Below are 288,358 nucleotides of genomic sequence, written 5' to 3'. Positions count from 1 at the left end.
TAGTCTATTCCAGAAACTGTTCATCTACATGGATTTTCTTGCACAACTAAACTCTGTAAACTAAGATAATGGTATGAAAAAGAGCAAATATCCACCGACTGGCAGTTCTGTGGGTTTTGATGTCAGAATGTCCAGACTTCTTCAACATGATAGGCAGGGAACAGCAACTCAAATAATCAGTCTTTACATTCAAGGTATGCAGAAGAGCATCTCTGAATGCATGACATATTGAACTTTGAGGCAGATGGGGTACAGAAGAAGGGCACACCAGTGCCACTGCCGTAAGCGAAGATCAGGAAATTAAGGCTGCCTTTTGCAGAGGCTCACCAAAAAGCAGACAGAAGATGCATACTGTGTCCATCCCTTTATGACCACAGTGTACCCATCTTCCAGGACATTAACAACAGTTCTCTGCTGCTAACATGACATCAAGTCTTTCCATGTAAGTAAAGAGAATATGCTAACACAAAGGTAGCAAAGAACCCAGCCAAAAGACCTACTCCTGAGAATCACTGTTGCACTAACATTTTTCTGTGAAGTGCTCTTAGGGACTGATTTTTGTCAACTTTGCTGAAAGCTTTGTGTTTGATACTTAAACACCAACACAAAGTTTTTCTTTGTGCCTTCAAATTGCGATAGGTGGTTGTGTGGATATAGGCTCACATCTATATAGCTAAGTGCTAATTGTCTGACAGTGCATCTCAGGCCATCTTGTGGATTAAAGGGAAAGTAATGTAATGGAGTAAATATGTAACTTGTACTGTATTGTTTTGTATTACAACAACAAATATTGTATGTAATACACCTCTTTTTGGAGCATCAAACTCAGTACTGGTGGTATAGAGCAGCAGTCCCCAAACTTTTTTGCACTTTATGTCCGACAGTATTTTCATGGACCGGCCTTTAAGGTGTCACGGGTAAATACAACAAAATAAAACCAGTACCGGTACCAAAAAGAAGAAGATTTAGTCATAACACACGGGGAAAGGCCCAGTTAACAATAAAAATGATAAAAAAAAATAATGATAAAAACCCCGAAAACCATACATTTCACACCCGAGCCTCAACCCTCATGGCCTGGTACCAAACGACTCACAGAACAGTAACGGTCCGTCACCCAGGGGTTGGGGACTGCTGGTATAGAAGGAACTGACCATTGCTCACAATGGGCTGATATTAGTGATTATATTTGATTGATGACCAGATCCACATGTGGTCAACTACACCCCACATGTGCAAACCAGATCACTGTTACTGTGCATCTGTTGCAGTCAACCCCCCATAAACTTCCAAATGACACTGACCCAAGCAATGGCAGAGATGATTTAAATTTCATTCTAGCAAACAGTTCTGGTTGGTGCTGCACTTTTGAAAATGTGAAGTTAAATATTATGTTCTTACTTGGAATTATCCTTAAGGGTACTTAACATGAATACAGAATGTATCCTCTGCCCTTTCTCTGTTTTTTAACGCCTGCATAACCATCTACTCCTCTGCCTTTCTGTGTTTAAAGGTCATATTTGTTTTGTTTATTGTGTGAAATTGTTTGGAGTCCACTTGCTCAATTTGACAGAAGGCTGAGGCAGAAATACACAAAACACAATTTCAAGCAAATGGTCTAAAGGGTGCAGGCTGGTCAGAGGAGAGAAGTGGACCAATGTGAGTCCTCACGTATGAATATGATAAACATAAATAACATACACAAATGTTAACATATTAAAAAAATAAAGCTTGAAGGTCAGATTTTTTCTTTTTTGGAATTTAGCTGCATTTTGGCAGCTGCCTCAAGTGAAACAGCAACATAAGAAACTGTGGTCTTACAATGTCTGAATCATGTTTGATATGAATAGATATATCGCTTGCATTCTTGTACAAAATCATTCAAATGGCTCTACCTTTCTAAGACCATGCTGACAGGGTGCTAGTGTTTCTAGAGTCTTTTTTATATTCACATAGTAAGCTATTACAGTGTTGCTCAAAAGCTGTTGCTGTTGATTTATGATGATGATGATTTATTGAAACATCTGCAAATACTCCAAAACTGTCATTTAGCTTTCTTTTTTCTTTTCTTTTTTTCTTCTTCATTTCTTCTACATTACATGTTTTGTATCATTATTCTCCTCATTAACCCATCTGTACTTGAGCTTCAGGCCACAAACTGATGACATTCTCCTTCAGGACTTAATGGTATGGAGCAGAATTCACCGATTTCTGAAATAGCAGAGCAGAACGCAGACCATCACACTACCCTCACCATGTTTGACTGCTGACTTGGTGCTCTTTTTGTCAAATGGTGAATTAATTTGATGCCAGATGTAATGGGAGACAAAACTTCCAAAAAGTTTAACTTTTGCCTTGTCAGTCCACAGGCTGTTTTCTCAAAAGTCTCAGGGAGTCTTCAGAGGTTTTTTTTTGGCAAATGTGAGACAAGCCTTTGTGTTCTTTTTGGGCAGTATAGCTGGATTGAAAATGACTGAAAAGGCAGCCAAAGAAAAACTTTGAATAAGAAAAACTTAGAAGAACTAATATTCAAAACCACTTTTAAAAATTACAAGAAAGTCTGGCCCCCTGGAAGGAACTTATTAAAAAAATATAAAGAAACGAGGAGCAACTCAAGAGTTTTCTACAGTACTTACAGTGGGGCAAAAAAGTATTTAGTCAGCCACTGATTGTGCAAGTTCCCCCACTTAAAATGATGACAGAGGTCAGTAATTTGCACCAGAGGTACACTTCAACTGTGAGAGACAGAATGTGAAAAAAAAATCCATGAATTCACATGGTAGGATTTGTAAAGAATTTATTCATAAATTAGGGTGGAAAATAAGTATTTGGTCACCTCAAACAAGGAAAATCTCTGGCTCTCACAGACCTGTAATGTCTTCTGTAAGAAGCTTTTCTGTCCCCCACTCGTTACCTGTATGAATGGCACCTGTTTGAACTCATCATCTGTATAAAAGACACCTGTCCACAGCCTCAGTCATCATTTTAAGTGGGGGAACTTGCACAATCGGTGGCTGACTAAATACTTTTTTGCCCCACTGTATATATATTACCGATTAAAGGAACCTTGACTAGCCTGCAGCTTGCTCAGCTGTGGTACATGTATCTGGCTACCAGAACTGTTAGACTGCATATAGTAACTCTTAATCTTGCAATAGGTACCCAATTGGTCCCAGCTAAAGCTACTGGTGTGCATAGTGTAAACTATTATTTTTGTTGCAATAATTTTTCTTGAAATATATTATACAGTTAGTGACATTTGACACCGACTGTGAGGCACCTACGATGCAGTCTTGAGATCCCTTCCTAAGACCCTCAACCGCCACTTACATCTTGTGTCAGGTGACCTCAATAGGTCGCATGATATGGTGAGGCAAGATCAGAGAAACCTCTGATGGTACAGACCCACGCCTTTTTTCGTACCTTGGCACATGTGATGAGGTACATGATTAATAGTGGGTCAATGACCCTCTTAAGGGACAACCCTCATTAGGGTTTAAATACCTGGAATTCTTCACCATTTAGTTTTCAAATTGAAGAAGCCTTTTAGATCAGAGGTAAAACAGTCGCTTTATTTCCAAACTCCTCAGCCTACCATGATCTGGATGACTGAGAACCTACACAGACATATGATAATACAATATAAAAGTCTATAGTCTCCTGCTATATACTGCATAAACATAACACATTGACACTACAAGTGTGTCATCCTGCTTAATGAATGGCAAAGCTGCTTCTTTGATTCTAAGTCCTCCACATCAAAACTGTATGAAAACAAAGAGAGATAAGAGACAACATTAAATGAGCATTTCTCTAATTGAATCTTTTGCAATTTCAACCAAACTTTAAGTCTAAAAGTGTCATGGTCTCCGTGCCTGCCCGGTCGGCCCCACAAGGCTACAATTGCTGTTGCTGTTTTCTCCCTCTCTGCCTGGGCGGAGCTCACTGTGGGCTCCCGCCCTTGGCCCACACACACACCTGACAACACTCACCCATCATCACCGGGAGCACTATTTGAGGCTGGAACACAGATCCTCTCGTCGCTGGATGATTGTACCCCTAACGTTAGTGTTCTCACAGCTCTTGTGCTTCATATCCGTGACTTGTGATTAGTTGGTGACCTGCCTTCTCGTCTGCTTCAGATTCCCCCCCTGGACCTGCGACCTCCCTGCTGCGGGAAAGTGTGTGAGTGTGAGAGAAGAAGACGTGAGCGAGTTACCCTGTGATTTCCCCCCCGGAGTTTTGGATCCCTTCACTGTACATATATTGCACTGCACTGTAAATAAACCACACCTTGGAGATACCTTACCGCTCTGCGCTTGAATCCCTGTACCAGATCATGACAAAAAGAAGGCTAAACATAATTCTGTCATAAATCGGCTCCTTAAAAGTGGAACCTGAGCAAATATAAGAAGATAATACTATAAGGAGGCAGCAGGTAGGACGATTGGGGTAAAAAAACTTATGAGCGACAGGTATTTGGGAATGCAAGTGTTCAAGGGTCTGCACCTTTGTGCAGCTTGGCAGGCTAATCACAAAACAGATGTCAGAGTGCAGCAAATGTCTGTTGTCTTTCACCAGGATAGGACCCAGGGAAAAGGGACATGAACACAGGTAGCTGTGGAGTTGTGTACTAAAACTCACTTTAGCTTCAGTCACACACAGTCAGGACTCAGTGGGGCACATGTCTACCTAGCGACACCAGAAAGAACAAATTTGTTTATTTGTCAGAAACAGTCACTTAAAATAGCATGAGAAGCTTTTGCACCCTGTGGTGGGGAAATCACTGGCATGTGACATATTTTTAGTGGCTTCCCATACCGATTTTTTTGGATGGAAGACATAAAATACACATAGGTTGGTTAGAAGCTAGCAGTGAATGTGGCTGATGTTTTAATCAATTCAGGTGTATGTTTGGCATCAGGAAGCATACAAATCAATGTCACAGGCACTTTGTAAGTAGATGCATACTGTATACTACAAAACCGCGAAGGTTGTGTGTGCCCACATATGAACTTACAATCTAGTCATTTTTACTGCATGTTCAGAGCAACACAGGGATCAGTGTAAAGAGACATTTCATAAATCATACAAGTGTCAACAGATAGAAAGACACAGCTGCACGCTCTGTCGCCAGAGTTGCAATAAATGCCATCCACGTCTGTGGATGTCTGCCACTATAGTACCGGATAATGAGGAGTATTACTGATTGACCTGATTTTCTGCATGCTGAGAGCACTCTGGCTCTCAGGACCACCACACATGAACATGCATAAAAGATATTAAATCTTGTTTGCATTTAGAGAAAGCCCAGTGAAAGCAGCAATGTATGACGGATTCATAATGAAATGGAAGTGCAGGCTGATAGAAGAGTAGAGCAGAGAGGAAAAGAAAGGGGTCAGCCCACATGAAGGAAGGCATTATGCATGTAGTTGTGGAGTACTGCTAAAACTGTCAGTGCATGCCGTGTACTATATATCTGAGGGTGTGTGTGTTTATGTATGGGTCTGTTAACTTTTGCATTCACAACATACAGAAGTGGCACTGTAACGAGATTGCTAAAACCTGCAGTTAAAAAGGCAGCGAGCGAGACAAAAGACTTGATGTGAATATATCCTGTGACAGACACAAACCACATTTGGAGCAGAGTGCACAGCAAACGAAATATAGTCGAAAAAAAATGCTCAACACAGTGAAATATATGCAGAGTTTGAAATGACAAAACAGACCTACTTATCGGGTGTTTATTTGGAGTGCTCCAGCACAAACGCCAGAGTTGTTTTCTGCAGCGCTGTGCACATTTAAGGAGGACTTCTCACCCTGCTTTCTTCTTAGACACATTTCACAGCTACCAACTGCCTCCATCAGCACACACGTCACTGTACGGACACACAACGCATACATCTCCAAGGGACAGTCACACATGAATGCAAAGACACATACACACTCATGTCATCTACATGCACATACACACACCACTTGCACACACATACACACACAAATACCCTATGGTAGCTGAATTCAGGTTGCCGTAACTGTATGGGCCATTTTTAGCTCTTTAATAATACTAGAATAGTTGTTACCTGAGACAACCCCACTGAGAGGAAAAACAATTCCAGTCTCCCACAAGCCCTCTAGTTTAATCCTTTCTAGTATCCTAGGGAGGGAAATTACACTTCCTGTAACAATTCTTTTGGTCTTGCAGTTCAACATTGATGTCCTTTTGTGTTGGCCAAGGCCATTAGTTTTGACACATGTAGAATTGATTATCATATTAACAGCTGAAATCGTTCAGCACACTTTTGCTGAGCCTGTGGGGATAGACAAGGTTCATAATGACTTTGAGCAGATAGATCCATATTTTGTCTGGTTTACTTTACATGTAGTCATGTGACTTCAAGACTTTCAATCCATTTTTTTTCATAATTTCTTCCATGTTACCTTTCTTAATTAAACTGTATATCTGTTGATTAAAAACAAATCTATGTAAGATTGCAGAAATGAAAAGTTTTTTATGTGGGAATTTTTTTTAAAACAAAATGCCAATTCTTTGTAAACTAATAATAATGGATTGGATTTGTATAGCGCTTTTCAAGGCACCCAAAGCGCTTTGCAATGCCACTATTCATTCACTCTCACATTCACACACTGGTGGAGGCAGCTACAGTTGTAGCCACAGCTGCCCTGGGGCAGACTGACAGAAGCAAGGCTGCCATATCGTGCCATTGGCCCCTCTGGCCAACACCAGTAGGCGGTAGGGTAAAGTGTCTTGCCCAAGGACACAACGACCAGGACAGAGAGCCCGGGGATCGAACCGGCGACCTTCCGGTTACAGATGCGCTTCCCAACCCCCTGAGCCACAGTCTCACAGCTGATTGGTTCTTGCCATAATATGAATTCTATTGTTGTGTTGTGTTGTCAGCTGTGTACCAAGCTGACAACACAACTGATGGTCCCAACCCCAATAAGAAGGCAAGAAATTCCACAAATAAACCCTGACAAGGCAAACCTGTAAAGTGAAAACCATTTCAGGTGACTACATCATGAAGCTCATTGAGAGAAGGCCAAGGGTTTGCAGCGCTGTCCACAAATCAAAGGGTGGCTACTTTGGGAAATCTAAAATATAAAACATATTTAGAGTTATTTGTTAATTTTTTTCTCTGCTAAATAATTCCATATATCTTGCTTGATATATTTGATGTCTTCAGTATGTATCTAAAATGTAGAAAGTAGGAAAAATAAAGGAAAAACAATGAATGAGAAAGTGTGTCCAAACTTTTGACTGGTAGTGTATCATCTTACCATTAATGTACACAGCAAAGGAGTGAAGTGGTGCTCTGTTTAGAGTTATTCTGCCACAAAGAATAACTCAATTTGGAGTTATTCTCTGCGGCACAAATGATTCTGTCAAGAGAAACACCTGTTAGCCTTGAAAAACACATTGTCTTTGTCTGGTTCCCTGCCGTTCTGTGTGGCAGAGCTACCCACAGTGCACAGCTCTTTTAGCTCAACTGGAGAGCTAGTTTGAGTCTTTGGTGGATTATCTTTTGAGTTTTTTGTTCCTTCACACAAGAAGTCATTGGCTTTATTTAGTTTTAATTGTTAAAAGGTTAATATATTAAAAAACTGCTGAACGTAAACTTTGGTTTGCTAAAAGGATATGAAGCAAAGCACGACACTCTGTCTTTGATGCATCATTTTGGAGCTGTTTTTCAACCTGGACGAAATGTCGAGAAAAGGCTGTAATATTTGTAATATTTACTGGGTAAACAAAATTGTATTGCATCTTTATTATGAGTAAAACTGACTTCCAAAGATCATCCCATTATAGTATAAATAACTGATAAGCAGTCTTTATTCTTGGAGTCACTTGAAGCTTTATTATGAGTGAAGTGATAGCAAACCTTCATGTGACTCACACAGCTCATTAAGGGATTATTGTCAAGGGAAATGCAAAGATAGGATTTTGCAATAAACACTAATGCTGCAAGGTGTTCACTTGTTGAAGCCTGGAGTTATCTTCATTTGAATGTAAGAGGTAAATTGATTATCCACATCAGTAACTCTTTAAATAGACATATGGAATGAGAGTCCTGTGCAAATATTGGTTTTAACACACATTTAATTTAGCAGATTTTCTGCTCCATATATTAAGGAAATGTTTATAAAATAACAGAGCATTGTGAGTTCTTTTTTTTCTCCCTTCTTTGAGCTCAAGTCAACTGAGAAAGCCCCTATAAGTTCACATTACTTACAACTTTCCTTAATGGCCTTAATTACGTTTTAAGCATTTAAAAATGCATATGTCTAAGCTTATCGCTACTTTATCTCTTTTGATCAAAAACTACAACAAATGCATTGATCAGTCAGAATAATTGTGCACTGTTTGCATTGATTTTGCAAACTGTGAAGAACTATTCACATGTAAAATATCTAATTAGTGGCACAATTAGTGGGATTATTTCAAACTATCATTCTGTTTCATTGGTTTAATGACATTTTACTCTCTCACTAATAAACATGAATTTACTCTCCAGGGTGATTTTGTGGGAGCCCGTAAGGGAGCAGTGGCTCCAGTGACAGTGGTCAATGAAGAGAAACGGCCTGCAGGACTTTCCTTTAAAACACACACAATGTTGTCAGTCATCCAGGTTTTAATGTCTCACAGATCTCAGTGAGATGCAGAGGAGGAGCCAGACATTTGAAACACCCGGGGCTTAGCCCTAAAGGGTAGTATGCATGTGGGATTTTTTTTTTTTTTTTGAGGGGGGGGGGGGGGGGTGTAGAAATGACTGAAAGATTAATAGGCTCTGTTTTGAGTTTTGTTCAAAAAAGAATGACTTCATATAGGGAAATATATATATCACACATGCAGGACACCTTAAACTAGTTTTTTAATTGAGCAGCAAGACAGAACGAAGTCGGGGCTGTATCAAGACACAGGGACTAAACCCCAATTCAACCAGACCCAGAACTGATCCAGAATTAAAACAGGACTACAACAGTTCAAAAGCAGGATTACTGAGGACTTAACCAAGACATAACCACAATCAGAACTAGATGATAGTAGCACTAAAAATCATCATAGACCTGCACTACACTTATTTATTTAATTCTACCAAAGTACAATATTTAGATTGAGAAAAGTTTATATAATTATTTAGCCTTGTTGTGCAAACAAGCCTGCAGAACTTAATAAATATAGAATTTGAAAAATAGCAAACCTAAAAAGAAACACTAGGTACGAGATACATGAGTACCTATGATACAGTGATACTTTTAGTAAGCAACCATTTGACTAACATGTGTGTCTCACCTGCTCTTGTTCATCTCTGTTCTGTCCTTATTCTCCTCTCTCTCCCTCTCTGTTCCTCTCTCTCCCTCTTTGTGCTGACAATCATCAAATATACAGTTGAAACCAGATATTTACAAACTCTTCAGATCAAAACACAAACACTTTTTTAATTGTAACATCAAATCAGACTAAATGTTTATTTTTTTAGATTGATAAATATAAAAACATATTTGTTAACTTTAAGAGTAAAGAGAGAAACTGTCTGTGTTTTTTAATTGCAAATGGCACCAAATTGTATTCAAACTGAGCCACACTTATGGAGCTCCACGATTCTTTTCCTGGTGTTTTGGTTGACATCTCTTGATTTTCCCATGTCAAAGAAACAGGCTCTGTGTTTTGCCTTATATGCATCCACAGCTGTGCCACCAATTTACTCACATGGTCTCTACTAACCTATCAGAAGCTTCTTCAGCTCAGAATGGAATCCTCTGGAGTTTTCTTATAAATTAACAATAAACTTAGTGTATATGTGCTCCTAAATTTAATGAAAGTGATAAAAAATAGACAGCTCTGTCTCTCTTTATTCTGACATTTAACTAATTCAAAATATATTTCAATATTTATCTAAAACAAAAGTTTACTCTAAATTGATGTTGTACAGTAAAAATGTTTTATGTTTTCTCCCTAAAGTGTATGTAAATATCTGGTTACAAATGTGAATATCCTGCTGTGTACTGAAATCCCTCTTGTTTTGCATAGAAATATACTGAACAACATACAAAGCATAATATATAAAATAACATTTACCTGAGTTTTTTCTTTGAAAGAACCCTCTAATGTCCATTCTTATATTTCAGTACATAACTGAAACCGAATTAGTCGGGGAGGGTAAGAACTGAAAATATGAAATAAACACACGTAAGCTAAGACTCTCTAAAAAATAGCATTTGTTCGGCTTTTCATTTCGCCATTTGTTGATTCACTTGAAGAGCAAGTAAAATAATATTGGTCAAGTGATCAGTTTCATATCAATCTTTCGTGATGCACCGTCATATTTACATTATTTGTACGGTACGAATGATTTGCTTTGGTACCTGCTCAAACTTAAGCTCTCCTTAGTATGGCTGGCTCCGTCTCTCCAACAGCGCACTCACGGGCAGCAGCTCCCCCCGCCCCCTCGCTCAGTCGCTTAGTGCCTGAGCTTGGATCATACCAATATCAGGGGGGGATTCACGCACAGTCGTAAATTCCCACAGTGTGCACTATGTGCTTCGAATATTGTGTGTACTTTTTGTTTTATACAGTTGTCAGCCAGGCATCTAACTATGAAAAAATTACACTCCAAAACAACCCGGGCTTAAGCCCCCCGTAAGCCACCCCCCCGCTCCGCCCCTGGTGAGATGCACAGTTTTTATTCCAGTGCTAAGGAATGGTTCTTTTATTGGCAGTGGCCATAACATTTTTTTTCTGTGTCTAGTGGGGAGAAAACTATAGACAACATGTGCACTGGACATGCATCTGTCTGCTACATGTTACACATCATAAGTGTGTCTATCAGTGTCCAGCATATTAACAAAGGAAGCTGGTTCATAAAATGTCACAAATATTTTTGTGTTATTGTTTACCATGAAAAATTGTCAATTAAACATCCAGAAATACAAGTTTATTATTATTATTATTGTTATTTGAATATTTTTGCTGTTAATGGAAAGATAAATGAATGAACAGGAACACGTACACAATTATGAATGTTTAACATCGACTAAATAAAGTTTTTGTTTTCGTGTGTGTTTTTTAATATCTGTTTGAAGGTTTCATCAAATGAAATGAGAAACAGCAACGAGATTTGAAGCTGGTCCTGCTATTCTGTCATGATAAATCCTAATGGAAGCTTTAAGATAACGCATTCAGTTCAGTTTATTTCACTTCAGTTTTATTAATATAGCAAAACATCACAGCATTCACTTTATATTGTAAAAAGTACAGAGAAAACCCCAAAGCAACTGGTGACAGAGGGAAGGAAAAACTCAATTTTAACAGGAAGAAACCACCAGCAGAACCGGGATCAGAGAGAGACTGCCATATAACGCGAATGGTTAAGGGTTAGACGAGTGAGACAAGAAAAAGGACATGCTATGAAAGTGAGCCAGAGAATAATGATAACTAAACACACAGAGCGAAAAGAGGTGAGTAAAGAAGAAACACTTCATCATGGGACGCCCCCAACAATGTGGGCCTACTGCAGCATGACTAAGGGAGGATTCAGTCACCTGATCCAGCCCTAACTATAAGCTTTATGTAACCCTTAGTGTGTAACAAACGATAGGTTTGATTCAGACCACTGCAGCCCAGTATGCTCTACTCTCTGTTATAAAATATTATGGTAAACAGTATCAACTATTGCACTGAGGTCTAGATTGCAACTAAGTTCATTTATACCCCCTTTAAATCATTCAGTTCATCTTTTACTGGTGCGTTTACTGAATTTAAAAAAGTGCTTATATTGTTTACATGAATACACTAATGTGTTTTACAGTGCAGAACAGAAATCCAACAATTGACAGGAAAAGCAGTTAACTGCTTTGAATTTATGTGAGTTTTCCTCCTTCACCAGAGTCAGCACAGGTCAAGACTGTAGCTTGAGGCATGAGGCTCTCTCCCAGACAATTTCCAGCTGCCCTAGGACCAAAACACCCTGTGATACTCCTCAAAGTCTGAAATCTCACTAAGAATATGTGCCATGCACAAATAGTTATGTTTAAGCAAATAATAGTATTGCATGCATGAAAAGATTAATTCATACATAATTTAACAGGCTGTGTTACACATCAAGTTTAATATGCAACACATTTTTATGCAGTATATGTGTGGGGGTACCCATATCATTTAGCAAAAGTGTCTTTAGCCTGATACACATTTAAGAGTACTGCATTAGATATTATGGCTTCAGAGCCATCAAAAATTGATTGGCATTTTAATAAACTGGAATTGAATTTCCAGTTCCCTTGTGCTGCGAACACCAGGAGATTTAAAAATCAACTTAATAACAAAGTGATTTGTGAGCGGCACTGCTGACATGCAGCAATCAGAAACAAGGTACATCACAGAGAGAGAAATTATCCAGAAATCAATTTTTTGACTTTGCTGCAAAATTTGGTTTGGGCTAGGAATCGTGCTTGCTGCCTTGATATTTCAATCACCAGGAGTCTAATAAGTTGTGAAATGGAATAGAGTTATCGAAGATGTATTGAGATTTTTTGAGGAAAATTATTAATCCATTCATTATTAATTACTTCTAAGTACCAAAGAAAGTAATGTCCCTTAAATATGCAATATTCCTAATGAATTATAAAATATATTTCATAGAATAAAAAGACCTGATTTACTCATTAACTGTGTAGATATTCTTCTATGTACACCCAGCAAAAAATATTTGATACTTGCATTTTGCAGCTGCTCTTGTTTCTTGCATCTTTGATCACACATCTACTGTAGTGAAATTGAAAATATCAGAATTTTAGTAGGAGCAACCTTACATATATCTTTACCTTCTTTTTCCTATTTTACCTTCATGCTAAACTTTTAGTGCCACTCATTGTTCAAGTTATAGGACCACTTCTATAGTTCAGGTCTTTGATCTCTGCTTTAACTCAGCTGCCACATCTATGCTCTCCAGCAGGTGTGTCCACCTTGTCAGTGAACTGCTTTACTGCTTCTAAGATGGCATTGCTTCCTAGTACCTTCCCTTTGTTCTTTCTTTTATTTGTCAGTGGGTTCTTTATTGGGGAGAAAGGGTCTTATCTTCAGAGCTCTTTGCGAAAAATTCCATCTTTGGTAACGTAACAGTCAGTTACCCCTTTGTGGTGCGCAAAGTTCTATTTTCTCCAGTTTAAATACTGCAGGGAATTTCAAAAGGATATAAAATGAGAATTTGTAGTAATATAGTTGTATAAAGCTGGGACAGACAAACAGAACTCCAAACATAAGTTGCATCATTGTGAGAAAAATAGCATTTAGTTAAGAGTATTTGTCTGTGAGTGTATTTTGCCTGTTTGCAAGTAGTTTTAATCAAGTTAACCAATGCTATCTATTGATAAAGCATAATAAGCACAAAGTGGTGTGGAGTAGAAGGGAGGAGAGGAGGTCTGTGACGTAAAAGGGTAGCTGGTAGCATACATAGTTTTATCTGTGGCCTGTATCCCATGGTTACCATATGCCGAACGCCACTGGGAACCTGGGCCGGAGAAAGCAGGGTGACGCACTAGACACACACTCACACTGCGGGACAGCTGGCATCCAGCACAAATGCACGCAAATGAAAACGCATTTGTGTAATTTCACTGCACCTTAATCCAGCACTAATGTTGCTCACTCAGAGGGTGGTGTTTCTAATTCCATCTTGGGTTAGAGAGAACACAGAAGGCTAATATCTGCAGGATCTCCAACTGGGAGAGGTTATGCACCTCTATCCCCATGAGATCATCCTGACAGAGAAAGATAGAACGAGGGAGACCAGCAGATAGAAAGAGATCCATGTAGTGAGAGACACAGACACACTGGGTAGGTGGGGGTTGGGGAACCAAGAGAGACCGAGTCAGAGACACAGGCAGACAGAACTGAGAAAAAGGTGGAAGAGAAAGCAGAGCATTATCTGTGTGCAGAGTCCTAGGAGGAACAGCCTGTTTGTAGAGTGATACCTATCAGCTCCCTGGCTGTCTTGGGAGATGTTACTGCACTGTGGTGTACTTTACCCAGATAAAGCATCCCTGTGTCGCTGATAGAAAGACTCAGACAGATAGTGGCAAGGTGAAAGGGAAAGACACAGAAAGACTGTCAGACAGATTGACAGACTAAAGATTGGTGCAGTAACAGACTGCCTCTTTTAAATTCACGTTTCCGGATAATGGACAAGATTCTGCTGGATATATAATTTGGAAAAATCCTTGCATCAACACTGACACTATATGACAGACAGTGCAGGCACTGCTAGCATCTGGTCCCAGAAGAAATCAAATATTTTTGCTGTGTTGTACAGAACTTTAAAGTGTATTATTTGAAGTCTAAACCGGGTATGTGTATACAAGAAAATCCAAATGCATGGGGTTAAGGATTTAAACACACATGTTCTACATATACTGTGTGTTGCTTATGTTTTTTTTCTGCTTGTGTAGTTGCCCTCACATAGAGTCTTGACCCTGTTTTTCAGCAATGTGCAGCAGGCAAGGAGAATCTCATAATCAAATCAGAAAGTGCACAGTGTTTTTTAAATATGGAAAGTCATTTTTGATGTGAAACCTCTGGGCATAAACCTGGAAGTTGGTTGTCACTTTGAGACTTTGTGATCTCCCAGACTATACTGTTTAATGTCCCCCAGCCTTTTCCCCCCTTCTGATGATTCACCCTGCTTCGTGTCTGCCTTCCTGCCTCTTGCTTGTCTGTCCCTTAGTCTGTCATGCTGCCTCCTGTGGTCCTGGTTGAACAACCCCAGATTAATATCAGCACATCCACTGCCTTAGCAACTGATTTACCATATCCATTGATCCAAACCTTGAGATGTCCTGAAATTGCTGAATTAATGGCATGAAGGGCTTATAAAACTACATTATCTAAGCTTCACAATTTGTGTATGCTGGCAAAAAACAAAACAAAAAAAAAAACACTGCTCAAGGCAAAACTTTTAAAATCTGTTATCTAACAGGGTTGCATTTTTGATTTTTTTGATTTTTTTTTTTGAGAATCAAGTAAACATGTGATGATATGATATAATAAATTTTTTTTAAAAACCACTGAACTGGAACTTCTTATTCATTTAGTTAGGGCCTGGTCTTGTTAGGCCAAAAAGAAAATTCCCTGTGACTTTAACAAAGACGACTGGGAAGTGTCAAGACTTGCTTATTGAGGGACTTATAAAAAAAGAGAGAAAGCAGTTGCTAAGCAAAAATAGAGCCTTTGTCAGATTTCTCAATAAAAAATATGAAAGACAGTATCTGGATATTAGCTAACTTTTCTAAACACTGTTTTGTTGCCACACTGATTTTGCCACTGTACAGTTTTAAAACATTTGTGATCACAATTATTAAAAATATGGATGCTTAACTGGTTCTAAAGGTCCTGGTTATACAGACATTGTTGCTCTGCTTTCATTTCTACAGATATAATTAACACATTATTTAATGGCTCTAATGGCACTACTAATTTTAGTGTAGTGAAACTCTCCAACAACACTGTCACTATCCATCTAGAACAAATCCAATCATTACGCCAATACAATTGGAAAGCTGCACACACAGACAAACACTAAAACAGCAACCAACCCATAAATAAAATGACTTTTTTACACATTCAGCAGCACACAATCGCTGCAGTATTATTCCATGTTCCTTGTAAGTCTATTTTGGTTTCCACAAATTTTTTGGAGGGGTAGCTTCCTATTAGCTGCTAAATGCCTCATTGTTTTCATCGGTTGATGCTAATTTTATCAACTGTGTCAAACTGGAAAGGCGAGGAAGAGTGGAGCTAATTTGTTAAAAAAACAAACTGAACACAGGTGAGAAGTAATCAAAACAAAGATGTAGGTAGGCTGGAAACTGTAACACCAGGGCTACGTCCACACGTACCTGGGTCACTGAAAACGGAGATTTTTAAAAACTCCTCCCAGGGTGGAGATTTTCGAAAACTCAGTTTTACGTGTGGGCGAGGAAAACGGAGAAAACGCAGCGTCAAAGGTGTGCGCCTTTTTTGACGTCACACTGTGCGCCATGTTATTGTTTCGGTGAAATTCTCTGCAGTGCTTAAATGCTTACATATACACACACAGTTTCTGTCCCTCCACACATACGACTCAGTTCTGCTTCAACGCGCCATCCTTGTTTACTCTTTCCCGCCCAGGCTTCTAGACTTCTGATTGGCCAACATTTCTACACGGTTAGGAATATATCGCCACCTGTTGCTTTGGCATGTTCCTAGCAGCGTTTTCCTTCGTTTTTGCATTTACGTGTGGACGGGATTTTTTTTTAAAAATGAAAACGGAAAATCTCTGTTTTCAAAAATACCCCTGGACGTAGCCTAGGAAGAAATGCAGCATCAGGTTAAGGTTCTCTGTTCATTGCCACAAGTCACTCCTCTCATATTACACATAATCATGTTGTTGTTAATAAACAGTGTTGGGCTAGTTACTTTGAAAAAGTAATTAATTATAGTTACTCGTTACTTCTTCAAAAAAGTAACTGAGTTAGTAACTGAGTCACAATATTCAAAAAGTAATTAATTACTTGATAAGTAACTATTGCGTTACTTTAAAAAAAACACTTAACCCTCTGGGGTCCAGGGTATAATTGGCCATTTTTGACTGCTTTTGATTTTACCTCTACATTTCACCTTTAAAAACTATTTACTTTGCCTTGTTTGGTATCATTCTTTTCAGCACAACCTCAAATGTCTGAATTTAAAGTTATGTTTTCATTTTGACATACTGTATTAACATAATTGATCTAAAATCAGACAAAAAAACATAAAATCCAAGTAGAAAAAGTAATATTTTTACTGTAACAACCACAAACATTTTTCTGCTGTCTTTCTCTCTCTCTCGCTCTCTCTCTTTCTGCTCTCTCTCTCTCTCTCACTCGCCGTCTCTCTTTTTTTTTTTTTTTGTTTGCCTGTCCCGTTTGGCTCTTTTGCCATCAGAATTATTGTCTGAAGGCGAAGAAAGATGCCCAACGGATTTACTTTACCAAATGGACCATCCCAGCCTCGCCGTAATGGTCTATTTGATTCACCTTTTATTGTTTATTTTATTTTATTTTCACTTGCTAAATACGGGACAGACTTGACTGGGGAAAAGAAACGGGGAGAAAGAAAGAGGGAAAGAAAAACAGCAGGGAAGAGGAAAGGTGATAAAGGGAAAACAACAAAAACCAACAAATTAAGCAGACAAAAACACATATATCAATCACCTGGATCACCTGTTGAGAAAGAAAAAAGAGAAAACAAGCAGAAGAAAAAAAAGAGCAATATAATAAACAACATCACGATGATCTATGGGAATATAACAGTAAATACTAAATATTGAACATTATTGTGCAGCTCGTAAGATCGACAGCACACAGTGTGCTTTGAGGTAGGAGCCAAAAAGGGTGTAGTTTGTTTGTGTGAGCATCCGTGTGTACACCTGTGAGCATGAGCGCGCTTGTATTTAAAAGGTTCCTTCATGTAATGATCTGCTAGAGGGTGTGGGGGAGCCACAACCCCGTCCTCCAGGGCATGAAGCAGGTATGGAGGAGATCAAAACTCCAGACATCCAGAGGCCCCCAGAACACAAGAGACCAAGGAAGACCAACAGAGGGGCAGCCGCGCCACTGTCCCAGAAAGAGCTGAGGAGATCTCGCCGTCACTCCTAAAACTTCCCCCTCTTCCTAAACAACCAAATGTCATGTTGCCATATCATTTTTTGATTGGTCGACATGGTACATTTATCCACCAACACGAAAGGGCTGTTTTTTGTTTTGTTTTTGTATTTTTTGGTCTTAAGCAGCGAGTGCTTGCTAGCGCTGTCCTTAGACGTTAAACGTGACGAAACTATTGAGGAAAAAACGCTGCGTATATATTGTTTATCATGACTCTGGTTTTATGTGGCCTATCAACACAATTTAAAAACTGGTATATATATCGCATTGTTGCTTTGTCATCCTAAAGTGGTCATGTGATTGGCTTACCACGACTACTTTATTCTTTCTCAGTCAAACAGCAGCACCCATGCGATTGTTTTGCCCCATTAGCTCCAGGTGTTGTGCCAAAAAGTGATCGTGATTGCTGTCCGCGGCAGCTTAAAGCTGTTGCACCCAGATTACTTGTGCAGACAGCTACTTCCGTGCAACTGATATAAGATGCATTAGGCTGAACACAGCTTCAGCCGTCTGTTTGTTGAAAAATAGTAATGCGACCGCGCCGCATTTTCTTGTTAGTAACGGTAACGGCGTTGTAACGATAGGAATAGTAATTAGTGAGATTACTCGTTACTGAAAAAAGTAACACCGTTAGTAACGCCGTTAGTTGTAACACCGTTATTCCCATCACTTTTAATGAAACACTGAATGAAACAAATTAGCATTAAATGTAAAATTAAAAAAGAAAATCCTTCAGCAGATGATTCCAAACATGCTAATCCAGGTCAAAAATGAGCAAAACTATACAAGTGGTAAGTATAACAAGATTGTGTACTTGCTTTAAGAAAGAAAACACTTGACTAAATTGATTGAAAAATAATCTGTGCCTTCTTGTAGTTTGCTTGCTACTACCTCTTCTCGCTCATTTTCAAACATTTCTACAATAAGATGTGAATCAAACAGTTATTCAGTCAGTGTCTAGAAGATCAGAAGCTGAGCTGATGTGGAGAGTTAATTTCATGGGCAATGTGCTCTGCTGTGTTCGCTGATTGCATCCCATGTTTCTTATATTATCTTTTTTTTTTTAATGTGGGACTCATAACAATGAGAATTTTCCAGTTTTAGTAATTAAATAAAAATGAGCTTTATTCAAATTTATTTGACAAAGATTTATTTTACTATTCGCTTTGCTATGTATGGCTGTCCAGTGTGGGTGCATTTGTGTGTTTTTTAACTGAACATACTATGAAAAGTATCAGGTAGAGTTGGTATTGGGATGGAAAGGTGTGTCATTTTACAAGGTGAAATCCTGACAGGAGAAAGATACTTTCAAAAGCTTGGATATGATCAGATTTCCTCTCTACACTCTTGTAAGCCTACACTTGGAAGTAATAATAATCTGACAATCGGAAATGGGCACACACACGCACGCGCGCACAAGCATACTCGAATACACACAGGTATAACAGAGGCCCAAAACCGACGACTCCACAGAGAGAAGTGAAAGTGCCTAAAAAGAGGTTAAATGACATTACAAAGACAACCCAATTAGATTACGAAAGATATTCTTAACTAAATCTGAAACATAATGATCTGTAATGGGAGTCTTGTGGCTTATAAAAGCCTTTCTCTGGAATAATTGGTCTCTCTCTCATTTTCCATCTTTCTCTTCTAGCCACTCCCTCTCTTTCATTTAGTCGCATACGTAAGACACACATACAGAGGGATTGAGAAGCAGATCTCTGCCTGGAGTCGTCAGCCAACTGTGGCAGCATGTGAGACTATCCTGCTACTGTGTTTGAATTTCAATGGCCAGCCAGATAGAGAGAGATAAAAGTGTCTCATTTTACTCCTCAAGTTGTCACATCGCAGCACTGTCGACAACTAATCGTTGTTTGAAAATTGATTATTGCTCTTAATCATTTTCTTTACCCTATGTCTTGTAGACTGTGCTTCCATGCCAGAGCGAACAGCCGTGACACAAACCATGTTCAGTGGATCATTAGCCTCCTGCATGCTGTAGCACAGAGGGGGTGAGCGGGGAGGGGACCGGTGTCCTTGTGTTTATCTGCTCGTTTATATCTACATTTCCATGTCTTTCCGTTCACCCTGCTGACCTGCACATGAAAGCAAACTTCTTACACGTCATATTTCTTTGATGCCTACAGTATGCATTATCACAGATACTGTACTGTCCCAGCCATAAGTACGAGTGTGTGCGCGCGTGTCTGTGTGTGTTGTCTCAGCATCAGCAAGCAGCACACACGTTGCAACGGAAAGTGTCGATCCCAGAGCATTTTCTGCTTGCTCCATAAGTTTCTTAATACAGCATCAATGGATTCAGCGTTTAATCTCCAGCTCGCAGTAGCTGCTCTCTTTCACCTTAATGCGTTCTATTTCTAACACTCGCATTCACACATATACTCTCGTGCCCCCTCATATTTATCTCACACTCCCACTCTATTAAACTCTGAATGTGGTGACACCAAAATTCGGCTATTTTGGTGTAGTGTTTTTATCAGGAACAGCTACATGGCTGGAACCAGTGGTGTGTGTGAGTATATGCCACTTTGTGTGTGCAATTGAAAGTGAATGTGGCTGTATGGATTGTATGTGTCTGTGTGTGTGTGTGTGAGAAAGAGGGAGAAAGAGAGATTAGCAAGATTACAAATTCGTCCTCATAGTCTCTATGCTACCATGGTGCCATCTTCTGGTAGTGAAATACAACAACCAACCTCTGTTCTATTAATTATGCAGCAAACTGACTGCAGTTATGCATGTTTGTACTCAGAATGCAAAGAATGCAACATTTAAAACATGAAATTAAAATTCAATTCACAGATAAGTAGAAAAAGAGTTTAATATAATGACAGGCATCATTTGAAAATAATGCTGAAACTGGGTTTAACATTTCACGCTCATAGTAAATGCACTCAATACAATACACATTTTATATTATAAGGCATTACTGTACAGTCTGTGGAATATAGCAGCTTGCAGAATCTTTTAGTGTGCACACATTCACACACAGACCATTTTTCTCACTCATGCAAAAATAATGTAGCTGTAAAGCCATCTCAGTCACTGACACTGGAAAAAGAAGTGTGTCAAGTTGTTTCAAGGGCTGTTCAGTCATCACAGTGAAACCCATCACAGACAGTAATGTTACAAAGACCACATCCCATCCACAAGAGTTGGAAACAGCAGACTCTGACACGCTAATATCTAGGGTGGAATTAAAATAAGGGTCTGCCAAGGTATGAGAGTGGATTCAGTTCTGGTTTAAACGTGCACAGGCTCACAGGCAAAACTCACTCTCCCTCTGCACATACACAGACATAAAAAACAAACATAAAAAACAGACATACCAATGACTATTCAACTTTTTTTTTTAAACGAAATATTATATTCTGTACAGAAAGAACTTTTGTGCACACATAAAAGGAAAAAAAATACATGTTTTTCAAATCCTGTGAAGACTGGGTAACCATACACTCATTTTTTTTTACACAGAAAGCAAAGAGCATCTTTCAGTCAGGTGTATTGTGTTAGGAGAAGAACACTGAAGATGCAGTTTATTTAGGTATTTCTGTTTATTTGACACCACAATGAAACAGAAATGTGGCTAAAAGCTAAAACACAGAGATAGCACACTTTATATCCACCCCAACATCTGAGTTCCCTTATAATAGATCTATAAGACCTAAATGAATTAAGAGTGTCACAAACACACTCATTAAAATAGTATGTACAGTAAGGACCACTTTATCAAAGCTCGTCATAGTGTCCTTAACGTTGCCCTACCACTGGATAGTTTTCTAAGTGGCCCATTGACGTACTCTACAAAAGCAGCTGCTGAACCACCGAATTTGGTATTTAAAATATTCAAGTAATGCCAGGAATCAAGAGTAATTACATACACACATACACAATTTATGGTGGAACTGCTACCCAAAGGAAAATGTGAATTGGATAAAAAAGATATATACATATATGTGTATGTTTGTCTGTTCTGCTCCCAACTCAGTCAAAGCCATACTTTGTTGTTTCTTGACTTTCTTACCATATGTCTAAGATAAAACATCCACTCTACTGCCATCAGTGCCTTTTGGAATCTGAATATTCTTGTTGATACTTTAAATATTACATCATAGTGTAAGTACATCCTTGGATCAATTTCCTATTGATCTGGACTGTGTAAGTATGCAAAACATATAAACCAGGCATCCTGCGTGCACCACTGGTGGTCTTGGTCAGATTTAGTCCCCCAAACTTTTTTCATTCTCGGTTACGTTTCTAGACGGTGTTGGGGTAATATTTGAAAACCTTGTAGATCCATTGCGTGTAGAAGGGCACGTTAATGAAGATGCTAGGCTGGTTGGCCCGAGCACAGCCTCTGCCATGGACACTTACTCCAACAATAACCCTGATATACCCATCCTGACACACCAGAGGGCCTCCATAGTCCCTCTGCGAAAAAAAAAAGAAAAAAAAAAGAAGAAAGATTAAATTTATAGCACATTTTTCTTTGTCCGTAGTTTTAAACAGCTAACATTAATGTTTTACGTTTCTGACACTCAAATGAAATTGTTCTGTTATAGATATTATATCCAAACACGGGCAGCTCTTTTCTAAAGCCAGAAACCACAAAATCAAGTCTTTGATAGCTGATGAAATTTTGCGCAACAGTCTCCAGCTGCTCTATTTACAACTGACTGAATACTAAGCCCACGGATTCACATAACATTTGTTTGAGATTTAGATCAAACTGGGCTTTGGAAGCACTGTGTTAAACAAAGGCGCTAATGCCCACGTAGATTCACACTGGGAACAATTACTTTATCCATAGGAGTAAAAGCCTGTTCTTGTTTACCAACACGGTTTGAGTGCACTGTATGAATTCTAGTGAGCACTTTTCCTTCTGATCACTAAAACAGTTATTTGCCCTGTGTGTAAATACCAAAACACTTCTTTAGGAAAACAATACAAACTGTTTACAACAGTTTACCTCACACACTCCCTCATTCCTCTTCCCTCCTGCACAGATCTTGTTGGTGGTGATGTGAAGGTTTCCTCTGTGCATTTCTCTACACCGGTTATTCCTGACAATGGGCAGTTCCACTGCCTTTAGCATATCTTCATAGCCAGTGCCTGAAAGAGTTAAAAATTGCACTTCATTGCCTGTGTTTTGTTGTAGTAAATATAATACAGTGCAACACAATGTTAAGAAGAACCCAGGGTTAACATATTGCAAGCATAAGAACCAGAAAATAGGTATGATTACTATAATCCAATATATAATATTAGTACCTTTGGTCTCTCCCCATCCATACATTTTACATATTGTTCCTTCTGGGATGCTGCACCCAGCCACAGGTAGCTGAATCGTATGGACATTGTCTGCAGGAAGGGCAGGCCTGAAAAACATATTTACAAAATATGATTAGCATCACAAGTACAGAAAAATATATCAATATATCACTGAGATTATTTTTCCAGGCACTCACTTAGAGAGCCTTAGGAGGGCTAAGCTGGAGCCCTCAGGGCCACATATTACATGGGCTATACTGACTTCCTGCCTCTTAGACCAGTCAGGAGCGCCCTCTCGAATATCAGAGACCCCCAGCCACACTCGATACTCACTGAGGTTCGGAACACTGAACAGGCACAAGAAAAAGTTAATACAGTTGGAAATACTGCACAGTTATCATTCTTCGGGTTAAAACTGCTCAAATCCTTTAACTTTTTACCGCCCTACTCCAAAAACCAAAAAGGGAGACAACATTACCATGAGGAGAAGCACTCTCTGTCAGTAAGCACCCACTCGTCTCGTATTAGTGAACCGCCACACCAGTGCATTGATCTGAGAACAGCACAAAACACAAATATTATATTGAGGTCAAATCTATGACATCCCACAGCATACATGACCTGAAACTGCGCCACTTTGGGGAGAAAATCTCGGGGAAAAAGCTTGTAATCATACTATGACAACCTGACAATACAATTAATAGAATCACATCACAAGCTCTTCGTCAATACATCTGAAACTTCACCAATATATAAGCACACAACTAATAATTATGTTCTAGACAGTCATTGTATTTAATGAATCTGGCTTAATAGGCTAATCCTTATGTTGTTCAGAGAAATAAGAGTATTATAAGTGAACTTCTTACAGTGGTAATCTGTTTTCTTAACCCTGTTTCTTTTCTATATGTACATGCTGACTGATCATAAATGTCAAGGATCAAAGCAAAAACAAACATATGTTGTACATAAATCCTAAAACCCAGTCGACAAGATAAAAAGAAAAAGAATAAGCAACCCTTCAGATTTTTTTTAATCAATTCAAGAATAGTCTGGGCAGGATCCTCCACTGTTCTTTAGTAGAGGAAAATGTGTCGAACGCTAAATCCCATACCCTTTCTGTATGCTGACCATCCAGCTGCCTTCTGATATGCTCATTGGACTTCCTCCTACGATCCTCGTTGTCTTATGGACAAAACAGCTCACAGAAGCCTCCTCACCTGGAAAGTGAGAGCGCAAATAAAATATACATTAAATTTTAGCCATAAAGACACGGTCACAGACACAATGACACTGTAGTTAACACGGACATATATTGTTTACATAGTCACAATACAAGAGGCACTCGAGCTGCCTAACGACGCAGCTCAATCATCATCATAAGAACATTAACTGATGAGGCCGATAATTAAGGTGATTACTGAAAATGTTAACAGAACCCATTTGTATTCTGAACTCTGTATGTCAAGAGAGCAGAGGATTCATCATTTGTTCTTCAATTACTATGTGAAAAAGAGTACAGAGTAACACAGAAAGACCAACAGAGACACACAGAAAGGGAAACAGATGCCACCACAACCTCATTATCTCATGCATCATTATAGCTGGACATAAAAAGCACCCCATCAAGTTCTGTAGCCAATCAAATACAGTTCAGCAACTGAGCCACTCGCACACACAGGCAGACAGATGAGCACAGAGAGACTCTCACCCAGTTGGATGGTGTTCTGTGAAGCATTACCTGCAGAGAGGCAAGGAGACAAGCAAGTGATCAGGGTGCATTAACTCATACAAGGTAAGAGCCAACCTCACACAGGGGTGTACATTTCACAGTGAGCATAGAGCAACAGCTACCAGAGCCAATGAGTTTGTTTTCCATGTCATGTTTAATTGAATGCAACACGCCTTAAAAGGGTTGCAGTGTGTCTGTAGGTTAAAGCTGCTTCCTAATTTTAGATTTTTAGATGTAACAGACGCCACAAGAGCACAACTGCTTATGTTTTATTTATATACTTTAAAGCACTTTTCTCATAGTTTTAAGGTCAGGAGTCATGAATTCATTTATATTCTGATAATCTGCTCATGTCAAGTAATCAAACATGGATGCATTATTCACACCACTAATGGAGGCTCGGCAAGATAACAGATGGTAAGGATAATATATTAAATAACAAATCAGAATTGTAACACAGTTATTTACAAAACAGTAAATGAGAAGGAATCCTAAAACGTGAAATACAACAAGGGTATGGTCTTGTAGTTAAAAGTGTAAAAAAGTGTAAAAAAGAAGAAAAAGATTCATAAACTTTTATAAGCTAGTTGCAAGCATGATGCCTCTGGCTCCATACAAAAACCCTCAGGCTTCCTGATGACTATGGATCTCCTGTGAGTATAGACAGACTTACCCACTCCAAATTATTCTCCCTCTCTCTCTCTCTCTCTCTGTGTGTGTGTGTGTGTGTGTGTTAGAGTGAGAGAGAAAGAAACAGAAGTGAAAACAAAAAACACTAGCTCAGTCTTTTCTCTAGAACTATGATAAAGCTTCAATTACACATTATCTAAGTGACTTTTATGTTTCTGTGTGTGTGTCAGTGCTCATATTGTATGGATTGACACTCACATGGTTTCACATTGCAGTAGTCCCAGGGTATGGCAGAATTGTTGGTGTAACACCAGGGACCATGTTTGTCTTTATCAGGATTTCGACAGTAGTTTCCTTCCAGGCCAGCCGTCGGCATGCCCCTCTCACCACTGAGCAAACACAGAAACCCGAATGATCCCTTAACAAATCTTTCATCAACATTTATTAAGCCCCAAAGACAATGTGAAAACAAAAGAAACATCTCCCTTGCTTTCGTTCTTTCTTTTAGTTTAAGCAGATAATTTGTCTTGTTTTGACAGTTAAAAAAAGGATCTCTACTGATTTATAACTATGTGTAAAAAGCTGAATGAATTTAGCCAGATAGGATTTGGACCGTTAAATACACAGCTGTGTAGGCTCTCTCCCTCCAGACAAGATAATGAGGTGATTTGCAAAGGAATTACTCACTTAGACAGTATGCTCCCACCTACATTCACATATCTAATACTCGTGCAGACGTATCCCACACATGAAGCATTCTCGCTACAATTTTAAAACCACAAACTAAATCCCTTCTCACACCAAATTCCTTAACTAATAAGGTGGTGAAATCATAGCAATCAAGGGTTTAAAATTCATGTTTATTTATATTATCCTTCTGGTGTAGCCAGCTCTCTCTCTGACTTCCTAACCCCAGCTTTTGACCCATTAGAAGGAGCCATACAGTGGGGTTGAGTGGCTTTGAAGTGTTCCTGTAAAGGAGCGAATTTAGGGTCAAGGGTGAGCTGTAAAGAGTGCATCGCCCAGCCAAGTTATCTCTGGGAGTCTTTCTTGCTCAGCTGGGTCATTTTCAGGAAAACGCTTCTCAAGCCATAAAAAAGCTGTAGGGGAGGCTAGGAGTTGTTTTCTCCTCTGAGAACAAGTGGCTTGCCTTGACTGACTAACAACAGCGAGACTTAAGTAGAGGTCACTTACAAAGTGCCTCCCTAAAACAACACCATGTTTCAGATTTGCACACATGGTTCTAGAAAACTCAGATACACTTGCATAGCAGGACTGTCGTGCACAAGGTCGTCTTCTGTTCAAAATTTGTGTTTTCTTTCTTCTTCTTGTCTCACTGAGTGCCTTAAAATCTCTTACACTTTGTTGGGGTCTGTGGGTTAACATGTTGTGGACCGGTGTGACAATTTAAATGTCTATTTTAGCCAGTAGTGCTTGTCTACAGTTTTATTAATGGTGCAAGTCTGTTTTCTACATCATAGTGAAGTTTGGGAAAGTGATTAGGAAGTAGCAGAGATCCAGTGGGCCGACCTGTTGCTGTGGTCTCTCCAGGGAGCACAGGGCAGGTTTGATCTAGTCCTTGACTGCTGTCCTTGGTAATTTTCTCCAAATCTTTCATAGCAGTCTGGATTTGGACAAAATGAGATAGAAGAATTAGATAGGCTGTCTGTCTGGACACATACTGCGTGTGCAAACAAATAAGGGCTTTAAACAAAAACATGCAAAACAGTCTCTATAAATGTACAATTATGCATGTGGTGCTGTTCAACTGAAAAGCTAGAGTAAAAAAAAAACTGTGAATTGTGTTCAAATATGAGCAAAAGAATACACAACCCTTAGCTGAGCTATCGTAGTTGTTGTAGTGGTCCTACTTTATGCTTGGCTGGAAACACAAAAGTAATCCTTGACAATGATAAATGAGAAAAATACCGCCGTTCATAATTTTTTTTAGCTGTTTGTTACCCTTCATTTAATTTACAGTATTTTGTATATGGGAATGTATTGAACTCTCAAGCGTAAACCACAAGATAGCCTCAGAGTGGTTTTATAATTCCAATTCAAGCCCACTCAGTCTCGAAAGAATATCCGTTAAAATCCCTTAGGGAATCTGAATTTGCCTACTCAGCTATAGATCTGCATGTAGAACTTCTAAATCTACCTCGAAAAGAATCTCAAATGGCACTAATCTTTCGATCTTTTTTTAGTGACCAGTAAGAACTGACCATCCTGAGTTGCTGTCAGATTTTATTTGTGTGATACATGGTGGTCAGTCCTTCCCACACTCTTACAGGGCAACAGCTTTCCGCTGGGATGTGTGTGGTTACAAGATCTCTCTCAGAATATGCGCATTTATCTGCTTCCGATGGAGAGAAAATTGTCTTTTCCCTTGCTCCTGTCAAAGCCAAATAAATCCGTTGAGTCTCTCACCGCTGACAAGCCTGTTTTGGGTGCCACACTGAGGGATATTAATGCAGGACATTGTGCGGACTCTTGGGTCTGTAGTGAAGCACCAGGGGAATTCTTGGCCATCTGGATTTCGACAGAAGTTCTCTCTCAGGTCCCTGGAAAACACAAGAGAAAGTCATGCTGTAATCTGCTAAAATGTAAGTGCAAGGGTGAGTGAGTGGATGGTTGTATCATGTAAGTTTCTGACTCACTTGCAGGGGTATGCTTCAGGCAGGAATGTATGGTTATGGGGATACTGAGAGTCCCAGCGCTGGCAGGTAAGTCCAGTGGGCGTCATATCTACTGCTCCCCTGTAACCCTCTCCTCTGCCCTGGTAACACTCAGTTGTTTCCACCACATTACTTTTAGGAGGGGTTTCTAACAAATATAGACAAAAAATTAATAATAACACATGTTCTTAAACAAACCAAAAGGCAAACCAAAATATAGCAAGGATAGTATAGTATATAGAAAGCTTAGTAATTTAGGCTCAAGATCTTGTGCTCTTGCAACTAAAGATGTTTCAGCATAACCCCCAAAAGTCAATCTTTATTTACATATGTTAGCTAAACAAATCCTCTTCAATATGAGGATTATCTCTGGTATATGAGGAGAATTAAACACTACCAACCACAACTGAGGGCTAACCCAACTCTTAAAATCGTGGTTGTTTCCCTCAACATATGTAATGCTGAAATAAAAAAGGAATTTACGCATAAGGCAATATGAAATGCATATGAAAATTAATTTTAAATGCCTCAACTACAGTGTATAAATGGGGCCAGTGTTGCCAACTTAGCGACTTTGTCGCTATATTTAGCGAGTTTTCAGACCCCTTAGCGACTTTTTCTCTAAAAAAAAGTCGCTAAAAAAGACGTGAAAGCGCATATCACTTTTACTCTCAACAAGCAGCGGGTGCTGTAACGCAGTCAGTTCTTATTTTACTCTTTTACTCTTATGCTGTTTTGTGGATCACAAGGTTTAATATAATTACTTATAAACACACACACACAAAGTAACTCCACCAGAGTGCCTATTTCGGGTCACTTTTGCCGGTCCAAGCCCGGGTAAAGGAGCAGGGTTGGAATTGTGACATTAAAAAAAAACAATAATTGCTAAAAGAAATTTAATTTGTAGTTCTAAATAAACTCTAAATGCATTTAGGACGTTTTTTACTCACTTTATGTCTCTTCCACGATGTTATTTCTCTCTCCAACGACATAGGTTAATATTAGATTAGCATGACCAATTATGCAAATTAGGCGATAACGTCATTTAGCGACTTCTAGCGACTTTTAGGACAACCAATAGCGATTTTCCTTACTGAGGAGTTGGCAACACTGAATGGGGCTAGTTTGAACCTGCTCAAATTTACCATTTATGATTGCACTAACATAGAAAAAAAGACAGTGTGAAAAGTTTGGCCACCTAATTTACACTGTGCACAGAGATGGTGAAGAACTGATAAAAGCTTATTTAGTTTAAATGGTGTATGAAGAAATTTTGAAAACAATTGCTGTGAGTTACAGATCAGTGAAATGAGAGCGGTAAGAGAAAAAAAGTGATGAAAACTGAATAAATTATGGTAACTTTGAACTGTATAGAAAGTTGAAAAACCCCCCAGGAGGTTTTTTATTTGCCTGAAATTTGTATTTCGTTCTCCATGAATGATTTTCCAGGAAGATGTTTCAGGAACTTCCACAGGGTCAAGGTTCTGCCACTGTTGTAATTTACATTTTCACACGAAACATAAACAAATGAGTCTACCAATATATCAAAATATGTTAGTCTGAATGCCATCCTCTGCAAAAAAAAATTGGTAACTGTGAACTGAAGTCAAACAAAAAGTGTGTTTGTGTAACATTGCTGTGGAAAACATTAATATAATAGATACAATTACACTGATTAATGTTGCATGCTCTGCCATAAAAGTGTATGTATGTTCAGAAAAGTACAGCTTGCCAATGGGGCACTTTTTTGGGGGGTTGTGGGGTAAATTGCCTCCTGGTAAATTTAGACCCTCACTGTGCAGAATTCAGTCTCCCAACTGCCAACACCTACAATTCAGACTGCAACAAACAATTTGCTCTGATGGCAGCCAAATTAGTTGGCCTAAAAATGACACTGTCCTCATCCCCAGGTTTTATCATTCCCTGATCTCAAGATACATCCACTTTGTATTAGTGCACAGTGATGTCAATAGTAGCAAACAGCCAGGATTATAGATGTATTCAGTGTGACAGTGTATTTGAAATGGTGCCAAATACTCTTAGTACACTGACTATCTGACATCAACAGAATAGCTGTGGTTTTGAAAGAATGCAGTTTAGCTAGGCTCAAAAAGATAACCAAGGCACGAAATTGAGTCTGCTGTACTTGTCTTCACGGAGATCCTCATTAGATAGTGCTACAAGTTCATTAACCTGAGCATTACACGACTGTACCCGAAAATGTACAAAGCGCCAGATCTTCAAGTCTCTAAAACAGAGATTTGCTGTGCATAGTAGATGCATAAAAATAGATTTGAACTAGTTTGACAGTAAACAAAAGAAGGGGCCTTATCAAATGAACACTTTATCTGTTTGTCTCTGTGTGCCTTGTTTTGATTAAGACTAACTGGGTCGTAAACTTGGTCTGTTCCCAAAAAGCTCCCATAATAGAGAAAGAGTGAGAGAAGGGTTGAATGCCCTGGGTAGAAGACAATTTTTAGAGAGGAGAAAATAAGGGGGAGAGAACAGTGAATCACTGGGTCCACATGGTGGAGTGCCATCTAGTAAACATGGAGCCAGGACTGCTGATGCTTCTAGCAGGAAAGCAGGCCGGTCACAGACTAAAGAGAATAAAGCAGAGTCCAACAACAACACCAGCTCTGTTTCTATTTTATGTTCTTGAAGAATCCAGTGTCTGACTTGTCACTGATTGCAGGGTGAACTCCAAGCACGCAGTGTTTGCTGGTTTACTACAAGTGCAAAGACACACAAAGCCAAAGCCAGATGTGACGCACACACGATCTCTTAAACATCAATCACACCGTTTGCACTAAGTGTATGAGGTGTAAATGATCTGCTTGTAGTGTGTGTGACCCTGGTGTTGTGTCTGCATGTGTAACACGAGGTTAATGTAGAGCAGTAATTCAGACCTGTGCAGTTTGACTACCACACATAAGAGCTGGCATAGAACAATAAACAGAAAGCCAGTGGTGCAGGGAAAAAAATAAACATTCTGGCTATCAGAGAAGACATAACAGAGAGCCAACCCTAAGAGGGAGGGGAGGGGGGCTCTGCATCTGTTTGTGTGGGTGGGTGAGTGTGTGTTTGTATATTCTTTAGCATTAGCCAGGAAGAGGGGAGGAATGGTAAAATGAAAGGTACAGGAAGCAGTAAATTTTGCTGCAGTCAGTCATACTTTGTCGACCCGCACTGAGCAGCAACACTGCCACTAACAGAAGGGCATAGACTGCTCCGTAACATGCATGACAAATGGTAATGGATTCAACCACACACAAACAAACATGAATATATGCTCACCGCAAACTGTGATGTTGCAGTACTCCCAGGGTGTATTTGGGTCTGTGGTAAAGCACCAGGGTCTTTGGCGTCCGTCTGGGTTTCTACAATAGTTATCATCCAGGCCTTTGTCAGGGTACCTAATACAAAACAGGCAGAAAAAATATGTAAGCAGAAACAAGACTCAAAAGCATTGCAAATAAATAAAATATAAAACAACTATCACACACTTGGAGGACTCATGAGGATGTTAACTGCCACTATATTCTGAAAGTCAAGAGATCCATGTTTCTATTTTCCTGCTGATTCACAAGCAGTGTAACTGTAACTGTAATTTCGGTCGTTGCTGTGCTTTTTGGAAGTCGAATTTCCCAGAGGAACCCACCCGAGGGATTAATAAAGTTCTATCTTATCTTATCTTATCTTAAATAGTTGAGAGACAATTCATTGCATGTAACCGACACACTAATAACTCTTCTGAGCTCAGGGGAGTGAGGAAGATAATGAGTTGCACCACTACAGGTGTTCTACAGTAAGTCATCCCAAAGTCCTACATCCCTTCAGGCCTGTAGCCACTAGGCATGAAGTATCAGGCAGTGGGACCCTCTTATTACATTAGTGCTATGAGCAGTCTGGGACCTCGTTTACATAAACAGTGGGATGATTAAGGATGTGTTAACGAGTCCCCACTAATCCAGACCACCTGCCATCCCACTAGCTGTCTTGACACAGATGCACACAGCTGACGTGTACACACCCTTTTTGAAGATCGTGCAACGAATAACAATATAGATTAAAATATATGAAACCTTAAAACAGGTATAAATGAATAACAGCTTAGGCCCAAGTCTGAGAGTTTAAAGCAATTTGGGACAATTAAGTCAAAATGAAGCATTTTCCCAACATATTATTGTTAAATACACACAAAAAAAAAACACATAAACACACACTGGATTCCAATATTATTCCTTCGGGGAAGGTTTTCACTAACTGAATCCAAATCACTTCATCACCAAAGTAAGTGCAGCGAAACTACATTGAATTACTTTATGAACCTTTTAAAACATAATGTATTCTCATGCTATAAGCATGCATGCAAGTAGATGTGATTGAGCTTGCACAAATTTTGTGCGCTGCAGAGGTAAGTGTGTATCTGTGTGTGTGCAATTGTGAGCATCACCTCTTGGGGTGGTACAGGTGTTTGTGTGGGTCATCCAAGTCCCACCGCTGGCATTCTTTTCCACTTTCTGTGTGGTCCATTGGTCCTCTGTAATCCTCGCCAATACAGTTGATACACTCAACTATACAGCAGAAAAACACATGCACATATCTTAGAAAAATGCTAAGTTGATCAATGAAAAATCATATATCCAGAATATAAATGAGAGGTGTGTTTTTTTTAGTAGGATAGCCATGGGCTCACAAAGGAATAGAGCTGAAGATCAAATTGAATACACTTTAGCGTTTAATATTAGATTCCCAAACTGTTAAGCAACATTTTGAACTAAACATTTTGATAACATAATACTTAAAGTGGGATAAGCAACATTTTTTTGTTTGTTACACTAGACAAACAAGTCGTTAACAGCCTTTCACCATACTAGATTTTCAACTGGGCTGTGCAAGAACTGGATTTCTACACCTACTACAGTGGAACCCCGACTTACGAAAATAATTCGTTCCAGAGGGTCTTTCGTAAGTCGAAGCACCTTTTTCCATCGCCTTTTGAGTGAGGCGATGCTGGCTGGAAACGAAGTTCTTGGTGGAGGAAGAGGTGGCGTTTCGTTAAATGGGGACTTTGTAAGCCGGGGTTCCACTGTATATCATAATGATCAGTTTTGGCCAATCAAAGTACTTTATTCTTGCATACTTCAGCTTTAATGAAGACTCGTTATAAACAAAGATATTTAAAATATGGATGCAAACATTAAAAAGTTTCTTGGATAAAGACAAAGCCTCATTTTCTGCCTGGTGAGTAGAATACACTGTCTAGTGTGAACAACAGCAAGGATCCAGATTGGAAACAGATGTTTGTGAGTCCACAGGCTGCACATGTATTTGTGCTTGTACACGCCATGTTTGCGTGTCTGTGTGTATGTTTCCTATTAGGACCACTTAATTTCAGGAGAAACCCTCCCAGTCATTTTTTTACTGGGAGAGCACAGGCTTTTTATCAAAATAAAATGTCATTATCTTTGTTGTACAACTTGTGTCAGTTAAAGAGCAAGAAGGATTCCCATTTTGTCCTACCCAACCACAACCTGGCGCCTCATTAAAGTGATCCAGTGCCATGCATGCTGAGGAAACAACCCCTCTGACAGCATGAATCCCCGAGGATTAGATAACAGAGGTCATTATCATCCCCTCCTTCAGTGCCTGACAGTAACATTGTGCGATATAACATAAAGGCTAAAACATGCTGAGGAGGCCCTCTTCTTTCATCACAACCACATGTATGCCACAGGGATGGATATAATGGCTAACAATTGATGTTGAGTAGACGACAGGGGGATTAATATCCCGTAACATTCCAACACCCGCTTCTTCAGGTTCAAACCCTTTACAAACCCTGAGCCTGATGGAATGAGAGAGGACAGTGTAAACCAAACCACACACCTGGAAACAGCTGCAGCTGGCCTCAGCAAGTAACACACGCACACACATATAGATAGATAGATATCACAAGAGAGCACAGTTTAGGTGAACTTGCTTAGTCCAACTATATGATTGCCTAGTTTGCCGGAGCTCGTTTCAGGCTATCAAGCCTCAATTGATGAGATAATGCAGATTGCAGAATGGGTATTATTTTAACATTAATATGTGCTCATATAAGCACTGATATATTTCTGCAAACGTGTGTGCCTGTGTGTAAAACCCACCTTCTGAACACTGTGGTATGCCACACTCCTCATGTCTGAAATGTGGCCGAGGGTCAGTGGTAAAGCACCATGGGCCAACAGCAGAGTTGTCTGGGTTGCGACAGTAGTTTTCCCGGAGGTCCGTCTTCCTGAACCTCTTAGACATGAATCTGTCAGAAGCAGAGCTGCAGTTACAAAACAAACACATGTACCAAGACCTGCTGCCAAATACAGCGTTTCGGCTCGCATGCAGAGCAAGTTCTTTTTGAAAAACACCAAAAGGTCACAGTTTGTGGTCTCTGGTTTTAATCTCTGACAGAATGACTTCTCCTTGCTCATTTACAAGAGTGCTGCTCTGTAAACACCACCAGTGGAAATTAACAAAAATAAAAGTTACTGACAACTATGCCAAAGGACTGAATCATCAGTGACACAGCAGTCTTTTTTTTAGGGAAAACAGGTTAATACTTAAAAGCAAAGTTAGTTCTCCATGAGGTTGGCGTTGGTGGACGTAACATAAACATACTGACAAATGACTCATATCTTTTACATCAGGGAAGCACATGGCTGTAGTCACCAGCTGTGATGATGGACACAGAAAGCATAGCTTGTTAGACAAGCGGTGTTTTTCCACATGATGGGGAAAAGATAAAGCTATGAAATAGTCCTTCACTAGATTTGGTAATGACAGGTACAAAAATGAGAAGTCTTTGGTGGGCAATCTATGGAGGGGGAAACCTTACACTGATAAAAATGCTATTTGAACTTGTGTCTGTGTGTATGTGCGTGCATTAATCTGTGCTTGCGTGTATGTCAATTTCCCATGTCTGTAAGTGAACTGATAAAACATACAAAGTGCCTGGGTTTAATTACCTGATTTACAGAAAAGTTAATAACGGCCTGATAAAGCAGGTTCACTGGAGGTGCAAACGTACACTGCCGGCTTTGATTCGACACTACAAAGCCTTTCAAAGTCGTTTTAAATCTCTAAGGAGAAAGGGCAGTGGGATTTTTCTTTTTTACTGAAGGTTCAACACTATTCATGTGCTCTTTGTTTTGGAAATCAGGAAATTGGTGGCTATCTTTCAATCTTGGATTACCTTTAAATATGAAAGTGATAAAGAGAATAATGAACAGAATTCCAACAATGTGGAAAAAAGAGGAAAACAGTTTAAAAACAAAAGAGAGAGGAGGTAGCATAGGGTTCAGCGATAAAGTATGGCTAGTGTACAGTACAGTCATCTTTGATTTTCAAGGAAGCACATAGCTCTCTCTGTCGCTATTAAGTCGCCCAATTTGTTACTTTTCAAAAAAATTCAACAAACATCAGATGAACTACAGTACCATTGAAAAGGAAGCCCTTGCCTTGTTGTTAGCCCTACAGCATTTCGAGGTGTATATCGGATCCAGCTCTATCCCTGTTCAAGTGTTCACTGACCATAACCCATTGGTATTTCTCTCCCAGATGCAAAACTCAAATCAGAGACTTATGCGGTGGTCCCTTCTCTTGCAAGACTTCAACCTGCAGATCAGGCATAAGAAAGGGACGGAAAATGTCATCGCGGACGCCCTGTCGAGAGCAATTTTGTAGTCTAGGATTAAACACTAGAAGGATTGTTTAATTCTTATGGAAGGGGGTGTTACGAACTTGTATGTCCGTGTGTTTGTTTGTGCAGGTGCTGTGTTTTTGTCTATGTTAATTTAGCTGTGCCAGGTCCCTGTTCCGATTGGTGCGTGGACTTACTGCCCCGGCGTGATTGGATCCAGCTGGAGGACCCGCCCATTAAAAGGAGGCTGGAGTGCTACAGCGGGAGAGGCCCTCGCGTTTCTCCTCATCACCCAGCAGTAGTCCTGTGGTAGCCGCTGGCTGCAGTATACGTGCGAAAGTTGTGGAAGTGGAGTGGGTAGGGGTGAGCTGCCATTTCTTTTGATCACCCGTTTTCTCCTGTTTTGAGTTAGTTAAGGAGGTCAGACTCTGTCTTTATTTTTGACTTTGTTTTGGTAAGGTCAGGGGTGCGGGATTTGTGTAGGTTTGTTTTGTTTATTGTTTTGGCCTTGGCTCACCCTGAAGTGTTGACACTCCCGTTTTTGTTCTCTTTATTCACCTTGTAAATAAATCACTTCACATCTAACGGATTTGTTGCGTGTGACTGCTTGGGTCTTGGGGAGGGAAGCGAGTGCCTCGCTCATGTTATGGCCTGGCCCTAGACGGGTCGTAACAGTGGATCTTAGTCATATAGGCTTAGATTAATGTAACTATATTGTTGCTTACTGGGTAAAAAATTATGCAACTGCACTGTGCAATGTAACCGAGATCAGTGCAAATTTCACTTTTGTCATCTTTTACTGGCATCTTATTATTTTAACTTTTTTCTTACTTTGAAAAATATCTTATCAGCAAAAATAGATTTAGACATTTAGGGGACATACCTAGAACTTAGATTTAACCAAATGTGGCATATGCCAGTAAAAGTAAAATACACACACTTGAATTCACACTACATACACATCTAGATAAACAGTAGGTCCACAGCAGGAAATGATCTGTGACTGTGTAAGGCGTTACAATGAGGTCAGTTCTGATGAATGACTGCTCCCAGGAGCCTAATCAACCCCTAATATATCATACTCATATATACATATGCACACATACAGACCAGCCTCTAGCTACTAGCTAATTGCATTACTAGCAGGCCAAAACTAACAGTAAGAAAGAGCTTATAACACTATTTTGTTTGACATTGTGGTGTAAAGTACATCAGATTCTTACTTGTGCTCATGAGGAACAGGAGAAGCCCAGGCCTGGCACAGGATCCCACTCACAGTCACTGACCTCCGCCCCCTGTAACTCTGCCCTGTTCCTACAATGCATTCTCTAACATAGTCTGAAATAAGACAGACACAGAGAATGGTCTTGTAAATATGATAAGTGCTTTGCATACAGAGCCAGAACAGATAATAGAGAAAACAGACAGAAGGAGATTTTCATCTGAAACACTGAGCTTAACGGAGATGCGACAATGCCAAAAGTCAAATCTGCTTTCCTAATCATCTTTAAAATCTGGACTCAGTAAAAAATATGTTACACAGCCGGCATGTTCACAGTTCACAGTTGTGGTCAGTGTGATTGAAAACGGGTGGGAATTTCCATTATTTACATAAACACCGCTTAATGACAGAAAATGAACCATGATGTGGCCCAACCCAATAAACATGCCAATAGTCCTTGCCCTTCCTAGTCTTCCCCCCAGAGGGTTCCCATCATCACGGAGCTAAAATCACTCTAGCATAAATTGTTATGAAATGGATATTATTTTTTTCTAAAAAATGTAAATCAACAAAACCTCTACAGAAGCAGTGGTGTCTATTGAAAGAAAGGCTACCTCAAGGATGTGTTTTTTCTGAGAGTCAGAGACACTTGTTGTGTATGTATCAGCTGGGTGAGCAAAAACATGGAAATGTAGAGCACCTTTCTTCTCATACAGTTGGTAGTTCATGTTCTGCTGGCTCTGAACTCCTGGTGAGTTCCTGTCGAAGGACAGCCACTGGCATTTCCTGTTTTTATGATCATACACAAATGCTCTAGAGAATAAAGAGGATTGGAAAGGAGGAAGAGAAAACAGGAGGGAGAGTGAGAATAATAATGGTCAGTTTTATGACATCTTGAAGTAAAAGGAAACCAGTAACATGGGGATTCTGTGAGTACACAAAGGTGAGGCCTGCTAAACTAACCATCAAAATTCATGCATCATGCAAACATTAATTAAGTAAGACGAACTGAAAGCCATTCCCATGTTACCAAAGTAATATCCTGAAACTGAAAGGGTAATGACATTAGCATGGACAAACCTGCAGGTAAAGGGGAGCCTTTTGTTGCGGCTGCAGGCTTTAGCACATTTCGATAAGCTCAGCTTCCTGCTTTTGGTCAGGTGGGAGGAATCAGAATGGACCATCAGTTGAATGCTGTCAGTTTTCTGGTAGTCCTGGAGAGCATTTCTTCTGCCTTCTGATACACAATTACAAAATGTGGTCACAATTACTGAGTAGCATTAATTTGACATTTTACATTATTAATGAGACTCAACTATAGGTAGAGAGAGCATCATTAGGAAGGGCCTGGTGCTGTTGTGGTTGAACACGGACAGATAGCTTTATGACAGTCTACAGACTTGTCTGGCTCTACATCCATGACAAAAGTAGTCTTAGTCTGCCCATTCTAAATTGTATATATTAACACAAGGGATACTAAATACTACTTCTAGTAATAATAATAATAAAATGAATTCACACAAACAAAGTATTCTTTGTTGTCTGCTGATGAGACTGTCTAGAAAACGTCTCAAACACCTCATTTCTTTTTATTTTGCAAAGAGCCAGACTTTCATTTAATTTTAAGTGGTCTCAATTCTTCAGACTTTCTGCATATCTTTCAGTTTTTTTCTTTTTCAGTTATTTTCCCTCCAGTCCTTGTTTGTGATCATTTTCACAGAAATATTTTCTTTTTGTGTGTTTAGTCACTTAACAAACAAAAAAACTATGAATCATTCAACCATTAGAAAAAAAAAGCACTTACACCAAGCAATAAAACAGTATTGTGTCTACATGTAACAGGCAACTTAGCAAAACAATTTAAAAATGCATCTTGTGCACTCTGTAATAGTATTTTTGCACCAACAAGATGATTCCCAAAAAGCTTTTGCATATCTGGCTTGATGTGCACTTTAAAAAAAACTGAGGAAACTGGACAGATGGAAGACAAAAGAAGAAGTCTTTAAAAAAATCCATGGCCTTAGGGAATGAAAAAACAAAAACAACTGTAAAACTGCAAAAAAAAAAAAAAAGACCTGACACAGGACCTGAGAGATGCATTTTGGCCCTTTAGCGGCTCTCTCTACTGCTCACCAAAGCCTCATCTGAAATAGCCTCAGTGGGAGGCTGGCTTTTAAAAGCCATATTTAAGGAAGGGAAACAAGGAGAAAATGCATAGGTAATGTGCAAGAACTGGACTGAATATGAGTGACAAGAGAAATCAGATCCAAATAAATATGGAGGTCAGCAGAGACGTACATTAGTGAGTGTCTACAGCCATCTGTGAAACAGAGTGGATGCTCTGTCAATGTTTGGAGCTGAATGAACGCATAAAAGTACCAACAGATTTTGGTCACCATGGAAAGCATCTGACTAACAGTAGTTTCATTTTTTTGCATGACAATGATCAAAACTACACTCCCAATGCAGTAAAAGTATACCTTGTAGAAAAACACCATGGAACACTATCAGTCATGGATTGGCCTCCCCAGAGACCGGACCTCAACATTTTTGAAGCAGCATCCATAGAAGAGCTTTGAATGACCTACACGAAGCCTGGAGAACTATTCCTGAAGACTACTTGCAGAATTGCAAGACAGCTTGGCTAAAAGAGTTCAGGTTGCGTTGAAGAATAAAGGTGCTCATACCAAATACTGACTTCAAGTTTCTAAGAATCGTGCAAACGCTGTTCTTGCTTTCAAAAACCATATTTCCATTTATGTTTGCAAACGTTTCAATAAATCACTGCACCTATTTCCCCATTTTCCTGCTAAAATATAAAGAAATGAGCAGTGACTCAAGCCTTTTGCACAATACTTTATGTGTGAAGAAGTCTGCTTTAACTGTGCATCCCATTAGGTTTACAGCGTCCAATGGGATGCACAGTCATTTGTCACTGGCCCCAAATGAAATCGAGGCTGACACACACACAAACACATAGAGAACATACAAACAAAAATCGTTGAATCACTTGAAGGGAAGACGTCACACATCAGAGTTGATTTCAGATTCAGTGTCTGGATAGTTTACTATGTGGTAAGCAAGCTGGGGAGCACAGAGTACCAGAGGCCTAGTGTTTGTCCGCTCGTCAGCTTGAGTTGACCGGCTGAGTGCCAAGAAGCAATGAACCGCGAAAGTTGCACTCAGCTAGAGGGTGACTGCACGATTGATTGGATTTTAACAGGTCACTTTAGGTGACAGTGGGTTAGCGTATAAGCAGATGTTTTTTTCTTATCACTTACCCAGTGTTCATTCAGCTAAATTTCAAAGCGATACTGTATAGTCCAATGAGCTCTGGTAGTGAGTTAGAATGAAAAAGCTCTGTAATTGCTCTTAGCAAAAGCATCTCTTTTCACTGAAGTCCAGTCTTAAAAAATACTGCCAGGGATGTGTTTTGACTCTAAGTAACGCTAACCCATAAATCGCGCACCACCAGATTGCATTAATAACACACCTATACAGAGTTAAACACAAGACGAATGTGTTATTATCCGAACATCGCAGCGACAGTAATAAAATCAGATGATTCAAGGCACTCCTAACTCGTGCTTGACAGTTTGTTGTGCAGGGAGCGCAAACCAGTGCGCTCACACGCTGGCTCTGGTGTCACACGTTGGGCAGCAACGGGAGCAGTTGTGAGTAGTTTTCGGCAAACTTACCAGAGCAAGAAACGACGAAAACGAATCCGAAAACGAGCTTGTAAATCCACATGGTCTCGTCACGCAACAACGGTTTCTGGAAACAAGTCGGAAAAGCTGCTCGCGTTGCTGTCGGACTGCAACCAGGAGATGTTGCTCCCACCACTGCACAGATGATGCGTCTTCTCTCTAAGTACTTCCCCGCGTCACCCCTCCCTCCCTCTCCTCCCCTCCTCTGTTCTCTCTCTCTCTCTTTCGATCTGTGAGTCTGCTTATCCCTCCACCCCTCTCTCTCTTTCTTTCTTTTCTCTCATTTCCTTTATTTTAACCACCACCAATTTTCAATTAGTTAAGCACACGCACACACATTGCCATCTCTTCCGTAACAACGTTGAATAACTGATCTTTATATGAGCAACGTGCATCTGCGTCTTCAGACCCGTGGTTTAGGAAATATTACATCCTCTCTTTCTTTTTCTTTCTTTTTCTTCCTTAACACCCTCCACCGAGGGTTACTTTCTTATAATTAAAAAAAAGTTTTAATGTCTAGAAGGAAGGAAAAATGATTCTGCTATTGTGGCAAATTTTGGGAAACATTTTCTGCTGTAATCCATAAATTTCATAGACTACGAAGACCTCAAAATCTAATTGAAAAGCAGTGCTACCACAGTTATACATTTGGACAGACTGCAGTATGCGTTCCTACAAGTCTGCAAAAAACCCCATTATTTTAAATGTTTTGTTCTGCGGATTCTTTACCTATCTCACTCTCGCTCACCTTTTACTACTCAGTCATCTTTTTGGACCCTTTTCACTCTGCTTTTTTACAACCTCACCAGGGAACACTGAGTCCAAAACAAAACAGATATCAGCAGGCACTTGTCAACAAAGATAAACCTAATGGGGATGCAAAGGACAGGGAGGTTGTTTATGCTACTTTACTTCTTTCTCTAAGTAGTGAAATTACCGGTGGGGGTGCATGAAGACATTGCATCCATCTCCTGAGTGACATGTCTATTTCCAGTGACGACAGCACAAGACAGCAGGCATGACACTTAGCTGGCTTTTCTCTAAATACCTTCAATGCAGCAGTCACAGAGCAGTCCTTGGATAGGAGCCTGATGAGAAGTGCAGTAAAGAGACATCATGTAAGTTATCACAAGGCAGGGGCTTGCTGCATTATGGGAATTCCCGGTATTTTCTTTCAAATCATACCATGTGTGCAAAACGAAAACAGACCAATAGACGAATAAATGTCTAAGGGGAGACAGACTACATCGCTATCTTCTCTTTGGTGCAATGAGTAATACTCCTGTGGCTTCCTGAGAGGACTACAGTCATTTGCAATAATAAACAATCAGGCATGAGTCAGATACTTTCACTGGAGTAATGCTCAAGCTCCCTTTCTTTACTCTCTTTCTTTGTGTACCATATCTCATCTACATCCACATAATATAACTAAACCACACACTGTATGCTTGAGGGAGATTGATTCCAACTTTTTTTTCTCTCTCTCTTTTGTCTTTCCAGAACTCACATTCACACAGATTCAAAAACACGCATGTTCACACATAACGAGCAGCAGATGACTGGATAACCTTTACCAGTTTGAGTTTCCAACAGAAAGACTTCTTCACCACAATCTCATTACTGACTTCTCTTAGCAAGAATCCAGTGGGTGTTTTCACTGACTCCAAGAGCAACAGCTTCTGCTAGAAGATGGAAATTAGAGAGACCCAGTAGCCCACCACTTTCCTCATAAGAGTGCTGTCACCATGCAAGACTCCTGACATCTGTGGCAAGTTATTGGCAGAAACCTATCTTCATCCTGCTGGCAATAGAAGGGGGAAGTTCAATAAGAGATGGAGATGATATAGAGAGTAAAGAAGTTGATATGATACGAGTATAAATGAAGAGTTATGCGATAAAAACCAATTTCTTTATGAGGGAGGTACAATGCAGAGCAGGGTACTGACGGCTGGGCTGTCTTTGTGCATATTTGCGGAGTGTGTGGAGTATTAACAGACTTCCTGCAGATTTGTTTGGAAATTTTGTGTGCATTGTGTTGTGTACTATTATTTCCCCGCAAGTCCCATTACGTGGACATTTTCATCTGCAGCAAATTAGCTGACCTCTAATCATTCCAGCCTCTCTTCCAGATTACAGCCAGTCGGAATGAGAAATTAAAGGAGGGAATAGCGTACCAATGGGGTAATAGTTTGAGCAAGACAGAGAGCGACGTAAAGCAGAAAAGGACTCTGTATGAGGAAATGTGGGAGTGCAGAGGGGAGGTGGCTCAGGTATTTCAGTCTAATTAGAAAAGAGTCAAATTTAGGGGTTGTGTTAGCTCTGTTGGAGTTAGTGATGACAGTGCTGGGGCTAGACTCTGTAAACACAGATACTGTGTCAAGACATCCTCCTTTAAACAAACACACATTTCCTGTTGTCAGTGCATGCGATTATAGTCACTGCTCGTAATTGTGATCCACTGACAGTTACAGGCAGCACAAATAAACTGCACACACACTTCTTGTACAAACAAATAAAAACACAGCGTGTGAGATGAAATGTGTGTGATGCCAGCCCCGCTGTCTGCCTTCAAGTTAAATTTTCATTTGATTTTTATTTCTGACTCTCATTTCTAGGGAAATGCTGCAGAGTGGGCAGCTAACAGAAATGCAAACCTAGAGTTTTAACACATCAGTTCATTATCATGCACAATAGCAAACTGAGTCACCAACATATTCCTAAAAATAGCTTTAAAGAGGATCAGAAAACCATTACAGTTCTAAACCACTCAATACGCCATTGATTTTCCTCTCAGATAATTCATCAGTGAACAAGTGCTTTTGTCATTGCCATGGACATACTGAAACTTATTGATCACAGAAAGTAGAGACCAAAATTTTACATATGACTCATCTTAAACTGCTGAGTCATCACTGAGGTTCATATCTGTAGATGCACCATGGAAATTGCACTTTTTACTCTCTTTTATGGGGAAAAAGTGATGTTAAATTGACTCTTCAGTCGGTTTCTTGTTAGAAAGCTATTTTTCAAACTCAAAAATTTCTGCACTATAATTCCTGTACTGAGAAATATTACTTAAACAATTCAAGAGACCACACTCAGTTCAAGAGCAGAATTCTTGTAATGCCTTTTGTCTGTCACTTCTCCTGTGTTTATGGGTGGTGATGTGAACATTTGAGACTGAGCCTTGGAACAATTCATAAGCAAAATGGCCTTGTGAGTTTGTATATCCACAAAACCCCGAACTGTTTAAATGACACATCCTTTAGCATAGTACACAAGGAGCTTGTGACACAAACACATCAACATCCCACACTGAGTCTATTGTGCCAATCCTTTGACGGCGGATCACTCAAATGTGTGCAGCACAGAAACAAAGTGGGGGAACAAAAACACACAAATGGGTCATGTTTATGTGCTCAGCATTTATTGTAAAGGTCAAGCTATTTAATACAATTGTCATGTTCTTTCATACACATGGTTATTTTTTTTAAACAACCCTTTTGATCAGATGTATCCATTTCTTCCCAGTGGAGCCTCGCTAATTAGATTACTCCGGAAGTGAACAAAGATGAAAATGAAATTTGTCAGTAACCACAGAAAATGAATTTAATTCCCAAGATCCACTTTGATCGATGACGTGATTACAGTAAAAAGTAAAAACTAACTCCAGTTAAACAACAAGAGACTATCCAAAAAACACACAAACATCCACTCCGACCACTACAACAGAAAGTCAAAGTATCAAACTAATGACTTAGAATAGGGGACATTTGGAAGCAGGTCCTAAAATAGTGCCTAAACCTGTGCTTCCTTCTTTCTTAAACATCTGCAAACAGTCACCTTGTCTTGCCTGCTCCTCACTGCTAATTTACCCCCACGTGATTCGTATAGAACTGGAGACACACAGAGGAGGAAAGATGATTGGTTAAATTAAAGAACAGACAGAAAAGCGTCTCCAGGTCAGCAGGTACACTTCATCCCACATGTGTCTGTGTCCGACCTGTACACGTAGTCACTATGTTGTGACTGTCAACATGGCATAGAGTAGGGGAAATTGCAAGCGATCTGTAAGTCTCTTAGTACCTACCTGAGTGATTTGCACACAAACACACATGCTGTACACACAAGTAACTTGAGATGTAAACATAATTCAAAAAGTCGAATGTTCACGCCAGCTCTGTGAGGTCTCTTTGTACCACCTGCCAAAGTTCTACTGCTCCCCCGTTTCTAGCAGAGGGCCTGCTAAATTGTCAATGGGGCAACAATTACAACCAAGTGAACCAAGTGACATTTTCCCTTCCTGTCTGTCTAATATTTTTTTTTCATATGTTTTTTAGTTTTCTGAGTGTTGTGCACACATTTTAGGCACGAGTTGAATGGAGGACACCTTTGCCATGATTGCAGTAGCAATATAGGCAAAAATATATGAATTAAATCAAGCTGTGTTGAAGCAGCATTGCATTACATACGTTTTAAAGATACATGTCAGGTAGTACAAGTGTCTATGAGAACTTATCACGGAACTGCTGCAGGCTGTAGTCTGTCTCAGGGTAATCTATCTTTTTGTGTAATGCCAAACTGTCTTTGTGATGCTGAGCTCAAAGCTCTTTGGGACCAGTCAGTCTATTCCAGGAAATCCCATTCTTCTTTTGGCTGAACACTGTCTGTAGCTGCATGCTTTAAGTTTAAAGCAGTGATGCAAATCTATCTTGTCATCTAAATCAAAAGATACTGTGTTTCTGCTTTTTTATTAAACGGTGAAATTGAAAATTCACAGATAACAGCAGTAATTATATTTTGACATTAAAAATATCATTTCAATTAAACAGATTATGTGTACTGGTGGATTAGTTATTATTAATCGCTGGCTCTCTTCCACAGCGTGTCTTTGTTTGTCTTTGTCTGCCTCCCTTCACCTCAACACAGCATGTGGCCTGAGCCTGGTTCTGCTGGAGGTTTCTTCCTGTTAAAAGGGAGTTTTTCCTCCCCACTGTCACCATGATGCTTGCTCATAGGTGTCATATTATTGTTGGGATTTTCTCTGGGTTTTTTGTATTATTATGGGGTCTTTACCTTACAATATTAAGAACCTTGAGGCAATGGTTATTGTGATTTGGTATATAAATAACATTGAGTTTAAATGAATTAATTTCGATATTACAGAAATATAAGAAATGATTTTGATAACCAATACTGTTATTTACATTAGCCCAGTGGAGTCAGACAACTACCACTCTCCTGGCAACCTCCAAACCCAGACTCATCCATCAGATTTCCAGATGGAGAAATGTGATTCATCATCACTCTAGAGAACATCTCTCGGCTGCTCTAGAGCTCAGCGGTGGCGTGCAATACGCCACTGCATTTGAAGCTTTGTATTGTGCTTAGTGATGTAAGGCTTGGATGCAGCTGCTTGGCCAAGGAAGTTCATTCCAAGAAGATCTCTACATACTGTTCTTGAGCTAAACTGAAGGCCACATGAAATCTGCAGTACACTATGCACCTCAGCATCAGCTCATCCCGCTCTGCGATTTTACTTGGCATACCACTTTGTGGCAGAATTGCTGTCGTTCCCAGTCCTTCCAAACAGGAATAATTAGTAGGGAGGAAATTTCATAACTATCATGGCACGATGCTGGAATTCACTGAGCTCCTGAGAGTGACTCATTTTTTCACAAATATTTGTAGAAGCAGTCTGCGTGCCTAGGTGCTTGATTTTATAAACCTGGGGCCACTGAAGTGATTGGAATAACTGAATTCAATAATTTGAACGGCTGAGTGAATACTTTTGGCAGTTTAGTGTAGGCATGATACTTCATATCTTGAGCCTGAAGATGCACACGTACACCAACGAGTTCTACTCTCCTCCACCTTTGGCATATTACCTACATGATCTCTAGCCATATATATAAAATGTAATCAGGTGTAACAGTGGTGTCCAGCTTGGCCACTGTATTCAAGATAGTGGAGCAACATGGCACCTTCCACAAAGTGGCGCCCTATTTTTTAAATCAATTAATTCTAAGATTGTGAGAATCAGTTTGTTTGAAGATCTAATTACACACTAATCAATCTATATATATAAGTAAAATATTCTTTATTCAAATACTCAAATAGACTGAAAAAACGACTGTGTTATTTAATTAGTCCTGTATTGCTTGCAACCACCCCTTAAAGTGTGTTATTTTTTACCTTTATGTGGCAACCTGCCTCACATCACATTGCTTTACATCTAAGTACCCATATCTGCTGATCAGTAGAATAAAGGGAAACCAGTTGCAGAATCTGTTTTGAATGTGCAGAGTACAAGCAAAACAGGAATGAGCCTATAAAAACACTACTACACTGTGCTACTAGTGGCCACAAACTTAACAGGATACCTTTAAAAGTTGTACAGTTTCTATGTCATTCACAAAAGTGTAAGTTTTTATGTTGAGAGACTTATAAAAATATCTGATCCCATGGAAAGAACCTCGGTGAATGCACATGGCCCCAACAAACTTAACACCTCATGTTACCAGTTATACTATATGTTAGGCCCCACTCTAAACACAGAGAAAATCCACAAATCAAGACTCAGTAGGGGCTAGAGTGGAATGTGTTATGTTAAGACCATTCACCTGGTTAGATTTTACCCGGGCTATGGCTACCAATTACATTCAGGACACACACATGCAGATATGTACTGTACCTACAACATGATTACAAACTGAGAGAAAAAAAAACAAGGTAGGAAGAACAGACAAGTGTGTGGTCATGTTTATGGGTTTGGAAAAGACTGTGGCATTTCCTGAAAGTCCATGCCAAGTGTATGTTTGGTGTTCTGCCCGACCTTCAGGTTGTTTAACACATCTTTCTCACCGTGTTGCAAATATTGTTGAGGCTGTCTTTGATTGACTTTGCTGCCAGCCTGTGTGCAGGGGTTCACAAAAACAGGTGATTAAAAAAAGTAAACTGCAACAGGAAAATGTTTAAAGACTATTTGGGATCATTTCGTGTGATTAACAACTTATTTGACACGTTCTCTCTTTTCCTTTTCCAGTGTGCTAAATCCTTTTGGACTTCCATAAACATAAAGATTTATATACAAATACTGTTTGATCCTAGCTTGGAGGGGGGAAGAGTGTGTCTCTCACAGGAAAATACACCATAAATATACCCAAGCAATCAGGGAGCATTTACAGAAGATACTGGAAAAATTTTTCTTACTACACTTCAAAACCTTATTGACCCCGATGCCCCTGCCCGGCTGAAGCCTTGTAGTGACGGAAAAACTGTGACCTCTATGTCACGGCTTACAGGAAGTGTGCTTTTTTTAACAGTTAGAAAAAAAACAAACAGTGCCAATTAAAAATGTTGTAGCTAATGTAAACCACATTATATTAACCAGATTCAGGGAAGTTTATTCAGACGTGGGTTGACTGCCCCGGGAACCTCATGACCCAAAGGCTGTCGAGAGTGTTGGAGCTAAAATTAGAGTGCCATTAAGTTGCAACACCGTTCCAAAAAAAACAACCATTTGCCGGTAAAGGTCTACACAAATAGATGTTATATTACTTCACAAAAGAGTTAATGAACTTTGGAGGAGTGTACTTGATGACATGCTGATCCTTGCAGATCCAGTCACGGGTCACGATGTTGATGCAGCATTAGTCTAGTGTGCCACTTCCTGCAATTAGTGGAACAAACCTAAAAAGCCACTCTAAGATTTTAACTTAACCACAGATGAGTCATGGTCTTTCTTGGGGGATCTAATATTAATACTGTTCCTCAGAAATATTGAGTAATGAAAGAAAAATCAAAACAAAAAAGTTAAATTGGATTGAAGCCACCCGATGTAAATCCTTAGAAGCAATGGATTCAAGGTGTATTCCTTATATTATACCATGCTGTTGTTAATCTACATGTGTGTACCAGTTAGTAAGTTAAACCAGTAAAATGAGGGATCTTTTTGACTTTGAATACATTGTTACAGGTTTATTTTATTTTTGGTTAGAAGGAAGGTTTTTGATTTGTTAAGCATTAAACAGAGATGTCTAACTAGCTCCTGCTTTTCTTCTATGTCTGTAGGATTTTAAGCCAGGCATGTTAAAGGGTATGACCTTGTGCCTATTTACAAGGGTGTCCCGTTACAACCTCCCTACTAGATCATTGCTGAGTAGCACACATACAAAGACCTCCCAGGCAGACACATCTCTAAGAAAAACAAATATTTTTAATAGCTACTACTCCAAATTGTGGCCTTACACATTCTTATATTATGGTCAGATAAACAACACAAACCCCAACAGGTAAAGTGTAGATTATGCTCAAGTACTCACTGGTGTTAGCATCTGACATTTGCTTGCTGCTTTAGGCAGGGGATAGCAGAGCTGTCTGTGTCAATAATGCTGCAACAGGCATCACAAAAATCAAAAACACTGAGGCCTCTGACAGTACTCAGTGGGGCACTCTCTGCCATTCTGTTTGACATCTTACATACAGCTAAGATTTCCACCCGGAGGAGCCACTGCCTTCCTCACCCCAGAAATCATGTAAAAATGGATGTGTATGGTTTTATATGTGTAGTTGAGGTATGAAGGAAGTGGAACAAGAAAAAAATGTCTTAAATCATGTCTTTTAAGGTAGCACTTAGACTTCTTTGAGTGGTCATTTGAACTGCACAATTACTGTATTTAACATGCTGAAGTAAAGGAAGTGTTTTCATAACAAGATTTAGACTTTACTTTGGAATGAAAGATAAAATGAAATAAAGCTGCAAACATTTACACATTTTAGCACGCATCCGCCAGCATATTTAGGAAATAAATACCCAAGACCATGGAAATATGATTTAGGCTATTACCTTCTTGTACTGATGTAGACAGGCTATTGGCTATGACAACACCCAACCGCAAATCCCACATATCAGAGATCTGGGGTGTGGTCAGACACAAACTAGGCACGATGTTTTTTAGCCGGCCAGGTGTTAAGTTGTACTTTCTTTCAGTAATTTGATAATTAGGCATTAATAAGAAAACTGTAGTGTAAAGAGCTACTTGACTAATCCCAAATCACCCACACCCTTCCTTCATATACCAACACAGACACAGTGAACCACAAATGCAGATGGTCTTTCTTTTTCAGCAGCTGTCTCTGTCAGCAGGAAGGATGACATGTTTGGTCTGCTCCCAGTGGAGCCAAAGCATCTGACCAGATGTGAGCAATAAGGAGAATCTCAGGTCATACTAATACAATGTTTTTTGTGAATTTATTATATATGCACAATAACTAACACCATATTATAAACATTTTTTTCATTTCTTCCATTTTCTCTTTTTTACAGTAAATAGTATTAGTGTACAAATGTATACAAAATTTATTCAGGCTAGTGAAGATCCACAAAAGAGTATTTCATGTACGGTATTAAAGCACAATCAGATATCGGAGGGACACATACATGCCTGCACACAGACAGGGGACCCTCAGGGTAAAACACAAGTCAACACATAACTTTGCTAGACAGCATAACCTGATCACACCAGTATATCACCATGAAGGCGAGGTGGAGAGAACATTACTTTTATTCTTAAAAAAAAAAAAAGAAACAGGGAAAAGATGAACTTATGTATGATCTTTATGACTTACTAAAACCTAAGACAAAGTAAGGCAATGGAAAATTATCATTGGTAAAAGAGTGCTCTCAAAGTTCTCTCCAGCATGCCCTGATGCTGATCGTAGGCATAGACAGAGTTCAAACACAGAACAAGCTCATCCCATGACATTGCAGCATTTCGACACTGAGCCTTCAGCGTCTGCTTCACAGCACTTATAGAGCAACACAAAGAGGAAACAAGCATAAAGAGAACAGCAAGAAAACAAAGAAACAGTCATTTTGATATGCTGATCTCATTCACAAGTCATCTTGGCTCCTGAGTCTGGCGATCCAGAAAGGAAACAGAAACAGGATTAATAAAGAGAGGTGTTGGAACCCAAGCTCAAGCCTGGCTTAGCTTTGTTTTGGCAAAAGAGGGGAATGATATTCCTCTCTCATCATCAAAGTCAACGGTTGTTTCCATCACCTATCTGTAAGCCAAAAAAGCAGAAGAACTGCAGCAGATTTGGACTATTTCATAACAAATTACTGCAAGGGATACCCTCTCTGCTAAACTGCAGCAAGCGTTAGCATAGAAGCATACGTGGTAAGAATACAAATCTGATGTGTTGCTTCATTCAAATACCAGACAGTTTGATTTACTACATAGGCACTGGGAATTTGATGCATCAAACTGAAGACAACCAAAGCTGTCACTTGAAGTACAAATATATTTGAAAATTGCAATATCCTAATAGATTATCACATTGGATGCAACCTGACCTCACTTATCTCTTGGTGAAATATCTATAATATCTAGCTAATAATGTAGCTTGTTTACTGATGTACACCCACATCTGAGGAATATCTCGAATTAAGCTATTGTGCAGATTCTCTTTAGTAGGTTTGCGGTCATTGGTACTGTGTGGAGCTTTGGTGTCAAAAAGTCGGTGTTGTCTTTCGCTCTGTACTGAGCACATGCTGCTACAATACAACACCTAGCTAGACACAAAATGCTTACTGATTTTGAGTACAAAAATGAAATGTAGATAGGTTGGTAAAGTACATTTAAAAACAAATCAAAAGGGATACTCTTAATACTTGCTCTGGTTGCCAAAATAAACGATCCTTACAGCATACTTATTCATACACAATGAATATAATAAGCAACAAACAATACCGACAACCACACAAATCAATGCTGTCAGTGAACATACAGGCTTCGAATGAGATTTAGTTGGCATAGTGGGAAAACGTCTTTCAACCTCCTCAAAATAAATCAGACACACAAGAGAAAATGAGGCAGAATTAAAGGGTTTGGTTAGCTCTTACTCTTGCACCATAGGAGAATATTAAGGAGTATATCATGAAAATGAGTGCAGCTGAGCACAGTAAATGTGTCTCTCTTCTTGGAAAATAATGAGGAGGTAATGAATGAGCACCCTTTGGCATTGGCAAATGGAAATGCTGATATTGGTCTTGAGAAAATAAAAATGTCTTGTTGCAAATATTCTGCATACATCCTGTATGGTGCAACTCGAGTGTCTTCTGGCCTCCAGCGAAATGACTCGATGATCAGTGTATGAGTGTATGTAATCGCGTGTAGGGGTCATGAGTGTTGCAAAGATGTGCTGAGCCACAACAGCAGCAGCTGAAACCCGAACACTGGCCAAAGGCTCGGTCTTAGACAAGTCCCTCCTCCACAATCAGAATCGTCTTCCTGTTGGACAGATCAAGTGTAAGTAAATTAGAAGCAGTCTTCTCTGACATTCAAAAGCTCTATCTCAACTGCTACCACCACTATTGCTGCTACTAACAGTAATAAGCATTTTATGATTATACTATATCAAATTCAGTCATTCTATAGTCTACTGTCGGTGTTGTATCAAGTCTACTTTTCACACTGACAGGTTTTTAGAGAAGCATGTTTTCCCCCTTTCCCCTTGATACAACAACAACGTACATACCTGCCACATTATATCTGTTATAACTAGATGGAACCGGAGATAGTTAGCATAGCAGAAATACTCAAAACTGTGTGGCTTAATCCCAAGTTGACAAAAAACATCTACCCAGCACACTAAGCGCATACAGATTATTTATTTAGATATCATTAGTTTTACCCATACAGAACCTGAAGTGTAAAAACAACAGTTTATGGTGTTATCTCCTTGAGTGTTTCCTGGATAAGTGCAGCGAAAGGTTAGCTCTTTCTGTGGCTAAATAGCTATGCGGTCCAGTGTTATAATAATCAGCGAGAGCGGTATCAACATATACACTTATGTTTTATTTAACTGTCAGCAAAAAAGCAAGGAAACTGAAATATTAATTTAACAGCTCTGTTCAAATATTTAGAGGTGTTTTCAGACCTCAATCTTTGTGCAATGGCTTGCACCTGGTAGCTTCAGTGTGTAGCTGTTTTTTTAATTTAATGGGAGTATTCAGGATATCCGTGCATGCCAAAGGCCTAGGAGAAAGAGGTGGGGGTCTTCTATTTTCAAAGGGCAGGAAAGCCATGTGAAGCTTCCTTTGTTTACTCCAGTGACAAAATGGACTGGTTTGGACACAAACCGTCTTCCTATGAGGAGCTTAGCCAAAAGTAATGGGACAGATGGGAGAGGAAAAGGACACGGCCTACATTTACTGTTCATCTACTTCCTACGTTATTCCTCCCCTCCCTTTCTGCTTCCCAGCATGGCCTCTTCATAATATAAACACCAAAAGGCACATGAATTGGTGGCCTGTTGTGTGTATGTTCTACTCCTTTATAGCACAATGAAAGGCAGAGTTCACAAAGATATGCCAGATATTTTTTTTCCAAATATTTAGATGTCTTATAAATTGTTCACAGTTGGGTGGTGACTCAACGAGTTCACATATAATTTATCTGCTTTTCTCTTTTGTTTTATGGATTTAGCTGATATGATACATAAAGGTCCACTAGTAACTTTGTACAATACCTTAAACATTATTTTTTTAAACAAAATTGTGCAAAATTATGTACAATATAAGATAGATGCAACATTCTGTGAGTAAGGGAATTATTCAACAAAGAAAAGATCTCACCTATTTATTAAGCTGTGTTATACTTCTTACTTTTTTCTCATCAGCTATTTCCTTATTAAATTATTTTAGTGAGTATAATACCTCATGGAAATTAAAATCTTTACTGTTTATAAAACTTTTTAAATTGTAATAACCAACATATTACATATTACAACATAATGGAAAAATAAATCAGCTTTAAGGATTGAATGTCCATCATACTACCTGATTTACACTGCCCCTAAAAAGAACTTTGCAATCGCCAAGAAACATTGAATATCATAGAAGTTAATATGTTAGGAATGAGCCTTCTGAAGCAGTGAGACGGCACTGACCCTGAAGCCAGAACCAGAAACAACAGTAAAGGTGTAGGGCTCATTGCAGAACCTTTGCTGACTGGGCACAAAGGTTCATCCTGTCAGACAAGAGCAGCAGCCATTGGGAAGCAGAAACATAAAAGAAGAATAAAAAATGATGAGAGATAAGAAGACAGAAAGGAATATAAACAAATGAGTGAATTGTCAATGAATATTAAAAACTGATAAATAACATGGAAACTGGATAGATAAATAAAAGATGAAGGAAGCTCAAAGGGCAGGTAATTGACATTGCTTTAAATCTATGCAGAAAGCACATTGCTGATGAAAACCAGACAGAAACTGACAGAAGCCAACCGTTTAGTCTGGCTAATAGAGCTGTTTCCAGAAAATATTCTCTGCACAAGGGCACATATGTGACTGTGTCTTACATATTCATTGTTGTCAAAGCACACGTCCGGCCCTTTGCGATATCTGGCTTTATCAACCATGTCACATGGATCTGGACCTTCAGCTGAAAGGACACTCAGGAAAATTCAAATTGCTGTTGTGCACGTTTTAACAATAAAAACTCAATAATGCATCTTTATGTACTCAGAAACACTTCATTTTTATAGCACCAAATGACACCACCAGTCATGTTGAGGTACTTTATATTGCAAACAGTGCATCATTATAGTTAGACAGACAACAATGATCCCTTATGACTAAGCACTGGAGCAACAGTGGAGAGAAAAAACACATTTTTAAGAGAAAGAACTGCTGAAGTATGGATGGCAACAATCTGCAAAGACCTAATTACGAATGACTAATTTTTACGAATTTTAATTTTTCACATCTAATAGAGATTAATAAACATCATTTAGTAATATGTGTTTTGAAAATAGCTTTTTATATGAAAACACTGGAGACTGTAAGAGAAATTTTGATTATTGATCTGACGAAAGGTAGCCTTGATCATTGATTAGAAGTATTGTTTATAAAATGTTTAATATTTTAATGTGCTCTGGCAGCAACATTTAGTGCTACTATTACCAAATGGACAACTCTGTAGTGGCCCCCTGGTGACCTCTGGTGATGACACCTTTACTGTCCAATCAACAGAAACCTACATTAAAGACACATCTGTCAAACATGTATCCAGAACACATACACACCCCTTCTCTTAATCTTAATTTAACCTGATGGCAACCTGTAGCCCAGATGAAGATAAACATAGAAATTTAATCTAGAAGTAATGTGAGACCACCTTTCATATGCTGTGCATCTGGTTTACGGTTCACACATGAACACTGAGTGGGGACCCACTGCACACTTATTAGGTGTGTGTCCTCGTACTGACAGGTTAAAGTGCTGCTATATATGTGGTTTATGGAGGATTGAAGAGACAAAAGAAAGTACAGTTTTTAAGCCGAGTGAAAGGATACAGGGCTGTTCAGCCTGTCGCAGTGGTCTGGGGTCACATGACAAACATGTTGCTTTGGCATCAGTGATTAAAAACACAAGGTTGGTGTTTGGCAGCTTCTCAGCACGGTACATCCTAGAAAAAGGAAAATAAAGCACGTATAACGTGGTACCAATGCAGCACACATGTACATGCAGGTATGTGTTCAGTTGTGCACAAACAGTGCACTTCATACCACCTCCGTCCTCACGGGATTGACTTTTTATGGTAGTCATTAAAGTATCTGTGTCTACAGTTGTTAACTTTGGGGAGTAAAGCATCAGACACGTGGGACTCATAACACCCAGTAATTACAGCCATATTTAACCCCTCAGACAGCCCAAAGTGATACAAACGTAGGTTACAGCAAAGCAAATGTGCAGCGGCCTGTAAATGTGTGTATTAGTGAGTTTGACATACTGCCAGAGTGTAAAGGAAGAAAAACAGATAAAAAAAGGCTTTTTTTGCTTTCCTCTGCAATTCCGGGCTCTGACAGATCAAGGTAATCTGTGTGTGATCAGAACTCATCAGAAAGCAGCTGTCTGAAATCAGGCTGCAAAACAGAACGAAACCAGGAAACCAATTCTTTTCTGGATCAATCCCCACAGGCCATTAAACAGATGGACGCCCAGTAAGAACCTGAAAATCTTCAACAACAGCCATTTAAAGTCATCAGTGGAAAGAGCCACTAAGATGGAAGCATATGGGGAGTCTTGTGAACTAACATACACATACCTGGAACAGTTTCCACAATCCAGGACACCTGAGTAGGATTTTTCGTCGTTGTCAAAGAAATATTGAGTCTGCTCTGTGATACAGCTTTCTTTAAACATGGCATCTGATATGTCGTCATCTGTCGACTCTGCTAGAAATAAGAGGGACGGTTTAATAGAAAAGAGGATTAGTAAGAAATACATGGATTAAAACTGGAGTGACAGACCTCTGTCTCATCAAACTAAGACTGATGGTTATGCACAGCTTATGTTACTTGCCTGCCTGTAGAAGGCTGGGGAACATGAGACCCAAGAAGAGCTGCTGAAGTACTGACCTAGGAAAAAACAATAAAAAGTAAAAACAAAAACAAAATGAGTCACATGTAGGAGGCAACAAATCGCCTGAACAGCTTGTTTTTTAAAACTACGTTCAACCGATAGCTGTTTACTAAAAGCAACACATCTGTCTAAAGTTAGAGTAAATGGTGATGTAAATGTCATGGGAAGTATCAGGCATTCTATTTTAAAAGCTGGTTATATTGCAGTTGGACAGCTAAGCAGAAAATGATGCGGTATCATGTTGTGTAACTGCCCTTGTCTTACACTGACCCAGCCAACTTTATCCTTCAACAGCATGCAAGTCCACTCCCGTACAAACTCCCACCCTGAAATACAAGTGTGCTCCCACTCTAACATGCACACGCAAATCAATGAAACATAGAAGCACAAGCACACAACCTCTACACTCACCAGGCAGCAGTGGATGCCCACCAGCCAATACTGAGAAAGTCTGCAATGGTAGGCTGTAGAAAGACAGGAAAAGAAATGCTAGTGAAAAAACAAGCACAAAAAAGCCTCCGAAAAAACGAGTAAGGCTTCATAAATCAAATTAACTAATAAATTCTGTTTTTTTACGTTAATATATTACTATTGCACAAATAGAAACCAAATAACATATACAGTAATGGTTTCAGTGAGGTTTCTAACCACATAGACGGAGCGGGGTCCAGCTGCTGCCTTGCTGTCTTTCTCTGGATCACAGACAGACTGATAGTCATAAGTCTTGTTCAAGGAGTACAGGGAGGTGTTGACCAGGTTGGTCATCAGCACTGGATCCACCTCACCAAAAAACTGACCTATCTAGACAGGTTCACATATACACACACACAAAACATAACAGAGAGTAAGAGCAGTGTAAAAGTAAGTCTTGTTTTGTTTTTGTTTTGTTTTTTGTAAACAAAGCACGGAGTTGGGTCCTACTTACCTTAAAGTAGCATTGGTTGGAGTATAAGTAAATTAACAGAAAAGGCAGTGGCGCTATTAGGTAAGTGTTTTGCTTGCAGGGTTGAGGTACCCTTTTTATCCCCTTAGACGTATGGGTCATTAAAAAATCATTACATTGCTGTTCTAAGTGATCTATCTTTATCCAGTGAGGAAAACATTTCTATTCTAATATCACTGCATTCTTACAGAATGACAATGCCTTATTCATAGGGCACAAGGGTCAGCGAATGGTTTAAGATAAGATAAGATAAGATAACCTTTATTAGTCCCACACGTGGGAAATTTGTTTTGTCACAGCAGGAAGTGGACAGTGCAAAAGTTATGACGCAAAAATTAGAATACAATAAGAATAAATACAGTACACAGCTGTACAGAATAGAATAAAATAATATACTATATACAGTAGAATAAAATAGAATAAAAATATACAATAAGATAAAAATAGAATACGAATGCTATATACAACTGAGTAAAATAATGATGTAAATCATATGCTACAGTATGACCCTCACATAGCAGATATTACCAGTTATTAAGTCAGCTGAAGACTTTTGAGAGGTTTTGCATCAAAATGTTAGTCCAACATAACTCTACCAGCTTAAATAAGTAATAATTAGAGTTAGGGTTGTAGAATATATTCCATCATTGATCATATATATATATATATATATATATATATATATATATATATATATATATATATATATTAGGGGTGCAACAATACACAAAATGTATTAAATTTTCACGGCACATTCCGCACCACATCTCTGTGCGTTCATCATTTGTTTGAAGCCAGCTCACCTCCTGCAACTACTTTTCCGAGAATACGTGCTTCTTTTGTGGTTCGGACTCCTTCTGACATTTCTTTGGAGGTGAAGGAACATCACAGTAATTGCTTAAAGGAGCTTCTTCGACATCTTTAAGAGTTTTAAACAAATTTCTGTCCTCCTCCTGAAAATCTTATGTATGCAAACACTCGTTGCAACTTCTTATCTTGTGCCCGTTTTTTATTTTGACAGCGAATGCGCACCTTCGGACCACTTATGTGCAGCCCTGGTTATTTCGCTTGTCATATTGCAGCCACAGAAATTCTTTTGTCCATGAAACCATAAAGCTGCACTTTCTTTTTGCCTTATAGCCTGATTTGTCATAACTTCTCCGTTTTGCGGTAAGCTTTTCTTTGGCTGTCACTTCTTCACCCTGACCTGTCTTATTTGGCTCAGCAGAACTAAAATATTGTGGTGAGCTCAGACAAGGAGGAGACGAAGGTATCGTTTGGTCTTGCTTCCCGTGAGCTAGCCAGGGAGCACAGCCGTTTATTGACATCTGCAGAAGAACACTGCCGCTAGCTAACTGCTCAGCGCGGCAACAGCACAGGAGCAGCAGCAACAACAACAACACACGGGGCGCCCTCTGACCCCGGAAGGACACACCGTCGCAGCGAGAGGGCGTCACCCGTCACCATGGCAACATAAACAAAACCTAACTGTACAAACAGAACCCCGAACAGCCCTGACCCGCTACATAGCCCCCACCTAAGGGGTCAGTCGTCCTCGACGACCCCATTACCCCACACAAAGTCCTGCAAATGTCCAGGTGCCTTCTTTTGGCGCACCAGCCGGTCACGACCGGCGGGGGAAAAGTCACTCGGGTCAGAACATGGGGTGCCACCATCATTCCACTTCTGACACCAATGTGGCGAGCTCAGACAAGGAGGAGACGGAGGTGTTGTTTGGTCTTGCTTCCCGTGAGCTAGCCAGGGAGCACAGCCGTTTATTGACATCTGCAGAAGAACACTGCCGCTAGCTAACTGCTCAGCGCGGCAACAGCACAGCAACAACAACAACACACAGGGCGCCCTCTGACCCCGGAAGGACACACCGTCGAAGCGAGAGGGCGTCACCCGTCACTATGACAACATAAACAAAACATAACTGTACAAACAGAACCCCGAACAGCCCTGACCCGCTACATAGCCCCCACCTAAGGGGTCAGTCGTCCCCGACGACCCCATTACCCCACACAAAGTCCTGCAAATGTCTAGGTGCCTTCTTTTGGCGCACCGGCCGGTGTTGTGCCAAAGTAGTTACCCCCCTCAAAAATTGTTTCCCCATTCAAGGGAGCGCGCAAAGTAGGAGGAGCAACTTGCCCAGCTCCGTTCTGTACGCTAGTTGTCACTGATCTGCAGTCGACGCGATAAAGAGTAAAAGCTGGAAAACAGCAGACTCGATGAATTTAATATTAGTTTCGTGACATTGTAATGTGCCGTGGCACAACACTGGTCACGACCGGCGGGGGAAAAGTCACTCGGGTCAGAACATGGGGTGCCACCATCATCCCACTTCTGACACCAATGTGGCGAGCTCAGACAAGGAGGAGACGGAGGTGTTGTTTGGTCTTGCTTCCCGTGAGCTAGCCAGGGAGCACAGCCGTTTATTGACATCTGCAGAAGAACACTGCCGCTAGCTAACTGCTCAGCGGCAACAGCACAGCAACAACAACAACAACACACAGGGCGCCCTCTGACCCCGGAAGGACACACCGTCGAAGCGAGAGGGCGTCACCCGTCACTATGGCAACATAAACAAAACATAACTGTACAAACAGAACCCCGAACAGCCCTGACCCGCTACAGTATGTATCCTGCTGCTTTTACACACGCACTCACATAACGCTCAGCGATTCTCTGCGCGATCAACCTCTCACATGTTTAAGCTTGCTGGGAGATTTCACTTGTCATGTTTGCATAGTAAGCTAACATTGATAAGACGATGTCAGAGGAATTGGTGCGCAAATTATCATCACTAACCAATCAGTGCTGTCGCTCTCTATACACAGTTCAGGCGATTGCAAAGTGAAAGCAAAAAACAAGCACAAATTCAAACTCGATTTCAATATGTCACATATTGGCAGTGGCTCACCGATGCCAATGACATAATTACCCAGCTACATTTCCGAAAGAATGCAAAAGCATTGACATATATTTTTCCTTCCTACAATAGCCCGACGGGCAGGGCAGAGATAGATTTTGGTAGCCCGACTGGAAAAATCGCTAGCCCCAGGACATCAGGCAGGCGATTTTGCAAGCCCTGTATCTGATTGAGGAATCACTTATCTTTGGAAAAGAGTTTATTACAGAGAAATGTCTCTTTCCAAAATAAAAGCTATACTATACGCTTCTTCTGGGCTATATTCTCAGCAGCATATTAAACATAACAGGTCCCCATAAGAAGAATCATGTGCTAACGGCTGTCTAAATGACTCGGGAAAAGTTTGTAGCATGCGTGCTTGTTGTTTTTGTCTGCTTCCGCTTGTCTTTGCACTAGGATGATGTCGGTGTAAATGTGCAGTCATATTTGTTATGTTCCCACTAGTGCTGTCAGCGTACATCTCGTTGAAATGAAGTTAACGCCACAACACGGCAAATCTCCATTAACGAGCTACCGTGGATCGCCCGTGCATGGGGCTGGACGGCCAACACATTAACGAGCTAACTGCGCTAACACACTAGCTCCCACCCATGTAATTGAGCATTGCGTGGCACATCCAACATACTGTTTTACTTTAGTCCATGACGCACTTACCTTCAGGGTCATATGTCACATGAAAACCAAAATAGTTCCAAACGCCAGATCTGAATGAGGGTGGGGGAGGTTTAATTTGCCATGTTGCAAGGAGAGCTTAACTTCTGTCTCGCTAGCTTGCCCTGCGCTCAGTGAATCTGCGTTCGACTGCTCCGCCTAGGCTGCACTGCCGAGCGCAGATCCACTGAGCGCTCAACACAGACAGCATCGTCAGAAGGAAAGTTGATAAAATAAATTAAAAATTTATTTTGTATTGTTCGATACATATGGGTACCGAACCGAAAGCACTGTATCGAACGGTTCAATATCGATACGAGTATCGTTGCACCCCTAATATATATATATATATATATATATATATATATATACATATATACATATATATATGTATATGAACCTCTTGTCTGAGGTTAATAGCTTTTTTTTCAGTTAATTTTATTTACAAGTTAAATACCCTACAATAATACAGAGAAAATTCCAACAATCAAACAACCCACTTTAAACAAGCACTTGGAAACCCTGACAAGGAAAATCTTCCTTTTAGCAGGAAGAAACTTCTGACAGAACCAGGCTCGGGGAGAGGCAGCCATACTTTATCAAAAAGGGAAAGCGTTCAGCCTGATCTTAAAAGCAGAGAGGGTGTCTGTCTCCTGAATCCAAACTGAGAGCTGTTTCTTGGCCTGAAATCTGGCAGCTCTTCCTCCCATTCTACTTTTCCCCCATTCTACCTCACATCTTGGGAACCACAAGTCACCCAGCAGTTGGAGAGCAAACTGCCTTATTGGAGTAGGGTACTATGAGGTCTTTAACGTAAGATGAAGCCTAATTATTCAAGACCTTGTATGTGCGAAGGATTCCAAACGACCAGGTCATATCCTGGTCAAAAACAACTCCAACTTTCCTCATAGTGTTACTGGAGGCCAAGGTAGTGTCATCCAGAGTAAGTACTTGATAGATGCTATGTTTTAGTAAATAACCTCAGTTTTATTTAAATTTCGAAGCAGAAATGTAAAGGTCATCTACGTCTTTACATCTTTAAGACTTTCCTACAGTTTTGCCGATTGGTGTGTGTTATCTGGCCTTATGGATAAATAAAGCTGGATATCATCTGCATAGCAATAAAAATGCATGCTATGCTGTTGAATGATACTGCCTAAGTAAACGTTTGTAAATGGTATTGGGTATCTAGAAATATTATCTTGATAGCTATTGTAAAACTGAAAATGTTTTCTACGTTACAGTATACCTTTTTAAGTTTCCATAAAAGTCGGGCAGATTGGCACTGGAGTCAGTCAAATAACTGCAACATGTACTATTATTTGTGTTCTGTTTTGTTCACTAGTTAGCTTTAGGTACCAAAAGTACTTAAACAGTTTAGAAAACAAATGCAGTTTTGGATGAAAAATGTTAGCTGTAATGATAAAGTAAAAAAAGTTTCCATATATAATAGGTGGGATTGAGAATATCGTAATAATAAGAGAATGCTCTTACTATTACGATACCAGCAACTTTTATAAAACCAAAATATTTAAATACCCTGAAAATAAGAACAGGCTCATAGGTCAGTGATAAAAACTTTATAACAAAATGACCATTATACTGTACGTGGGAATTGTCAACAAATAGAGATACCATTAAACACTACATAAGGCTTTAAAAATTATGTGTGCTGATGTAATTAAAATTTAATTTTATCACCTCATCTATATTCCATAAAATTACAATTTTCTATAATTAGAAACAACAACAAAAATAAATTTAAATTAAAATATTACACGTGCTCAGTGATCATCATCAGGTGTGAGTTAGTTTAACAATAACTGACAATGGACAATATTTATTTAGCAGTATTTATTGCTGTTTTAATAACTATTAATTTACAACCCATTAAATGATTTGTTAGTTATTTTTAGGTTAGTTATTGTGTAACCTATTTTTTTATAAATTGCAATTTTTTAATTTTAAATTGTATTATTTTTAGTATTTGATGCTTTAATATGTAGAAAGTTTCCATGGGAAAGATGCAAGTTCAGAAAAGGTATTAGAATACAAACACAGCACTTTGCAGAGGTAGATGAGCCACAGTTATACAAACATCGTAGTCTAAATAAACACATGTGCAACAAAGCGTCCTCATGACTGTTGTGATGGCAAATTTGACAAAACTGATAAACTTACGTCATTTCCTGTATATTTTTTAATTATGCAAATACGCAATATTGTTTCAATTAGTTTCTTTTTTCCAAATTAAACGTTTTTTCCACAGCTAGCTTTAACTTTTCTTGTAGACTTAGTACAAAATCATAACTTTGCTTGGCAGGTGAGTCGTTCACAAAAATGTAGACCTTTCCACATAAACTTTGCTTCTCTGCAGTTCTGTTGTGGATTTGGGTTGTCTCACAGCCTTCTGCCTCTTCATGTAAGCCCACACTGCCTCAGTGATGTTGAGATCAGCACTCTGTGGGGCTTTGCCATCTGTTATGAGACTCTTTGTTTTACTTGTGGCTAAAAAGAGTTCTTTACAAAAGCATGTTTGTGGCTGTTATGCTGAAGGATGAGTTTGGGACCAATCAGATTGTACTTTGTGAAGTACATGCACTGTATTGCTTTCCCATTCAAATTTTTCACAGAGGGCATATGATTAGATAGAATCTCGCTAGATAGAAAGTGGTGGAATCCTCCAGTCACCAATTACACATGTTGATGCTCGACTGAGGTCATTGTCACAGGACTTTTTCATGTTGACTTAACCGTGTGTATTAGGTTACTGAGCGGTTAATTTTTCTTTGTCATTGAAACACATCTTAGGCAATGCTATATATCTGAATCCATGGCCCAGAACAAGATTTTTAGTCTTAAGAATTCCACTTCTTCTGTTATAGATTGGAAAAGATTCTAAGTGAAGAGGTGTACTGTTAAGCCTAATAAAGGGATCCTTTTTCTGGATCATAGAACTACTGTCACTGCATACATTTACTTTTTTTCAATAGCACAAAAGGCTTGGCATCGTCTCTGAAGACATCAATTGTTTCACAATGTGGAAAAGAATACTCAAAGAGAGTAAACTGTATGTGTCAGATTTTGTGATGGTAGAATGGATCAAAGACAGCCGATGTCCTAACTTGACTGACATGAGATGTTTTTGAGCTCACAGTATATCCTACAACTGACAGGCTGGGGCTGAAGGCAGCCTAAAAGAGTGGAGTTAACACAGTTGAGCGGACTTCTCACATACACAGGGGAAACAGTTCAGTACAGCTTCCATGATTGACTAAGACCCATCGGAGCCTTCCCTTTGATCTTCGTCCAGAGTCTAGTGCTCTACTTTACCAGACACATGGGTGCACTGCTGTAGTAGAAAAGTAGAGCTAAAAGCAAACAGGCCATTCTTGTAAATGAGTCATAAGTCCTTTATTTGACCCGTATATATGATTGATGAATTTCTCTGTCAAAGGTAAGAGGAACTGAGTTTGTAGACAAGTAAAAAATGAATAGAAAAGACAAGAAACATGACTGCTGGAAAAGTCGCCCCTTCTGAACATGTGGCCACACATTTTTATGATCACAATTTGTAGAGAGAAAAAGGAATGTTCCAAATTAGTGAAGCTTACATGTTTGCAATAATGTAAAGATTGCTGATGATAACTCACCAGGGTAATGTACTCATCCTTGTTGGACATGAGAAGAAATCCTCCATCATCCAGTATCACACAGTCCACATGCTGGAGGATAAAAAGTGTTAAACAACTGAAAAAGCGTTCAAAAAAAGTATTTAAATAAACTGGTAGTTTTTTTAATATTGTTATACCTTGTCATTCCTTAGACAGCCGCAAATCTCATCTTTGCACTAAAAGGAAATAAATTGAGTGAGGCAAAAAAAAAGTTCAGTAAAATATACATTTCTTAGATATTTCAAACAATAAAATGAACAGCTTACATTCAGTTTCAGTGTGGCATTCATGAAACTGTTCATCCAGAATGAGACATTGAGTTTCACTCCCACCACTACAGAACAAACCACAAAACAGGCAGAGGTCTTTTTATTTGTGTTTCATCACAAGAAGCAATCAGCGTGGTATTAGCAAGACTGACCTGCTGGTTTGAGTGTGACTTCATTAATGACAAGATCCACTGCTTTGCTCACCAGAATACCTGACTCAGACACAGACTCCCCACTCTCTGCTGCAATTTGGAAAAAGATGAAAGAAGGTTAGATGATCTTTTATCATTGCAATTTAATTGAAATCATGTTTAGAAGTATGCGGCAGAGAGCAATTTCCACTCCCAGTGCAAAATTCCATACATTTTTATCTGCCGAAATTTACAAGAGCTGACCCTGTAAAGCCAGCACGTGTTAATCTAGTCACGTGTACTGGAGCTTTAAGCATGGCTTCATCACTGCACTGATGTCTGTTAGAGTGATCAGCGGAGATGACAGGAAGTATACAGGACAGAAGGGAGGGAAGGTGGGGATGAGCACTTTAAGACACAGCGGGAAAAGAAGAAGGATAAAGAGAGTGATATCAGAGGGCTGAGAGCCTGATCTCTGCCAGTAGGGTTGGGATGGCGTCCAAAGGCAGAGAACAGAAAAGGCTCAGTGCCAGACCACACTGAAGATCCTCACACACGGAAATGTGCATGCAAATCCAAACCTTTCAGAAAACTTGCCGTTGAAAGATGGAGCTGTGAAAATATAAATTTCATTGTCCAGGGTCCGCTTGTAGAAACTTGACTCATATGTCTCAGGATTCTCAGTCCACTCTTCCCCAGCACTGAAAACATTAATAAAGGTGTGTAATATTATATGGGGTCTGTTACAGCCATAAAACACCAAGTAAATGTGTTTGATCTTTCTAAACAACTCATATTTTAATCTATAGCCAGTTGTAACTCATAAAAATAGGCTCACACCCTTTGTAGGGTGTGACGTCCTTATAATAAAAGCAATAACAAACTGTATATTGTGTTTTTGATTGTTAGAACAAAGACTATGTGCATTCAGTTTTAGTTGCAATGTTGCTGTATATTTGAAAAGTGGAGCCCCTAAATGTTGTTCAGGCAATTGAGGAGAAATTGAGGAAAAACTGCTGTATTTGGCTGTGGTTTTTGTAGTCTTAACCCCTGTCCTATACTGGTCTGGCAAGCCCTGGGAGTTCAGCTGAAAGAGTTTAATCCTCCATGTTCTGTAAAATAGCCCAGTGAAGCAAGTGAGTAAAGCAGCCAAAACCATTCAACCTAAGAGTATTACAGTCTGTATCAATTTTCATTTTACACATTTTCACCACAAGGTATTTGGGGAAAGAATTCAGTGATATTTCCCAATGCTAATGATAGCAATGTAAATACAAAGAAAAAACTAAGAGTACCTTCTTGGATAGACTCTTGTGATTCCTCCATCTGTAGCTACAAACCTGGCCGCTATCCCATCCCTGAGAACATGGAAAGCAACAGAAAATCAAACATCAAAGTCAATCACACTCACAATTACAGAAAAAGAGCTTTTGTGAACTGAGATCAGACTACAGACACAAACTGTTTTATACCCATTCGATTGTCTCTATATGTCATAATGTTAAACAGATACCCTTCAGTGTGTGTAAATGTGTGCTGGGATTATTTCAGACAAGGGGGCATACCATAAAAGCAAACACACTGACGTAATTATTTTATTTTCCCCTCAAAACAGCGTCTTGGCAAAGCACAATGTGGTTGGGTGTGATATGCATTTTATACTTTGCTTTCATCATATTTCACTCATAAGTTGTGATCAAATCATCCATGGCGGACAAGAAAGAAGTGAAACGTTGGCTCAGCCAATAAATTGTGCATGAAGTAATCATCAGCTAGGGTAGTTCAGAGCAGTGGTGTACAAATAGAACAAAGTTTTCCACTGCACAGTACTCTGTAATGTATATAGTACTGTGCAAATGTCTTGAGTCACCCCTCATTTCTTTAAATTTTCCTTCCAACGAGCCACAAGACTTTGTAATTCTTTTAAGACATCACAATCACATTCCTTCAGGTCACACTGTCATTTCGCAAGACAATGGAGTCTCCAGATGGGGCACCTTCCAGCACCCCAACTCAGGGTGTACAAGTATACCCCTGGCTGGATTCAATCAGACGTTTGGCCAAAGTCCAATTAAATTTAGCCAGTATCACTAGGCCTCATCACTAGCACTATCTTAAGCTTCCTTTTGCACCAGAGCCATGGCATTCTATGTAACCAAAGCAGTTTCAGGGGATCGGACTGCCAAGGCCTCTGGCTTCAATCACCATCTGATTCATACTGCACCAGACTTCTACAGCGCCTCCTATGGGTGGTGGAATGATGTAGCTCATTCATCACCAGACTTTTGCCAGCAATGTCTCCGTGGGCCTGGCTCCAGGGTGGGTTTTGTGACTCATACTTAATTTGGATGGGTGGATGGATGAATGGATGGTGTTAGGCAGTACTTTCCCAGGTTTTCTAAAAGTCTTTCAAAGTTTTTCTTTAGACATTAGCTGCTTTTTCGCTCATTTTCAACTCTGAACCCTAACCCTCTAGTCCAGGGTGTCCGACTCCAGACCTCAAGGGCCGGTGTGCTACAGCTAATGTCTGCAGGATCCAACACAGCTGATTTAAATGGCTAAATTACCTCCTCGACATGTCTTGAAGTTCTCGAGGCCTGGTAATGAACTAATCATTTGATTCAGGTGTGTTGACCCAGGGTGATATCTAAAACCTGCAGGACACCAGCCCTTGAGGCTTGGAGTTGGAGACCGCTGCTCTAGTCCTTGTAGCTGAGCATTTTAAAATGAACGGCAGGGGTGTTTTTGGTTTGTTTTTTAAATCCCTTTACATTGACATATGTCTCATTCAAGCATAAAAAACAGACCGAACTCAAGGGATTAACCTGTTTCATCTCTACACAGACAACTTAGCAAATAACCTATTTTAAATTGTATCTTCAGGCACATCATTAGCAGCCTATTTAAAACAATACATAATTTGCCTTAACCTTTTTAGCTGAATATGAAAAATGGCTTGACATAGATGAAATAGTAGTTTTGCACCAAAAATATTTTCAAAGTGTTATTAGCTGAAAATATGGCTTATCCCAGCACTATATGCAGTGTTTCATTTAAAAAAAATGTTTTGAGGACAAAAAAAGACTTGTAATTAGGAAACAGGAAACAATTCCAGCAAACACCTGCTACATCTAGTGTTTGCCGAAGCCTCGTCAGATAAGGTCTCAATGGAATGAAGCAAATCAAGATGGGAAGAAGGGAGAAAATAATACAAGAACTGGATTGAACATTTGTTGCAACAGGTCTTATGGAGTAATGAATCCAAATTTGAAATTTTGTATTCTAATCATCATCTTTTGCCTGAGTATCACCACATAATATTGAAAATTTATTTAAATTCCCTATCACTATTTTATTGAAGTGCAGATTTTCACATTTGTTTATTTGCATTGCTTTCAATACACAAGACCTAAAAGTTTTGGCACTCACACGGTCTGCTCGCTCCAAAGTTTAACCAGTTCAGCTGTCAAACCTGCATCCAGGATCAGTCGACTCACAAGGGACACATTACCTATAGATTAAAGACAAGGTATTTTTTACATATTCCAGGCAGTGAAACATAGCACAACAACAGTGCGTGACAGGTGAATTATAGTAATGCAAAAAGCAGTCTCTTGTTTACAAATCTGGGCAGGTAACATTAATAACTTATGCTTTTGGAATGTGCACCAGTGAGCTGAAACCAATCAGATCTTCTAATTTGCTAAAAGTTAGAATAAAACAAGTTGTCATGCAGGTGAAAGTCAGAGTCTGAAAAAAATTGCAGGTGTATTCAGCCAATGTTCTTCTCTAAATAAATCAAGGGAAAATGACAGCTGTCCGAAAACCATCCAGCAGGGAGGCTTGTGTGGCTATTGCAATTCAGAAAGCAGGTGTACTTTGTGAAGGATTGACTGTTGTATATTTAGGAGGGAGATGATGCCAAGATGCTAAGTTTAAATCTCAAAAACGTGCTTTTCAAAATGAAATCATTCAAGCACGTTTCTCTATAGAGTTTCAACACAACATCTCCCGAGTGTTGTTTTAAATCATGTCCATAACATTTCACAATGACTCAACGTACTGCAAAGTACATGACTTGACCTTGGGTTAAAATGGATCATGGTACACTGATCCATTAGCTGGATGATGGTGGTAAGCCATACTCTGGGTGAGATCCATTAGGTGATGACAAACACTATGAGTCATTGTGCAGCATGACAGCATCAGACTTGTAGGAAACTCAGTCAATAATTCTGTTATCATCCTGCTTAGGATATAGTAATGATCACAGTCATGCTCTGACCTTGAGATCAAGATTTGCAAGTGGAAAATCTTTTAGACCATGATAAACTGTAAAATATGCAATGTACAAATACATACACACATATAGAAATGCAACATACCGTCTGCTGTTCTGGGTGTATATGCAATATGAGTACCAACAGTGCAGGAAACAAGTACAAATGTGCACAGTGAAATAACACTGAAAAAGATGCATGACTCACATGCATCTGGAGTGTTTCTATCAATGTACTGGTTGAAGTCGAGGAGAAATTGGGTGTTGTTGAGTGACAACTTCAGCTCTTTGCAGTACTCCCTGAAGAAACAGCATTGGTCAGTTGGAATCTCCTGTATAGTATATAGAGGATGTATAGTAAATGTGAGGACCACTCACCTTGGAGCAATGTAGGTATAACCAAATTCTTCAAATCTCTCCTGCTGCAAGGTCTCCATTGCTTTTGAAAAACAAAAAAACAACCTTGTTTAGGCTCATAGTATCAAATATTATATTATCCAAAAATATATTTTTACAGATAAGTAGAATAGGAGCCAGCTGTGTGATGGCTATATGTGAAAGTATTCACTGTGAGATGACATGATAAGCAGACAAACAGAATTTATTTTGGTTGATACACACACACAGGAGTCCAAATTCCATAGCCATACATAGTCACAAGAGAATTAGACAGATATGAGGTGATGGATTAAAGTAGAGAGTGTGAATGGAGTTAGAATGGGAAGCTATGAGAGAATAACTGACTGAGAAATACTTGCCTTCTTGCCCTGTTGTGACCCCAGAGAAAAAGAGTAGGAGAGAGGGGAAAGCAGGAAAGACAAAGGGTGATAAAAGTGAGTTTGTCATCTGACGAATGATGTCATACCTGGGAAAATATGTTGAGATGTGTATATTCCCTACAGTAGGTAATGAAATACTATGCTGCACTGAAAGGATATTAGGACTAATAGACAAACCTTGAATATATAAATAACAGAGATTGATTGCACTTTGTAGAAAAGAACAGAACATAAAACAATGAAAGGTGGGGTAGACTGTGGGAATGCAAGGAAACAAGATGTAAATATAAAACAATATGAGAAAATTTTTCTTCCAGGGTGTTACTTGCTGCAAGTCTGGATTTTATTAAAAAAAAAACAGTCTGGTAATTCTTATCGTATAAATGACACGGCAGGCATCAATAGCCATCATTCTGTAGTCTCTTAAAATGAAGAGTTTTTTGGACATTGCCTTTAAAATATATTGACTTGTGCGGTGCAGTCTGCAAAAACAATTACTGAGCGCCGAGTTTCTTTGGGGTCATAGAAATCTGGTGCAGGATGAAACAATGTCCTTCATATATAAAACATAACAAGCAGATTCATTGTTGCTGTGTCTCTATAGACTAGGAAGGGTGTCTTTATGTCTTTACTTTTCTCTCATCACTTCCTCTACCACAGTATTGGGTCACATCAACAAATATAAAGTTCCACTATATAGATAAAGAAAAAGTCCCACATATATTCATCCACCTTACCCATTGCTATAAGGACAATTTCTAATATCCTAGAGAACAAGTGAGTGCAGAAACCAAGGTGGTTTCTGCACTCACTTGTTCTGTAGGATATTAGAAATTCTCGATAAACTGGATTAAGGTGGTGTTCTGGTGGTCTGGCCCCAAATGGAAACTCAATATGGCTGTATGGAGAACTTTAGAGTCCAATCTTCCTATCAGTGCAGACTGTGGCACTGAGGCACAGCATGCTACTTTCTTTAACAGGCCTGTAAACGTTCTGACAGCATTTATGGCACAGTGACAAAGTCGTTACGGTAACCGAGGGAGCGATACAAAGGCTGAAAGAGTCAGTCAAGATCTCATCTGTTGGAATAGCTACACCATTGCTTATGCTTTGTGGTGTTTACATCAAAGTTAGCAAAAAATTAACTAAAGCCAGATATGCCCAATCCAGTGCTTTTTTCAGCCACTTTTAACCTTTGACTAAAATGGCCCTCTGTGCTTTGATAAGATAATAAACATCTCAATGCAATAATGCAAACAATAAAGGACAAAAAGGTTTATGCAATGGAAGAGCATCACACAGCAAGAAGGAAACAGAGGACACAGAACAGTGAGTACTTGCCCCAAGAAGAAGCTGTAAAATCCCGGTTCAGAAGCAGGAGAAGAGACAGAAAAAGCTGCATCAGAATCAAAATGCAAGCAATTGTACAAAGAGTGGCACACAGAATGTGTGCATGTTAGCGTGTGCCTGAGCTGTGGTTTCATGATTTATAAGCAACTATTACATTCGCTATGTTCTGAGGTGTTAAAAGAAGCAGCCAGTTTGCATTATACAGAGAGCTTTTGGAGCGCAGAGTGAAAAAATAAATAAATCGGCTAAAGAAAAAAAACGAACATGGGGGTGGTGGGAGAGGGGTGTCAAGAAGAATGAAGAGTGTGAGGTGAGGACAGGTTTATAGATAAGATAGAGAGACAGAGAAATAGGTTGAGAGTCAGGGAAAACAATCCAGGGTAAGGTACGTCTGCTTAAGGTAGGTCATCACCCTGTTAACAATTTAGGAAAGAAAAGTTGGACTTAACGACAGAAAGGAAGACATAATTGGCCAAAGAAATATTTTTAAAAGTGTAATGTCCAAAAAAAAAAAAAGGAAAAGAAAAACAACCAGTTTGGTAATGGAGATGATAATGAGGAGATGAGAGAAGCCCAAATGAAGGGAGTAAAGAAGGATGGAAGAGTAAAAAAAAGAGATAAGATCAAAAGAACCAGTGCTTGGGCTGGGTATGTGAGAGGGAAAGCATGTGGAAGAGTTTGTGTGGGAGCGAAGGGTGACTGACCAGTGGGTTGCACTAGAAAAGAGAAACTCTGTAGGGATTTGGCAGTTTTGAGGAGTAAATACAAAGGAGTCGCTATGGTTCCAGCTATGAACAAGCAGTACAAAGCAAGTGGGGACACTCAAGAGAAAAACCCAAAGACAGTATGCATGGGGGTAATGATTTGTTTGCATGCTGGCTATCGTCGCTGTATATGTCATACTTACACATGGCTTGTTTAATATCATCCCCCAGTTTAGCTTGAATGAAGTGTTCACTGTATTTAGGCAACACAAGAGCCAGGCTGCAGAAAATATGACCACAGACATCTGAATAAAATTGTACAGTAAGTACGAAATTATACATTAAATATATAAAAAATAAAATAAAGGATGCTTTCCAACGAGTTGTTTTTCCGGAATACATTTATGGTGGACTACACGTGTGATCTCTTCAATGTATTTCTCATTCAACAGAGGCTGGTGTTAGAAACAAGAGAGTGACCCCTGTTGGCTTAGGTACAGCAGCATCTTCCAATATTTGATGTCTCAGTGCTAACTGGGTTTGAGCTTACATTAAACTGCTCGAGCATCCTTAAAAATATATATATAATACAACATTTTTTGTAATATGTGTCACCTGTAGTCTGTTCCATTGACTGGTGCCCACGTGTAGGTCCTGATTCCACTATCTATATACCTCTGCAACAGATGGTGCATACAAAAAAGAGAATTCAGAATTGTTCTGTAAATGGTAAAGTTATGTATCAAGCTCCCTTTTAGTTGTGGAAAAATAAATAAATTTGTTACAAAGAAACTATTTTCATCCCAAACCAGGAGCTCTGTCACATCATTAGCGCCTCACTTGTGGTGCAAAAATAGTCCAAAATATCCTCACGTAAAAGGACCTTCGTTATAGCAAGCAAGAACAAAAACTGTTTTCTTGTAGCAGGAGATAAAAATGTTTCTACATAAGTTGTAACTCTTTAAATGTAATAAATGTAAACATTTAAGAAAGCTTGAAATACATATTTATTCCGATGGCTGACTTAATATGTCAATATGGCTCAATCATTTTCAGTTACAGTACCTGTAGCATTTCTCAGTGCCTCATTCATAAAGTTAATATAATTTTGCATTGAAGATATAATGTAGCTTGTGGCTGGGTTTGCCGATTTTAAAAACTTCCACCAGTTACTGCACTGTAATATGTTAATCCCCTTCAGCATATTGCCTTACCTCATCCTGAGTTTTGACCAGAGTGTTAATGGTGCGCTCTCCTGTTTCACCATCAATCATCATCCTCCTGATCTACACATCGAGACAAACAAACACCACAGTTAGACTTTTTTTTTTTTTTTAAATCTGATTGACTGATAATAATAGATCATTTTAACAGTTTGTCTCATGGCTTCATATAAACAAGTTAGTCAGACAACCTGGAAAATCACTTGCAGATACTAGGAATAGTAACCTGTGACAGGACATGACATGACAGCATACTTATCTGTATGTTTGTGTAGCAAACTTTGACTTGTGTAAGTGTTTGTTTGGTGGGGATTGACATGCTTCTATATACTACACCTCTATTTTGATGTCGTTCTCCAACTCAGCATCCAGAAAGTCCAGAGTAACAGGCTCCTGAAATTTAGGATTCTGTGGAAAGAATAATATTTCACTCAGAGAGAGGCACAGTTTTAGATTAACTAAGGACAGCTTAATCGATCACACTGACAGGATCAGTGTAATCAAAACAAAAGAGAATTTTGATTTAACTATAGACTTTTGATTAGCTGAGCTCGAAATAATATATTATGAGTTTTGTAATATAAAATTCACTCAGACATATCAATTAATCTAAAGTCTACTGAGCTAATATAGAAAAATGTTCCAGGGGACCATTTTGCAGTTGTTATTCATCATCAGTCTACCACAGATTCCTCTGCATTTTGTAACTTGGATGGACAAGTAAGACAGTTTCATCTACATTTACATCAACCTTTTCAAAGTGTATCACTAAGAATAGTAAAGTCACCAAAAAGAATTATATTTTATTAATGCTGACTTAAAAAAAAAAGGGAAATCTGTCTTGTCTTATACACAGCTTTCTGCAATTTCCCAAAGAGTGACACGTATCAAACTAAAACAATTCTGCACAGTTTCATAGACAGTCTGCTTCACTTCATTATTTTCTGTTAATTTTCTTATGTGCAGTTTAGCTGAATAGGTTTATATTGTGTCACTTCCCTTTGTTTCCTTTTCTTAAAAGCTAATTTTATAGTTGTGAGCACTTCTGGTCTTTTGAATTTGGCTCCCACAACTACTTATGTGTCTAAAGGGACTGGGTTGATGTGGTCAGAAAGGCTATACAACACATTATTCCATAATTTTAAAAGGTTTTGTTCATATAAACGGCACAAAAAACCCTAACAAAAAATGTAAACATGTGCAAATATGCATTATTGTGTTTGTGTTTAGATACTTAAACAATGACACAACAACCCTCGGATTTTTTACTTTAATAACATTATTAACAAAAGTGTGCTTTTTAGTAGTTTTGGGAACATTTTTAGAGCATGGTTAAAGATCTACGATTTATGAAAAAACTGTTAAGGAGTAAACCCTTAAGTGGAAAAAGAAGATGGTATAACAGATGGTGTACTACAGTACTGGGTAGGTAGGCAGCAGATATGCATTTAGGTGTTACTAATACGAACGAGACATCAGTTATTTGAGATGTTCTTTTTGGGTCAGTTCATTAATTTTCCTCAACACATGAATCTAGTTAAATCTTGGGAATAAAAAATAAAGGCTAACATATGGTAGCAGTTTGACAGCATATCTGACATCAGACACAGCTAAATCAGATTTGATACAAAGTGACACTGAACTCTATGAATGTCCTCTCTTAAAAACCCTATACGTCTGAGTGGCTTTATGGTGGTATAAAATAGTAGCAGTAATCTTGTGCTTCTCTATAAAACAGCAGTACATGGAATCTGATACCAGCGTGTCCTTCATAGTTCTTCACTCAAAATAAAGGGTTGGGTGGTGAGAGCATAGCAGTGTTGAAGTGATGTTTTCTATATAGATTCTTGCACGGTGGTATACATTGTGCAAGCCATACTGCAGCTCAAAACACATAGAATTTGACTGTAAAGTCGGCTATGTTGGATACAGAAGAATAACTGTGATTTTTTTTAAGTTTTAAAATGAAGTATGATTTACTGTGGGAAATGCACATGGACAAGAAAAGCAACTAACTAGAATAATCATTTACACTAAAGGGCATCAGTCAAGGTTCTTACATGTAAGTGAAATAAATTGAAGCAAGAAAGGAAGATGACGACGACGAAGCATCTCAGCATGAAAACGAGAAAAGAAAGAATAAAAGATCAAGAGGTACAACACTGGGTGATACAGAATGAAACATCAAACACGAGTTAGACAGGAAAGAAAATGAAGAGAAGGGAAATGGGAACGGTGGATGGTGTGAACGGCAAAGAAAAAAATCAAATGAGACGTAAGGAGTTAGAAAAGAAAGGTTAACAAAGTAGGGGAGCGCTGTATGTCAACAATGTAGTGAGCAGAGATGGGGTGTGAGATCAGAATGAAAACACTCTAGCAGCAGGGTAGGTCTGCGTGATGAATATGAAATATGCACAAACATAATCAAATACAGAGAGAGCTGAGGCAGTGTGAAAGACAGAGAGAGAAAAAGAAAGAGAGGGCCCCATCAGTATTCATACAATCTCCCATTCAGACAATAAGCCTTACATACTGTATTTAAAAAGTGTGTGGTGGGCTGATGGGAAAATAGCTTGCTTGAATGCCACGTGAACATGAGGTCATTCAGAGAATAACTTTGATGCTTATGTATGGTTGAGCACAGTATGTGTGTTATTACAGTAAGACTGCTTTAGGCTTCCATGCCTTTTTATACAGATTTGAAGAAATCTAAACTCATATTGTCACATTACTGATACAAAAAAGCAGAAAACAAGTAAAATGATAAAACAGTGTCTGCTTCTGTGTAGTTGTTCACCTCACGTATACAAGGAAAGTACAAGCAGCCATGGAAATGTTGGAGAATAGCAAATGCAGCAAATACACTCTCTACAAAGGTTAAAAAAATCATATGTCTAATTTTTTGGATTAACTTCACTGTATATTTTTATTAATGTAATGCTGCCATCTTTCAGTTTAACTAAAAATAGTATATGTTTTAAACGACTAACTATTTTTCACTTTTGTCAGAACCAGCCTTGGGACAGAATAAACCCACACTGATGGATGGTGCATAATGGCAAAAACAAACAATATATATAGCAGCAGAGCAATAATCACAAGCAACAGAATAAAGTAGAATGGCTTCCGCATAGGTGATTCAGACAGAATTGCAAACTACTAAAAGGAGCAGTAATACCCTCTGCAAAAGGTGATATTTACCTGTGGTTATTGCTTCTTCATCACTGAAATCTCTTCATCTACAGAAAACACTACATGACTACTTCTGCAAACTACAGTGCATCTACTTTATCTCACCTCATGAAAAGTGACAGCATACTTATTATTGAGTCTGAGCTTCCTGTTACGGATTCTTTTCTAGGAAATTTATGAAAAAAGATACAGAGATACACTTTGATTTCTCTGAAGTTTTTTGAGATGGAGGAATTATTTTTGTTTGTTGAGACTAAAAAGAAAAAAGAAACATACACAAGTTTGCAAAACAGATCAAACAAACACTATATAGCTTTGCAATAAACACAATGACAGAAATACATCAAGATTCATAAAAATACTCAGTGCTGAGGTGGTATAACCTTTTTGAGCCCAGGGCTGCCTTATTTTTCTGATGTTTACTATTTAAAATAAGTGGCTCCATACATGTTTGTCTTAATAATAACAAAATCAGCTTACTATCACCTCAAGAATATTTCAAGGATAAAAGATCTGATGTCTCAACAGGACCTGGAAAAACTAGTCCATGCATTCATCTTTAGTAGGCTTGACTACTGTAACAGCATCTTTACAGGTCTACCTAAAAAATCAGTCAGACAACTACAGCTCATTCAGAACTCTGCTGCTCGAGTCCTCACTAAGACCAAAAAAGTGGACCACATCAGTCCAGCTCTGAGGTCTTTACACTGGCTGCCTGTCCGTCAGAGGATAGACTTTAAAGTTCTGATGCTGGTCTATAAAGCTCTGAATGATTTAGGACCAAAATACATCAGTGACCTCCTGACCCAGTATGAACCTTCCAGATCCCTCAGGTCATCTGGATCGGGTCTTTTATCAGTTCCCAGAGTCAGAACCGGACACGGAGAAGCTGCATTCAGCTTTTATGCTCCTTATATCTGGAACAAACTCCCAGAAAGCCTCAGATCAGCTGAAACACTCAGTTTATTTAAATCCAGGTTGAAGACTCACCTGTTCTCAGCTGCATTTGAATAAAGCACCATATCCACACTTTTAAGCTTAAATTTCAAAACTTACATTTAACTACTGATTTTATCTACTGTTCTGATTTTATCTGTTTTGATTTTATATACTGTTTTATTTGTTTGTTAATTAGTTAGTTTGTTTGCTTGTTTTAATCCATTTTAAATCGTGCTTTTTATTTGTTTTTTGTTTCTAATGTCTCTGTAAAGCACTTTGAATCACCTTGTTGTTGAATTGTGCTATACAAATAAACTTGCCTTGCCTTGCCTTAATGGAGCTGAGTGTGGACAGTGGATTGATAGCGCAAGTGTGTCTTAAAGGATTTAAGAGTTGCTTTTCTAAAGTTCTGGGCAGAATAAAGCCCTAATGGAGGCTCTGAGTGTGTATTTGCCTCTGGCTGAAAGTAGTGAAATGCACAGAGATTTGCTGAAAAGTAGGCAGAGACCATCTGTGAGGTTATTGCTAACTCATAATGGGCCACATCTTAATACATGCCTGTGGCAAGAAGCACTAGTGCTTTTCTTTGAGGAATTGTAAGATGAATCGGAGCTTTTGATAGGTCAAAAAAAGCAGCTTGAAAGTTAGTATGCTCGGTGGCATTCTGGTTGCTTTATATGGAAGCGTTTCCTCCATATTTCAGCTTTAAATATGTATTATCTAATTTTTTAAAACTAAAACATTAAATTATTTTTTATTGAGACTGAATGCAGTAATTGCTACTCTTAAAAAATATTCTTTGCCAAGTCTATATATCTATTTAATCCCATAAGGGGAGAGTGACCTTCTAGCCAATATCTGAGGACTGATGATAGCAAGTCATACTCTAACAGAGGGATAGATTCTCTTTATGAAGACTGATGAGGTGACGTGGTGAACATGGGAAAGTTTGAAAGAAGACCGCACCATATGCTAACCAGAATAATATTTACTGAGTGCAAACAGTTACTGTGAAACCATGATAAATAGATATAATTTAATGCTTTCAGATATGGACCTACTCAGCCACACAAAGTTATGTACAAGATCAGACGCCATACCTTTGGCTGGAGATTGGGGTGCAGCAGCACATATCCATTGGGATCTATGGCAAAGTAGTAACCATTTGGACCAATCTGATGCAAAAGAGGTACAGAGGAAAGGGAATATAATATGTGAGTCCATAAAATCCCATGATTATGTTAGATTTTTGACATGTCAAGGCACTGTACAAAAGAGCAGCTCCACTGGTCCAAAAACATGAGTACACAATGGAAAAAGGACCAGTAACTGATAGCAAAAGCAGTCTTATCAGTGCGTGACCTTTTTTAAACAGACTTGAAAAGAACAAGCCATCTAATGAATCACATCACTCACTAATTGCTCCAGAGGGAAACATCCGAGCAAGTGCTTTACAACTGAGCAAGTCGTGTAAAGTTGCTCCTTTACAACAAACGCATTTGTCTCCATGCATGTGATCACACACGGGTATGGGTGGTACACTCACTGTGAAGCGTGGTGTGAGCTTCTTGATGTCATCAAGAGACACGTCAATTGCCATTACGCCAAGAATCAACTGATTCTGGTGCTAATGGGAAGTATGAGAGAAAAGATAAGGACAGATACGAGCCCTCACGTGATGTGTTCATGCATTCATTTACTATACCTCCTCGTTTCTTTTATCTATGGTCTTGGTTCTGTTGAAGACAGGTAGCGTTCCAGTGATGACGAGACCAAGCTCCTGATCGAGAATAAAGCAAAAGCCCTATTTAGCAATATTCTTGAGCAAATGAGACTGGGAGCAAAATGGGTGATTTTTTCATTAAAAAAAACAAAAAGAATTTGTAACATAAATTGCAAAATACATACCAGAGCATCAAGGTATACGTTAGTCCACTGAACTTGTTTGGCCTGCTTGTCTGCTAGAACCATAGGTCTTCCCAGGACATCTAGATATTCCTAAATTGGACACATAACATCATTTAATACTGCAGATTCTTTCAAATAAAACATATTTGTTCATTGTTTAACATTAATTAATGTTAAACACAATAAAAAAATCACCTGTGTGTTTATTCTGATGGCTCCGATGGATGGAATCTCATAGAAATAACCTGGATAGATGATTAGGAAACAATAGATAGTGTGTAGGTATGAATAAAACACCATGTAGGAGTAAATGATGCAGGGTGTAAATCTGCAGTTTAATTTACTGCATCATAACATTTGATTGTGTCAGCTGAGTTACAAGACACAAATAAATAGATGAAATAACTGCCATCCAGATTTCTTGCTTGTGCATCACTGATGAGATTGTTTTCTGATTAGTCTCACAAGGCTCATTTAAGACAGCCATTCCTGTTAAGATTTCCGTCATCTGGCCAAGGATGTCCTGTGCTCATGCCCTTTGAGCATTTCTAGCATGTTTTATGGTGTCCTTAAATATTCCAAGTTAATCATAGAAATAATTCTTCAGTAGAACATAATGTTATCTAATACTAAGAACAGATTAAGCACAGATGCATGCTGGGATCAGTGTTGTACCTTTGTTCGAGCAGGCCATCCACTGAATGGGTCCTTTGTCATAGTTGTGTTGTCCTACTGAGAAGGTGAAGATCCTAACCTGAAGCACAAGGTTAAAAAAAATCTCTCCATGTTACCTCTTACAATGTTGAAAAACCAACAAAGAAAAATTGTTTTACAAAAAGTTAATGTAAATACTTGTAATTATTAATCAATTTAACACATTTGAAGCTGAACACAAAATAAAGGTGAAATCTGTCTTTGATCATGTGACTTTGAGCATCATATGTAATCTTTTTCCTGTTTTGACATGTTGAAATGTGATGCAACCTTGTGTAAATCCTTGTATGAATAAATGAAATGAGTTACAGACCATTTAGAACCTGTATTTATTTGGGGACCAGGAGAGAATAAGATAAATAATTTGTCAGACCACAGGAAAGTTTTCCATCTTAAATGAGTTTGGGCTCAAAAAACATTGAGTTTCAAGTTTTATTATCAGAAATGCAATGATCTGGCTTTCGCATGTTAATCTAGGAGTTTACATTTTTTAGGAAGCATAAAGCAGGAAATGGAAATTTCATACTTTAGCCTGGTTCCTTTGCAGAGGCATTCAGTTCTGCTTTTGTTCATATTTTGCACAGCATCACAGCTATTTTGGAAACTGTGTGAAGCCTTAGTTTCACACCCTCATCTGCCTTGTGAAGAAATTTTCCATAAAGAGAATGTGCACACAGAAAACACAACCCAAAGGGAGTTCCAAGAGGTAGCACCACACAAGTTTGTTGGTGTGTTTTTGTATTATTCATAATGTGTGATGTAAATCGATTTGCTCCCACTTCCACTGCTGAACATAAAGCGAGTCCCCAACATGTTAATCCTTAAATTTCAAAGTATGGCAGAATTAGTTTGAGAAAGTAAGGAATTTATGCAAGTTAACTGTCCTCTATAATGATGTGTGTGTATGTGTGTCTTTTGTATACCTTTTTGTCAGCATTATATTTCTCCAATATGGCCTGGGCTCTTTCCTCTCCTCCATCAGTGAACAGCATGATAATCTTGTTGCAGTTTGCTCTGCTCACATTAGTCTATCAAAGAAAATAAGCATGGAGATTAATTATTTGTCATGTTTTTAGCCACATATGCTGTGGGCACATGGATCAATTACTCTTTTGGATAAAAATATTCAGGCATTCACTAAAGCCTTTGCTTTGCATTGTTGCTTAGATAAGATTTTATCTAGCATTTTCATCAAAAACACCCATTTTGGATAATCAATACTCCACACAACTTAAAAAAAATTGTTAAAGGCAGTTTTCTTCTATCCCAGAGAAAGCCTGCATTTTTTTATACTGTTAGGAAGCCTGGGTACTGTAGGAGTCTCAGACAGCAGATTTAAGCCCAGGATCTTCTTCTTTTGCGAGGCAACAGTGTGAACCATTCCACCACAATGCAGCCTCTATCTATGAAGATGACACATATATATATATATATATATATATATATATATATATATATATATATATATATATATATATATATATATATATATATATATATATATATATATATATAAATGAGTAGACAAATCCTACGTTTTTCACCCAATAGATAAAACCTTTTGTTATGAAGATCCACCTGCATTTCATATAGTGACATATATTTTTGCTTTGTCCAGCAGAAAAGGTTATGAACAGCTGCTTAGATTCATTGGCAGAAATTCTAAGCATCTTACTCTGAATCCTATCAAATATGCACTACTTCTAACCTCCTGCATTAATATTATTCAGTAAAAAGTAAGGGATGGGATTGAATAGTCAATTTCAATTAGGAAAGTTCATAATTGAGGGAACTGTCCTGGACGTTTCTGTGTGTTAGCTATAATAAGAGGTTTGAAATGTCTAATTACACTGAAATGTGCTTCAGTGCTTCCTTTATTAGCTCCTTTGGCACCGGATAAACTGAACCATCCTTTATGACAGGAAGTGAGACAATAACATCCCAAAATTTATAGCGTCAACAAACCTGACAAAGTGGCACAGATCATGAAAATGTTAATTAAAAGCGTTTTAAAAGCTATTTCACGCAACAACCTGCTGATAGGTTTTGAATTTTCAACAGCAGGCTGTTAAACCTACAGGTGGACTATGAACATTCCACTGCTGCAATAAAATCTGCTTCTTGCCAAAAATGCATGAAGAATGTAGATTTATACAGACTCAAATCGAGATTATGAGCTATAAAATTGATTGAGGTGCATTTAAGGTTGGAGCGAATTTTACTTTATTAGTAGAAATTCTAAACAAGGGGGTGAAAACGAGTTACACTGGATCACCAAGACGCACATTTTGTAGTTCATCTTCTGGACATTATTAAGGAGTCGGCAAAATTGCAGGTGCATTTGCTTCTCTTTTCCTGAGTCGCTATAAATTCTCCTTCACACCTTTCTCTGACCTCATGGATTTTTCTATCAGATGAAGGAAATGTGTTCAGGAAATAGCAGTAGGAGGTATTATTTGGAAATGTTCCATCATTACTGAGGTTCTCGTCAATCAAATGTAACATTGCATTATTTCTTTCACTGACCAGGCAGTTGAGTTGAGGCAACACATTTAACCAGCAGATGGCAGTAAAACACAACAATCTGAGGCTGTCAACAAAAATGGAGGCAACACTCATTCAAAACTTGCTTTACAACTTGTGCACTCTCTCAGCCCAAAGTCAGACAAAATAACACGTTTTTCTTACCGCAGAGAGCTGCTTAAAAGCAAACTCAAAGCCCTTTGTGTAGTCTGTAATTCCTTTAGCGCTGATGTTCTGCACGGCATCCTTCAGCAGCTTTTTGTTCCTCACGTTGGCTTGAACCAGACGGTCGAAGCACGCCGTGTTTTTCACCAGTGTGTTAAACTGGGTAACAGACAGGACAGGAGTTATGACCTGAAATTTATTCATACAATTATAACATGTGTGCAAATTCAACACATCATACAAATGCAGCACACGCACACAGACACACAAACACTACCACCTGGCCTTGGCTGTTATCAGGCAGTGGTAAACAGACACATTCATCAAGCTCCACTAATTGCTTCACATCCTCAGAGCTCAACGATTTGGTACCCATGGAAACAAGATTCTGTTATATAGAAACGAGCTTAGGCAACCTCACCGTCTTTTTTTAAAGGTGAGACTTGCTTATTTCCAACTCACAGTGCACACATGCACAAATACTCCACCCCCCAAAAAATGAGGTATGTTTGAGTTTGCTTCAGGAGTGCCTAGGAGTGAGGAGGAAAGGCATTTTTAAAGAACTCCCAATGGCAATAAGTAAAAAGACAGAATAAATTAAAAACACAAAAAGAACTTCTAATGATAGTGCAGGAAGGGCATGGGACAGCAGAGCAGCCAGCTGTCCCATTCCCAGCACATCTATTGTGTAGCAGAACTCTTCTGAAACAATACTGCACCTCATCGATCTCAACTAATCAATGCATCTCTGCGAGATGGCCGATAGGGAGGCTGAAACACTGATGTACAAAGACAAGCAGGGGGGCAAAAAGAGCCCTGACTATATGTCTGCCTTGATCAGTATGTGTGCATGTGTGTCTGTGTGCGTTTCCAGGGAACCAGGCAGCCTTGAAGTTCCTTTTAGAATGACAATAACAGACATACACATCTCTGCTGGACCGGAAAGCAATACAATATTGGCTATGGCACATGCACAACACAAAACACCAAAACACACAATGGAAGTTCACATGACTGACTGTGTAGAGCAGATGGGAATCTGTTATCACATAATCTATCTAAAGCAGAAGTGAAGAAGGTGGGTCTAGCATGTGGGATGGTGAGGAGCAGAAAGTGAGAGGAAGAGAACGTGTGTGTGTGTGTGTGTGTGTGTGTGGTGGTGTTGGTGGCGGGTGGTGGGGGGCTAAGCACGAATGTGAGGTGTTTGCCTTTTAGAGAATAATGATCTCATAAAGGGTACGTGACAGAGAATTATAGTTTTATCTGATTTAATTACTTTATTAAAAAAAAATAAACACTGCTATACAGAGACCTGTGGAATGACTAAGAAAAAGCCATATTCTTTCATTGTAAGACTGCCTTTTTGGCCCTGCACATGAATGTGAACGCAGTCTACCGCAAATTCCACTATTCTGCCGTGATCCTATTACAACAGCTCTTATATGTGTGTGTGATGGTCCAGGCCTTGGGAATGGATTAGTGACGACACAAGAGAGAAGACTAATCTTCAAGCTCTAATCCCAGCGGACTGTCTTCTATTCTGGTTTACTACTCAGGCTTGCTCACTGGACTGACGCTGGCTAAAAGATTGATGCCAGCAAAACATGGCTGAGCAGGTTGGATAAATGTGGTGGAGGCTTGTGGTGTGAGAGGTGTGGGAAAGAGAGAAGACAAGGGTAAAAAAACAGAAAGAGAGAGAGAGAGAGAGCAAAAAAGGAAAGGAAGAGAGGCAGCCATCAGCAATCGTCTGACCTGACCTGCTGTGAAGAACGAGCGCGAGCATCTTCCGTGACCAAATGCCAACTTAGTCCCTGGGCTACTGTTAATGAGGAGGGATTTGTGGGTAATATCAGAGACTAATGATTTAGTGACAGGTAACAACACCCTGAGGACCAGACATCGGGCAGTGGATATGTGTATGCATGTGTGTGTGTGTGTCCGTGTGTGTGCATAAATGAGTGAATCAATGACAGAAAGAAATAGATATGGTGACTGACAGAAGGAATAATGATTTTTGCTGAAACAGGAGGAAATTGACACTGACTTACCATTATGTAACTGATATATTGCAGCAGGAATATTATAAATCCATTTCATTTTGACTTTAGCTGTCTTGTTGTTTTTGATACCCTCCCTGTTTCTTATACTGACATTATGCTTAGCAAATAATATTGTTGACAGCTAAAAATACAAAACTGCTAAAAAATAGAAATGTAAAAAAAGACAAACTGGAACAATGAAAACAGGTAGCCGTATGATATTACAGGTTGCAAATAAGTCCTAAGAATTATTGTTAAAATTATCAACCAAACTTTAGTTTATGGTTCTTGACTATATAAAATAGGTATACTGCTGGCTTGTTTGAGCCACATAGTCTTAATACTTGTCTAAACTGCAACAAACCTAAATGAAGTTTTTAGTACCTTGATACAACCAGGCAAGTTCTTTGGACTATAGATTCATCATAACTCATGCACTGTACTTTTAAAGGGTTCAAGTTCAAAAGTCATAAAACTGAGTCAAAACTGAATTGGATTTCAGTGTCTCTACAAATCTCTCACCATCTCATTTTACACACACACACACACACGCACACACACACACACACACACACACACACACACACACACACACACACACACACACACACACACACACACACACACACACCAACAGTAGCCAATAATTGCACATCTTTGCAGAATCAAAAGTCCACCATGAAACCGAATACATTACGTCCAAGACAAAAGGTCCCTCGAGAGAGGAAAGAAAGTCGGAATGGCTGTCATTTGCAAGGAGAACGAAGACAGCTCCAATCTCTATAAAGACCTGTCTTAATAAACACCTCCACAGGCACCCATCTACGCATCACACAATCTCCTGATTGGCTCTATTCAAGTGTAATCACAAGTGTGGAAAGCTTAGAATAGATGGCCAGAGAATGAAAAGCTGTAGAGGAAGAATGTAATGGAAGTGATGGGTGGGCGAGAAAAGTAAAAATGAAGGTAAAAAACAGAAGGAATAGTGAGAAGAGGAATGTTTCTTGGCTGTGTATAGAAAAGTGGAGGCATACAGTGTAAAGGAAGGGCATTCATTGACACAAAGAGATGAATGGAGGTATATGGTGAAATGCTGACAGGAATTGCATGGCTCAGTGATGAAAAGAACAAATGATGGAGAGAACAAGAGGGTGATAAATGTTTCCTGGGGTTCACTCCACTCAGAGGTGCAGCTTTAATTCCTTTAGGAGCGTTGGGAATGGACATACACAGCCACAGCCACATTTGAGGGCCTAGAGGTGGGGAGGGGCCATGTACTGCAGAGTTTTAATCCTGTACACCAAATAGAGCAGTGGGTATTTCATTAAAGGCCTGTTTCATGGTGGCCAGACCAGAGAGAAATCCATATTTCGTTACTGGTCATCCATCTCTCTGCCTCTCTTTTATTTGTGTGTATATGTGTGTGTCTGTGTATGGGCATTTGTTGTGTATGTGTAAAGATGTATGTGAATGGATACGAATTGGGTGTAAATTCTGACCCCCCCCCGTCACCTTCAATAAACAGACCACCCAACATTCAGCAAGTGGGCAGTCTAATAATACTCACACTGACTACGTTGACATAGTCATCGTCAGAAAGAGTCTCCAGCATCTCGCTGACAGAGGTCCTGATCAGTTTTAGCGTCAAGCCAGACACACTCCCACTCCTAAAAAAAAAAAACAAGAAAGAAATACCTGACAGCTTCTCACAGCAATCTGTCTGCTCAGTTCTTGTCCTGTGAGATTTTACTTGATGTAATTAGAACTGCTTCTGCCTTGGGAAATACATTACACTATGTGGCAAAGCTAGAAAGGCATGCATTTCAATCAGGGGAAATCATGATGGATGCAGGAAGGTTATGGATCAGTAAGATTATCAAACAACTCACGCATCCACGAGAATTAGCATATCTTTCGGTGAGGCGGCTCCTTGAATGTACCTAGATGGTCATAAATGAATGCAAACACATTTCTGGACTGAGACACATATACTCTGAGGGCCAACCATTTGCATAATCATTTATGCTGAGAAAATACAATAACACTTTACACACTTGAGTCATATTTTCATTGTCATATTAATATAAGACTGAGCGATATGGATGACATTATGTTAATAACTCAATGGTAATGATTTAAAGATGAAAAAAGGTCAAATCAGTAGCTATTCAAAGCAATCAACAATTAGCTGTTTTTACAAATTATTATTTTTAGAGCAATACAAAATTTTATCACAAAAAAAATCTTTATTCCTGTAGTGAATACAATTTGTGTGCTGTGTGAATGCACTCAAATTTATACAACCTGCACGGAACAATCAATTAAAGACTAAAAAAAATGTATTCACCAAATTTTCACAGTAATAATAATCATAACAATATTCCACTGAAATGCAATAGGCATTATTTAATTGAATTATTTGACTGAATTAAAAAACCCTGCTTACGTCTAATTAGCTCTACATGTAAACAATGAAATAGATATACAAAGACACATAATGACATAAAAGTTTAAGTTTTGTATTCTGACTAACACTGTTATCCTTGAGCCAGTTTTCTTACCATGGCCTCCTGCGCACATCGTAGAGATCTATTTTACTAGGGGTCTTACGAGCGTCCATCCAGGGAGAAGCTAAAAGACGAGATTTGAGATGTACTGAGTTTTCATCACAATTAAAGCAGAAAAACAAACAAAAAACAGCACACTACATACTATTTTGGCTAAATTTCTAATATATTTAACTAATATGGGGCGACCATGGCTCAGGGGGTTGGGAAGCGCATCTGTAACCGGAAGGTCGCCGGTTCGATCCCCGGGCTCTCTGTCCTGGTCGTTTTGTCCTTGGGCAAGACACTTTACCCTACCGCCTACTAGAGATGGACCGATCCGATATTACGTATCGGTCCGATACTGACCTAAATTACTGGATCGGATATCGGAGAAAAATAAAAAATGTAATCCGATCCATTAAATATCACGAAAGCACCTCACAAAACTTGCAACACGCCGTAACTCGCCTCAGAACGTTAGCACGTCGGAGCAGTATGCATCACGTGATAGAGCGGCTGTGGCATGCGGGACCTGTCGGTGGTCTGGATAGCATGTGGAGCTTCGCTAGCAACCCGGCATTTCAAGTTATCCCCGAGAGAAGTAAAGCAAGTGTGTAAGTCCATCTCTGAATGTTTGTAAAGCATTCCTGCGTTAAGCTTACCAAACGATATATGGAGCGACTGCCTCTTCTGGCTGCTACTTCAATCATGAAACTGCTTAATGATCAGCTGATCGGCTTTTCTGTCGCGAGTCCGTGTCTCTTGTTTGTTTTTGGCCCACTTTGCACCAGAAAGAGGAAACCAGCGGCTGAACAACAGCAGCACGTTTAAGCTTGATCAGCTGTTGTTAGAATTTATTTATTATTACTTTCTACTCGAGGATCTTTTTCTACGTAGCTGACGGCTGGTAACTATGGAAGCCCGTTTCCGCCACAAAAAAAAAAAAAAGGATCCATAACTCAAAATTTCGAGTTATTATCTCGAAATTTCGAGTTATTTTCTCGAAATTTCGAGTTATTATCTCGAAATTTCGACATATTAACTCAAAATTTTGAGAAAAGCAACTCGAAATTTCGAGTTAGCGCTGCCAATCAGTAATCTACGTGAATGACGTCATTTCCATGTTACCCGGAAGCTGAAGCCCTCAGCTACAAATGCTACAGCTAAGCTACCGGTATTACATCCAGTCGTGAATGCACAGATTGCTGAGTGTTTTCAGCCTGGCTTCACAAATGATGAAATCCCTGTGTTATTAGCTGAATCACATGGTGTTACTATCAGCAAACATACTTTAATTTGTTGGGATCCGTTTTTGAGTGCGCGGTCCTGCGCCATATGCTTCCGGGTAACAAGAAAGCGACCTCATTCACGTATATTTTTGATTGGCAGAGCTAACTCGAAATTTTGAGAAAAGTAACTCGAAATTTCGAGTTATATTTCTCGAAATTTCGAGATAATAACTCGAAATTTCGAGAAAATAACTCGAAATTTCGAGAAAATAACTCGAACTTTCGAGTTATGGATACTAGCTTTTTTTTTTTTTTAGTGGCGGAAACGGGCTTCCACAGGTAACTGTGCAGGGGCGGATCTAGCAAAGTTTAGCCAGTTAATGCCGATAGGGCATTAACAGGGAAAAGGGGGCACAAAGACATACTTTTCTTTCTTATTCTCATTTAAAATGTCTAGCTTTTAATAAATAATTATCCGAATCTTACACCCAAAGTTTTAATTTGATGTAAAATGAATAGAAGTGAATTACTGTATATAGTGACTATTAAGTCTAATATATATACCCTAGTAAGCTATAGTACTTTTTCCTTCCCAAAGGAAAAAGTACTATAGTACCTTTGGGAAGGTACCATCTGTGCAGTCTCCAATTTTGTTGAAGAAAGATGTTGAATCTATTTAATATTTCTTGAAAAATAATTGATTTCTGTGCTTTTTTTTCACACTGCATCAAATTAAGGTTGATTACGTCGATTAAGCATCATGAGGTGGAGCGTTAGGGGTGGTTCCCTATTTTTTATTTATTTATTTTTGTTGTTGCTGGGAGTTGGAACCCTATTAGTTAGGTTGCTTAATATTTACGCTAAGTACTCTTTAAAATACCAGAATAGGGAGGATGGTGTAGGTTTAAGTTTATTAGATTGATCAGTATTGCTGAACTATGAAATTAATTTTTTTTTGCATATAGGTATAACAGAATAGCTTTAGTGTAGTTGTTGTTTTAAACTTGAGTATGAACTTATACAAAATGCAGCAAGATATTTAAAAAAAAACAGTTTTGTTGATTAAAAAACACTATATCGGATTCATATCGGTATCGGCAGATATCCAAATTTATGATATCGGTATCGGTATCGGACATAAAAAAGTGGTATCGTGCCATCTCTACCGCCTACTGGTGTTGGCCAGAGGGGCCGATGGCGCGATATGGCAGCCTCTCTTCTGTCAGTCTGCCCCAGGGCAGCTGTGGCTACAACTGTAGCTGCCTCCACCAGTGTGTGAATGTGAGAGTGAATGAATAGTGGAATTGTAAAGCGCTTTGGGTGCCTTGAAAAGCGCTATATAAATCCAATCCATTATTGTTATATGATAAAATCATATTGTATTTAGTGTCATATTCTGCTCAGGAGCCGTTGTGTACATACTACATTCTGTGACATAATGACAGGCTTATTGGATCGATCAATTTATTATACCGTCTACATTATAACATGTTTTAAATCACTAAAAATATTTATGAGGGAAAACACGCACAAATTATTTATCGGAGACGCACAGCTATTAGTGAAGGGCACCATAAAAACAAGGAAGTATACTGAGAGTGAGTGACTGCCTTTCATGCATGCTAAGAAGTAAAAGAAAGGATAAATCAAAGCCAATGCAAATTTATGAATATGAGACATAAACTTTTGTCATAAAGCTATAGAGTCGATGATGACAGGGAATCTCATGAATAGAAATAGCTTGGCAAAGATAACACGCATACAAGAGGGAACAGCAATAGACAAGTGCAGACGCACATAAAGTCAATGTGAGCTTAATTATGCGGGCAGTGGATCAGCTGGAGGCACAATCGAAGATTGCAGCGGTCCCAGATCCAGCTGTACACAGTGGAATATTCTCCCATGTTGCTTGTCTGTGTTTTATTGTGTTATGGTGTGTTAATATCTGTGCATTCCTGGATTATCCTTTTTTGTTACACATTTCAATGTTTTTTTTCCCTTGCTACCTAGCCTGACCTGTCACCCCAACGTGATGTTTGTGTATTGTATGTACGGTCGGCAAGGTCTATCATCTCGGTTGTGGGCAACTGCAACTGACAAATAAAGGCTATCTCATCTCCTCAATTACTAAGCAGTGTGTATTTAAGCACATACAACTTCAGAATTATATGAACAGACACATAAAAACCTATTCAAAGGCAATGTTTGGGTTGTTGTCCCCCCCCTCCTTTGTTTCCTTACCTGGATAATAGCGAGCCAGGCCAGTGGCACTGCCAAACACCTGCCAGAGTAGGGTTGGGTCATCCTCTCTATTCTTTCTAAACACTTCCTTCAGTTCCTCTGTCCAGGTTAATTCATTCAGCACAATGGTGGCTGGATGAACAAATACACATGAAAAGCTCATTTATCAAAAGAAAGCATGCATATGAAAAAGAAATACGTCATGAACCCACCAACATAAGAAGAATTCAATACATTATATACTCTAATTACATTTTGATTTTGTGTGCAGCTGTAAAATAAACATTTTCATGTCCTTGTGGGTTTTCTGCAATCATCTTTAGAAGGCTTAGCAAAGAGATATGGACAACACAGTTTAACACATTCATTAAGATTCACACACAGGCCTCACTGTCACCCCAGTTGCCCAGCAGAGCACGACCAAATATTTTTCCAGCACAAACAGAAAGCGCTTGCATTAGGCATCAATATCAAGGAATAGTACTCAGACAAGTAATGGCTTTGCACAGACACAATTAAAGTATTTTACCTAAAACCACCAAATAATCTGCATGACTGCATGTGCAGAAGTTTTGTGTGTGTGTGTGTGTGTGTGCATGCTTTTGACAGATAGTGTGTGCTGTGAGAGGCAACAGGCATTATGGATGTAATGACACAGCACCCAGACAGCTCAGAGCCACATTAAGACTGATGATGGATGGAGACACAACACATGCTGCCCCCAACTCTATCTGTCCTCTCTGCCGCTCTTCTTTTTTTTTTACCATCTTCCACTTTTTTTGTACTTTGTGGCATTGCATATATTTTTTTATGGGACTCTGTACATCTTGACATGTGGCTAGAAGTATAGTGTGCATGTGTGTAAGCCATATTGCTATCCTGTATTGAGCGTGACGTGTCTCATTGATGTGCAAAGCAAACAGTGTTCATTTGCATCTATGTCTCTAGAGTGAAGAGTTAATGAAGCCTCGGTTGCCAGGAGTGCATGTTTTTCATTATAGAAAGGGAGAGAGCATGAAGCGTGTGCACACACAGTAATATATTTCTCTCATTAATCATTGAATTTTAGAATTTTAAGGCAAGAGTCAAAAAAATACTACTGCACTTGTTAGATAATGATAAAACTGCAAACTATATGTATACTTTTTATTGAAGACTGATTAAGTTAGGCCATTGGATAGATAGCACAAGCCATCTTGTTTTATCCAAACAGCTTGACAGTTAAATACAGCGAGATGATACTCACGTGTACTAGACTGTAAGACGAAATTATGGCACAAGGCAGAGGTGGGACCAAGTCATTGTTTTGCAAGTCTCAAGTAAGTCTCAAGTCTTTATCCTCAAGTCTCAAGTCAAGTCTCAAGTAATGTCAGGCAAGTCAGAGTCGAGTCTCAAGTCACTGGTGTAAAAGTCCAAGTAAAGTCACAAGTCTGAAATTTTGAATTTCAAGTCCTTTCGAGTCTTAAAAAAAAAACACGAAAAAAAGCATGTTGCAGTTATATGCTAAATGTAAATATTAGACCATGTAATTTTTAAATCTGTGTTTTTCTCAACACATGACAAAATAGTGAACTTAGAAAATATACACAAATTGTGAAATTGCACCTCTTTAAAATGCAGCTCAATTAAACCTAGCTCCAAGAATAATTTTCACCGACAGTTCTGAGATAAGCTGCATGTTATTCTTGGATGCGCTTGTAGGACCGGCTTTAAAATCGCATGACAAAAATATCATACATAAATAAATGATATTTTTTAAAAAATATCATTTAAAAAAAAAACTGCATCACCAACGTAGCCTGGAAAACATTTGCTAGTTAGATGAAGTCAGCTATCTCATCGTAGCATATTTATATGCATATTTATAATTATACGCTTCTTGGAGTGAGTGCACACACTCATGAAGTTTAGTAACTTCAGGTCACTGCAACAAGCCCAGGTACAGTTTACCGACGGATGGGTGCAGGACCTTGAAATGCACCGTGTAGAAAGACCATCGTATGTATCATAAGTTTACCAGTCTCACAAATCGTCGTCATAAATACACATTCGTTAACCGTTTATTAATATAACCTTTGAGCTCAACGGTAATTAATTAGCAGTGGAAATAATTTCTGGTAGCATCACAGAAATGTAGCAGTGACAACAATATTGTATGCTGTAATCGCACTGGGCAATTAGTGATACAAAACAACAGTTTTATCCTGTGAATAAAAGTATATGTTTTTGTCAATGTACCATAATAACAGAAGCGAAACGCAATATTGTGTCAGGACAATTCACTATTTATGCACAATAAATAAAGGAGCATAGCGCGACAATTTCTGTTCAGCGCCAGACTTGCTTGTAACCTATATCACCAATTATGTTAAGAAAAATGACGCATTAACTACAACAGCAGACTGACCTTTGTGTAAATGCTTGGAGCAGACTAACCTGTGAGCTGGAGGGTTCTGGGACGTTATATTTGGTCTTTGAATGGCTGCAATCCAGTCGCGTCTTTGTTACTTTGGAAACATGGCTCGAACAATTTCTCTTCAACGACGTAATCCGATAACAACCGATCTCTTTACCCGTCGGCTTCCCGTGGCTGTCATGCGACCGGCTATTGCAGTTAATAATACAACGGCTTCTTGACATTTTTGAGTTTCTTTTTTATCGCTGTATAACTGATTTTAATTGAAAGCCTGCGTGCGCTAGTACCGCTTGCCACGAGTTCCCAGAATCCTTTGCGGTTCTACCCGTGAATGACGTTACATTTTCAATCTCTATATAATATGCGTGTTAAATTTTATATTTGGGGTAAAATATCAAGTCTTTTCAAGTAAACCGGTTCAAGTCCAATTCAAGTCCCAAGTCATTGGTGTAAAAGTCCAAGTCAAGTCACAAGTCTTAGAACATTTTTTCAAGTCAAGTCTAAAGTCATAAAATTAATGACTCGAGTCTGACTCGAGTCCAAGTCATGTGACTCGAGTCCACACCTCTGGCACAAGGCAACCACAAGCCTCTAACTAGTAATTTGTTGCTTTTTAATGTCTCCACTGGTTGTGAATATCCCTGAGTTAGTCATAATCTTTAATAAGCTAAACTTCACTGCTGCTTCATAAGGGAAAGACTATCCTCGGGTTGCCCATATTGCCAATGACACTAATGAATTCCCTGGATACACATGTATGCCACACTGAATTCACACCTAGTGATGACATAATCTCATTGGGACATCGTGGGTGCAGTATAATTCACAAAAATATGCAATATGGATTGGTGCATATTTTCCCTATTTTTTGACTGCTTTAATTATCAGTCTTTTCCTTATAGAAGCAACAGTTACACACTGTATAACAGTGAAAGCTAATAAGCAAAAATGTTCTATACAGCTACAGTACAACATGCTCAGTTAAACAGTTATTTATAGTTAGTTTAACATAAGAGAGAGATAACTACAAGACATTAAATTTCCCATCATTACTAATTAAAAGAATAGTTGGATATTTGAAAGACTATAATGTATGTCACAAAATAACCTCTGATATGGAAATATTGCTGGCTAAATATCTAATCACTGGAGATAAAAACCGTCTTTGTTTTTCTAAGCGGCACAAAATTTGCTCACCTGCTACATTTGTTTATGCCATACAAAAGCTATGGTGAAAATTGCCTTTGGATGACAGAAGTGATAGGCAGCAAACTGGAGGGATTTTTGCATCTACACAAATCTGGCACTTGAATTCCAATCACAAGCAGTATTGCCCTGAGTGTGAAAGGTGAAAGATGTCTGCTGAGCTCCCTGTGACACAAGATGACATTACAGTATGTGTGAATTTGTAAATTAGGAATCATTTTTGCAGAAACAGACGTGTGTGAAATTGTTGAATAATAAAAAAAAAAACTCGTTCCACAGTCTTGGACAAGTTAATTAACCCAACAGGATTTATTATTTCAATCATATCAAATGCAGTGATCTCTTATATATAATAAAAAAAGAAATGTACCATTAACACAAGAAACACCTGGAAACAGAAAGTGATGCGCTGATTCTGAGGGATTATTTAAAGTTTACTTTAGGCTACATTTGTGCTGAGCTCACAAGAAATTCTTCTATATGACTGGCCTATAGCCAGGAGGCATTGGGGTGTTTTTAAAAATTAAACAAATGCATGTTTAATATATATGATTAAAATAAAAGCAAATCGACTGAATACAAAAGATGGACATGGCCACTGACACGTCACTCATTGCTTAGTGAAGCATCTGTTGTAAAGTTTTAAGTGCTTTTTTCCATATTGGTGCTTTATAAATGAACTTAAATATCAAGCATGGATCTGAGAGTGAAACCAAGGGACACTCCCTCCTAAGACTGTAGCGATCACATTGAGACCATCCATTCAATGTATTCTGCTCATTTGATTCAGGGTCACAGGTGGTGACATCACAATTGCCATACGGCAAGAGGCTGGCCAGGTCACCAACCTGTCACAGTGCTAAAACATAGAGAACCAACCATTTACACACACCATTCAGCACTGTCCCTGGACAGAGCCTGCATAGACACGGGTAGAACATGGAAAGGACTGTTTAGGCGTGAGGTGCTAGCCACCACATCACTGTGCTGCCCTTGGCTAGGGACCATAATTTACCAAAAGAACATTATGTTACATTCAGCTTCACTTGAAACCAGTAAGGCCATGAACTCATCAGGAAAATAATTAGTGAGATCAGAGATCACATTAGACAAAGGGTCACTTTCTTATGGATTTCTGCAGCTGAACTTCTTATTGTAACCAGCCTTGCAGAATGCAGATGGAAGACAGTTAAACATTGGCTGGAAACTGGGTCTATCCTTCATATACAGTCTGTATTCTATAGTGCTCTGAAAAAAAGATTTTGTCACCTTGCTGATTTCGTCTTTGCAATGCAATTGCAAATTGCATTACATCTGACATTAAACAATGTCAAACATGTTTATGATGATGTAACAGTATGGGACTTCTTTGATGGATAACTTGCCAAAAACCCTCCAGTGTGGCTGAATGAAAACAAGTCTGCAAAAAAGCTGGATGAAATTGGTCCAAAGCAATTTGATAGACTCGTTGCTAGGGATGGGTATTGATAAGATTTTCACGATTCCAATTTCATTTTTGATTCTGTTTAACGATTGAATTCTTTATTGATTCTCTTATCGATTCTTTTTAAAAAAGGAGAACACTAAGGTTGATTAGCTTAGAATTTTGTTTTATATCTTCTCTTTGAACAAGATAGAAATTTAGGAGTAACATGGCCTTACAAACCCAACAGTGAGATCTTAAGAGATCCACAGCCTATGGCTCTTCAATGGGGTGTCACAGGGTGCCCAGGAAAAAAAATTGTAAATGTAAAATAATAAAATAAATATTCTTCTGTAGCAATAACAAAGTATAACATAAATTATTCAGTAGCAATTACACAAGAATATCCAGTAATGTCCCTGCCTACAATTAAACACATTCACTTACCAAAAATCGGGGCATCTGCTGTGGCAAATGGGTGCAAGCCTTTTACCACAAACTTAATCACTGTTCGGTGACATTCGTCTATCCTGGCCTGAAAGGAGACGCTACCGGTAGACTGCAGTGAGAACTGCCAGCATCTGAGGCAGCCAGACTCTGTCTCTCTCATCATGGTCGCCTAAATGCACAGTAATGGCAGGTTTTGTAATAAGGCAGATCGCGCTAACATAATATGCACTGTTAGTTGATTATTTACCTGCCGCATTAACGGGAGAGGACGTGCAAACGTTACCGCTGCTGCTGGGTTGAGATTCACGAGTCCGGAGTGGAATTAAAAACACGACATTCATTTGAGGTCATCGCGTGTTTTGTGAGCAAATGCTTTTGCATATTCGTAGTGTTTCCTCCCTTAAATGAAATATCTACTTTTCAAGTATTGCAAGTTGCCCTGTTGTCATCCGTTCTCGTAAAGTATAACCAAACCTTTGAGCGTTTGAGCCGCCATGTTTCCTGCCAGGTAAATGACACACTCCGCAACGTGGTGACATCATTCGGGGCGACTGGAATCGATAAGGGAATCGTTTGCAAAAATGGCAAACAATTCCAAGGAATTGAAACAGTGGGAACCGGTTCTCAACAAGAACCGGTTTTCGATACTCATCCCTACTCGTTGCCATTCGCCAGCTGTCACAAACACTTGATTGTAGTTCTTGCCGTAAAGGGTGGCACAATCAGTTTTTAGGTTTAGAGTAATTGTGTTTGAATCATTTTTTTTCTATTTCCATTTATCTATGTCTAATAATGAAATTAGTTTGATGACATGAAATGTGGCACAAATACTACTAAATTTTACATTTTTATATTCAGCTTCCACTTGTATATCCACTGAATTAAATTATTTTCTATTTCGTCTGATATACTTTTTTTTGGTACTATGTCCTTCAATGGACATTTTATGCTTTTGTGATCTTTCTGTCATGCCTGTATCCTTTCCAATACTGGCCTCACACACATGAGTCTGATTTCATAAACTTGTCACCCACTTTACCCAGAAAATCTAATTTTCTTCAGCTGAGCAAAGGCTATTCCGGGAACATTTATAGGGTGGAGATTAAATTGGAGAGTTGAAACCTCAATAACTATGAATCTTCTGACCTGGAATACCAAATACATACTCCTTCACATGTGTCCATATCTGACACAATATATGAGCCTGCGTATGCTCTCAGACATACGTTTTTCTCCATATTCGCAGTGCTTCTTTGAATACATTAGTTAATTTTAAATAATTTTCTTTAGCTAGATATTCCTAGAGTTTGAAATTTAAACTTAAATCTGAAAAACAAGTCTCAATCTCAAAACAAAATTGCATGGTCTGGTTCTTTATTTCCATACCTGAGATTGTTGCCCACAGTGTACCGCCAGGTTTGAGTCCTTCCTCGTAAACACACACACACACCTAAAGTTTCTTTCATCTCGCTGGGTAGGTCCCAGAAGCTCAGCGTATCCATGCATACTCATTACAGGCTACCAATAAACAGCATCCTTGTGAGAGAAAGGCAGCGTGAGTAGCTGTGGCACCCAGCCCAGATTAAAGGCCAGATAGGGATCTCAGGGAAAAATTGACAAATTCACAGCAAGTTCAAAAGAAATGCTAATAAACTATACTTTCCACCCACAGATAACAAAACCTGACAGCTTTCCATTCCAATCTACATTTCCCTTTTCTGCCCATGTGTCTGGGGTCAGCAACAAGGTGAAGCAGGTAACCTTGGGGCCAGACGGTTCCCCAGCAGGCTGAGGTCCATGCTGAGGAAGTCATTCCATCCTGCTGTCTCTCCAAGTCACTGCTGACGCATTACTTTCCACTGCACTGATTCCACTACACCAATTACTGAATATCTTACCACAAACACACAGATGTCTTTCTTCACAGAAACACAGATACAAACACACATCATTCAGTAATGCTGCTGCAAGATGGTTTAAAAAACCAGATTGTAATTAAACTGGAATCTTTCTGAAGTTCTTCGAGAACCAAGGCCTACTGTGGTGACACATACTTGAGCAAATCACCTAAAGCTTTATTCCTCTCCTCGTAAGTCACACTATATTAAGGACATCACCCCACAAGTTGAAATCTAAAAAATAGAATAAAGGAAAAGCCACTTAAAAATATTACATAATTCAAACCACACTTAAGCTATTCAGCCAGGCACCCTTAAGTCACTGACATTCAACTTGAGCTGTGCTAATGTCAGGGAGACTCTCGAGATTTAAATTATGCTGTATCACTCAAGGTAAATGTCAGCACATGATGTTGAAATGATCAGAAATGTACTTTTATAACAAAAGGAGCAAAAATACTCTTTAACAGGATATCTTCCAATCCATGTTACTAGATAATGCTTTCTTCCTGCTTCGACTATTGCTGTCCAACAATACCCAACAGCCTCCTCAGACATGTTCTCACTACAAGACATACTTACAGGATATGTGACGATCATTCACTATGAATCCGTCAAATGATTACCTGCTATATTTTAAAACTGTTTCAAGTAAATATTGCACTCGCTTTGTAGTATGAGCTGGCAGGCTAAAGACTTTTAACATCCAATGTGACTGAAACAGCCCCATCAAGTAAAGCCTGAGTATGGGATGGTATGAATAGATGAAAACAGCCATGACTATAACATAAAGCTGCTTAGGTTTTAATTTTCCTGTATCCAGATCATGACAACCAAATGTTTATTCAACATGTTTAAGTTTTTAAGAGATTATCATTAATATTCTCTATAATCTTGAGTATACATGATCCTATTTTTGTTTTTTCGCATTCTGAGAAACTGACTACATGTTCAGTGAACATTCACCAACCTTTCACAAGTAGCAGGTGCAGTGAAATGAACCATTCTGTTCTTAAAAAATGCTGACAATGCAAATGTACTGATTGATATATTTCAACAGATGATATTATTGTTTCAGGATTTACACACAATCCAGTTTATAGTGCAGTTCAGTTGCACATTGCATTCTTTTATGGCTAACAGTATAAAATACCTGTGCCAAGAATAAATATAAGTGTCCACTCAAGCAAAAATTGCATGCATATATCTATTATAGTCAATATCTATAATATAGTCTATAGATATAAGTGTATTATATCTCCTATATCTATCTATTTATATCAATCTGTTCCTAAAGACATTCAATAGCTGCAATATTCATATGAATAATACATTTATGATTTATAATTTTAATAAATGCATACTTATCATTCTAGTTCTGGTTAAACAGAGTATTAAACTGAAAGCTGCATAACTACCAATAGCAAAAATATTTCTAAACAAAAAAAGAAAACATAAACACATAAATCCTTTCAGTTGTCGTGCCTCCTGTTCTTTTACATTCCAAGGGCAGGCAGCTTTGTTAAGTAACCGATTACTACAGGAGAGCTTATTACTTGTATGAGGCTTTTTTTGTTAAACCCATCTTTTAGCTAAGGGCAACTTTGCTTGAGGCACAATCTGTAAAAAACATTTCATAATGGGTTGGTGTGTCAGCCGTATCCATAGTAACCACTTTGGTATGTGTGCGTGTGTGTGACGATGCACTCACAGCCATCATAGATGTCAGTGGGAATGTGGACAGCCGTGTGGTTGTAGTCAGTCAAACGTTTAAACGAGGGGTCCTCTTGAAAGTCTGGTCGAATCCTGTTCTTTCTTCCCTCTGTCTCATTTGCATCCAGCTGAAAGGGGAAAAAAGATTCAAAGCACTATCTATGGCTGTTCTCACTATAGGTTTAAGAAATCATAGCAGACATCTTTATGTAAATTAATGAGGCACATTGCACATATATGACATGGTTTGTTGGTCTCCATAAAAACGAAAGACTTTACAACAGCCTGAACGCACATTCTCAACAGCTCATCGCTACCATAATAACAACATTGCTGCACTTTTCACACCCTGCATGCTTTAAAAAAAAACCTGACTGTTTACGTGATGATGTCTCGCTTTTTTTCATTTTATCATCTTCATTTGGGAGGAGGAGCCGGAGACACTCAGATTGTTTATGCCCCTTGTGGAGATTTATAACTCCTGCCGTGCATTTGCCAATTTACATCAATGAGAGCAGTAGAGACAGGGAGGAAAAGATGAGATACCGATGAACGAAAGCAGGATAGAGAGGGGCCGAGGTAGTGAGGTGGTGAGAGAGGCAGAGGGGGAGGGAGAAATGGTGCGAACAGTTGCTTCCTAATAAAGCAAGAGCCTAGCCAGCTCATACATCTCATCTGTCAATTAGAGGAGAAACATGGCAGAGACCTCTTCACCTGAGAGAGGCTGGAAGGAGGGATGACAGAGAGGTAGCTACATGGGAAGAAAAGCTCCAAGAAGCAGCAAACTGGGGGCTGCAGTACAGAGCTAAGACGATAAGAGAAAGCGGGGGTGAAAATGTGGTGATTTTTGCAGGAGTAAAATGAGGGAGATGAGGGAATATGAGGCAATGAAGGCGGGGTGGGGGTGGGGATGCTGTGTAGCAAAAGCACATTCATGATGCATGTATGACCTATGTGTTTGCAGGGGCTCAAAGAGAAAGAGAATAAATTAACAGAGGAGGGGAAAAAAGCACACTCACATTGTCCTTTGCGTTGTAGTAGGCAATTTCATCATCCTGTAAACAAGTGACAAAGAAGCACAAAAAATGCTTTTTGGATGCTTCAGGGTGTTGCACAAAGAACCCTAACATTTATGCAACTATTAAATATTTGATCAATTTCTAAGCAGTTCTTTATTTTGCCATTTGTTAATTCTATTATTTAGTTTAAAAAGATACTAGTCTGTGTTTTTGCTTAAATAAATAAGGTATGGTCATATTTCACCATGTCCCTCTGTCCCTGCAGCCATTTGCAATGCTCCAGGTAAGCATTTTTTGCCTCTGAGATAGCAATGTAATAACTGCCTCTGTGACAAGTATTTTTCCTGAGCATTGCTTTTTTCTCTTATATAATTGTTTGCCACCCGGGTTGTTAGAAGGCAAAGCATCTGTCATTGAAAATGAGGGGCATGTATCATAACACAGTGTATAATGAGCAATAAACCAGTTAACAAAAGGAACTGTACTCACTGCTAATGATGGATGCTGAAAACATGTAAAAACTATTCACACAATCAAATTATTCTAAGTCTAGCAAACTTAGACTACATGCATCACCATTTGTGTATCTGTGCGTCTGCTAGACGTAGGAACACAATATGATATTTTCACAATTATTCACTCACAAAACAATAATATTAGTATGATTTTTAACATTGTGCAATATGTAGAGTATTGCAGTAGTGATTAATCAACATCAAATTTTGTCCTCAAACTTTGTCACTATCAGATTTATCCAATAAGATAAATTGGATTTCACTTCAGATATTTTTTTAATTTAATTTAATTTATTTATTTAATTTTTTTTTTGGCAAAATGAGATTATAAAGCATGCCAACACTATCACTAAAGCCTGCGGTAAAATGTTGCCATAAGATGAAGTTAGTTATCTGTCTGAGATCGAATAGGTTGATGTTGGCTGCATGAACGTCACATGCACTCAGTTTCTGGTAATGCACCAGTTAACTGTGATAAATCGTAGAAAATCACAAAATCTGTTGTTGTCTGCATAGACAGAAATTCACATTTAACCACTACACTTGCGCTCAGCAATCTTGCTGTTCTATAAATACAACCAGCTGGCAGCCAGTTGAGTCAAGTCCCCTCGAGTTGTGCTCACTGACAAAGACTCATTCAAACTGATGCCAATATGATGGCAATCTGTCTGCATTTATAAATTAGATGTGAATTATTTGAAAAACTTCAATCAAAAATGGTCATTACTGTGCAACAATTAAGTTACCCTTAGTTGAAATCGGCAAAGGAATGTGAACAATTACCATACAATTACCAGGCAGCCATTAATTTTTGTTTGGTTGCTGCCCTATTTTTACTTGTATGGCTGAGTCATTAGCCTTTTCTGAATTAGGAGGTAGGTTTGTTGAGCTAAATGTTTCCAGTGTCCAGACAGTTTTTCACAACCTGTTAATGTAGGTTTGCTCAGCTAATGTTATCTCAGGATAATGGTGCATGAGACAAGTCGTCTTGTTTCCCAGACAGCTAGTATTCCCAGAGTATTTTAATTAATTTAATCAAATATAAATATTTAGTGTCCCTGTATCGATATATTATCCCCATCCTAAATACAGCAGTACTATGCTTGTCATGGTCCTGGGTCGTGCGACCCAGTGTTTTGTGTTTAGTCTATGTTGATGTTTATTGATTGTTTAGGTTCATTAAGTTAGTCCAGCCATCTGTATATACCACCCTTGCATTACGTCTCCCTTGCCCTTCGTGTGTTTATGTCTGTGTGTCTTGTACTGTCAAGTTCATGCTGTCAGTTATGTCACCTCCCCCTGTACTACGTCTCCCTGGTTCATGTCTCATGTTTCCTGTTTTACTTTGAAGGCCTGCATTCACTGTCAGTGTATTCAGTTTCACTCCTCCTGTCCTGTCGTTAAGTTCATGTGTGTCAGCTGCGTTCCCATGTGTGGCCACTTCCCCTGATCATTCCTCATGTGTATTTAGTCTCTGTGTTTCATGTAGTCTGCGTCGCGTCGTCTGTGTTCCCACCCCCTGTGTTCCATATCTCCAGCCATAGCCTTTCCATAGTTTATGTCCAGTTTAGGTTTCTGTTTAGCTACTACTCTTATGCTGCCCTCACTCTGGTTTGTTCCTTTCATCAGCCATAATAAAAGGCTCGCTTTTGTTTAATCCACTCCTGTATCTTCGCTTGTGTTCGCACCTGGGTCCATTACACGCATTCTCCACTTGGTCCGTCACAGCGGACCGTGACAATGCTGTATCATTTTTTCATCCATCCCTAATAGATAGCACATAAAAAACACATATAAACATTTTTTTTCTGTATTTTCTCTCTCTCTGTTACCTCGAAATCGTCTTTCCACTGATGCTTCATTTGAAACTCTTCAGCAGCTGTGGCCAGTTTCTGGGAAGTGAAATATGACAAAAGATTTAGGCTGGAGCAGAGCAGGGCGATATGACCAAAAATATTTATCACGATATACAGTTGAAAATTTGCGATAACGATATAACTGACGATATAATTGACACTAGACAAAATACTTTACAACTCCTGAACTTTATTAGTGCAAAAAACCCCCAAAAAACATCAATGTATTTTCACTTAAACAAGCAGCTTTTTTAAGTGCATTAAAATTATATAAAAAAAATAACAGTGCAAATGCAAATTCCTTGCTGACAGTTTAACCAAAAGGCATTTCCAGTGGAAATTGGCCAACATATCCTCAGCATAACCATGTATAATATTCACAAAACTTAAAAAGAGGTTATACACACACAATACGGTAATATTATGTTGAAGCACAGTACGTATCACTCCGCGAGGCGCCTGCCTACGATAGCCGTAATGCTCCGATAATCCACCAAGCGGTGCGGGTTTGTAGCTCAGCAAAGTTGTACTGAAACATTTGACAAATTTTCAAGTGCCGTGTACCACATAAAATCGTTTCGAGGTCAGTAAACACAACCAGAATTCATACATAAGGCACACGGGATTATAAGGGGCACTGTCGATTTTCAGAAAAATCAAAGGATTGATTTTAAGTGTGCCATATTTTCCAAAAAAACACGGTAATAATGACAGCCCACTGGCATGCTCTACCAAAAATAGTGCTTTGTTGTGTATCTGACGGATGAAAGCTAAACCAGTTCCACACCACTGAAGTTGCAGCATTTTTACAAACCAATTCTGTTCATCTGTTTCATTTAACGATCCACTTCTGCTCTTCTCATTCTGCGTCGCCGCCATGTGCGTATGTAAACAAAGGCACTGCGCATGCGCGTTTTACCCATATTCTATCGCGATATTTCATTTTCCTATCGTTGCATAACATTACACTGGTATTACCGTGAACGGTATGATACAGCCCAGCCCTAGCCTGGAACATATACTGGGTATCCTTCCTTCAAAACATCTCTCTCATTTGAGAAAACCTGAGCAAAAGAGAGCACATTAGAAAACGTGGTGGAGACCACCCTAGAGACAAGAGAGAAATGATTATGATCTCACTTGCAGAGCTCAAACCACAGGGCTATCAAGGTCTTGCAGCACTCACTGTCCGCTAAAGGCCACGCCACAGAGTATCAGAATGTCAAAATGAAAAGGTTGTACTGTAAGAAAGTAGTGTGTGGGTGGGTGTGTGGCTGAATGTGTGAGCGAGTCAGAGAGTGTGAAACATAGAGCTAACTGAATAAAATAAGTTGGGTTCAGTGCAGGAAGAAATGATGGATCAGTGAATAAAGTGAAGAACAAATAAATTACCCACTGAAAAAGCTATCAATCAAAAAGGAATTATATAAAGGAATATAAATGTAATTAACCACACTTGTATTATTATATGGTGTTTACCTGACAGTGTAAAGCACCTTGAGGTGACTGCTGTTGTTATTTGGCACTATATACATGCAATTGAATTTAATTGAAAATGTAATTAATCTCACCTTTAATCTAGTCATCTCTCCTGCAATTGCACATATACGTGCTTCTTGCAAGTACAAACTATAATAACAATGCGTCTTCCATCTGGGAACAAACAAGTTCTGATGTGCATCCAGCGAAATAAACATCTATCCAAGATCACAAGGTTGAAATGTAATATATATGTCTTGATACTGAAAAATCTTGAGATATTACCTTCCAGTTGTGCTATACAATTCAGGTGATGCTTACATTATAATTTAGCAAAGTGTAATTTCATCTTCTGAATTCTTTTTTTTTTAATGGAAAGGAAGGCAGAACTGAGAAATGTGCTAACAAAAGGGGAAAAAATGGCTCAAAAAGGGGACAGAGTGATAGATACCTTATTTCTACATTTTTACTTTGATTTGTGGACTAATTTAACCACGAGGCCTGCATCAATTTTTAAAACATCTTGTTCCAAGTTTCATAACTAGTGCCATAGAAATGGAAAAGGTAAGAGGTTAGAACAAAAGTGCGATAAGGAATGAAAGCAAAGAGCAGGACAAAGAATCTTCCTTCACAACACCAAAGTTAAATCATGTTAGAATCAAATCTTTTTATATGATTACGAAAAACTGTTTTTATAGCTGCATCTTTGTCTGACAACCATCTGTTGGCTCGTGCAAGCATATATAACAGGCATGCTAGATGGACACATCTTTGGATGAGATGCTTATATTATTTTGAATTGGTATTTTTACGGAGTATGTTTATGTGACCCTGTGTCTGCTGTCTGCAATCGTTCCATTTTGATCAACAGTTCCATTCCTTTGGCCTCCAGTCCTGGGCTCTGTTCCAGACCTCTCTCTAGCTCCCATGCACTGGATGTCAACCGCTAAATATACACCCTGCTGCAGCTATATACACACGTACACACTGACCAACCCAAAACAGTGAAAAAAATGTGAAATGATTACAAGCATTGTGACCGATGTACATTGTACATAAAAATTGCATGTGCTAACAATGCATCAAGTGCTGAATCGTATTTACCAGTTAGTGGTAGCAAGCATCATAGTCAAACAGAGTCAGACACTGCTCCCTGCTACCACCAATCACTAAAGCGTTTAGATGTTGTCAGTGATTCCAACTGCATATCTAAATCAAAAGCTCTGTTAAAAGTTACAGTTTTTGGAGTAAAATGAAAACATGTCCAACTGGCAGTTGCACAATGCAGACAAACATGAGGTGTCTTGTTATTTATTTTAAGCATTCCCACATCGTAATGAAACCATTGCTATTTTTAAAACCATGTGTTTGGTTAGGGAAGCCTAACTCTGCAGATCGGCATGTTCTACTCTATTTTAAAATGTTAAAGTTGGCCACTTATGCTCATTTCCAGCTTCATATTTCTTGTTCTTTGAATCTTTTTGACTCTACAGTGGTGTGAAAAAGTTTTTGCCCTCTTTCTGATTGCCTGTTTTTCTATATGTTTGTCACACTTAAATGTTTCAAATGAACCAAACAAATTTAAATATTAGACTTGTAGAGGAATAGAGGCCCACTGTTTTTTGCTGAAATGTTGTAATTCAGCCACATTGGAGGGTTTTCGGGCATGAGTCTGCTTTTTAAGGTCATGCCACAGCATCTCAATCGGATTCAGGTCAAGACTTTGACCAGGACACGCCAAAGTTTTTATTTTGTTTTTCTTAAGACATTCAGAGGTGGACTTCCTGTTTTGGATCATTGTCCGGCTGTAGAACCCAAGTGTGCTTCAGCTTGAGGTCACAAACAGGTGGCCGGACATTCTCCTTCAGGATGTTTTGGTAAACAGCAGAATTCATGGTTCCATTTACCACAGCAAGTCTTAAATTTCCTGAGGCAGCAGAACAGCCCTAGACCATCACACTACAACTACCATACTTAACTGTTTACTGTTTTCAGGTGGGTTTTTTTTTAGATCCTGTCATAATGTGTTGCTTTTTGAGATCTTTTAGCCTGCTTCACTTTATAAAACAGGTTCTATTTAAGTGATTTTTTGATTCAACAGGTCTGCCAATAGTCAGGGCTGAGTGTGTTTGGTGAAACTGAGCTCAGGTTTCCAAAAAATGCAGTTTTTTGCAATTAATTCATTATTTTAATAAGAAGGGCAATTACTTTTTCAAACAGAACGAGGATAACTTTTCTCTCTTAATCAATGAAATCATCATTGTAACTTATCTTATCAAAATAAGTTTGATGATCTGAAACATTATGTGTGACAAATATGCAAAACACTAGTAAATCAAGAAGGGGCCAAACACTTTTTGACACCACTGTATGTGTCGGTCAGTGGAAGTTGATTCTAAACTGTGCCGATGCACTTGTAAAATCATCTTGAGGTCATAGATAAGTGTGACATTGGTGCCCCTGATAATGTTGCTTAGCAACAGGGAGATCCCAAAATGAGACCATCACTTATCAAAGAAACTTGACTCGGCTAAGTTTGACATAAATGCCTTCAGCAGATACGCTATGCAAAAAATAGAGCATTTTTGATCTACTGGCGAGATTTGTGAGTTGTCAAATGTCAACAGTGTAGCATCACATCAACCCAAGTGCACTAACTGAGCTTCATCAGATAAACAGAAAACCAGGCTATTGCTCATAAAATGATAAGCTTGCATAATATCAGTGCAAAAAGATACAGGAACACATAATCAAGGTAGTCTAAAAACATATGGATAGGCATTATCCATATGTTCCCTTGGGTTTCTCCTTCAGCAAAACATTGTATCAGAAATGATACATGCATATAACCAACAGCTGTTCAACTCCTGATACATCGTACATCATACTTAAGCCATTAGTGTGACATTCATGAATTATATAAGACTTTGTGTGAAAAAAACACATGTGAAAATCCCTTTTTTTGCCTGACTGTATATGAACATGCACATGCAGATACCACACATCTACACACGCTTCCTAAGAGACCAACAGGCATGTTAAAAATTCATGACAGGGCTTTGACGAGTCTCCACTACCCCCTGGGAGATATGGGGGAGGGTGAGAATGAGTGTGCGAGGAAAGATACCTAATTACCCTTCTATTTTGCTTGCATCCCTCTCTCTCTTTCTCTCTTTTTTATGTCAAACACATACAAAGGTTATCAGTCTAGCCAAAGAAAGCAACAACATAATCAAATGTGCTTTGCACTGAGGGATCTAGATTTGAAGAGGCTACTCAGTGAGTGACAGCTAAACTCTCTGAATGAGCACAACAGTTCATTAGAGCTGCTGAAAACTGCTGTCTCTGCCAATTGATTAGAAGCCACTGTTACTCCACTAAAATGCACAAATTTGCACTATAATGGATTACACTCTGCAAAACGCCCAACCTAATGGTTTTTTAGTCTCACTTTCACTAATTGTGAAAGTTGGACACCATGATGAGCTCACTCTTTCAGTTCATGACCACTGGAGACCTGAGAAGAACTATCACTCCTCTGCAATTGGCAGCAGAGCGTAGCATGGGTACCAGGAGAGTGAGAATTGGGTATATGATTCTTGGGAAGAGAAGTTGTTTTCAGACTCGTACTGATAAAAATTTTTACTGGTTAAAAGTTTAAAAGACATCTAAATATACCTAAAAACCGAGTTACATTTCATTCAACGTGGCATTGAAGTTGGGTCGTGTTCTCTGGGGGACGAGGCGGTTTAGAGATTTCAGGGAGAACAGGGGGAACAAGAGAGAGTTCTCAAGAATAATGCAGTCTATGACAAAAATGTTCAATAAAACCTACAGGCAGCGCAACTGAAGCTAGTTAGTAGTGAGCTCTATCTTTTTTCTCAGATGAACATAAAAATGACCTCATGATGACTCTAACAACTGCTGTGCAGATTAATATTCTAAGAGCCAAATAGGGCAGATACAGCTTTTAACTACTCATTACTCACTGATGTATAGGATCATTGTTCTACTGCCGTTGAGAGCTGACCTGAGTGCTAGGTAGTCCTACTAGTCCCACAGAGAGATATTTCTGCCCTGCTCTCACCACTCTTAGTTGTCATTCTGCCAGGGCCGCCCAGCAGCCCACCATGCATTTAGTGAGAAAGCAGAGCACAGCTTAAAGGATAGACAGAGAAGATGAGACAGGCTCTGCTAAACCTCACAGAGCATCCCAGACACCCTGTGTATATGTGTGTGTGTGTGTGTGTTTATGTGTGTCTAAAGGCTCCAGACACTGAAATCAATAGGCTGTTCAGTGCACACTGCCCAACTCCCACAGACAACAAAGCAATACTTACAAGAGTAGTAACAGTCTAAATGATCATTAACACCCACATTCGCTCTTATCTTACTCTTTCTCAGTTCTGATGTGTCCAGACATCGTGTTTTTTACTTGCCATAATGAGCTCCGTCTCAAATGGATGGTAAAAAAAGTAAAAATGGGGGAGGTGTGAAAAAAGAAATAATAGAAAAGAAAGAGATGACTCTGAAAAGGGAAGAGGGAAGGACATAATTAACGAGCAGATGTATTAGCAGAAAGGACAGTCTAGAGAGAGGAAAAAAAACAATACTCTGACTCAGCATGATCACTGCCTTCAAAGTAAACTCATTAAAACAAAGCTCATCAGAATGAACACTGGAATGAGGAAAACATATAGCTGGGTGGCTTATGGATGATTTACTGAGCAACGGGATGGTTTCCGTGTTTGGAAAAGGACAAACAAAAACACCTTCATCCGTGTCTAATAAATAAATACTTTACATATATGCAGGAATATACATAAAGGAGAACAAAAAGAGTAAGAAAATAAATGAATTCATATCATGGCAAGACATGGAGAGCAGGGCAAAGGACAGACAGACAGGACAGTAGTAGTTTAAAATGAAAGCTGCATGGAGAAAGAAGAGACAGATGGCAGAAGAATAGAGTGAGTGATAAAGCAGTGAGAGATGTCAGAGGAGATAGCTAAAAGGTTGATTTTAAATATCAGTTTGACAGAGAACTGTGACAAAAGGCCAGGATTTGAACAAAGAGGAGACAGCACTGGGTGTACTGGAACAGAGAGTTGACAGAAAAGGTGGGAGGGATGGAAGTATCCACAGAGAAGAAGGTGAGATAGTAAAAGGAGGAAGAAAGCATGAGACAGAGTGACAGACCTGAGGTATCTGCAGCTGCGAGAACCCATGGGAGAGCCTTGCTGATAGGAACAGTAAATGTACACCTGCTCCCCATTCCATTTAGTATTTTGGCTTTTTTGTTGTCATGCATGTATCTCAGAGATCTATTGCTAAGTGTAGCTATATCCCCTATGTGGACACCATGGATGGATAATTGGTATTAATATACTTCTTTCCAGTACACTTGGAGAATGCCATGTTCTTGTAGTATATCAGCTGTGTTCAAAGATATGCAGTCACAACTGTTTGGACGGTCCCCCTGAAAGCCTCTCGTACAACCTCAAATTGTTATTATGATTTACAAACACTCTGATCTAAAGAAACCTTGCATGCTTACCACTTCACAACAAGAATGGCTCTCTTCCACAGTGTGTACTTTGTCCTGTCTCTCTCCCCTCACCCCTAACCAATCATGGCAGATGGCTTCTACCTGAAGTCTAAAAGGGAGTTTTTCTTTCCCACTGTCACCAATCAAAAACTCCTATTGGGTGTCTAATTGTTGGGGTTTTCTCTCTGTTATTGCATGTGCTTTATCTTATAATATAGAATTTCTGACACGGAGAGACTGTAGATTTAAGTGTGCTTACTGTATGCTTACTATTAGGGATGGGTACTGGTATCCAGTGCCATTATGGCACCGGTTCTGACATAAACGGTAGTAACCAGACCAAAAAGCAGCGCACATTTCGGTGCTTTATTTCGGTGCTTTTTCTTCCTGATATGTCATACACTTTAGATTCTAGCCAATCATTTTACGTTTCCAAGGATAGTAGGCGGGCCCAGGTATGTAGGTTCTTTTAGAGCAGAGCTACAGATTAAAAATGCCCAAGGCGAAGTGGTCAAAACTCTGGCTGTACTTCACAGCAAAAGATGCAAACTCAGCAGCCTGCAACAAGTGCTTTAAGGTGATACTGTGATACTGTGCAAAGGAGGTAACACCTCGAATCTGATAAAACACCTGGCGACATATAGCATTTTGTTAAAAGCCGAGAAATGTGCCGTATTTGATAGCTTGTTGCGAGACCTCACACCATGCACATCTACTGCAGGTGGGTTGCCTGTTATTGGACCCGGAGTTAGCAACATCCCCCAAAAACCCGAAGAGGAGAGTCCTGGCCCCTTGCCCTGCCAGTGTAGCAGAAATGATGAGGGATGATGATGGCAGCAGCAGCAGCTTCTCTGCATGAGTAGCTTAATGTTGTTCGTGTGTAATTTACGTTGAGTACGCTAACCGCGTTATTACATTAATGCATGTAAGGTGAACTAGCAAACACCATCGTAGTTACATGCGGCTGTCTTCTTGTTTGATGGCAGATGCTCCCTTCACCCTGGCAAAAAAGGCTAAAATGACCAAAGAAAAAGTGGAAAACAGTTAAACATTTTTGGACAAAGTTTGTGTTTTTTCCATTGTTTAAGCACTGCTTCCAGCCAAGACTGATACCATAAATCCCCTATAGCTGCAGAAAAGGCTAACGTTGTTATCTTTTTATAAGAAAAACAGCTGAACATGAGAGGTTTTTGGACCAATTTTGTGTTCTCCATTCTTTTAGCACCGGTTTGAGCACCGTTTAAGCACCGGCACCGTTTCAGAAGTACCGGTTTGGTACTGGTATCGGATAAAACCTAAACGATACCCATCCCTACTTACCGTTAAGATCTATACATATATATATATATACCTATTATTTACTTATCAATTTTGTCAATCATGAGTACAATGCTTACCATACTGTTACAAAAAGATTATTAAGATTAGATTATTAATGTTCATTTAATTAAAACTTGAGCTTTTATATCTTCTGGTTTTATGAACGTTTTCTATTCAAATCAGAGAAAACCTTATGTCCAAAACTATGGCATAAGCATACAGAACACCATAATATGTAGGAAAATATACATCATTGTCCTTTATACACCACTATCATATGTGGTGATAACTGCAGTATTTAATTTTTTCATGTTTCAAATCTACATTAAACAAATCTTAGTATTAAAAAAAACATTTATTTCATTTTTTTTCTACTCTTTGCAATTTTCTGACTGCTCAGTTTATCTCTGCTTGTTTCCCGAGGAAAAACAATGATAAGGATTTACTATCCTTGGTTAGACTGATTCATTTTATTATTACGAAATATTATTATTTCACTGTCTATTGGTTAATTATAATTAGATTACAGACAATATATAACAATCTGTAAAAGAATTAACATGTGCGAAGGAAGCATAGATATACTGTTTGGTAGTAATCGCAGCTGAGAGCAGAACGGCAGAGAGACACTCATGCTAGTGTAAGAGCTGATCCTAATTACCTTGTTTCATCTCAATTATTGCAATAATTACAAAGTATGGAAATGCTGATTCTGAAAAATGCTACATGCCACATTTAATTGGCATTGATCAGTGTTAATTTTGAAGGAACAGTATCTTTAGACCACAAAAGGCTTTAATACATTTTGTAATCCACTAACACAGTTTGGATTTCATCTTGATTAGCGTATTAGGCTATTGTCCCTGGCCTACTAGAAGTCTAGTTAGAATTTCCTATTTGCAGTCCTCCCCCCCTTCTCTTTTCATTATCACACAAACAATAAATATAAATGTATGCTCACAGAAAAAGACACACACATACACACACACACACACAAAAACACCGTTTACCTGCTTAATACAGTATGATCAGCACACAGTTGTGATGGGATGTAGAGTAACATCTGTTCTGGAGACTAGAATATCTCTGATCGTGTCATAGCTACTACTCATTGCTGTACACTGGTACACACACACACACACACACACACACACACACACACACACACACACACACACACACACACACACACACACACACACACACATAAATGCGTCTTCTGCTCATTATTCTAACATTGTGACAGCAGGCAGCAGATTAATAAAAATATGGTCCAACACCTGAGGTACAAAGACTCCTTTAATGAGATCTACAAATACCACATTAAACACTTAACACACATCTCTAAACAGAGGGAACTGGATAACTGAACTTTGCAGCATTACCCTGGAAATCTTGAGAATGACACTTTTATAGATATGACTATGATTTTTTTTCATTATTGATATGATTGTAATCTAAATGTTTTCATTACCATATCATGCTTACATTATAGGGAAATGTCTGAAAGACAGCTGGGACATTTCTTTCCTCCGTATATGCTTAATACGTAAAATATATAAATATGTATAAATATATAAAAATAGCACTCCAATGTTATGATATTGTGTTGTTTGTCTTGAACCATACTTTGCATTTGTTTCCCTCTTTTAAGTGAAGTAATCACTGAAAAATGGTAAATGGCTTGTATAGCGCTTTACTTAGTCCCTAAGGACCCCAAAGTGCTTTACACTACATTCAGTCATTCACCCATTCACACACACATTCACACACTGGTGATGGCAAGCTACACTGTAGCCACAGCTGACCTGGGGCGCACTGACAGAGGCGAGGCGACCGGACACTGGAGCCACTGGGCCCTCTGACCACCACCAGCAGGCAACTGGTGAAGTGTCTTGCCCAAGGACAGAACGACCCAGACTGTCAGAGCTGGAGCTCAAACCGGCAACCTTCCGATTACAAGACGAACTGCCAACTCTTGCACAATCCAGATTTACCTAATACCACGTTTTTGGTAGTGGAGACTACCTGAAAAATATAATATTTTTACCACTTTACTGTTTATTCTATGTCTACTATAGATAAAGTTACAGAATGTCAAAGTAGTCAATGAGTCATTGATTTGCTTGTATTTTGGTCAGTCTGACAGTCAAATAACCAAGACAAAAACTTTGTACCAGCTAGCATATCCAACAAGGTATATAATTAAAGACAGTGGGCTAATCGTGTTAGGAAATTCTAACAGCAAAGTTTTAATCAATGTATTAGATCACATCGACTGGGCCTCAAAATCAGGATTTTCTTTTTCTTTTTTATTAAGATGAGTTTTACACATAAGCTGCTAGTTAGCAGCTAGCTAACACTGGTAAAAAAACAAGTGAACACTTGATCATTTCAGTGTAACACAAACTCAGTTAAAATTCAGAGATCTCTTTAAAATCTTTCCAGTTGGAAAGCATAAAACCATTGTGAATTAATCTGATGCAGAGTGACAACAGTTGCACTGCAAAGACAACAACAAGACAGCCCCAAAAGTGGAATGGTTTTGCAGGTGGTGGTCACAGACATGACTGATTCTTCCTCTGGTTTGTTTCTTATCTTTCTCTTCATGAGCGGAGGTTCACACTGAGCACATGTCACAGGCATGAAAGAGTCTGGAGATGTGGTGGCAAACGTTGCAATGCCTGCACTATCATCTGCAAAAGCAACTGCGACCAGTGGTGGACCTACAAGCTTTAATATTATCTAGCATGCCAATCGAGCTGCATGAGCACAGGTCCCATTAAAGGATGCTGGCTCCTCATACCACCTTCAATGAGTCTGATTTTGACAGTTTGGTCAGAAACATGCACATGAGTAGCCTACTAGAGCTCACATTGTAGGGCTTGACAGTGCTCCTTCTGTTCCTTCTTGTTATTTCTATTTCATTTAGCCTTAAAAGGCCAGCAAGTAGTGTATGTGCCACAAACTGTGGCTTTTTGATTTTCTTGTATCCGTCTGTAGACTGCATTAAATTGAAATAATAAAATAAATATTTAAAAAATTAAGTATTTTATCAACTTACTGCTAAATGCTATTCTGTAAGAGAGTTCCATGATCATGTTGCCAACATTGTAAAATTAAGATTATTTAGCAAAGACACATTAATCTGCAAATATCCATGTACCAACACACCCCATTTTACAGCGCAGAGTCTCACACACCACCACCTGTGTCCTGTAGACTTTCTTTCCTTTTTTGTGTGCTGCAGGCTGAGGGATTACTCTAAGTAATGCTGTGGAGTGGCTCATTAGTCACTGGATAGAGCCCTTCACCTCAGGAGAAAAGAGGAATTGTGCAGACACACACATACAGTACTGTAGACATACACATTTACCCCATGCAGACTGTTCAAGTAAAAACAAATAACTGCGGCTGATATGTGGTTTCTGGATGTAGGGAACAACCCATTCAAAGAGCAAGTGTCTAAAAATATGCTAGTATATTATTTAGAGTGATAACTCAGCCTGCAACACCAAAACTCAACATCTGCTTTATGTTACATTCAGTTCAAGTGATGTTATCAATGAAGCAAACCTCAAATGGACGTCCAAAAAAAACTGTGGGACCCCACACAATCACAGGGCACTTGTGTGGGCAGTAGGTATACTAAAGAGGGAGTTTGATGTGTGAGCATGCATCAGTGTCTTTCTTCAGTGTTTATTTAGTTTATCTTTTGTAGCACAAGTTTAGCTGTATCAATAATTGAGCCTTTAATTACAGTGTACTTAGGCATTCAGGGAAACAGATAACAAGCTGAATATGTAGGAAGGAGAGATGTGTTGTGAATCAACTCATCTCTCCAAGATGTGTTGACTCAAGCCAGGAGAGTCTCACACAGTTTTGCCGAGTGGTCAAGCGTATTTGACATCAAGATTTTCATTATGATATCACCCTAAGCAGAATTATTTACTCTAATGACCCTTTCACAGCTTCATACTGTTTTTTATGAAGGTGTGATAGCCATTTATTCAGCGTAAGAGGCAAGAATATTCTTGGTTGAGATAAATCCATTATAATGGAAATCTGTTTAAGCATATGGACTATGCTCTCTGTATTATAATAATAATAATAAAAGTAACAAGAATAAAAATAAGATGGAAATCAACAGTAAGTGGTCTGAATTTAAAGATACAAATATGCATTCATTAGAATTTATTATAAATTTATAGAGGAGTTTTTGGTACTTTGGCCCTTTGGCTCATGCGTGTGTAGGTGGCTACATTTCAGTGCCTAAGCTCTATCAAACAACTGTCTGCCAATATCCCCTATTGAGTTTTTTATGTAGCAAATGATGTATAGTGGGTGGATCAGTGAGTGGGCAGGTGGACAGTCCAAACGGTGAATGTTTCCATGTTTAAATGTGTGAGTGTTCCCCACTGGGCTTCGAGCCACAGTATCCATTGTAAAACCTTTGATAAAGTGATCTCTCCTAGCAGTGTGCAGCCAAGTACATATTAATAATGCATGCTACATTCTGCCTCACACTTATTTATGAAAGCATGAATAGGCACACATAAATGGACACTTATTTCACACACCTGTGGCTAGGTAAGCTGCAGCCTTTGGAAGGTCATCCATCACACGGAGTTAGATATCAGATAAAGAGAGACAGACAAGACACAAGAAAGAGAAAGACGAAAGCCAACGGGAGGATGCAAGTTTGAAAGCACTTGTCAAGTAAGTGAAAATGGCTTGAGTGCCTTGGGCAATCTCCAATTATATTGACATTGCGAGTCACTTCCAACCTCATATCAAAAGCACTGAGCAACAAAGGAAGTCCCAGTTGCAATGAAGATTCGCTTCCTGCATTTTGCCTAATAAAGTTTAGAGCAAAAAGCCCTCCTTTGACTTAGAAGATTGGTCAGCAAAAATCTCAAAGCACAACTGAAATCTAGTGGGACAGTTTGCTTCCTGTATACTATCTTCTGGTTTGAGTTTGCTGGTGTTTATTCTCACTCCTACTGTATGCGGTCTGCAAGTATTAGAAAGACTATACCCAAAAGGGAAACCAATCGCACTATTCGCTAAAAGCCTTCTTTATTTCCTCAGCTGCTCTCACTATGATCCTTTGCTCACTGTCTATCTGTCCATCAATCCACATAGCCATTATTTTCATGTGGACCTGCCTCTTTCCCAGCATGCATTTATCATTTATCTTCTCATCTATACATCTCATGACAGAGAATCCAATATCAGTGTGCCTTGAGGTTACTCATAAAAGAAGATGAGGCATAATAAAGAGTGAGACGTGATCGATGTGTGGAGGTTGGATCAACTGTCAACATAAAGTTGACGTCCCACCCACCACCTACCCTTATGAACTTTTCACATAGAAAATACACCGTAACATTGCCCAGTATTGCAGCCATTTCTCTCTTCTACTGCTTTTCCATGCAGTAGAGCCAATATTCACTTTGCTGCTGATGCAAATTGTGGCACCAGCACTCGGAAAATTGATAAGAACATGAGTGGCTTTACTTAACAAACAAAAGACAGACACTTGGCAGGACACATGTTTATGGACATTCATAAACACTCCCTTTCCATTACTAATTAGACAACAACTGCAAGGCCTTAAAAAGGCAATTTGCTATTCAGACTCCTAGTGGAGATGAGAATCTCTGCCCTAAAAAAGAAAGAAAGAAATTGGGGGGGAGAACATCCCGAGGGTCGAGGCTCTCATTATCACATTCAGTCCAAAAGAAGAAAGATCTCAGTCCGTGCTTTCTACTCTTTTAAGTATATGCTTCACCCACTGTTCCTTTAGCATACAGCATCTATCCTCTACTATGGAGCCAAATTAGATTTATAAATCGTCACACACACATACCTTTATAACAGAAACATTAGTTGGCTATAAAATGTCCATCAAAAGTAATACGCACTCCTCAGGTTTAGACTGTGATAACATACAGACTAGGGGTGCAACGATATTCGTATCGATATTGAACCGTTCGATACAGTGCTTTCGGTTCGGTACGCATATGTATCGAACAATACAACATTTGTAATTTATTTTATCAATTTTCCTTCTGACGATGCTGTCTGTGTTGAGCGCTCAGTGAATCTGTGTTCGACTACTCCGCCTAGGCTGCACTGTCGAGCGCAGATCCACTGAGCGCTCAACACAGACAGCATAGTCAGAAGGAAGAGCGCAGGGCAAGCTAGCGAGACAGAAGTTAAGCTCTCCTTGCAACAGGCAAATTGAACCTCATTCAGATCTGGCGTTTGGAATTATTTTGGTTTTCATGTAACGCATGACCCTGAAGGTAAGCGAGTCATGGACTAAAGTAAAACAGTATGTTGGATGTGCCATGCAATGCTCAATTACATTGGTGTGAACTAGTGTGTTAGCGCAGTTAGCTCGTTAACGTGTTGGCCGTCTAGCCCCATGCACGGAGCGATCGGCGGTAGCTCGTTAACAGAGATTTGCCGTGTTGTGGCGTTAAGGTCATTTCAACGAGATTAACCTGAAAGCACTAGTGGGAACACAACGAATATGACTGCACATTTACGCCGACATCATCCTAGTGCAAAGACAAGTGGAAGCAGACAAAAAAAAGCAAGCATGCTACTAACTTTAGCCGAGTCATTTAGACAGCTGTTAGCACATGATTCTCCTTATGCTGCTGAGAATATAGCCCAGAAGAAGCGGATAGTATAGCTTTTATTTTGGAAAGAGACATTTCTCTGTAATAAACTCTCTTTTCCAAAGATGAGTGATTCCTCAATCAGATACAGGGCTTGCAATATCGCTAGCCCGACGTCCCGGAGCTAGCGATTTTTTCATCAGCGATCTCTTCCCTGCCCGTCGGGCTATTGTAGGAAAAATATATGTCAATGCGTTTGCATTCTTTCAGAAATGTAGCTGGGTAATTATGTCATTGGCATCGGTGAGCCACTGTCAATATGTGACATATTGAAGTCGCGTTTGAATTTGCGCTTGTTTTTTTGCTTTCACTTTGCAATCGTGCGAACTGTGTATAGAGAGCGACAGCACTGATCTGTGAGTGATGATAATTTGTGCACCAATTCCTCTGACATCGTCTTATTAATCGTTAGCTTACTATGCAAACATGACAAGTGAAATCTCCCGCAGCAAGCTTAAACATGTGAGAGGTTGATCGCGCAGAGAATCGCTGAGCTTATGTGAGTGCATGTGTAAAAGCATTTCAGTTCTGCTGAGCCAAATAAGACAGGTCAGGGTGAAGAAGTGACAGCCAAAGAAAAGCTTACCACAAAACGGAGAAGTTATGACAAATCAGACAATAAGGCAAAAAGAAAGTGCAGCTTTATGGTTTCATGGACAAAATAATTTCTGTGGCTGCGATATGATGAGCTAAATAACCAGGGCTGCACATAAGTGGTCCGCAGGTGCGCATTCGCTGTCAAAATAAAAAACACGCACAAGGGTTAGGGTTAAATTTAAAAACTGTACTTTTGAGTTAAAAGATATATTTATAATTTTAATAAATGACAAATTAAAAATGCATGAACATTTTTTGTATCGAAAAAATATCGAACCGTGACACCAAAGTATCGAACCGAACCGAACCGTGAATTTTGTGTATCGTTGCACCCCTAATACAGACCTCCTAAAGGTTGTTCTGAACAACTGTTGGGTAGTTGTGTACTTTAAAACAACTAGAAGATCCTGTTACTAAACCACTCTAAAAATGTTTTGAATGATACTCTATTTAAAGGCTTTGGACTTCAACCAAATAAAAAACAACCACATTTGGAAAACTAAGCCAGAAAAATATGCAAACAAATAGATAATGCGCAGATGGTGGTGTTAATGCAGAATTATGTGTTACGTTTTGGGCAATAACTTGTGAATTACTCAACTTAACTATTCATGCTTTACACAATAATGCTGTTACAGTTATATGTTGTGTCCTACTTAAGGAAAAGCAATCATTCAGTTTGGCATAAAAATATAGTTTCTCCCCATTTACAACTGCTGTGCTGGTAGGTGTGATTGTTGGATATTCAACTAAACTTCGTTTTACTGTATGTGGATGTAGATCAATGTATGTGAAGATTTAAATCTCCAGTCAGATGCATACAGTATATGCATCAATAAACATAATTCAGCTACCTTTATTAAATTTGTATGCTATATAGAGACTGAATTTTCTTTAACTTTTTTGTTGCCTTTAATAACACATGATCATGACTTTGCAAGTTTGTCTGTGACAGATGCAGCTCAGAAAACAGAAGGCTTTTGTATCTCATTGCTTTTAGTTTTGGGACTGTCACAAAATCTACACATAGCACAGGGTGTCGTGCTTGTTCAAGACAAATCAAACATAAAAACAACTTTTTGTCTTTTGCCCTTCTCCCCCGTCCCTCTTCTCAGCTGTTTCTCTTTCCCTCTTTCTTTCTCCCCTTCTTTCCCCCAGTCAAGTCTGTCCCGTATTCAGTAAGTGAAAATAAAATAAACAATAAAAGGTGAATCAAATGGACCATTACGGCAAGGCTGGGATGGTCAGTTTGGTAAAGTAAATCCGTTGGGCATCTTTCTTTGCCTTTAGACAACAATTCTGATGGCAAAAGAGCCAAACGGGACAGGCCAAAAACAAAAAAAAAACAACAAAAAAAAAACAACATAAAAACAACTTAATTTTTTATCATCTTTTTCAAATTGCTTTTATCCGTGTTGGCAGTTTTCATCCCTGGTCTGCAATGAATTAAATGTACCCAAAGTGAATTCCTGATGTGATTTTCACTTGAATGACAAATCGGTTCATCTGCTGTTATTTGTATTGTATTACTTTTACAATGACTAAATACCACAAACATCCCTGTGTCACCAAAACCTAATGTGCTCCAGTTTATCTTTAGGTTTTTACAATCACACTCTGATTATTTAATATCCATGGTGGAGTCTTAGAGAAGAACAGATGGAAAACTGGTCGCTGTCATGGCACTTGAAGAGTTTGTCCTGTGCAGCATCAAAAGCTACAAACAAATTGCAAACTGACAGTTGGTTCCTTTGAGAGGAGTGAATTTTACCTCCAAGGCAGCAGACCTCTTGTGTAGCAGCTGCTCTATGTTCCTGGCTGCTCTGGCCACTAGCTCCTCCGCATCGTTTTGCTCCACAGTGTAGAGGTGCTGGTTACTCAGAAAAATCTACATGGAGAAAGACAAATGTAATTGCTGTTTTAATACAAAAAAGACTTTTTGTACACACATTCATTTGTTTAAATTATTGTTAAAACTAAATATAATTTTCACAGGAAATTAAGAGTTTAAACATTTAGGGGAAAATATACAAGGGGTTGACTTAAATTTTAAGAAAGGAATAGGATTATGCTCAGATTTTATGCATGTCTGTGTATATTCCGGTGTTTATACCTGAGTGAGGCTCTTCCCAGCTGCGGCTGTGTCTGCCAGGGTAACAAGCTCTTTCTGCATCTGATCAACCCATTCTTTAATCCTATGGGGCAAAGAAATGCACACAACCAATCCTGTAGCTCAGATATAACCAGTTTAGAAGAGACGTTGCATGCATTTCAGTTAAACTGTCTTTCAATCTACCGTATATCAATCATCTGAAAAGACCAACCAAGTCACTTGATGCAAAAACAAACAAGGTCAAAGAGAATCACTCTTGTGGGTCGGGCAAAATGTCAACCAATCAAACCCAGATCACCAGAAACAAACACAATGTCATCTAATAAAGCTTGTGTCACTGCATGTCAACTAATACAATTGCTTTCAGAGAGTTCAAACATGAAGTCAACCAATCAGATAAGTGCCAGCTATTGTTGTGACTAGTGACAGTGATGTGAGTGGACAGGCAGGAGGTGGGCGGTAGCTAAGACCAACATGCTTTTCTATACCTCAAAGAGCTTTAATCATTTCCAGCCTGCTGGTGCCATTGATGTACGAATAATAGCAACCAAACAACAGACTCAATGATGGTACCCATTCGCTTGAGTGAAAATTGCTCACCTGATGCTTGCCTTTTATTTTTATTTATTTATTTTCTGTGTCGTCGTGGTACATCAGTCACTGTGCCACACACTGGTTTATACCTTAGTCTCATCCTCCTCCATTACTCACTATGTACCACTTGAACAAAGTGGCCATGGATGATCACTGGGAAGAGTAGAACCTAAGACATTATGCATGATATGAGACAGTGGCTTGTTAGGATAATCACATGTTGTCAGGTGATGTGAAGTTGTAATGAATGAATGAATTTGCTGATAGTAAATTATCCTTAATACTGTTCAGAATATCATCAGGTATATTGAAAATGAGTAGGTGTAAGTGTAACCCAGATATTAAATAAGAAAATGTAACCTGTGCATTGATTCTAATAACAGACCTCACTGAGAACCTCTACAGAGTCTGACCTTGGTATGTGTGGGTGTGTGTGTATGTGTGTGTCGTGCAGGGTAGGGGTGAAAGTGACACACAGGAGCCACCAGTCTATGAATGTCTGACTTTTTTTGATAAAAAGTATGATTTAATAAAAAGAAGTTGTATTAAAAAATGATTGACAAACACAGTTTTTAAAAGAAAGTAAAAGAAAGTATTCCTCTGTATTTGAATTAAAAAGGGATTATGTTACAACAAATGTTCATTTGAGAATCTGCTAAAAACAAATCTAACTGAAGTAGAATTACATAAACTGAATGAAACATGAAGTGAATTATATCCATATGTGACTGAATGTTTAAATGTGATGGGGTTTCTGTGTTAACAATGACATGAAATGTAATGAAGTGATTTTAAAATTTAAACTTTAAACTTTGCGTTAAATCACGTAAGTCAGATAGATAAATAGAGATAGATAAGATGTGGGTGGACATCAGGTGATTAGATGTTAATGCTGGGCCCACGTCCTCATTTTAAGTTTGACAGCGTTTTAGTAGGTAAAGGTGAAAGCTTGGACATGAATTGAGCTGCGGTGTGGGGAAGGCCTCGAAGGGGACTGGCGGCAGCGCCCGGGCCTGGCAGATCCCCACATAGTAAATAGGAGTGAAGAAGTTAAAGAATTGAGAACAACGAGGGAGGGAGGGTGGGGCACGTAAACGAGAATGAACAGCTTGCAGAACTGGGGGAACCTATATAGATGACAACCGGAAGGAGTGTGCTTGGAGGCGTGGTCCTGCTCCTGAAATTCCGATACATAATCTCCAATAATGTGACTGGATGTCCCCAGTTAGAGGTCGTCTCAGAAGATGTGACATCCAGTAAGAGAGGGGAGAAAGGGTGAACGTGAAAAGTTAAGTGAAGAAGAGATATAGGGTTCTTCCCCTTTGTCTTCTGTGAGATGAGCAGCTCAGAAGATTGGACCTGAGATGTTCACAGTTGAAAATTACAGCAGAGACGCTAGAGGGACTGACCCAGCCCGACCTGTGGACCAGCAAAATGGTTGTATATTTTTGGCTTTCCTCTCTGCTCAGTGTGTGTGTGTGTGTGTGTGTGTGTGTGTGTGTGTGTGTGTGTGTGTGTGTGTGTGCGCGCGTGTGTACAACATACTTCCACTAAATTCCCAAGGGATACTCATTTCCTGTTGGGTGATTATCATCAACTCAGAACACGGGGATAAGTGCATCTTTAGGCCTGGTTGTGCTCACCCTTTCTCCAACCTCTCCTCACGGAAGATAAGAATAAAATCAGCATTAGCTCAGAGTCAGTTAATAAGATAATTATAGTTCAGGTGATTTGATTGTTGTTTTGTGATTATTACTATTTGATTTTGCTTTGCTCCTGCTAAATTGCTTTAATAACATTTCCTGCAATTTGTCTAAATTGTAGACATTCACTTTTTAACCTTTTGTGAAACAGTATTGGTAAAAATCTGAGTATCGTTCTTTACTAGTCCAAATAACTCTTACAGGTTACTCTAGTCATTTGAATACAACACTCCCTTGGGGCCTATTGTCTTGGCTTTTAAAATCAACCCAGTTATTAACAAGTGCCCAACTGAGGCTACGTCCACACGTAGCCGGGTATTTTTGAAAACGCAGATTTTTCTATGCGTTTGCACCTTTCGTCCACACGTAAACGGCGTTTTTGGTTACTGAAAACGCAGATTTTTAAAAACTCCGGCCAAGGTGGATATTTTTGAAAACTCCGTTTTTGCATTTACGTGTGGACGAGAAAAACGGAGAAAACGCAGCGTCAAAGGTGTGCGCCTTTTTTGACGTCACACTGTGCGCCACGTTATTGTTTCGGTGAAATGAATTTCTACAATACTGTAGTACAATTGTACTCTCTGCATTGTTTAAATGCTTACATATACACAGTTACTGTCCCTCCACACATATGACTCGGTTCTGCTTCAATGCCCCAGCTTTGTTTACTTTTTCCCACCGAGGCTTCTAGACTTCTGATTGGTCAACATTTCTACAGGTTAGGATTATATCGCCACCTGTTGCTTTGGCATGTTCCTAGCAGCGTTTTTCTTCATTTCTGCCTTTACGTGTGGACGGGATTATTTTTTAAAACGAAAACGGAAAATCTCCGTTTTCAAAAATACCCGTGTATGTGTGGACGTAGCCTGAGAGGGGAGCTGCCGTTTAGTAATGAGTGGTGGTGATAAGGCTGATCCTGCAAGGCTACTCGGGCATTTTTCTTATCAGATGACGACAGTGGAGGACATTTGGATGATTACAAGGCAGTCAGAGGGGTGAGTCCCCTCACATATATCGGCTCCAGCTGAACTCTGCATTACTTACTGGGTAAGAGACTTATAGAATCAGAGTTTAGGACTTTTTAATCAGAGAGCTGAAACAGACTTCCCATATAGGGGTCATGGACCCTGCAGATCAATGATGTAGAAACTTTTTTTGCCATGTATACTGTATGAGAATGATGACAAGTTTATATAGCATAGAGAGGTTCTCATTAACATCCATTTCACAATTCGGCTGCCTTGAAGCAACATGCACACACACACAGACACAGACACACACACACACACACACACGCAGGAACAAACATTGAAAATCAGATATTCATACTCAGAAAATACTTTCAAAAACTGTCATTGCAGCGGTGTGTTGAAAGTCATTCAATTTACTACGTGAAAAACATCGACCGTGACATTTAGTACAGCTGAGGGGGTTGGCAAGACAGAAAGGTTCAGAAGATCAAAAAGCAAGGAAAAAATGCATCAGGGATACAAAATCCACAGTGAATGAGGAACATTCAAAGCAAGCACACTTGTGGAGAAAGATGAGACACTTTGCAAGATAGGGAATAACACAGGGAATAGTGAATGTGAAATACAGTAGTTTAGGGAAAGCTTTACTAGTGTAAGTCAGGAGATTTTAATCTTTGCTTCTCAATCTCCAACTTGAAAAAAGTACAGCTTCTTAAACTCCATAGTGATTTGAGGAAAGTTGAACTCTGCAAATATTATTACCTGTCACATGTAGGCTGCTTATTTCCACTGAACCTATGGCCTATTGGATAATACAGATTATAAGTGTTATGCTGTTACCCATATTTTGTGTTGATCTATTGCTGTCATAAGTTGTTAATTGTTTCATAATAATCATTGTCAACTTGACAACCTTACCAAGAGAATGATAATTTTCTCTGCCTTGTAATTTTAGCAGTATAGGCCAGGGTTTGCATGACTTTAAGTATTTTGTGACCCTTTTTAATATCCTGTTGTTCACTGGGTGTAACAAAACTGTACTGTTTACACACTGTGTGTGTTTATGTGGACCTTAGCTCTTGAAGCCTGAAGCACAGACAAGTCAACTGTGATTTAGAGTGTATGTGTGCTTCCTGGAATTTGGCATTCAGAAAGGCAGAGGCACTTTCACCTGACTTCCTGAGTTTAGCTTCTGTGGAATCTTATCAGCGTAAATTTCTGGTTGTGAGATAACCAGGGTATGTGTGCATGTGCTCTTCTTCAAGTACAGTATGGGTGCGTGGAAATTTTTTGTTACTCACTTTGTTTGGAAATCTATATGAAAAGCTCATTTGTTTTATGTATACACAGAAACCAAGCACTGCAACATGCAAGGGAATTGGTCTTACTAGTACAGACCTCACTAGACTCCTGCAGCAGAGGAAAATAGTATAGAACAATGCTACACCCCAAAGCCATATCTGTCAGTTTATATGCATATTTGAAATCAAATATTCTTTTTAATTAGGATTTACTGCAAATCAATACAAAGTTGTTCAGATTGATCACCCTTTCCCTATGATAAAGTACATCTATCCTGACTGAAGTAATCTTGTCTTAGATGACAATGCACCAGCCTTGGGGCACAAGGTGTCACTGAATGCTATGAAATTGGTGTAAATCATATTTTATTACCTTTGCTGCTTCAATCCAGTCTCCCAAATGGGAAGTTTTGAATTGATGTTTTCAACAGCATTCTCCATCACCATCATTAAATGAGGGTATGTCTTTTGAAATAATGGTGTTGCATCCATCCAGTAGACTTTCAGACACTTGTAGAATCAGTGCAGAGTCACAGTGAAGCTGTAGTGGTTGAACATGGTGTCCTTGCACCTTACTAATAAATATATATATATATATATATTTCTTTCTCATATTCACCATCCATCTTGTTTAATTTGATCTATTCTATTTCTAGACTAAAAAGGCAAAGTACTCTGATCTGTGTCATTTTATCATCTTTCACAGCGCTAGCACTCTAGCACTCATCATAAGGTGAAGGTGGGCTGTTATCAATGGCTAAATCAAAAAGGTGATCCAGAGGTGCCTGTAATAAACATTAATAAAGTCGATGTTGTTAAGCTGAGGTAGCAACATTTTTCTACTCTGGTTTCTGGGCTTTGATTACTGTAGCCTGTGGTACAATGCTGGATAATTAAACACACATACGCAGACACAAATGCATATACCAATGGCAACTGGGTCAGGCACTGCCCTACATTGTTTTACAGACACAAGAAGAGCAAATGAGAGCAAAAAACAGAAAGAGAGGAAGAGAAACAAGGCAGGAAAGAGAGAGACAGATGTTGTGGTACAATCACTTTGGAACTAGAGAGAGTAATGAGCTGGCCCATGATGTGTATCTCGGTAGGCGGCTGTATTAAACCACAGTCTAATTACGCATCATTATAGAGGCAAAGACTGAAGCAGGTCCAGTCCAGACAGAAAAGCAGAATGAGGCATGGAAACACCAGCTGCACCAAAACAACCTGCAGTGCCTGCCCTCACTCTGAAGCCTCTGACACCCAGGTGGCCAATTCAGTTCCTGTTCAACATGACCTAGATAATAAACGTTGCTTTAATGTGAAGTTAAGGGTTTGAACATCAAAATTACTTGACCACCTCATGACCCTTAATCTGTTTTTTTTGGGAGGGGGGGTTGTTGTTTTTTTTCTACAACCGTGGGACAAACAGTAGAACTGTGATATATTCCTACCACAGCCGACATGGGTTCACAGTAATAGATTCAAAAACTCCCATGCGATGTCTTTAAAGTAAGCTTTTGCCCCAGTTTTATTTTCTGTTAACTTTAAATAGTTGCTGAAGAGAACTAAGGTAATGTAAGATGTTTTGTCTCCAGAGTTGCTACTTTAACAACAGAGCTATTTAGGATTGTCAAGAGACAGAAGAGCAGGTGTTTACAGTTTGCCAGAACAGCTTATCCATAATGAAAATGTTTCCTCTCCATCCATTTGATCAGTGTAATCCAGGAGGATGCACTTAATAAAACAGAGTGTAAAATACAGTTCATTTTAATATCTCTTTTGCTCATGATGCCTATGTTTAATAATTCTATTATATCTCATTAGCTTGCACAATATAACAAATTTTTTTTTAAAAGGAAAAAAAGAAACTTCTTTAGTTTCTCTTCTTTCTGGAACTATTTTCATTCATCAGTTATTTCTCACAAATATCTTTGTTGGTATTGTGCCGTGCAGAAAAGCATGCAAGGACAGTCATGTTTTTACTGATCACTTTCATGCTTACTGTTTGTTAGTCCATTTGGCAAGAAAGAAGTATGAAGAGCAAGGACTATCTGGTTTGTGCTCTTCATTCAAAAATGAATCCCCACAGCATCCTCCACTTCTAAGCAAAATGTTTTTCAAGTATACAAAAAAAGAGGAAGGGACATTAAGATACAAAGGTGGTGAAACTGAATTATTTAATATAGTTTAATACAGATGGAGAATCTATTTGTGGTGGGGAGGGAGAGAAACAAACAAACAAATAAATAAATCATATGCCATCTCCACTCAGTCTCCAGCTCCACCATCTCCAACAGCAGTTCTTCACCTGCTGTTGATTGTGGTTAGAGTGGCCCTCTAGCTCTCAGTGCACCTGAGCCAAAGGAGGACTGCTGCTGTTCAAGAAGGTGGAGCTGGAGTCTCATTTTCTTTTCTATTGACAGGATGAGCTCTTCTCTGCAGATGAAGAACAAGCTTGTCACAGAGAAGAAGCTGAATGAAACTGAGGATCGCTACAATTGAAACCTGGCCAATTTGCCAGCAGGTCTAAAGAACACAAGACAGAAAGAGTATGGGTTAGCAGTAAATGAAGTTTACAAATAAGAGCGAGGAGATTATCCACAAGCAAATCAAATGCAGAAAGCATCTTGAAAAAAAATGCTTTTTTTTAAAGCTACACAAAAAAAATGTAGAACATTTCAGTAAGTCTGTTTCAAATAAAATGGCTTCTGGATTTTCTGAGCACTTGTTGTGGGTGCACTGATCAGTCTTCCAAAGTAAACAGTGCAGCATTACTATAATCTAAACAGACCAGAGCAGTTTAGGCCAGTGAACATTGCAGCAACTGTTTCATCTTTTCTGATACTGTTTACATTTTGATAAAGAAGAAATGTTTCCTTTCCATCTATGAGTCAGAATCTTGTCTTGTGGTTGTGGATAAGCGTATGATTATTATTAGTTCAGTATTATATGCTCTGGCAGCAATGCAATACTGAATTTAAACATCTTTTGAAAAAAAGACTTCGAATTATTGAGATATACTTTTTTCTCCATATTTGGCTATTTTATTACTTGGGTAAACCGGTTTAAGATCCCCCATCCCCCCTCCTCTCTACACCCCCACCACCGGAAATTTCCTTGCTGACAAATATATTGACTCATTCACGTTTCATCTTTCCTTAGAAGATGGTGGCCTGGTCATGTTTGAATAGCGCAAATATATTTAATATAACGAAACAAATATATAACTTTTTTTTTTAAACAAAAAGAAAAAAATAGTTTTGAGTTGATGTAATAGGTTACCCTGGGGGCTATCTAGTTTAATATCAAACAAAAATATTATTTTGCAGTAAGCGAAAGTTTGTATTTTTAAGATATGAAGGAAAATTAATGTCTCTCAGAGGCCTTCCCCTCTTGTGAGAAAAGAAGCACCTTTTACAAGATTTTACATAAATTTATAATAAATTATCAATTACAGTTTAAATATCCTGTAAACGATACTTAAGCATATTTTTTTTACATATTATGTTGATAATCCAAAAAATATTCTAAAAGAAAATAGGGGCGTTTTACTCCAGTTTACAATATGAGGAACAAACCTCAAAGGGTAGAATCACCTGGTTCTTGGCCAATGAGGGTCCCCAGAAAAACGCCAACTTTTATCATTTATTATTGGCTAAAGCAGCAGGACCGAGCAAAGCCACTCTCCTCTAGGCTACAACTTCATAGAAGAGCTGTCACGGCTCGCCAAGCCACCGGTGACAAACTGCTGATTAGGGTAACCAACATTAATCAGCGTAACAACGCGAGCAGGCAGAGGTCTGAAAAAAGCTGTCTTTATCAAAATGACCACCGCATGAATGAAATGACCTGCCCACCCTCTCACACCCACGCACACCATGAAGCCTATACACTCGTGAGTGTTTCATTAGAGAGAGAGAGAGAGAATAAAAAAGAGAAAGCAAAAAAGATCCCTGAAACAAGGTCTCTGCAAACCAGAACATCAATTGATCGAAACAGGATTACAAGAGCTGTAGCCTACTTACATGAGCTGTGTCGGAAACTGCGATGCCCAACAACCGTCCTGCCACAGCAGGAACAGAAACACCCAGGCTCGTACCCCGCAGGAATCCATTGTAAAAAAAAAAAGAGGGGAAATTCCCCGATGGACGTCAATATAGAATCTGCTCCACTCCCCTCTACCGCCGCTGAATGAAACGACGGGCGAAAGCAGCGCGTGTAGCCGCCTGTCGCTCCCTCACAGATTAACGAACACTGACACCTCTAATCTGATCACTCGGCCATCCAGCGCTCTAACAGGTACTGGATCTGAATGCGATGCCAGACTCTCTCTCGCTATCGCTATCTCTCTCTCTCACTCACTCACTCACTCTCTCGTTCTCGCTGTTCCCGCTCTTTTTGTCTGTCCCTTAATTAACCGGATGCAATTATGACAAACAGTAGTTGTGTAGGCAATAAAAGGAAAAGGTATAATTATGGTGTCACAAATGATTACTAAAAAGCATAACTTTAATTGGTGCTTTTAATCATTAGTTATCGTTAATCTCTGGCTCTCTTTCACAGTGTGTTTTTGTCCTGTCTCTCTTTCTCCCCTTTAACAGGTTTCTTCCTGTTAAAAGGGAGTTTTTCCTTACCACTGTTGCCAAGTGCTTGCTCAGTTTGACTGTTTTTCTGAATTATTGTATTAGGGTCTCTGGTTTACACAATAAAGCACTATATAGATAAAGTGAATTGAATTGAGTTGAACTGAAATGAATAACTTTTGTGGTCTTTTGAAATAAATTTTGATAACTTTTGTTTTTCTTCAAACAGGCACCATGTGTGCTTGCTCTCAGGTGGGCAGCTTAAGTAGCAAATATGTAATTTTTCTGTTCTTTTTATAACATCAGTCAGAAAAACAAAACAATGGAAGGGACTAACTGGCATACCACCCACACAACATATGCAGTCAAATATATACAGGTTCAGGGCTTTCTCTTTAAAATACTTCAAAACCTCTCATCATTGCCTACAATGTGGAGATAGGGGAGAATTTACTGCCTTTGACTGCACAATCTTTACCAGTTATGCTAGACAGCAAGCAGACTAACTGTCCCACATGAGAATGAATGAGAATACTAGGCTGGCAGCTGCATTGATTTCACACATATAGTGCACGAGTGAAATTACCAGCAAAGTACAGTATTAGAGCCCAATAAATCTCAGTACTATCCATCATGTTTTATAAAATTGCATTTCTAAAGATGTGCTGCACATCGCATCGAATTTTAAAAGTTGCAATATAAATTCAAAGTCTGGCACAACTGCAGTAGTAATGTTTTTGTTGATATTTTAAGTTGTTAGTATCATCACCCTGTGAATAATTGAATAATTAAAGCAAAACCATAAAACCTAGTCTATCAAAGTGCCTGTGTGTGCTTGTGCATGTGTCTGTTTGTACATGTGTGTGTGTGTGTAATTCAAGCCTGGAGGGAGGGCAGGGCGGCACAAGCACGGTGCTTGGGGATTTGGTTATCAATTGTTGCTTGGCAACCACACACCATCTCTCTTGTCCTCTCACCCTCCCCTCCTCCCATTTCCCCCTTTCTCTCTTTGTTTCTCCCTCCCCACCTATCCATTGCTCTTACTGTACTACACTGTTGCGCTGACCCTTCAGTTTTTCCACTGTTCTCATCCTTCACACCTTGTGACATCACCTTTCCCAAATTCTCCCCCTACACCTTTTTCCACCCTCATTTCTCCTAAGAGAGGAAAAGAAGCAGATGTGCCTGATGATGGGATAGGAACGAATAGTGAGAACTGGACAGGAGAAAAGAGCACAGAGAGGGAGAAGGAGATGGAGAGATGGTGGCCTCTTCTGCAGACAATCCCATTCAGTACTTCAAGGATCTTGCAGTGCACCCTGAAAAGGAGTCACTGCTACATACCTTCTCATATAGTCTAAGAAATGATCATTGGAAAAAGACCAGAATAAAATCTTCTGGCATCAGTCAGACAGGCCGTAGAAGTCAGTTTTTCTCTATCCGTGTACTAATGTACTGTATTCCATATAATGTAGTTAGATGATTAGATTGATTAACATATATTCCGTAACAGGAATACATACAATAAATAATTTGCCTTAAAATGTATTTTTGTATGGGCTTTTTCTTACTCCATATGAGGAATTTACTGAAAATATCTGCACAGAGTACAGAATATTTATTTTGAATATTAACCTCAAAGTTAATACTGACATCCAAGAGCAACCTGGAGATTTATATAATGAGTATAAGTGAATAATGTGTTGAACCATAATTGGTTAAAGAGCAGCTGTATTGGGTTTATTTGACAGAGGATACTGCCACCTATAGGTAATCTACAAAAATTACTGGAAACATTAAAGAACAAACCAGCTTCAATACAGTCTTTGTTTTTCTCTCTCCTGTCTTTCTTTTCTTTTTTCTGCATCTATGCAGTAGCGTGCCGATATCATAACAGCTGTGTTTAATATATGTGTTCATACCCATGCACATTTAAATTTGAACATAGATGTAGTATCTGACCACCTGGGAGAACATTATGATGCATTTCATCAATTACATTCCGTCATTTAATTAAGTGAACAGCTAAATGATACACTGGATCTTGATAAATGAACTATTCAAAATGGAAATATTTACGTATGTAATGTAATTTAGTGAGAAATAACGAAGAAAGATAAAGTGAAATAAATGCAATCTTAGTTTTAATATCTGTTCAAACATGAGGAAAGCCAGTGGATGGGTGAATAGACACATTTAAAATATTTAAAAACAATTATTTTGACCTCACTAAAAAAATTATAAAAAAAAAAAAGCAAAAGCAGGTTCATTCGGCTAAATGACACATTTATAATAATACAATTCATAATAAGTTAAACTAATAATTAAAATAATGAAATAAAATAACTCAAAAATATATACTCCTCTGTACTGTTTCAGTATTATTATAAAAAAAATAACCTTGTATAAGAAAAACATTATATAAGGTTATTTTTCTAGCTTTCTGAATTGTATTTACTTCATTTTGTAAATGAGTAATTCTATATTTCTATTTGCAGAGTAAAACTAAATTGGAGTTTGTTTCCTAAGACCTATTTACTCATAGTCTTCTTTCAACTTTGAAATTCTTGATGGTCATGACCCAAGAACATATTTCTTTTGTACCATGACTGAGACTCATTCTTAGAATGGTTCAGGTGTTATTGAAGGGCAAGATCAGAGAGGCTAAGAACAATTACAGTAGAAAGCTGGAGTGGAAACTCCAGCAGAACAGCATGAGAGAGGTGTGGAGTGGCATGAAGACAATCACTGGATTCAGTCCATTCAACAGCAGAGGAGCTGGGAGCAGTGAGGACAGAGCCAATGAGTTGAATGTGTTTTTCAGCAGATTTGACACTGCAGTGAATGCTCTCCCCCTAGTGACTTACCTGTAGTCAGCCTGCAACCCACATTCTCTTCAAACTCCTGTGGAAGTCCTGACACCCCTTCCCCCCTTTGTCACTTTCACTCATGACCAGGTTCAGAGACAAATGAGAAGACTCCGCTCAGGCAAGTTTGCTGGTCCAGACAGGGTGTGGCCCTATGTCCTCATGGCCTGTGCCCCCAGGTTTGTGGAGTCTTTCATAAACTGTTCAGGATGAATCTAAGTCTTTGGAGGGTCCCAGTGGTGTGGACGATGTCATGTCTCATTCCTGTACCAAAGACACAATGTCCCAATGGCCCCCAAGGTTACAGGCCTGTGGCACTGACCTTCCATGTCATGAAAACCCTGGAAAGACTCATCCTTTCCCGTCCCCAACCTATTGTCAGGCCACGTCAGGATACCTTTCAGGTCTCATACCAGCCTTGCCTCAGAGCTGAGGATGCCATCATCTACCAGCTCAGTTCTGTCTATGCACATCTGGACCAGCTGGCAAGCACTATAGCCCCTTTTCCATTAGTACCTACTCAATTGACTCAGCATGGTTTTCAGGGTTTTCCATTAGGTCATAGTACCTGGTACCAGGTACTTTTTTAGTACCTGCTTGCCTGAGTTTCAAAGCAATCCGAGCAGGTACTAAAATGTGACATCGTCAGACTGCGTGCCACCAATTGGCTGGTCAGTAGCATCTCTCAATGAGTCATAAGGTCATAAGGTCAATGCTGGACAGTACCTCCCACCCACTCCATGACGTGCTGGCCAATCACAGAAGCACGTTCAGTGAGAGATGGAGAATACCCAAATCCATAACTGAACCACACAGGAAATCAGTGCTGCCTGATGTGGCTACAACTCCTCCGTCTAATGCATAATACACAGTGCAATAGTCACACCCTTTTGCACATGTAGAGTGAAAATGAGAAATAACAAATGATAAAGTTTTACAGTATACAGTTTAGAGTAAAATGTCCATCATATATTTATCTTTTTTTGTAACTTTATTATACTGTTTTATTTTATTTAATCAGTTACTGTACTGTCTTGGAGCAGCTGCAACCACATCATTTCCTAAGGGATTCATAAAGTATTCCAATTTTAGAGCTGCAGTCTATGATACCAAGTGGCTCATCCCCAGATGTTAACGTGAGTCAATTCTGCCTCACAGTGACCATGCCTTGAAATTACAGCCAAATAAAGGATAGGAGGCTCTACCAAAGCCATTCATCATCCCAGTTCCAGCTTCTGCTGTCATAGTAATAAGTTATGTAAAATATGCAATCACCAAATATTTAGCTAATGTTAAAGCTGTGTAGATGGTGATAATATTTTCAACTCCTAAGAAAAGAGAGAATTTAAATAAATAAATTTAACAAACGAAAAAATAGACACAAAACTCGTATCTGTTTGATGAGAATAAACCACAGTGGGATGTTGAAAATAGGTCTACATCATAATCACAAGCACGGCAAATTGGTACAGCGATTATGTGTTCCACTCCAAACTCACTTCTACTAAACAATTTTTAAAGAATCACGGTGCCTTTTTTAAATTGTTTTTGGCACTAGGATGTCAGTTTGTGCATACTTAATGTAGGTTTTTCTTTCAAGACCAAGTTTGCAGTGTCCACATGGAGCAGACGGTCAGAAGTTGAATTCACGTGTCCGTAGGCACGTCTAATTAACAAATAATGATTAAGCTGCTCCAAACACAGAAAACGAGTTTGTTCCTTAAAATAATTAACAGAGCAAGGTCTATTATCACTTTAAAAAGTTATTTTTTAAGTAATAATAAAGAAAGCTGTTAACAAAACAAAGCTCAACTCCAAATGTGCAATATAACTCTTCTTAATATTTATTCTTTTAGACTCAGGGGAAACGCTGATTTTTTTTACAGCACGATTTGCATATCTCAACACATCCTGTGTACAACCACAAAACCATAACAGTATATGTTTTGTTTTTACACTGAGTGAAAAACAAGACAATTTTACAAGCATATTTCTTTACACTCAGCATACAGATAAATCTATACATATTCTCTCTCTTTTTAAACGTAATCTTTAGGCAAAATATACCGACAAACCATCAACAAAACATGCAACATCCAAAACATAAAGTTTTAGACAACTATTGAAGTTGAGTAGATTTTTTTTTCCCCCTTTGTGTTGTTTCAGCAGTTTACGGGACGTAGTTGCACACATAGTCATTGGTTGACAGCACAGGTTTTGATTACACAGTCAACTCCCCTTTTACAGCTATAGACATGAACTGCTGTACAATTATATGTCTTTTGTGATATTTTTTTTTCAACACTCACATGCTCAGACTTTGGACAATATAAACATTCAATCTTTGTAGAAAATAAACACTTTATGTACACATGTCAAACAACTTGAGTCACATTCACACCCCTCAGAACAACAACAAATGAATGGATTCACGATTACAGGCAACAGCTGATCTAAACAAACAGTATTTAGCTTGGGTGAAGTCTAATGAAACACAGGGGTTGAACAGTCAAGGCTGAGCATTGAGATAATATGTCTAATTTACTGTACTGTGTACACAAACTTTTTTAAGTACACTGAGAGCATGATGCAGTTTAGAGTGATATTTATCCCCCCCCCACATTGTGCATTACGTTTAGGAACCCCAGTGTGTCTGCATGTTTTTTCTTTTTCCACATAGATACAAAATGCACACCACAATATTTCCTGCCATCACATACACCATGACTCAGTTCATTTCAGTGCATAAACACAAAACACGTAATCCCGCATGTCATGATGGAACAAATGAGACAACGCAATAATAAAGTGCACAAGATCCATGTAGATGTTAACAGCCGTTAACGTCAATATATATTAAAATCAGTAAAAAAATCAGAGTATTTCATATTTTCTTTCATCGATGTACAAATTAAAGTTATTTTCTTACAGTTATTTTGAGAACATATGTTCACAGTTAAAACATTTTAATTCCAAAAACACAAATGCATTCAAACGTATATGTTGCATAGAATTACTTCAAATGAAACAATGGATCTGGAATGTAAAAAAGAAATATAACTGTTAAGAATTTAAACATAAATCACGGTTGGCACAACAAAATAATTGTCAGCATTGAAAAATTAACCTTGTTTTCTTCCTCACTATACTCTCTTTTTTGTTTGCTTGTTTGTTTTACTTTGTAATTATTATAGGCGATAAGTGACATCTTGCTCTATGTTTGTAGTCTCCAGTGATATATTATAAATAGTTGCATTGGCTTTGTGATGTGCCTAAACACACTAACAGTAGTTCTGAGGGTCAATTTTTCATTCTGTACAGGTAAAGGTGACAAAACATTGTAAGACGAATACAGATAAATACATGGGTCACCTACTCACACCTTAGTACTGAGACTAGGCCCCATGCTTTCATTTGATCCTATACATCACTGTACGCCAGTGGGCCTGAGTGTTTTGGTTGCAGGCAGTGAAAGAGGCTGGTTCAATGTGTTGTAATGGGAGTCACTGACACAAAATAGTTAAGTGTTTTACAGTACAGCCAGACACACAAAAGAACCTTGACGCTTGAATGGTAAAGCATTTTTTTTTCTTCCTTTTGAAATAATTTTCAGGGAAAACTCAGACCAGAGGGACTTACTAACACAGAGACAGCAGGGCTGTCATACTGAAGTAATGACAGTTGCAGATCTACAGAGGATTTTGACACATATTGTATGAATTACATGTCTGACGATGGACTACACAGAAGGAAATATTAGCAAAATCTGAGCCACTATAACAATCTTAAAGCAAAATGTTGTACACTTGAGACGGATGTGTGAAACTCACCTTCCACAGTTGTAACATTCAACACAGCAGATGCTGTTCATTGTTAATTTTAATTTTAATTCTAATCTTTCCTAACAATATCATGCTAGTAAAATAGTAATCAGCCACTAGAGGTTGTCATTGACCTTGGATTTTATTTTTATTCTGTCACATCCCTGTTCGATATAGTGGTGCATTAGTGTGATCAGAGAACCAAGGGAGCTACTGAACATGATTATTAACATCCTTGAGCTCACATAGGTCCACATTCACATAATAGTTATTGTGACTGCCTACACCATAGATTACTGGATTGTCAGTGCGCCACTCACAGCCTCAATCTAACAAGTCTGTGTATCTGTCCCATATTATATATATTTGTATATATAATCTAGTGACAAGAGAACAACTCTTATACTGTATATTATATTTAGATATATTCTGCATCTGATATCTGTGTATACTATATAAACGTCACACTGTACAATGTGATTCTCTGATATGCTCTTATATTTGCATGTGGGATATCTACAATCAGAAGTGCTGTACATTTAATCCTCATCCCACAGCAAAGGTCAACTGTCTGACTCAGGCCTACATAAGCTCTTTATTGTGTTTTTTTTTCCTTTTTCAATGAAACTGAAAGAATATTGTACAAAAAATGTATGCATTTCTTCATCAGTTAATATTCCAAGACCACTTAAATCCACACACATCACGATCGTAGCACAACCACGTCTCTCATATGAAGGAAATAAAATGAATTCCATGATTCTGTTTTTCATCTTTCCCTTTGTTAGATATGTTTGTTCAGTAGTGCAGAATCACATCTCGGCGTCTCATGTGGATTATGGAAATAGAACTGTGGTAAGAAAGACGTCACTGCCCTCAAAGCCATATTGCTGCTGAGTGTCTATCAGTGCCAGCTTTTTATGTTTGCATGTTAAATCCAAAACCAGCAGAGACTTGAAATGGGAAGAGGTGGAAATGTGCTGGCAGTGTTGGACTGATATAATTGCAATGTTAGTAGCACATAATAAACCTTTATTTTATGATTTATAAACCGAAGCAACGAATTAAAGGAATCTTTTTTCTTTGCTCTTATTCTCATTCTCTTATTCATTTTTTTTGTCACATCTCTGAACTATGCACTTTGCATTTAGTGTTGGCTGATCTGCTGCATCTGGATCTTTTTGATGTGGTGTTCAGGGGTTGGTCTGAGTGGAACTGACGAACAGCTTGTGCCAGCTGACCACTCTCTTCCTCATGTCCACCTTGTCAAGCCAGATGTAGGCTTCACCTATCAAGGTTTTCTTCATGAACTTCCCTCCATTAGACACCAAGAAAAGCTGGGAATGCATGAGAAAGACAAAGAGAATTTGTCAGTAAGTTATCTATATGTGCTTTGCCAGCTCAAAAAGTGCATGTTATTCAGTATGATTATTAATAGTTGCAAGCAGATTGTTACAAGTATATCTATAAGTCTAAAATTTAATGCATTTTATAGACCTGGAAATTTTAGAGCCCATATGAGCTATTTACAGCAGAAGAAACAGCTTTTAACCACGTTGTGAGTACCAGAGGAAACTCTGCAACTTCCCTATGTTTGGAACACTACAAACACGGCCTTATGGCCGCACTGCAGCCACACACCTCTGCAGTTGGGCTGTGTTATATATTGAAGTGCTGATTGGGCCATACCAAGTGCAGCTCTTGCCACCCATAGATGTGCATAAGTGACTTGTTTAGCCTTCTGCTGGGTATTTTTGATTTGAAGTAATTATTAAACTAAGTGTTGCTTTGTTTGTTTGGTGTTAGATAATTTGTTAGGATTTGTGTTCCCCTTATGTATCAACTTGGCCTGATCAGCCAGTATTTAAGTCCCCTTTGGTTCTTGCAGTTAGCTCAGTTTTGTTTGCTGAGTAGTTAATCTGGAGATATGTCAAGTTGCTGTTTTTGGATTAAGTTTTTTTCTATTCATTTGACTTCTTTTAAAGGCCCTGTATTATTAGTTCATTTTGTATTTTTGTATTTTTTATTTTTTTTTACAATTTTGGGGGGTAAACCCACTTTTTTCTAAATACTCACTGTGTCCTCGTGCTTAACCAGCCTAGTCTCTCACTCATCGCAACAAAAAAAGTTGGGAAGAGTGTAAACTAGTCATCCACAACTGGTTGTAATAATAAAATAAGATTATTTTTAAACAACACTCTCATATTATGGGATATTTGTGACTCCTTGTCAATACGCATAACAAATATTAGGGAAATCTATTTATGTTTTGTGTGTCTGAAAGAAAAAAAACCCAACAGAATATTGCCAAGTATATTGGATTTTTAAATCACCAAATATTGGTATCAGTCATAAATAGCCTTTATTGTCCAGACTCTAACACAATCATGATTTATTAAGTTTTATTGACTCATCGTATTTGACAATTAGCAGGGGTCTGAAAGTTATTTAGGTGCCTGTTGTACACTACCTGTATGGAGTGTCCAGTTGGGTTTAGGGGGAATCTGAAGGTCTCATTGAAAGAAGGCTCTCTATCATGTCGACAAATTCTCGTCTTCTTCTTAATGATCCTCTTCTGGGTGGCCACATTCACCACATACAACTTCACATACAGATCTGGATGCAAGTTGGATAAATAATAATATGAATTCATAAAAAGAGGACTATTGAGATTAAAAAATCAAAATGCATGTACATCAGTACTGATTGGTTCCACACCTGGCAGGTGGTCTGGGCTTTTGAACTTGTAAGTGATGTTTCTGCACTGAAGGATCTCCAAGACCAGTTGGTCCCCTTCTGTTTTCACCTCCTTCTTGAGAGCAACCTTGATCTCCCCCATTACTTGTGTTTTACCAGCTAACACGAAACAGAAAGAGCAAAATCAAAATCACATCAGGGAATATATCGCCAAAGTTTCACGTGTATCTCACCAGTTCTACATGTCCTGAAATAATTAAGAATTGTACAAGACAAGCTGATTTAAACTTGGTAAATTAGTTGTCAGGCACCATGGAAATGACCTCCCGACCTTCATCATTGTAACAGCTGCCAGGCTATACCCTAAAATGACCCTCTGCTCTTTGTAACAAATTGAAACTAGAGAGGGAAGGGAGGCATCGTGACACCTGAGCTACATGAAATGTAGATATAACAGCAGTTGTGGGACAGCATGGCAACCACTTCTCTCAAGCCGTGCAGTAAGTTATTATTCGGGTTAATATTGTTCATTGACAATAAGCACTTAGCTGACAATTTGACCTCGCAACTTAATAATGACATTAGCAACACCATTTAGAGGCAGTTAATTAGGTGGCTTGGTTACAAAGAAATTGAAAAAAAAATACAACAAAACCACCATTGCACAAAACACTCAACAGGGGGAGCCCTCTGACCAAGAAAGCAAACATTTGAAAACGTGACATTTCTAGAGCTTGCCTTCATTTTCTGCAGTCTCAAGTTGGTTTTTGTCTGTGCCATTAGGAATAGTCTTACCGCTGTGAGAAAAAACAAAAAAAACAGAACAAATGAATTTATGAACACTGTTTTATACATTTAAAAGAGTATAACATGACATATACATTAACAACCGTTAATGCATAATATGCTTGCATGGAGCTACAAACAGTCTTACATCCGTGGCACTTGAAAAATGGCACTGTCCACTCCTGTGCCTGCTCCATCTTCACTATCCAGACCTCCATAAGCGTCTCCAACCAGGCTCGGGGCAGATAGTACCACCGACCCTGAAACATCACTCAGCCGGTGTCCTGGTCCTGTGGGTGGCAATACTGAGTGTGATACTGAGGAAATCAATCACTCAGTTTTTTCCTTCAAAATAAATGACTTGCATAAAAAACAAACAAACAGAGAATGTTAAACGACCCAGCTTTTACCACACATGCATGGGTGCCCAAGACATGTGCTGTATGTAACAAAACACACACCCAGCTATCACTCATTGACAGAGGCACTCTCCATCACACATAACTTTGACAACTTTGACTAAGCATCACATAACAGGGCATCACTGTAAATGTCAGCATCTCCTTGCATTTACGTAACAGTGCTGTGTAAAATCTCTGTAATACGAAGCAAATCCCTACATTAGAACTAAATGAAGGTCACTAAATTTAATGAAAAAAAATAAGATTAATTCACTGTAGGACATGGCATGGCAGTTTGTTCATACAATTAAATATTCTTTCTTGGCTCTGGCTGGTTTCTGTTATGCTTTTGCAGTAAGAAAGAACTTGGGAAAATATGTGAAGATTACTGTTGAAACACATTCGGTGACTTTCGGTGTATTTTTGAAAGATGATGTGTGACCACAATGTGTTTGAAGCACAGTCTGTTACTGAAATGCAATAATTACTCATTCTGTTCCTAATGAAAACAAAATCATTCGATAATAAAAGCGACACAAAATAAATATATAAATAATGAAATAATATATAAAATGAATATGTGCATTTCCAGACATTCATAGTGCTACATACAGAAAATAATTACAACAGAAATATCAATATTTACACATTCATTTATTTGGAAGGCTTAGTTTTAATTATTTAATTATAATAATTATTATTAGTAGTAGTTTTTTTAGTTGTTGATTAATATGATTTATTTATATATTTACAGAGTACATTTTTCCTATGTTGCCTCACCTTCCCTTGACATTTCTGCTTCCCTCATGGTTAGCTGACCGCTTTACACTCACTGGCTGGTGAGTGCAGCGTGAACCTCCTGTTGACTTTTGAAACCTCTTGGTGTTTCTGTGTTTCCAGGTTTGACTGGGTCATTTGTGCCCCCTTTGTTTTAGGTGGGAGGAATAGGGAAGGACTGTGCAGGGCGAGAAGACTGTGTGCCATACCTGTGTCTGCCTCTGTGTGTGCTTTTCTAGGGGTTAATTCTTGTGACACACACATGCACATACACAGCAATATTGCAGCTCCACAAAATATTCTGTGGCCAGGAAATAATAGCTAGGGAATCTACAGTTGCATGCGTATAAAAACCTCCAACAATGAGTTTACTTTCCTTTGTAAAGAAGTAGACCATTAGAGCTCATTTTGAGGATATCACATTGAGGATTATACACAGGTAATGGATGTTGTTTAAGTCATGTTAACACAGTAGAACATACAACATGTAAGGGATTGCCATCCTAGCTTGGTTTCTGTACTGGGGTTGGAGATCTCCACACCGGGGTTCTGTAGAAACCATATGCTTGGGATTGGCACATGCACACTCCATGTAGAAACAGAGGGGTCTGGATTTCTAATTTAGCTAATAATACTAATACTACAAGTTAAAATAATCCATTAATTATGTTTGTAGTTTCTTAAACTATTATCCCATTTAATTAACTATTTAAGATGCCCAAAGAGAAAGCCAAAATATTAAACTGGTGAAAAATATCAGAAACAACACATAACAATTTAGTAAACTGAATGAGCCCCATCTCTAAAAATAAGATTTTAGAATTACATAGTGTATTAAATAGGATTTCACAGCAAGTTTATTTTTATTTGTGTACTTATTTGATTCTTTATCTGCCTTGCTTTTTGCTTAACAGTTATATTAATGAGATAGATCACTGTGACTTTGTGCTGGCAGAAAAGCAAGATGAGATGAGCAGAAGGCAAGGTAAACTGTTAAGGAGATGAATGCAGAGCAATTCAAGGCTTTATCAAACAATCTCTACAAAGCTTGCATGCAAGGGGAAAAGGTGCATTTCGAAGGTGGTTTATCAGGGGTAGGGGAAGGATTTACTTGGTTGCAGGCAGGATTGTTGCACGGCAGCTTCAGCAGCAGCAATTGCTATTCCAGCATCCTCAAGGTGGGCCTGAGTGACACTGCTCTTGCTTTGGCTTCGGGAAGGGCCATGGGAACGTAGTTGGCCGTCGGAGGAAGACTTGGAACTGCCTGGGCTACTGTGTGACTTTTCCAAAGGCATCATTTGCATGTCTAAAGGAATATTAAATGAATGGTTACAAGTGCCAAAGAGAAAACTGCAAAATACAGTGGCTTGCAAGAGTATTCGGTTCAAGGGGGCCGGATACTTTTGCAAGACACTGTAAATAAACCAACCCCTCTCAGGTGCAAATAATATTTCACAGTCATCTGATTGTTCCATGCAGTACTGATATGTATGTATTTACAGTGTTCAAGGTATGGTTATGAATACCTGCCAAGAATATTAATATTATTTATTGCTTAAAACTACTTATATGGAATTAATTGATATTTAGCAATCATTAACTGTAAGAATGAGGTGATTCTTTACCTTTAGCTGGATCAGGAAAGATTCCATGGCTTCTGCTCTTGATTACAGAGTTTTTAGGTGAATCATGACTCCCATCTCCCTGCCCTGGTGCTAGACTCTGACCCATTCCATACCCCTGTCCAGAACCTGAAATGTGGCCCTGGCCCTGGCCATGTCCCTGACTTGACCCAGACCCTGACGGACCTTGGGCAGCATGGTGGGCTCTGCTGTGTTCAATGCTTTCACTCTGCTCTTTCAAAGGCAGCCAGCGAGGAGTGTTGTCCAGCTGGGTGGTATTTGACAAGTCAATCAGTACCTGAGTGACAATAAGAGAAAATAAAAGAGAGAAAGAGTGAGACAGTACAAAATAAATAGGAATTTAATATATATAGTTATAGAAGCCAAGTTTAAATTTGGTGTTTGTCTGACCAGAGAGTTAAGTTAAGAAACGCAGGTCCACCAATAAAACAATAAAAATAAACCAACATAAAATAAAATAAAATAGCAAAAACCACTTTAATGAGGTAAATTGGTAAAAAAGAAAAAGAAAAAGTGAGCTAAATTTCACATTGTCAGATGGCAGACTCGGCTTCACAAGTCACTTACTTCTCCAAGGAAGTCATTGGAGGAGGACCTGTCATAGTCCCACACTGTCACCTCCAGCGTTTTTTTCTTCAGCTTCAAAGAAAGAAAAAATAAGTAAAGAGAGGGTCACAGATTATGGTGAGGCGTTGAGGCGATCGTGCGAGGGAACAAAATGTGTGAGGTGTGAGCTTGTTTGTCTGTGCGAATGTGGGTGGATGAAGGACAAAAGAAACGAGCTCGTGTACACTGAATGAGTCGTGCCTAAATGAGTGCAGCCATGAATGCTAATGAGGGGGTAATTTAATCAGCAAGGAAATCACGAGTTGTTAAATGCATGTGTGCAAATACGTGGACGTGTATAGAAACACTCGGAAGCATGTTGGAGGACATATACAGATATACTTATATAAGTATGCGCTGCAGATTTTTTTTTAAGGCTGTGGTAAGACGATGGTGGTGTCTGTCACAAACAACACAAGCAAACACAGATGGCTAAGAATAAACACAAGCAACCATATATACCTCTAGCAGTCACAGATGAGCACACATGGGCATGATTACCTAACACTCTTCTATTACTCTTTTTGCTAAAAAGGCATGCAGTTAAAGTGTCTGTATTGACACTGTAAGAGCAAGAATGTCGGTTGTTAACTTGAGGTTTGCTAGTGCTGATAAGAGGCTGCATGGAGGATACTGAAAACAGCCCGAGGGAGAGAGCATGAGGACGGAATTCTAAGTGTCGTATAAGACGCTGAGGCTTCCACATTGCCCAAAGTGGATCACAACAAATACAGTAACTACACAAGAGTGACTGTGGGAAGATGTTTGTGTGCATGTGCGTTTTAGTGTGGGACAGGAAGAGAGGGTCTGCACAGTACCTGCTCCAGATGAATGTTCTTGTAGATGACAGTCTGATTCCATTCTGGGTTCATGGTCTTCTGGGCATACTTGGTCCTTCTCTTGTTATCAGCACTGATAATTCATGACATTCAGAATGATTGGTTGTTAATAATACATTATTAAAAATCTCTCCACTGCTTGATCCCATGGCAACATTCACAAAACTGCAATGCTCAGTAAATGGGCTGAATAGATGCTGCTTGGAAAATGGTCAATATCCTTATTTGGAGGCACCAGAAAGATTGCAAACAAACTGAAATATTTTTGTTAATTGTCTGCTCTGAGTAAGATGCTTTTAAATTTTTTTTTCAAATGAGTACAGAGATAGAAGCTGAGGAGAGTTCAAAGTCAGAGGCATGGAGAGAAAATGTAATGGCAGAAGTGCTCTTAAACATTGTGAAATAGAGCAGATAATTGGACGAACAACAAAGGCCACAATAAAAGGATGGAAAACCACTTTGGATGGGTAAATTACACAAATAAAAACATAACACCAACTAAAAACAAAGATCAGCACCACACTACCTTGCATTCTGGACAACCATGACTTGGCTGAGGGAGTCCAGAAGAGGAAGAGGAGGGCATATATCACAAACAAGAAAAGCAAAAATACAAAATAACAGTCAGAGAAGCTCAAAGAGCTCAAAGAAAAGGCAGTAAAGGATAGAGAGCTGAGGCAATCAATATTCTCTTGAGGGTAAATCACTGTTTTTGTGCCTACACAGTAGATATGACTCAAGACCAAAAAGCCTCACAGTGATTACTGGCTCACAGGTGAATGAGAAATTCACTACTCTGACCTTTTGTTGAGACACTGTGGCTGTGAACTCTTTTGCTAATGTCAGACAGATGCATTTCAAATATATTCTTGCAATAAAGCAGCAGTACAAAGGTGCTCTCAACGAGCTTACATTTTTAACCTATACAGCGTGTAGGTTGAGGGAGAGAGCGCATAATCTAATAAACAGGCCTGATGGAGGCATTATCTAAGAGCAGATATTGTTACAAGAGAGATAATGGCTGCATCGATCCTCTCTCTTGCTATTCACAAGCTCTTAGGAAGACAGTGGAGTCGACACCGATAAGAAGGAGTCTCACCTAGGGACAAAACCAAAGCACTCACTTTAGCCAAAAGTAGAAAGAGTAAGAACATGAGGTTGACCATGTGGACTCTCTGTTGCCAGCTAATTTGATACATTATAATGCAGCAATTTGGAAAAAGGCTGCCTCTTACAGCTTTATGTAAAGTCTAACACAACTCACTTTATTTATTTATAGACTAAAGCAAATCGAATCAAATTACTGCAGAAATGACTGCCTCATATCATCATGTCCTATACCATTTTCTCACACAAACTTAAGACGTTAGTCAGTGGGATACAGCAAAGTCAGTACAAAGTCAGGAAAAAAAAAACAGGGAGAGAGAAAACAAAACAGACACAAAGGCAGAAAAGCAGACACAGAACACATATTAGTTAGCACTAAAATGCTAAAAGCTCACCCTCTCCCAGGTAAAAGGTAGACCTTCACAAAAGGGTCAGAGTAGCCATCATTATCCCTTGGGGCCAGGTTTCTAGCTTGCAGGACGTGGACAATAAGATTTCCTAGATTTCTGTCATAGTTGATCTGGAGCTGTTTGAAACAGAGTGTAGAGGAGGCTCTATGAGAGAAACTACAGGGGTCCATCTTTATGTTGTTGGGGGTAAATAGTGATATTTTCTTAATGTTTGTTTGCATGTGTGTGTGTTTTAACCTGAATTTCTCCTGTGATGGGATGAGGCATCTTCATCATCTCTGTTTGCTAAAAAAAATAGAACAAAAACAGAGAGGTCAGGAGGTGGAGTGGTTCTAGATTGATAGTTTAATGATTTGGCAAACAAATTTGTCTGGCCCACAATAACAGACTTTAGCCATTAACCTGGGATTAAGTTGAAGTATATATTAATAGAGTACTGGTGAAAGAGGTGCCCTTGTAGAATAGATATTAACATTTTTCATTGAACGTATGCACGTTGTGGGGGACACTGACTATCTGATCGGTGTGTTAGAAAGGAAAGTCTGTCGGTGTAGTGTGACACCATTAGTTAGTTTAGTCAGACATCTCGTGTTCAAAATGAGTTCTTTATTGCAGCATCAGACTGCGAATTTGGGGTTTGATAGGTAATTATCCCCCTTGACCCTACATGCGGATGCTAGGATGGTCGAAGCAGCCAGCTGCTCTGTGCAGAGGGAGAGACGAGAAACCCAGACTCTTAAATAGAATGCCCAGATGAGAGGTTGTGTTTGGTATATGATTTAAGGAGAATGTTTCATTTGTCTGATGCAGTGCAGCTCGAGTTGCCTGGCTGAACTTGCCTGCGGTCTTCACTTCATTTATTTAAAGCAAACACATTTCACAGAAATGTCAACAAAAGACTAATTTGAATAAGAATGTGTGTGAGGTAAGCCACTAAAAAGAATTTTAATGGATGAAATCCATTACCTTGTGTCGCTGCTTCTTGCTTATTGCAGGGGATGCAGGCTGGCCAGGGCTTGGCACCCCACTGGAGGCAGCCGATCCAGTACCAGAGTGGAGGAGGGCAGAGCGCTCTAGTGCAGACAGGACCCCCAATCCCCCAGCTCCTACTCCAGCCATACAAGGTGCTTGCTGCTGGGACACCTTCTGCAATTCTGCAGCTAACTGCTTAGGATCCACACCGGGGGAACGCTGTCCACCTACAGAGACGAGTGTATATAGTGACTCACATTTTATTTATGTCAAACATGTACGCAGGCGCATGCACGCATGCAGACGTAGCAACAAATTCTCGTACATACCAGCCTTAAGCTGGACATGGTGCTCCAGGGCTTGTGGGTGCTCAGGGTCAGACAGCATGTTTAGGTCGCTGTTTGGATCCATACAGGGAATTTATAATGGAATAACAACCAGTGCGTTGTAGGAGTAATCAGTCACAGAGTGGATATTTGGCAGATGAAGGGGTGTGGGACGAACAGAAGGGGAAGGAAAGACGAGAGAAGGTGTTCATGGCTGCAGAGTCACCATTTTGTGACTAAACATGTAGGAGTTTCAGTGGGATAGAGGGATAAATGGTGACAGATGTTACTCACAGTCTCACACAAAGCTCCGCCTCTGCACATGTCTGGCCCATAATAGACTGCACTTCCTCATAAGTCTTTCCCGTTAGAGGGACTCCATTCCACTCCAACACCTGCATTCCTGTAATACGATGAAGGCCAGCATGCAAAATGAGTGACTACCCCTCATCTCTATACATGAAACGTGTTAGAACAGAGAGTGCAGTTTTCATGCTCACAGAACAATAGTAATAGCAAACAGCTCTTCAACTGAATTAACTCTGTCTTCATTCTTCTTTATTCTCAGTTGGGTTTATGCATTGGCTTTGTTCCATTGTTGGAACAACACCCAGCACAAAAGCAAGAAAGAAGAGTTTTGCCGATGATTATATTAGATGTTTTGTTTCTCACAAAGAATAATGTAGAAAAAATAGCATATTAGAAGTAAAAACACAGCAACAGCACAAGAAATAACCACTAATATTTGCATATTTATGATGTAATACACAAAACAAATCACAGCAAACTCAATTTTTCCACCCAGGGCCAAAGAAATATGAGGCCTCACTTACACAACTGAAACCTGGTCTTCAGATTAGACTTCTGCTTACGAAGCAACTCACCAGCTGCTGTGACAATAAAGGCTCACATTAATAAGTGCGTATCCTCATGCATGAGCCAGTATTTCTTCTTAGATTATTCCCTCTGTTCTCTGTGTATAATCTGTATCCTCCCCCACTTTAATTCACACTGCACCTAAAGGCATGTTCTGCTGCCAGTTTCTTTCAACAGAACATAAACATATGCATAGCATACAGCACACGCTTGAAAGTAAACCAGCCAACCTACTGTCTTGCCTTTTTAAAAAAATTTTTTTTTCTTGTTCAGCAAGACAAAAAGGGAGTAAGCTATATCAGAATTAAATGGAATAATAAGCTAGAACCAATTATCTCATTAAAACTACTGGTGGAACTGCAATCAATACTCAGGCGCTTCTCTTTCTAAACAAAGATTAGAGCATCAATTATTTGAAATTCCAGAAACTACAAGAACAAATTGAGCAGGGATTGTTGCATGGTAATTCACTGTGTGTGTGTGCGTGTGTTTATCTGTGCTTGCCTGTCTATCTGTATCTGTATGTTTACAGGGACGCTAAATATAGTCTAATGACTAACACAGCCCACTGATGTGGAGGGTGTGTTTGCGCGTGATGTGTTGAGGAAAGACACATGACAAACCAACACACAGTAGGCTACAGCCGCCTGTCACAACTCCATCTGGAGTGATTTAGGCATGAATTTTTACTGAAGGCGTAAACGGCCCTAAAATCATCAACACTTAAAAAGCACTGTGATCATGACTCTCCTGAGCCTTGAGAATCTTTTTCATTCTGCTCTTACCCTCCACAACTTTCCCCGTTTGTTCTGCCACCCCACCAGGGATGACCTTGGCAATGTACGCTCCGATCTCTCCACGACTCCCTGGAATCTCCTTACCACCTACCACACGGATGCCAAGTCCATTACCTAAACGGTAAAAATAGGGATACAAATCCTAATTACAAAAACAGAAATAGACAATCTTTGTGATTTTTTTATGGTTGTACGATAACTGTATGTCTGCATTTTGTAATAGTTTTATACCTGACACACTGGAGTCCTTCATGTCTCTCTTAAGCTTGATGCGAGTGTGAGGGAAGGCATAAGGCACGAGTTTCATCTGAAAATTCACAGGATTAAAAGAAGCATGTTTGTAAGCAGAAAACATTCCGGGTTTACATATTAAAACCAAAAATAAACATGGAGTGGAAAAAAAAGGACCAAGCTGAATATTATTAGCTTGAATCGCACCTGTCTCCTGTCTGAAACACTCCCGCTCTGAGGATGCCCTTCTCTTGGCTTATCAAACCAATCTGTGTCCTCTCTTCTCAGGTGGTAGGCTAGACAAGGAAAGGATCGCATTAAAATCTATGCATGAAAATAGGGACTAGAAGCTTTCAGCATAGAATCAAGCAATCTCTTTTTTTGTATTTAAGAATAATTGTCACACATCCACCCAGATTTTCTAAAAGGCAGGAAGATCTCTGATCTGTCCTGACTGGATAGGTGAAAGCAAAGAAACAGAAACTCTGCTCCATCCTATCCACAAGTGTGAGATCAGATGGCTACTAAAAATACTAAATGGTGTATGAATAATTTCAAGTTTGATAAAAATTGATATGCTTTAAATGTTTGGAACGTTTTATTTTCTATGTATTATTTTACAGCACTGTGTACAGGAAATCTCCCCCAAACCATCTTCATTTATAAGTAACGACTGGAAGATACTGATAGTCTCGTGCTCTATTTTACCATCACAATTCTAAATCATACCTTTAAGAGCAAAAATAATCAAAATATTGAAAGCTATAGTAATATCTCAACTTTGAAATACTGTTTTGGTGTTAAATGTAAAAGAATCCAAACAAAGATAGAATTTTCTATGTATTGGCGAGCCAAGCCCACAAACAGAAAATAGACTGCTACATATCTTGTAAATATCTTGAAAGCATTAGATCTTGAACAAATCGGTATATGATGGCAGCATTGGTTTTCAGAATTCTATAGAAGATCTTAAAATACTTTGTGCTGTGAATCTGCATGTTTTTGGTAACACTTATGCACAACACACATTTATTTTAGTGCATGGACATGAATACTGGAAATGGGTCTGATATGTTTACAAAACCACAGTGCAAACATTCCTGAATGACACATAAATTAAGTCTCTGCAGTGTATAACACATAAAAGATATCGAGTGTCATTAAGATGGGGTTCATACCAGCATGGAACTGACATGTCAACTACAAGAGTCACTAAATGATATGTATTGTATACGATTGTGAGGTGGGTCATTCCAGAATGAATCTGGTATGTTTACAAACTCAGCCAGAGAAGTGAACCATTCATGATATGCGGCATGGAGGCATACAGTCTCTAAGTAACTACATGAGAATTGCGATGCCGTCTCACCTTCTATATTCCAGTTTGGGCCTCCAGCTGTGGTACAAAGTTATATATGTTTTTAAGAAATTTGTTCAACATATGTTCATTCTTCTATCAAGCTACAGGAAGTAGAGTGCTAAGACTAAGATTTGTACTGCAAGTAGGCTAAAATTCAGCACATGCACTAAAAGCAATAGTAGGAGATGCATGCTTTACTGCATTTACTAGCCTGACAGACAGATCACAAATTTAAGCAGAAGCACTATGAAAAAACCCCCCAAACAAAACATATAAGATGTTTCTTTAGGAGGGAAAGCCATATCAAGATTGAGCCACATTATCATGAGAGGCAGTAACTTTAACTATGCTGTAAGATACTCTACCGTGTCTGATACTTTCATGAAAGATTCTGGCATCATCTCTGTTCAAAGCCAACATGGACTCACTTTGTGCTGCAATTGAGGCAGATGAACACTTTTATGTAAGGTCAAGACAAATGCTTCTGTCTCAACAAGAATGTATTTACATTGATTCCTCAAAATTGGCCTTGAAACAAAGCTAAAGTTGCGGAAGATATTCTTGTTCGTTGGCACTATCTGACAATTACATCAGACCCTGTGCTTTTTAATGCTACTTCATATACAAGATACTTACCAAATAAAAGATAAATAATTATAAAGGCACTGGATTTACCTAAACTAATGGAACACTACCAGTCCCATTCTTATGGAAATGGAAACAGTGCATGTCAATATCTGCTGTGAATCACCGGGGAACACAGACATCTCACACCACAAGGAGACATCCACAGCAACAACCAACAAGCATAAAACATTAATTTTATTAAGATGAAAATGGAAAACAGATGTACATGCAAGGATGAAAATAAGACCAGATTAGAAACTGAAAGATTACAGAATCAACGCTTAACACAGTTGACACAATTTTCTTTAAGTATACACAACAACATCGGCTTTATAGAAAGCTACTGCATTACATCTTTTTTGATCTATATAAACCATCCATTTGGAAATGTCTAAATTGGCCTGGCACTGGCTTAGCAATTTAGTTAGAATGAAACAAAAATACCTGTAGAATCTGCAGAACATGTATATCACCATGATTCAGCAGTACTCTTTTAAACTTACTGCTGTTGTTTTCGAGCAAAACTAAAGGAAGAACCTTAAAAATGTATGTATTTCTTTTTCTATAAGTTTTCTGTGCCACTGAAAAAGGGCTCCAGTGTAGGCTGTTCAATATTGCTCAGATTTTTAATGAAATTTATACAAAAAATAAGGCAGCTGCATTGTGAGCAGTATGTTTGCTTAGCATATCTCTTTGTAGTTCATAAACAGATAACATAGATTCTAGAGAGGATCTAATTTAACATTTTTAGAACTGTTTGGGTCTAAGAATAAGGAAGGACATTGAATAAATTAAACTGAAAAAAACAAACAAACATCAAGCTGATGAAATGACACAGAAAAGCATGGATAGACGTGGCATACATAAACAAAGAGTGTTATGTATCGCTGACCACGATAATTAAAAGAAAGGAAAAATCATGCAAAATTGTGACTTTACATTTATCGTGACAGAGGGAGATATTGTAACAGACAACAATAATTATCTGGAGCACTGATAACTGAGAAAGAAACAGTTAATCCAGAAAGTCAATATGACCACTCAGTATTAGCATGCATGATAAGCACGTCGATATGGTCAAATTGTCGAAGCAGTCTTAGGCTCCATTTACCTTCACTGTCAGACATGGCACCTTGCAAGTCATCCATGATGAATGCGATGTCTCGATCATAGCCACGAGTCCGAGATTCCTCTCTCATATGTTGCTGTACCTCTGGGAGGGAATGGCTTGACCCAAATTGGTCCCTGGAGTCAGCAGAAATGGGAGGGAGAGGACCAGCTGAAGCTCTAGCCATACCCATTGGTTGCCCCACTGGACTCAGAGGACTTTCCTCCTCTGAGTTCTGAGCAACAATGGGGATGCGTCCACGGCTTTGGCTTATAGGTAAACTAGTGGGTTTTGCTCTGGCTACCCCAGGGGCAAACGCTGCATCTAGAACCTCTCCCTCTGATTTAAGTCTTAATGAAGAACTGGACAGATCCCGTTTAATAGATAGATCCAAACCATAGACTGAAGAGGGTCGGGAGGAGGGGCGAGAACGGGTACCACTTGGGTAGGTGCCATCATCATGGGCAGTTGCCCTGATAGTAGAGCCAAGTCCAAGAGACTGACCAAGATTAAGAGAACCAGACAGGTTGGCCCCTAAGGAGGAGCCTAAATATTTTTGTTGCTCAGACAAGTTTTTTCTTAGCCCAAATGTAATCTCATCCTGAAGTAGCCTAGCTCTAGCAGCCAGACTGGACACAGAGGACGCTCCAGATCCCATGTAGCTACCATATTCAGGCTCAAGGTCCCTACTCTCCTGAATTGGGGAAAATTTTGTGATGGCCTTAGGGTCTATAAGGGCCTTTTTGTTCTTCATCTGTTTCTGGTAAAGCATAGCCGCTGGGAGTTGTTTTGCAGCCTGTTTTTCAAGGGTGAGCCTGCCAATGCTATATTTCTCTCCTTTAGGGAAATGGCGAAAATTGCTGTCACTGGGGAGATATTGTGGTAAGCCCAGACCAGTCAAGTGTTCGAGTCCCTCAGTTCCTCGTCGGAATTCTTGCTTGATCTGCTGCTTCAGTAGCTTCAGCTCATAAGGTTCTTCCATAGTATCATCTTCTCCTTTGCCATAACTCTGAAGCCGAGATGAGCCTAAAAATTCTGCCACCTAAACGGAAAAAATAGATAAAATTATACGCCACATGTTAAGTGTTATTGTGTAATTGTTCAAAACACTGAAGTGTTTTGAACAATTAAAAGGGCTATATCAGTCACACTGTTTTCTACATTCATGCAAGCCTAATAAAATAAAACTGGAGAATCAGCACTTCAAATTGTTGAATCGCTTTTTTAAATGAAAGAGCCAACACTAAGAAACACTAACATTCTGAGCTATTAGCATTTGTCTGAGGAGAAAAAGGTAGCAAAAACTAGAAACTAAGTTAACAGTATGGGATTTACCTCTGCTGTGCGCCTGAGTCTGTCTGCCTTGGACATCTCCTTATCAGGCAAGTTGAATCCAGAACCCAAGCCAGTATTGCTCAGCCCTGTTGACGCCTTGGTGAGCTCCCCTATGTCTTCTATCAGCACATAATTCCTGGCATTATGGTGGTCAATATCAGCATAGAAAGAATCAGCAGAAATGCTAGACATGGGACTAGAGGCCATGCTCCTCTCCTCAAGTCCTAACCTCAAGTCCAAGCTTCCATACTTGCCCCCTAGGTGAGCCACTCCATATCCACTTTCTGTGGAAGTTGGCACAATGAGCAGTGGCTGGTTGCGTATCACCTCATAGTTAGTGGTGATTTTGGGCTCTAAATCAGACAGGTTTGTTTGTCGCTGCTTCCCCTGCTGCAAGAGCAGAGCATGTTGGTAGCTGCCTGGCTGAGTCTGGGCATGGGAGAGGGACATGGTTGGGTAAGGAGACACCTGTTGGTGGTAAAGTGATTGTTGCTGATACATGTTCTGTTGGGTGTAGTGGCTAGTGGTTTGGGTCTGGGGAACATACTGGCCATAGTGAGAGTAGGGACTAGTTAGTGTGTTGTACTGGGAATCAGCTTCTGTCTGTGGGGGGATGAATTGCTCAAATTCTGACTGGGGAGCTGTCCGTGGTCTCTCAAGACCATCACCTCTGGTCTCTCTGATGTTGCTGACCTCACTGTCAGACATGTAGTCTCGCTCCTCTGCCACACCCTGAAGATAGGCTCTTTCTCTCTTCTCTCTTTCTTTCAGCAAGGCCTCCTTACGACGGTTGATACCCATCTCCAAGTACCTTGAATAAATAAATGAAATAAATATATATATATATTTTTTTTTACAATTTTAGTACTCAAAAGTTCTAATAAAAACCAGGGGAGGTGGCAAACAATATTCTGTTTTCTCACACATTAATACCTGTTACTATGTGTGAGTGTTGAGAAGTCTCATTGAGAGATGTCAAGGCAGCCTTTTTGCCCATAAGCTATCAAGGTAAGAAGGGAATCATGCAGACGAATTAGGAAGATTGATGGCATGAGATGCAATGACTGATGCAGTGGAGTTAGCTTGAATCATTTTCTGAGGTATTAGTTATTTATTAATTTAATACAGTAATACAAGTATAGGTAACTTTATATCCTAAACTGCGATGATTTTAAAAAAATTAAATGTGTCTCACCGTAGCTTGGCATCAATCTCTTTTTCTTCTTCATCTAACTCAGCCTGTTTCTTTCGAAGTTTAGAAGATTCTCTCTCCACTAGATCGAGCTCCTTGTCAATGTCCTGCAGGATCTTTGCCCGGGCCATAGTTGTACTACGAGCTAGACGGCGTCGAGCAGAGTTGGTGCTGTAGCCTGACCGTCCTGAGAGGGAGTCATCTTCAGGAGGGGGATCTGGCAGTGTTCTCTTTACCTTCTTACCTGTACTAGAGGGAGAGCCTCGGCTCTAGAATAAAAACAATTAAACAATCAGTTTGTCAATTCAGACTACTATATGACGGCTCATATTTTTCCATTCATATGTGATATGACTTACAGAATAGCTGTCTGCATAGTATCCACCCATCCTGTCTTCTGTGGAAGGACTAAGGGACTTAGGGTCAGATAGAGATTTTTGACCAGCCTTCAATATCCGAGGACCAGAAGAAAATCTGGTTGGGTCTGCAGTCAACATTCTCTGTCCTCCAAGTGACTTTTCTGGGGACAGTGGGGAAACTGTAGTATAGAAGGTTTTGGACTTAGCGGGGATGTCTGCTGAGAGGTGTGTGCTGTAGCCCACCTCAGTGGGAGCATGTCTTCTGTCTGAGTCTGTCTGACAGCTCAGACTTCCACCTCTCTGAGAGTTCTCTGGAGCTGATATATGTTTAATGATTTCTACTTTTGTGTCCATCTGGACATTAGGTCGCTTGATAGTTCCAGAGTGATCAGTCTGGACAGATATCTCTGCCACTGTCTGGATAGCAATGCTAGAGACCTTGGAGCCATGTTTTCCATCACTGCTATGCTTTCGAGAGCGTCGCCGAGCTTTTGTTGGAGCATCCCATTCATCTTGGTCTTCATCGTCAGTCTGAGCTGAGCTATCAATGTTTCTTTTATTTTTCTTTCTCCTTCCAACGTGTTGTTTCTCTGCTGAGTCTTCATCATCTGTCTGCACCCCACTATCAATAATTTTTTTCCCTATGTCCTGATCAGCTTGAAGCTTTACTAAATCTTGACTTTCCTCTATGTGTGTCCCAGCAGATGGAGTCGTAGACTCATCTCTGACTGGCCAGTACTGGCCACTGTCTCCTACACCTGCATATTTAGCATCTAGAAGATTTCCAGTGGGACCAGTACTACCATAGTGCTCGTCTAGCTGCCGCTGGAGTTGCAGTTGGAGCTGCTGAATTTGCTGCAACTGCTCTTTCTGCTGTGCATAGGTCTCCTGTTGAGCCACCATGTGGGCATGATGCTCCTCTTCTTGCTGAAGGAGAAGCTGCTGTTTCAGAGCCTGAAGTTCCTCAAGCTCCCTTTGGACCATAAGCTGTTCCTGTTCTCGATATCGCTGGATTTCTTGCCTTTCCCATTCCAGCTCTTCTGCAAGACATAGTTGCTTAAGCTTCTCTAGCTCTAGAAATTCCCTCTCCATCTGATACTGGGCCATTTTGGTGTTATCTAAGCCAGGGAATATTGGAGAAGAAGCTAGGGCATCCAGAGAAGCAGCAATAGCTTCCAGGGTGGCATCAGAGTACATCTCTGGATAGCCAGTTATGATGTCAGCCAAAGCTGTAGGTAGAAAATCTTTAGATAGCCCAGAGTCAAAAGGAATTATCTGTCCAGGGTCTGTAGTGGGGATAAAGCCATATGGGTGTGGTAATGGCTGGCTGTGGACTATTGATGTGGGTGTTAAGGTTGTGCTAAAGACAGAACCTGGCTGAGTCGTAATTGCATATGTGGATGGAACTGGGGCAGCAACAGAGGAGTAAACTATTCCATCTGATGTCCTTAGAGCACTATTTACACCAAACCCAGCTGCAGGGATCTGGGAGTATTGAGCAGTAGTCATCAAAGGGTAGACTCCAGTCGTTTTGCTAGTGTAGTCTAGTGCTTTACCTGTTGTAATAAAATATATATTTTATTCTTCTAAAAAACTTTTATTAAAAAAAAACCCAAATGAGTCATGCAATTTGGATTAAAAAAAACTGCACATGCATATCTGAAGTCATTTTGGCTAGCAAGATGCAAAACCAAAATACTGAGGGAGCACACGTAGGCAAACACATGCATCTGTATGAAAAAACGGAAAAGAAAAGAAAAACAGGTTAATATTTAAGGAAATCATGCATATTAAACAGCAAAGCAAATTAAATAATTTCCAAAAAAGTTAAGGAGATCATGCAACCTATAAATAAAAAACAGAAGATTTAATCATATAAAAGATTTTATTAGAGAAGTGTAGAAAATATATAAAATACTGGTGATTTTTTTTTTCAAACAAAATGTTTCCAAAATGCTTCTTTGCTTGAAATCGAATTTTAGTTGGTAATCACTTCAGGGAATTTTATGTTAATTTTATTATGTGCTAAAGGGTGACGGGTCTTGCCTTCAGGCAGCAGGCTTGGACTCTTTGTAATATGTACAGAATTTTCCATTATCTTGCTGATATAACCAAGCTTCTCACTGACAGAATCATTGTTCAGCATTAATGGTGCCTCGAAGAAATTAAGTTTTCCATGCTATGTGCATCAGTGGAACCTATAACTATTCAGATTGTCATGTGTCTGCTGAAAACAAGCCAGGTGGTCAATGGCTGCTTTAGCCTAGAGTACACAACATCTTCAGGAGACAGAAACACTCTCTACTTTTAAGATTAGGCTTACTTTTCTTTTTGATAAAGCATATAGTTAGGGCTGAATCTTCCCTTAGTTACGGTGCAATGTCTAGGCTGCTAGGGGCTTCCCATGATGCATTGAGTGTCTTTCTTTACTCATCTTTTTACTCACCATGTGTCTATACACATTAGTTATTATTAATCTCTTTCTCGCTTGACCCCCCAGTGATCAGGATAGATGGCTGCCTCTCCCTCAACCTGGTTCTGCTGCAGATTTCTTCCTGTTAAAAGACAGTTTTTCCTTCCCACTGACGCGCTTGCTTATAGATATTCATATAATTGTTTGGGTTTTCTCTGTTTTCTCTGTATTATTGTCTTTACCTTACAATATAAAGCACTTGGAGGTAACTATTGTGATTTGGCGCTATATAAGTATAATAAAATGGAACTGAATCTATGAATCAAAATATTTTTTTAATTTGTGAAATTACAGAACACATCTTTGTATGTTCTTTGTCTATTTCTGTCTTAAAGATAAAGGGCATTTATTGTCAATTTTTCTCAAATTATCAGAATCTTCTAATGATATTATATACCACAGTTGGTAGAGTTATCTTTTTTACCCTGATTGAATAATAATTTTCCTAATTTGTTATGAGATATTCCTCAAACTATGTCCTTCCAGCTTTTATAAAGCATGTTGCTGGTATTAAATTTAAAATTGGCATATATGCAGTGCTGGTGAGTAACGGAATACATGTACCGGCGTTACGTATTTAAAATACAAAATATGAGTAACTGTATTCTGTTACAGTTACCGTTTAAAAAGGTGGTATTCAGAATACAGTTACTTTGTTGAATTAAAGGGATTACACGGCGATCTTTTCCTGTTTCATACGTTATGTTGTCCCCTCTCTATTTGTGGTAATTCCACCCTGGTGGAAACCCAAACGAAACACGTATTAAGAGGCTCTAATTCCTCTGTCTCAATCTCGCAGCCCATGTCACCCCTACTTGCAGCCCGTATAATGATGCGGCGAAATATTTTAAAAAGTTATATAATGTGAAGGCAATAGGCAGAGTGTTACAGGCATAGCCCTAAAGAATGTAGCCTCATGGGCAGTGTAGCCCAGTTGTAAGTAAGCTATTAACTGTAAACTGTGTTTGTGTTTTTCTCCATTGGAGCAACCTTTCAGCGCGTCCCTCTGTCTCTCACTAACAAAGTTGACCCAGACAACAAAGTAAAGCTAGTGTCCTAACTTTTTTGGAAACAGTATGCAAGCAAACATGAAATAATAAACTTCCAGGAAAAATAAGTATGTTTATCTTCAGAAAGAACTGAACTGTAAAAACATACTATATGTCATGCAGAGGCATTTTAAAAGCTTGATTCAAGCCAATGGAAGCCCACTCCCCCCTCTCAAAAAAAGAAAACACGGAAGTAAAAAAGACAAATCATGCAGAAGTACTCTCATACTCACCAGCAGAAAGTTTAGCTGCAGTGAGGTCTATAGCGCCATCTGAAGAGCCACTGAGGTAGTCATAGTCACTTTTAGGAACCATGGAAAACAGTCCTGCCTCTGTCAAGTTGGTTTCAGACACTGATGCTTTTATGCCATTAGTTCCTTTGATACTATACAGTCCAGCATTATCATATTGATAGTGGTCATCTCTGTAGCCAAAACGGTTATCAGGTTGGCTTGTAACTGGAGGCTGTGTTCTGCATGATCCCGTGAATGGTAGCTTGTAAATTACATCACAGCAAACACTATGCCTTCCTGCTGTAAGGTCCATTGGGGTCCCTTCATCCTCTACAACAGTGGTCACCACTCCTGGACTTGTACCAGACAATGCTACCACAGCTCTCATTGGTTTGTAGTTTGTCAGATCCATGGCCTCTGTGGCCTCTAGAGAAAGGACAGGCCCTCCATTGCTGAGAAGTGTGGGGACTGACGTCAATGGCTGTTTTGCTCCAGAGGACACAAGAGCTTCAAAGGAAAGATTAATTGGTATATCTTGAGCTGTGGATGCTACAGCACTCAGCATGGGTTGGGTGCTAACAGGTCTGTATACGATCTGTGCTAAGGGCTCAAATGGTTTGTATGTTGTGAGGGATAGTGGCAATGATGTAACGGGGCCTTGCAAATCAAGCGGTTTCTCTGCTGGAGTGTTGCTATATGAAGCAATAGTAGCTGTGCATGTGACAATTGTGATGCTGTCAGTGACAACAGACAGTGTGGTTGCTGGGGTAATTGCTGGACTAAGATTTACTATCTCCGGCTGTACTGCTGTAATTTGACGGCCACTAGAGTCACTTGAAAAAGACTGTCGACTTGATTCAGGCGGAGTCAGGTCCATGCCTTGCGCAGTCATCTTTATACCAACCTTCATTGTACGTAAATCAATAACATCACCAGGATATATTTTACCATTCTGTTTGGGTACAGGTTGGACTTTAGCAATGTCTGGTTGTATAGTTATTGCTACACTAGGTGGAGGGACCTGTGGAAGTCTTTCATGGACAACAGAAACAGTGGTCCTCTGGACCTCAGTGGTAACTACTTGAGTAACTAGGCTAGGAAGGCTTTCAGGTGGCTGGCCTGAGGTGGAAATTGAAGCTGAATACATATGGCTCATACTAGAGACCACCTTTTCTGCTCCTCTTATCTCCTGGCTTTCAATAGACTCTTGCTGAATTTTAGTGATGGTGACTGGAGAAACATTCTGTGGAATGTCTTGCACTGTGGGCCGTGAGGTCCTCGCGGTGTATTCCTCAGTGGTTATTAGCTCCACAGGGTGATCATATTCTGATGAATAAGTCAATGCATGTGGTTGGCGTTCTGGAATAGATTCTCTTCTGTAGGGGAGCTGAACAGCATAACCATCATTAGAAACATCTTTTTCAGCTGGCAGGTTTACTACCTGTGCTAATTGGTATGGTTGCTGCATGGTTATGGATTCTCTTCTGGTGGCAGCAAAGGCTTCAGCTGTAACCACTTGTCTGGGCATTTCATACTCTGTAGGACAAGTAAATCTTTCAGTTGTGGCATATGTTGGCTGTACTATGGAAGATATGGATGTCCTCCTCTTATGGGTGGTTTCCTCAGTTGTCATAACTGGCATTCCAGGCCCAGCCTGAGGTTGTATCATGGATGATGATATTGAAGAAGCTATGAGATCAGCATCCTTAGTTATAATTTGTGAAGGAGGCTCAAATTGAGGTTGCAATGCCAGTGGTGGCACTGAATGTGTCATAACTGAGGATGTTATTCCTTCACAGACCTTTGGAATATATATATGAGGAGGTATATTTGGATGTGTAACTATGTGTTCAACTTCCATGATAAGAGGTGATGGTGTTTCCTCAGCAGCTGTAGGAGATATCTTCTTATCGTCTATAGTTAATGGCATTAACTCAACAGGGGTAATTTCACTTACCACAGGTTGATGATGTGGTAATGGATGTACCATTGCTATCTCTGGTATTCTAACAGCTGCATCAGTTGTAATAACTTCTGTGAGTACATCAGACTTGGTAGGGAGGAAAACCCCTTCAGCTACAAGAAGTGGTTGCTGAGTAGGCAGATGTTCTGTCACTGCAGGCAGAACTTCTGAAGGTTGAATAGTTTGTAGAACAGGTGAGGGTTCAGAAATGGTCCAGCTATAGTTAAGACCTGTGGCCAATTCTTGATCTTTCGAATGAGTCATTGCTTCAGATACTGTAAGTGGATGCTCAACAGGGATTTGCTGAACACCTGGTATCAGTGATCTTAATGAAATTGCTTCTGCAACAACGACATCAGTAGGTACATCCTCGTCTGTATGTGGCATTTCAATTTGGGCTGCAGCTTGAGCATCAAAAACAGTTGCAGATGGTCTATCTTGGGCTACAGGTTTGTCAAAAGATACTCCAGGCTGCAATGAAGTAGAAAAAACTTCAATCAGAGGCTCTGGCTGGACAGGTATGGTTGGTTTGGGAGCCTGAGGAACCAGTGCTTCACTTAAACTTTCTGATGGAACTGTTATGATCTCTGTAATTGTGGCTTGGACTGGATGAATGAGAATTTTTGGCTCTGGGGACACTGTGATGACCTCAGACAGTGTTTTAGGTTGTGACAGTGGTGGAGTCATTGATTGCTCCTGGTGCACAAATGGTTTCTTAATTGGAAAAGGCACAGTATGTGCTTGGACAGAAGTTTCCTGGGCTAATGGCAATGTTACGATATCAACTACAGGAAGCGATGACAGCATTACAGATGGCATAGTGTCTGTTTTAGCTTGGACTTCAGAAACTACTACCTCAGAAGTTGTCATTTGTTCAGGGACAGCTGAAGCTACAGATATTGGAGGTGGATGCCTTACAGTAGGGACCGAGGCTCTCCTTACTGTAGCCTGTGCTGAGAATACTTCAATGGGTGCTTTCTGCTCTGATGGTGTTGTCCGTATTCCTGACACTTTTGTGGAAGGGATGGACCCTCTTCTTACAGGTGCTTGGACAGTTATGGACTCTGTTGGTGAACCAGGTTCTGATGGAAGCGTTATCACTACATAGGTTTGTAAACATTTCGCATGTCTAGGAGATACAGGTGATTTAGGAGATGTTGCACCCAACTTAGACTCCACAGGTCTTGTCAGACTAAGTGATAGAGCCTTTGGAGGTTCTTTTGTCCTGGGGAGGGTTGCCGCTTTGGGAGCTACAGGAGGTGGCTTGACACTCTCTCCTGGTTTATGACTGAAAACCAGTCCAGCTGGAATTGATACAGGTTTAGGTGGTATGGGTGGAGGAGGCTTGGTAGTCTGACTAGGAATAGAAGCTGCAGAAAGAACTGGTGTGAAATTTGCTTTAGCAGTTGTCACTGGAGTGGGAACTGATTGCTTTGGAACAGTTGGTTTGGGTAAAGTGGATGGAGGTGTTGGACTAGAAACTGTAATGGGTACTTCTACTGTGTCTATAACTTTAGGTGAAATGGGTGGAGCTACAACTTCCTGCACTGTTGCCACCTTAGTAGGAAGTGAAGATATATCTGTACTGCACACATCTGAAGCAGAATGTGGGGCTACTTGGCTACCATATGGAGCAGAAGCAATGAAAGATATTGGCCCTTTGCTAGGTATACCTTGGTTTCTGGCTTGTTCAATCAAAGCTTTGTTCTCTACACTGGGGACAATGATAACTACATGCCCCTGTCTATTTGGTGTTACTAACTGAGGTACAACTCCACCATCTGATTTCATGGCTTCCATTCTTGGTTGGATATCCACAACAACAGATTGCATTGGCTGTCCAACAGCTGTGGTTCCCATAGGTGATGTAGTCCGAGTGGCATGCTCAACAGGTTTTACAAAAGGAACATCTTTATTAGTTTCAGGTAATGATACCGAAGTAGATCGAGGGGGAGGAGGAGGCGGGACCTTCTTTTTGACTATAGTAGTTGAAGCTGTTGCTGCTGAAGGCATCTGGGCGGTTTGAGCCAGAGGTGGGACTACCACTGGACTGACTGATGGGATGGCTGATTGTACAGGGACTGAGTGTATCACTTTAGTTTCAGCTTGAGCTGGGGTAGTAACAAGTGCTGAGACTGGTAATGGGGGATGTGTTGGTATGGGAGCTGTGGTTGAAACCAGGTCAGGCATCTGCACTATGACTGGTTCAGGACATGAAACTAGAGTGACAGAAGTGGAAAGACTGGCAGATGTTGGAGCCGAGACTGCAACAGGTCGGGCTGCTACTAGGGTTGTAGAATGAATGGAGACAACAGAAGGTGCTGGACTTGGTGCTGAGACCTGTGAAATAGCTGGAATGTTGTCAGGAACCTGAGATGGAGATGAAACCAAGTCTGGCATTTGTACCACAACAGGTGATGCAGTTATGGCTTCTACTGTAGAAGTCTGAACTTGAATGGCTGTAGCTGTTTGCACTTTGGATGGATCAGACACAACATCTGGTATTGTAACTATAACTGTAACTGGAGAAGAAGAGACTGAGTTTTCATTAGATTGTACTCCTGCATCTGTGGCAGGCAGTGGTGAGGAGATCTCTGGAGGTGACTGTGTTTTAAATGAAGCAGAAGGTGTTGGTGTAGACAGTGGAGTTGAATCTGATGAAAGAGGTGTTTGAGCCTGGAATGGAGATGAAGATGTAGCATTAGAGGCCAAACTGGAATCTGCACTAGCTGGTGAGGTTGGAGGTGACACTGGTGATACAGGAGAAGGTGTTGTAGTTAGTTCTGGAGCTGATATTGGAGTTGGAATAGGTTTTGGCTCCGGAATTTCACAGACTACACATATAGGATCCATCTCAACAGTTTCAGACAAAGATGGGCTTATGCATGGTTCTTCTTTGGTCTCAGAGTCATCACTGGGGGTAATGTCAGAGGAAATACCAATGCCATAGTCATCTGCAAGACTGTCATCCTCTTCTTCCCCAGATGAACACTGAGTAATCTTGAGGTCTGGTATAGGGAACAATGCTTTCCTTAATGCAGGATCTTGTTGAATCATAGGCCTAACAAAACTTATAGCCCCACTAGGAGTACTAGGGACAACAGTTATGTCAGGACGCTTTGGGGGCTCAGAAGGGCGTGGAGGGGCTGGTCGCTTCTTTTTCTTTGCTGACATGTCACTTAAAGTTTCAGTTTCTGTAAGAGGCATTTCAAGTTTTTCAGTTGGGTATGTCTCTTCTATAGTCACTACACAAGTTTCAGCAAATGAGGGAGGGCAAGTGACCTGTGAAGCGCTTGAGGCAGAAGATTCCATGGCATTTTGTGCCTGCTGAAATTCATGCTCTATCATCATTAACTCTCTCTTCTTTTGCATCATCTCCTCATAAACCTCCTCAGGAGACCTGAGTTTTTTGAGAGAATCAGAGCCAGTATCATTTTTGGGTTCTTCCCGAGATTCACTCATTTTAATTTCAGGTTCCTCAACTAAGGATTCATAAAGATAGTCCTCTATTGCCATCCCCCCATAGAGTGGCTCAATATCAGGTGGACTGTCTCCTGGAATAGCTTTAGTCTTCTGAATAATTTCCTCGTATGCTTCTTCTGCACTCTTTAATGATTTTGTCACACTGTCCTTTTCTATAAATGGATCAGAAAGGGTGTATGGTATGACTGTTGGTGAAGGTTTACGTCCTCTCTGTACAGCTTGAGTGGCTTCTGATTCTGATTCTATACTGGCAGAATACTCCGAGCCAGATGTTCTATGAGTTTCCTTTATAACTGTGACTTCTTTCAGATCCTCTGTGGAGGAAGAATCTTTGTGTGGGGACAGTAGTTGTCCATGGGGTCCCATCTTCTCTTCCTCAGAGGAGTCTTCGATGGTAGGAAGAGGCTGAGTTGGTTGCCTGTGCTTACCTTTGCGATACTGTTTGTCCCCACTGGGTTTCCTGCGACTAGGGCTGCTATCACTATCCTCTTCCAGGGAGGAGGCTGATGTAGGTGAAGATTCTGGAGTAAAACTGGATGCTTGAACACTAGATGAACCCTTTGACACAGATTCTGTGATGCTTTCTATTTCTTCATCTGTGCTTTGTCTTTGTCTCATGACTGGAATTGCTTTCTTGAAAGTAGTTCTGGGTAATGTTTCAGGCACGCTTTGAGCAGTCATGCTGTCAGTTTTTGGGACTGCTTTGTTCCTGGCTGGGCTGTCTTCATTATCTGTGCTACCTTTTCTAGAAAGTGGTTTGACTGTCACCAATGTATTATCAAGGTCAGTATCCTTTATAGCTTGTACATTCTCCAAATTCTTTTCTTTCTCATCTTCTGATACAGACATTTCTTCTTCATCACCCATACCCATTATCTGCTTGCGGATGAACTCTTCGTCTTCCACAGAGGAGTCAGCACTCTCAGTTTTGATGTCCTCACTGCTGGATGAAATATTGCTCACCTTTAGTTTCCTTCTCTGGACTTTAGGTGATGGTGAGGGTGTGAGTTCACTTTCACTGCTTTCATCCATTGCTTGGAAACTCAGACGCCTTCTTTTAGCATTTATCTGCTCCTTTGCTGGTATAGAAGAATCTGCACCATCTTTGCTTGCACCACTCACTATTTCATCATTCAATTCATGTAATATGGGTAAAATCTGAGGTTGCTCTTCATCATGACCCTCTGGTTTGGATTTGGGCTTAGTAGCTGTTACAGGGACATCTGTAGGCACCTCCGCAGTGGAAAGAGAGTCTTTTCGTTTCTTACTGAGCTCTTTGTCTTCATCTTCATCCTAAAATTGTGAAAAGGAAGACATATCAGTGTGCCTGTGATTACATTTCTTTAATAAATGAAGTTGACTCTTAATGCTGTGGAACCCAAGATCTGTCATGAGCTAACTTACTGCAGAAGACACACCAACAAGCTTAACAAGATTCTGTCCCCTTTTGAGTTAATCAGTGTAACCAAATGGAGCTGTAATGTACAAATTTCCATATTACTCCATATACTCATGAAAATGCCATCACTGATGTGAACAACTTTAACGTTCTTATAATTTGAAAGATAAAAGTCAAAGTTTTCAAGATTAGCAAAACAAGAGTTTGGAATCTGATGTGCTTTGAATATAAAAATACATCTAATCTTATACAGGTAAAGTATAGCCAAGACTAAAGAACAGAGAGAAAAGCTCTTGTTGTTTAATTTTTTATCTCTTTTAGATAATCTAGATTTTTTTTCAACAAACAGGATAAACTCTTACTTTTCTTTTTGGAGAGACTGGTTGCGACTCAATGGTTGAGAGGATGTTGGTAATTTTGTCAGCAGAGTCATCAGCAAATTCTTTGCTGTCAGTTACTGTGACTGCATCTCCTTCCATAACCACCTGCTGCTGTTCTTTTGACTCTGGTTGCACCATAATTTGCTGCAAAGATTTTGATGAGTCTGTCAGGATGGTGCGATCATCAGTGTCTACCACCTTAATAATCCTCTCTGCAACAGACAGGTCTTGTTTTGTCTGAGCCTCTGGAATAACTTGAGCTACTGCAACCTCTGGAGTGACAGGGGACGCAGAGACAACTGAAGCGTCAGGAACTGGAACTGAAGAAGGTTCAGCTACTCCTGCTTCAAATTCAACTTTATGAAGATCCGTTTTAGACTCTTCAGTTTTGCGTAATTTTGTCGTGCTGAAATCTGTTTTTGGTACCTCTTCTTTCTTGGTAACATCTGTATCTAGAACGTCAATCGTTGGTGTTACCTCTGTCAAAGGTTGCTTTAAAACCTCTTCTTTGGTGGGTAAAGGTGTCGTCTCAAGCTCAATATGTGTAGACGCTGCTGTAAGCATTGTTTCCATTTTGAGAGATGTTGAGTCTACATTTGCTTTTATGGTTGAAACTGTTGGTGCTGTCTCAACAGGCACGGGGGTGGGTTGTGATTTTGTGGGTCCAGGCCTGGTCTCTGACTTCGTTGAGGTGGTTTTGGGCTCTGCCTTTGTGGTTACTGGTGTGGCCTGGGTCTCTGACTTGGCAGGTGGAGGTGAAGGTTGAGGCATTTTTCCTGAGTCTCCCAGCTGTCCTGACAAAGCCCTCTGAGTTTGGCAGTTTAAACACAGCCATTCCTTCTGTAATCAAACAAAAACAACATAATTAGGAAACACATTAAGATAAAAAGTCACAATACCAAATGAGAGCTATTGTAATCAGGCTAATTATGGTCCTTATCCAAAGAATTTATTTGTTCAAAAAGATAACTGAAGCGTTATGCCAGAGTTGCAAAGTCATGAATGAATTAGCTTCTTTGTCATGCTTCACACCACTGCTTTTTCATTAGCTTCTGGACTAGTACCTGATGATATGTATATGGATGGCCCTGCATAATGATTTAAAATCTTGACTTAGAGCCTACTTAAATAAAGTATTATACCTTAAATTATTAGTAATAATTAAAATGAAACTGTCTGGAATTTATGACTAAATTAGTACTTGGTATTTAGGTGGGATGTCTCCATGTGTGTACCAATGCCACAGAAAAACAGCGCTCTAAAACCAAGCTAGCAGAACAAAGAAATTGTTGAGTAATTGTTTGGCTAGCCCATTGAGACATTACACAAAAAAAGGATATCTATTCTGTAATATATATAACTGTGCCTAACTAATTATTAGCCCATTACCTTCACTGTTTAAGAAAGGGAATTATATCGGCTCAAATAACAACAGACTAAATCTGAGCACTGACAACACTAAACTTTGTTACATGTCAGGTGCTCATTAAAATCCTGCATTAAGATCACAGTAAATTACCCCACTGTGTGCAGAACTCAGTTTTCTTGTGCATGCATTTTTTCTGCTTTCTGTTATGATGATACAGAATCTTGTGTTTTATATGTCATTTCATCCATACACATTCAAAAAAAAGAGTCCACGGTCAAAAGTAACCTGGCCAGGCTGAATTAGACAGAAAGGTTATTTTTCATACAAAGTGGAACTATTAAAGAAAAAGAAGGGCTTATGTAAGTTGAATCAGTATCAATCTCATTTTACAAAAGCCTCGCCTCAGACTTTATTTCTTTTTAAACTGCTTTCAGAAAGACAATTTGCTGAAAATAGTGCCAAATTACTTGAATGAGGCTGCTTTATGTCTTTACTGAAAGGAAAAGCAAAAACAAAGAAAAACACTGAAGAAAAACAACAAGCACAAAACAACAAAAAGCAAAAATACTTGAAGAACTCAGTCGTGTGATGTCTAGACTTTTTCCTGTTAAGTACGTTTGCAAGTAATAAAAGTTCCAAATTATGTATTTTAGACTAAGACATGATAATTCCTGATGGTTTTCACATAGACAAATATTATAGTCAATACAATACAGTTTTGGATGCTGAGTAATACCATAGCACTCTAAGTGATCTAAATTCAGTAATCAGCTATCAATGCTGAAAAACAGACTTAGATTTTTAAACTTCTTAATAAAATAATATAAACATGCTCAGTACTGTTACAGTAGACCGTACATTACACATGAAACAGCAATAGAATGCTTACCTTGCAAAAAAGCTAATCTCATTTTATAAGGAATGCTATTACTTCAAAATGTACTCCTCTGAAGACATTTCCTATCACATCTAAGCTCCATTAATGGACAGCTAAAGAGGACAAAAGCCATAAGCTGCCAATACATTAAGCACTGTGTCTGTACTAGCAACCTAGCAGACCAAATCACAGCAATGCGCCTGCCTCTGCAGAGTCAGGGAGAGCTGCTCTCATATAGGACAGAGGGGGAGTTTATAACACACACATATCCTGTGAAACACCACAAAGTTTTAATTACTTCATCCATGGTTTAATGTATTAGACCCATACTACTTCTACTGTTTAGTGTATATACATTTAGAATATCATAATTATGCTAATACAGTGGTCATATATGCATAACAATGCCCATGTAATTCATAAACTAGTAACACAGTTACTTTGTTTTTTTCTCTTTCATTTTACTTGTGAAACTGAGCTTTTAAAATACCCCTCTTGTTTGTATATTTTGTCCCACTAAATTGTATAATTATTGCTTGTAACTTTCCAGAACTACCACTGAAGACTGATAGCGTACATCTACTGCAAATAGAGCATGCAAGGAAGTGTTTATATTCAGAAAGTGTAGGCAGCAGTAACACTGCAAGATGAATATGATAAACTGCATGAGCGTGTTTTGTTTCTAACTGAGAAATATTAATTGAAAACAAAATTACAGCCAGTGAGAACATATTAACATAATCTTTGATAAATAACGCCATAAAAAATGGGGAAAAAATGCTAGACTTAGAGGAAAATCTGATACTGATGCATTCAGTTTGCCTGACAGTGAGATGTTTTTGTTCAGTGAGTCGTGATTCAGTCAGGAGGATGATAATCCTATTTGTTACCAACAGTAACAAATAATACCTCATCAGCAGAGTGTATGATGCTGATAATTGTGTTAAACACAAAATGATTTGAGTCTCAGTTTCGTGTGATCTGATGCGAGTTCAGCATCAGTGATGTTTACCTTTGAAGTTGATCAAACACTAATTACCAGGAGGTTCATCTAAAACCCATATTTGCTGAGAACAATTCATCAAGAATACAGAATATGTGCTGAAAAACCTTTTAAGTCTAAAGGTTAGGGTTAGTTCAAGTATTCTAATATAATCCCAACATGTCCTTCCATGCTCCATATTCTTCTCTGTCTTGCTTACAAGATGTAATCACAGGTAAGGTGTAAGATGCTCTTCTTGCCTGTGTATGCTAATCAGCAATTTCATGTCACTACCAAGGCCATTCAGAGGATAAATTAATAATCATAAACTTCTGCTCTTCCTGTTTGTTTGATCATCTTGTAGACCCATTACAATATGGTCTGATGGGAGGCAGCTGATTATCTTTATAACTAATGTATACTAAAATGAATACAATTTTTCCTGTGTATAAACACCTGTGCCATTTGTCATTTTCAAGGAGATGAAATCGCAAGTAGTCATAAGCAATCTTAACTTTAGTTCGAAGATGGATATAAAATCAGATACATTTTACAATCATTGATTACAGGAGATGTTTACAGTTGTAATATTTCTGATATTCTATTAGTCAGCATCAATTTATTAGTTACCCTCTATGGATTGTCTTTAGTAAAGATAACTGCAAACTGAAATTAAAACATATTCACAACACAGAGGTTGTGACAAAGCTACTTGCCGACAATCTAATATGGTTCACGCCATCTTCAGGTAATAGTATTACACTGGTCTGAATCGTATTAATTGATCTTTTTCAACCGAAGTGATGAATGCATGTACTGACAAATTGCAGGAAGAACGTAAACAAAGCAACTCACTTTTGCATTGCGTATTAAATGGTGGACAAGGCAGCTGTGATAAACAAGTACACCCCTCACTGCACCAGTCTAGAACCTGATAAGTCATTTAACCTCCTAATGCAAAATCTGACAGCAAGGCAGAAAAAAAAGAACTTCCGTCAACAAAAAAGACCCTTCACATCCCCCACTAGCGCCAGTCACTGCTTCAGAGTCATGCATCAGAGCCACAGGGCTTGGAAAGTTGCCATCGTTCTTTTGTTTAATTAAATCTATTTTATGAGCAAAGAGCAGGAGCTTATAGCAGAGAGCTGTGGGAGAGACTGCTCCACACGATTAGCCTCTGAGCTGGATTATCAGACCTTGACAATGACAGCAGTAAGGAAAATAGGCTCTTGACACACAGGTATGCTGCATTAAGCTAGATCTGCTGAGCTTATGAAATCATTTCCCTGTTCAAATCACTTAAACAAAAAGACAAATAAATTATATATGTCATTCAAAATGTGAGATGTTAAAATACTTTTACTGTTATTTATGTATGTTAAATAAAAACATTTGCCAGATCTCTTCTGATAACTCTCAATGGATCCTCAGTACTCTTAGGTCGTCGTAGTGTTTGGGATGAAAAGTGACTGGTTCAGCAAAGACACATTAATCAAAATGCTCCAAAGACCAAAAATGTTTTAGTCTTGCATTTTTAGACGAATGAAACAATTTTTTTATATTGTTTTAATAATGAATATTATTTGTCACTTCTTAGACACCTATCATAACTTATCGTGGTGGTGCTGAAATGTATCTTAACATAGCTAGATTCAAGGACTCACTATTTCTCAGCCTTTCTTCTGTGCTTTCCTGCTGATGTGTCGGATCTAGTAAGGCTCTTATTGATTTTCTGGCAAGCACCTTTAGCAAAGGCTGTAGCTTGCTAATATACTTGGCTTCCAGCAGCCCCCACAGAGCAGGGTTTCTCATAAATCACGCACTCTGATAATACAGAATGTTGACCTACTAATCTGTAATAACCACAGTGACTCACTCTAAAGACAATGAAATATGCCCATGCTTTTTCCATTGTGACAACTGGTGCATCAGCAAAGTTTCATTTGATGGCAGAGTGCAGTGGGGATAAAGACTGTTGTGGGACCAGTGGTAAGAGGGTGTTCCAGCATTAGAAGGAAATGTTACAAATTAAAGCTATAAGCTACAAACACAAATAGATGAATAGAATAATATTTTTTAAAGCAATGAATAAATGCAGGCACAGAATTACTGATACAGAAACATCAGTGTTTCCAAATTCCAAATATATTTTCTACGATTCTTGTTTATAGAAAAGAATTAAAGCATTTGAACTAAAGAAGCTCTTAGAAATGATCATGTATTAACATATAACCCCTAATCACTGTCAGTACAGGAGAGAGAACGCATCTTGAGATGATGTGGAATTTACAAGCATTTCATTCATGTTACTTATTATTCATTTCTATATTTATATTTAGATACTTTAAGCATTAATACAATTTTTAATTATTAACTAACTCTGTAAAATGAAGTAATAACAGGTTATGTAAGTACAATTTTGAGTATTTTCTTTGTAACATAGCACCAAGGAGTTAAACTCCCTCTATGTTTTGTAAACCAAGCCTTTCCTGTTCGGTGTTTTCATAGCTACTTTTACAAATTTAGTGAAAGTCCTTCCCTATAATTTGCAAGTCAGAGCAAAAAAAAAAATGCTTACATCTGCTCTCTGTTTCACTGTGTGTTAGTGAATAACATACCAGCTAACACAATAGTAAACAACATCATCAGTTTACCTGCTCTAACATATCATGGCTGCTCACCGAGAGTTGGTGGATGTTTTTTTTCTAATAGTTGGTCTTCTGATTGTCAGTGAAATGCAAAAGAAATGTGAAGGTGCAACTGAGATGCATTTACTTTGCAATGTGACATTCAGTGACTAATTCAATACGCCCACCAGCGATTACTCTCGACACCTGACATAAACCAGAAACAGCCATCACGCCTCCAGAAGTTTAAATTTCCATTTAAGTTCAAATTTAAGTTAAGACCATTTTTTGATGGTTGCCAAGGGTGGCACATGCACTCCAAAGGTGGCCTTCTTTGATAAATGTTGGATCTTGTGACTAATTTCCATTGCTTCAACTTTCATGAATTTAAACTGGGAAATTCTTAAAAAACATTCAACAGACTTGTTGTTGTCACCTCTTTAATGCTGGACCGCATCATTAAGCTTATGCATGTGAGATTTTCATACATGATATTATGCTCACATAGCGGTGACTGTAGCTCAGGTAGAGCAGATTAGCTACTGATTGGAAGGTTGGTGGTTTGATCCTTGGCTTCCCCAGTCTGCATGTCAAATATTCTTGGGCAAGAACCAAGTTGCCCTCTGATGTGTTCATCGGAGTGTGGATGTAGTGTGTGTGTAGATTAGTTTGCACTTGAGTTTAGTTTAGAAGTGCTTGTGTGAATGGGTGAATGAGGCATGTTGTATATAGTGCGTTGAGTACTTTGGGAGAGTAGAAAAGTGCTATATGAGAATCAGACCATTTACCATAATATTGAACTACCCCGCAAAAAATAATAATTTAAAAAACATTAATTAGCCTGCTGACTGATTACTTTTTAACACCATAAAATTGTGAAATCATGCAAAATTAGCTATATATCACACAGCTCTTTCTAGAACGATTAATTTTTTTCTTCCTATTAGCTGAAATGTAGCAACTTAACATAGCAATGTCAAGGTACTCCTCTGTACCTTGACAGTACTGTCTTACCTTGAGGCAACTACTGGGTCTCATAGTAAACCAATTTAAATGGACAGTAATAATGTGGGGCTTTTGTACTGGTAAAGCTGAACAAATATTCTATTTTAAACCAGTGGTAACACAGAAAATAGAGGAATCATCATTCATACTGTCACAGCTGTCACACTCTAAGCTTTAGCTAGCAAAGCACAACACACGTGTGCCCTACTTGTCAGACAACAGTCACTCCCAGGCTTTTGATGGCATCAGCTGAAGCAGAACAGGCAAACGGAAAAAAATGAATAGACTTGCTGATGGCACTCACTTTACCTCCTCTTCTTTCAAACATTACTTTTTGATATTTTAAAAGGGTGCTAAAAAAAACCCAGATAGTAAACTGGTGAACACACCCATTTTGGACAAAGCAGGTCATAGGACAGCAGCAAATATGGCATCCTATCGTGCTATCCAGTCATACTGAAGCTTTTTCTGTTTTCATCACATATTTAGAAAAAACATGTGCATTGTACACCCAAAGCAGCAAACTCTGACTCACATCCCCCCAGCCCCCAGAACACAATCCAAATTCAAGCTCCAGGTTATTACCATTTTGTTGTGTCAACGAAAAAAGTGACAAGTGTCAATTGCATAAATGGCACATGTCATTCTATGTTATCTGTCACTGGGAAAATGAAAGAAAAAAAGATTCAGGTCTGAGTGTGCCAGAACAAATTACAGCATCAACTCTTAAATCCACATCTCAGGAGATTTAAAAAAGCGTTGTGGTATTTGTTCACTTAATTATAGTAAAGTCTAGAATTTCACAAAGAAAGAGTAGACAGCACTGCACATTTCATTCAGCTACATGTTGTATGTGCGTGGGTAAGTCACAAAGCAGGTACACGTGTATATTCATGTCACCAAAACGAAGAGGAAATTGTTGAATTACATGGAGCCACTGCTGCGTGTGAGAGCAGATGGCCTGATAAGAAATGTCTGCTCTTCTAATGTACTGCATTGTTTTGCTGGACTTAATCTGTTTCAACTCTACTTATTGGCATATCACAGGGCTTTGCCATCTCAAATCTCTTATGGGGGATGGAGATTCCCTTGACCCGGGTCTCCTATGGCAGTAGATCCCATCTCGCTAATGCGGTTGCGCAACCGTCAATCACTTTAATACATTTTCAGTGCTCCTGGCCAGCTGAAGCACTCTCCTCATGAGCAGTTATGTAATAACCCTGGCATCTTCCGTGGAGAGAGAACCACAGCAGTTAGAGAGAGTGTAGTTTTGGTATGATTTGTTTTACATTGTAATTATTCCAAACACTAAGACATAATAAACTGAATGGACACAGACAGCTCTTCAAAATCAAAGTCTGAAAATACATATAAATTGAAGTTCTCATCAGATTCTAGCTGCTGTGGCACCTTCATCTAATATTCTACTCCACTTGTATTTTATTTTCTTTGTCAAGAAAATCAAACAACAGAGCAAAATGCTGCCTCGGGTGTGCTCTATTTTCAGAAGGAATAAAAAGCTTTATGACAGTCAGTCTATGTTTTTCCACCCTTTGCAACAGAAAGGAATATTCCTCAGAGTAAAAATGTGCTAAAATATGTTGGTGCAGCCTGAACACTCCAAACCAATATTTAATAGCACAAGAAACACCACATAAACAGAAAGTGTAGTAAGGATACAAACTTACTGTACTGATAAATAGCAGCATTAGGACTACCAAACACTTGTAAAGTCATTAACATGCTCATTAACATGTCTCAGGTGCATTGCCAAAACGTGAGTGTTCTTATATTAGATTTTATGCAACTTTTACATGAAAGCCAACAATGTGCCTGACCAAAACTTTTGTACTGGAACAATTTGTTTTATATAAAATAAGAAGCCACTGAAATAAATTATGTTGAAAAGTGTGCAAATGGAGCAACATGGCCACTTCACTATCACTCTGTGGTGCTCTTACTCATGTTTGGCTCCCCAATGGAAACACTGAATATTAAAATAAGGTGCTTTTGTCACATTAATTCAAAAAGACATGATCATGATAAGGATCACTCCTGCCAGTTGAACACAAGGCATATCAGCTGATGAAAAAAACTCCCTTTTTTCTGTAAATTGTAACTGAAACATTAATATGTGTATTCAAGAGTATTTTTGTACTTACCACTGCTGTATGAGGCATGGGGTTAAATCCACAAAGATTGCAGACAATGTTCTTGCATTCAGTACAGGTGTTGTAATTGGGTGGCTCCTTCGTTCCCACATTGAGTTTGACCTTACAGAGCAGACAGGTAGACAGACTTTCTTTAGGAGCAACCTGAAGCACTTTGTCCTGTGCTAATGGTGTAGCCTTGGCCTGTTGAAGTGGATCAGGTGTCTGTGTTGCCGGTGGTTTACTATCCTTTACTGGGGGCATCTTAGGAGAAACCGGAGGTGTAGGTTTAGGGCTGACACTTGTTGTAGTGGACATCTTCCGTGGAGTAGGTGGTGTAACTTTAGGTTCATCCTGAACTGCCGAGGTTATCAATGTAGATGCAGAACTTAAAATTGATGAACCAAAACCAAACATCTTCCCAGTCACTGACTCAGCAGGCTTTGGAACAGTAGGTTTAGGGGCACCAAAGCCAAAGAAACCACCAGACTCCTGTTTCGCTGGTTGAGCTGGTGGTGGGGCAGGCTTGGGAGATTGGGTCAATGGCTTTGATGGCTGTTGTGGTAGTTTGCCAGCTTCTTGTTTTGCGAAACCTGACTTTACTTCTGGCTTTGTAGGTTGTGAAATCTGTCCTTGTGGGGGTTTTTCCACAAGCTTTGGCTGGCTGGCCACATCCTGAGCATGTCCTTGTGCCTTTTCCTTAGAATCTTGCTGTGCTTTGTCCATCCTTTGGACTGCAGTTGGCACTGGAGCCTCACCTTTGAGAATTTCTTTTCTGGGTTGAACTATTTGAGTAGCCTCTTTTTGGACATCTGCATACTCTGCAGCTTTCTCCTTCTGGACTAATGTCGGTGTGTCCTTCTGTTCAGAGCGAGGAGGTGTAGAAACCTTGCTTGGCATGGGCTGGGGTTTCACCACAGTAGGTTCAATGGCTTCAGATACTCCAAGGGCTCTCTGCATCTGGCAGTTTAAACAAAGCCATTCCTTTACCTGGAACAAGTGTAATGGAAAGCATAAATCACTGTCCAATAAATAAAAAAACAATAACAGTGTTCTGAAATCAGATGAAGGTGCAATGATTTTAAAGCACAAAAAATATCCAATGATATCAAGGTTACTAATGTAACGTGCATATATTCAAAGGGGATTCATTCATACAAACAAATCATGATCATTGAAAAATAAAATGTGTTTAATTTCTCAAACTGTTTTACCAGTGTAATGTAGTTTTTATTTTCTTTTAATGCAATTTTAATAAGGCATAATTATAAAAAAAAAATCAGAGGCGAACTTTTTTTTCAAACAATAGGAACTGTGAGAGCTCCTGTATTGTTTTAAAAGCTTTTCTATAATGCCCAGCTTTGTTACTTTTATTTTTTATATTTTTGACTCAGAGTAGCGTAGCTTTTATCAACTCAATCTGATAATTCTTCTCCAAATGTAAGTTTCAAAAGTTACAGTCTCAAATTGGGGTATGCAACATGTTTTCGATGTCTCTTGAAAAATAAAACATCTATATTTTAACAAATTATTTCTCAAATTTGGTATTCAAATTCTTCCTATAATTTGTGCATTTTACTGGAGATAAATGGCAAAAATTAAGCCAATTCAGGCAATTTATTACAAATAATTTAGATTAAGTCTTTAGATTTAGATTAAATTCAGATTAACATCAGTTAAATATTCATAAAGCTGTTATGGCTGGATTGTTTTGTAAATCAAGTAATACTTGATTTAGTAGGACCCACAATAATTGAGTGACAAAAATATGAAAACTACAAAAAGGGCAACAATAAACAGAAAGTTGCATACCTTTAAATCATCTGGTACTGGATTAAAGCCACACTGATTGCAGACAGTTGTCTTGCATTCTGTGCAAGTGTTGTAGTTAGGAGGATCTGTGGGGCCCACTGTAAGTTTCACCTTACAGAGTGGGCAGACAGACTGATCTGCTTTTGAAGCACCTTGGGTGTCTACTGGCACCTTAGGGGGCTCTGATGGAACTTTGTCCACTTTGGCTTGAACTGTTGAAGGAGTCTTATCCTGCTGTGGTTTCTCTGGTTTCTTCTCCTCTGTTTTCTGGACAGGCGGTGGTTTGGTGTCCTTTGCAGGTAATGTTTTAGGAGAGGCTGGTGGTGTAGTTTTAGGAGTGACACTGGCTGTGGTGGACATTTTACGTGGTGCTGGTGGTGTAGTTTTAGGAGTGACACTGGCTGTGGTGGACATTTTACGTGGCGTTGGTGGTGTAGTTTTAGGAGTGACACTGGCTGTGGTGGACATTTTACGTGGCGTTGGTGGTGTAGTTTTAGGCTCATCTTGAACAGCTGATGTTATTAAATTGGATGCAGAGCTTAAGAACGATGACCCAAAGCCAAACATCTTTCCTGTCACTGACTCAGCGGATTTTGCAGCAGCAGGCTGTGTTTTAGGACTGCCAAAACCAAAAAAGCCTCCTGATTCCTGTTTTGCAGGCTGAACAGGTGATGGAGCAGATTTAGCTGGAGGGGTCGCAGCTTTTGGAGGCTGTTGAAGGGGTGCCTTTCTTGCTTCTTGGTCTGATGGAAGAGCAGACTTAGCTAAAGAAGATGCAGCTTTTGGAGCCTGTTGAGGGGGTGCCTTTTCTGTCTTTGAATCAGGGGGAGCGGCAGGCTGAATTTTTGGAGTTTGTTGCTGGGGTGTGTCTGGCTGTCCCTTGGGAGTCTCTGCAGAAGGCTTTTGCGAAACATCCGTCTTTATGATAGTGGATGAAATCATTTTGTCAGGCAATGAAGCAACTTTTGGAGCAACCTCCTTAGTTAGGTCAATATTGACAGGGGAGACAGTTTCTTTGGCTGCAGGAATGCTAACAAGGTCACCTTTGGGTACATCTGGCTTAGAAACATCTTTCTTAGAAGCTGTCAAGATGTCTGTCTTCTGTGTGCTGGCAGGGACCTCTTTGCTTGGTGAAGGTTGTGGTTTTATCATTGGTAGGCCTGGAGGTTCAGAGGCTCCAAGTGCTCTCTGCATCTGACAGTTGAGACATAGCCATTCCTTTACCTGTATGAAAAACACACATGAGCTCTGTCAATCTGTCTCTCACACAAGCAAATTCAAACCAATACTAGAACTATGTCTAAATAGGCATTCTACACTGATAAAACATTTAATTACCTCTGTTACATTTGGCATAGGACTAAATCCACACTTGTTGCACACAGTGGTCTTGCAGTCAGTGCAGGTGTTGTAGTTTGGAACATTTTTGGAGTCCATGTTGAGTTCTGCTTTACAGAGTGGACAAGTAGAGTGAGCCCCTTTGGGAGCAGCTTCTGGTTTTTCAGACTCTATTGGTGTTTTATCCACTGTTGTCTGCTCTGATAGAGGAGCCTTGACTGGCTGAGGTTGCTTCTTTTCCAGTTGTGGTTTCTGAGCAACAACTTGGTGTGATTCTTTGCTTAGGGGTTGTTTTTCCTGTATTTGATCAGAGGATATAATCAGCTGTTCAGCTGTTTTCTGAAGTGTTTCAACTTTATTGTTTTCCTTTTCTGAATCTTCTTTAGGCAGAGGAAAACTTGGTGTGAGATCACTTTTCTTCATAGCTGAAGTTTCAGCATTAGTGATAACAGGTGCACCTTGGGAAGGCAGTTGTCTTTCTTCGCTTGGAGGTGCAGTGATGGCTTGAACATCCTTGGCAGGCAGTGAACTAACTTTCTCCTCTTTTGCTTCAGCTGAAACAGTAGCTGTGGTGTCTTTTGCAGGTGGAACGATATCTGGAGTTCGATGTACGATATCCATTTTCTCTGCTGGTGCCTCTGGTTTTGGACTTTCTTTCTGCTTTTTCTCTAATACGTCTGTTTTCTGTGTGGGAATAATATCTTTCGTTTTAGTCTCAGAGACATCTTTTTGCTCAGCGGCAGGTGCGGATGCTTTGCTGGGTGATGCCTGAGGTTTCATCAGTGGAGGCTGTACTGATTCAGCTGCTGTGAGGGCTCGTTGCATCTGGCAAGTCAGACACAACCACTCCTTCATCTAAAAGGAAAAGCATATTATTTTGAGTAAGTGTGTCTTTAACAACTAGATTTTTAAAATAAAAGCATAAATCGCCACAGTTAAGAAAACATAACGTATATATTATACATAACATACATTTTAATAACTACATTTTTGGTTTATTTACCTCCGTTTCATTTGGTGTTGGGTTAAATCCACACTGGTTACAGACAGTTTTCTTGCATTCAGTACAGACATTGTAGTTAGGCAGATCCTTAGACCCTATGTTGAGCCCAGCCTTACAAAGTGGACAGGTGGACGGGCCTTGTTTGACGGTGGTTTGGGAGGCTTCACCTGTTTTTGGAGGTTCTGATGGAGCCTTGTCAACTTTGGCTGAGACTAATGGTGGTGTCTGGATCAGCTGGGGTTGTTCAGCCTTGGTTTTCTCCTGGGTAGCAGGGGATTTGATCTCTTTTGCAGGGGATAACTTGGGAGAAACTGGTGGAGTCTTAGGCTGGTCCTGAACAGCTGAGGTAATCAAAGTGGATGCAGAACTGAAAATAGAAGAACCAAAGCCAAACATTTTCCCCGTCACAGACTCTGCCTGCTTTTCAGCATCAGGTTGAGATTTACCACTGCCAAATCCAAGGAAGCCTCCCGATTCTTTTCGTGGTGGTGGAGTGGCAGTACTCAGCTTACGTTCAGGCTGCCTGATTTGGTCTGGTGATTTGTTAGGAGCTGATGTTTTCTGGGGCTTCTGTTGTATTTTCTGAGAAGAAACCGGGGTGGCCTGTTTGTGAACCTCTGGCTTGACTTTAGTCTCAGATGTAGCAGGCTGTGCCGTTACGGATAGTTTCCTCTGAGGTGACTGCTGTGCTGAATACACCTTCTTTTCAGGTTCAGCTGGGCTGGTGACATCTTTCTTTTGGGGTTTTGCAGGTATCTGAGCATTCACTGAAATTACTGATGGAGGCTCTGTTACTCCTAGAGCCCGCTGCATCTGGCAGGTAAGACATAACCACTCCTTTGCCTGAAAGAAAAATTAAATAAAATTAAAAGTTATATACACACACACATACTGTTAGGTGATCTATTTACAAATACTGATTGTTTATTAAACTAGTTATTTTTATTTTAGTTTACTTTTCCAATGCTGTAATACATCTAGTAATACGTAGTATTTTTTCATTATTTAATATTCCTAAATCCTGGATGAATATTCCTTGAAATCCTGAAATCTAGGTCAACAAGAGACATTTCAAAAGTATAAGTCTGCTGATATTAGTTAAATACAAAGTGTCAATAATAACATGTTTTGTTTTCTTCTTAGTCTTACCCCAGTTCCGTCTGGCATAGGGTTAAATCCACACTGGTTGCACACAGTGTTTTTGCATTCAGTGCAGGTATTGTAGTTGGGCAGATCCTTGGAACCAGTGTTAAGTTTGACCTTACAGAGTGGGCAGGTAGACTGATCTGGTTTGACAGCTGCTTGGGAAGCTGCTGCCTTTGGAGATTCTAATGGCACCTGTCTTGATGCTGGTGTTTTGGTCTGCAGGGATGGCTCAGTTAACTTCTGCTGCTCCAGCTTCTGGGAAGCAGGGGGCTTCATCTCTTCTGCTTTTGACTGGATTGATGGTGGACCCTTTATCTGTTCTGGTTGATCAGATTTCGTCTCCTGTTCTGGTTTCTTTACAGTGGAAGATTTGGTTTCCCTTGCAGGAGACATCTTAGGTGAAACTGGTGGAGTAGTTTTTGGCTGGTCCCGAACTGCTGAGGTTATCAAAGTAGATGCAGAACTGAAGATTGAAGAACTAAAGCCTAACATTTTTCCACTCACTGACTCTGCAGACTTTGCAGCTTCAGGTTGAGGCTTAGGACCAGCAAAGCCAAAGAAGCCTCCTGACTCTTGCTGTGTTGCTGCTTTGGCATTAGTTTGCTTACGACCAGGTTGGGTTGCCTGATCTGGGACTTTTTCAGGAGCTGTTTTCGCTTTTTCTTCCGATGTTTTACGTTCAGGTGCTGGGCTAGCCTGTTTCACAGATGCTGTTGATTGTTTTCTTTGTGGGGAGACTGCTTCTGAGGTTTGCTTTTGTACAGCTGTGTCTGGACTGTCCTTTGTTTGAGGAGTAGTCAGTTTGGAAGATTCCTTGGACTGGACTGTAGCAGGTAAAGAAACTTTATTGGGTGACATTTGTGACTTTAGTGATGGAGGTCCAGTAAGCTCAGAAGCTCCTACTGCTCTTTTCATCTGACAATTAAGACACAGCCACTCTTTTACCTAAAATATAATAGACACTTGGTTAAGTGATGCTTTATAACTACAGATTATATCATCAAATGTATACATTATGCATCAAAACAAATTCATCAAATCTCTACTTAAATATAGTTTAATACCACAGATGATACATCTACAAATAAATTACTTTAAAAAGCAACTTTTAATGATTGAATTCAAAAGGCCGGTACCAAAGATTAAAGTCACCTACACAGTATCTGGCCCAAAGTGAAATAGGATTATTATATTACCTCTGCTCTTGAGATAGAGCATTGGATAATGGCTTGAAAAATGTTTTAACTTCTCTTTATAAGACATCATCACTATATCTTTTAATCCTATTAGCCATTTATATTAAATTTTATAAGAATTATCATCTGATTTATTAATTATGACAAAAGGCATATTTTCAGCTCACAGTGGCATTGACTTTTGATAACTAAATTCTGAGTACACTACAGTGTTTGGCTAAAAAAAAATTTAAAAAATCACATGGTGTGTTTGAGATGTTTTCAAGTCTGAGATGCACAGACATGGACACAGATGACCACAAAAACATGCCTGAGACTATAACTGCTGCCAGCATGGTGGTATTTGATTGTTTTGACACTACAGGCAATGTGGAAAACAGACAATATTTTTTAAATCTTGTATTCATGTACTTACCTCTCCTACTGGCATGGGATTAAATCCACATTGGTTGCAGACAATGTTCTTGCACTCAGTGCAGGTGTTATAGTTAGGTGGGTCCTTGGAGCCTATGTTAAGCTCAGCCTTACACAGTGGACAGGTTGTCTGGCCTGCATTAGGAGCCATATGAGACACTTTTGCTACTTGTGGTAGACCTTTATCATCTTTGCTTTGGTGGGATTCTTCTGGTTTCTTCTTTTGTTCTGGCTTCTGAGGAAGAGTTTTAGGCTCCCTTGCCGGTGACATCTTGGGAGAAACTGTTGGTGTACTTTTTGGAGAACTCTTGGTTGCAGCAGACATCTTCGGCGAGACTTGTGCTGGCGCAGACATTTTTCGAGAGCTTGGTGGTGTGGTCCGTGATTCGTCTTGAACTGCAGATGATATCAAAGTGGATGCTGAGCTGAAAATGGAAGATCCAAAGCCAAACATCTTTCCACTGATGGATTCTGTTGTTTTTGAAGTATCAGTTACGATTTTACCACCCAAACCTAGTGGGTTTCCAGACTCCTCTTGTGTGACTGTGGTGACCTTACTCTGTTTTAATCCCGGTTGACTTCCCTGGTCAGTTGGTTTCTCAGGGCCTGATGCAACTGAAATATCAAGAGGCTTTTTCTCACCAGGAGTTGGGCTAGGATGTCCTTCACTTTCGGGTCCTTTAGCCTCCTTAGATGAAGGTGCTACTGCTGTGGACCGTGTCTTCTGAGGAGAGCCTAGTGTGGCTGTGTCCTTCTTTTGAAGTATGCAAGCCCCTGGAGTCTCCATCTTAGGAGCTGCATCTGATTTTATTTCCTTTTTAGTTTCCACTTGATCAGTAACTATTGCTTTATGATGTACAGCAGATGGAGAAATTTTTTTATCTCCATGGAGGTGTTTCACAGGAGGCCCTGTGGGTTCAGCTGCACTAAGAGCTCTCTGCATCTGACAGTTCAGACATAACCATTCTGCATAACCAACCTGCAAAAACAAAGTATATTTTATTAAAATATGAAACATTTAAAATAATATTAACATCTAAATTAATGTTGTAATAACAATTCAATTACAGGTCTATATATGTAATTTATGCCGTGCATTTTATTGAAGTTTTATTAAAGTAAAATGAGTAATTATTGCTTCTCCTACCTCTGACACATTTGGCATTGGATTGAATCCACACTGGTTACACACAGTGTTCTTGCATTCAGTGCATTTGCTGTAGTTTGGCGGTTCCTTTGAGCCAAAGTTGAGTTTCATCTTACAGAGTGGACAGGTAGATTGGCCTGCCTTTGGAAGAGCTGGTGAAGCTGGCTCTTTCTCTACTTTGGCTTGTATCAGGGGAGAGGTCTTGGCTTCTTGAACTTGCACAGCCTTCTTCTCCTGCTCCTGCTTCTGAACAAATGGTGATTCACTCGCCTTTGAGACAGGAAGCTTAGGAGAAACTGGTGGTGTCTTTTTGGATTCATCTTGGACAGCTGAGTTTATTAAAGTCGAAGCCGAACTGAAGATGGAGGTACCAAAGCCAAACATTTTTCCACCCCGTGATTCACCAAGCTTTGTAGAATCTGAGGGAGGTGTGGAACGGCCAAATCCAAAGACAGCTCCAGACTCCTCTTGTGTAGTGGATGTAATACTACTCTTTTTGATTTCAGTTGGATTTCTCTGTTCAGGTGGTTTTTGAGGTCCTGTCTTTTGGCTCTGCGGTGGCTTTTCTGGTTGCTCTGCTGGTTTTTTCATCTGACAGTTGAGACATAACCACACCTTCCCCTATATTAAAGCAAGGAAAAATTAATTAAAATATAGTCAGGGTAGTTTTAATGCAATAGAATATTTTACTATTAAAAGACTGTAATAAGTTCATTGACAAACATTTATATATGTAATATGTATAGGTGATTGTTCAAGTATTTTCTTACCTCCTTAACATTTGGCATAGGATCAAATCCACATTGGTTGCAGACAGTGTTTTTGCACTCAGTACAGGTGTTGTAGTTGGGAGGGTCTTTAGAACCCATATTGAGTTCCAGTTTACAGATAGGACAAGTTGACTGGCCTGTCTTAGAAACGACAGGCAATGCAGGTGCTGTCTTGGATGCCTCTTCAGGAGGTTTGCCTGCTTTTGTCTGTACTGATGGTGAACCTTTGTCTTTTTGTGTTTGCTCTGATGTTTTCTCCTGTACCAGTTTCTTGACAGTGGGAGACTTGGAGTCACGTGCAGAAGACATCTTAGGAGACACTGGTGGTGTCTTTTTGGATTCATCTTGGACAGCTGAGTTTATTAAAGTCGATGCAGAACTGAAGATGGAGGTACCAAAGCCAAACATTTTTCCACCTAGTGATTCAGGGGTCTTTGCAGAATCAGGTTGAGTTGTAGAACTGCCAAAGCCAAAGAACGATCCAGATTCCCCTTGTGTCGATGCTGTACTACCCCTTTTAGATCCTGGTTGATTTATCTGATCTGTTGGCTTCTGAGGACCTGTCTTCAAGCTTTGCTGTGCATTTTTCTGACCAGAAGCTGGACTGGCCTGCCTATGACTTTCAGATCCTTTCACATCTTCAGTCTTTGCCAGCTGTTCTCCTGGCTTTTGCACTTTCCGCTGAGGTGAGCTTGATGGAGAGGGCTCCTTTAATTTAGATTCAGCAGATGTCACATTCTCTTTCTTTTGAAGTTTATCCACTGGGGGAGTTTCCTTCTTTAGGGCACTGTCTTGTGCAGTGACTTTACTCGGTGAAGCCTGTATTTTCATCATGGGAGTTCCTGGAGGTTCTGATGCTCCCAGTGCTCTCTGCATCTGACAGTTGAGACATAGCCACTCCTTCACCTACAATGGAGCAACAATATTTAAAAATTCAATCAGTCGTGCTGCGGAATACATTTTAATGTTAAGACATTTTAAAGTGACAACAATAAAAAAGACATAATGTCACAGTTATTGTTCAAATAAATTGTTATATTCGACACAATTCTTCTTAACTTACCTCCTTAACATTTGGCATAGGATTAAATCCACACTGGTTGCAGACAGTGTTTTTGCACTCAGTACAAGTATTATAGTTGGGAGGATCTTTAGAGCCCACATTAAGTTCCAGTTTACAGAGAGAGCAGGTAGACTGGCCTGCCTTGGAAACAACTGGTGGAGCTGATGCTTTCTTTGGTTGCTCTGATGATGGCTTTTCTGCTTTTGGCTGTACTGGTGGTGAGCCCTTGGCTTTCTGTAGTTCCTCTGTTTTTTTGGCCTCTTCCAGCTTCTTGACTGGAAGAGGAGATTTCGAAGTGGGGGGTTTAGAATCCTTTGCAGCAGACATCTTGGGAGAAACAGGTGGTGTACTTTTAGGTTCATCTTGAACAGCTGTGGTAATCAAAGTAGATGCAGAGTTGAAAATGGAGGAACCAAAACCAAACATTTTCCCTGTCACTGAATCTGCAGGCTTTGTAGCATCAGGCTGAGTTTTAGCACCACCAAAACCAAAGAGGCCTCCGGACTCTTGCTGTGCAGCTTTAGTGGTGCTTTCCTGCTTTCCTACAGTTTGATTCGTCTGCTGCGGTTGTGTCTTCTTGTTCTCCTGAGATGCTGTCTGACCAGGAGCTGGGCTGACTGCCTTTTGACTGTCTGGTTCTTTAGTCTTTGCTGGCTGTGGTGCTGATGTTGGTACTTTTCTCTGGGGAGAGCCTGGTGCATTAGTCTTCTGTGGTGTAGGCTGTGTGGGAGTAGTCTTTTTGAAAGATTTTCCCAAAGATGTATCAATTTGAGGTTCAATTCCTCCAGCAGCCCGTTTCACCTGGCAGTTTAGACATAGCCACTCCTTCCCCTTAAAAGAACAGCATAAAATACATTATAAATGTATTAATCCTAAAAACACAAAAACAGTCTTATGGAAAAAAAAACACAAAAAGAGAAAAGAACCATAGAAATACAAATGCACAAAAAATGTTATAACTACAGTAAGCAAGAACTGTGGTGGTCCAAAAATCAGCTTAAGATTGGGATAGTACTTTATGGTGCTATTTGTAGCACCAAATATTTACATGAGACAATGTAATGTATTTTAACTGTATCCAAATAAATTTGGTTTTCCAACTAAAAATAGTGCAGCAAAACAAAAGCTTAAAGAAGGATTAATCGCCAATAACTATTTGTTTAACTTACAAATTAAAAAACTGAGAGCAATAATGATAGTATTATTTTAGTTTAAGGCAGTATCACAACACAGTAGGTACTTTGTCATTTACCCTCAAAGGCTTTACTTTGAGCAGTGATGTATTTTGAAAACACCTTTAAAAGTAAATGTCTTTGTCCAAAATCCAAGAACAGGAACTTGCACAGTATGAATGTGAAAAAGCAACAACACTGTTCAAGCATTACTGAGCATTTTTATTTCTTGTTTCTGTTATATAACCATATAAGAGTGGTAAAATTATTGAAAGAAATAAAATGCCACTCCCTTTTACTTGAAAAGAGATCTAGGTCTAATGGAAAAGACAGCTGTTTGCAGGAGTGTGAGCCTTCCCCTGCTCAGCATGATTAAAGGATCTGACAAATAGCATTCTCAGTGTGACTCTTAGTCAAAGTATCAGACGTTCAACAGGACTGCACATGAAAACAAAAACAAACAAAAACAAAATAGCTTTCTCGGGTAACTTCTGTGTTCATAAAACTTTGTGAAAAACGCTCAAATGTAACAAAATTTTGTATATCATCTAACATGTAATGGTTCTTTGATAATAGCTCTCCAATCTATGAAATAACATAAAAAAGGATCTTAACAGCTTCAACAAGCTTAATTCTTAAGCATGCCTCAGAAGTCCAAGTAAAAGACACTTCTGAGAAATCTGTAAAATATTACAGCAAACAAATGTACTGACCCTTTAAAACTCCAAAATTAAAAAGATATACATTTTATTTTAATTTTCCTAAGTTACTTCAGTAAACTGCACCTCTTACCTCATTAACGTTTGGCATGGGGTTAAAACCACATTGATTGCAGACAACGGTTTTGCATTCAGTGCATGTGTTGTAGTTGGGAGGATCCTTCGAGCCCATGTTAAGCACTATTTTACAGAGAGGACAAGTGGATTGGCTTGTAGTCGGAGCAGTGTGGGAAGTTGTTGCTGTCTTTGGAGTGACTGGCAGGGATTTTTCTGCTTTTGCCTGTCCAGCTGGATGAACCTTTGCTTGTTGAGGTTGTTCTTGTTTCTTGTCTTGTTCTGACTTTTGGATAGAAGGCGGTTTGGTCTCCTTGGAAGATTGCATTTTAGGAGAAACCGGTGGAGTTGTTTTAGCCTCATCTTGAACAGCAGAAGCTATCAAATTAGATGCAGAACTAAAAATAGACGAACCAAAGCCAAACATCTTTCCAGTCACTGAATCTTCTGTCTTTGCAGTTTCAGTTTTAGTACCTCCAAAGCCAAATAAACCTCCTGACTGCTGCTGGGGTGCTGAGGTGGCACTGCTTTGCTTGCGTTCAGTCTGATTAGTTTGGTGTGGCTTAGGAGATCCTGATGCTCTCTGGGCCTCAGGTGTCATTTTCTGAACAGGTGCTGGACTGCCTTTTTTTTGAGCCTCCGGTCCTTTAGCAGCTTCTGCCTTTTCTGGCACTTTTGTTGATTTAGACTGGATTTTCTGCGGTGAACCTGGTGCTGATATTTCCTTTTTGACAGGCTCAGCAGCTGATGGTGTCTGTTTTTGGGGACCAGACATTTTGTTAGGTGTGGGGTTTTTCATGGGAGGTCCTGGCAGTTCAGAAGATCCTTGAGCTCTCTGTATTTGGCAAGTAAGACAAAGCCACTCGTGTGCCTGTACAAAAAAACAAGGACAAATAAATTTATTAAAAGATATGTGCAGATAGATGCACATAATGTAATAAGGTGAAAGAAGAAAAAAAGTACATTTCCCCAAATTATTCAAGGGACATCACAACTGAGTTTTGAAACTTTTGAAAATAAAAAAAATGTAAAAACTAGTGATTCAATAATGGTACCAGATTGATTTAGCTCTACCAGTGCTAAACCCGTGTTAATTCAATACTAATTAAACACAATCTAACAGCAGTTTTCAAATACATGACATAAAATGTACAATACTTGCGATAGTACAATATTTCATCTTGTAAGAACTTTGGTGTCACCAAGTAGCTTGCCCACTACTAGCACAGTAAGGGTTCCGTGTCCTTTGGTAAGACATTGAACCCAAAATTGTAAAACCCCTTGTGTGTGAATGTGAAAAGACATTGCAAAGTACTTTGAATATACTTTGTTCAAAGTATGTGCTAATGTGCTAAAACACATTAAGTGAAATATTTCAAGTCTTTGTTGCTTTAATTGTTAGATAAAAGATAGCAATTTTTATTATAGCTTATATCTCAGGAAAATCTGAAATCTCTATCTCAGATTATAAGAATATCAATCAAAAAAGGATTTACAACACAAAATATCAAACCTCTGAAAAATATGTTCATTTATACACTCAATACTTGATTGGAGCTCCTTGAAAACATACTATTGGATCAAAATGGACTACATAAAGAAATGTATAATGTTTATGTTTTGTTCTATAAGGACTGCACTGCTTCAGCCAAATCCACATACTACTCTGGTTTAATCAGTTCTAATGAAGGTAGCTCAAGGTCTCTCTTTTCAATGTTCAGTAAAATTACAAAACCTCCAGACATATTACCCTCCCATATGTATTCTGCTGACTTTTGTAATTCTCTTATGTCTTTGTTCACCCGTAAAATCTCAGATATCCACCGTCAACTTAACTCTGCAGGAGCTTCCAACTCTGAAGTAGACTTCCTGTTTCCCCTCACTTTTTTCAAGCTTTCCTCTTCCCTCCATAACTGATGTATCTAATCTTATTATAAAATCTAAATCATCCACCTGTCACCTTGACCCTCTTCCCACTGTGTTAGTTAAAGCCTGTCTTGCCTCATTAGCTCCTCTCATAACCAGTATTATACATTCCTCCCTTAACACTGGAATCGTTCCTTCATCTCTGAAAAAGGCTTCTTTTATTCCAACTCTCAAAAAGCCTGGTGCAGACCCCCATAACTTTGATAATCTTTGCCCTATATCAAATCTACCCTTTATTTCAATAATTCTTGAAAAAATTGTCACCTCCCAGTTCACTTACACCTCAATAAACATAATCTCTATGAACAATTTCAATCTGGTTTCCGCCCCAGTCATAGCACAGAAACTGCTTTGTTAAGGATTATCAATGACCTTCTGATGGCAGCTGATTCTGGTCTCCTATCCATCCTCATCCTTCTTGATCTTAGTGCGGCGTTTGATACCATTTCTCACAATATCCTCCTGAACCGGCTAGCATCCATTGGCATTAGTCATACGGCCCTTGCCTGGTTCACCTCCTATCTCTCAGACAGCACTCAGTTTATCCAATTTAAATTCCATTCTTCAAGTCTCCATCCTGTTTCTGCTGGTGTGCCCCAGGGTTCAGTATTAGGGCCTCTTTTATTCATTATTTACATGCTCCCTCTTGGTCATATATTCCGAAAATATCATATAAATTTTCACTGTTATGCCGATGACACCCAGCTCTATATTTCTTCTAAACCCAATTCATCCCTCCCACCTACCTCCCTCTCAAACTGTCTTATCGAGATTAGATCCTGGTTCTCCTCCAATTTTCTTAAACTAAACAGTAATAAAACAGACGTTTTACTTGTTGGTACAGCCTCTATCTTATCCAAATGCCACAGTTTTTCCATTGACATTGAAAGTTCTCCCACCCTTTCCTCCCCTCAGGTTAAGAGTTTGGGTGTCATACTTGATAATACTCTTTCATTCCAGTCCCACATTAATTACATAACCTGGTCTGCATATTTCCACTTACGCCCCTTCCTTACTCCCCATGCTGCTGCCATCCTTGTCCATAGTCTTATTACGTCCCGCATTGATTACTGCAATTCCCTCTTATTTGGTCTCCCTAAAAGGTCCCTTCATAAACTCCAACTTCTTCAAAATTCCACAGCTCGGGTCATAACGCGTACTCCTTCAAGAGCTCATATTAGGCCAGTTCTTCAGCAGCTTCACTGGTTGCCCATAGAAGTCAGGATAAACTTTAAAATCTTACTTCTCACGTTCAAATGTATCCATAAATCTGCTCCTTCCTATTTGTGTGACCTGCTCCATATCACCACTGTTTCCCGCCCTCTCCGATCCTCATCTGCTATTCATCTTACTGTTCCGTCCGCACGTCTTACCACTATGGGGAACAGAGCCTTCAGTCGCTCTGCTCCTCGACTCTGGAACTCTCTTCCTCCAGCCATAAGAAATATAAACTCTCTTCCCACATTTAAGTCACAGCTCAAAACACATCTGTTCAAACTGGCTTATTCGCTTTAGTGCTGATTTTATCTGTTGTCAAGTTCTGCTTTGCAATTTTAACTTATTTTATGACTATTGCTTCTTTTATTAATTTTGTTCTTTTGTAAGGTGATCTTGGGTTTTTGAAAGGCGCCCTCAAATAAAATGTATTATTATTATTATTATTATTATTGTTAATATGCTGTGTTGTGACATACAGCAGACCAGCTTGCTAAGGTGTTCTTGAAGATCAAGTTGCTTTAACAGCAACCTTCATCTTGTATACATTCTCAGGTCAGGTGTTTCTCATCTTCCTCTTGACAATACCCTACAGATTTTTAATGAGGTTCAGGTCAGGTGAGGTGGCTGACCAATCAAGGACAGTGACAAGATAGTCAGCGAATTATTTGTTAGTAGTTTTGGCACTGTGTGCATGAGCTAAATCCTGCTGAAAATGGAAATATCTTTCTCCTTAGCCAAGATAAGACGATTCTGACATTGTCTCTGAGTATTGATTGTTTGGTATGATTGATAATAGAAATTAGATAGTTGTAGACCCTTTCCTGAAGCTGTTTGTGTGTAGTGGTTCTTGAAGTTAAGTGCTGTGCAAAACTCTAGAGCGAGCCCTCATTTCTCTTTATTTTATTTCCTTCTTGTAATTTTAAAGTAGTAGAGCAAGAGTTCCTCAAGCTTTGTGAAGGTCTTTCAAGGATTTTCTTTGGATATTAGATATTGACTAAATTTTCCCATTTTCAATACAGTCCTTGTACCTAGCAATTATGAATGGAATGCTTTTGCTTGTTTGTTAAGCCACTTAACACTGGCCTATGACTCAATCAAGCATAAAAAGGCACCTAACTCAATGAATGAACTAGTGTCATATACATACACATAACAGACAAGTTAGCCAAGAACCAATTTTAAATTATATATTTAGGCACGTTTGTTACCAGCAGCACATCGCAAAATTATATAATTTCTTCTGAAATTAAATCAATGAAAAGTCCAAAAATAACACAGTTTCAAAGGCATAAAATAGTTAATACAAGTTTTAGATACTTTATTTATAACTAGCTATAGTTATAAATTGCTATAGTTATAAATTGTTATAGAAATAGATTCCCAAAGAGCTACTAGCTGAAAACTCTCCATTTCTTAACATGTTGTACAGAGTTTACTTAAAATTTTGCAGAAATTTAACAAGTGGAGAAAAAAGAAAATGTGTCAGGACTAAAGAAAACCATCAATAGGATGTCTGTGAAGGTTCTCAGTCATCCAGGTCATTGTTGTTTAATGTAGACTGTTCCCTGCTACACTGTACAGCACTGTTGCTGTACAGTGTAGCGAGGAACACTGCTGTACAGTGGAGCAGGGAATGCTCAGACCTCTACATTGGAGAGAGCAAACAGCCACTTCATAAACGCATGGCACAACATAGAAGAGCCACCTCGACGGGACAAGACTCTGCATCTAAAGTACAAAGGTCACTCCATCGAGGACACCAATGTTCACATTTTGGACAGAGAAGACAGATGGTTGGCCGATTGTGGCCTACACCCATTTTCACACCTTGGTGATTAGGTAGAGGATCATTAGGGGGTCCATTGTCCCTCTTGGGGGACTCCCATAGGGCTTAAATCTGGGACTCTCCATCATTTGACCTTAGAACTGAAGAAGCTTCTCAGATGAGAGGTGAAACGTTTTCAAGCAACTTAAAGAATTCGAGACGCTTTTCTTTCCAAGCTCCTTAGACCATCAATAAGATATGAGTAGTATCTGACAGTCATGTTCTTGAGAAATAGGAAAAAAATCAAGAAAACACCTGACACTGGTCCTTAAGTTGATCCATGTACTATTCAGTGAATCTTGAAATGGTCTCAGTAGAAGGGTAGCTGTAAATGAGTTAATCTTAAGGAAGGAAAACAAGGAAGTATGCCAAACTACTCCAGAAAATCAGTGGCAAAACCAAATTTTAGTTCAAATCATCATCAGTACATACAAAGGATGTCAGAAGAGAAGTACAACAGTGAGTACTGTGTCTACAGGTATCTGTAGAACACGCTGGACACTCTGTCATGTTTTGGGGCTGCATTTCAGCCTCTGGCACATAGAAATCTACCATCAGATTTTCCACCAAGCAATACCAACTCGAAAATGGCTGATTGGCAACAGCTTCATTTTCAGCATGAAAATGATCTCAAATATACTGCCTAAAGCATACCTGGATAGAAAAACACAGTGGAAGACTGTTAGTCATAGATTGGTCACTTGAGAATCTAGCATTTAACATTACTGAAACAGTGTGTGATCATCTTGGGATAAAATGGAATAAAAGGCAACCAACATCCAAAGAAGAGGCTGAACGTCCTTCAGAAAGACTGGAAAACTATTGCTGAAGACTACTTAAAGAAATTACAAGAAAACCTGCCTAATAGATTTCAAGCTGTGTTGGTGAATAAAGGTGGTCATACCAAAGACCGACTTCCATGCTTGTCAGAATTATACAAACACGATTTTTGCATTCTACATTGCATTTCCATGTAGTTTTGCAACAGCTTCAGTAAACAGCTGAACATATCTCACATTTTCATAGCAAAATATAAAGAAATGAGGGGTGGCTCAAGATTTGTTCACAGTATTGTACTAACATGTTACTTCATTCTATGCAAAGCTCTTCAGAGTTCTTCAATCGATTGGTCTTAACAGTCCTCTCAAGGCTGCACTTATACATGTTGCTTGTGCACCTCTTCCTACCACACTTTTTCCTTCCAGTCAAATTTCCATGAATATTCTATGATACAGCACTCTGCAAACAGGCAGCCGTTTCAGCAATGATCTTCTGTGGCTTACTCTCCTTGTAGAGGGTGTCGAAGATCACCACCTGAACAGCAGTCAAGTCAGCAGTCTTCCCCGTGACTGAGGTTGCGTGCACTGAATTAGACTGAGGCATACACGGTATTTATACTGTTTGAGTAGAAGTTTTAATCTCAAACTGAAATATTTGAATAATGTGAGACACTGATTTTTGTATTTTTGTGAGCTATGAGCTGTGATTGTCAAAATGAAAACAAAAAGGCTTGAAATATTTAAATGTGCATTAAATATTACCTTTTTTAATTAAATGACAAAATGCATTTTTTATGATATTCTGAACTTTTAAGATGCATTGATAGATGCAAATGAATAACCATTCAACTCCTGGCCATTTGCCCTCATTGTCTCATGATATCAATTAAAACTACACTGCATTAATATTTTTAATTACATATGTATTAATTCTGTAAGTGTAGTGTATAGCAAAAGTATCCAACCAAAGAAAACTGCTTGAAATTTGTAGTATCAAATAAAAGAACATTTGCATTGAAGCAAAATTACGAGAAAGCATAAAATAGATCACATTAAGACTAAATTAAACCACTACTTACATTAGAGTCTGGAGGGCTGAAGCCACACAAGCTGCACACATCCATTTTACACTGTGTACAGGTTTTATGGTTAGCTGGTTCTTTTGTAAGTTGTGTTGTTTTACACACTGGGCAAAGCTTTGCTACTGCTGTTGACCCTGATCTTGCTTTGGCTGTTCCAGGTGATGAAGACCCTGCTTGTGTCATGCCAGTTGGACCAGGTCCCTTACTCCCTTGCTTATCAGAGGACTGCTGTTGGGATGTGGCCCTGATGCCTTTCTGCTCTGGTCCTGCCTTAGACGAGTCATGCTGTTGCTGCCCAATTTTTGGTGATGCCTGCTGTTGTTTTCCAACCTCAGACCCAACCTTTGTTGACCCTTGTGCACCAGTCTTAGTGGGGTTTTGTTGCTGCATCCTTGTCTGTTGTTGAGCTCCAGGTTTAGGAGAACTTTGCTGTATAGGTTGGTTTTTGGGGGGTTCTCCTTTAGGCTGGACTTCAGGTTGAGCCCCTGTCTTTGAAGTTGTTTGTTGCCCAGCAGGTTTGTTTGAGGGGCCAGTTTGTCCATTTCCATGTAGCTGTGGTGAACCTTGCTTGGGAGGTTGTTGGGTCTTTTGCATAGGGGGAGATTGGCCTGGTTTATGGGGATGCGGTTGCTGTTGATGGTCTTTTCCAGAGCCTGCTGTTGGCTTCTGTTCTCCAGATTGCTTTTGCCCCTGCTGGGGAGGTGATTTTTTATCCCCCTCACCATCATCTCCAAACAAACCAAACTTATTTACAGCAGAGGACACGGCATTGAGGGGGTTTGCCCCACTAAGGAATTTGGAGGAGAACATTGTTGGGTCTTCCTCGTCCTCCCCCTCTTCCTCCTTGCAGGAGCTGGAATCTACAGGACTGTCAGAGTCAGAGCAGGAACTGTCTCCACTTTGACCCGGCTCTCCCACAGATGCCTGAGGGGGGGCTGGACCGGTGGAGAGGGCATCTACAGCCCCACTCCTGCTGCTGCTGCTACTGCTGCTGCTCCCTGGGCTCTCCTCTGGCTCAGCATCTACGTCAGACTTCCTACATACATGACAGACAAAGAGAGGATGTGTGAGGTGACAGAAACAAGGGAGGGATAATGAAAGAGAGTAACATTTGCGGACCACAAGTATGTAGAAGAAGGGATAACGTAGTTTCACCCATCCACTCAACATTAACATAAAGTTGGCTTAATCTAATAACTCAACTTTGAAGACCATCAATGCATTACACAATATGTACTTAACTCGATTTAGACAAGTGTATCCTTATCTGAACCTATTAACTGCATGGTTTTCAATAGAGAAATTTTCATATAAATATTCTGTAAGAATCTGTGTATTAGACACACCGGTGTTTGATAAATTATATTTATTTCCATTCTGGTTAGAACTATTATTATTTGTCATTAAAGCCATTAAAGATTCATTCTCTTTGATTTACTCCACACCGACTGTTGCTTTCAGTACCATGGACGGGACCAGAACCGCTCTGCTGCTTGCAGCCTATACAAATCAGAGAGATCCTTGTCAGCCAGTTAAAGCCTACGATACAGCCTAATGTGCAATACAGGAGGGGGATGTTGCTCTCAATTGACCGGGCTACTACAAATCCTATTCAAATGACTATTGAAGGTGGACTCGCGGGTCCAGAACACCATTTTTTTTTCACGGTGACAGAATTCGATTTTCATTATCCGAATGGCACCGATTGTCACGGAGTGAAAAATGTCACGCAAGACGTGTTTTACAGCAGCCAGACGAGTAAACACAGGAAATCTAGCGCTTTCACTGGAGAAACTGCAGGCACATCCGGGTAGCGGCCCAGCAAATAATGCATGGGAAGTAAATACTGATAGTTTCTTGGACAAAAGCAACATCAAGGACAATACAAGTCTGTGATGACCAATTATCTTTCTAAATAGGCAATTACAGCTGCGTTCGGCGTTTACTACGCAATGCTCACTTGCAGCTCAGGTTCACTCATACGCGGTGGATCTGACGTATCCACGGCGCTTTACCGATATGAAAAGGCATCATGCATAACCACCAACCATTCTAAACCGGACAACATCTTAGTCCGCAGAGGGTACGAGGTGATAACAGCCCAAGCCCACGGGTGAGCGAAAAAATGGAAAACACATTCTCACCTTTTTCTTGTGTCCTTGACCAGGTATCTTAACGAATATTTTTTATACTTAATGTGTAGTATACTGTTCTAGATTATTGTAAACCAGCGTAAAACTGTGACGAAACCCAGTAACAGCTCTGTCATCCCTGTGATTTCCCGAAATACCATCTGTTATCCACTCTGCGCCCCCCGCTCACCTCCTCCCATCCTGCATGCAACCAAGCATCCTTCACCCTCCACGGTCACAATGTCAAACACTGAAGCGCAGAATTCAAGAGAAACCGAAGAGAAACAGTACCTTCATCAACAGCTGATCTGTCTCCCCATCCTGCCCAACCTTCCTGAGATATCCCCTATCCGTGTCTGTCTGATCGCCGGGGGATAGAGAGCACAGGGCAGCGGATAGAGAGCGATCAGCATCCACTCCGCCTCCCACTTTTGCGCGCATGCGCCACATCTGACAGGTGATCACAATATATATCACGCACGGAAATTGAAATTAAAGGGGACAAGCGATTTATTTCCCCTGGAGTCACGTGTGATCAGACCTGAAAATTTACCCTTATGCTGAACGTCTTCTCAGTGGCCGCTGACAGATTTGATATGTCATTGCTGTGATCGTGAGTTGCAGTATAGCTGGATAATAATAATAATAAAAAAAAGAGCAGCACTGGATAATTTCACATCACTTTAAATGTTATACCCGATTAATTGCATTTTCTAGACAAATGACGCTCCCCTGTCACGTTCACTTATTTCTCTTGTTCCTGAAAGCACAGTGGATTTAAATCAACACTGAGCACAAGAAAGGCAAATAATGCCTCATCTGCTTTATGTATGTGCTAGGTCCTCTTTTGGATTTGCAGTGTGAGCATGCCCGAGCACCATTAAGAAAGTGAGCAAGCTATGACCCTCTGTTGTCTGAAAGACAGAATGAGAGCGCTTTCCCCGGCTTATATATTGTAAAGTTCAGCTTTAGACTCTGTCTTAGAAGAAATTAGTTCATCTGACCTGCCTCTAAGTTTTCTTCTTATAGTGCTCTCTGTCAATTTAGTTAAGGTAAATGTTCCAACCAGCCTTGGTTCCGGATCTCTTCCACAGTAATAATGGGCTAGATATAATCCACACAGCCTCCATTATAGAGTATCAGTTCATTTAGTTTCATTAACAAATAAACATGCTTAGTGAAGCAAAATGCATGAGTAACTCTGTGCACAAGCAGCTCGTGTTGTTTTATTTAGCTCATACAAAAGAAATTCACACCAACTGCCACTGTATATCAGTTCTTCCATGGTTCAGACCTGGACACCTGTCAAGATTTTGACTGCATAATCTCGTTTTTTCCCCTTGTACTAACTTTCTTATCTCTGTCACAACTGAAAGAGCAGATGTGAGGAGAAGAGACAATTTGGACAATCATATCTGGTCCTGCTTTGGAAAACTTTTCCAGTTCAAGGAGGTTGCATATCATGATCACAGCTTTTGGCAGCTCTGCAGAATTTATAATTATATTCGAAACAGATAACCATGTAAATGCAAAAATGTGTATACTACTAAAATATTCAAATATGTAGTTTTCTTCCTGGTGAACTGATGATATGGAATATATCACAAAGTTTAGCAAAACTTTTGCTCTATTATTTATCACTTCTGTAGCATCCTGCTACCATAAAAGAGGAAATTCACCCTCAGCGATTACTCACCACCACAGTTCATCATTTTTGAGCACTAATATAGATCCACCAGGGCATGCATGTTTACTCAGTCGTACAGTCAATAATTTCCTACTCAGTGTCTGGTAAGCCTGAGGAAGCTCTGTGGGAAGGATAGAGAGCAAGTGTTGTGTGGGCGTGTGGAAGAGTTACGTCATGTGTGATGTGTGAGCAGCAGAATCGCTATGATCTCTCTTTGGAAAGCGCCAAATCTGGCTTCACTGCAGACATGTACACATACACAAACAGATACGCACACAGGAAACATGTAGCACAATCTCCATCTGGGGATATAGGCTGTAACTTTTCCGTGTCCTCCTACCTGGGCTGAAAATCCATTAAGTAATCTCAAAACTGCTTATCTCTACCTCATCCTCACAATCTGCCGCTTCCTTCTGTTTCCTCTTTTTGTTTTTGTAAAGTTTTAGAACAGAAAAAGAGTAGAGCTAAAATTATGTTAATGCACACTAATACCTTTATGTGCCATTAGGTAATGTCTTAGGTCATTGTTGTATCGTGAGCTTTAGGTTTCATATTTTCTTCTGACAATGATTACGAGATAAATAATATGATTAGCTTTGATATTTAAAGCACATTACAGTAAACAGGCTGTCTATAATTTAGTGTTTATCATTAAACAGTTTACACTCTTCCTCACAACAGATTTGTTTGTCAGTCAATATTATGTAAGACAGCAGGAAATCACCAGATGTGGGACGAGCATGTTCTTTTCTTTTGTTCCCTCCCTACTTGTCAGTTTAAATACAATAACCAAAATCTCCACTGTCACCATCCTTTTTTCCCCCACATACTCTTTGATAAGGGCAGACCAGACTTTGCTCTCACACAACTAAGACATCGCAGATTTTTAACTGCATCACTCACATGTTTACCAGCTGACCTCAAAGTGAATTAGAGTCTGTCACGTGTATCCAGGAACGAAACAAAAACCAAGTTGCTGATGGGAAGCTTTGAAAGCTCACTTCTTTTCAGTGGCTTCACATGTATAGAAAGTACAACCCCAATTACTAACAAGTTGGGACATAAAATTTAAATAAAAAACACAATGCAATGATTTGCAAATCTCATAAACCTATGTTTTATTCGCAGCAGAATGTGGAAAGCATATCTAATGTTTAAGCTGAGAAAATGTAACATTTTAAGAAAAAATAAGGTGACTTTAATGATGATATGGTGATGACAACACAGCTTAAAAAAAGTTGAAAATGCATGTTTACCACTGTAACATCTATCTTAACAACAATCCTGGGAAACATCTGGGAACTGAGGAGACCAATTCCAGGACTGTCCCATTCTTGTCTGATATAGAATCCCAGTCCTCAACAGTCCTGGGTCTTTTTTTTTTTTTAAATCAAATAGGTGAACGGTCTAGACTGTAGGCAGATTGGTTCAGCACCGAGACTCTTCTAGCACAAACCACACTGTTACAATAGTTGGCAGTAAGCAGTTTACCATTTTCTTGTTGAAAGGCTTTCACTGACAAAAGATTCTGCCTGCATGGGAGCACATGTTGATTTAAAACCTGTATATACCTTTCAGCTTTGCTGCTGCCTTTCCAGCTGTGCAAGCTGCCGATTTAATAGGCATTAAGTCGCTCCCACATCATCAGAGACGCAGGCTTTTGAATGAGCACTGATAACAAGTCAGATGGTCCCTCTCCTCTTTAGTCCAAAGGATGCAACATCCATGTTTTCCAAAATGAAAATTAGTCTGACCAAAGAAACATTTTCCACTGTTTTCAATCTTAAATGAACTTTTGACCCGAAAACACAGCCGTGTTTCTGAATCTTGTTCACATATTGGTTCTTCTTTGCATGATAGAGCTTTAACCTTTGTTTGTGGATGCCATGGTGAACTGTGTTCACAAACACAGAAGTGTTCTTAGGCCCAAGCCCGTTTCTATGACAGAATCATGCCTGGTTTTAATGCAGCGCTGCCAAAGATCACAGGCATTCAATACCGATTTCTCCAATTTGTCATTTGATGATATGATGTACTGTAAATGATGAGAAGACAATTTTATGTTGAGGAACATTATCCTGAAATTGTTCCACAATGTAGCTTTTTGTCCATTTTTACAAACCTCTTATGCGGTTTTTATATCCAGCTACGTTACTGACCTGTAGCCAATTAACCTATTTGGGATGTTTTGTTTTGTTTTTTTGCTAAATGTTCCTCCAGGTGTTTTTTTGTTTTTTGTTTTTTTGGTACCACTTACTTTTCCAGATTTTAGTTTTCCCACGTTAATGCCATCACATTCAAAATGAGGTGATAGTTTTTTGTGAAATATGAAGATTTTGTAGTTTAAACATTTGATATGTTTTCTATTTTGTATTGTGAATAAAATATGTTTTATATGGCAGTTTGAACTTCAGACCTGCTTGCACGGGGACAGAAGAGCTTCTTGCTACTTTGCTTATCTGTTACTAGCCCAGTAATAAAAACCATAAATGTGTCTTTTATAGGAATTTTAAATAAGAAAATAAACATGATGGCGTGACTAAGAAGAGTTGACCAAACACATCTGTAGTTCTCGCTCATGTAGTAACGCTCTTGTATTCTACACTTGTATTCTTCTCTCCACAGTTGATACCAACACCCACACACCCGTCCCTATTTCTCTCTCACTGTTTCTCTATCAGGCTGTGTACACAAACAAACTCAAACAGATTTGAGAGGCAGTACTTATCTCTCTCTCATTTTAATTAAGCAGACACTGTGGAGCATTATGCTGCCTAGCAGTTTCTAACTTCCCTAGCTGCAATTCTCACATATGAGACTGCTACTTCCGCAACAAGAACAACAGTCAAACATTCACTTTTTTTGATAATGTTGGAATAAGTTTACAAAAACACACACCTCTGACGTTGACCCTTGAGGAATTCAAAGCAGTTTTTTCCCGGCATGGTTTTCTCGGGAGCAGAGCCGGAGCAAGGTGGAGTGGTAACCTGCATCGAGGTGTATTGCTGTCCTCTGTAGGTCTCTAGGTCTCTGTGCCTGAGTATCTGGCAGGTTCACAATGTAATCTATACAGTAACCTGATCACACACACTTTGCCAGCATCATTAAATTTACATATCTGCCCCTGGGAGGGGAAAATATGGACTTGCAATAATACTCTCTGAACAGAACCGAAACACATGTGGAAAGAGCAAAAATCACTAATATAATATTAACAGCAGATGAAGGTGTTTACAGGTTCTGTATTTCAGGAATCTAGTTCTGTGTGTAATTCGATCTAATGCAGGCTGTTATTCGTTGCAACATGTTATTAATTGCCAGAATATAGATCCTTACATCCCTGAAGGGACTAGCTCAACAGTGGACAGGAAAAATACACAAAAATTGCACACTCTGTCATGAGTTGTTTTTCCTGTTGAATGTGTTGTTTACAGTTCGACTCAAGTACAAACTGTGTCACACATAAAATATGTTCCAAACAATGCAACTGACTGACCGTTAACTTGATTGTGTTCGAATGTACATGAGACACAGGTAGAGATTAGATTAGATAGAACTTTATTAATCCCTCGGGTGGGTTCCTCTGGGAAATTCGATTTCCAAAAAAGCACAGCACCGACAGAAGTTACAGAGTTATACACACACACATATATATAAATACAGAGACAATATAAATAAAATATACGAAGGGGATAAATAGAATAAATAGGAATAAAAATAAAAATAAAAAGTTAAAAAATAAAGAGTTACCAAGCACTGGCAGTCTGATGTGTGTCACTTGGGAGAATGGTTTGTGCTTTGTGCCTTCCTCACTCAGCATTGTGCTAGAACACTGAGCAAGCCTCTAAAGCCACCCAGTCCTTTTTCCTGATGAGTGACCACTGCTATCTCCCGTACTAAAAATACTCTTAAAGAGACAGCACCGACAAGACATCTGTATGGGCTTATCACTGCCCCTACTACTCTTATCTTGCTTTTCACACCAGCCCCTCCCTCTGCTGCCATGTCACGGGAGAAATTTGAGGATTACCCAGTTCACGCCCCCAAATCCTCCAAATCAGTGAGCACAAAATCACTGCTGATAGAGTCAGACTGGCATAGGTGAAAAGGATGGACGAGAATAAAAATGAGTCTTTATTTTCTAGTCTGACAGGAAATAAGCACTACCTTAATGAATATCTTACGGCCGAGAGGAAAAAAGTCAATGACAGGTTTAGCAGATGTAGGACCAGGCAGTATGAACTGTGCGTCTAGAAAACCCAATTTGGCTGAAAAGACTCACATCAGCTTTAATGCTAATGGAATTGCTAATGGAATTGGCAAAAGCCTTAAGTAAAACATTTTGCTGTCTTTCTCAGGCATATCTTGCTGACATTATTAAGCTTTAATTATAAAAGGCATGGAGAGTGTGTGCATTTGCTTTGTGTTTCCAGATCTTACAATATCATACTTGGCAAATCTCTGAAATCCGCATTTCAACCATGTGACAGCATAAACCTTTGTGCACCTCAGTCTATGTAGCATGTAATCATACAAGCCCTGAAACGGCCAATCTATAATGGTGTCGGTGCCTGAATGGCATCAGAATGTTTGTACAGGTTCTGTGATAAGGTCCAGACAGCCAGCTGTATATAATTGAAGAGGTGTAAAAGAAGATGGGGTTTTAGACTACAAGGAGAGTCCTGCACTAACAGTGTACAGTGTCAGGGGTAGCCTTTCTTCAGCTTGCATGCAGGCACTTTAACTAAAATGTATATTTCTTTTGCAAAGAAATCCAAATCAAATTCAATAGCATTGCTACCAAATGTTTGCAAAAAGAGCATTTTTTTATTATTAGTATTAGTATTTTCAAATTGCACTTTATTCTCAAATGTTTTCAGTGTATATGGTATTTATATACTGCATGCTGCAAAATGTGTTTTAAAATAAATATTATTTCTGACTAATATGAACCAATGGAGATGTGCACTTCTTGCATTAGTTGCTTGTTTTCTATTTGTGTGGCTCTCTTAGTATTCAACTCTTGCGGCTTGAAAGCCTCTAGTGAAAAAGAGACGATGACCTTGCATGTGTGCGTAGTGTGTGTCCTGATGATTTCTAAGATGGACACCATGAAGAGTGAGAGGCATCACTTTCTGGTGTATTTTTCATCAGGGAGTTTTGCAGTATACTCTTATATCAGCTTCACTGGCACTCGCTTAGTTGCTGAACAGCAGAGAAACTGTACCACCTGGTGTATGTGTGTGCACCAGGGTATATCTGTATGTGTGTGTCTGTGAGTGCGCGTCTGTGTGACTGAGTATGCACACTGTACTCAACCTGCCCAGGGAGAGGATCTATTCTCTCATCAAATATTCACCAGCAACCACAGGCTCCCAGCTGCCTGCTGCTATAATGCACACATATTGCTATGTTATTCAGTGCTTGACGAACATTCAGCTGTCAACTGAAAAAAAAGTGCCTCGTAAAATGTTTGAACAGTCCATTTTGAGAATCAGTTTTCAGTGTCTGCAGCTCCCCTGGAAGTGTACACATAAATCACATGTTTAAAATTTATTCACAACCATAGATCAAATCAACAATGTGTGGCATTTTCATGAAAAACAGATCATTAAACTATGCTTTAAAAGCAGTTCATGTATTTTAATGCTAACATTCAGGATGTTTAATTTATACTAAAAAATATAACTGGGTAACTCTTAGCTGAAAGAATAATACTGGGTTCTGCCTTCCTATACTTTAATAAACTAATGCGTATTAATGAAGAAATATAGTAACGCTATTGGTTTTATATGTTTCAACTAGACAATGTTAGTTTCAAAGCTCAGACTGTTGAACTGTTGAGGCAAATTTGGAAAGTTAAACTGCATTTAAATGTGTGGTTCATGAAAGAACTGGAGTGTGGCAAAAGAAAAGCTGTGATCACTTCCAAAGTATTAGTGTACAACACGACGCTTTGAAGAATATCTCTGAAAGTGTCATGAAGTGCTGAACAATCTGCTTAAGACTACTAATTTGATCACTCATACAAATCCGTGTATTTTCTGTGGATGAAACTAACAGATGCTGGTACCTTACAGCCTTAAGCACTTTCTGTTTTCACTCAGGGGCCCTGGGATCATTTAGCATTGGGTAAAATATCTTTGTCCTCATTGGTTTCTTCATCTTTTATCACCTGTCTGCAGCAGAGGATGCTTTATATTTGTCTTTACTAAAACACCACACTTAGGTTTAGTTACATTTGGTCTCTTATACCGTAACTATTTTTTTCATTTTATGTTTGTTTTCCTAAGTATATTTCACAAACAGGCTAGAAGAAAATCACATAATGCAAATAATAATGTCCAAACGTCATCATTATTTTCCTTTGCTCCCTCCCTCTCTCTCTCTCTTTCTGTGCATATTGATTAGATGAATGGTTGAGAGGCTTCAACGGACAAGCAGGCTGAATGCCTACTGTATATGCTTACTTAACAGGATGCAAATCCTTGAGTACATGCATTTCTGTAGCTGGGATCAACAATAAATATAGATGAATTCTTGCAGCTCCATAGTATGTCTGAGACTGTTTCACTTCTCTGTAACCAAATAATAATCTCTACATTTATATGTAAATCAAGACTTTTCATTGTATTACTCCTGCATATAAAAGCCAATACGACCAATATTTGCTGCTTCTCAGTGCATGTTGTTTGGTGTTTAACAGCCTTGGCCAGCTGTTGGAGCTGACATGGTACAAAGGTCAGAGTTATGTAATGAGCAAGACGCTGGGATAAAGAGATGGATTAGAGGAGAGAGCAGCCCCCACAGGGACATAAATGTAGTGATTACACTGAGATTCATGACGCAGTATTCATGCATTACTTTCGCTAAACAGTGCACTTTACTGAATAGAGATGTTAAATAAAGCTGCACAGATGCATTTTTTTTATTGATTTTTTGTTTATTGCTTTGTTTTCCTATCTCCTGACTGTGTTGTTGTTTTAAACTTTTTTCTTCTCTCTTCAAAAAGAAATTTCATTTCATATTAGTATGTAGGCATTCTGTTGGTAAAATATACAAATAAATGCCAAAAAATAATGAGTTGTGCTGAGCAGCATTACAAATTTTTACCTGTCTGTCATGCACGATATTTTAGGGCAACCAAGTTTTTCACTTGCATCCGGTACCTCTCTTGGAAGATTTCGAGTTCAGGTTTCCAGATGAGGCAGTAATATAATTCAAAGTTTGTTATCCCTGGAGAGGCAAACCCCAAAGGTGACGGGAGCACAGAGCTCCCCATCACACACCTCAGTGGGTATACGTTACTCTGTGCCCTCTTTTCTTTGCTTTATTCTCTTCACAATTTCCCTATCTCTCTCTGACTCATTCTGCTTTCTCTGCTTTCCCTTGCCTATCAGTCGGAAAAGCCAGATGATCTACACTTCCCATCTTTCTCACTCGCTCAGCTGTCCTTTCTAAGCCTCTCGTGTCTTCTGAAGTATGGGCGCTGTGGGAAACATCGCAGCTCCCATACTGATGGCTGGTAGGGATCTTTATTATTCACAAAGTCATTCCTGGGATCAGAGAAAAGCACACTGACACATGAATCAGAGTGAATCCTCTTGAATGTGTAATTTGAGTTTTCATGTCTTGTATAGGTGACACATGTGCTATTGCAAGCAATATACAAAAACAAAGCCCACTCAGGGGTCAGTACAAGCTCTCTCACTTTGGTTATCTAATGTAGTGGCTGCTGGGGAAATATACTTCTATGACAGCTTTGTCATTGAGATAACACTGGGCAGCACAGCACATGTTGTCCTGTTGCTGTGTGTACAGTGTTTTTGTGTGTGACATTTTTTGTATTATCATCCATCATACAACCTCATTTCCTGAAAAGTTGTCACAATATGAAAAATTCAAATAAGACAGAATGATTTGAAAATTTTATAAACCCATATTTCATTCACAACAGAAAATAGAAAACATCACATTTTAAAATTATTATTATAAGAAGAAAAATAATGTAATTTAAAGTTTTATAGGAACAACCTGTCACAAAAAAGCTGGGACAGAGTCTTGTTTACCACTGTGTAGCATCCCTGTTTTCTTTGAAGAACGGTCTGTAAACATCTGTGAATGGAGCAAATATCTGGACTTTTGGATTCGCAGAAATGTTCCACTCTCGTCTGATATACAATTCTAACTGTCAACAGTCCAGGTTTATAGTATTTTTCATTTGTGAAACAAATCTTTTTAGTTGGAAAGGTCCGCAGGCAGGCCGGTTCAGCCCCTGGACTCTTCTAACACAAAACTGTGTCGTTATAATATACATGCATATACCTTTCAGCACTGATGTTGCCTTTCCAGATGTACAAGCTTTCACTTCCATAGCTAATAATTCATTCCCATACGTTGACAGATGCTATAAAATACAAAACCAAACCAAAATATACTAAAAAATATTATACAAGAGAGAAAACTATGAGAGCAATCTGTTCATATTTGCTGGGCACAGCACAATCAGTTGTTGCAAAAATGCACAGGGACACAACATTAAAGAGTGTTAGTACTTGTAGCAGATCATTTACCATTTGTTCATTTTCCACTGCCTGATAACCTCCCCCTTTTTTCTGTGGCATTTTCACTTGTAATCAAATACAGTGGATTCTGATGGAAGCAGTGCTGTGTGGCAACAACAAAGACAACAGGGGACAAAAATGGGAAAATTGCAAACAGAGGAAAAGACTGAGCATTATCCTCAACAAAGCCAAGGAAGGGTACTGTTTTTATTACAGAGCCCTTTGACTGTTGGGGTCTTTGTTGGTTTACAGAGTTTTGAGCACAATTAATTTGCCTCTCAATCCTAAAATGCATAATTAATATGAGTTGTTCCAGATTTATTTTTTTCTTTTCCATCTGTTTTCATCTACTCAGATGGAATCCATGTGTTGGATCAGAAGACAAATTTAGGAGGTGAATTAAGGGTTTAATTCCATAAGAAAGGAAGGCACTTTGGAGCTTAACTAAGAGAACAAGTTTCATGTAGTAGAGTATGATTTATGAGTGACCACAGGGACTACTGGTTACAGGGGCCCAAGAAACAGTGTTAAAAACTTGACCGAAAGAGAGAAAAGGATTCTTTGATGAGGAGGTGAGCTGAACTGAGTCTGTTGCTATGGTAGCCATGTGGAATAAATCAGCAGCATGAATTCCATTCTGAAATGCCTTCAGCACCCCACTGACTCAGGTAGACCCAGGCGGAATGTGAATGAGTCTGATGTCCCAGTATGTATTTCACTCTGGAGAATAAAAAGAACCCTGAACAGATGTTATTGGTTGCCCTAGATGTATTTTTCGGTGACGGTGACATTTTATACAGGTAAATACATACTGCACTATAATCAGTGTTGGGGGGTAACGGAATACATGTACCGCCGTTACGTATTTAAAATACAAAATATGAGTAACTGTATTCTGTTACAGTTACCGTTTAAAAAGGTGGTATTCAGAATACAGTTACTTTGGAATATGTAACGGAATACGTTACAAAATACATTTTGGGTCATGTATTCTGTAATCCATAGTGCAATATATTTTAAAAGTAACCTTCCCAACACTGACTATAATATAAATGCAAAAAAAAGAAAAGAAAAAAAAGTGGGGCTGTGGTTCATGGCCAGCCATCTCCACTTTGGTCTTAAGGACATCAAGTTCCAGAAGTTTTGTACTTTCTTCAGGTGCAGCTCGGCAAACCTGAACTATGCTACCACCTTCTTTTAATCGGGAAGCAACCTTCTCTTGGCAAAACTTCAAAACAAGCCATAGTTGTCCAGTGCAAATGGCACTTTTCTGAACTTTAACGTTTGATATTTTGATTGCTGCTTACAGAGTCTGACATGTAGTTCTTTTTTGCAGTTTCTCTGAGCATCCTCAGTCTTGCTTTCTGATGAATTTGCTGGGATGTCCACTCTGGGAAGATTGACACCCGTCTTGAATGTTTTCCGCTAGTGAACAGTCTTTCTCACTGTAGAATGATGGACTTCAGATAGCTTGGAAATGGTCTCATAGCCCTTCCCAGATTGATCAGAGGCAATAGTTGCTCCTTTAAGGTCATTGCTTTCCATTCCCTTTCCTTCTTTTGATTATGTTTGTAAATCTAAAAGCTCCAGACCAACAAACTGTCAGAACTGCTTTCCTAGAGGTGCCCACACTTAAGGACAATCAAGTGCATTTGATCATAAGCACCAGGCTGCTACTTACTCTCAATTTTTACGGAAGCAGTAAGGGTGTACTAATTTTTCACACACTTCTTCTGCATGTTGGCTTAATTTTTATTAAATAATTGCACAGTGTAATATGCCATGTGTTGCTTACCAAATTTTAAGACCTACTATGCTGCTATGGACCAGGTGATTTTTATGATGCCCTGATATGTAAAACCTTAGAACTGACAGATGGTGTGCTACCATACAATAGTATACAATATACATACAGCATACAATACACATAATACTGTCGGTACATTTGGTGTGCTTTCTTTTTAATAAAATATAGGAAAATCTTGCTGTGATCATTTCAGTTGTTTTAATGTTGATATTAAAACAAAGAAGTTCTATTTGCTGAGAAATAATAGAGGTAAAATAAATATAAACATATATTATATTATAGTAGATTATTATAAAATTATATATATATATATATATATATATATATATATATATATATATATATATATATATATATATATATATATATTTTGTCTTTTTAATCACTACTACTGCATAACCACTTTCTCCATCTGTTTGTGTGTGTATGCTGTTACACACACTTGGAGTATGCGTTGCCATTATTGATTGCTTAACCACAGAGGTGACACCAGGGAAGGATGGTCCATCTTTTTTTAATGACAAGAATTTATAGGGGGTATAGCAGACACAACATTTTATCAAGAATACTCAAGGTGAATGATAAGTGACATTAAGGCCTGACATAGAAAAGTGGATTTTTTTTTTAATCACATACCATAAAGATCAAAACAATGTAAAAAAGAAAAGAAATAAATAATAAAGAAGAAATATGGTCCTCTGGAGTAATTACCAAACGACTACAGTGTATACTTCACTGTAAGATCATTTCTTTTCTTGTCATTCCAGGATAAATTGAATATACATACCGACTCATCAGTTTTGCTAATGATATGCTTGGCTAGTGACCCTATCATTTATTTGGTGTTTTTCTTCACAGAGAAATTTGGTGATGTACATTACTGTTTGTGGTAAAGCCCATCTACAGCATCACTCATGAGAAACAAAATCATAACGTGGCTTTAAAGAGTGTCAAAAGGAGGAAAGAGAAACAGTACGAGAGAAAACAGAAGGCGAACAGGTCAGGAAGCGGAGAAGGATAAATCATTTTTGGAATACACAGTTATAATTATCAGATATGCACATAAGGACCACCCTGAATTTTAGATAAATACAGTATACAATACACACAATACTGTTGGTACATTTGATCACAATAGTAGACACATAATAAATGCAGACACAGAGCAACAATGAGATCCACTACTAAGATCACATTTCATCCAATGTATAAACTTTTAGAAGTGCTTAGATAATAATTATTTTCATCAAGGGTGCAACTGTAACAGAAACATGCCTCAAATATCAATAACAGTGGCATCACAACACGCCTTGTATTGTGGTCATTGTAACTACACACCCCAAAGCCATGACTGCAGTCTAATCAAAATAGCAATATTATAATGCTCAAATTATTTTTCATTGTTCAAAAACAACATATTCTCCAGTTAATGACACCTAAAAAGCTAAAGTACTCAGAGAAAAAAAACAAAACGAAAATAAGTTACCGTAGTAACAAATAAGGTAAAAAGGCAGTTGTTCCCTCTCATGGCACTGTAGGTGCCGTAAGAGTTTGCTGGATTTTACCGTTGTATTAGAAGTAAAGCAGCCTCTGTGTGCACTTCAATTGACAGCTGGGATGGGGTAGGCTGGATCAATCCAAGGGAGCGGATATTAACACATGTCTCTTCAGATTTGAAGCAATGTTGCTGTTGTCCATATGCTTCCAGGTCACTTTCTCCATACTGACACTTAAGTTTGTAATGTTGATTGGCGCCAAAAATAAGTTTATACGACAAAAAAAAAAAGGCAGTGTTTTTTAAACAAGAGGAAACAACACAGTCAAACTACTCAGTAATGAATGTAGCTACAACAGCGAGGCAGCTTGCTACTGTTCTTTTTCTCTCTTTTTTTTTGTACTGCTCTTGTCGAAAGCAAAGTGAAAACCTTTTACATGGTGCAAACACTGAGCGAGTCTGACCTTTAGACTGTGTATGAGTGCATGTATGTATGTGCAGTGAGTCTCTGCTCTCCTCAGGTGTCCAAGGTGTGCCTGGGAGCTCTGTGGGAGTTCTCCCCTCCCTTTCCTTTCACTCTCTTCTCACCAGCCAGAGGAACATACTTTTTTTTAGTCTTTTTACGTTTCTTATCAGAGCACCACACTCTCTCACAGTACTCTTCCACTTTTTGAGCATCCCCATAGCCAATCAGCTGGAGGAATTCCTTGTACCACAGCCTGGAGTGGGAGCCTGATGCCAGGGATGGTGCCAGAGATTTGGGGCTGATGCTGGGGCGTGGTGGGGGACCCATGGAAGAGTGACACAAAGCCGCTGCTTTTGCCCCATCTCCATCATTGACCATGTGGATTGCTGATTCCACCTTCTCTCCTCTGAGCACATGTAGAGTGATACGTAGCAATGTGTGCACATATCCGTGTTCCACCGTCTGACATACGTACACACCAGCATCTGAACCTCTTACACGTAAGAACAGCAGCCCATGTGAGGTCACAACAACTCGTTCATCACCTTGAACCTACATGAAGCAAGAGATAAAACAACTTTTTATGCCACTGATGTCATTTTATGAATTAGGTTGACAGAATGTTAGTATTTTAATAATATGCCTAACTCAGTGACTTTTTTAAAAAGATTTTTAGGAATATAACCTTTCTGACTTTCTCTACACTACTGAATTAGATGGAATGTAAGATATACGCATTTAAATCTGTAACAATCTATGGACCTTGTCATCTAAGTAAATGTGACAACTTGTTTATCACAATAACATACTTAATACAAGTATGTTCGTTGTATTTTAAACATGCATCAGACTTACCTGATGGTTCTCCCCTCCTTTCTGGAAGAACCAAAGGACCTTGGCTTGAAGTGATCGCGGGACACATTCCAATAAAGTGCTATTGCTCTCCACCCCGTACACCAGCCTGTCTTTAGCTCTGTGCCATTTTTCATCTACACACCAATACGCACACATCATAAAACATAGTGAGGCAAGAAAAATGACATTGAGCTGCTTTGACCTTTCATTAGTTGGTAAATGTACATTGAATTGTTCATTGTTCTTTTGCTATAGCACAAGTGCACCAATCACATAGTTTTTTTTAAAAACGGTTTTTGCAACATGTAACCATATTTGTCTGACAACATTTTTAATATTCTAGTAAATACAGGCAAGTGGCCATGCACACCCACACAAACATGCACATCCCACAGTTCTTTTATACACTAACCATCAATTTGCAGCCCATTGCACAGCTGGACAGCGTTGCCATGGCGCACATCCTGCCGCCTGAATCGTCGGCTAAAAAGTGAGAGAGAAGCAAAAAGAGAGTAATTTTGAACATGTGATGAAAGTGCAAGCGATGGGTGAAAAGAAAGACAGAGAGAACGTGAGCGTGGGGAAAAGAGAGCAGGAAAGATGGAAAGAGGAAGAGGGTGATCAAGTGCATACTGATTGGCATTACATAACATCTGGCTGGCATGTCTCTCAGTGTCTGTGATAATGACTTGGGAAACCAGCTTCACAGCATTGTGACTTTCAGTGCAAGATCCTGAAATGGAACCCGAGGGGGTGTCTACTATTAAAGGTGCAAACAGATGATAGCTCTTGCAGACATTTGCGATAAAAAGAAAATGACTCCTGTACTGAAGGCTGTGTATATATGCTGTTACCTCCTGCTGGGGTAGACTCCAGCAGGGTAGTATCTGGAGCAGGTGATACCATCCCAGGCACAGTAGGGATCTCTGGCCAGACAACAGTCAGCACATTCTGAACCATAGAGGTCACACTGATGCAGTCTGACCTGAGCCAAACCCTCTTCTGACCCAACATACAGCTGTTGCTGTGAACCAAAAAAATGTGGTCCATTAGAATTGATTTGCAGGCTAATTAAAATGAGACTTTGTATATACATTATGTCTTTTCCTCAGATCTACTTAACAACGCACAGGCAATCATGCAGATCATGTCAATACAGTGTTATGCATACTGTCACAATGTTATCATCTTGTGGCTAAACAGGAGAACTGCAGAACTGCATTAGTAACACAAATAACTATTCAGATTATTGTCTTACCCTTTTAGGTGATATTAGGATCTCTGTCACTGGTGTTTTTACCTGCAAAAAAGGGAAAAACTTTACTGTTATTTAAGAATAAAGCTGAATAAGTGGTTGGTTCATTGTATGCTATTAAAAACCATAGCTGAAAGCCTCTTGTCATTCTTCTGTCCATACCAAATCAGCTCTTAATGAAAACAGCAGCAACCACTTCTTGTTGAGTAATTTTCAGATGTAACTGATCTTAGTAGAGAAGAGCTAATGTATTCATGTTATAATGAAGATCTCTCAGCTGTCAGGTTGAACAATCACACTTGTACTCTTCTGATGATCGAAAGCAAGAAAATCAGCAAATCATTATCCTCTCGTGGTGTCGCTGCAGCAACTGAATTTTGGTGTGGACGTATTATAATGCAGAATTCACTTGGGAACAAAGTCTACTTTGCTTTCACATTCTGGAGCAAAAAAATATGGTACCCTGAAAACTTCTAGCTCTTCCAGCAGCACCTCCTCCATAGTATCTGTGTCTTTGTTGTAGATGGTGATAAATTTCAACACCACTGAGTCATCTAACAGAAGGAGAGATAAACATTATACTTCTGCAAACAAAAGCAAACAAACAAGTTATGTGTGAAATGGTAAGAAAATGTTGTTTTAAAACTATTTATGCAATGACTTTGTATTTGTTTTTACAGAACACCTATTAAATTTCTTTGGTGTCTTTTTTGATGAAATACTCATTACTTGCACGTTTTGCATGGATTTATGCAGTCCAGTACAGTGCCTATACCTGTTCCAATGTAAAGAACGTGGTAGTGTCCATCTTGGGCTTGGACTCTGTCAACTGCAATCTGGGTCAACTTTCTTCTGCCTGGTTCTGTCTGTAATAGGACTGGTCTATGATGTTGCGGAAGGACTGGATTATACATCACTGGGTGAGAACGCAAAAAACGCAGGACCTCATCAGGGAACTCCTTAGAGCTGGAGAAGCCACCACCGTTCACTTTACTGGCACACTGTGATGTAAGCAAATAGAGAAGAGGATGGGACAAAGATAAGCAAAGACTATTTATTGCTTCCTCACTGCATAAGTTGAAAAGAAAAAAGCTGACACGCATTAGTCATGCTCAAACTGCCCTGGCATGACCTGCTAAGGTAGCCACAACAGTGCTGACATTCACTGACACTGCTCTGCATTCTTTCAGCACTCTGTATTTTAAAGGACATCCGCTCTGAACACAGACTGGATGTGAGAATAGGAGAGTGCCCTCGATAAACAATGCTGGTGAAACTGTTAATTAAATCACATAAACGTGATTTATTTCAAATTTGGGTCTCACAGATCCAGGTCGAGGATAGGGGACTCTGTCCTCATAAGGTGTCCAGTGATGCTCAGGTCTCTCTCTGAAGGCGAAAGGCCCATTGAAGGCTGCTCTGATGTCATCCATGTGATAGACACAGACTGCATAACCTTTAAACACCGTACTACAAAGAAAGGGTTCATCAGTAAATTTGATAGAGAGCGAAATTCTTTAATGAAATGCTGACATCTCATTTCTCACCTTGTTGTGCTAAAGAGGCAAAAGACTTCTGGGTTTTTCTCATCCTTGTTGTTGAGCACAAACACGTCCTCTGAAACACAAAATGTATCATTTAGATTTAGTGTGTATATTGTTGAGCACACATGAAGCTGACATTTTTTTGTCTCTTATCATTGCCATTCTGAGTATGTTAGCATGCTGGCATTAAAATTTAGTTCAAAGTTTTAGAGAAAGGTTTTTTTTTCATGCAGATGGTTAGATGTGCCTTTAATGCATCTTTGACATCTCCAGTAAAGCAGTGGGAGTTGTTCATTTATTCTCATGATGTCTCATTAATCACATTTTTCCCTCTAAATGGGATGGTTTGTGTGGCAAAGGCAGCAGTAATGAATGAGACATTGACACAAGATGTGATGAACATCTGAAACTTGTAAATGTGGATGGGTGCGATATAAAAAGAAGAAGAAGAAAAAAGCAATCATTAGATAACGTGGCTTGTAAGGCTTTGTTGTTTCTTTACCGAGCTCATCAAAATGCGTATCGATGCCATTGGGTCCAGCCACAGAGCAGATCAGACGAGTTTTCAGGAAGGAGGTCCATCTGTTCACCAGCATCCTCTGTCCTCCTTGGTCATTCTGAGAGATAAAGGCATGTATAGGTTTTAATGTCACGGTCAGTATAAACATTTTGGTTGGATTTTGTTTCTGTAGTGTTCTCACCGCACAGACCCGTCCAATACGGGAATAAACGGCCTTGGTCACACCTTCGGCATCCATCTCTCGCTCAGTGAAGAAGAAGTAAACTTTATCATCACCTCTGTCATCATTGTCAGGTATAACTGCAGACCCAACAAATTTGGGTTCTGTAGGAAGAAGAATTAGTTGCATACAATGAAACATAAAAAAAAAGTGTTATATGAACATTTTTTTAGGAAAATAAATGTGAATATATGATTTATTAAGAAAACATATAATAAATATGAAAAAATCTCAAAGCTAGTACTAATTAGCACAGTTACACTGATCAGCCACAACAATAAAACCCCTCCCACACCATAAAAATGACTTCAGTGCACCTCCCCAGCAAAAGTGTCTAACAATACAACAAAGAGTGCATGCCCCTAAACTCTGGAGGTCCAACTGAGATTGAGTACCTGTGGCACATGCCGGCGCAAGTCAGATCAAGAGGCCCTACCACACAAACTAGTGGACCCAGTGCATTTGCTGCAAATGCTCATGAGCCAAAACCACAGGACACCCAGGCAGCTGGTTTTGATGTTGTGGCTAATCAGTGTATATTGACTTTAATTATGTAGTGTAAATCATGAGCATCTTTTTTAACATGATTATAAGCCTTGAAGCTATGTTTGAGAAGAAACATGTGTGCCAGATAGTTAACGTCACATTCGACACGAGTAGGAGGTCACAGTTTGCACTGCCACGCCATATGGACATATTTGCCCTTCGCATTAATAAGGACATGTTATTACAATCCTGTAATGTACACCAACCATTTAGCTGGGATCTGTCGTTTCTTTCTGTGCGTGTGTAGGTCTGGTTGTTAAGTCGACACAAAGCACCATCGTTCTCCCAGTAGTCAGTGTAGAGGCCAATATAAAGCTCTCCTCCTAATGTACACATGGACAGACACAAAGTAACAACAGTGCTATTAAAAAAATAACAGCAGTTTCTTTTAATGTGATTAAAACTATACAAAGTATAATTATTTATTAAAATAAATTAAATAAAAAGACCACAAGGTGGCAGTGTTTACTGGCCAGAGGAGATTTACATGCTTTACCATGGAACTAAAATGAAAACATGGTCATTTCACAACTGAGCCTTTATCTTTTAACCTCAGATGGGGAGGTGTTGAGTGGTAAGTTGAGCAGTTCTTACTGGATAACGCTGATGTGCAGGAACTGTTGGGGTCATATGGACTTCGTCCTCTGCCACTTGTAATGCTCTCTTCTTCAAGAGCAAACAGCCTGTCCTGAGGAAAACATGCAAACACTTTGATATATGTGTAGTTATTTTCACAGGGATTCACAAAACAGGGCCACAAACACACACTAAAGAGTTACTCCTGCGCAAAGGCTTTGACAGCACCTAAGCAAATCCCTTAAGCTGATGTGTAGAGGAATAAATCGAAAAGAACTGCAGAAAGGAAAGATCAGAAAATGATGGATTAGAATGAGGGAGGAAGATAGATGAGACAACAAGTGATGGATGACCAAATGGAGGACTTTTGTCTGGATGGGTATAACCAGCTATTCTCTACTCTTATTTCATAATGAGATCACCACTTTTACCGTTCAGATGCTAACAGCTGAAGTATGCACACACAAACAGACCCACACATGCTTACAAATACAGATCTGAACTCCCTATAGAACCACAGCTCACATGCTGTGGGCCACCAGTGATTTTAACAGTCAATGGCAGTCCAGGGGAGATGTCATATACTGCAGTGATTTATGTGCAGCCACAGAACCCTGCTGTGAGGTGACTACCCCCCTACGCATGACTGTAACAGAAGCCAGTTCTGGGGTTAAACTCATTCATCATAAGAAGTGGCCTATCAAAACTAAATGGAAAAGAGCAAAAATACATCTAATCAATATTACTTCCAGTCTGTACTTTGGTATGTGATTTGTGCTTTTATTGAAACATCTAAGCCACCTGATATTACGTTGATTGGCCATTGGTTGGCATAATCGATTTCAATAGTATCTATTAATCTTGGTTTTCCTAGTGTATACATTAATAAGATCAAAATTAAAGGTAACTAAAGACTGAATACAATCTCAAGTACTACATGTATGATTTCGGGAGGCAATTTGGCATGTAAGTTTTCTGTGCTTACATAAATCAGCCATATCTGAGTTGTGTGCTCAGCTATGAGCATTCCAATGACCTGAGTGATGACTGAGTGTGGTTCCTGCCTGGAAGCTATCCCTGGCTTGGTTGACCTACTGGACAAGTGCTGGAATGCAGGGCGGAAACCTTATTCCTTCTGCTCACTAAATTTATAAGCAGAGAGTGTCCACATGGACGCTCACATGCACAAAGCCTTATGCTCTCCAAAACCAAAGCTTTACATCTACAGCAGCATGTGCAGTGTTTTTACAGCAGAGCAGACCCAGGGCTGAAACTTTATTAAAACACTTCATGTTCATATCCATCATAAGGGGTAGGATTAAGAGTAAAGAACCTGGGATTAGTTGCTCATTTTGATGCCAGTACCTCGTTGTGAAATCCACCATTAACCAATCCAACATCTTTTTTTAGTATAAATATTGAAAGTGAATAATTAGAATGATGTAACAGAACTAAAGATCATAATTCACAATTCTGTTTGACCTTGAAGTGTCTGAAATTAAGTTTTTTAAACTTTTGGTTCCTAAAGTGATTGTTGTTGTTTTTTTGTTGTTTTTTCTGTATCTTTTACCGTTTGACCTGAGTTTGTCTTTTATGTTTGGTGTGATTGTACAGCACTTTAGTCAGCCCTAGTGGTATGGTATGGCATTGTATGGTTCTTTCTTCTGGGCTCACCTGCCATGTATGCCCAACTCTGACCGCAGCACAGATAGGGTTGAAGGCTCCTGTTCCACAGGCCAACAGATGGGTCTGGTTGTACTGTTGTAAGACCTTTATGTAGTTTGCACACTCTTGCTGTTGGAGGAATTACAAGGATGAAGGTAAAGTCGGTAGGGAGTTGTTCTTTTACACTGGGACCAAACAGTGAAAAATGGGCAATGGAAACATGCCAGGGTGTTTCTGGATCATTAATAATATTGATAAAGCATGTTCAGGTTCATAATCATATACATATCAGGCCAATAAATATTCAGCTGGTCATTAGTGCTTACTGTTAACAATAATAATAACAACAAGTTATAGCAAAGAACATAACCATCTGTATATTCAGTCATATTTTATTGCAGAAGCCTTACCTTTTCCCTCCCTTTCATGAGACATTCCTCCACCTGATAGTCTGTACTGGCCCACTGGATCTGAAACACAGCACAATTGTCCCTCCACATTTACTCTTTACACTCTTTAAATATCACACAAAAGAATTGTTATGGCCACTGATGTGTCTTTTCCTGTCTTCTGTCAATGATTGATGTATCTGAGTGTGTTCTTTTTCCCTGTGTCTTCAGTTTCTCTCCCGTTTTCTCATTTCTCGGTTTGCACATCTTAAATTTGCTTCTTCTCTCTCTACCCTCATCTTAGTCCCTCCCACATGACATATAAGAAAAGAAGAAAGCAAGGAAGATCAATCGTGAAAGAGGAGTTGGAAAAGCAAGCATTTCATGCTTCAAAACTATCATTTTAAACCACTTTGCAATTAAACCCTGCATGTGGTACATCTGCAACATATGTCCATTGTTTTGTAATAACCCCCCACTATATTTTATGATGTCTTCATGAGCATAACTGTTTCCATGACAATATATATATATATATATATATCTATATATATATATATATATATATATATATATATATATATATATATATATATATATGCTTTTAATTTTAGGAGACTGTAAGAGAAATGTGGTAAGAATGTCAAAAAATATCTTTCTTTTTCATTATTACGCCTAGAATTCATGAAGAGTCGAAACTTTGATCATGCACTTGATCATATATCATAACCAGTGACTTCTCTCCTGCTTTTACCATGATTTATATATTTAACGTCAAGACTCTGTCATACATTGCGGGTGAAAGGGATACACCTGTTCACCATCCCTGCTCATAGCTCCGCCAGCAAGACTGGAACCGAGTCTTTGTTGTTACTTAATACGCTTTTTTCATCTCCTTTGTTGACCGTCCACCTGTCTGAGACTGAAATCAATTTCAGCACACCACGCTGAAAGATGTCTTAATTCCTAAAATGCATCTGGAGTCCAGAGCAGAGAGCAATCTTGCTAGAAGGGAAAAAAATCAAAGATGAAAAGGTGTACTCTCTGTAGAAATGTTTTCACCCTCATTGTAAAAAAGAGGCATGACACATGGCTTGAATATACAAACCAAGGTGGGAGGAGAAGTTTTGAAACAACTATTCAAGTGCTATTTATATTCATTTGTTGATTAAGCATTTGTGATGATCCACTGCATGTTTAAACTTTATGAAGCTTATGTGTAAGTTCAATAAGGAAGGAATAAGGAAGCTGTAATCACTCATGTGTCTGCTTTGCTGGGTGTTCGGCTGCTTTTCTTTTTACCTGTCTACCGTTTTCCCACACTGCCAGTCTTACAACTGACATCGTTACTCTAGTCCATAGGGTGGCTGTAGCTCAGGTGGCAGAGCAGGTCAGCCACTAATCAGAAGGTTGGTGGTTCGATCCCAGGCTGCCTCCTGGCTGCATGCCAAATGTTCTTGGGCAAGATACTAACCCCATGTTTGCCTACTGGTGGCGGTCAGAGGGCCCGGTGGCGCCAGTGTCTGGCAGCCTTGCCTCTGTCAGTGCGCCCCAGGGCTGCTGTGGCTACAATGTAGTGTGCCATTGCCAATGGGTGAATGACTGAATGTAGTGTGAAGTGCTTTGGGGTCCTTAGGGACTGAGTAAAGTGCTATACAAATGCAGGCCATTTACCATTCATCTTCTCACCTGCCCGCTTTGAGCCAGCCATAGTTTAAATCTGTGCTCTCCATCGTTCTCCCTTTCAGACTGTCTTTTGCGCAGCCCACCTCCTCCCCACCTCCACCTCAGACACTTCAGCCAGAACACTATTCAAGTCTGAGTCTTCATCTTCACCACCACTAGACTTCAGGGGTCCTGTTCTAAATCCTATCACAGCTGGGATTCCATTCTGCCATCATGGGTCATCTGAGTCTAATCGCAAAATACATTCATTTGTCTGTCTCCGTAAATCATGTTCAGTTCTTCCAATTGATCTCTTCTTACTGAGCTTTATATTGTCATATTGTGCCATTCTGTGATTATAATTAAAACTAGCAGAAGTTAAGTTATAACAAAACAATTTATTGATGCCTAAGCATTGCAGTTGTGCCAAACGTCATATTTAATTGACATTGCTTTAAAATGAGGCCCTGAAGCAAGGCTGTCTCGTTATGTTAAATGGCTGTTGTTTCACTTCCTCTCTTCTTTGTCTCCTCTGCTCGCATCTCATCAGACAATGTGAGGTGAGGATGTAGAAATTCAGAAATGAGAAAGGGCAGATGTGTTAATTGCATCCTGTCTCATTCTTATCGCCGCCTCTGTCATTCTCGAATTGTTTCCAAATGTTCCCAATTAGCATTTGGCCTTGTCAGTCCTGCTGGTTTGTCTGTTTCTCCCACTCTCCTCTTGTCTCTATAACTTTTAAATAATTTATCTGTTTTTGTGTTCACCCCTTAACCTTACAGTGCCTGTTGTTATGTAGCTCTCCAGTAAGTTTTAAAAAACGTCCTCTTTATTTATTCATTTCCATATTTAGCTCATCATTTTGAACCCATGCGTTTACATTCATTTTGGCTAGTCTATAGACTTATGGGTCTAAATATCGCAGTTGCTGACAGGAAGGAAAGAAACCAGGCTCACCTCTGCATGGTGTGTGTTAACCTGGTCCAGGCTAAGAGAGAACAGAGCATTCTTGGCACCAACATAAAGCCTCTCGTGGCCCTCATCCAGCAGCATGGTCTGGGGTTGAAGTGACACTCCATGTTTCTGGAACACCCAAGTCCTGTTCAGCTGCCAAAGCTCTATATAGACAATACAAATAAATTTATTACAATAATAAACACAGCACACATTTAGATATACTTTACATGTATGTAGCTTTTTGACTGTAGTGAAAGTCAATTTCAGCCAGACACCCTTCCTCAAGAGATTTCTAACAACTGTAGAAACCTGTGCCTAAAGTCCAACTGCTCAAGTGGCCAAGGTCATATTGCAACATGTGTTTTTGATTCATACCAACCTCATGAGAATCACAGACAGCAAAGGTTATCTTTCCTTCTCAGTGATACCTATATCTCACTTCAACAGTGGTTATCATCCCTAAATCTGAAAGAAATGACAAATAAGTGATTTCTTAGAAGATGACTCTTTTTAGCTACATCTCGAAAATGCAAAAAAGCTGAAACGATTCAGGAAGTAATCTTTTGTATGATAGAAGGGTCATTTGAGTTGCACTAGGCTATGGTTTCTTGTACTGAGAGGAAGCAGTTTTGTCAGACAGGAAAGCGAACTGGCTCCTTATCAGCCATTAGTTTAGATGAGCTGCCACTCCCTGTCAGTTTTACTTTAGGTGATTTGAAATCTTATTCTAAAAAGGAGGCAGTGGACCATCACATGCATGTCATTTTATATAAACATAAACGCACCAGCAAACACGGTTTGCATCACAAATACCACCCATGCACATGCACACCTGAGATTGAGCTTGGCAGGCTGCCCCACCATACCTGCTCTCTGTAATCTTCATGAAAGACTGGGGGAGAGGGATTTAAACTAAGTCCCAGACTTCCAGAGGCATGCACTTCCTCTGGGTTCCACTGGCCTGAAAAACCTTTCATTAACACATGATCGGTTGGGCTAGGTGCCCTCGTAAAGGAAGAAAGAGGATCTGGTGTGTGTTAATGGTGCTTTTTGAGACCTTAGGTCAAGCCAACCAGACAAGCTAGAATTTGTGAAAAAAACCCAAAACATTTATTCGTCCTACTTTTCATGAAAATGGTAGTTCATCTTCACACTGTACATCAAACTCCTTTTGAAAGAAGAGAAAAAAAATAATAACCTACTTAATCATATTACTGTAACAGCCTTTGGACTATTTAAAACAATACTGAGGTGCCTCTACGTGCCAGGGCTGCAGGGGGTAATTGTATGATTTGTTTTTCTAGGCGCTGTATATTTTTAGTGATACTCGATCTCCAAGATAGGAGGAGAGAGTGTTTATCCTATTTTGCAGATCACTCTTGGCAACAGTACTCCACTCCGTGGAAAGTTTTATTTGTTTAAAATAGGATTCGGTATCCACAGAGGAATGGGTGATTGTGTATGTTTTGTTGCTATTAAGATTTCTGCGTTGGAGACAAGTGACAGTTTGTTTGAGTAGAATTAAATCTTTGGTGGTTAGGTGGCAGAGACGGAGAGTGGCAGTGGTGTTCTGCCAAGGCTCAGACATGCTTCCTGTAATTATCTAATCCACACACATACACATACAGACAGCCCCCACCACACATACACGGAATTCTTTCAGTTTTTGTGTCACTCACATGCAGATTTTTTATCTCCTTAATCCCTCTGTGCTAAGCTGGACTTGCATTGAGCACAATCCTCTAACACTGGCTTTCAATCAGCTCTTTCTTTTTTCTTGTGATGTCAAATTTGCAGCTACTCACTTAGATGACTGACTTACAGGGCAATTTAAAATGATGGAATAAACAGTGTGTAAGTCAAACCCATTTTTCGATCTGCTTTTCACTTGTCTATGTCAATAAAGATGAGTTGCAGCTGATTTATATGGACACATGCACATAACAAGGCACTAAGATAGACCTGTAGGAGTCTCTCTCTCTCACACACACACAAGAAAAACTGCAAATAAACTTGCATTTAATTGTGTAGATTTGTTTGTTACATTGTAGATATATGGTGTTCACCTCTTTTGAACTGGAATGTTTTTACAGTAAGCAATGTTCATTTGAAGAAAGAAAAAGGAAATGCAAAAATGCAAGTTCTAAAAACCTATAATCACATATAAAAAATGTTATAATTACAGTTGAAGTTACAAAAATACAATCAGTGGATCTTCTGATTATACAGATGAACTGAAGGATGTTTCAGAGGAGTTGTTTAAAGATTTCTCCTCTGTTATTATAAGTGCATGCCACCCCACTGGCTGAATAAAGGAATGGGGGGATTTCCACAATTCTCCACACTTCTCTCTGTCTCTCTCTCGCTCTCTCACCATCTGCAGCCAGTGACAGCTCCTTAGCTAACAGCTAAGTAGTTGGAAGGAGGAAGAGGGTGTTTCTCTACCAGCAACTTTGCCAAAGAGACACATGGCCCTACTGTGATCCCACTTCAAATGACAGACACAAAGAAAATGGACTCCCACAAGGCGCACACTTTCATCGGTTGTCTGAGGAGTGCTGATAGATGTTTAAGGAGATTTGATGTGATGAAATCAAAATAAACTTTGTCATCTCTTCTTTATCCATGTATGGAAATACTGTTTTGCTGTATGAGGGGATACAGTATGTGTATGCGTGTGTCTCCAAGTGTGCAGCAGTACTTTAGCAGCATTTCATCTATGGCCACATAAACCAAGGTAACTGCACACAGGAGATCATGGAGAAAAAAAGAACATTCCCCTGGAAACTTAAAAACACAAATTAAAGTATCTATCATAATTTTGTATATTGCCAAGGACTAAGCACACATTTAACCTAAACTTGAGGTAGACAGGCTCGTATTTCCAGCAAAATAAGCTTACGCGTATTACACTGAGTAATGGGACTTGTGCAGGAACAGAAACAAAGAGAATTATTGAAGTGAACTGTTAAAGGGTAAAAAAAAATGAGAAGGGGGTCTGTTCTCCTGAAAGCCTGAGTGAGACTGCAGAACTCCTGGGGGTGGGGTCAGGAGCAGAAGAACTGTGGTGTTATGCCATTATCGGTATACAGCCTTGTGTTTCTATATTCCCTTGTGTGAGGGGGAATGATGTCACAGAGCAAAATGAAACCCACATGGTGTGTCTGTGGAGGGTGAGACAGAGTGTGCTTCTCTGTAATGACAAGAGTGCAAGTATGTTTCCTGAATAAAGTTATAAATTAAGATAAGATAAAAGATAAAAACCACATCAAAAGGCAAGCAGATACATACACCTCATACGTACTTCATCTCTTTGCAAGGTTTGTGAATATATCACTGTGCCGTCTTTGACTGACATGTAATTAAAGCCTGTCCCCATCTGTTACTCCTTCAGTCATATATGAAGTAGGCTATGTGGCCTCTGAGATAAAAATGAAGGACTTACTGGATAACTTGATGTATATCGGCGCTGTATGTTAAAGGACCAGAATGTACAAACTGATTTCAATGTCAATTCCAGCACGGTGAATGCAGTACTGTCCACAAGTCTTTAGCCACACTAGCGATTTATTGAATCATACTAGATATGTGGTGTATATGGAGTTTTTCAAGACTTTTTTCAAGGTTGTGTTGAAAAATTTGCTAAGCTCTCCAACACCACTGGCTGAAATGCATCCCCAAACCATGACAGAGCATCCAATGTGCTTTACAGATGGCTGTGGACACTCACTCTTTTGAACATAATTAGCTGCATATAATTAGCTGGGGACATTAAAAACGCTTTGGATCAATATTGTGTGAAACCATTTATTACAGTTCTCCTCTCTTCTTATTTTCCCCCCAAAAGCTGGCAGAGTGAAATAAGAGAGACCTTTCCTGTTATTTACTCTCTTTGATGCACCAGCCTACAACAAACAATATCCACAATGAATCCATCACTTTTGCTATCCTTCATCCTCCTCCCTTGTAATATCATTGCAGCTTAGACTCTACAGAGGCACCATTTTTGTCCTATCTATGCTTCTCTGTTACAAACTTAACTCACCTAGTCTTCATGCTCCCTTCACTGCAAAAAGGTCAGAAAGGATATTAGAGTTTCACCAGCTGCCTTCCCCTCTGGACATCTCATTAATGAACCAGAGAACACATACATAACACAATGGGTGAAAAAAAATGATGGTGAGATGTACACACACAAAATGAGAATATGAGAAGGGTGATTGTAGAGGCGACTGGAGAAGGCTGAAAGATGATCCCTTTTCCTGTGCTAGCCTAAAAGGTGTGATTTACGCCACCATTCCCTTCATTTTCTAGCTGTTTGATTTAAGGTCTACAGTATGACTTGTGCTGTGACCGCGATGCAGTGTGGTAAATGCTAATTATAGGCCTCTTCACACACAGAGGCAAGAAACATAATGGGACTCCTCACTTAACACATTATATGTAAGTAGAAAAAACAAGAAGCAAAAATCCCCATTTCTTTTGAGGCAAACACATCTAGAGTCACACTGGTGTTTTCCATCTTAGCCCCAGATGAAAGTCACCCACATATTCATCATTTCAAGATTGTAAAGTACACAGAAAAAGCTTTTTCTTGTCTGGAGTGGCACCTCTAAAATTATAGTTTCAAAGGACATGAGTAATTGCTACCTGTGCTCACAGATGCTTGCACCTCTGCTGCCTCTGCTCAAATCACACAGTTTTACAGTTTCTACTCAAGAAAGGCAATGCTAAGCACAAGCTTTGTATTTCTCGACCAGTGTATTTACTTATCTATACCTACACTGTAACGTTTCTTTAATAAAAAGCATGTTTTGCTCACTCGTGTGAAAGAAATAGTAAATGATGAAATTCAGCTCACAAGTTGTTGTTTTTTGTTGTTTTTTTTAAAACTTTCTTTCTCTTGAAGTTTCCAATTGGACAAAATAAAGAAAGTGCATCTGTTTATTTATATAAGCGGTATGCAGTATGATTTTAACCTTGCCAGAACACCTTTTTCCCCTTTATTGACTCGCTGCATTAAAATATTTTTGTTACTAAATGCTTACAGCTTTAGTGAAAACGTGTCCTTGGCAGACGACTGAGGAAATTCCTGGTCAATTTAATTATTTTAAAATGGTCATTATTTTTCTTCCTTTTTTTTTACTGTTCTGTGTAGGTATCTATTATGTGGCAGGAGAAAGTGATGTTTTAGCTTTGCTAAACAAGCAATTTATTGTTCCAATTTGTTCATAAATTAAATGCACACGTTTCTGGGTGTGACTTTTTTTTTCCAGCTGGGTCATTAGAACTATGCAAACTATGAAATCTGCTGCATCAAACTCTCAGCAGCTTAGGCCAAGTATGGTGAAAGTGCTGAGGAAGCAGCAGAATACATCTAAGTCTGACCACCTATCTGCAGCCTGTCAACATGCTAGCTGTGCAACAGCTTCATTAGCAGCAAAATTGATGGCTGTCCTAAAGGAAGAGCTCATTTCACTTCACAGTCCTGGAGAGCTGAAAAAACAACCTGCTGCCAAGCACCTTGAATGATGCAAATCCAAACTGCATGGCTCTGTGGCCGAAAATTTCAAAACAAACAGTATCTTTTTATTTTTGTTTTATGGTCAGCATATCTCGCTAATGGGGGCTTTCTGTGCTATAGTCCAAGACTTAGGGGGTTTTATTGGGCAAAAGCCCAAGCAACTGAGATGCATTAACATCTTTATGTTATTTTTAAAGTCTTTTAAATCTTTGCAGCAGAAGATTACGGTCAAACAGCACAGAGTCTGTGTTTGTAACTCGATACACCATATGATTTAGGTAACAGCTCGGAGTTAACTGGATGTGTAAGCACATGAAAGAATGAGTGGGATTAAAGTGAATTAAATGCATTTAAAGAGGTCTTCACTGGAACAGAAGTCTCGAAAAGAACATTGGGAAAAGATCAAAAAAAGAAATAGTGAATAATTCTGCCATAAAACGTGCAAAGTATGGCTCACATAAAAGCGCAGAGAGGTCCATACTGTATGGCAGTAATGCCATCTTTAAAACACATGGTAATGGGCCCAGAGGAATTCAATCTCACAAACTCTGGAAATTTGACCTGTTCATTTATTGAGCTTTCTATTGATCCCACATCATGGATCGGCCCATCTAACCAAAAGCAGAATACAAGTATTTCATTATTGATATTATAATATTTTCTTTCCCATTATTAAACCTTCTCTTAAATAGAAGAATTTAGTTTTTCTAACCTGCTTTGATACCAAATGTTATGATAATATGGTCATACTTCTAGGAATAGGTTAGTAAAACCACATCCATCTCTTTCCATCTTCCTGAACTGCATTCAAATTGTCAGTGTGTGAAGAATTTACAGAATTTCTTTCTCCGGTACATGTGTCTCTCTTTGTTTATGCATATGTGTGAGTTTAGGGTGTGTGCAAAAAATCACTGACAGAACAGCCCATGAGGCATAAATTAGGACTTAGATGTTTTTCATTCCATAATGATAGGATCCAACTGCAGCCATTTCAAGCTCCCCTGTGCTAGCCAGAGCATGTAGCGAGAGAGAGAGAGGAAGAAAGAGTGCTAGGTGGTATGTCAGTGAGTGTCTCAGCTCGCCCCTTGGGCAATTAATGAACCGAAAGTAACAATCATAATTAATACCTACTTTTTGTGACTAAGCATATCAGTGGTGATTTTCTAACATTTGTTTTGGTGCGAACTTTGCCTTACTTTTCATTGTAAGTTATTGTGCTATTGCTGACACATGAGCAAAGACGAGAAAAATAACGCGTGCAGTACATATCATAAAACAGCACACCCTCTTACTGATGAACCAGACTTGTCAGCTTTCATAACTGAGTCCAAACACGTATTTTTGAGTTATTGACCATCCAAATTCCACACCTATTTTCAACCATGACTAACAGGCTTATGTGAAATCATCACCTTCTGTTGCTGTAGAGATCAAAGAAACTGTGAGAAAAGGCCAGTGTTTACTCAAGAGTTTTATCTGCAAAGATAAAACCCTCATTATTGTCTAAGAGATACACAAAAATCAGTCTACATACCAGGGCATTGCAAACTCCCACACACACTTTAACTGGCACGTGCACGCACGCACGCACATTCCCGCGCACCAAGAAAAGAAATAAACAACGTTTCCATCACACCACCAGTATAGCATGAGAGAAAGCCACATTTTAGATTCTCAACCACCATGGCTGGGGCACCAAAACAAACTACAAGGAGGCTCCTTACATATCAACATTGTGTGAAAAAAAGGGTGCACTTCCCAAAGTCTTCCCTGAGCCAACGCTGCGCAGTGCCAGGTTAAAACATAAATCTTCAATAAACATCTCATTACACGGTAATGATAACTAACAGCATCCTGAACTCACGTCCAAAGAATAGCACTTTTTTTAACTTCACTATTTTTTCACTGAGCATTTGATGCATCATTTCATTGCTTATGTATAACTTTATGCATATTTTCTGCAGGAAACTATAATGCTTTAAAACTGTATAAAAACTAACATTAGCTATTAAATTTTTAGTGCAGTCATCAACTATGCTACAGTCACTACTGGCAGAGAGCAGAAGTCTATTAAGTATGGACAATGATTTTGCATTATACCTGTCTCATTTCCAATTTCCAGTTATTAGTCTGTGCAGAAAAATCAAAGTGCGCTGATTAATTTTTGACAGTGTCAAAAAAATCAAATTGTCTCTATATTAATGAAGCACAGGAAGCATTTTAAAGCATGCTATATAAATATTTATTGACAAAATAAATGAAAAGAAACACACATTAGATATTTCTTACCTTTGTTGGAGAGACGTATCCTTGGGTTGATGCTGTGTGCTGTGTGTGTCATGCCCAGCAGAGCAATATACAGCAGCATCAGTGAGAGATACACAGTCCGTATGCACTCTACCATCATCATTGACATAAACATTCTACATTTGCCTATTTAGAAGCCATGCAAGTCCAGAGTCTCAACGTAGCCTCCGAGGTCTTTGGAAAAAAGAAATTGCCCACAGGTGTTTGCTCAGCAGCGTTCTGCAAATACTGTTCAGTAAGATACAATCTTTAATATAACAATCCAACAAGAGCTTGCTTGGAGGTAGCAGTCCATTTTCTAATGATCAAAACAATGTGAATTGGCTCAGTGTATCTCTGCAGCTTCTATATAGCCCCTGCTTTCCCCTATAGGAGTCGACTGAAAGCTGCATCCACCCACTACCTCTGTGGACAGGGTAGTGCTTTGGGTATTATCCTTGTTTGGTTTTAGTAACCAGGGAGAAGAGAAGTCCACTTGCCACATTCACGCCGCAGTGCTCACTGTCCTCTGTCCATATGTCAGTCCGTCTGTTTTTTTTTTTGTCTGTCTGTATGAACAGCTTAGATCCACTCTTTCTGATGTGATGAATGAAAAGAAGGTAGAAAAATCAGATCTATGAATCCCACAAAGGTGTAGATGCTAATTTGTAAAACCTCAGTGTATAAGTCTATCCCAGTAGGAGGGCAGACAGGCAGATCTGGAGCTGGAGCTGGTGTGCTCTGTCTTCAGTCTGTGTTCCTCCTCTTGGGTCCACTGGAGCCAGTCATTCTCTGGACGAGAGCCCAAGCAAAGGATGAGTAGAAGAGGGGAGGAGTGGAGAGCCTCGTGCCTGACGTGCGGTCTCTCTGCACTAGGAAAGAAAGTAAAGCTCCAGCTCCTAACTCTGCTCACGCTCAGTCAGGGAGGCTCCAAACCTCAGTTGAAACCTCTGTCAGTCACTTGAGATGGTTTCTACCACAGCTACTGATCTGGGCAGAGGCCACCTGCCACAGTGTGGTGTGTTTGAGTAAAAGCCTGTGTGTGTGTGTGGTTAGAAATGGACTGAGTTTGTATCAGATAGAAGGGCTGAAAATTGCCTACTCCTTCCTCTAAACTGCCTCAGGATCTGTCTTTCCCTCCCAGGCAGCTGGATTAAGTGCAGTGTGTCTCCCAGGCAGACTTCCCCTCCTCTAATGTCACTCTACAGACTACCCCCACTTCTTCTCTACCCTTGCTCTACTCCTTCACTACCTTCATTTGGCTCCTGCCCCTTCTGCATTAATATGGACCACAGCCAAGGTTAACTGGCACTTCTTTTCATTTTCAATTATTTCCCTCTTTGTGCTTGTTTCCATGTGGATAGTCATTACCACTGTTACCATGGGTTTCCATGTACAAGGTTCCTTTCATGAAGATTTTTCCTTTCTTGCTTAGGTTCTCTTTCTTTTTATCTTCCTCCCCATCCATCAAACTCATCAGTTCTTTAAAACCTTGTTATTAGTGTATGCTGCACCGTCTTCTCTGATTTATCCTACCAGGACTTTTGTTTCTGTAGTCTGTCTAAAGTTAATTTCTATCCCAGGTTCCCGCAGCCCTTGTGTATCTGTTACGGTGTTTAAGTTGAGGTATCCAGGTCTTGTCAGCATTGTGGAAAAGATTGACTGAACATGTTTTGCAAACACATGCAAAAACTTACTGAAACACGCAAAAATAAGTACAAGAAGAGATTGGAGTCATTACTGAATCTGCAGATACCCTTCAAGAAAATAACATAGACGTCAGTCCACTGGAGCAGATCTATATCTGTCTTCTGTGAACCTCTCTGAAATACATCTGTTTTTCTCTGTTCTTTCTCATGGCAGTGTGTTGACATCAACATTAAGTCATGCTGATCCATGCTTAGCACCCCAAGTAACCCATCAGTCACTACAGAAAAAAAGAAAATAAATTTGTTTTGTTATTCTCAAATCTGTGTCTGCTTTGCATTGCTTTTCAATTTGTGAAGCAGGGATTTAATGAGTACATTTCCCAGTGACAGTACTCATTCATATTTGAGATCCCCGAGTCAATTAACAGCAGCAAAAAGGGGAGTGCAAAACAAACAAATGTGACTTAGTAATTAGAAAGAAAGCTTGAAAACAGCACATACAGTAGTGTTAACATTACAGATTCTATAAAAATGTCCTCATCAACAAATAGCAATTAAAAGACATGCAGTCACAGAAATGATTGCATTAGGCTGTACGTGGCAGCTGCACCAGCAACCCCACGCCCCTTCACCACCCTAGGATATCATGACTACACTCCCACGTTGCACCTGTTCCCTGCAGAACAGAAGGACTTTGTATGTATATGGAGGTCTTGTAACATATACTATCTCTGTTATTTCATTGCCTGGTGCAATTATAGACTCTCATCTGTTGTTGAGCATGAGACAACTGTTCATCGTCAAAGTTCCCAGAGCTGGCACCGTCAGATTGACTGTGACACAGAGTTTCATCAGTTTGAACCCAGGCATTAATGCAAGAACATATTTTAGCTCCGCTCCAGATGAAAGCTTCTGCAGAACATTTTCATTTCCGATCTCTTAAGCCAGTGCCTAAGATTAATAGCCATTTAAAGAGTCTAATGTAGATAGTCTGGCAATGCATTCTTTTGCTTACATTATCCCATCATTGACTGAATGGGTATCTAATTCCTCTACCCTGTCTAACAGCAGTAATCAGTCAGGAATATGCCTCAATCCAGAAACAATAAAAGCTCAAATAACCTCTGTCTGCACTCCTTTTTTATTTTTTGTACTATCCTCATTCAGTGTGTCCCTGCTTCCCTTACGTTTTCTTGATTTGTGTGTTTCATTTCAGCCCTCAATGTTGCTATTTGTACGAATCCAGTTTCACTGTTAGCTTTTTACCCAGGGCCCATCAAAGCAGCACCCCTACACATATTAACAACAGCAGCTACTTTCTTACCAGCTCCATTGAAATTCTGTCCTCTTACACGTGTCCCTGGGATTCCACCAATGCCTGAAATTTTTATTCAGTATGTAGTGCACTGCAGAGATATTTGGTCTGCAATGTCTGCAGTCTGTGAATGCATCAGATTGCAAGGATGGCAACATTCATGGTCACATTTTTTTTTGCCTGTTTTCACATCATTAAATGCCTTCTTCCTTCCTAGTTGCTGTTTTAGAAGCCTGCGAGGGTGAATGTGTTTTTGATTGAATACTGGTGTCTAATGTTTGTTTGAACAGGCCATGTCAAAATGTCTGGTGGCTTTCCTTTCATGCCCGCTGAACACAGAAAATATTTTCATTCATGATAATGCTGTGTCAATATGCACCCTGTTCAACAGGAGCCTCTCGCACCTCCTGTTTGACCTGCAGAGATTGACATGCATTCCCACTGCTCTCCTAAATTACACATGCAAACTCTCCATTTTTGTCTTTTTAAGTATTGTACAGCAATGCGCACTGAACTGCACTTTGTCATAATTTAAGAAAAACAAAAGGAAATAAAAAATATTAAAATCAAGCACCGGGTAAATATGCATAGATTGATACATACATTTATGCATGAAACTGTGCCTATGTGTATGTCTACTACTGACCACCTGCAGAGCAAAGAGGTCATGTTTCTGGTCTTCCGTAGCAACAGAAGCAACACTCTGAGGATCCAGTGTTTTCGAGCCATGATGCACTCCAAGCGTTTACACAGGTGGTTATCATATGGCCAATAAGACATACTTAGAATCTGCAGGCATGTATCAGTACTTGTTTCCTCCAGCGGTCATTACACTATATGATATAACTGGAGTGAGTAATCTTTGCAAGACACATAAATGCACTTTTTACATTTCGTCAGAGAACTGAAGTTTCAGTGTGAGTGATATCACACAGAGAAGGGAGTAACATGGAGAAATGAACCAAGAAAGAGAGACAAGCAGGGGCGCTTTCTGACCGGGAAGCCGGGGTGTTATGGTTGGCTTAGCTGTGTCTGCTGAGTGTGAGTATTACAGTATAAGACCTACTGTGCACACCTTCATGCATATGAATTTATACTTGGAACCACTTTTAACCTAAGTCTTGAGATAAGTGGAAATAAGTCTGTATATACTCTGTCACAGCCCATTTGTGCTCAACCTCTCTCCAACCGTGTGCTGTCAAACCTCAGCTGAGGCCCTATGTGGGTGTACATCTTGCATGGATGTCTATGGGACCAAAGTGTAGTAAATGAATTCGCCCTTTGCAAAAACTAATGCTAAAGACCACAATGTGTCAAAGCTCAGGTGGTTACAAAACAGTTATCAAAAATGCTATGTGGTCACCATTTTCTTCTTCCTGTGATTCAGCTTTCAGGACATATTTCTTTGTTATAGGTATAGTAATGGGAAATACAGACCAAGGCAGTGGTCTGCAGTCACAGACTGTGAAGAGGAGGAATGGGTTACGCCTCTGGAGTGATGTGTGGAAGTTGCCATCTGGTCTCTTTTGGATTCTCATCCATCATCATGGTAACCATCAACATAACCTACAGGTGAGGGGGTGAGGGTGAATTTTTGTGAACGCATATACGTTGTTTACATGGGTTTGTGAAGTCAAAGTTTAATGCCTTGTACAGTTAAATGACTCCACGTTTAAAATAAGGCTAAATCAGGCCGTTTGAGAAAAAAAATTCTTTAATACTCTCTGCCTTGACCATTGGTTTTAAATATGTTTAACCATGATTGCTTTTGGCTGACAGATACATATAATAATAATGGTGAGAGGCACAGACTAAACATCTGCCTTCAACATGTACTTACTGCTGTTTTTTCTACCTCACTGGTGGGTGATTTAAGCGCATACAGAAATGGCAGACACATTTCCGTCAGCAGCAAAACGAAAACAGAGGGGGATGCGCGGAAAAGCAGCAGGGCAGTGCCGTGCACTGCATCAAAATGCACAAGATCTTTTGCTCAAAGAAAACCCCTCAGCATAAAATCGTTGCTCCTTGGTGTGTATGACTGTGGACATCTATCCATGAACCCTAGTGTTTATGAAATATGAATAGGGACACCTTAATTGAATCAGTAATCCCAGGCTTGCTCCAGGGCAGGACCACCATGTGTTGCTACGAAGAAGAAGCACTTTCTGACTGTGTGCTTTGAAATGGCTGAAAAGCAGTAAGAGTTCCTGAAAACCGTCCTCCTGGAGTTTTTGTCAGCGACCAGTAAAACACAACTCTTATGTTTAAACCCCTCCTTTAATTGCACAACCACTGTTGTTTGATATACAAAGACAAAAACACTGAAAACAAATTAATTGAGACCAAATGCCACATCCACATCACGCATTTAAGAGTCTGAGTCATACTATGTGTGTATCTTCGGGCTTGCCTCTTTCCTCTAGTAAATAACTGTTTTAGCTGTTTCCTACATTTTTGCCACCTATAAATATCAGGCACTCTTCAAATCAACGCCTCACCGTTGTCTAAATTGGGGCTTTACTTATCAAAGGGGACTAGATGGGAGGTGAACCTTCAGCGCTATCAGGGTCACTGTGCTTCAGTTGCACCCAATGAACAAACACAGTGACAAGTTGTGTATATTAGTCACTGTCAGAAATGACCCAAAGTGTGAGTTGGAACACTAGTGCTTTTTCCAGATGTGTTGTTCATTGTGGAAGAACTATCAGTTAACCTGTTAACCTGCTCTATATCACACTGACTGCTCCAAAAGACACTGTCGGTAATTTGTGTCAAAAGCTCCTGTTAATCCATCTGTCGATGTCACTGAGTTTACATTGCTCCCTAACTGATTAATAACAGTTAGCAGTCGTTTGGACCACTATGAGACAAATTCCAGAGATATGCAGTGTAGGCTGACATATTGTGTTGACATTTTACGCGCACACCTACGTACAGAAACATGGCAGGCAGCGTCAAAACCTTGGAAAAATAAAAATGGGGTTAACATTAAAGCAATACTTTGGAATTTTCAGTGTCTTATCCAGCTAGATGAGGAGATTCATGGAGACATTCCAAAGTTACCACAGACAGCTGGTTTTCTAAGCTTACCACAAAGACTTAAAAATGTGGAAAATGCTACAGTGGCTCTATCCAGTGTGACAAAATCTCACTGAACACATCTTATTTTATTTGCTTTAAGTGTTCAAAAGTACAAGCATAATATAAACACATTTTCAGGGATTTTGCTATGGTATTAGACATATCTTTTCAAAAATCAGTCTTCCTAAAAGGCTAGTCTTTTAACTTCAGCTTGCGCCTGTTTGTAACCAAAGAAGAAAACACACAGTTTTAACAGACTAATAAAGTTTTACAGAAATACTCACAAATAAAAAATAAACTCCCTCATGCTATAAATCCATTAATAAGTTTCAGGCTGACGCCACCGTGTCAGTACTGCCAGTAAGTTTTGTGTCAGCGTGGCTGTTTCTCCACCAGCTTTGTTTGTCACTTCATCTGTCCATAATTACTGGACTTACAATTCCACAAGATCCGCTTTTGCCCTTGGAGGAGGACAGGAGATAAACACCGGACTTTTCAAAGTCACTCATTTCTGCACTTTATGTTAACTGACAAACACTTTTCCTGGAACAAAACACACTTGTTATGGGTCACATATTTTGAGCCACCAGTGTACACTCATCAGCATCATCTCACACAACCAGTATGAACTATAAGGTGGCGGAAAAAATCTCTTCCCTTGACCACTAATTGGATAGTGTGGCAACAGAACAAAACAGAAGTGTTATTTTCACATGTTCACCACATGAAAACTTTAGCTAACAGTTAAATTTAGACAAGAAAACATCACAAAGTTCACACCTGCGTTTGAAGCGTCCGTCAAATGCCACAATTTGTTTTCCCATCAGATTCTGACACAATCAATAAATTCAAATAATACAAAAAAACAGCCCAACAGTTTAATGGACTTCAGGAATGTGAGCTTAATGTGAGTCACATCTAGGGCATGCCTATTGTCTTACTCTGTCCTGTGCATGACTTGACAGCGGTAACAAGATAAAATATAGACTTTTGTTAAAACACAAAGATTAATTTTTTTTCACAGCACAAGATCAAAAATTCATTTTTTAACTGTGAAGGAAAATTTATCCCTAAGTTTTCCTGGTAAATGTATGACTAAAACCTTGATGCAACCATGAGTGAATTTTGCATACAAAGTCCAAAATAAAGTGTTTGGCCATTAATAAAGGAGCAACATTTGATCACTGACAGTCTTGTGTGAACTCCTTTCCAGGCTAAAATAAAAATGTAAGCAAGACAATTAAAGCCACTAAACATAAAAGAGAAAATATTCCACGGAACAGTAGGCATAACATTATGCCTGAGGTTGCTATTTGTGTTGACTAAGTGATGGGTTATGCAGGGAGAGGAATAAGCGCTGGAATATTTTTGAGTGCACTTCAGAACAAAGATCTGTTATGTTTCTGATATATTCTCTTCAGGTTCAGTTGCTTTCCTATGAAGAGACAGATATTTTTATTCTCCTTTTAAGTTTCTTGCCAGAATGACACAGCGCTGAACCCACCGTCCCACTTGTGGATAATGTTTTGCAGGCGTCTGAGCTAAAGCTAGCTTATGCACACTTCAATCAGTTACAGATTAGAAGTGTGCAAGGGAGCAGCCAGGCAACAGTCAAACACATAGCAGGGTACCTATACATTTTTCTCTGGATAAATTAACCTCTTGCTCCTTGGCGCACCCTCAAACCATCTCAGGGTCAGCTAAGGTCAAGCTATGGGCCTCATTCCCCCACTGTCTAATCCTATCTCATCTTCAGCTTTCATGCTTTTATTTTCATTAACTTTTTTCAGTTTCTAGTGTTTCTTAACAGCATTTCCTTTCAAGCCTCTGCAGATTTTTCTTCTTCTTTTTCTTACCCCTTTTTTGTTGTTGTTAAAAATACACCACATTTTTACACTGGCAACAGTACAAACTCTATAATACCCACAAACATTTTTGCCAGTAATGCCATTTCAAAACAATAAAAGCACTGTCTGGAACTACATTACACAGAATTACACAGAGTACAGATACACTGATTTGCTGGAGTTTGTATGTCATGCAACGTGCTTACAAACAGGCTCAGTATAATGTACCGTCCCTAGTGACAGTTATTCTTGTGTGATTGCAGGTTTAGATGATTACTTTATGAGTCAAGTGTGGATGCTAAAGGATGAAAAAGACATTACTCTCCTTTTATTTACTTTATTTGTAAGCCGTTGTCTGATTTGAGTTTTATGCTTTTGAGCCGTCCAAATCATGAAGGTAATCCACTGCTTACAATGTCATTCAAATTTACTAAACCAATAAAACATCTCAAAATATCTGTTTTATGTCATGGCAGCTTAGCTAGCATAGATTGTTGTGTTTGTACACCCGCATGATGCGTGCTTCTTTTATTTATAGATGAATATAAATGAATTAAAGTATATTTTGCTTTGAGGTTATATCTGTATATGAACCTAAACACTTATTATGTATAAATAGTAACTTGGTATGTATGTGCTAAAATAAACAGTATATAAACACCGTGATATAAGGTCAATATATGGAAAGATCATGATGCCTGTTTCTCAAGAGTTCCATAGATGTAAGCAGACTCCAAAATGAGCATCCTGTGCAATAACCATAATTACAACATTAGAACAGGTCTTTTCCACATAGGAAATGAGCTAAAGGTCTTGTCATATCTCCAGTTTAATTTTTTTGTGCCAAGCTGTCACTCATAGCAGAAAGGCCCCCAAGATTCCTGCCAACTTTATAGAGCACTACCAGGCACCACTGTTGCTAAGCTGCCACAGCTGTCACAGCTAGAAACTATGTCCTCTATTTTACCCCAGGCAACGGATATGTCCCTACATGCTTACAAAATCTAACACCCTCCCATATCCTCATCGAGAGAAGCAGACTCTATATGGTGACAGAAAAACCCGATCGTGTTACAGAGCACTATCCATCGATGATCTAGTAACTTCCCACCCTCAACCCAACCTGCAAACGGAAGATTTATGGAAAATACCATCCCACTCACATTTTCACTTCCAAGTGTGCTATTCCCAGCAGTAGGGTTACAAAGTCTTTGACTCCACAAATAAGTAACAGAGGGAAAGCAATAGATTATCACCTCACTCAGAGAGCACCTTGTACTGAAGTGACAAAACTGAGGTATGTCAAACTGATGCAGCCTGTCTAATAGGCAGGATACTGTCAGGGGCCATCATTTGGTTGAGTAAATGTGAGACATGCTGTGGTTGAGTGGTTTTGGCTGCACTGATGCTTTGGTAATGCGGCTCTCTCCACAGATTCCAACTATGCAGAATATCTTTGCCTTATATTCAGTTCGGTTTTTGAAAATAAATTGCAAGGAGCCTCTGTGTGGTTAGGCTTATGATTTGCAAATACTGACAAGCATGCATTTATGCTTAAGTTAACTGAATCTTCTGCTTTTGGAAATGTTAATTTTCCAGATAGACCAAGGTGTTGTATTTTGAAGTGATCCAGAACAGACCAGCTGGAAAGCACCTGTGATCCATACAAGTTTTTACATGTCTCCAGCTGCTGGGTGTAGTGAAGCATCAGTCTAGCAGATTGTAATAAGTGCAAAATAAGCGCTCTCTGGTGCATTTTAGTTTTCCCACGAGTCCAGATAGAAGAGAATACAGTCTGTCTTTTCTGATGTCTGTCTTACAAAGAGTATAATGTTTTCTGCAACATGTGCTCTTACCTGTGCATTCAGCTGTATGCCAGGTGATTGCTAATCTGTTTTTTTATGGGAAAAATCCGTTTCAGATGATTATAGCTATTATACATGATTATAGCTAGCTTGCTATCTCATTTCTATAATACATATGCATTTCTTCTCTGGAATATTCTTTTGAAGTTCAAAAGCATCGTCAGTGCAGTAAAAACAGCAGCAAGAAAGTTTTTAACTTCTCTGTTTTCTTTATTCTTGCTCTCTGACTTTGTCACTTCTATGTCAGTTTTTCCACTGAGTTTAGTAGTCCTTTGTGTGAGTGTCAGGGGTGTTTTCACTCAACCATGGCCTTGGCTGCGAGTCAGAGGGAGTTTCTGTTTTCCACTGGACTGGAATGGTGGAAAGATGTCTCTCATCAGCCACTGGAGGGCAGTCACGTGCTGTATAACTACAATAGCAGAAGCAATTATATCAAGGCTCTTTGGCCTTTTTTGAAAGCGCTTCTTGATCCCTTTGCTGAATCTGTGATAACATGACCAAATGGAACAATACAAGTTCAAATGTGATTGAAATACTGAAAGAGAATGTAAGAGCATTTATAGCACACACACACACACACACACGCACTAATATTCTTTCCACAGTCCAAAAGCATATATATACATATGCTGTATTTATTTTCCAGATGAAATACAGCAGACAGGCCATAGTAATACTCCCTTTGAAGTGTCTGCTTGAAACTTCCGTGGCCTCAGCTGAATTGACTGCAGAGGTCAAGGTCATAACCCAGGTGGGACATACACCAACCGACCTTTGACCTCAGGCCAAAGGTGTCACCAGATGCTCAAAAGTGATAAAACAAGTCTGCTGTGTTTCCAAACGCAGCTTCAGGACCAAAAATGTATAAGAAACACCTTTATGACTACAGTAAATGCTTTACAATCATATAGAAGAGATATTTTTTTCCATTTATAAAACAATATGTGCTGTGATAAAATAACCACCAGAGGGCGGTAGTACAACACACTTAATATTTTGTGGCAGGCTACGCTGTCAAACCCTCCATGGGTGAGTTTTGGCAACTTGTTTTTTCTCCTCCTCATTTTTTTCTTTTTATAATTTTTGTCTGAATTGCATATGTCGAGAGTCCAAGTTGAAATGTTTGCAGCTCATGTCGGCATGCAAATACAACAGCTAGGCTTCAGTTAGAGACTGTAGGGGTCTAATGTTTTATTCACAGCACATCACCCATCAAGGTTTTAATATCAACTTACAGTAACTCTACTGCCTGAGGCACACAAGAGTACACAGCTTCACTTTTTCAATACACACCATAAGAGGCACTTGGGCTGTCTTTTTAAGCAACATTGATTTTTAATATCTCTTATGTTAATTACTTCAGCTATAAATCATTAATTAGTCAGTTTTGTATGTACCATACAGCAGTTCTTGTCTGCACAGAGAAAAGACAAGCACACCATTAAATGAATCCCAATATTAAGGATACGTTACATGAGGGAATAAAAGTTTTCCTCATTACTATGCAGATGTACCAAAAAGGTATTTCAAGATCTAATCCGATCATCTACACTACACGAGCTCGCTATACCATGCAAGCAGCAGGGCATAGTATATTAAAACAGATTTAATGAAGCTAGCATTTTATGAAAAGACATTTATTAGATCAGTAGAATACATCAGCATCACCATCATCATGCCAAAAAGCAGCAAGAGCAGCACTTCATTTCCTCAGAGCCACTCCATGTGCACTACAGGTCCCCCACATTTTCTCTTTATAATCATGATCTTATCATATATGCACATTCACAACTGGTGTTTAACTTGATTTGTGAGCCTCACATTTCTTGAGGCTGGCCCCAGCTGTTTCTCATCTTCCTCTGTCTTGGCTTCCAAAAGCAGATGAAGCTCACAAACACACAATGTTATCTGGCATACTAATGTGCTGCAGAGTTGAACTGGTTACTGTTGTTCACTGGTCTGTGGCCATTTCAATCCATAGAGATTATGTTTAGTTCTTGTTTTATATCAAGTATACAATTTAGAGTCCTAACAGAAATAGTATGTACAGCTTTCGAATAATAACTACCGTCCACTAGATAAGCAAACAATTGAACTCTACAACATCAGACTGGTTATCAATGCCATAGTAAAACAGCAACACTACAATAGCACTGACATGCACTAGCACATACTGTCATATTTCTCAAACATATACCATAGTATTTATATTTACATGGTGTTCACAGCTACATTCCAGGTTTGTGTTTGCGTGGATATCGTTTAACATCATATTCAGAAAAAAGACTGTCACTGCTCTGTGAAGAATATGGATATGAGTCAATAAAAGGGAAAAATAAAAGTATAGATACTGGCTTATTGCTCAGTACATTTGATATGTAATGCATTTGACACTGAACAAAACTTGTGATACTGTACTTCTAGTTCTACTGCAGACAATACAGTTATTTGATTAGATTGGTCCTGCAAATCAACTTAATCAAACCAAATATTAACCTCCAGGAAGCCTCCTGCACATGAAAAAAAGGAAACACACAATGTACAGAACTGTTTATCAATAAATACACAAGTAAAGGAGACAAAGTGTACACAAGGTATAATTAAATAAATATGGAAGAACTCAGAATGAGATTTGGCATACTGAAACGATAGAGTTGGCAGCCATCCATATACTGTGAACTGACACTTAACTTTAAATGTTGAGGCTAGAAGGAATCTGATAACTACAAAAAAAACAACAACAGAACAAGTCTTTGTTTTGGAAGATTATCTAGGGGTAGGACACAGACATGTACAAAACCTCCTTGTTTACAACAGCTTTTGACAGATATTTTTTTAAAAATAAATTTCTACACGGGAAAGCAACATGAAGCAACTTGATAACTACAAGCATTCCCTTTCAGATGAGCAGATGTTACAGAATACAGTATTTACACATTTTAGTTATTTAATTAGTTTTTTTTTTTTTAATGAATGATAAATGCTCCTCTGGATTTCTTGCAGTGATCAGGCATCGTGTCCTTTTGATGAGCTTCATGTTGTTGTTGTTGATGATGAGTCTTTTAATTTTCAAGACTTTATTCGTATAATCTCAGCTACTTTTGTTTCGTATTTCTGCAGCAGAAATTATCGGGTGTTTCTCCGCACTGACAGTTAAAAGCATACCATGTAACTGCCACTGTCAGATCCACCTCCACAAGAGTCTTTAGGGTGGATATGTCACTCTGCAGTATTCAGACCGCATGAGCCAACTACGATAACATGCTCCAATGGTCTTGCGTGATACAACATCCTGATTCCTGCAGTCCTCCATACTGGTGAACTGTAAACATGGCTTCCCACGCACAGAACACTCCAGCTGACACTTCAGGGTAGTATCTACTTTTTGAGGTTTAACTTTTCTAGTTCCATTCTTTGTGGAAGAAATCTGTGTCTCAGAACAGAGGATAAAAACAGGATGAGTTTACTGAATGAGAACTGAGTGTGGTTAAAAGTCTGTGCTAACAGTCAAGGTTTGTAAGTCACACACTGCGGGGAGCCCTCTCCAGTTCATGGGTCCTGCGGTTGCGACCCTTTTGCCTCTCTTGCAGGTGTTTCCACTTGGCTGCCAGCCCTTGAGCATGCATGTGGTTGCGAGGACTCGTCGCAGTCTTCTGCTGCTGTTGCTGATGTAGTTGCACTTTCTGTACCAAGTGAGATTTTTGCCTCTTGTGCTTCCTCTCCCGTTTCCAAACTTGCTCGCAGAACTCGTCCACACTATTTAGAGTTGGGTGATTGACCAAAGAGAGGAAGTCCCTGTACCACAGCCTTTGATTGGGAGTTTCTCTAGAAGAGGAAAATTCATGGGCAGGGGCACTAGCTGCTTCTTCATCACGATGCAGAAGATCTTCCAGACGCTCCGTGTCAATGACCTCTAAGTTAACTTTTAGAACTGTCTGCATGAAGCCATGTTCCACTGCCTGGCACAGATAAATGCCTGAATCCTTCTTGTTAAGTGCGCGAATCAGGAGGCCCTGCTCGGTGTGGATAAAGCGCTCCTCTGATTGAATCTAAAGAGTGAAAGAATCAGTGATGAGAGAGGCAGAGTGAAGGACAAAGAGAAAAAAGACAGAAAAAATGCATTCAGAATCTGAAATCTATTATCATATTATACTGTCCAAAAAATCAACTATAGTATTTGATTAATAAAAAAAAAAAAAAGGTAGGCGACAGGTATGTGATTCAAGGACAACCTGAGATAATAAGAAATATAACAGATACAGGTACTTCTACACCGGTGCACTGCATGATTGCAATTATGCAATTAACATTCAACAATGGTCTAGTTTGGCAGTATGTATTAAAATGCTGAGCAGGCCCAGTTGATTCTGAATTTGTATCAAGATATCAAATAGATGTAGATACAATGTAAGTGATTTTGGAAAATAATTAGTTACTACGACATGGAGGGCTGGAGCCTCAGTCAGAAATTGCAGTAGATTTTTTGATAACCATAAAGCATTTCTGTAGGTGCAAAGTATTTGCAAAACGGTCAATACCTGCATCAGTTTTTGGGTTTTTTTTGGTTTGTTTTTTACAGTATAATAGGTTTTGGGGAAAATGCACATGGAGTATAGATTTGAGAAATCATCTGTGATGAAAAGGAATGAGTCCTTTACTATACAGTGACTATATGGTAAGTAGAGTTAACATCAAAACACCAAATACATTTTAAGAGAAGGATGTTCCATCCCTTTAACGTTCCAGTAGCCAAGGAATACCAGCACTGATTTGACAGCATATGGTAGTTCAGTACTTTACTGAGTACTTAGATACTTAGTCTGGTTGTTTTATTGGGGGTTTTTTTGTCACCTGTATTATGTGTTACCTAACGCAGTGTCTCTTTCTTTTCTTTATTTACTTTCTATCAAGACAGACTGTATCCGAGTCAAACTGATCCAGATGCAGTCTGAATCTATTTTTCTGAAATGAAACACATTATGTGTGCTGTGATGAAGCCCACCTCTTGTTTGTGGTCATCCGTTGTGGATTGATACTGCCAGTATGTCGTAGCTCTCTGGGACTTTGGACTACACTCCAGGAAAGTGCTGCTGTTCTCCACACCGTACACAGTTTTATCCTGGAGGGTTGACTGCCCACTTAACTCATCTGGGAAAGAAATGAATTTTGTTTAGGTATTGCAGGTTTTGGCTATGTGATTTATTTACAGACAATAAGTTAGAAATATTAACTGAAGGTTATTCAGTTACTGACATTCACAAAATGTTCTCCTTTCTCATCATGCTCAGTCACAAACAGCATATAAAGAGGCAGCAACAACAACAATGACATTTACTAGTCAATATCTGGGTTGTACATACAATTAAATATATACGCCACAATTTTTATTAAGGTTTTTTTTGTAGTGTCTGGTTAAACCTTGTCAACTTGGAAGCTTTTGCTAACATTTTCTTCTTTTGTCTATTTCAATTAAAGAAAGAGATGTATAATTAAGATAGTGAGTAAGTATAGTAGACCAGTCCTGCTTTTGGACTAAGTACAATTACAGTGCATTAGACTGAAGGGTTTGGCAACAGAAAGCAGACTTGGAGGATTCTTTAATGTGTTAATTACAAGCTTCACGTCAACTGACCTTAATCTTTAAACCACCAGAAAACACATAAAAGACGTAGATACGACACCACACACATTCAACTCTACTATCTTCTCCACCCTTTTTGAGCAGGTCAGGAAAGGCCAGTGTCATTTAAATCTGATTATAATTTGTTTTAGCACATTCTTTTGGATATTGAAATGTTATTGTCTACATTACAACATAAAATCTTAATTGAATGATATAAAACATGTACATATATCGAAAAAAAATACCATGGTGTTGCAGATCTGAGCACTGTGTGAGTGGGTCTCCATTCCTGATATCTTGCCTCCTTGTTCTCCTGCAAAAACACACAGACAAAATTTTTTTATACATACACATATATATATAAACATTTTCCCAGGTCAAAAGAAGCAATGATTGCATGGGTGTGCTAAAGAAAATAGGTGTTCAGTCACTTTGTATGTGTGTGTGTGCATCTGAATGAGATTTGCAGAGATTTGCAGCTGTACTGGTGGCCAACACAAACAAATAAGCATCATTCAGCTTAAAGCTTAGCAGGAAAGCTTTAATTATAGGGTGTGTGACACAGGAATTCAAATTAATAAATCTTTCTAGCCTGTCATCTCTGTCGGTTTCACATGGAAAAGAGATAGAGTTTCATGTTTACTGTCAAGCATTACCATGAGAATATTTCAACCAACAACAATTTAAGCAACTATGGAGACACCAAAGCAAACGGAAAAATAATTCACCTTTGTTTCCTCATGTTCCAACTCAAAGTTTTTATATTGGTGTTTAAAAAATATTAGAGTCGAATATAACACAGGATGGAGCTAGCATTTAAATCAATAAGCCCCATGAAGCTATGAGTGGGCGGCTGCACAAAAAGCACAACCACACAAGCGCACATCAATCAGTCCATGTCTACTACAGCATAACCAAACCACCACCGAACCTACCTCACCCCTGGTTCACCCAGGCAGCCTCCAGACATCACTGACACTGGCTCTCATTTGCAGTCAACACATGAGGCAGTTTATATTTCTAGTTTTGTGCTAGAAACAGGATCCTGTACCTTCAGGGGATTTTGGCAAATACGCAAAGCCTGCACTAAAAGTGCACCCTAGCTCTAGTGCTGAATTGCGGCTATGTCCTCAGTCTATTCACATAATCAAGTTTTACCTCAAAGAAGTATAGACCATAGATTTAACCAACACAATTTATTAAACAATCATGATTAAAACCCTAACAGGACAACACTTGTGTTTTAAAAAAGCAAGTTGCTCTAATAAAATATGCTGTATTTATGTACATGCATGACAATATATAAAATGTTGTATGTGAATTGTGCTGTTGGAGCATCATTTCCATTGGGGTGAAAGTCAAGCAGGCCATTTACCAATCGGAAGGTCGTGAATGGATTCCTTGGCCACTCCAGTCTGCCTATTGAAGCATCCTTGGACCAGATACTGAACCCCGAGTGCCCCTGATGCCTACATGTGACTGTGTATGTAAATGTTAAACAAAGCTCTTAAGTATGGAAAAGAGTGTGTGTGATTGGGTGGATGAGGCTAGTAAAAAGCACTTTGAGTTCCCAGTTAGAGTACAAAAGTGCTATATAAGTACCAGTCCAGGACATTGTAGGCAAACCTAAACTTGCTCTGTGTCTTACAGATCTGATTAGCTGCAACGTAAAAGATCTCAAGCAGCTTCAACACACTGGCAACATGTTAAGTATGACTGTGAAATTCACTACCTCTTAGCCATGGGAAAGTATCTGGAGCATTCTGTGCCATCCCATGCACAATAAGGGTCTCTTGCCAAGCAGCATTCAGCACAAGCCTTCCCATAAACCTCACAACGATGCAGAGGCATCTGCGAGACCCCGATGTCTGAACCCAGGTAGAGTTGTTGCTGTAAACAGAAAAATTTCAAATATTTGTTATTTTATGTCTTAGGAGCTTTAGTTTTGCTACTAAGTCTGGGTGGGCAGTGTGGTTTCATTAACTACTTTTGTCTCAGATGTTGTTTCTCAGTAAAGCAAGAAAAGAAAGATAGATACATTTTACTACAATTATCAATTATCCTGCTCATTTTGTCTCATCCTGCAATTTCAGTTGACAACCCAACTGTTGCGACAAACCCAACAATCAAGATTTTTCTGTGGCAACATGCTGTTGTTTAAATTGCGCAGACAAGCATGTCTTTGTTCTGTCTTTTTACCCTGAAGCAAGATGTGTCACCAATAAGAGAACGCTTTCTCAGGACGGTTTTTCAGACACACTTATATAAACAAGAGTCACTTGTTTGTCATGAATGTCTACAATATGACAGCTGTGTAAAGTTTAATCATAAGCAGTCTCTACCTGTTTTGTAGATAGTTCCATAGCTGTAATGGCTGCAGGCTCCTGTAAAATATAATAAAACAAAAATAATTAAAAACAAACAACAGATCTTTCTGATTTGATATTCTCCAAAACGAAATAATATGGGTGATGGGAAAATAGCCTACTCTGAAAACGGTCATTTCTTCTAATAGGACTTCCTCTAAGTCATGCCAGGAGCCTCTGGGGATGGACACCACTTTCAGAATTGTTCCCGCATCTAGGATATAATGAAAGTACACATTTTAGGTCAATACTGCTTTGTAGTTCCAAGCGATTCCTTACTACAGTATGATAATGTTTAGTTATAAATTACATAAACTTTATACTTTTTATTTGTTTTACCTGTGCCTATGAACATAACATCGTAAAGGCCATCTTCTGCCTCGACTTTGTCCACCACTATCTGGGTGAACTGGTAGTCCACATCTGTTTTGACTATGATTGGTCGATTATTAATGGGGTAGACAGGGTTGAACATGGCTGGATGGCTTCTGGCAAACTGCACAACTTCATCGGGGAGGTCCTTTGTTGTGTCAAATCCACCAAATGTCTTGCTCGGGCACTGTGGGGGCAAATAAAGGTAACAGTGTCTGTTACATTGTTGGTTGTAAAGAAGCAAGAACTCACAAGCTTCAGTACATCCTCTTGTAAAGAGGATATTGTACTCACTGTGCCAGGTCGTGGATAGGGAACACGTCCCTGGAAGGGCACCCACTGATAGCTGGGCCCATCTCTGTGGGCGTACGGACCCAGGAACACTCTTCTGATGTCTGTCATGCTGTACATACACACAGCTGAACCTTTGAAGATGTTGCTAATAGAAGAAAGAATGAGACAGAAAAACACATGTAATTTTGAAGTTACAAATCATGTATTAAATGGACATGAACTACTAAAAACCATTTAACTACTTCAAATGAGCCACAGTACCTGGAAGTAGTGAATACTGCATACACAACTGGGCTCTTGGGATCTTTTGTGCTCATGAGAAAAACATCCTCTGAAAGCCAAAAGAAAAGGCAAGACATAAAAAGACATTGTGCAAATATTTCAAATTAAGGAAATAATATGTGGAGGTTTGGGAGCGATCACTTACGTAATTCATCAAAGTGTGTGTCTATTCCATTATTCCCGGGCACAGAGCAAATAAGTCGAGCTTTCAAGAAGGTTGTCCATTTATTTACCAGACTCCTGTGACCTCCCAGGTCATTCTGTTGGACATGGCAAAATTTTTTTATTGTCTATGCTTAGTGATACTGTCATTTTCACTTTTTTAACACTGTTTAAAGCATACTAAAGACACAATACTAGCATTCATGTTATTATTATTATTATTATCATATTTAGTCTCTCTATTTCCTATTTTTTATTCAGTGAATGCACAGTAAACTCTCTGTACAAAATAAACTACCAAAGAAATTCTATAACATATTAAACAAGTCTAATAAGCATCCATGTTTGGGTTTTTAAAATGTATTTCTATATTTATATGTATATTTTTATATATATTTTTGTGAATAATGCAATTCTAGATGCTGTACAAAAAGAGGACAGCACATATTGAACTGTTTGTTCCAGTGCACTTCTTAATAATATGCATCTCTGTGCCTTACAGGGTAGTGTTTGTCTTCATGAACATAGCACAAAAACACAGACGCACAAAGCTCTGGCTCATAAAAATGGATTTCACTTTGTGTTGATTTATGGCAGTAAATTATAGTGTATCCAAGACATGCATATGCTGGAGTTAATACCCCATTTTACATAATGGATGGCTTGTCTTGTGTTGAAGATAGCAGATTCTTGACATTCTAGATAATCAGGCAGTCATGAAGGAGGCATGATGTGCAGCCAAACAGGGGTTTGAGGCTGACATCGCTCACTGATCTGCAGTAAGCTTACTGAATTCCTGCTAAATGAATAAGAAATGGATTTAGGCTGTGAAATTTGATACGAGGCCAGTTCTTTAACATAACCATCCCCTGGAGCTAAAGGCCCAATAAGTGCCAAAGCTTGGCATTAGGATAACAGTGCTGCCATTGATGGTGTGTTTGCCTCTCAGGTTCTGGCGACATTTGACATTTCTCTCAGGTTTCTGTCTTCCGGGGCAGTTGTACCACGCAAAACAAAGCCCACTCTTCTCCAGGCTAAAAATAATCACAGATAACAGCTCCTGAAAGCTACCATTATGAAAGCCACTCAGACACCCGTCAAGTGTTTTTTCCAGATACAGGAGCTATTTCACATAATGCTGGTGTGAACGTGTGTGTGCCTTTGTCTCTCTGCTATTGTGTATATTGGGATTTTCCTTTGTAAAGGCCATCCTGCATGTCCTCTGTGTGCGTGCGTACTTTGCAGAGCTGTCCGACGCGAGCATGTGTGGCCTTTCCAGTATGCTCTCCATCTATAGCATTTTCTCTGAAGAACAGGTAGATTTTGTCATCTTCTGGGTTGTCACTCTCTGAAATAAGATGAATGCCTAAAAACCTAGGATCTGCAAGCGACAAAGACACACACAAAGTCAATGTTAGTTTTTGTGTTTCTTAATCTGGAAAAAACTGCTCTGTATCTAGTTTTAAACCAAGTGCTAGATACTGTGTGAGAGTTTAAAGATGCTGTGAAATAGCAGACATGTACTCAGGGACTTCCCTCTATAGAGCCTGAAAGGCAATAACAACACTTAATATTAAATTTCACAACTCCACTGGAGACGGGCCAGCTAAATGAATTATGTGCTTCTCGTTCTTTGTCTGGACTGCAATATTTTGAGCCATGAGCAGACAAGCTGCAGCACCTTAGCTGAAGCAGAATATGATGAATTGGAATAATATTAACTGGTGAAAAACAGTAAGTAAAACCTACATTTGAAAACTTGAGGTATGCCATTCCATCAACAGAGATGATAGTTCCGGTTATTATAGGTATTTCTTGTATATTTTTCTATATTTTTCTTATATATTAGCACTCAGGGTAGTTTAATTTAAAGTTGTTTTAAGGTCAAACCCCTTTTTTTGTAGTACCAAACTGTGATAAATGTAAATCAGGTGATGATACATTGAGATCCATGTCCACGAGGAGATCAGTGACGAACTCTGATCATATCTATTGGAAGCTGAGCTCAAACAAAAACACAACTGGGATCAAAGAGTCAGCTTGCAAAATTAAAAACAAGAAAAGTACTGTATAATCAGAAGGGATTTTCCTCATCTCTCTCACCATTTAACCATCGGGAGTCATGCTGCTCTGTTCTGATTGGGTGATGCTTTCCAAGAGTGCGAAAGATGGCAAAGTCCCGCCCCATGAAATCAGCTGATGTTCCTGCATACAGTTCTCCATCTGAGATTAAGAGGAATAAACTGAGTTAGCTTAGTAATGTCAGATGAGTAAACAATCTTTAGGGATTTTTCCCCAATGATGAAGGCATAAAACTGAGGGATTGTACAGGGGCTTGGCAGTATAGATAAACTTGGAGTCCTGAGAGAAAACAGACAGTGACAGATGTGATGAACATCAGGAGTGTGAAATTGACATTAACACCGTAGGCAGGGCTAAGAAGGGAGGAGAGAGAAGGATGAATGAATAGGTCAGAGGAGGAGGGACAGGACAGAGGTGTGAGATAGGACGAGTACATAATAAAGCTGGTGAGAAAGGAAAGAGAAAAGGGAGCAGGGATTAGGGGTGATGGGCTGGAAAATGGCCATCTGCTAGGTTAAACACTCAGATGTAACGCAATGTGACTGGCAATGATTGGAGTAAGAGAGAAAAGGCATGCTCACATAGTTCACTTGCCAAAAAAATGAGATTCTATGCAAAGAAAAAACTCAATAAAGTGTCACTGACCCCACACCCACTACTTAAATGATGTATAGTCACGGTGAAAAGAAGTTTACAATCGTGCCAATGAGGGGTTCCCAGTGCTTAAATACAAAGCTGCTCCACTTATAATGAATGAGAAGAATGCCTGTGTTCTGTTATTTGCTTTTACTTTGCACCCTATATATCTGCTGCAATGACAGAGCAAACCAGTGGGTGTATCTTAACTTACTTGTTTTTATATGACCTCACTCTAACACACACAGACAGACAGCGCAGGGTATCCGCTCTTAAACTCACCAATTAGCATGGATGCAGTGAGCAGCTTGGGATCATAGGGACTCTTCCCACGCCCATTTTCCACGTGGGGCTCAAGTCTGAAAACACTGTCCTGTACATAGTTGAACAGACAAGCACAGAACCTTCAGTATATCATCAAGTATCAGCTTTTGGAAAAAGTAGTTTCCATTTAAGTGAAAGTTTTCTGGGAAAGTCATTTTGCTGTCAGCATTTCACAACTTCCAGAACAGCAAAGCTAGAGAGACCACAGGATAGTATTTATGTTTTGTTTGTTTTTTTTGTTTTTTAGTCCAAACTATTTTGGAAATATTGCGACACGATGCAAAAGTTGTTTTTGACAAATACTTGTGTGATAATGTTAGAGACTGTAGATATAATATATAATATCAATGTTAGTCATTATGTAAAATAGGTTCAGTTTAAAATATTGAAGCATTTTGAAATTTTTACAGAACAAGTATTAAAACAATAAATTTCATTTCTCTCTAACTCTGTGACACCAAAGGACGCCCTACAGAGGAATTTCATATTTTGTTCATGATTTCTACACACGAGATAGATGGATTTCCTGCATCTAATTATCTGTAAATAGCTGTTTAATGAATTGGAAATTCACATCAGTCAGACTCAGTGACATTTGGAGGAGAAAAGAGCGCGCATTAGACTGATGCACTGGAAATTCGTCAGACTATGAAACCCTGCGTTTCCACCTCATTTTGCTGAATGAAAACCACTTTTTATGCACTTATATAATCATCTGTTAGAAAGACAATTCTCTAACCCTCATGGCCACTGAGAGCTTTAAATACTTATACTTGATATGTCAGGAAACTCAGCTTTTATATTCTAAGGGATTATGTGTTTGATAGAAATTGAAATTGGAAACTTCAATGGAGGTGTAGAGTGTGCCTGTACCTCTGATTTCTTGCCCACGTCCAGGTAGGAGCACACAGGGTGGAAGGCTCCTGTCCCACACACATAGACATGGGTCTGGTTGAATGGCTGCAGCACCTTCACAAAATTTGAGCATTCTCTCTGATGTAGCAAAGACAGAAAACAGTAAAATTATTATTTTTTTAAAGTGTCATTCAGAACAGAGTGTCATTCAGAAAAATCCAGTGCCTGCATAAAAAAGACTGGAGACAAAAACAGAGCAAAGCTTAAAGTAATCTGCTGTATTTCCCGAGAGAGTGACCCATAAACCCTACCAGTGTGCCGAGTAATAAATCTGGAAATAAAATTAAGAGCCCACTAAACACTGTCATCTGATTCTGTTTTTTTTTATTACATACTGAACTCAAAAGTCGAAGAAAACAGTGTGTGTGTGTTGTTGTGTTGCACAACTGTATATGAAATATTGCATTGCTCTGCAGCCATATGCCACATTTCCTCGTGTTCTTGCAGCACATGCCTGAGCGAGCCTGACCTCAAATAAAGCTGAATGTGTCACCACATTTTCACAACAGAAAATGTAAAAAAATAGAATACTGCCACAAATTATGCATGACTAAGTTATCTGGTTATACTAGGTCACGAGCAGGAAGCAGCACTGTTTTGCTATGACCCTGACTGACCTGACATTTGCTGTGATAAACTCATAACACTTGTGCTTTTTAACTTGTACTTGTCTGTCACACATATCAGACCTTCCTGCTTCTCATTGACTCTCCGTTTCATCTTGTTTGTTTTGATTGCATTAAATAAGATTAGTGAACAGACTCTTCATCTCCCATTAATTCTTACTCTCCTCCAACTATATAACACAGAGACCACCCCTCAGGATACCCTATATATCCATGACATAATGTTTATAGAATAAAATAACACAAAAGACTTTAGTACACTTCAAATCAGCCACACAGAAGGGCTGATGATCACAGGTACAGCTGATACACATCCAGCATTTCCATGATTTTACATTCCAGCCTTTTGCTTCAGGGCCCATTTAGAGATAAAATTCATAACATAGCTTACAGAGAGCAGGGGCACAAAGTTTCACCACATCACAAAAGCTATTCTAAAACTGCACTTGGCCAGACATAGAGAAATGTGATTTTTGACTTGCCAAAGCTCTGAAAGATGTACAGAGTTAAAAAAAAAAAAAAGAAAAAAAAAAAAGGCCCTGAATGTAAATGCCAGAACAACTTGGATTTGTTTAAGACCAGCTTTAGTTGGGAGCAAAATTTTAGAAAGTATTTTCATCCAGAGAACTCTATAATCTAAAATTATGAAATGTTGTGTTTTATCCACAACTATGCTACTGTAGGTTTCAATATATGAATAATGTGATTTAATGTATTGTTTCTGTGGTTTTGTATGTGCTAGTTTAAAAAAAAACAGTCCCACAGAAATTATATTAGTAATGTAATGGGATTGGGTGACACTAGTTTGTCTTATTTAAATTTGGCAAATTAGTAGTCTTTCAGCTTCAAAGGCCTCCCTTGAGGTTAGTCTGTCAAATATTAAAGCAGAAACAGAGGAAAAACAGAGCCCAATAACACTGGAACACTACTGTCTGTGATCCCTGAATATATGGAAGTACCGGTAGTTATTAATAACAAAGAAATGTTATACCTAAAAGTACGTTTTTATAGGCTAAAACAGATCTTTTAAGGAGGAGAGAAATTATTATGGTCTCAAATATGGCTCTGAGATTATTATCAGATCTATAGCGAGTCTTTGAGTTGTCCATATAACATATTGTCAACAAACTGCTATAAACAAACTGAAAAAAAGAAAAAAATCTCATATAATCTATGATTAAAATGCCATATAAAAAAAGCTCATATAACCCCAGTGTAACTCCAAGGGTGATTTGCTTTGAGACCTGCAGAACTGCACATTTTTCATCGTATGAGAGAACAAAGACATTTGAAAAAATTAGTGGGAGTAGAGGGGCAAACTGCTGACACCCACTTAAAAGGTGGATGGTTTTAGCTCTTACCGAGAGATCTTTTCCTGCCCACTTGCATTCATCTCTTCTGGTGGAAGAAGCTGGCCAAGGGATCTGCAACATAAACACAGTTCCTGCACATGTTAGAAAAGAATTACCCCCACACAAAATCAATTTTACAGAGTCAGTCGAAAGAGGAACAGCTTGTGTGCATGGATGTGTATATATGAGAGTTGAAGGGGTCACATTGCGATTTGTTATCCACTTTGTTTCGGTTTATTCTATTATTCATCCAGGTGTGCAGAGAGCAGCTTACATGCCTGGCACAGTGTGTGATCGTGTGCAACAGCCCTGCTCTGAAATATTCATGAGGCACTTTTCGGTAGGAACAGAAAAGAGATTCCCAAGACACCTGCGCCCCTGCCTGGCACTCTGGATGGAGATGCACGGATACGAGCGAGGTAATAAGTCGGTCAGAAACAGCAAACACACATGGAGTCTGTCGCAGAATGCATGAAACCAGTCATGCAGTCTATAAATTATAGGCTTCAGCTACCTGTGCAAACTCTTTGCTGATATTGAGAAGATTAAAAGAGAAGATGTGGTCCTTGGCTCCAACTACTAGTCTTCCTTTCTCCTCATCCAACAGGAAGGTGTGGTAAGCCGAGCTGTTGGGTAGGCCTTCAAATGTCACAAGGTTGTTAGACTCCAACATGTCTGCAAAGAAAAAATGGAAAGAAAAGCAGGAATCAGCATAAAATATTCATCGAAATAAAGGGTTTGTGGATTTGTGTTGCATGAAAGTCAAATCTAATTCTCCAGATCAGTATATTTTTCTGAAATTCTATTACATTTTCAGTATCTTTTTGCTTGACCACTTGCATGTCTTTCCATATCTTAAAATCTTGCTGCTATACCTCTATTCCCTACAGCTACACTGAGCCAATTTAATCAAATGATATTGAGTTGTTTGTGCTTGTATCACCTAAGAATGCTGTTTCCATTTTTATCAACCCCTTTTTTTCACTTCTTTATATGTTTTGATTTTTTACATAAATGTTATTGCTTCCCCTTTTCCTTCACAAATTGCTCTCATAACTAGAGACTATACAGCTTGGCCTAGCTGACAGATAGTTTAGAGCCTTTGCCAAGCCAAATTGAACTCGGCAGGTAAAGCCAAATCTGGGAGCCAATAATCAGACAGTCTGCGCTGAGAAGTGACCTTCACCAAAGCAGCCAAGCAGAACTTTGTACACTCAGAGTGGAAAACTGTGGAGCATTTATAATGTCATATTACTCTGCTAATATTTCATAAACCAAACTGCAAGACTACTCTAAACCACATAAACTATTAGCAGACTTTATTACAGGCTACAGCTCACGTTTTGGACCTTAACGCAATGGTCTGCCAAGTCTAGCAGCGACATTTGGTTTCCCAGCAGAAAGCCAGACTTGACACAAACACTGAGGATCTAATTACTGTAACGACCTCTAAAGGTGGCACTATGACTGTAGTATTGTAACACCTTTTGTGTAATCTGTGTAGATACACACACAAACACATGCACATATTAATTCTTTCTCCTTCTCACATTTTGTTCTCACCAACAAAGTCCAACCACACCATGGCCCCCCTCCCATTGACCACCTACACAAAAGGACAGAGAGTTATGGGAGCAGAGGAGAAATGGTGCCTTCCTCTCTCACTCTCTCTTGCTTTCTCATCCTCGGTGAGGCAAACAACAAAAAACTCTCATGAATGCTTTAGCAGGGAGAATGCCCCTTCTCTTAAGTGTGTCAGAACCCAAGAGAGTGAGAAGACACAAGCTAGAGGGAAACTGGTACGAGAAGAAAAACATCAAAGAATAGAGGGCATTACACTAAATGCTTTTAGGGTGTTTTTCTCAATCATAAATTCTAATTTTATTAAGATTTTTTAGGTTAAAACCTACATGGTCATGAATATTGTGCTATGGAATCTATACATTATTTACCATTCACCTAGTCCAAGGCTGCATGGGTTCGTACAGTATGAAGTTTAAATTTAATGGAAACATTACCATATGTGTATATGTCTGAGATATTTGCCTAAATGCAAATTCAATCAATATTTTGTATCACAGAAGAAGCCAGATGGCTGACATTAAGGGGGTTTGGAGGGGTGGATTTATGGGTATACTCTTGATAGGGGGGCAACAATATCTACATCACAGGAAAAATAGATTGGTTTGACAAACTGACCGACAAACCTGTCCAGGCCGTACCCCAGTTGGGATAGGCTATCCACCAACACGTGCTGGATAAGTAGAAGAAAATGAATGGACGAATGGTTTGAAGAATTTAAAATAGTATTAAAAGGTGCTGAAAGACACCTGTGAAAAAGAAATGCTACAAACAGACAATCCAGTAGCCTGTTACATGAAGACTTACTTGTCCTTATGTGATTTTGGTTTATGTATCATGGCATTTTTATAAACATGTGCCTAATTCACACACACACACATGGACGCGCACATGCACACACATGCAAATAACAGTACTCATTGGATGGTAATACAAATAGACTGACACCCTGTCATTATCGCTGTCTCTGTAATTTCGTTTGTTTCCTGTTCCTTAATGCAAACTGTGAGAAATTTGGAAAAATCATAAATAATAATAAACTAATCTTTCACTCCACTCCCCACTCCACAGTCTTATTAAAAAAAATCTAACCTTGATCTAACAGTCCCATGAGTTTCCATTAAATTATAGAGAACAGATATTTTCTGGTGCATAACCGACTGAATCTAAACCCAAATGACACAAAGCTTTAATACAAACCACTGTGTTCAACTTACAGTCATAATTATTTGTTAAATAAATGCTTTTTGTTGCAGTTTGTGAAACATATCTTTGTAAATCATTTGTTTTCTGTTGCAAGATTGATCTAGTTGAATTTTATTGAACATATTATTTTGAAATATTAGACATTTATTTCATAAACACAGTTGGAAAGAAGATTAAAGTCATAAAAAAGTACAGTCGAGCCCGCTCTGTAACCATGGTGAGCAACCATTAGCTGATCAACTGTAAACTCTGCACTGCACAATAACATCTGCCTGCTACCTCTGACCCTTTTTTACCTGTACCGTAGACACATTCGTGTGGGGGATGACAAAGACAAAGTCAAACCAGAAGATGAAGACTTATTCTCGTTCTCAATGTAAAAAAGCACAAAAGGATGTCTGTGTTATTTGTCATTAATAATTAGCAGTAGCAGTAGGAAAACTACTCTTCACTTTTCCCTAAACCACATCACTGTTTGACAGCAAGGGGAATGGCATCACAATATCCACCCACCAGATACATACAGACACCCACACGCACACATCTTTGGTTTGTGGAAATTGTCTATGGGAGTCGTGTCCATGGCAACAGACCATTCAACAGAGACTACAGCTAAGTTATTAAAAGCTAATCATCCAGAGACAGATACTCTGTGGGTATTGTGTGTGGATCTGTGTGTGTATGTATGTTTATAGAGCATACTGTGCTGTGTGTTATTGGAAAGAAAAATGTGTTTACGAGCCACACCGGAGGTAGTAGCCTATACATGTCTGAACTGGTGTCCCCTCAGGTCAAATTTATGTATACATTAAACGGCACTTGTTTTTTTTTTTTTGTTTTTTTTTATTCTTTCCTGTTTAGAGTTTGATACTGTGCTATACAAAAAATGTTTGGATGCAGAACAATAGAACAGCAGAGAGAAAGAGACAGACATGCAAAAAGGAGAATCAGAATCAGAATACTTTATTGATCCCTGGGGGAAATTATTTAGAATGTGTGGCCTATTAGAGATTTTATGTTACAACTGACAGATAGATTAGTTAAAAAAAATAAAAATAAATTCTTGTTTCTCCAGCAGTTTTCTACTTCCTCCTGCTCTCTCTTTTTCTTCCTTAACATTGCTTGGTAAAAGACAAATGTACTAACTATTCTCTTCTGGGTCAGGGACGGGGAGTGCAAAAGAATGAGTTAGGGAACTGGAAAGCAAGCAAGTAACAGACACAAAGGGAGAGCGAGAGATGGAATAGATGCGAAAAATCAACAGTCCCATGTGAGACTGATAAAAATAAACTCTTTTACCCTACATTCTGTCCATCTTTCTCAACTGGAGGGCACGTAGAGTGTTATCTAAGTGCTTCCTAAGAAAAATACACTTCTTAATAATAACGCACACATGGCAGCATAACGCACTGATGTTTGGCCCCGGTTCAGTAGCTTCACTGATGTTCCTTACTCGCACGACTTGTTGTATTGTTGTACACTGTCAAATCCCAACATATCATATACACTCTCCAGGTGTATACAGTTACTGATTCACCTATGCCCAAGGGTAAAAAAACACAGCTTCAGTCAAGAAATTTGCTCAGTGTCAAACAGAAATGAAGGCAGACACTTAGTCTTGCTTTATTGTTGTTGGCTGAAAGAAAAATGGTTTTGAACTTTTTCTTTTTTTGCCAATGAAGTTATTTATCAAACTTGACAAGACTGATTTCTTCAGAGCTGAACAAAATCAAATGTAGTAATATGTTGTTTTTGTAGTTAGAACTTTGCAAAATTAAATTTAAACATTCAAGTAAACATGAAAACAAATGCAATTCTGTAGAATGTAGCATATTGTAGAAAAAAGAACATAATTTTAGTTTAATCCGATATTTTCAAATCCGATCTGGGTCACTTTCGTATGTGGTATTGAATCCGATACATATCTGATGTTTTAGAAAGCGACTGCTGTGTGAATGGTCAGGTCGCATTAAATCTATCTTTTACGTCACTGTCACAACACAGACGCCAATTATCAGCGCCGGAGAAGACATCGCGAACACTTCCTGGCCATCCAGTGAAATTGTTGGGAAGACAACGTTGGAGAAACGTAAACATTTTATTTGTACTGTATAATCTGAAGATTCTGACAGAAATCTGCAACTATCCTTTGAAGCACCGCTCCTCTCTAAAACAGCAATAATGATAATTATTAGGCCAAATGTAAATAACAAAATAACTTTATAACTTAAAGCAAAATTGGGAAACGTAAAGTCCGAAACAAGTCTTTATATTAAGGGCCATCAGTCAAACAATATTGTTTGCTCTGGGTCTAAACAGAGTGCGTTGTGTGTGACGTCTTCTTTTGCGCATGCGGGCCGCTTTGAGGGTTCACACTAGAGCGCGTTTGCTGTCGCATTTTATTTGTAGTGTGAACAAGCAGACAAAAAAAACGGATTTGATCAAAAAATCGGAATTGAGCATTAAGACCTGCAGTGTGAACGTAGCCTAAATTACCTGCCCAACATGTCTTGAAGTTCTCCAGAGGCCTGGGAATGAACTAATCATTTGATTCAGGTGTGTTGACACAGGGTGAAATCTAAAACCTGCAGGACACCGGCACTCGAGGCCTGGAGTTGCTTACCTCTGGTCTAGCTGATAAATGATTTAGTTTTGGAACTGCATCCAGAAATATTGATTAAACAGAATTAGCAGCCACTAAACTGATTCTGTGACTCCCTTCATATCACTGGAATACTAAAACCCAAGCTCTTCCTCTTTCTCTTAGTCCATTTTGGTTTCTGAGACTTTCAACACATGCCCAGTAAACTGAACGAATGGCTTGTCTTGGTCACCCAATTTGAGTTTTCTGCATGTTTTCTGTATTTACAATTTAGAAATAAAAGGACCCCAAATTACTAAAATATGAGCAACTTCAGACCCTCCATGTTCATACTGATAATTCCACACCCTTTTAAGATGGTAGTTACTTTGTAGCTCTATATCTCACTACAGACACATGTAAGTCAGTAGACACAGGAAATTTTGCAAGCAGACATCTTCCAAGTTAATCTTTCAGATATAGATTAAGCTAAATGAACACTGCAGAATAAATCATCCAAATCCAGTTAGAACAGAATACTGAGAACATTCAACTGAATGTATGGGATACCTTCCATGGCCATTCAAGGCCAGTCAGAGTTTATATTGTACACACCCCAAGAAACCCAACTCCACTCCGAAGATTCTTAACATGCTTATGGATTAAAGGCCTTTAGGAGAACTTCTCCATTCTCCAACTCTGATTAAAAGTCACACCACAGTGAAAACAAGAAAAACACCATTTGAAAAAAACAGATGAAGTATGAATGCTGAAGAGATATTTTGTGGTTAGTGAAACTAAATGGTTTCTAGTGTAGCATCATTTTTCAGTTCTTTGCTCCTTTTCTGTCTTGCTATCCAAAGCAGGACTTTGTTGTGCTCCTCTGAATGCATTTGCCTGTACGTGTGGCTGCAGATATGTGTATGTGCTTTTGTTCAAGCCGTTGGCTCAGCTAAAGAAAGGGGTGGACAGGTCGGGGGAAAAAAAAAAAGAGTACTTTTGGCAGAACACCCACATTCTATAAAACTCAAGTACCTTCTTTTTTTCTTTCCCTGGACAGTAAACAACATGTGCTCTGCTGCTTGTGACCCATAAACTTGAGAGCCATATGTTTAATCCCTAAAGGGCCCATTTACCCAGAGGGTGTGAATCGATCTAACATCAATTCATGCCAAAGTATAACATATGTAAAACATTCATGGTGCTTTATGGTGTTGCCAGCACTGTAGGTCCATGGCCTTCTACTCCTACTTCTTCATCATCAACTAGTCACTTAGTTGTTGATACAGTTGGACCTCAGCTCATGTTTAGGTAGCCATGGGGTACCACTGTTATCTTTCCCCTGCTCCATTGCCCTTGTGCCCCTGAACCCTTGCTTTTAAAGATCTGTTGGAAGTTTCAGCAATGTGTATATGTGTGTGTCTGTCTGTGTGTGTGTGTGTGTGTGTGTGTGTCTTGGGGTGGGGGTGGGTGGTAGGAATTGGTAGGTGTGTCTCAGAGTAATTAACTTTGTCCACTGGGGGGTTCATACTGTGGTGGGCCAAGCTGCTGTATAGCTACACCATTCCAAGATAAAACTTTCATTCTACATTCAAATGAATGAAGTCTGCAAGAAATCCCAAAACACGTGCCAATGTGAGACCTGCATAATCAGATGCATCTAATTTGACCATAAACAGATTCACCCCTTGTTCCCGGAGACCTGTAGGGGTCAGGTTTTCTTCACCTCACAGAGCAGTATCTCACTGATCTGACACTGCTTCCTCAGGACTGGACAACTTCTCAGACTGTTTAGGCAGGTACTGCTCTTTAATCACCACAGTGAACAATCTGATTTCCTCCACGAGTAAATGTACTTCACCTACACAGGGGTAATACATAATTTATATTATGGCATACATTATTCATAATTCAATAATCCCATGTCACTTGCCTAATGGGACCTACAGTGGATAATGTTAAAATTTTTTCTGCAGTATTACAGGAGCAATGTTTCAACCACAGTGCAAGCATGAAAATGATACCTGCTCACTCTCCTATTATTAAGTGCATGCTAAGCACTAAATACAAAAAATGAAGCACTGACTCCTCATATGGGAGAGGTGCAAAATCCAAATTAGTACTAATAGAAATAATAATTATAGAGGTGACTGCAAAAAACAAGCTTGCCAGACTGCTACCTGAGGATCTAACTTGAAATAGAGATATCGCCACATGGGCGTGTTACACCAGTCTGACAGCATGCGGTTTTAAATGACTGATACCCTCACAGGTATCATTTGCTATCTACAGATGGTCATGCATTTATGTGCGCAAGTGTGCGAGCATCGTTGCATGTGTGTGCATGTGTGTGTGTTTATGTATGTGCATACTTGTGTGTATAATTATGGATCCCCCAGTGCTGAGCTAGAAACATTTCTCTTTGGGAGAGCCATCTGCTGAAACAGACCTGCACCATTCATCCTTAGTATAATTGCCATGCAGGAGAGAATTGAGTGGAAAAATGACATTTAGGAAAAAAGGAAGCAAGAGAAGGATAGATGAAGCTCAGTTGCAGGGGAGCCCATATCTGGCACTACTTTTATTTCAAAACTGACAACAGCAGTTGATCAAAACAAGGACAGAGAGGCAGAAAGAAAGAATGCATTCTCTAATAACCAGTTCATTTATGCATGTGCATTAGACTTGTGGACTTTTACTAACAAGCTGGCAAAGTTACCTTACCTAATTTTATTAAACTGTTTTCTTCGCTGGATTTATATCATATAATATGTTTTATACTCATTCCTATTTGTTAGTCTCAGCTGATTACTGAGTCAAGACAGAAACATTTTTAATGGTGCAAAAGCTTTCCATGACAACACCAGAGTTTCCCGGCTACAGGTAAATTAAACATAATTGGATATAAAAAACTCCAAATAGTATGAATGCAGGTCTGTAAAAAGACTGAAACCATATAAAACAAATATGCACAACCCTCTTAAAGCCAGAGCCTAAACCTGATAAGTCATAAAGTTTACAACCTTGTAAAGAATTTATGTACTTGTTGTTTAATTTATATATATAGCATTTTCAGAAGTAATCATAACTAAAGCCTCATACAGACATCTAGGGACTCACAGTTACTGAAACTTTCTATAGACACTGCCTTTTTTCAGTCGCTTGACCAGCACACTATACGTGCTGAAAGGATTGGAACCTGCGTAAGAAGGAGGTAAGAGTCTAAGACATAAGATCTACCTCAGACAAAAAATTTAAGGGCAAATCACTTAAAATAATAACATTTGAAGACAATAAAAACTCACAAACGCACCTTTATAGGAGAGTTTTAGCCGGGGGACGTTGTTCTTGGTCTTCTGGGCTCCGCTGCCCCCCGTATTGAGCAAAGCCACCCCACACAGCAGCATAATGCTGCCCCAGAAAAAGCCCATGATCCTGGGGCTATAGGGGCCAGAGAGTCCTTTAAATACCAAACTCCAGTGCCGAAAGTCTCAGATCTGCTTTAAGTTCTGGTAAGAAGAAGAAAAAAATTGTTTTCCAATAATTGTGAAAAAATGCTGACGGGTCAGTCCAGGCTGATTCACAGCAGGTCTCGTTCACTGCCAGATCCAAAACCCTTTCCTATTCCAGGGGTCAAAAGACAAAATTAGAGTCCAGCTCAGACCTGCAAAGCAGAGTTGGGGGTTATGGGTCAGTGTTACTGCAAGTGAGCTTCCCACACCGATAAGTCAATGCTAAAGTTAACCAAAGTAGGCCCACACTAAATGCTAGGAAGAGCAAGCAGGTATGACTGCCATACTTTTCTGCCCTGGTACCTGACCAGTATGTAACCCAGTGAAAACAGCCATCTGCATTATCTACCTCTACAGCTACCTTTAGCTAAAAAAAAGAAAAACAGTTCCACTTTGTTTCAACTGTTAAGCCTGTCTGCCGGATAATCATAATCTTTAGTGGCTTTCTCTTTTCCTGTCCACTGTGATCCTGTCTGCCACTCTACCTAAGACTCCTCTAAACTAGTTCAGCCCCACTCAGCGCAGCTCTGCCCTGTCCCCACAGCACAAGGCACACAGTGCAACTGAGAACAGCTGAGGCAGACAGCGCAGAGTGAGCGAGAGACAGCGAGAGAGGGAGTGAGAGAGAGAGAGGAGAGAGATTGAGAAATAAGGGGAGTGTGGTGTAGGCGGGAGAAAGTGAAGAAAGCATGAGAGAAATGAAAACTGTGAGTTGGATAGTAGAGAAAAGGTTAGGGCAAGCCAAGAGGTTATGAAGAGTGAGAAAATAGCAAAACACAGCTGATTATTACAGTGCAGTGTTTTGAGCAAACTGCTTTGTGAGAATTTTTTAAAATGATTTTTTATGCTTTGTTCATTTTTAACTGCTGTATTTTTAATACAGATAAGACTTTTAGATTAGAATAATATGGCATCTTCAACACCTTACAAAAATAAGCCCTGGTTCAATACAGGTGAGCGCAAAACTGTTTGTAGATCTATTACCCTTTTGGTCAAACATGGCATTATTTATGCCCAAACTTACATTTTAGATAATCCCTAACTCTTTTTATTTTACTTATATTGTCTTTTGCAAAAGGTCTGTACTTATATTTTTACAGTTATCACTCATGGATGTATGAATAAGTTGTTGGGTTTTTTTTTTTTTGTTTCTTTTGTATAAATCAACCAAACCCTCTTGCGTTGTTCTTGCTATCTTTCTCTGAGAATCTACAACATGTTAAAACGCATTCGTTCATTTTATAATCAGTTTCGCAGGCAGCCAGTTGTATAATACACTTTTACATACTTATATCCTCTTTACTTTGTGATTTACATCACAGAAGAAAACCACCTACATCATTTAACTGGATCATTTGTAATATGTAACATCATCAGCTTCATTTGAATCAGATGATTCAGTCTGATGATGATGATCTGATTAGTGATGAAGATGTGATTGCAGTGTTTCCGTGTTTAGATAAAAACAATATCTATGAACAAACAGATACAGATACCTCGTATCACGTCAGTCTGATTAGTGATGTCACAACTCAGGTTTTACAAATAAAGAAGAGAAACCAAGAATCCAAATGAACATCAAGCTAAACTTTTGACTTTCTTATAGAATAAAATATGGAAAAAATACAAACCTTTGAAAAACCTATTGGTCCTAGGATGGAATCCAGGGATTTTACCGAGGTGGGAATAAACTTTGACACTATGAGCAAACATAGCGTCGCGGTCTTGGTGAAAAGCTGTTTACGTCCCCCAGAAACAATGCCTAATGTACATAAACACACTTTTCAAAAGAAAATTTTAAGGGCCAAATTAGCCATCTAAAATAGTTACTTCATTTATTGGTCACTCCATCAGAGACTGAAGGGGAGTTCCCTGTCTTTTCTTTCAAACCATCCCAAATGAGATGTCACTCTCAGTCTAAACAGCAGGCCCTCAGTGAGCTGATTCCTTCTCGTGGTGAATGATAATGACTTTGGTGGCAATAGTGTGGTTAAGACCTTTAACAGGCTGTATCCATCTGGATAAAGAGCCATCAGACAGTGGGAGGAGAGCTGAACTAATCCTGTAGTGAAGGGATGGGCCTCACGGTTATGCTAATGTAAGCTGTTCTCCAGTGAGAACACTAGAATCTATGGGGAACAAGTGTCACGCCAAAGCCTGTGCTTTGCAAACAGACTGGATTAGAAGCTGGAAGAGGCAGATTCTCTCTCTCTCTCTCTCTCCTTTTTTCTACTGGGATTGGCAGTGTTGATGTAGTAGTTTAATATTCCAAGGATCATGCAACCCAATCTGCCATAACTAAGACCAGGAAGAGCGATGGTTGGGGGTGAAATAGCAAGGAATGGCCCTCTTAGGAATTTTACTCCAACTTTAGGGGGCCATACTTCTCGCATGTTGATAAGATGAAGATTTTAGTGCATTTGATGGTTAATTCTTAAAGGAGTAACAGTAACAGTAACTTTCTCATACAGTGTGCGTCATCAGCAGTGCTTTTTTTAAAGCTCAAAGTTACTGAATATTTTAAAATTCAGATGAATTCTTCCCAAAAATGGTCACGAAGACTTGAGAATTCCATGTTAAAGCTTCATCTTCCTCATCTTTCTCAATTCTCATACTTTCCACGCATGTTCCCAAACATTAGCCCTTACCCTTTTCATTTCTTTATCTGTGTTGACATGTTATTGAGCTTTATAGACTTGTTAAAATCTAGCTATGATTGAAAAGTGCACTGAATATCACGGGTCCAATAAAAAGAGAGACTCGTCCTTGATAGGTTTATACACCCCAAAGGAGTTGTGTGCTTCAAGGAGAATGAGCCTGTTCTGAAGCAGCACTTGTATTCAGTAAGACAGAAGCTTCAGAGTACCCTGACCATCAGTTCATCAACTCATACGTGTGGGCACAGCAGGGGAGGGGGGACTTCTTTAACTTGTGGAGGGGCATTGGTATGTTTAGAATTGGGGCTGATGAGGGCTGTGAAGTGGGGACAGCAGTTGAAGAGATCTGTCAATACCCTTTTTGAAAGCTGCCCCCCCCCATCAGAATTCACTTCACCCTCTTCAAATAATGGACTTCCCTTCTCACCACACACCCCCGCCTACGCAGTACACCCCTAATCGTCACAAATTTCCACTTACAAAATGCTTTCCTCTTCGGCCTCTCTCTAGGCATGAGCTCCCCCAGTCTCCCCAAGTGGACAAGAATATACATTAAGCATGAATGGACTCAGGAAAGAAGGGATGGGGAGAGTTTTTGATGGGTGTATAGGTGCAGTAGGGTGGAAGACATGAAAGCAAGCCCACAAAAATCCCTTTCAATCACTTCCTTCATTCCTGTCTATTCATCGTTTCAGACCTCCACCCACTCTTCGAACCTGAGAGTGCATGATCCCAAAAGAGAGGATTTGGCTCAGCAAAATAAACCACAAGTAAAAGGCAACCACATCTGCCTCCCACCTATCCTTTAACAACCCTTTAACAACAACAGCCTGCACCCCTAGATCAATGCATCCAGCTTTATTCGAGACTCCCTTCACACCAGATACAAGTAAGCAATATAAATGGGCAGCCTGCAAGGCATACATGAGATCCAGAATAAAGGAAGAAATCTTTTTAAAAGTATTATTGCCAGTTAAAGTATTGATTTAGAAAAGGATTCATTTACCATTTGTTTTTCACATCTTTAAATTTTAACATAGGAAAATTAAAATGTATTTAATAACTGTCTTCTCGTGTTCCAAATGAAATGAGACAATGCAGTGATGCTGTTTACCCCACTGACATAGATATTGGGTTGCTGCCTTTTTCATGCATGATGTATTGAAACTGCGGTTATTGCAGACATAATACACACATACACAAACATGCAATGATGGAAGCCAGCTGTGTGGAGCTGCAGGTCTTGGTATGAAAGAAAAAGCTGATCCCAGTGCTCTGGAAGCTACTGGAATCAGTTCAGGTCCTCACCAAAATTACCCGAGGGGCATCTTGGAGACAAGAAAAACACATACAGATCGAACCACGGCTGAACACTAGTAGTATTATTTAAAACACAAGTTTGGACAGAGTACAATTGTACTTCAGTATATTTGTCACCACAAAAAGTTTTAAACATTTTCTTCTTTGACTCTTCCATGTAAGCAGACTCATGAGAGCATGGCATAAATAGACAGCGTACGCAATACACTATTTATGATGGAATAAACCACATGCTGTTGGTGACTGACTCTTTCTTAATAAAATATGGATGAAAAAATAAAGCAACAAAAACTCTGAGCTGGTGCTACTGTATGAATAAGTGACTGAAACGGTTTTGTCTTCATCCCTGTGATGACCACACCCTTTTTGTGGTGGCAGAGGCTCTACTATGACAAAACTGAATTTGTTCACTCGTAGGGGATAAACAGCATTTGTGAGTGCAGCGATATTAAAAAAAGGTTTATGCATTTAAGAACTTGACAAAAAATAACAAGAATTTAATCTCTAATTCATCTGAAACATTCAGCATGCAGAAAAAGACAATTTGCCAGATGACGAAAACACTACAATGAAAACTTGTTTTTTAGTTAACAAAAACATGAGTTTATCATCATCCATCAATATTTCAGCCTTTAGGCCTACCTGCATGTCCACAGGGACAAAAAAACAAACAAAAAAACCCACAGTCTCTTTCTAAATCACATGCACATACCCACCAATAATACACACATGGACTGGGGGCAGGGGCAGATCCAGAAAACTGGTTGCAGCTTTCAGATTGCACACTTAAAAGATAAAGGCACATTATTAAATTCTATTCATACAAAACTTCTGAAAGAAAGACAACGTTCTGTGAAAGAGAACTTTGAAATATACATTTCCACAATTAATTACGTTGCAATCAAAAAGACAGTGGTTGTATTTACGCTCAGAAGCAGTGCTTCCTGGATTCAAATTGTTTTTATTTGAGGAGTTTTTTCGTTGATGTGTCTTGATTGAGTTGTTCGTCAAAAGCTGATGAAACTTACTGTTATTTAGTTGAGCTTCTTTAACCTCCACTTTGACTGCTGGGTCAAATTGACCCAAACAGTATCTGTGTAATATAAACATGCAGAGGGGGTTGCACATATGTGAAAGGAACTGCTTTTATTTTATATGTTGATTACCCTTATTAAGCCAAGTAGAAGAAGCTTCATGCTGAAAAAATACTTTGAATTATTTTTTTTAGATTTTTAAAATTTAAAATGGGTCAATTTGACCCGCATCATAACAGGAGGCTTAGTCTTGATTTTAAGTCAGCGGGTCAGTTTGACCCAGAACAGAAGAGATGTCACATGTTATCTATATCACTACATAAAAAGAAAAAAATTCAAATTATTTAAAAAAAAAATGTAAATAATCAATGCCATGTAAAACAATTGTGTTTTATATGTAGGTCTTTCAAACGCACATTAAAAAAGTTTTAAAATGCATGCATGCAAGTGAATTATCCTCATTGAACCATGATCTGTGAGAGGTAAAGAGCACCATTACACCAAATATTAATTGAAATAGTTAGTAATGGAGTTAATAGTGAGATATAAACAATGTTTATTCAGATTTTTTGGTTTCTGACACTTTCGGATAAGTAAACATGAGGAGGGTTAAAATATGCAGCAGAAGTCATTAACATATATTTGTGCCTAAAATCTTCTTATCATGATCTTTTGAGTGCACTATTACATTTAACATGCATAATGTAGTCACACAGAGAGCAGACAGTGATAAATGAATAGCAGCATGGTGTGTGATATTTGTGAGCAGGATTTTCATGACTTCTTCACAAATAGCCTAGAAGCATTTTAATGTAATGTGTTACTTTTTGATTACCCTGCTTTCAGGAGGTTAGAGTACAAGGGTTAGCACACTGCAGACTTTTAGTTTTTGTTTTGGTTTGTTCATTTGATTGTGTTTTTTTGTTTTTTTGCTTGCTTTTCTTTAATGTTTTAGCGTTAATACATTTTGAGGCATCAGCTTAAGTCAATTAATAGAAAATATTCAAATTTTTCTCATATCTGAGATGTTTAACGCTATAGCAATTCCAAGGTCCTTGGCAAGGCTGTGCAGCACCTCATGTCAAACAAGTTTCATTTTCTTGCCAATATTTAGCACTCTTGGTCTTCCTTTTCCGTGATCTGTTATCATTGTGAATCAGCTTCATCTCTAAACTGTATTTCTCCCAGCGAAGCTTTTACAGCTGAGAGATAAAAAAACAGACATAACAGTGCAGCTTAAGTTATGCACCACTTCTGTTTTAGTTATCTATTAATGCATTAACTGGAGAATAATGTTAGTGTTATTGCTTAGGAAAAACATTATCATGCTCTATGATCCAGTAATACTTTTTCAAATATACTTAAATAAACTTGGGAACTGTAAACTGTTCTTCTACTGAAAATATCACTGATAATGATCAGAACTGATTCTGGTACACAAATACTGCCTTTCCTCTAACGAAAAATCCACTTTAAAACAACATATGTGTGACTTGAACACTCTTTATCACCAAAAAACTACTGAGTGGAATGTCATGAATGACGAGGGAGAACAGGTCAAACCAAGAAGCCATTAAATTTCAGTTTGGATCCAGTCTCTCTATTGCAAAATAGAGAACTGTTCTTGGTGTAAGATGAGCTCTTTGTGTCCCCTAGATGTGTGCCACAGAAAAAACAAAAAAACTAATACATTAGAAAAAAATATCCAAAAAAGCAAGCTGAATTTAGGTTGCACAACGGCACAAAGGGTGAAATGAAAACACTAACCCACATCCCATTCTTGTTTCAAATTGATCTTTTAGGATTGTCACAATTTCTGATTGTTCTTAACCATTAGGCTACAATTTTAACACAGCTCTGGCCTGTTTGTATACAGCGCTAATGGTAATGTGGCCACATTAGCCGTGCATTATACTTATACAATGAATTCATGATGTTGTGTGAGCAGTAACTATCAACATAAATAGCAATCCACTGGGTGTTCATTTTATTAGATGCAGGACGAGCATGAAAACACTTACAAAACGTTTTGTGTGTGAGACATTTTTAGAGAAGCAGCCCTGTGCAGGTAATACTGGTGGGCTGAGAACCACCGGTATGGTAGCGTTTCTCATTTTAGGTGGTCAAATACTGCAAATACTGTAAGATGAAGTCTTGAAAAGATGCTTGCAAGGTGTCCTTTCGCTATAGTGCACTGACAAACAACCCATGTATAAGTACGAGTCTGTTTTGGATTTACGCTTTCTTTTTTCACAACCTCCAAATATAAAGTCTACACTTTCTAGAAACATTACAGTATCTTGTGTTGTTTGAAATACTTTCCAGAATTATTTCCTATCATTCATCACATTAATTATATATAAGGTTTGAAAGGTTGTGTTTTTGCAGATTTACTGTACCCCAAAAAACAACAACTCTTGAGCATAAAACACCCACATTTAAAAACCTGATGTGTCACATTCATTTTCCTTCAGCAAATAAAGAAAGGAAGTAGGTTGAGAGAAAGAGCAGGAGAATGAGTTACAATGTCAGTGAATGTTTCTGTGCATTTGTATGGTGGAGACAGACGAGCTGATTCTCATCACTAGTGCGGTTTATTGACTTTACTCAGAAGGATAGTCATTTCAACATCACATGGCTCATGTCCTTGACACCGTTGCAAACTGAACTCCCATATGCACTTGAAGTTTTGCCTCTGGCACACTCCTGGTATTTAACATACTGAACCTTATCTAGTTTATGGTATAGAAAGGGAAAATGAGGAAAGAGAAAAAGAAAAATAGCCATAAGGCCCCAAGTAATAGCCCCGCATGTAATGGTATACCTTCTGGAAGCAGACATAACAATAACCTCTTCCAAGCTAACATGTGACAAACCCAAACATTTTTCCACTCATTGTGGGTAGTACCAGTGGCGAAATGGTTAGTGAAACACATAAGAGCTACTGTTTCTCCTCCAACCTGCTGATACATTATTCTTAGCACATTTACACAACTCTGCCAACTCACACAAAGTCTAGAAAAAATAATCAACATTCAATATTCTCCAGTGGGTTTTATTCTCCATGAGGGAAAAAAACAAGAATTGAGCTACTTTTACTCAGAAAATGTACTCTAGCTTCAACATGACAGCCAAATTCAGTCACCACTCAGCTACCATTATCATCGTGTGGTGAGGCTGAGACTTAGCGCTAAAGGTCAGATTTCATTAAAAACCAATACTGAACAGGAGTATGCCCCTGCTAAATCTTTGGTGAAAAGGGAAGGGGGTCAACAACACGTGTCACTCTGGGTTAAGTCTAACATCCATGTTTGTAGCTCCAGCAGTCTGAAGACAGAATCTCTCAGCACTGAAGTCAAAACATTTGAAATATTTTAAAGTAAGCAGCAAACATTCTCCACTAATATGATCACTGCAAATCTGTCAAATAAATTATGCTCAAAGAATAGACTGATGCTTATTGTCTGATGGATAAATAACAACTCATTTGAGATACCTCTTCTGTAATCTTTTTTATTAAAAAATGTACTGATTGTTGATGAGTGATTGGTTGTCCACATGTCATTTGTATGGATAGAGCATCCAAGTACTCATTACCAAGCAAACATTACATAGTTGCATTAACCTTGGTTTGTCTACATGTTGATGGATTATGTAGTGCATTATACATTTTGATCAAAATGCCTTTGCAGTTGACCCCTCAATGTGCACATCAGCAGCATCATTTCTGAATTAGCTGACCTAGTCAACACTATCTCAGGGAGCAAGGCCCTTGATAGATCCATTTGGAGCATCTTCTTTAATGGAGCGCCTGGTATTATGCCGAGGTCAAACAAAATGGATCCGTGAACCTCCGTCCATCCACGCAGATTTATATTTTCAGTCAGAACCTTGACTCTGACATGAACTCAGTGTTTCTTGTTGGACGTAGAACCATTCAGCCCTTGAATACAATCAACCTTAAATCACTGAGGGTGACACAAGAACTAAGAAAGAAGAGAGAACAAAACAGACACCAAAAGATAAATAAAGAAAGAAATAAAGAAATGAAATAAATACAACGCTGATCATTTTGTTTACTTGGTGTTAGAAGCTAAAATCAGCTTTATATTTGTCCGAAGAAAGAATAATCTGTCAAATCATCAGTTAGCACTGATTTCACCTGATTTGTGCAAAAAAAAAAGCATCCCATTACAAGCCTGGCTCAGTCAAGGACTCACTATTAATCTGAACATTGCCTACAATGAGAAGAATTTCTCTAAGATTATTATGAGTTGCTGTTTTGCCAGTGATGTAGAAAAGGCTTTTCCTCTAGCCCACACTGCCATTGCCTCAGACACCTTCTGGCATTTTATAACTCAGGTCAGAAGCTCAAAGAAGCTCATTAGTCAAGAGGAAATTACGCCTCATTTTAACTTATGGCTGAATGACTGTCACCCTGCCAAGTCAGCCCAGGTGATGACTCTAAATGTGTCATGGAACAAGTCCTTTACCATTATTTATGCTTTATGATTAAAGGGAAAATGATTCTTTGCCTAAAACAAATCCTGCATGTTTCTGTGCAAGACCTGCACTCACACTCTACATGCACTCTTTGTCCTAAATTTACCTTCATCCATTGATATTCTGTAGGACATACACCCTTCAACTTCTTCCAGCTGCAACAATGTAATTTTAACTGGTTTCTCAACATCCTGCTTGTAAATAAGTTTTATGATGGGGCGAGCAATTAGAAAAAGGATTCTACTTTACGAATGCCTCCCCATAATCAGAGCCTTTCAGTTGTGTTATTATTTAACTGATGTAGACACAAACTACACAAACTGTGTTTTTAACAGATCAAATTTCTGGTTAAAAGGGGGCTTTTTTTAAAAAACGAATCCCCTGCAGACAAAAACAAGTCATTATGAATGGGTAGTGTGTTTAGTTTCACTTCTAAGTAGAAAGACAGCATTCCTGTAAGTTAATATAGTGCACTCACTGTCTAGCAAAAGCTTCTGCTCTTCATTACCTAAAGAGAACCTCTACAAAATGCAGGAAGGGAAGGGGGTATTATTGTATGACGCCCCGTTAAAGTATCAGTAACTACTGAGCTTGTCACAGTCAAGTGAGAAACAGTTTCTTGGAGGGAACAGGGAAAAAAAATCAATTTTTCAATCTTCGATTACAACACTGATCACAAGCAATCTCTCTGTGCTGAAGTAAAATCAATACTGGGAGAAGAGTACATTAGAGAAGAGGAGAGAGGAGAAAGTAAGATAAGCTTACAACATCCTCTTTTGCAAAAATATGCAAGGAAAGGGTCCAGCTGTCCAATTATGCTCCAACCCAGATACTCATGCCCAGGAAGGAACCCTTGGCCCTGCTTTCAGTACCCAGTGTATCACGCCACATTAGCCGGGCCCCAGTCTTTGCCAAGGCATCAAACACAACACAGCAACTACTCTCCAAGTCTAAAATCTCATTTAGCCACCCTTCCTTTCTCTAATCCCTTTATCTCATCCTCTTCCAAGCCTCATGTGGTTCTGCTTGGTTGCCTCATCATGGTTCCCATAGATGTATAGTTTTAAGTGGCCCATGGGTGAACAAAGATGAAGGCAACCACTGTTACAGTGAGCGAACACATTCTGGTAATACTGCTGATTCCATACAAACACAAACAAAGAAACCCAGCAAGCCATCCCAACATGCACAGTCACCCTAATTCTGCCTGTGCCCCTATGGCCCCTACATCCAGTGTATCTGCCTCACTGCCCATGATCACACAAGGTTGAAGCGTCCAGCCTAATGGCACAAAAGGGCAATTTTTGTCCAACTGGCAAAAGTTGTATTGATGCAAGTTGTGTTCATTATTGTGGTAAAGTAAATAGATATGATACTGTGAGCATTGTAATGTGGTTTAAATGGTGGTTAATGAGCTTTTTGTTTTCTTTGGGTGGTCTGTACAGCGTTCACTGTTTTAACATTCCCTTCACCGGAAACAATACAGTCATCTTTATGTGCATGAACACTCTGCATAAAAGTTGGCAGTCTAGGAATAGTGAAATGCTTTCCTTTAATGCATCACAAGCTAATCCAGTGCCAGTCATCCTACCGCTGCTAATATTTTGCCTTGTTTGTTTGACATAATCAAATCGAGTGGGAAAAGGACACAGTGAACAAAGCATAATTGAGAACACAACATTAGCTTAATTGTTAACTTGTGCAATTAACCAAACACACATCAGTGAATTATCCTTGGCTCACCCTCTGTGAGCATGTTGTTGCATAATATACTGTTTTGAGTTCGGACACAGGGGTAGATGAGAAAGTACAGCTGGGCTAAACAGGACATTATCCACAAATGAAAAAAAAAATGTTTTTAACAAGTCCTACACTTTATATCTTCTATTCTCATTTTCCTTTTCTCTCTGAGGTGTAAGTGAAACTCTTTGAAATGACTGCTGTCACTCACACCTGCACAGACAGGATTACCCTAACCTTCTCCTTGAGTGTGCACTCCACGTGGAAGAAGGTGAGCAATATAAGAGGGAGGAGTGAAAATTAATGGCACACTTAAGAAGGGTTCTCCAACCAAAGTGAAGCTCACCTCAGGACATCAGAGTCGTTAAAACAACGTGTCAATTTCCTTTCCTAAAAAAGGGACACTCCCTTAGGCCCTGTTTTCCACAACGTCTGACGAAGGCATTGGCTAAGGAGTCACATAGGGTCAAACATATTATAACTTAAAAGAGTCACATTAAGCTGAACTCAGTTGACACCATGTCTGCTGCTGAAAGAAATGAAATGCAGTGTTCTTTGGTTTAAAGAACATGCTTGCTTATCTATGGTAACAAGCAATTTTTTGGTGATTATTACATCGTCTTTGCAGGCAAATCCCACTGTACTGCCTCTTTTGTACTAACCGAAACAGTTTAACTATTGTTTAATTGTACTCATTTACATTTTTTTAAGTCAAAATGTTTTATCTGAATATTAATAATACACCTTATTCTCATTTGAACTGGTATTTTCTTATTGACTCCGTTACTCTACACAGCAGTTAGCAGGCTAGTAGACTAATCATCTTCTGATCACTTCATCATTTGTTCTGCTTCAGAGACATCCTCGCCTTTTTCTCCTTCCTCATCATCTTGGCTAGTGTCGCTAATGTCATTGCTAATTACAAACAGCAAGTCAGACGCTGGTATTTCTGCAGTTCTGGAGAAGCCCGAAGATGCTGATCTGTCAAAGTACTGAGCTCAGCCAAAGAAACCAACTGCAAACTTCCTGCAAATGTCAATCTCCAAGATAAATGAGCTGGATGTCATTTTAATTTAGGAAGCATTCTGCAGTAAAAGCAGATAAGTCGGAGGCGATAGATAATATGTAAATGGGTGTAACCGACATGTCAATTTATCATGTCTTAATTAGTCTTACCTTCATTAACTTTATCTTAATAACACTCCACTAAAATTAATGACTTATTAAGCTAATAGGAAATCTGTGTGAGACTGAAACAGACTGCATTTTATAATTATTTGCCTTGAGGGAACTTTAGCAAGTGCTAAGTCATCACTTAAGTTAATGTAACAGGGCTGTGTCCTTCACTGTCACAGACTAAGTTTTACTATAGATAAAGACAAGCACTCACGTTTTCCTTTGTTTGTTTGGTGAATGTGTGAGAGAGCATGCGCAGGCTTGTCTGCATGCACCAGTAAATGGGTATAATGCGTGGTGGGGGTATAATGGGTAATATAAACATACCGAGATCCCTTGTTCTTCCACGCTGTGTGCATCTAGAGAAAGGGGTAATGCTGATACTTTGTCACAGTTTGCAAACAGAAGCGTCCGGTGGCGCAGAGAAGTTCGCCTAATGGGTCAGGAAGCATGAACTAGCAAATTGTCCATCTGTGTCAGCACCAGGAGGATTTTGGTTTGAGAGATGGTGTGTGGCTGACATGAAAAGAAGTGAGTGGTGTAACAGAAGATGGAGAGAGAATAAAAGATTTGAAGAGTGTTACGAGCAAAACATGAAGCAAACAACAGTACAAATGAAAGGCAGGGTAGTGATGAGCAAGATGAGAAAGAAACTGATGGAGATTAAATAGGAATATACAAAAGGACCTCTGAGGAAAGCAGTTTAGTAAATACAGCAACACACTACTAAATGTTTGTACTAAAAGCTGCTGTTAAAGAGAACTGCCGTGTAGCCCACAGTTTAACGTAAAGCCATTAGTCGGGAAGTGAGTTAAAGGAAATTTGAGCTGGTGTGGGGTTGTTGTTTCTTTTTTCAGGATAACCTTGGAGATGTTTACAGGTCAGTACAATGTTACAGTGGTGTATGTTAAAAGGTGGAACACATTTCAAAAACAGTTAAGATACAGTACTGTGCAAAAGTTTTAGGCGGGTGTGAAAAACGTTGTAAACAAAGAATGCTTTCAGAAATATAATTGATTGTTTATTGGCCCCAAATGTATTCTGCAGCAGGACAATGACCCCAAACATACAGCCAAAGTGATTAAGAACTATCTTCAGCGTAAAGAAGAACAAGAAGCACTGGAAGTGATGGTATGGCCCCATCAGAGCCCTGATCACAACATCAACGAGTGTTTCTGGGATTACATGAAGAGACAGAAGGATGCGAGGAAGCCTACGTCCCCATAAGATCTGTGGTTATTTCTACCATCCAAGTTCCTTCAAAAACTGTGTGCAAGTGTACCTAGAGGAATTGATTATGTTTTGGGTGGTCACACCAAATACTGATTTGATTTAGATTTCTCCTTTATTCACCCACTGCATTTTGTTGATTGATGAAAACAAATGAATAACACTTCAATTTTTGAAAGCATTCTTTGTTAACAAACTTTTGCTCAGTACTGTATGCATTTCATCACTTGATCTGTTGTCTCTTTGTTCCTTTAGAATGACTCACAGAAGCATTTTTATGACTGATGTTCCTATCAGTGGGATGTGATCAGTGATTGTTGAGTTGTGAACAGTATTTTTTAGCAAGATCATGGTTTATCATTACACAGTCCTACAGTCCTTTTGATCATTTTTTCCTCCCTGACTTCCACATGATGCAGACTGTTGAACCATTACATCACAATTAATATGCCTGCTAGAGGGCTTTATCACTTGAAAGCACAGTTATCCCAATCTAACTGATGTTTGTACTTTAAAGCAGTGCACATTTAAGTGTATTCTGGACTGTAAATCAACAATGTAGTAAATCCCCTTTAAATTTATGTTGTCATTTATTTATTTATCATATGATCTAAAGCAATTTTATGTAGTAACATTTAATTGCCCTGTTATAATGTGCTCACAGTGACGAAGTTTAACAATTACTGCTGTTTAATAAAAGCATTGTGACTTACGTAGAAGGAAATCATTTTATCTTTTGAGCTTAATATGTAGATTATAGCAAAACCCCAAAGCATTTCTTGGCAATTTCCTTTGTTTACACTTTTCAGAAACAAACCCGGAGACAACTCACAGTGGGCCAATTTTTCAAGAGCCCCTTCATCGCTTGTTTAAAGTTGGAGTTAAACTGTGTGATTAAATATTATTTAGTCTCAGTGAAACTATTTCAATGAAAGAGTGCTTAACAAATCTATCAGACCACCATCCAATGGAAGGTTTATGGCACAGCTGTCCTAAATTAACGGTGGTGGTAATTACCCAAATCTTGTTTTATGTTTCTATCATGGTAAATCCACCAGTATGTGCAAGCCCTTTAAACGCAGTGAAATGCATATTGATTAATTTTTGACTTATATAAAACATCCAACAGCTGTTAACGATCAAACATTTGTGCAGGTTGCACGGTCAGCTGTCATTTCATTTTGTGGGTAAAAGCAAACACAGGGCTAACTAAGCCTTAGCTACTTGTATGAAGAGTGACAGAAAACCAAAGAAGAGACAATGCTTTCTGTCCGGTGTTAATGGAGTTGCTTTTTTAAACTTGAACTTTATAGTGATATAACTTTTGAACCATTTAAACCTGGTTGAGAAGTAGCAGATGCGTTAAATTCACCCCTTTTACCCTCACCTCCATGTGGTAACAGTCAGCTACACTTAATGAGAGGTACTCTGTTGTATTGTGCCCACAGAAAGCAGTGCTGTGTGCATGGTTCTGACTTTGAAACAGCTGACCATGTGAGAGGAAAAATTTAGACCAAATGCCAGGAGACAAAGTGTTTTCAGTTCATGCTGGCCCAAATAGAACGGAGAATCAGCATGTTGTGAATCCTAGAGAGTGCATTTAGAACTTTGCAGGCGCTGGGACATTAATAATGGTGTTTTCTTTATTTGATTCTGATTTTTAATCGTTACTTTGTGTTACTGCATGCAAATATACAAGTGGTCCTGCTGAAATAAGTGGTCCAAGTGTCCCTGTCTTAGTTTTCCTCTTTGCTCTTCTGAAGACAGGCAGCTGTGAGCAATCTCTAGCTCTCTATAACACATGAGGCTCTGCTCTCTGCTTGTGCGTGTACATGCGTGTCTGTGTGTGCGAGTGTACGAAGCACATGGATTTTTTGTGTTAGAGTATTTGGGCATGCTATTTGGACCAACTTGAGCCACTGTCAGCACTCTTAACAAGTCCCCAGCATGCAACATGACAGTAAATAAGCTTCCTTGCCTTTCAGCCACTCACTTAAAGGCACTTGAACTTAGCTTTTAATTAGAGACTTAAAAGACCACTGTTAACACACACAAACATGGGGTATACTGCCCAGAGGACTGGAAAATTTACACAACATATAGTCTTTTGCAGTTTTAATTCCTTTAACAATCTGAAAAATACCCAATGGGGGATGGGTCATGGGAACGGACTTACAGATTTGGGTATGTGTCTGTGGAAGGGAGAGTTTAATGTACATGCTCAACAAAGTTTATAGTGTGCAGTAGAAAGATTACTAAAATAGCAAATACGTAAGACACTGTACTTTTGGAAGGTTACTAAGTAAAGAATCTCCACAAACAGCTGCATGTGATTATGGAGAATCGGCTCTGGTGTCCATTTGCAATTTACAGTACTTGAAGAATACTTTGAATCCTTTTGACCAATCAAATTTGAGCAAGCTTTGGTTGCATACAGGTAAAGTGTTCATATATAATGTAAAATAGACAAGAACTGAGCTTCCATTGATCTTTTTTTAATTTATCTGCAAACATAAGCAATGAGCAGCTAGGGGAACACAAAGTCTTGGCCCTCAGTACTGTGATAGTTTCCCTTTATAAACAACAGACTCAAGAACAATATGTTAATTATCAGAATGCATAGACTTCATAAAAGCCTCCGGTTTATTACTGAACACTGAACTCTTCACAATTCCATTAACTGGCCGGGCATCATAAATCATGCACACACAGTGTTGCTCTCCTGGTTACCATGATGATGTTATGTACACACTCAGAAACGCACCAGGTTTTGTTATGATATCATACAGCACGTCTTCTGCCCCCCAGGCTAAATTTTCAGGCTCAGTTTCCATCACCCCAACAACACCAACAAACTGTAAATGAGACTTTTTTTATTGCCATGACAAAAGATGTGATCACCGAACTCCTTTCCCCGACAGCGTGACATTAGCAACGACAAGACAATAGACCTTCCCTGCATAACTACCAACAAGTGTCCCATCTCTTACCAAACACTGACATATCACATCTCCTCTAATAATGCTGGAAGAATGCCGTTGAAACAAACAAAAGGGTGTACACTTACAATTATTAATCCAGATCGATGTTTCCTCCGAGTCCATGGTATTTGAAAGAGTGTGTGTGAAAACCTTTGCCTTCAGGGTGTGTGAATGAGAGCGCATGTGGATGAGTGTGCAATGAGTCTAGCTTTGTGTTGGGGATTGGAGTAACAGAAGATGAGTTTAGACGAGCAGTAATATCAGCCCTTTCTACATTACTATTGCTTACCATTAGTATTTCTAATTCTCTGGGGTTTTTTAAAGGTAAATTGCACTTGTATTTGTGTATCTTTCTTCAATAGTTACAAGCGATATTGAAAAACAAGCATACTAATGTGTAAAACTGTTATGTGTCACAAAAGCACCTGGGAGGAGAAGAGTGGTGACGTCAGCCAGTCTCAAAGGAGAAGAGGGCTGATACTGGGCATGCCCGCCTGCTACCTTGGGCATGTACTCCCAGGTTCCTTGGGGAACCTGGGAGTACAAAGTATTTAGCAAGAGTAAGAGATTGGGAAGCAGGTGAATGAAGAGTGTAGACTGGGAACTATATTGTACAGGCAAATGCCTCCCAAAGGAATAAGAATGTGATAGGATATAAACAACGTACCACTGAGATTGAACCAATAAAAAAAGACTCATCAGCAAATCATTCATGGAGTATGTCTGACTGACTGTGAGTTCCAGATGCCACAGACATATAAAAGGCTGCAGTATGTACAGCTTGTGGTTCCCAAATGACAAAGATTTACAACTTTCCAAAGTGCTGTACACAGTAGAACAGCCTGCCTGGTAACCATTCAGAATATACCAACAGAGCAGCAAATATTTCCTTCCCAACTGTCCAACTCATGACTTCATGTGACCTGTTTCTTGTAAGTGCTCATTCAGAAAACACTCACACATAAAAGAATATCAACGGCTATTAAGCAGAGTTGTGTCATGACATCAAATTAGCGTAGTTCTCTGTCAGAGATCATTAATGTTATGCCCACTGGGCCTAGACTGCAATCCGTTGAGCTTACCAGCTTGCACACACACACACACACATACACACACACAGAAATAGAACCACATAAAGTCATGGTGTTGCATGTGGTTTTCATCACCATCCACTGTCACCACCATGCGGCAATGGAACAGCCACATCTCCTGCACCTACAAAGCAAGCAATTTTAAAATAGCTCACATCCCAGAAAGGCCACCTCTGAGGCAGCATTTCCTACACTTAATTTATTTGCACATATTAGTCTCATAAAGTAAAAACAGATTGATGACACCGCGTGAAAATTCTGTCAACCCACATGTAATCTTATATGTTTAGATTTATTTAATTCTGTCTGTTTGCATTATTAAATTAATATCAGAAGATGCAAAAACTATGATACAGGATGTCACAACTATGGTGAGTCGTATGTGTTAGTACAGTACTCCTATTGTATTATTACAAATAGATGTGAGAGAGGAGTATAGATTCATTTTGGAATACAATAAAATTTCAATTCAAGCTTTTGACCCAACCCATCTTTGTGAGCTCTGACAAGTTCATAAACCCTGTAAGACCCCTTGAGAGCATGTTAGTATTGTGAACTTAGGATACTGTTTAGCCAATGATAAGTAAAGAAACCACACCACAAGCTTTAAATTCCACAAAGACAGAAAAAGAGCTGTTTTCATCATGTCTCAATAGTGGAACTAAGGTAACTGTTTTTATATACAGTACTGTGGAAAATCTTGAGCCAGCCCTCATTTCTCTTTATTTTTTAAGAAAATTTTAAATAAGTACAGTGATTTATTGAAACATAAGTTAACATGGCCACCTTTGTTCTTTAACACAGTCAGAACTCTTTTGGACAAGCTTTTAATTTCTTCAGGTAGCCTTCGCAAATAGTTACCTAGGATCTAGAATAATAAAAAGCTTTCTTTATTGGCTGGTTTCTGTTGTATTCTCTGTCAAGAAGATCCAACTCTGCTTCAATAATATTGAGGCCAGGGCTTTGGGTGTGCCTTACTTTTTGTTTGTCTATTCATGCATTAGTGTGTTTGCAATTGTGGCGTAGAAAGACACTAGTGCACGTCACTTTCCAGATAATAATGCGTGGTTGATATTATCTGACCATACTTTTCTGCATTTATAATTCCATAGGTTTTCTTTTCATCTCCAACACAACTGGCTGAAATAAAGCCTCAAATCATGACAAAACCTCCACCATTTTTACAGATGGCTGCGGACACTCACCGTCTTACCTCTCTTTGTGTTCATCACTCCATAATATCTGTTGCTACTGATCACTGTTTCAACTCCTTAAGAATGGTTTCTTCCATTGAGACTATTTCTGATAAGCGTTCAAAAAACAAGCCTCTCTGGTCCTATCTTTTCTTGATTTTTTTTTTCCATTTCTTAAGGACATGACTCTCAGATACTGTTCAGCAAAATACAATTTTATGCCTGTCAAACTGTGTTAACTTTGGCATTGTTCATAGAATCAACTAGAGAAATGGGGACATAATTATGTGTTTTTCCAACAGGTTTTTGCAACTGCTAGTCACAGGTATACAATTTAAAACTGGCTCTAATCTATATTGTCTGTTATGTATAAACACAACATGCTGGAATGATTCATAGTTCAATGTGAAGTATCTTAACAAACACAAGGTATAATGAATTGACTGGAAATGAATAAAAAGGTGATTAATGTAAAAAGAAAGAGCTTAAAAGACGTTCAGAAAGTCTGGAGAATTATCATTCAAGACCACTTTACAAAGATTACAAGAAAGTCTGGTTCCTTTACAGAAAAATATCAAGAGTGGGTCAAAGCTTTTGCCAGGTATTATGCATGTCTCTTGCAGCACATTTGAAGAAAAAAAAAACATCAAAAATAATGAGTCTAAAGCTATGTTTTTATTTAGTACTATGCAGTCATTTCTGCTTAAGTTGTCTCCAACAATGTATACATGCATGCAGTCATTTGGGGTTGGTATTATTGCTGTCTAGTAGTGTGAGTATTTATTTCTAAAATCAGGTCATTACTAAGACCACAGCAACCAATGCAGACTTGGCATAAGGTGTGTGAGTAACTGTTAAAATTTTTTACCATTGTTATTATGTTTTTACCACATGAATGATTTCACAACATGATAAACAACTCAATTATGCCCCTAAAATAAATGGATGGAATTATTGATCAAATGGCTGCAAAAGTGACTCAATTCTTACAAAATCATTTTCAGTTAAATGTGTGTCTATGTAGAGTGGGTAGAAGCTGAAATGGGTGTCTGTCCTGGTCCCTGTCCCAGGCTGCGCTCACCAGGGTCATGAAGTTATCCAGTGTCACCACAGGACTATTGGATGGCTGTCAGCGCGCTAAATTAAAAACCACAAGCACGCAGCATTTAATTCTGGTGTTTTTACCCCTAATGGAGTGGGACTGCTTGCCGCCATGGTGCTGGGAGATGTGTGTGTGTGTCTATACATGGATGAATGTGTGTGTTCTTGATTACCTGTACAAAGCCCCTCTGTACTAACTGTTTTACTGTCTTTCCTGCCTTTCTTCATAATGTAGCAGAGCGAGAAAGAATGATCCAATCTAGCACTACATAAAAACCACAGATGAATCCTTTATCGCCTGTGACCCATTTTTTTTCAGCAATGTCTAATTTAAATCAAATTACTCCAAATGGCAGGATAATTTAAGCTCACCAAAAAGTCACGAGTCTAATGAAAATCAAGGAACAAATAGCCAAGAGACAGTACAAAGTCTTTAGAGATAATTGTATGTCTGCACAGATTAGCATAGTGTTGGTGCACTTGGTAAACAACAGCTACTCAAGGCTCCAGTGTGATTTGTGGCTTAACAACAGAAGAGCAGTAGACCCCGTTAGAATGTTTACAAGCTTAAAATTAAACTTAATCGCCTAAATTGGACACTGTTGAGTAATTAAAGTTATAAGTAGAACTTCTGTGAAATCAGCAGTTTTGATTGAATGAATAGAGTTTTGGTGTGAGGATGTTAATGTGAACTTTTAAATACTCCACATGCACGGACCATAGCAGACCTTTGACTAGTAATAAAGCATATTTGTGTTCAGCCATTTCGGATATGTGACATTTCTCCGACCTCCATTGTAAAAGAGCACCGCACAATCAAGATTCTGCAGATGGCCTTTAACTACCTTGGTAATGGAAAAGTGAAGAGAGAAATGAATGCGACTGGACATTAAAAAGGGGGATAAAATTGTGATGACATAACTTCTAACCTTTCTGTGTGGAGTTGGCATGTTCTCCCTGTGCCCGTGTAGGTTTTCTCCAGGTACTCCGTAGTTTGAAACTGCAGCTTCAATAGGATATAAGCTCCATTTGGGGATCCACAGGAGGATGCATGAGATAAATGATAAACTATTATTTTGTATGTAACCCAAAAAGCTGCTTTAAAGGTTTGACTTTGTACGTTTTTGGGGGATGTTATCTACTTTTATCCTTTTCCCTACAGTGTCAAATTGTATCTTATGGAATAGTTTTTGGAGAAGTGACAACGTTTGAAAATGTCTTTTACATCCCATCTTTATGTTCAGCATCAACAAAATACTAAGGACTAATTGCTTGCAGCACTGAAACTGCACAGCACACAAATATAATAATCCTGGATGAATTGAGACAAAATTCCTTTCCTCTACTTGGAAATTTGAGACCATGACAAACTGATTATTATCTTACAGTTAATCTCTGACGAATTGCTGCATAAAGTATTTCCTCCAAGAACGTTTACACAGACATTAGCAAAAGCCTGGTCAAGCTTCAGTATATCAAATAGCAGAGGTGTGGACTCGAGTCACATGACTTGGACTCGAGTCAGACTCGAGTCATTAATTTTATGACTTTAGACTTGACTTGAAAAAATGTTCTAAGACTTGTGACTTGACTTGGACTTTTACACCAATGACTTGGGACTTGAATTGGACTTGAACCGGTTTACTTGAAAAGACTTGATATTTTACCCCAAATACAAAATTTAACATGCATATTATATAGAGATTGAAAATGTGACGTCATTCACGGGTAGAACCGCAAAGGATTCTGGGAACTCGTGGCAAGCGGTACTAGCGCACGCAGGCTTTCAATTAAAATCAGTTATACAGCGATAAAAAGAAACACAAGAAGCCGTTGTATTATTAACTGCAATAGCCGGTCGCATGACAGCCACGGGAAGCCGACGGGTAAAGAGATCGGTTGTTATCGGATTACCTCGTTGAAGAGAAATTGTTCGAGCCATGTTTCCGAAGTAACAAAGAGGCGACGGGTGGCCTGGATTGCAGCCATTCAAAGGTCAAATATAACGTCCCAGAACCCTCCAGCTCACAGGTTAGTCTGCTCCAAGCATTTACACAAAGGTCAGTGTTTTTTAGTAGTTAATACGTCACTTTCATAACATAACTGGTGATATAGGTTACAAGCAAGTCTGGCGCTGAACAGAAATTGTCGCGCTATGCTCCTTTATTTATTGTGCATAAATAGTGAATTGTCCTGACACAATATTGCGTTTCGCCTCTGTTATTATGGTACATTGACAAAAACATATACTTTTATTCACAGGATAAAACAGGTTTTTTGTATCACTAATTGCCCAGTACGATTACAGCATACAGTATTATTGTCACTGCTACATTTCTGTGATGCTACCAGAAATTATTTCCACTACTAATTAATTACCGTTGAGCTCAAAGGTCCTATTAATAAACGGTTAACGAATGTGTATTTATGACGACGATTTGTGAGACTGGTAAACTTATGATACGTACGATGGTCTTTCGTTCTACACGGTGCATTTCAAGGTCCTGCACCCATCCGGCGGTAAACTGTACCTGGGCTTGTTGCAGTTACTAAACTTCATGAGTGTATGCACTCACTCCAAGAACCGTATGATTATAAATATGCATATAAATATGCTACGATGAGATAGCTGACTTCATCTAACTAGCAAATGTTGTCCAGGCTACGTTGGTGATGCAGTTTTTTTTAATATGTATGATATTTTTGTCATGCGATTTTAAAGCCGGTCCTACAACCGCATCCAAGAATGACATGCAGCTTATCTCAGAACTGTCGGTGAAAATTATTCTTGGAGCTAGGTTTAATTGAGCTGCATTTTAAAGAGGTGCAATTTCACAATTTGTGTATATTTTCTAAGTTAACTATTTTGTCATGTGTTGAGAAAAACACAGATTTTAAAATTACATGGTCTAATATTTACATTTAGCATAACTGCAACATTATTTTTTCGTTTTTTTTTTAAAGACTCGAAAGGACTTGAAATTCAAAGTTTCAGACTTGTGACTTGACTCGGACTTTTACACCAGTGACTTGAGACTCGACTCTGACTTGCCTGACATTACTTGAGACTTGACTTGAGACTTGAGGATAAAGACTTGAGACTTACTTGAGACTTGCAAAACAATGACTTGGTCCCACCTCTGTCAAATAGTCAAGATAGTGTTTATAATCTCAAGTCAAACCGTTAAAAACTAAATAAAATAGAAAAAACTCTCCAAGTATGCCAGGGAAAACTTTTAATAAAGGCTTGGGACAGCTTACCTGTCCCAAGCCCAAAAATCTATGATTGGGATAAAATACACCTTTTACAATGTGAAGTATAAGTTAAAATTCAAACTTCCCTCTGCAAGAGTCTTCTGTGAAATTCCTTAATTACCACAGTTATTGGGCATCATGTCTAAGGACACCCACTGAACTCTGTCAGATGTAGCTGCATGTTGAAAGCCATCTCTGACATGGTACCTTGTGTGTGCAGTCATGCAAAGAGCTGGTGTTTCCATACAGATTTTCATCTTGTCAACAATTAGTCTGGATTTTCCTTGAGGCATTCATTTATTCCCATATGGAAAATAAATAGACAAAACTTATAAAAGACTTGCATAAAATGTGGCCTACTTCATATAGTGAATCAAATAAGGCTTATATGAAGTGGACACTTTCATATATTGTTTTAGTAAGTATTCAAAACATACAAGTTTCATTTATATAATTTTTCTAGGGATCTTATATCTGTTTTCACTCTTGTATGCTTTTCATAAAAGTTTCACATAAGACAGATACAAACTTTATAAGATTTATATATATCTTTTCCATATGGGTTAGACCATATGTTTTTATGGTATTTGCTTTACTGGGAATTTTCTCATCAGTTTTACTTATTAAGAATAGTTTCAATTAAATTCAGTTAAATTCAATTTAATTCTATTCAGTCTTATTTATATAGTACCACTTCACAACTGTCGCTTCAAAGCACTTTATAATGCAGGATACAGACCCTAAAATTTTAAACAAAACAATAGAAGAAAAAGAAAAGTTGTTGTTTATTTCAGTTTAAATGCTGTCTGTGAGATGTAAAATATGTTATTTGACATTGTAAATCCCTCTCAGGTTTTTAGAGTGCATCCTCCCATTGTGTTTACGCAGACATATCAGAGCTCTGGTCAAGCTTCAGCATATCAAATTGCTGGGATAGAGACAGGGTACCTTATGTAGTTCATTAGAGTGGAACCATCTGTAGGGCATTAGAGCTTCAGTATGCACTTCTTGTCCTCAGCTGTATATAAATACACACTGTTCTCTCTAATCTGGCCTGCTCAGCCTAACTGTTTATTTTTTTAACCTGAGACGGAAATGTTTGGTAACTGAATCTGCAGTGGACTTGTGGACTTTTTAGACTGTAGGTGACTAGAAACTGAGGAGCTTAGGTGTGTCCAATACTGATAGCAATTACAGTTTCCTTTAAAAAAGCCATTTTGGCCTTGAGCAGGTGTTTTGGACAATAAGCTGCTTTAAAAGCACAAGAAGCTTGTTTGGTTCAATTACCAGTAAGTCGTGGATTTTTTAAAATCCAGTCTAAGTGGCATTCATAAATGTTAATCTTATACATTGCATGGAGTTTTTGAATAATCTGAGAAACTCTAAGTGACACGTTTTTTCTAACTGTGTACACCAACAGTGTATGTGAAGCTGAGCAATTGAGATGTCATTGAGCTGACTATAGACTTAGAGTTTTAAAATGGTCTTGGTTTAATTACTGTAACTCTTAGATTTACATACTAAGTCCTAATTGTAATCAGTGTCGTGGTTGTTGTATAAAAAATGCAGTGCATTACTTAATTAATTGCCAGAGAAAGTAATTACGTTCTCGTTACTCCATAAAATGACCCGAAACACGCTGTCACATAATTACCAGTTAACAATATAAACCTTAGGCTAGGCAATAAGGACACACATATAATCTTTCTTTTAGTTTTTAGTAGGAACATAAAGCTGACAACACAAAAAAAGAAAAAGAATAAACAACAAAACAGCCCCAAAACACTTTGAGGTGATCACAACATTGTCTGAAAAGGTGGAAACAGAGAATTGTCTGCTCATCAGAGAATTGTTACCTGTCGAAGTTCTGCTGGGCTGGGGTCAGCGTGCGCTCAGCTTTTTGATTTGTAATGATGTTTGCTGTTTTGTTAAGTTTATTTAATATGGGTTATTGTGTTGTTTTCTGTTTCAGTTGAAAAATATTACTGCTTCTGTCCTTTGTCCTCTATAATTATGTGTGCATAATTATCAAACTATTATTATTAATCGCTCAGTGAATTTTAGTTAAAGCTTCCTTCAGTCTTTCCTCCTAATCTAGCCTACTTGTTCCAATGCCTGAGACCACTAGTCGCCGGGCTGGTACAAAGTGTCAACATCTTGTCAGCTTTGTTACAGACTAACACCTCTCTTAATTCCAAGTTGGCTGTGAGCTCAAATGGTTCACAGTCAGAATAAACTGTCATCTCCTCTGTTCCTAAATTTAAATTAAATAAAAATTCATCCATGTTCTGATTCCAGACAGCTACTTGGTTCTCTTGGGCTTCAGCCAGTCCACCATAGAAGAAGCAGTAATATTGGTTGGATCCAACAGATCCAACAAATCAAAGTCAAAGTCACACAATACCTAATCACAAGCACTGCTGCATGTCAACAACATTAGAATAAATAAATACATTAGAATAACAAGAAGAAATGTCTAAAAATTAACAAACACAGAAATATTAATCTAAGTGAGCTCTGTCTGTTTGTTCTACACTGAGGTATAAGGTAACGGCAACCTGAGAGGAACTTCCTGAACTCAGATGACAAAACTTGTTCGGCATGAATAATAATGGTTTTTTTGGCTTTTTTATCACTCGATTTTCCAGAATGAACACAAATCTTTATCTATTCATACACATAAATCCCTGTGCGTTAGTTTGGTACCATGTTAGTGCAGTAGTTAGCACTGTTGCTTCACAGCACAAAAGAGTTCAGCTCCACCATCTAGCTGGGGCCTTACTGTGTGGCTTTTCCATGTTCTCCCCTGTGTTTGTGTGGGTTCTCTCTGGGTACTCAGGCTTCCTCCCAAAGTCATACAATTAATGAGTTTAGGTGAACTGATGATTCTAAATTGCCCACAGGTGTGCGTGTGAATGCTTGTCTGTCTCTGTGTGTTAGCCCCGTGATAGACTGGTGACCTGTCCATTGATAGCTGGGATAGGCTCCATCCCTGTTGTGACCCTCATAAGGATAACTGGAAGATAATAGATGGGTTCTTTTTTATTTATGTGTGAGTAACTTTCACTACTGTTACTTTTTTCCTCACTACTGCTTATACTGTATTTGGATCCTCACGAAACAAAATATTTTCACAGTGGTATAAAATAATTTTTTCCTTTAAGTAATGAATGCTTTGTTCAACAAAAAAAGAACAGTGGAAGAGCAGAAAAGAAGCCATGTCATCTATTCGTCCACTCTAGTTTCGCCACTCCCTCAGGGCATTTTGTCACAGGTGGTTACCGTTTGTATCTGACAAGGGGGTGATTTATACTCAAAGCAGGAGTGCCACATGGTAGCCATGGTAGGACCAAAGAAACCCCCAAAACAACCTTGTGAGCCACACAGTAAAAGCGAGAGGATAAAAAAGTGAGGGTTATTAATAAAATTGAAAATTAAGAGTGAAATATTATAAACATTTTGGGGGGCTTGGGGGCAGTTGGAGCTTAAGTTGGAGTGAGAGGGCACATAAATTTACATATTAGCACTTACTGCCTTTTTATCCACTTAATATTAAA

General features: G+C 39.1%; 5 protein-coding genes across 9 annotated transcripts; all 5 read right to left on the bottom strand.

Moving 5' to 3' along the window:
* Positions 1-20,518: 20,518 nt before the first annotated feature.
* Positions 20,519-40,784, bottom strand: hgfb (hepatocyte growth factor b). The gene is made up of 18 exons (XM_026176113.2): positions 40,625-40,784; positions 38,007-38,163; positions 37,627-37,739; positions 36,928-37,042; positions 34,179-34,327; positions 32,480-32,600; positions 31,321-31,439; positions 28,006-28,171; positions 27,776-27,909; positions 26,879-26,972; positions 25,607-25,737; positions 24,698-24,727; positions 24,101-24,206; positions 23,465-23,539; positions 23,184-23,333; positions 22,987-23,093; positions 22,685-22,827; positions 20,519-22,146 (listed from the first exon to the last, which is right to left on the bottom strand). Exons 1-18 carry the CDS (start codon positions 40,674-40,676, stop codon positions 21,973-21,975), a joined length of 2,136 nt encoding a protein of 711 aa, XP_026031898.1. The 5' UTR covers positions 40,677-40,784; the 3' UTR covers positions 20,519-21,972.
* Positions 40,785-49,867: 9,083 nt separating this feature from the next.
* On the bottom strand, positions 49,868-129,700 carry LOC113026874 (voltage-dependent calcium channel subunit alpha-2/delta-1). 5 transcript variants are annotated; one of them, XM_080304747.1, is made up of 40 exons: positions 129,345-129,681; positions 120,748-120,829; positions 120,406-120,522; positions 102,975-103,034; positions 100,628-100,663; positions 99,607-99,736; positions 90,503-90,634; positions 87,045-87,114; positions 86,373-86,423; positions 86,051-86,150; positions 82,445-82,603; positions 80,680-80,784; positions 79,718-79,796; positions 79,238-79,287; positions 79,043-79,132; positions 78,840-78,914; positions 78,681-78,761; positions 78,235-78,309; positions 76,301-76,360; positions 73,340-73,396; positions 72,995-73,066; positions 72,396-72,457; positions 71,984-72,060; positions 69,326-69,386; positions 69,156-69,247; positions 68,098-68,179; positions 65,964-66,026; positions 65,266-65,369; positions 64,690-64,779; positions 64,535-64,602; positions 64,406-64,444; positions 64,248-64,319; positions 56,717-56,869; positions 56,480-56,532; positions 56,009-56,064; positions 55,752-55,878; positions 55,000-55,112; positions 54,004-54,086; positions 53,591-53,670; positions 49,868-51,930 (listed from the first exon to the last, which is right to left on the bottom strand). In XM_080304747.1, the coding sequence occupies exons 1-40, from the start codon at positions 129,431-129,433 to the stop codon at positions 51,894-51,896; spliced, it is 3,282 nt and encodes a 1,093-aa protein (XP_080160873.1). In that variant the 5' UTR covers positions 129,434-129,681; the 3' UTR covers positions 49,868-51,893. The 5 variants fall into 5 exon arrangements, with proteins under 5 accessions (XP_080160873.1, XP_080160875.1, XP_080160874.1 ...); XM_080304749.1 differs by lacking the exon at positions 76,301-76,360 and having other exon boundaries at positions 73,340-73,411; XM_080304748.1 differs by lacking the exon at positions 53,591-53,670 and having other exon boundaries at positions 129,345-129,680.
* A 4,890-nt stretch (positions 129,701-134,590) lies between these two features.
* Positions 134,591-200,505, bottom strand: pclob (piccolo presynaptic cytomatrix protein b). The gene is made up of 39 exons (XM_080303305.1): positions 200,411-200,505; positions 193,799-194,729; positions 186,883-187,734; positions 184,919-185,749; positions 183,856-184,761; positions 183,086-183,706; positions 181,940-182,917; positions 180,332-181,243; positions 179,183-180,025; positions 178,638-179,034; positions 178,180-178,286; positions 176,842-178,065; positions 175,042-176,019; positions 166,002-166,859; positions 158,795-165,533; positions 155,040-156,595; positions 154,684-154,949; positions 153,489-154,299; positions 152,157-153,195; positions 150,784-150,852; positions 150,428-150,454; positions 149,266-149,354; positions 149,059-149,134; positions 148,816-148,941; positions 147,449-147,557; positions 147,158-147,225; positions 146,823-147,055; positions 146,094-146,141; positions 145,842-145,972; positions 144,866-144,892; positions 144,319-144,412; positions 143,462-143,533; positions 142,877-143,171; positions 142,363-142,557; positions 140,222-140,363; positions 140,026-140,084; positions 139,309-139,446; positions 139,061-139,206; positions 134,591-137,927 (listed from the first exon to the last, which is right to left on the bottom strand). Exons 1-39 carry the CDS (start codon positions 200,503-200,505, stop codon positions 137,784-137,786), a joined length of 23,232 nt encoding a protein of 7,743 aa, XP_080159431.1. The 3' UTR covers positions 134,591-137,783.
* Positions 200,506-208,381: 7,876 nt separating this feature from the next.
* Positions 208,382-228,584, bottom strand: sema3e (sema domain, immunoglobulin domain (Ig), short basic domain, secreted, (semaphorin) 3E). Its single transcript, XM_026176100.2, has 17 exons — positions 227,850-228,584; positions 220,037-220,197; positions 217,436-217,495; positions 217,035-217,154; positions 215,379-215,472; positions 214,991-215,107; positions 214,200-214,342; positions 214,001-214,115; positions 213,502-213,571; positions 213,280-213,424; positions 212,730-212,955; positions 212,417-212,508; positions 211,958-211,999; positions 211,554-211,723; positions 211,112-211,182; positions 210,700-210,833; positions 208,382-210,396 (listed from the first exon to the last, which is right to left on the bottom strand). Exons 1-17 carry the CDS (start codon positions 227,980-227,982, stop codon positions 209,896-209,898), a joined length of 2,394 nt encoding a protein of 797 aa, XP_026031885.2. The 5' UTR covers positions 227,983-228,584; the 3' UTR covers positions 208,382-209,895.
* A 10,188-nt stretch (positions 228,585-238,772) lies between these two features.
* sema3ab (sema domain, immunoglobulin domain (Ig), short basic domain, secreted, (semaphorin) 3Ab) lies at positions 238,773-262,135 on the bottom strand. Its single transcript, XM_026176099.2, has 17 exons — positions 261,322-262,135; positions 253,155-253,315; positions 252,650-252,712; positions 250,621-250,740; positions 249,706-249,796; positions 248,809-248,928; positions 247,944-248,086; positions 246,689-246,803; positions 246,523-246,592; positions 246,262-246,406; positions 245,935-246,154; positions 245,718-245,809; positions 245,572-245,613; positions 244,962-245,119; positions 243,475-243,542; positions 242,609-242,754; positions 238,773-241,655 (listed from the first exon to the last, which is right to left on the bottom strand). The coding sequence occupies exons 1-17, from the start codon at positions 261,437-261,439 to the stop codon at positions 241,128-241,130; spliced, it is 2,400 nt and encodes a 799-aa protein (XP_026031884.1). The 5' UTR covers positions 261,440-262,135; the 3' UTR covers positions 238,773-241,127.
* Positions 262,136-288,358: the final 26,223 nt, after the last annotated feature.

This window comes from Astatotilapia calliptera, chromosome 7 (assembly GCF_964374335.1).
Source record: "Astatotilapia calliptera chromosome 7, fAstCal68.1, whole genome shotgun sequence".
NCBI classification, from domain to species: Eukaryota; Metazoa; Chordata; class Actinopteri; order Cichliformes; family Cichlidae; genus Astatotilapia; species Astatotilapia calliptera.
Note: the sequence above shows the minus strand (reverse complement) of the source record. Positions and strands in the feature narration are given on the sequence as shown.

What these genes read in the sequence shown, in the direction of transcription:
- hgfb (XM_026176113.2), bottom strand. Translation starts at nt 40,676, where the DNA reads ATGTGGATTTACAAGCTCGTTTTCGGATTCGTTTTCGTCGTTTCTTGC. An exon ending in TTTCGTCGTTTCTTGCTCTG is followed by an intron (nt 38,164 to 40,624) that starts GTAAGTTTGCCG and finishes ATTGTGTATCAG; the next exon opens with AAGGCAGAAGAAATGCTCTC. An exon ending in TGGAGAGACCACAGCAACAG is followed by an intron (nt 25,738 to 26,878) that starts GTCGGCCCACTG and finishes GTGTTTGCTCAG; the next exon opens with TGGTGAGAGGGGCATGCCGA.
- LOC113026874 (XM_080304747.1), bottom strand. Translation starts at nt 129,433, where the DNA reads ATGGATTCCTGCGGGGTACGAGCCTGGGTGTTTCTGTTCCTGCTGTGG. An exon ending in GTCAATGGAACAGACTACAG is followed by an intron (nt 72,061 to 72,395) that starts GTGACACATATT and finishes TATTTTCTGCAG; the next exon opens with CCTGGCTCTTGTGTTGCCTA. An exon ending in ATGCCACACTGAAACTGAAT is followed by an intron (nt 64,445 to 64,534) that starts GTAAGCTGTTCA and finishes ATTTCCTTTTAG; the next exon opens with TGCAAAGATGAGATTTGCGG.
- pclob (XM_080303305.1), bottom strand. Translation starts at nt 200,505, where the DNA reads ATGCAGGTTACCACTCCACCTTGCTCCGGCTCTGCTCCCGAGAAAACC. An exon ending in GACTCAGGCGCACAGCAGAG is followed by an intron (nt 153,196 to 153,488) that starts GTAAATCCCATA and finishes TTTTCCGTTTAG; the next exon opens with GTGGCAGAATTTTTAGGCTC. An exon ending in TACCTTTTACCTGGGAGAGG is followed by an intron (nt 144,893 to 145,841) that starts GTGAGCTTTTAG and finishes GGACTCCCTCAG; the next exon opens with CCAAGTCATGGTTGTCCAGA.
- sema3e (XM_026176100.2), bottom strand. Translation starts at nt 227,982, where the DNA reads ATGTTTATGTCAATGATGATGGTAGAGTGCATACGGACTGTGTATCTC. An exon ending in GGAGTCTACCCCAGCAGGAG is followed by an intron (nt 211,183 to 211,553) that starts GTAACAGCATAT and finishes CTCACTTTTTAG; the next exon opens with CCGACGATTCAGGCGGCAGG. An exon ending in CAATGGGCTGCAAATTGATG is followed by an intron (nt 210,834 to 211,111) that starts GTTAGTGTATAA and finishes ATTGGTGTGTAG; the next exon opens with ATGAAAAATGGCACAGAGCT.
- sema3ab (XM_026176099.2), bottom strand. Translation starts at nt 261,439, where the DNA reads ATGGGCTTTTTCTGGGGCAGCATTATGCTGCTGTGTGGGGTGGCTTTG. An exon ending in CCTATCCACGACCTGGCACA is followed by an intron (nt 246,155 to 246,261) that starts GTGAGTACAATA and finishes TTGCCCCCACAG; the next exon opens with TGCCCGAGCAAGACATTTGG. An exon ending in TGGAACTATCTACAAAACAG is followed by an intron (nt 245,120 to 245,571) that starts GTAGAGACTGCT and finishes TTCTGTTTACAG; the next exon opens with CAACAACTCTACCTGGGTTC.